We start from the raw sequence: 288,358 nt of genomic DNA, 5'->3' as shown, positions 1-288,358 counted from the left end.
CCATACCACAAATCACCAGCCTGGGAAAAGATCAAAATTCAAAATTCAAAGTACAGTTTTGTACTTTGTACTGAATATGTATTGCTTTTACACACGGTAAAGTTGAAAAATTGTAAATTGAACCATTTTAAGTCAGGGACCTTCTTCCGTATTAATTTAAATTGATCAACACAAGGGAAATTTATCTTGTGCTTGGGGATCCAGATTTATGCTTAATGACATTTTCCAGTGTCATGACTAGATTTTCTTCTCTGTTCCACTTAATTTCCAATTTTCATAACAGAACAAATTATTTTATAATCTTCTGTACCCACTAAGTCACTTGGTACTTACATGTGATTTCAATATAGGCTGTTTATTTAAGTGCCCCCCCCTTTTTTAAATTTATTTATTTTATTTTTGGCTGCATTGGGTCTTCATTGCTGCCCACAGGCTTTCTCTAGTTGTGGGGAGCGGCGGCTACTCTTCGTTGCAGTGTGCAGGCTTCTCATTGCGGTGGCTTCTCTTGTTGCAGAGCGTGGACTCCAGTAGTTGTGGTTCGCGGGCTCTAGAGTGCAGGCTCAGTAGTTGTGGCGCAAGGGCTTAGTTGCTCCGCGGCACGTGGGATCTTCCCAGACCAGGGCTTGAACCCATGTCCCTTGCACTGGCAGGCAGATTCTTAACCACTGTGCCACCAGGAAAGCCCTAAGTGCCCATTTTAAGGCTTTGTATTCAGAGGGACAATTCTGCCCTTTCCAGATGACCTGGGAAAAACTATTTAACCTCCTTGAACCTCCGTGTCTTCATCTAAAAAATGAGGATAATGATACCGTCCTCATAATATACCAAATTCTCCGTTCCTTACAACCCACCCATTCCTTGCAAGGGTGAATTTAAAAAATGAAAAATTAATTTCATTGTGTGGGAGAATTGGTTACTTGAAAAAAAAAAAAAACTCCATTTAAATTTTACTTATCCTCTGCACCAAAATAATTTCAATATATGAAAAAAAAGACTTAAGGTATAAGAAATTTTAGATAAATATTTATCTGCTGTCTAGTTTTAGGAGAAGGACTGTCTAAGCATAGTTATCAAATTAGAAGGCAAACTAGAAACACAGAAAAATAACTATTTATAGACAGATATAATACATTTAATACCTAAAATGTTGTGTTTTATACAATAACCTTAGGGAAAAATGAGATAGACTTGGTCATGCTAAGATAATGGTAATCAAAATGGTAAGAAATCTGAGACCAAAATAAGCATCCACAGTAAAAAGCAAACAATATATGGCACTACTGTATAATAAAGAATCTGACTCACCTTTGTCTCTGGTTCCTGGGAATGAATCTAAATTCTAGAATTTCACAAGAGGAGTGTCTTTGTTATCTGAGCCCTTCCAATCACACCAGAGTTTATGTAAATGAGGTAACTCACAGAGGTGGGCCCCTAGATAGCTTCTGGATCAGGGCTGGTCAAGCGGGAAAGACCAACCACATGATCAGAAGGTTGGGCTTTGAGCCACCTGATACAGGCCAACCTCCTGACCTCTGGGAAAGAGAGGAGGGCTGGAGAATGACTTCAATCACAGGCCAATGATGTAATCAATCGCTTCTATGTAATGAAACCCCAATAAATGCTCTGGACACGAAGCTCAGTGGTGCTTCTTGGTTGAACACATTGATGTGATGGGAGGGTGAAGTGCCCTGATTCCGTGGGGAGAAGGCATGGAACTTCTGTACTCAAGACCCTCCCAAATCTTACCTTATATGTCTTTTATTTGGCTATTCCTGATTTGTATCCTTTCTGATAAAACGAATTGTAAGCACAGTGCTTTCTTGAGTTCTGAGTCATTCTAGGAAATTATCAAACCTAAAGGGGTCATGGGATCATCCCAGATCTGTAGGCAGCTGGAAGTGCAGGTGACCTAAGGATCCCACTTTTGACTGGTGTCTTGTTAGGGACCATGCCCTTTAATTTGTGTGGTCTGTGCTAACTCTGGATGGTTAGTGCCAGAAGTGAATTGTAGTATACCAGTTGTTGTCAGAATAAACATCAGTAATGTAAAATGTATTAAGAGATGCATGAAAGAATGGTTATCAAATTATTAACGGTATTTATCTCCAAACTAATTTCAGGTGATTTTTATTGTTTTAAAACATCTTTCATGTTTTAATCAAATTTTTTATAATGATTATGTGTTATGTATATAATGGGGAGGAGCTTTTTATGCTGTGAGGGGAAAAGTAAGCTCTGGAAGACATACTATTAGGTTAAGAAACTAAGACGCTGAACAGTAGGTATTATAAGATCCATTTATACTTATATATATATATATATATACACATATTCATGTATAATTATGTATATTTAAAGAATATGGAGATATGTACATATTAATAGAATGAGAATAGGAATAATGTACTATAAAATGCTGTTGACAGTGGTTATCTATAAGGAAAGGTGTCAGGAGGGAGTCATTTGCTATGCATATTTCTATATTGTTTGAATCTTTTACAACTAGAATATTTATGTTACTCAACTAGCAAAAAAAAAAAAAAAAAAGACAAAACAATTCCACAAAAATGTTTAAAAAAAGGCCAACAAAAATTGATTTTTTTAAAAAAGTAGATTGCAATATAAAAATGGTCTAGTGAAAAAAATTGATATTTCACACAAGAAAAAGAAATATTTGAAAAACACCTCACTAATAAAATATGTTAATCTTAACAAAAGTGAAATATCATTTCAAATTAGAAAAGTCTTTAAATTATATTTAATTCTCATGAAGACATGATCAGATGTACAATCAAAAATTACTTTGAGACAGAGTAAAACAACATAAAATGTACAGGAAGAAACTTGATAATCTTATCAATAGTGTGAAAATGCTTATGTTCTTTAAACAGCATTTCCAAATCTAGGAAACTAAACCAGAAAACATAGTAGTCAGAGATACAAAAAATGATTTTTATACAGAAAACATAGTAGTCAGAGATACAAAAATGATTTTTATACAAAAAATATTTGGCATTAAAAATACTGGAAATATCTAAACGTCCAAAAAATGTGGGGAATGAATATATAGATGTGAAAAACCTGTATTATGCAATATTATGCATCCATTAAAATGACAATTTTGAAGAACCTTTAAGGTAATAAAAAAATACAATGTAGTGTTCAGTTTTAAAAAAGCAGTATTTATAACTGCTTATGATCCAAATTATGTTTAAAGAAGATACATTCCTCAATTTTAAATATAATTATTTTTTCTTTTTCAAGGTTCCTCAATGAAAGCTTATTATTTTAATAATTTTTATTGTTTTAAAATTATATTTACTCAGTAACATTTTAAGGCAATGTTTCAGACAACCGGTTGTCTGTTTAATCTTTGGTTTCCTGATAGAACACTTATTCAATACAATAAAAATATTTTAAATTACTTGATAAAGCACTGAACCTTTAAAGTACACCTGGGGTTAAACCTCTAAAGCTGACACTAACTGTATGATTCTGGGAAAATTATTTATTCCTTCTGAGCCAAATTCACTCATCTGTTTAAAGAAAAAAAAAAAGATTGGGTCAGACTTCCAGGGTCTTTTCTAGGTCTAAAAATATTATGATCCACTATTATTTATTGATACCACTGATAAAGTATAAATCTCTTTTTTCTACTCTAGTTTGATGGCTTATGCAAATGTGATAGATTTGTTCAGGAAGATTAATAAATTTGGGGAGGGCTGGATTAGGATTTTAGATTTAGAATGAACTTTATTAACCATCTGCTATTGTACAATCATACAAACTGAGACCAGGGATGGCAGCTGACTAATCCATGATCATAAAATAGAAAAACTGAAAACCAAGCACCAAAAGTAAAAATCGCCCAGAGCTAATTATTAAGATCAATGGTTTCCCATTTAGACACTCTTTGAATAAAATAAAGCAAATGCCAAGAATTAGTAATATTTTAAAATTAACACATTTTTTATTAATGCAGTTGAACAAATAGTCATATATACACTCAAATCATATTATTCATTTGTTTAGTGACAATGTTAGATTCTCAGATCCCTCTGCAGTTAATCTACAACACCTCAGGGGTTTCAGCCAATAGGAAGGGAACTACTGATAAAGACAACTAGCAAATATAAATAGGAAAGAAGCTAAATCTCAGTTCACAGTAAAATTCAAAGTGATATTTTAAATTGTATCTTCAAATGTTTACTGATACTTGACAGAATTACCCTCTTTTGAGTCTCAATTTCTCGTTTATAAAATGAGAACATTCATGCTGCCAACAGGACTGATATAAAAATAGATAATTATGTAAAAACACAATGCATAGTATATAATAGCTATTCAATGTCAGTTCCTTTCCCCTTGCCCTTTGCATTCTGAAAATTATCATGATCAAATAGGACCAGAACCTGTAAAAGTTATATATCAGGAAATTTAATGATACAGAAAGAGAAAAGAAATAAAAGACTGCCTAGCTATGAAATTTGCATCATACCCATTTAATGAACAAATTGTTCCATTTAATAGCTTTTTATTACTGGTCTGCATCCAGTCCCTTTTGATACCCATATTGATACCCATGCCATGAGAAGTATCATCAACTCTGGGGCCCATGTGTATAGCTCCCATAAGCCATGGGCTCCACAGAGCCAAGATATTTCAGAGAACCACTGAATTCTAGCACTCATTCTCACTCTCCCAGGTTGCAGATGAAGAAATGAATTGATTCACCCAAGATTACTCAATTAAGTAAGGATCAGAACTAGTTCTCTGCTCCTATTATTTCACATATCACCCAAACTACTTATTCTACCAGCATCCATTGCTGAGTTTTCTATTGTAGTTTACTTCCTGTGAAAATACTTTTAGCCAAAGGGTATAGACAAAAATAGAAGAATTAATTGGCTATAAAATTGCAGGGCAGGTTTAGGTGAAATTAGAAATAATCAATATACAGCTACAGGTTGTAACTAAATGAAATTCATGACCATTTTAAACCATCTTTTCCTCCTTTATATTTTTAAAGTAGAAATGGGTAAAGCTCTAGCTTCTGTGCTTACTACTACAGAGTTAAAATCAATGGAACTGTAAACTGTAGTGTAATTAAAAATTAAAATGACTTCAGTGTTTCCATGGAAATAAAAAGACCTGATGAATAAAAAATTACTATTACACAACTGATATAGAAGTCTGTTACTCTGAAAGTCACACATTGTTTCTTAGCTACTACAAGCTAGATGTTTTTGTTTGTTTTATTCTTGCCTATATCCTTTGGTTAAATTCTTCTTGACGGTCTAAATACACCCATATTTTGTACTAATATAATTCTGATATCAAAACATTTCAATGTATTTTCAAATGTTAATCAAACCTGACAAGAGAGGAAAGTTCGTCTTAAGACAGTTAATATATTTACATAATTCTAATCACCTTCTTAAAGCCAGAATGTATACTGTCACTTAACCATATTTTAGGTAAAAGCAAAATAAGTGAAAAAGTTTAATAATGTATTAAATATAAAATTGAATAAAGTATAAAAAGATAACAAAAAGTTGATAGTTTAAGGTAGTTAGTTCCAAAAAAAAAGAATAGAAAGCCGAAGACTAGAAAGAAAAAAGACTTTTCTGAAATATTTTTATAATCAAGCCTAGAAATTCTGAATCTCCTCATGTGGAGGCAGTGTTACATGTGAATATGGTATATTAAAGGGCATTTAGGCTGTAGTTACCTTATATTGCAGTGTCTCTTGGAGACCCCTGTTTTATAATACACTGAATATGTATTTGTTGACTAAGGGACTGAAGAGATTGCTTCAATTAGCAACTAATCTGAGGTATTTCCTAGGCCTATGTTCCTTCACAGGTTCCAAAGTGGACTCAATTGACCAGTGTGAAGCACTGTTGGTGTTCCTTTTAATTTCTTAGCCATTTTTGCTGCTCTACCTAATCTAAGTGTTGGAGGGCCCCAGGGCTAGAACCTGGTCATTCTCTTCTTTATCTACATTTCTTCTCTGTTTTCTGTTTTTAAATACCATCCATATGTTGATAAATCACAAAAATGTTTATCTAGATGTGTATTTCTAAGTGCCTACTAAACACTTCCACCTGGAAACCAGTCCAAAGACAGCTCCTGCTTTTCTCTTCTTTATCTATTCAACCCCAGCCTTCCTCAACTCAGTAAAATTCACTATCATCCATACAGTTGCTCAAGGCTAAAACCCTGGAGACATTCTTCGCTCCTCCCCCTCCTTCACTCACCATCCCCACACCCCCTCCCCAACAGCCCTCAATCAGCAAGTCTTGATGATTCTCTCTCTAAAATATATCGTGAATCTGTCCATTTCTCTTTGCTTGCTGTATCACTATCATTCTAGTTCCAAGTCACCTCTCAGCCGTGCAATTGCAATAACTTCCTAATTGCTCTCCCCGTTTCCATTCATGTCCTTCTATAATATATTCTCCTACAACATATAAAACAAGGTATATCACTTCTCCATTAAAAATTTTCTAATGGTTTTTGCTGTACTCAGAATAAAATTGACCCTATGATTACCAGGGACTCCAAGGCCTTCTGTACATGACTGACCTCAGCTCATACCATTTTCCCTATTGCTGTCTAAGCTTATGTCACACTGACTTTTTTCAGCCCTTTAACACATTTTTTTTTTCTTTTTTTGACCTCAAGGCCTTTGCATTTACTGTTTCTTTTACCTGTGAAGGTCTTCCCCCTGCTTTTGAATTTTGGCTTCTTTTCATCTGTTGAATGCTATCTCCCTGAAAATACCACCAAATAACCTGTTGATAAAGCAAAACTAAGTTTCCTGCTTACTGTAGTAAGGAAAAATACTACCTTGACGATCTTACCAGTGTTTCTGAGGGGGAAGAACAAAGGGGAGATGTTTGTGAGTTTTGGGGGGTCTAGTTTAAAGTTGAGTTTTTCAGTGCAAGGATTTGATAGGTATTGGGTAAAGTCTGCAGGGCTGACAGGGAAACCCCAAGCCAAAGTTACCCATCAAAAAGTCCTCACAGAAATGGGCCTGCTTTAGTACCTCTGCTATACTCAGCCACTGGCTGGGAGCAGCCTGTGAGAAGCATAGCTTCTGAATAAGCACCATGGTAGATCCAGAGCATAGCAGCTAGGGTCACTGGTCAATTACTCCACTTGAAGCAAAAGCTCTGAGTGGGTCATTTTCATAGCTGTCAAGGGCTCACCTCTTGTGCTGAACAGACATCTCTACCCACAGCTTCAGGGTACAGGTCTTCTGTGGTTCTTGTGGGCCTGTCTTCCTGAGGGGAAACTCAGATGGGACCTCCGACACTGCTGTTGATCTCTGGGGTCACAAGTGGTACGCATGCTCTCCCTCACCAACAGCTATCTCTTCATCAGGTCTTGGTGGCTTACAGGTGGTGTGACTGAAATCTAAACTCCTGAAAGGTCTTGGCAATCATATTGTTCTCATGCTGACATTGCTGCATGAGTCTATTCACTGTTAACAGTGGGGCACAGGAGTACGAAAAGGTGCCCAAATGGATCAGCTGGGTTCCACGTGTAGTCCCCCTGCCCTACCTCCTCCAACCGATCAGGGCCCATCACCCCTGCCAGAATGCTGATGCCTCTTCTTACCTGCTGGTGCCTGGATACAAGGACTCCAAAGTGCACTGCCATCAGCCTATCTTATAGTTCAATACAAACTTTGTGTTCCTCCTGGCAAGAGCATGCTCCGTTTGGGGACCAGGACCTCCAACCCTGCAGGGCTCAGAATTAAAAGGGTGGGAAGCACAAAACCTCCCAGTGTGTCATTCGGAATGATGGTAAATGGAGCCACTCCTGCTTCTGACCCTTGGTCATTAATTAATGTCCCATGTATTCTTCCTGTTGGGAACACAGCACCATAAAGAGGTCTCTGATTTAATGCACCAAGGATGGCACTCAAACTTTCAGAATGTTGCCTCTGGGTTAATGCTGTAGCTCTGCTTTTAGAAGGCCATTTCAGCATTCTATGAACTTACCATCTTACGTACAGCAATTTCTTCAAGAAACAAACCATATAAATTACTTTGCATACATATTCATACCTCTTTGAAATTATACTAAATACAGTCCTAATTGCTGCATTAACCTAGGTGACCAAATTTGTTTTCCCCCAGACAAAACTAGAAGACAGAAAAGCAGGAACTGTTTAGCTATTTTTCTAATGGGCATGCCTGCCATTTTATCTTTATAAATTTTAAGGAGGCTATGTATATAACAAAATTCAAAGTCATTTTCACATCCTGTAGATCTATATTTATTTTTAAATGTACAATAACAACAGCTAGATAAAACTACTTAGTGACCAGTGTTTTGTCTCTCATTTTTTTCTTTAGATTTTGTCTAAGTATTCAAAGATTATGTATCAATTAACTCAGTTTAATATTTGTCTAACCTATTTAAGTTACCTAAGGATCTAGATATTACAATTGTAGTTAAATATAGAGTTCTTAAGAATTTTGATATTATAGAAATATCATAAGATAATAAATCTTTTTAAGATACCCATCATTATAATTTTACCTAGTTAATCATGATTCTAATTTTTGTAATGTTAAACAACTTGTAGAAATAGTAACTATGGGCTTCCCTGGTGGCGCAGTGGTTCAGAATCCACCTGCCACTGCAGGGGACACGGGTTCGAGCCCTGGTCCAGGAAGATCTCACATGCCGCGGAGCAACTAAGCCCGTGCACCACAACTACTGAGCCTGTGCTCTAGAGCCCGTGAGCCACAACTACTGAGCCTACGTGCCGCAACTACTAAAGCCCGCGCACCTAGAGCCCGTGCTCTGCCACAAGAGAAGTCACCTCAATGAGAAGACCGCGCACCACAATGAGAAGTAGTCCCCACTCGCTGCAACTAGAGAAAGCCCATGGGCAGCAACGAAGACCCAACGCAGCCAAAAAAATAATAATAAATAAATAAATAAAAGAAATAATAACTATAATGCCACCTCATCTGTCCCATCAAACCAATGCAAAAATACAGAGTTTAAATTATGAGATGTTCAATCTTCATGTATAACCTAGAATATTGTGTTGGCAGTAATTTCATACATTAAAGTCAGGAAGAAGATAAATGTTTTTCAGTCCTTCAAATCAGTACAATTAATTCACTCTAATTTGTCCAATGATTCAACTATTTATCAGGAATATTCTATTAAAATTTTCTGTATAATATATAAACTTCATATTCATAAATAAAATTACAAAAACTCTTTAAATCCTGTTTCAAAGCCCTTCATCTTGGAACCAAGACCTCTTTTTTCTTTCCTTATAGTTTTAACCAGAAATATCTCTTAAAAGCAATTTTAAAGAAAAGAAACAAAAAGTTTCATTTTCTTTCCATTTTAGAAATTCTTCATTAGATATTCCTAGAGTGAGCACATAATGACAGAATAATTGTTTTCATCAATTAATCTTTAATGTTTCCCTAGGGAGGGAAAAGGAAAAGAGGGACAGAAAAAATGAGAGGAAGCCAGCTTTAGTCAAATACAAAATTATCACTGTAAAAGACTAATTATCTTTCCTTAATTAAGGAGAAGGGAAAACTTAGATTCAGGAAAATTATTTTGACATATCTGCACGGGGGAGAGGGAGGGAGGGAGAGAAGGAGACAGAGAGGGAGCGAGAGAAAGAGAGAGAGGGAGAGAGAGAAGGAAAGAGAGAAAGAGAGGGAAAGGGTCATTATAATTGATTTAAACATTAATTCAGGTCCCTTGACAATCTGATTAGTATGATTAAAAAGCCAGTAGTTATTGATACTTAAAGTATAGAAATTAGAGGGAGGGGGGTCTCATATTAAACAAAGTAATCTTTCTCTTTTCAATAAAGAAGACCATCTCCTCCTGAGCTGTTCTGAAGGGAAGAAGAAAAAGTCGAAGGTAAGACAGAACAGAGGGAAATGGAGGAACACAGGACGAGGAAAGTAGAATAAAGGACATTACATTCAAATTGTGATTTGAAGGGATCTGGAAAAGATGGTTTTAATTTTTTCACATTTTCCCCTTGTCTTTGCCAAGGAATCTTTTAAGGAGGCAATTTCACAATCCCTTGAATATATTTTGGAAGTTTCCTCTTGCCTTAAAATGTAGACAATTGTATGTTTGGGATATTGCTTCTTTTTTGCTTCAAAGTGCCTCCCAAAAGGAACAATTTTGTTCATAACAAAAGTTCCCCAAAGTAACCACTGTAATTCCAAATATCATTAGAAAGTTAAGATGACACATTCTGATCCTAGTATAAATACAGACAAGATGCAGGAGTTCGGCCCAGAGTGGGTACAGAACTAAAGATAAACCTATGAGTCTAGCAACAGTAACACAAATCTTGTGCACCTTGTATCTTGGGGACCCTCCCCTACCAAGAGAACTAGACTTCCAATGGACAAGATAAAACAAGAGTAAGTAAAGTTCTGATAAGATTTTCATAAATGACCTGAGACAGTTTTTCCAAAGGACGCCAGTCTGAAGAGAAACCTTCTGAACATTCAAAACTTACTCCCATCTTCATCCCTATGAACTTCCTCTTATAGACACACAATGAAGAAATGACAAGGACAAACAGTAGTACTGTTAGTAATAATGCAGATTTCTACCCAAAATAAGAGTTTTTCAAACTGATCAATCAATGGATTTTTTAAAAGAGTTTCTAATTCCTAGATATTACTCTCAAACTAAACTTAGCATTTGCATTTGGAGTGTTTGATTAAAAAAAAATAAGAAATCAGAACTCAAACCCAATATGAACTTACCTCACCGTCGTCATTGGACAGACCCTGTGCAGGAGGCTCAAAGGGCCTCAGAAAAACACGCTGTTTCCAAGTTGACCAGATTTTGATGGGACCTCCAAGACAGTCAAATATTGGCTCCTTTAAAATACCTCCAAAATAACCTGTTGATAAAGCAAAACTGAGTTTTTTGCTTACCGCAGTAAGGGAGAATACTGTCTTGATAGTCTTAGCAGCGTCTCACAGGGAAGTCAGAGGTACAATATTTACGAGTTTTGGGGATCTGGTTTAAGATGCGTTTCAAAGCAGAGGATCTGAGCGGGATTAGACAAAGATTTTACATAATATTTTTTGACTGGGCAAAGGGAGGTGAGAGTTTAGAAGTATTTCACAGTCTTCTGCCTTTTTAGACTAATCTGCTAGTCCCTACACTACCTGAATTGTTCACCCACCTGGAAATTCTTTGATTTAAAATGGTTTTTCCTTTTTTACAATTGATAGTATCAATACTTATCACTCCACTTTACAATTCGTTTATTGTATTAACTGTCTGCCCCTACACTGTGAGTCCCTGTAGGACTAAGATTAGGTTTTGTTAATCTTTCTTGCAGCCAGCAGGTAACGCAGTGTCTGGTTCTCAATAAATACTCAGTCACTGTTGCCCAGGAGTGGAGAAAAACACACAAACATGCTGAGGTTATTATGAACATAACCTCAGATGAATCCTTAATCAAGTAGGGCTATTAATAATATTTTTGCCTAGTCTAATTACTCTCCTACTAGCTTTTCTCAACTCCCTAACACACTTCCCCCCCTGCACCAATCTCCACACTCCCCTAAGGCCCTTGCTTCTTATTTCACTGAGAAAACTGAATTAATCAGAAGATAATTTCCAGATTCTCACTTGTACCCACCTACTAGCATCTTTACCCATGGAGTCTGTCTTGTCATCCATCCATATAAGAGGTACCCATGCTTCTTCAGGCAGAGCAAGCACGTCCCATTCTTGCAGTTCCCTCTTACTGCACTACTCTTCATGTATCTGCATGACTAACTCTCCTACTCTCTAATTTGCTGACATATACCTTCTTAATGAGGCCACTCAGATTGCCCTATTTAAAATTGAAATTCTCTCCACACTGAACCCTATATTTCCCTTTCTCTGTTCCATTTTCGTTCCATATTATTTATCAACCTAACATATAAGTACTTCATACACATATAATAATACATATAAGTACATACAATATACTTATTTAGTATGTTTATATATACTTACTTATTATGTTTATTATTTATTGTCTATCGCCCCCTACTGGAATGTAAGCTCCAAAAAGGCAGGAAACGTGTTTTGCTGAATGTCCATCTTTAAGATTTTAGAGGGTTCTTATAGAACAGAAATGTAAAAAACACAAGAGTTTCTAAAAGCAGTTACAGATGCAATAGTTACAGCCAGAAAATTGTTATACAATTTTATTATGGTAACCAGTAAATTATCTTATCACCTCCATTTGATCACCATACCTATTTTCAGAAATCTGTGAAGTTTAATTTTTTTCATCCAGATTTTAGGAAAGCTTTTTGATTCAACAGGCTACTTTAATATATCATTTAAATAAGACTTTTAAACACATGCTAAGCAAAATGTAAAATTCTCAGCCTGGCCCTGTAGAATTATTACCATTTAACCTGTCATATCTTTTTAATCTTTTCCCAGCTTCTTTGCTTCCCTGGATCCTAAAGTTCTCACAAAAATGAACTTACTAGCACCCCCAAATGTGCTGTATAATTCCTTCTACTTGCTCCTTGAATTCTATATATCTGCAATTTAATCTCATGTCCATATCCTGTCATGAAAGATTCAACCTAAGGATCCTACCATGAAAAGATCACTTGCTTTTCTGGACTGTGTAGCAAAAGTAACGTGGAATGGTATTGGTCAGACTTTGGTACTAATATGAGCTTTATCACTTAATAGTTCATGTAACAACCTCAGGCAAGTTGCTGAATTTCTGAATTTCAGCTCTCGCATTTGTGGGAGACACCATTAGTGGCCTAAATGATATTCAATGAATTCTTTCTCTCTTATTAAAACACAATTTTTCTTGGGGTGGTAATGTGCCCTTTAAAAAGAGCTACAGTAAAAGAAAAATAAAATAAAAAATAAAAAGAGATACATTTCCTAGCATCCTTTGTAACTAGGGTGATTATACAACAGTTCTAAACAGTAAGTTAAAAGTAGAAGTTACTGTTGGATCTTCTGAGAAAGACCTTTGGCTTACTCACCTAGCTCAGACCTTTTGCCTATTCTATTCTTCCTGTCTGAACTCCACCGCTGGCCAATCTGGAAGATTGCCTTTGGACTTAGTTTCACAGAAAAAAGAAAACACTCTTTATTTGGTTAAGCCAACATAATCATGTCTCTACTGTGACCAGCCAAAGGTGCTCCCTAGCAGGACTTCTCTGGTGGTGCAGTGGATAAGAATCTGCCTGCCAGTGCAAAGGACACGGATTAGATCCCTGGTCCGCGGAGATCCCACATGCCGTGGAGCAACTAAGCCTATGTGCCACAACTACTAAGCCTGCACTCTACAGCCCGCGAGCCACAACTACTGAGCCCACGTGCCACAACTACTGAAGCCCACGCACCTAGAGCCCATGCTCCACAACAAGAGAAGCCACTGCAATGAGAAGCCCACGCATTGCAACGAAGAGTAGCCCCCGTTCACCGGAACCAGAGAAAGTCCACGTGCAGCAACGAAGACCCAACACAGCCAAAAATTAATTAATTAATTAATTTAAAAAACAAACTAAAAAGATGCTCCCTAAGAGATACACCATCTTGAAAGTTAAGGATAATGCTTATGTTTCAGGATTTTAAAGCGCATTATTAATAAAATTAATTATAAAAATTATCATATATTGAGAAGCATGTATCAGATTCTGTTTAAGATCTTAACATGGGTTAACTCACTAAATCCTCATAACAATTCAGTTAGGTAGCTACTACTACTATTCCCTCAGATTAAAAAAATGAAAAACTGAAAGTCTCAGTAATCTGTCCAGCTAATACAGAGGAAGTAGGATTCAAACCCTAGCATATGCTCCTAACCACAAGTCCAAGCTATAATAATAAAAAAACACTTACTTTATGCCAGGCAAAATGCCAAGTGCTTTAACCAAAAAATATAAAGCACTAAGTCCAATGTCCAGTGCTCATTAAAATGTCAGTTCTGTTCCTTGTAAGTAATGTCTTCTTCCTCGGAATTCTTATATAATTTTATCTATATTCCTATTATGAAATTTACCATTTTCTATATTGAATAAAGTTAAATATCTCATGTAATAGACATTTAGTTCCTTTGAGGCAAACTTTTAAGTCATTCATTTTGGTATCCTACATGGCACCTAACTCTGTCAGTGACGGTACACACAAGGTTGAGTCATTATGACTGGAGGAGCCATGACAGTGGGGATTGGAAACTATAACATCAAAGGTGTTGCTATACAAACAGGCCGTTCTTGGGAATTACTTTAGACCAATAATATACCCTAAGTCACACAATAATATACATGTTTGTCTCACCCAGATTTGTGATACCGTTTTCTGTCTCATAATCTATCCTTGCCCTTCTCTTACAATCTCCTACTTCATCTTCCAACTTTACTGCTCCTGCAGAAACCCAAATGTGACATTATGTTGGAACTGCCTAGAGAACTTTCACATCTACTCAAGATGGAAAAAAAGTAACCAGATTTACCCTCCTGCCTGAAACAACTACAAAACTGGATAACTTCCCTGGTGGCGCAGTGGTTAGGAAGCCGCCTGCCAATGCAGGGGACATGGGTTCGAGACCTGGTCTGGGAAAATCCCACATGCCACGGCGCAACTAAGCCCATGTGCCACAACTACTGAGCCTGCGCTCTAGAGCCCACGAGCCACATCTACTGAGCCTGTGTGCCACAACTACTGAAGCCTGCACGCCTAGAGCCCGTGCTCCGCAACAAGAGAAGCAACCACAATGAGAAGCCTCCGCAGCGCAACAAGAAGTAGCCCCCGCTCACCGCGACTAGAGAAATCCTCCGTGCAACCAAGACCCAAAACAGCAAAAAATAAAAATAAATAAATATGTTAATTTATTAAAAAAAGAAAAACTGGATAAAATATATGAGACAATGATTCTCAAAACATTGGACATCATGCAACAGAGGACAGAGATCACTGAGAGATGGAAAACAAATGAGTTGAAGCTTATGTTACCCCATATTACCACCTGAAGAGAGTTTTCAGGCTGTAGCACATGGAAATGTAACCTAGGCCGAGCCTCTCTGGGTACAGGAGATGGAACCTGATATCAAGGAAGACCAAAGCAGCCAGAGCTTGTAGGATCAAGTACTGGAGAAGAGAGAGCTACACAGATTTGTGAAAATGACTATACTACCCAAAGCAATCTACAGATTCAATACAATCCCTATCAAACTACCAACGGCATTTTTCACAGAACTAGAACAAAAAATTTCACATCTGTATGGAAACACAAAAGACCCTGAATAGCCAAAGCAATCTTGAGAAAGAAAAACGAAGCCAGAGGAATCAGACTCCCTGACATCAGACTATACGACAAAGTTACAGTAATCAAGACAGTATGGTACTGGCAAAAAAACAGAAACATAGATCAATGGAACCGGATAGAAAGCCCAGAGATAAACCCACACACATATGGCCACCTTATTTTTGATAAAGGAGGCAAGAATATACAGTGGAGAAAAGAAAGCCTCTTCAATAAGTGGTGCTGGGAAAACTGGACAGCTACATGTAAAAAAATGAAATTACAACACTCCCTAATACCATACACAAAAATAAACTCAAAATGGATTAAAGACCTAAATGTAAGGGCAGACACTATAAAACTCTTAGAGGAAAACATAGGCAGAACACTCCATGACATAAATCACAGCAGGATCCTTTTTGACCCACCTCCTAGAGAAATGGAAATAAAAACAAAAATAAACAATTGGGACCTAATGAAACTTAAAAGCTTTTGCACAGCAAAGGAAACCATAAAGAAGACAAAAAGACAACCCTCAGAATGAAAGAAAATCCTTGCAAATGAAGCAACTGACAAAGGATTAATCTCCAAAATATACAAGCAGTTCATGCAGCTCAATATCACAAAAGCAAACAACCCAACCCAAAAATGGGCAGAAGACCTAAACAGACATTTCTCCAAAGAAGATATACAGATTGCCAACAACCACATGAAAGGATGCTCAACATCACTAATCATTAAAGAAATGCAAATCAAAACCACAATGAGGTATCACCTCACACTGGTCAGAATGGCCATCATCAAAAAATCTACAAACAATAAATGCTAGAGAGGGTGTGGAGAAAAGGGAACCTTCTTGCACTGTTGGTAGGAATGTAAATTAATACAGCCACTATGGAGAACAGTATGGAGGTTCCTTAAAAAACTAAAAATAGAACTACCATATGACCCAGCAATACCACTACGGGGCATATATCCTGAGAAAACCATAATTCAAAAAGAGAAATTTATCACAATGTTCATTGCAGCACTATTTACAATAGCCAGGACACGGAAGCAACCCAAGTGTCCATCGAAAGATGAATGGATAAAGAAGATGTGGCACATCGGGACTTCCCTGGTGGTGCAATGGTTAAGAATCCGCCTGACAATGCAGGGGACACGGGTTCGAGCCCTGGTCCGGGAAGATCCCACATGCCGCAGAGCAACTAAGCCCATGCACCACAACTACTGAGCCTGCGCTCTAGAGCCTGCGAGCCACAACTACTGAGCCTGCGTGCCACAACTACTGAAGCCCACATGCCTAGAGCCCGTGCTCCGCAACAAGAGAAGCCACCACAATGAGAAGTCCGTGCACCGCAACAAAGAGCAGCCCTCACTCGCCGCAACTAGAGAAACTGCACACGCAGCAATGAAGACCCAATGCAGCCAAAAAAAATTAAAAATAAATAAATTTATATAAAAATAAAGATGTGGCACATATATACAATGGAATATCACTCAGCCATAAAAAGAAACCAAATGGATCTAGAGTCTGTCATACAGAGTGAAGCAAGTCAGAAAGAGAAAAACAAATACCATATGCTAATACACATATATGGAAAACAAAAAAAAAATGGTTCTGATGAACCTAGGGGCAGGACAGGAATAAAGACGCAGACGTAGGGAATGGACTTGAGGACATGGGGAGGGGGAAGGGTAAGCTGGGACGAAGTGAGAGAGTAGCCTGACATATATACACTAGAAAATGTAAAATAGATAGCTAGTGAAAGCAGCTGCATAGTACAGGGAGATCAGCTCAGTGCTTTGTGACCACCTAGAGGGGTGGGATAGGGAGGGTGAGAGGGAGGCGCAAGAGGGAGGGGATATGGGGATACCTGATTCACTATGCTATACAGCAGAAACTAACACAACATTGTAAAGCAATTATACTCCAATAAAGATGGTAAAAATAAAAGAAAAAAAATCCAGAGATCTGCATTCAACAGAGTACTTACTGATCAGTGCATGAGTATAAGGAAACTACATGAGGCTAGGGAAAAAACAAGCTGAAAGGATTTGAGGGAACAACCCCTGAGGCTCAAAAGGGACAGAAGAGTGCCTGTTCCCACCAGCCAGAGGAGAAAGCCTCATTAATTCAAAAGCACAGTGTAGAGTACTCAGAAGTGTTCTGCCTCGACAGGGACTAAATTAACTCTAGATTAAATGCTGCTCTGTTCCTACATAACAAAGCTTGAAAGCAAGACATTAAAGTTTCCAAAAAACTTAACTGGGTCCTAGAACAAAACTCAAGTGCATTTGTAAGAACAACACTATCCAGAACCCAACAAGGTAAAGTTATGTCTGACACCCAGGCAAAAGTTACCAGAAATGCAAAGAAGCAGGAAAATATATAAAAATAATGAGAAGAAAAATCAGTCAATTGAAACTGCCTCAAAAAAAAAAATTAGTTTACAAAGATATTAAAATAGTTTTGTAGCTTCATTCCATATGTTAACCTAGAGGAAAGATGCAAAATATCAAATAGAGACATGGAAGATACAAAAAATTCCCATGTTAGATTTTTAAATATGAAAAATAGAGAGCTCTGGACAAGATGGTGGAGTAGAAGGACCTGAGCTCACCCCCTCTCAGGAAAACACCAAAATCACAACTAACTGCTGAAGAACCATTAACAAAAAAGGACTGGAACCTACCAAAAAAAAACTTCTACTTCCAAAGACAAAGAAGAAGCCACAATAAGACTTCCTTAGGCTCTAGTGCTGGGACATCTCAGGCCAAACAACCAAGAGGGTGGGAACACAGCCCCACCCATTAGCAGACAGGCTACTTCAAGTCTTCCTGAGCCCATAGTTGCCTCTAAACACACCCCTTGACACGGCCCTGCCCACTAGAGGGACAAGACTCAGCTCCACCCACCAGTGGGCAGGCACCAGTCCCTCCCACCAGGAAGCCTGCACAAGCCTCTTGGACCAGCCTCACCCACCAAGGGGCAGATACCAGAGGCAAGAGGAACTACAATCCTGCAGCCTGTAGGAATGCAAACACAGAAAATTAGACAAAATGAGAGCACAGGAGTATGTTCCAGATGAAGGAACAAAATAAAACCCCAGAAGAGTAACTAAGTAAAAATAGGCCATCTACCTGCAAAAGAATTCAGAGTAATGATCATAAAGATGATCCAAGATCTTGGAAAAAGAACAGAGGCACAGACCAAGAGGATACAAGAAATGTTTAACAAAGAGCTAAAAGAGTTAAAGAACAAACAAACAAAGCTGAACAAATAAAATAACTGAAATGAAGAATACACTAGAAGGACTCAAAAGCAGAATAAATGGGGCAGAAAAATGGATAAGTGAGCTGGAAAACAGAATGGTGGAAATCACTGCCGCAGAATAGAATAAAGCAAAAAGAAAAAAAAGAAATGAGGACAGTTTAAGAGACCTCTGGGACAATGTTAAGCAAACCAACATTCCCATTATAGGGGTCCCAGAAGGAGGAGAGAGAGAGAATAAGCCTGAAAAATATTTGAGGAGATAATAGCTGAAAACTTCCCTAACATGGGAAAGGAATAGTCACCCAAGTCCAGGAAGCACAGAGTCCCATACAGGATACAACCAAGGAGGAACATGCCAAGACACATAGTAACAAAACTGACAAAAATTAAAGGCAAAGAGAAAATACTAAAAGCAACAGAGAAAAGCAACAAATACCAGGGAATCCCCACAAGGTTATTAGCTGATTTTTCAGCAGAAACTTTGCAGCCCAGAGGGGAGTGGCACAACATGAAAGTGATGAAACGGAAAAACCTACAACCAATAATACTCTACCCAGCAAGGCTCTCATTCAGATTTCATGGAGAAATCAAAACCTGTTTACAAACAAGCAAAAGCTAAGAGAATTCAGCACCACTAAACCAGCTTTATAACAAATGCTAAAGGAACTCCTCTAGGTGGAAAAGGCCACAACTAGAAACAAGAAAATTATGAATGGGAAAGCTCACCAGTACAGGCAAACGTACAGTAAAGGTAGGAGATCATCCACACACAAATATGATATCAAAACAAGCAATTGTGAAAAGAGGGAAGTACAAACGCAGGATATTGGAAATGCATTTGAAATTAAGAGACCAGCAACTTAAAACAATCTTGTGTATATATATATATATATATAATATATATGTTATATATTTATATATAATTTATATATTGATTTGCTATATCAAAACCTCATGGTAACTGCAAACCAAAAATCTACAATGGATATACACACAAAAAAGAAAGAGAAATACAAACACAACACTAAATATAGTCATCAAATCACAAGAGAATATAAGAGGAAGGGAAGAAAAAAGACCTACAAGAACAATTCCTAAGCAATTAACAAAATGGCAATAAGAACATATATATTGGTAATTACCTTAAATGTAAATGGATTAAGTGCTCTAATCAAAAGACACAGACTGGCTGAATGGCTTCAAAAACAAAACCCATATATATGCTGTCTACAAGAGACCCACTTCAGATCTAAAGACACATACAGACTGAAAATGAGGGGATGGAAAAATGTATTCCATGCAAATGGAAATCAAAAGAAAGCTGAAGTAGCAATACTCGTATTAGACAAAACAGACTTTAAAATAAAGACTGTTACAAGAGACAAAGAAGGACACTACATAATGATCAAGGGATCAATCCAAGAAAAAGATATAACAATTGTAAATATATATGCTCCCAACAGAGGAGCACCTCAATATATAAGGCAAATGCTAACATCCAGAAAAGGAGATATCAACAGTAACACAATAATAGTGGGGGACTTAAAAACCCCACTTAACATCAATGGACAGATCATCCAGACTGAAAATCAACAAGGAAACACAGGTCATAAATGACACATTAAATCTGATGGACTTAATTGATATATATAGAGCATTCCATCTGAAAGCAGCAGAATACACATTCTTTTCAAGTGCATATGGAACATTCTACAGGATAATTCACAGGCTGGGCCATAAAGCAAGCCTCAATAAATTTAAGGAAATTAAAATCATATCAAGCATCTTTTCCACTACAACGCTATGACAGTAGAAATCAACTATAACAAAAAAAATGTAAAAAACCACAAACACAGTATGCTATTAAACAACCAACAGATACTGAAGAAATCAAAGAGGAAATCAAAAAATACCTAGAGACAAATGAAGATGAAAACATGATGTTCTAAAACTTATGGGATGCAGCAAAAGCATTTCTAAGAGAGAAAATTTCTGGCAATACAATCTCACCTCAGGAAACAAGAAAAATCCCAAATAAACAACCTAACCTTACACCTCAAACAATTAGAGAAAGAAGAACAAACAAAACCCAAAGTTAGCAAAAGGAAAGAAATCATAAAGACCAGAGCATAAATAAATAAAATAAAGATGAAGAAAACAATAGAAAAGGCCGATGAAACTGAAAGCTGGTTCTTTGAAAAGATAAACAAAATTGATAAACCTTTAGCCAGACTCATCAAGAAAAGGAGAGGGCTGAGATCAATAAAATTAGAAATGAAAAAGGAGAAATTACAATGGACACCACAGAAATACAAAGGATCATAAGAGACTACTAAAAGCAGCTATATGCCAAGAAAATGTACTACCTAGAAGAAATGCACAAATTCTTAGAAAGGTACACTCTCCCAAAACTGAACTAGGAAGAAATAGAAAATATGAACAGACAAATCACAAGTACTGAACTTGAAACTATGATTAAAATACTCCCCACAAACAAAAGGACAGGATCAGATGGCTTCACAGGGAAATTCTATCAAACATTCAGAGAAGAGTTAACACCTATCCTTCTGAAACTATTCCAAAAACTTGCAGGGGAAGGAACACTCCCAAACCCATTTTATGAAGCCACCATCACCCTGATACCAAAACCAGACAAAGATACCGCAAAAAAAGAAAATTACAGGCCAATATCACTGAAGAACACAGACGCAAAAATCCTTAAAAAAAATACTGGCATACTGAATCCACCAATACATTAAAAGCATCATACACCATGATCAAGTGGGATTTATCCCAGGAACGCAAGGATTTTTCAATATCCACAAATCGATCAGTGTGATACACCACATTAACAAAACTCAAGAATAAAAACCATATGATCATTTCAATAGATGCAGAAAAAGCTTTTGACAAATTCAACACCCATTTATGATAAAAACTCTCCAGAAAGTGGGTACAGAGGGAACCTACCTCAACATAATAAAGGTCATATATGACAAACCCACAGCTAACAGTATACTCAATAGTGAAAAGTTGAAAGCATTTCCTCCAAGATCAGGTATAAGACAAGGATATCCACTCTCGCCACTTTTCTTCAACATAGTTTTGGAAGTCCTAGCCATGGCAATCAGAGAAGACAAAGAAATAAAAAGGAATTCAAATTGGAAAAGAAGAAGTAAAACTGTCACTGTTGCAGATGACATGATACTATACATAGAAAATCCTAAGGATGCCACCAGAAAACTAGTAGAGCTCATCGATGAATTCGGTAGAGTTGCAGGATACAAAATTAATACACAGAAATCTCTTGCATTTCTATACACTAACAACAAAAGATCAGAAAGAGAAACTAAGGAAGCAATCCCATTTCCATCACATCAAAAAGAATAAAATACCTAGGAATGAACCTACCTAAGGAGGCAAAAGACCTGTACTCCAAAACCTATAAGACGCTGATGAAAGAAATTGAAGATGACACAAACAGATGGAAAGATATAGCATGTTCTTGGCTTAAAAGAATCAGTATTGTCAAAATGACTATACTACACAAGGTAATGTAAAGATTCAATGCAATTTTTATCAAATTACCAAGGGCACTTTTTGCAGAGAACAAAAGTCTTAAAATTTGTACAGAAACACAAAAGACCCCGAACAGCCAAAGCAATCTTGAGAAAGAAAAACGAAGCTAGAGGAATCAGGCTCCCTGACTTCAGACTATACTATAAATCTACAGTAATCAAAACAGTATGGTACTGGCACAAAAACAGACTTAGAGATCAATGGAACAGGATAGAAAGCCCAGAAATAAACCCACGCACCTATGGCCAATTAATCTACGACAAAGGAGGCAAGAATATACAATGGAGAAAAGACAGTCTCTTCAATAAGTGGTGCTGAGAAAACTGGACAGCTACATGTAAAAGAATGAAATTAGAACATTCTCTAACACCATAAAATCAATTCAAAATGGATTAAAGACGTAAATGTAAGACTGGATACTATAAAACTCTTAGAGGAAAACGTTGGCAGAACACTCTTTGACATAAATTGCAGCAATATCTTTTTGGACTCATCTCCTAGAGTAATGAAAATAAAACAAAAACTAATAAATGTCACCTAATTAAACTCAAAAGCTTTTGCACAACAAAGGAAACCATAAACAAAACAAAAAGACAACAAAAAGAATGGGAGAAAATATTTGCAAACGATGCAACTGACAAGGGATTAATCCCCAAAATATACAAACAGCTCATGCAGCTCGATACCAAAAAAACAAACAACCGAATCAAAAAATGGGCAGAAGATCTAAACAGACATTTCTCCACAGAAGACATACAGATGGCCAAGAGGCACATGAAAAGATGTTCAACATCACTAATTATTAGAAAAATGCAAATCAAAACTATTATGAGAGGTGTGAGTACATCCTCACACCAGTCAGAATGGCCATCATTAAAAAGTCTATAAACAAAAAATGCTGGAGAGGGTGTGGAGAAAAAGGAACTCTCCTACACTGTTGGTGGGAATGTAAATCGGTACAGACACTATGGAGAACAGTATGGAGGTTCCTTAAGAAACTAAAAATAGAGCTACCATATGATCCAGCAATCCCACTCCTGGGCATGTATCTGGAGAAAACCATAATTCAAAAAGATACACGCACCCCAATGTTCATTGCAGCTCTATTTACAATAGCCAAGGCATGAAAGTAACCTAAATGTCCATGTACAGATAAATGGATAAAGAAAATGTGGTACATATATACAATGGAATATTACTCAGCCATAAAAAAAGAATGAAATAATGTCATTTGCAGCAACATGGATGGATCTAGAGATTATCATATTAAGTGAAGTAAGTCACACAGAGAATCTAAAAAATGAATTTAAATTGAATCCAAAAGAATGATACAAATGAACTTATCTACAAAACAGAAACAAACTCAGACTTAGAAAACAAACTTATGGTTACCAAAGGGGAAAGGTGGGTGGGAGGGATAAATTAGGAAGTTGAGATTAACATATATACACTACAATATATAAAATAGATAATCAACAAGAACCTATTGTATAGCACTCAATTAGCACTCAATACTCTGTAACAACCTATATGGGAAACAGAATCTGAAAAAGAATAGATATATGTATTTGTATAACTAAATCACTTTGCTATACACCTGAAACTAATAAAACATTGTAAATCAACCATACTCCAATACAAAATAAAAATTAAAAAAACAAGCAAACTACAATGTCTTTGTTGAGAAATACACTAGGTCATTAATTACCAAGTTTTATTAAAAATCAGCCAATAACTCAATAATTTGGCATTAACAAACAGATTAGACACTTCAGAAGATCAGTGAAAGTGAATTTGAAGACAGAGCAAAATGAAATATACAACATGAACACAGATAGAAAAAAAGAATGAAAAAAATTAAAATGAGATATGGGATAACATCAAGCAGCCATATATATATATATATATATATTTGGAATACCTGACAGAGAGTAATGAAGGAAGACAAAGTTTTTTAAGGAAAAAAATGGTTGAAAAATTTCCCAATTTGATTAAAACTATAGATCCAAGAAGATCAAGAAACCCAAATACAAGAAATGTAAAGAAAACTACATCAAGGAATATCATAATGAAGTTGCTGAAAACCAGTGATAAAAATAAAATATTGGGCTTCCCTGGTGGCGCAGTGGTTGAGAATCTGCCTGCTAATGCAGGGGACACGGGTTCGAGCCCTGGTCTGGGAAGATCCCACATGCCACGGAGCAGCTGGGCCCGTGAGCCACAACTACTGAGCCTGCGCGTCTGGAGCCTGTGCCCCGCAACAGGAGGGGCCGTGATAGTGAAAGGCCCGCGCACCGCGATGAAGAGCGGTCCCCGCACGGCGATGAAGAGTGGTCCTCACTTGCCGCAACTAGAGAAAGCCCTTGCACGAACCGAAGACCCAACACAGCCAAAAATTAAAAATAAATAAATAAATAAATAAATAAAGTAGCTATTAAAAAAAAAAAAAGTTAACTACCCACATATTTAAAAAAAAATAAAAGATAAAAAAATAAAATATTAAAATCAGCCAAAGAAAAGAAAGACACATATTAAAGAACAAAGATTAAAATGATAGCAGATTTCTCACTGGAAACACAGTGGAGCAGCAATTTTAAAATAAAGGAAAAAACTATTAACTTGGAATTCTTTATCCAGGGAAAATATCATTCAAAAATGAAGGCAAAATAAAGGCTTTTTCAGACTGATAAGTCTGAAAAATTCATATGCAACAGATCTACCAGAAAGAAATGTTAAAGGAAGTTCCATTTAAAGGAATGTTAAAGGAAGTAAAAGGAAAAATGACTCCAAATGGAAATATGGATCTACACAAGGGAATGAAGAACAATGAAAGTAATAATTATGTGGGTAAATATAAAGATTTTTAATTATTTAAATCTCTTTATAAGATAACTGATTATTTAAGGTGTAAATAATAACAGTATACTGTGGGGCTGATAAGGTATATGGAAATAAATGTATGACAACAATAGCACAAAGGGGAGAAGGGAAAAAATGGAAGCATACTATTTTAAGAGTCTTACACTGTATGTGAAATGGTGGAATACTACTTGAAGTTACACGGTGATAGTTAAAGATGTACAGTATAAGCACTAAAGCAATCATTCAAATAACGAGAGTTACTGCTAATAAGTCAATAAAAGAGGTAAAACTGAATCATAAAAAGTTCAACTGCACCAAAAGAAGGCATACAAAAAAGAAAAAGGGAACAAAGTGTAGAGGGGACAAATAGAAAGCAAACAGCAAGATGGAAGACTTAAACCCAACCATATCAATAATAACATTAAATGTAACTGAAACCCAACAATAAATAAAACAGGATAAGGCATCCTGATGAATGAGTATGATCTATTCCAGGAATGCAAGGATACAAGGTTGTTTTGCCCTTTGAAATTCAAAGTCTCTCACCATATTGAGAAACTGAAAAAAGAAAAACCAAATAACCATCTCAATATATCCAGAAAAAGCACTCGATAAAATCAAATATCAATTCTTAATAAAAACTCTCAGCAAGCTAAGAACATAAGGAATCTCACTCAATTTAATAAAGGACTTATGCAAAAATCACGGTTAACATCACACTTAAAGGTGAAAGATCAGAAACAAAGCAAGGATGTCCACTCTAGTCACTTCCAATCAAAATTGTACTTTAGGTTCTAGCCAGTGTAATAGTTAAGAAAAAGAAATAAAAGGTATCCAGATTGGAAAGGAAGATATAAAACAGCATGATTGTCTATGTAGAAAATCTGATAGAATCTACCAAAGAGCTATTAGAACTAATATGAGTTTAGTAAGGTTGCAACATATAAGGTCCATATAAAAAATCAATTGTATTTCTATATACTAATGCAAAAATCAGATGTTGAAATTAAAAATAATACTATTTATAACGTCTTAGTGATAACTCTGACAAAAGACATGAGACTTCTACACTGAAAACTCTAATACATTGCAGAGAAAAATTAAAGAGTCAATATTAAAATTTCAATTACCCCCAAATTGATCTATATATTCTACATAATTCTATCAGGTTTTTTGTTTGTTTTTTAAGAAATTGACAAGGTGATTCTAAAATTCACATGAAAAAACAAAGGACTTTAGAATAGCCAAAACAAAGTTGAAAAAGAAGAGTAAGATTCAAGGACTTACACTACCTTACTTTAAGACTTATTATAAAGCTACAGTAACCAAGACAGTGTATAAAGCTACAGTAACCAAGACAGTGTGATATTCAGTATCAAGATAGAACAGAGTTGTTCAATCCCAGTACTGCTCACATTTTAGGCCAGATAATTTTTCGTTGTGGGAGCTGTCCTATGTACTGTACGATGCTGAGCAGCATTTCTGGCTTCTATCTACCAGAAACCAGTGGTATCTCCCCTGTTATGACAACTAAAATTGTCTCTAAACTTTGCCAAATGTACCCTAGAGGCAAAACTGCCCCAGTTGAGACCACTGAGATAGACGACAGATCAATGGAAGAGAACAGAGTCCAGAAACTGACCCACATATATGTGATGAATGGATTTTTCATCAACGGTATAAATTCAATTCAATGGAGAAAGTATAAGTTCTTTCAAAAAATGATGCTGGAACAAACGGATATTCATATGCCAAAAACAGTTAATCTATGCCTTGCCCTATGTACACAAAAATTAATTCAAAATGGATCATGGATCTAAATGTAAACCTAAAGTTATAAAACTTGCAGAAGAAAACAAGAAAACCTTGGGCTAGGCAAAGATCTCTTTGATACAACATGAAAATAGCATCCTTAAAGAAAAAAAGATAAATTAGATGTTATCAAAATTAAGAACTTCTGTCCTTTGAAAGATTCTGTTATGAGAGTGAAAAGATAAGCTACAGATCAGGTGAAAATATTTGTAAATCACATTGCTAATACTTGTATCTAGAATATACTTTTTAAACCTCTATAATGAGAAAACAACAATTAAATTTAAAAATAGGTGAAAGATTCAAACAGACACTTAAAGAAGAAATACAGATGGCAAATGAAACATGAAAAGATGCTCAACAATACTGGTTATTAGAGAAATGGAAATTAAAACCACAATGAGCTACTACTACACACCTATTATAACGCCTAAAATTTAAAAGGCTGTCCATACCAAGTGCTGCCTATAATATAGAGCACCTGGAACTCTCATACACTGCTGACTGGAATGTAAAATGGTACAATCACTTTGGAAGATCATTTGAGAGTTTCTTAAAAAGTTAAATTTATACCTACCATATGACCCAACCATTCTACTCCTATATTTACCCAAGAGAAATGAAAGCATATGTCCATACAAAGACTTACACAAATGTTCATAGCAGCTTTATTTGTAATAGCCAAGAAATATAAACAACCCAATGTCCATCAAAAGCTGAATGGATAAACAAATTATGGTATATTCATACAATGGACTACTCAACAGTAAAAAGGAATGAACTATTCATATATCTTGTGACATAGATGAATATCAGAATAACTATGCTGAGTGACCAAAGTCAGATTTTAAAAAGGCTCATACTATATGATTTCATTTTTATAAAATTGTAGACATAATAAATTGACCTCTAGTGACAGAAAGCAGTTCAGTAGTTGTTTGGGGATGGTGGGGTAAGGGTGGAGGCAGGAAGAAGTGGGAATGGATTACAAAGGGGCACCAGGAATCTTCTGGGGGTGATAGATATGTCCATTATTTGACTGTGGTGATGGTTTCATACACATATACATACATCAAAACTTACCAAATTGTATACTATAAATATGTGCAGTTTATTTTATGTCAATTATATACTTAAATAGAGATATTTAAAAATTAAAACTCTGCTGGTATCTAACTCCCATTCTCTCCTCTGGTTTTAGAATTCTTTTGTTAATTGAGATATAATTGACATATAACATTTAAGGTGTACAATGTGTTAACTGGGTAATTTATATATTGCAATACGATTACCACTGTAGCTTTAGCTAACACCTCTATCATGTCACATAATTATTATTTCTTTTTTGTAGTGAGAACAATTAAGATCTAGTCTCTGAGCAACTTTGATGTTTATAATACAGTATCGTTGACTATAATCACCATGCAGTACATCAGATCTCCAGGAATTATGTATCTACTAGTTGCAAGTTTGTACCATTAAGCAACATCTCCCCTGCACTCTTACACCCATATCACATTCTCAAAGGTTTTCCATATTAATCATACAGTTGATTTTTCTCATGAATCAATTTAGGGTTCATTAACAAATGCGATTTCTTAAAAATTCTGAGTTTATTCCTTAAGTTTTAAGAATTCAGTCGGCAATGAATATTATATTATTCAACAACAGAATTCATAGCTAACATGTATGTGGCAAAAGTATACTAGGCTTTGCCATTACCATTATGTTAAATGAGTAGAATTACAGATATTTAGATTAAAATAATACACCATTTAAGATGTCTAAAGCCTAATCAGTTGATGGGGAAGAGACGATGCAGTCCCCCTCTGGAGAGAGAGTAAGATATTCTATGGTCCTGAAAAATAGGTAGAGTGGAATAAAGGAAAAAAAAAAAGCAAAGAGGGAAAAAATTAATGATTTTGTGACTTTCAGAAGTATGTGACACAAAATCACAAAAATATAAAACTGTACTTGAAGATGTTATAATGCCAAAATGTGGGGCGGTGGGGGGAAAGAATTACTTACACCCTATTAAACGCATTGTTTTAAAATGTTCATAGTTGGCTGAGTTGAGAGCACTGAATGCATATATATCCCCAAACATAATGATAACAGGAGTTACTGGTAGTTATGCTTAAAAACATTCAGGTTCCAAATTGAACATAAATCTCTAGCCAAAATTCTCAGGTACTAATGTGTTTATTCAGCATCTTCAAGATGAACAAAATTACCACTACACTCAGGAAAAGTATAAAAAGGAAACTAACAAGCTTAAGAAAAAAGTAACACAGGATTTTTTAATGAAAAAAATCACATTATAACAAGGACAGTAAACATTAAGTTACTATATATATATATATATACACACACACACATATATACACACATTATTTAATTTTTTTAAAAACCTGGTACAAAATTAAACTGCATCTTTCTCATATTCACATGATTAAGTATGTATTTTGACAGGATATAAAGATGAAACACAAGCTGGTAGGCCTCAAGATTAGAAACTCTAATGCAGGACCATATCACCAAGACTATTTTCTATCAGTTTTGTGACTTTTAGAAAACATTTACCTTGTATAAAACATAAAAGCTTTTTCTTTTAAGTATGTTAACTGCTTACACAGAAAATCAATATTGAGGGAAGGACCCACCATGCCTGTGTTTATAATTCACTGTAGTATACATAGTGTTCACTTGGAGGCTTAGTTATAATGATAACTACAATAAAGAAACAAGCTCAGCTGTAATTATGAATTCTAACTGCTTATTTTGAACATCCAACTTTCTACTACAGATATTACACCTTGTAATACATGACACAGAACATATGTCAAACTTTGCTGCAGAGCTGTTAGGAGAATGCCAAATACAGATACTGAAAACTTTATGCGCTGTATTTAATACCCTGTGCATTTTAAAATTAACTGAATATTTTAAAAATGTAAACATACTTTTAAAAAAGCAATGCTAAGCACCTTTAAAATACAATACCGATATACTGTGACTGAACATGCATTTGGAGGACAAATTAATTTTTAAAAATTAATTTAGAAACCATTTTTAAAGAGCTACTCATTAAAATACTTACATGAAAATATTGATAGTTCCAGTTCCTACCTAAAAACCAAAAGAGTATACAATTAGGGACTTAAACCTTCATGCTCTTTTTTTTTTCTTCTTGTTTGTGGGGAAGATTCACTGCAACTTTCTGTCCTCACAAAAAAAAGTATCAGAAGAGACACATAGAATTAAGTGAGAAATGTTTTTAAACTATGTTTTGTTCTTGATCAAGTGCCAAACTCTGGATCCTCTGACATCTCTCATCCTCCTAGGTAACTGACTAGAGTTTGTATCTTAACAAGCATTTCTCCTTAGCAACTCAACATCAAAAAGCAAGGAATGTCTCCAAAGGAATATAGTTCAATAAACTATAATAAACTATTGTCATTAATGAAAGGTGAAGATCTATTATTTAAAATCTTGAAAAAAGTTTCCATAAAAACTAGAAATAACAAATGAAATGAATATTACCCACAGTGCAACACTAAACTATAAATTAATTTGGACTTATACCTTTTAAGTACACACAGACTAAGAGAAAACTGGGCTTGAGGTAACTAAGAGTTGTGTTTAACTTAGCATAACATAGATTTGGCAGCCTGTCTCTATAAATGCTGACATCAAGTATTTTCAATTCTTAGGAAAAATAAAAGCAATTCTTATTAAAAAATTATGTATGTAACTGAATATTAACTTTGCATTAAATAGAGGTACAAATAAATTTTATGTTAAATAGGGTATAAATATAAAGAGCAAGGAATTTTATAATTCCATCTGTTTCTAACATAACAGTGCTTTATACTTAGATACATGTTGTGTACCTGAAACAATTAAAGTGAATTAAGAATGGGAGATTGGACTTAGAAAAGCCAAAAAGACTCATATTTATATAAAGTATTAAGGTTAAATTTCATATTCTGCATGCTTTCATATTAAACATTAATATCCATTGGAAATGCTTATTACTTTTAAATAAAAATTTAAATATACCTACAAATGATCTCTGGGGGAAAAAAAGGCTTTAGGTTGATTTCTTGACAGCTATAATTGACATTTCCAGTTCACCGGCCTTATAGAAACCAGTAGCTTATAATGAATATACTGATTAGTACTTATTCAGAATTTGAAGTAAATATACTTACAAAAAGACTCACATTCATGTAAAGTATTAAGGCTGAATTTCATATTATATTCTGCATGCTTTGAATATTAAACATTAATATCCATTTGAAATTCTTATTTTTAAATAAAAATTTAAATAAACCCACATATGGTCTCTAGGGGGAAAAGAGCCTTTAGGTGATTTCTTGATAGTTATAATTGACATTTCTAGGTTACCAACCTTCTGGAAAAGAGAAGCTTATAATGAATATACTGATTAGTACTTATTCAGTATTTGAAGTAAATATGCTTATTCAACAAGCAAATATAACACACCAGTTGTTTTAAAGTTTTAAATATGAATTAAATTTTCAACTATAAATCTTTACCTTTAAATACTATAAATTCTAATACCATCAATTCATTAAGAACTCTGGCACAGAAAAATAAATACAACTCAAATTCTTTTCTAACCAGAGCTGAATCTTCAATACAAAATAGGAAGAAAAAAAAAAAAAAAATCTTCTGCTGATATCAAAAAGTTCCCCTAATTATCTGTTAACACCAGGGAATTCTATTATTCTTTCTGAATTCTCTCAATTTCTACATTTTTCAACCCATAAGTAGTATTTTAACTACAATACTGTATAAATCCATGCAAAATACATTTATTTCTCTTGCTTATCTGATTCAAGTTAAAACTCTCAGTACTTACCAAGACACTGTAAATTTCTACTAGATGACCATTGGTATACTACTGGTTTGTAGTTATAAGTATAAAAATTAGAATAGAAGAAGCTAAAATGCAACTATATAGTTTTCACAGATGTGAATGTTGGGCTTCATGTTATGATGTAAAATCTGTTGTTTTTCTTTCCAAATGAGACAGACCTCAGATATTCTCTCATCTGCCAATTTAAAAAATTTTTTCACAACTTTAAAGAGGGAATAACTCTTTCAGAACTCAAAAAAATTCATCACACACACACACACACACAAACTCGCATACTTTTTTGTTGTTCTTTTTGAAGAACCAAAATTAGATATTTCCAGAGGATGAATTAGATAAGTGGATAAGTTCAGATGACCTTTTGAAATACTGGCCTTATCAGATAATCAAAAAGCATAAGAATTATACAAAATAAGACGAATAAAATATCTCTTAAGGTAAAAATAGGGAGTTAGCAACAAATATGTCAGTTTTAAATTAAAGCTGCTCATTAAACCAGTCTTCAGTCCACTTATCACAACGCTGCACTTTGATAATATTCACCTTCTTTTTTATGACATCAGAAGTCACCAGAGTTGTAAATTCTGAAAAGCTTCAATAATTTATGTAGCAGACAATTTCTTACAGTCCAAATTTTTTTTTGCTTCCATAGATAATGCTGGTTCTTTGGGTTCTTGCTTAACTTGGTTCACAGAAATGGTACCTTCTGGACTTTCTTCAACTTTAAAACCGAATATAAAAGAAAAACCCTAAGGGTTAATATAATTTATAATATTCTAAAGATAGAATTATATGAATTTAGAAGGCAAAAAAAAAAACAGTAGTTTGGAAAAAGAATCAAGTAATTTAGAAAATCAGTTGGTGTATTTGAGATCTCAGTGCTTCTGACATCTTAACAGTCATTCATATTAAATTCCTTCAGTACGGAAAAAAAAGAGACCAAGAAAACTGCAAAGTTATTCTCTTCAAAAGATTCTTTGACCAAAAATCAGTCCATAATTTGATAAAATTATGAGGAATATCTCATATTTAAACTCGACTGTCTTTAAAAATATGTGTGACTAAAAGTCAGGAAGCCTCTCATTATTTGAAAATCATTTTTTTTACAAACACCAAACATATACTACAAATCCACTGATGTGTTACCATTCTCATATGGTCTCCATACTCACTCAATGTTCTCTCCCTAAAGAAACCGCACTACTTAAGTACTTCAGAAAAAATATGCAACATCTTAAACGATAGCTCTGACTTAGCTGCACGAGCTATGTGTTTGCTTATGGGAAACCTTTCAGAATGTACTACCATTCTGATTTCAAAGTACCTATGACCAAATTAATGTAAATGTAGCAAACCAGCAACACTACTGTGATCTGGCAGGTGGGATACCTAAGATAAAATCTTTCTCTCTCTTTCTCAGGAATATCAGTTTTTCAGTTGCTATGGAGAACCAAGGTTAAGGGGACTATACTTGCTCAGAAAAGTGTGTTGAACACACCTAAAGCTTGTCACATACAGGTGTGTTAGTTTAGCCTATACCATATCGAGAAAACCAGTAGAGGATGGATTTGAGTGATCCTGAGAATTCATATTTAGGTGAAGTAGTCCCTAAAATCATGATCTAACTTGATAGATAATGCAAGTTCAGATCCAAAGAGGGTCTCCTTTAAGGCAATCTGAATTAGAGCTCCCAGAAAACCTTGGCACAATGGAGGGAGGAGAGATCTTAGAACTGGAAGAAGCTTTGGAGGCCGACAGATCCGGGTTTAAATGCCTTCTCTGTCACTTACTACATGTGATTTTTAGGCAATTACTTAACCTCCCAGAGCCTTGGTCTCCCCATCTGCAGAATGGGGACACTACTAGCTATTTCATGGAGTAGTTGTGAGGATTAGTTCATGTATATTCCTTTTCTCTCTCTTCTCCTAAAGTTCCTAAAGACAACTGCCACAGCCCTCTGGATAAATTTTCTTGAAAGTATGCTTCTTATAAATTTAAAAGACAATGATTTTTTTCTGGAAGGCACTATCTCACACATGCAGGGAAAAATATATGGTCTAAGGATAATTTCTATGAAGACTTTTGTTCTTCAAAGCAAACTGCAAATCTTTTCCCACAAAAATGCCCAATCCAGAACAATTTGTGCGAAAAGAAGTGACATAGGTCAAGTAGCAGTTAACAGAGTTTATTACTACGTTGACTGGGTTCATTCCAAAGTGAAGGCAACAAAGTCTTGGATTAAAACCAAGTCCCCAGGTCTTACTAGTTCCCTTTCAATTTCTATAGAACTCAACATTTAAGTCTATAACTCAAAATCTTCCTTTTAACCTTTACATCTGCCAACTTCATCCCATTTTTCTTTGTGTGTGTGTATCAGTTTTTCCATAATAACCTTTACACTACATAGTTTTCCTTTTAGAGTTTCTCTAATTTTTTTTCATGCATTCAAAAATGACCTTCCTGATTTCACATCACCACAGACTTTCCACATAAAACTAGGTAATTAGTGAATGAATAATTTTGATAAAGAAAAACATTAAAAAGTTTAAAAGTTATTAAACTCATGCTCACCAAATTTCTTCCCTTTTTCTCCTGGTTTTACTTGATTTATTTATATATTATAAACCCACTGAGTAGAAATGACAGTTTTTTTTTCTCTAGTGTAATAGTGATGATAGTCCATAAAGGTTAAAAAAAATAAAATCATATGATTTTAACTTACTAAGAGCTGGGTGGCTGTCTATAATCTGTATTGGAATGGTCTGCACATTTCCCAGCAGAATCCGATGAACATTCCCTTCCAGATTCTCTGTATCCTCAACATCTCCAACTTCCACCAGCTGATCAACTGCAACCAGATTTTGATCTGGTCCTGGAAGGTTACCCATGGTAGAGGAAATACTATTGTTTTGGGTTAGGCATGTATCTGTTTGAAGGCAATGAGTTTGACCAAGCAGTAGAGAATTATTATTCATTACAGCACTTCCTATTGAATCCAGAAGTCTTGAAGGACTGGAGGAGGGGTGATTATTTACTGATATCAGAGCTGGTGATCCATCAGAAGAAGTGAATCTTGGTTGCAACTGCAAACCCTTTTGAACCAAAAAGAGTTACATCAAAATGTTTGAATTTACTATGTATGTTTTTCTTATCGAATATATTACTCATTTGACACAAAATTGGAATAAAAGCTAAGAGGATAGTTACTAACAAATATTAAGTGAGAACAGAAACGAGAACCAAAGGAAAATTAGTACAACTAATTTTATCGCATGCATAGTCAATTCAAACTTTTCCAAAACATATTGTTTAAATTATCATCTTAAATCAAGACACAAAAAAGTCAGAAAATTAGGGGCTTCCCTGGTGGCGCAGTGGTTGAGGGTCTGCCTGCCAATGCAGGGGACGCGGGTTCGAGCCCTGGTCCGGGAAGATCCCACATGCCGCGGAGCAAATGGGCCCGTGAGCCACAATTACTGAGCCTGCGCGTCTGGAGCCTGTGCTCCACAACAAGAGAGGCCGCAATAGTGAGAGGCCCGCGCACCGCGATGAAGAGTGGCCCCCGCTTGCCACAACTAGAGGAAGCCCTCGCACAGAAACGAAGATCCAACACAGCCATAACTAACTAACTAACTAAATAAATAAAATAAAATAAGCAATGTTTAAAAAAAAAAAAAAAGTCAGAAAATTAATGATGAAAACATCTTTGATCATCTTTATAATTCTATAACAATTCTGTTAAATCCCTAAGAAAAGAGGGAAGATTGAGGAAGAACGATAAGGGCCCCAAATTTGGCTATTACACTGGATACTTACCTGTAGTTGTGTGAATATTTTTGGCTGAAATGAAGAAAGTGAGGACAGCAAGTGCGCTGGCTCTGGAGACAAAGAACTCCTTGTCTGATTTGTTTCCACTTTGCTGGAAAGTGCTTCTCCTTGTGAATTTCCTAAATTATATAAAAAATAAACTATTAAAGTAATTTTTATGGCTTCTAGGATATACTTTATTACAATCCTTACTATCAGAAATGGAATAGGAAATAAGGTCAAAGGTTTGAAAAGGACTTTAGGAAGTTATCTAGTCTACTATTTCCAGAACCTGGTAGATCATCAGAATCACTAAACTTTAAAAAATAAGTTCCTAGATTCAACCTCCAGTAATTTTAATTCAGTATATCTAGGAAGGGATGTAAGAAGCTATTTTTTTCCTTAAAAGATTCTATACCTGTAGTTCTAATCTAGTCCATTTTTTTCATGCTATAATGCTGGACCTAAGCTTCTCCAGATGTGGAACACCTATTGAATATCTGAGTTACAAAGATCAAACTTAACTCATCTTTGATAGCCTTGTGCCTAGGACAATGCCTGGCATAAAGCAGGTCTTCAATAATAATAGTACTAAATTTCTTTCAATAACTCATATTTGAATAAATGAAGAAGAGTAAAAATTTTTCTTTTCTAAATAAATATCTCAATTTTTAAAGTAATTGCCCTTAGGGAATTTGAGTCCTTCTCATGTAATTCTTATATGTTAACCCAAATATACTCATCTCTTTAAGGTAATCAAAAACCAATTAAAACCAATCATCAACAACTATTTATTGCTTCCATACCGCATATCGCACCCGTGTAACCGAGTAATTTGAAAAAATGGTCCTGGTGTCAGACAAGGATGGATTTAAGTGCTGGCTTTTCTCTGTAGCCTTCAACATTCTATTTAACTCAGTTTCTAAACTTCAGTCTCCTCATGTGTAAAATCAGGATAATAAGAGAATTTTCCTCAAAGGATTAACAGTACCCTCACATTTCTTGGCTGCTTCATTTCTAATTGTCCCACCTCACTATGCTGCAGTTACCCGCTACTATGATTATACCTGGGACTATTCCACATGTAAAATCTCTAATTCAAACATCCCATTCTCTGATCACAACCTCTATTCTTCCAGGGATTTTGCTCAGGTACTCTACTACAATTGTGCTTCAACTTCATGTGGATCTCCAGTTAACTAATTCCTCAGTTTTCTTCAGATCCATCACTGTCTTCCTTAATAAAATTCTCTCCCCATCCAGCTTAGAGTCCTGGGCTTATAATTTTAGTCACTCTCTTGCAAATACCTTAAACTCCCTTTCCTCTCCGTCCTTTGGTCATAACGCCCTGGTAAAATCCTAATTCTGGATGAAAATGCCTTCCAGGGCCTATACCTGTAAAGCTGACTGTCACTGAAGAAGAAATTCGCTGCCACTACTAATACCAATTCCTGATCATCAGCCTCAATAGGACCTTCATGTATATGACAATCTTATAATGTTTCTCTCACTCTGTATCAGGGAGGATGTTAAATCTCCATTTTCCTCAAATCTTGGTCACCTTCCTGTGATCTTTTCTCATTCTTAACACTCTTACTTAAAGAGAAAAGAGAAGCTATCACATAGAACTGTACTCAACTTCCCATCACCAAACCTATCAAATACCTTCATCTTCATCTATCTCTTCAGGTCTCTCCTGTCCTAACATACCTTGCCTCAACCCCATACTCCCTTCATAGCAAACTTTTTGAAGAAGTGGTCCACACTGTTTCTGCTTTTTTATTCATCTCCCATTCACTCTTCAGCCACGCCAATATGGGTTCCTTCCAACCTACCTCATTGAAATGACTCTGGTACTCATGCTTTTCCAAACTTGATCTCAGGATTTTTTCTCTTCCCTGCTACCAATACCCCACTCTTATGCCAGTGTTGCTGAGCTCAGTAAATGCCACTGTCAGTCAGTTGCTCATGGAAGAAACTCAGGAGTCATCCCAGATCATTCCTGCTCTTTTACCTCCTACACCTATTCAATCAATAACCAAGGCCTTTGAATTGAATTTTTTAAATAACTCTTAAATCTGCCTAATTCTAGTATAAATGTCACCAACTGTAATCTATACCACTATCACCTTTCACTTGGACAGCTGAAAGGGCCTCCTAAACCTGTTTTGTTTAACCAGTTTTATCTCAGCATTGTCTATATACACTAGCTTTCTTAAGTTCCTTGGACACAGCAAGCACTTTCTTGCTCAGCCTTCAAACATGCTATTCCTTTGATTGGCAAATTCCTATTCATTCTTCAGTTCTCAGTTTAAAAGTTACTTTCTCAAGTGTCCCTTCCCTACTCTCCAGACTAAGTTGCATGTCTCTATCACCGTTCCCATACAATTTGGCACAATTCTCTTATGGCACTATTCATAAGAGTAATTCATTAGAATATACTGTAGTGCCTTTTTCTCTTGCTAACCTTTAAATTCAATGAAGTAAGAAACTTACTTTTTTTTTAGGCTCAGCATTCATCACACTGAGTTAATATACACAGAACAAATGAATAATTCTAAAGACTTTGTGAGTTATTTTATAGGCAAAGTGACTCTTAAAGCTTAATAAGCCAAAGAATAAAAAAAATTGTACTGTGTATAATTATTAATTTATTCTAAAGCATCTATTTAGGTGTTAACTTTTTAGAAGCCATTATGGTAAGAACTAGGTATATTAATTTGAATAAAATATGATTCTCAAATCATAATGAAAGATACATATGCATAAACAAAGGATACCATGTTAAATGCAAAGATAAATACAAAAGAGTGAATATCCATCTTTACATAGGGGGTGAAGTTAAGAGAGCATTTAAAGCCAAAGAGATTGCTATGTGAGTAATGAGAGGAGTTTGCCTTGCAGAAGAGGAGAAAAGACATTTCTAGAAGAGACATTTCTAGACAAAGACATTTCTAGAAGAGAGAACAAAAGGGTTGAAATAAGCTTGGAATATTGAGAGAGCAAAGGCGTAAGAACATATGAGAAAAAGCAAACCATACAAAAAAAAACATACCAAAAAAAAAAAAAAAAGCTAATTATATAGGAGGAAATTTAAATAGCTGTAAGTATTTTAATAAATCCTAACATAGCTGCTCTTGCCTCTTTGGGACATGGTTTCCTTATCCATAAATTAGACGAGATAAATTAGATAACATCTTAAATGTCTTCCAATTTTAACACTGTTTGATTTTATATCTTAGAAGTATTCAAGATACCCTACCTTCTGCAAGTGTAACTGTCACAGTCTCTCTGAGAATATTCCCACTATCTGTAGTCCATTGAAGCTGAAATGGGAACATTTACTTCAGTAAAAAGAACAAAACATTTATTTTGAAAACTATTTTAAAACAGCAATGCAACTGTCATATCTTATTCAGTCATAGTATAAATGTGCTTTATTCTGTAATTACTCTCTTTACTTGTTCACATTCTCAAAGCATTAAGTATATTTAACTATGCAAATAAATTAGCTTCCTAAGGTCAGATAGCAAGAATGTGGATAGCAAGCGTAGATGGCAAAGACTACTGCTAACCAAATCTGTTTTAGTTCCTGAATTTTGGATAGTGAATAACTAAGAGTTTTGGATAGAAAAGAATAGTAGCTCTAGCTTAAAAAAATCTCAATCTATTCAGTTACTGAATTTAGAGAGTAAAAATGTATAGAGAAAAGGATACTGCTACTTGAGATTTTAATGCCAAAATCACTGCTTGTATTACAGTTAGTAGTTTCTGGGTAACTACATTAATCTCTTCAGATTAGGCAAAATTTTCATAGAAATGGCCACTTTTCTGGAGAAAGCTACAGTATCACAGTATGAGGTAAACTTTATATCCATAGATGACATATAGAACCAACATCATCACTTTGTGTATTCAAGTCTGAACTATTCTATTTAAACTTGTTCTATTTAAATTTTAAAAAGAGGTGGAGATATATACAGTATGTACTCAATAAATACCTGTTAAATGAATAAGATATACTTTTTGCAGAGATAATATGTGTTGATATTTAAGTGAAGATTACTATTGTTATTATAGTCAGGGTTGGAAATTCGCTGTTATTTCTTCTTGTGAGAGTAATAAAAAATATTTTAGTCAAATCATCATCTGAGAGTTCACAGTGTTCACATTTTGAGAAAAAGATACTACTATTTTTCCTTACATCACAGTAACTTATATGGCCTAATGGCAATCATGCATCAGCTGAGAAAGATTGTTGTAATAAAACAAGGAATTACAGTTGTAATCATACCGTTGCTGGAATAATCTCTGAGTTATATACATTATCTCCATTTCTCAAGGATTTCTGTACCTCATGGATGTGATTTTTTATATCATTTACAGTTGGAAAAAAGGATAAATTATGTCTTTCAGGTACCTCATCAGGTTTGAACAGTTCCCTTTCCACAAATTTTCTATGGAGAATATAAAATAGAATAAAAACATAAACAATCTAGCAATCTAATTCAGAACAAATGACAAAGATTCTCTTTTAGTATAAACTTCTGTAAAGTATGGTTTACAGCTTTATAAGTAATTTATATTTTTCCACTTTTTTCCCATACATTAAGTCATGGAATTCATGCAGATTAAAGAAATGTAATATTTTCATTGGTTAAACACCTATATATCTTAGAATGAGCTTTGATATTTTTATGAATTTATCGAAATCAGTATTTTCAATTTAAATATAACATGTTTTTGAGTGCTTACTATGCCAGGCACTGTACTGAACACTTCACATCTAGTATCTCCTTTAACTCATACTATAATCCTGTGAGGTAGGTATAATTATCATTCCCACTTTACAGATGAGAGAACTGAGGGCTACAGAAGTTAAGTATTGCGTTGGCCAAAAAGTTCGTTCGGGTTTTTGTAAGCTGTTAGGGAAAAATCCGAATGAACTTTTTGGCCAAACCAATAATTTTCCCAAAGTTATACACCTAGCTAGTAAGAGAGACTGGGCCTATACCAAAGTTATGCATATAAACATCATGTTTCATTGCTTTCAAAAGTCATCAATTAATATATGAAATATGTCTGCTCAAATTTTACAAGTAGACAAATGAGATGACAGAAATAAAAGGCAGCATTGCCATACGATGGTTATAAAAAATAGAGATATAAAAGAAATGATAAAATTCAATATATATATTCTTTGTGCATTACATTCAGTAGACCATATTGAAGAGCTGTATTATACCTCTGTTTTTACAATATAGGTTTAGTAAAATAGTGGATGGCTTACCAAACTTTGGCTCTGTTCTAAGAATGCCCCAATGGAAATAAACATAAAATGTCTAAGAAAGCTGCTAAATAGAAAAGTCATGTATTAATTAAGAAATAATCTTGGGAAATACTCATTGTATTGTTCAGATCAGACTACACAATAACCAGCAGGAATAAGGTCAGTTAAGTAGCAGAAATCATGCTGGAGAGCACAGGCTGTAGAGTCAGACCTAGATTTCAGTTCTGCCTGTGTATCTTTAACCACCCTCAGTCTCCATTTCCTCATCTGCAGAATGAGGATAAATACACAAACTTCATGAGTCATAAGAATAAATGAGATCATGCCTATAAGTGCTTAGCACAATAGCTGGCACACACATACTAAGTGCCACATAATAATAATAATAATTATTATATCCTGAGTATCAGTAAAATTAGACTAGAGTACTATCTATAAAATTTCATTAAACAAAAAAACTATCCACATTTTTTGTTGTAATAAAATTTAATTGCATTTCAAATAGGTTAAAACAAGTATCTTGGCCCACGTTTTAAAATCTTTTCTACAAATTTTTTTTCTGTAAAGGTATTTAGTACAAAATTCAATGTATGTATCATTTAGAAATAGTCCAATTTGCCAAATCTGAATATGGAATATCTCAAATGAGTAATTCGAATCATTACTTATGGCTTGCCAAACATCTGCAGAAAAATGATCAGTTCATAAATAAGATTATTTTAATAAATTAATAAACTATATTCCTTATCTACTCTGATAGCATATATCCTGGAAAATGTCTATAATGTTAAGTGTATTACTTAAACCAACAAACAGAAATGAAAAATGAAAAAGAACAATTTGTTTCTACTGTACCTTAGCTGTTTCCTTACTGCATACACTTGTTGTATTCCCTGTGATACTAATTCTTGAATTTTATGTGCTACTTGAGGATGTAGACGTGAGGGTAATGTACAGTTCTCATCTCTAACTGCAGTTTCCTCTTCTTCAAGAGAAGACATAGGAAAAGAGGAAGGCGATAAAGGGAGGCAGGGAGTCTCTAATTCATGATACTGATGAGCTTGCTGCGTAGGTAACTGTACATACCACCTGACAAGAAAAAATATTTAAAATTATATTACTAGACAAAGGCAAGAATCATAGTTACTTATGTTAATACTCATCAGGAGAAGGAATCATCTTTTAAGAAAAATTATATGATTATATCATATTAAATAAATATAAATTTAAAAATTTTAAGTAAATAAAAATAAAATATAAATAAAAGTTAAAATGTCCTCTCAACTCTTCTAAGATTGGCTTTATACCCAATTAAATAAAAATCTTTATAAACCTTTATAGACTTTTACTATGTCCTTAAAGTTAAGGAGGGTGCAAGATTTAGGTATACATGAAAATGGTATTTAAAATTTCATATTAAGTAAGTTTTACCTCAAAATAATGAGATTTTAAAATCATCATCTTTTGAATTGTGTATTTTCCCATTCTTCTACCATTTTGTTCCCAAATTACAACTTCTGTGTTGTACGTATAATCCTCCTAACCAAAGAGTGGATATAATTTAGTGCCTACGAAGATTGAGCTATGTGAGAGAATCTTCTCAGACAGGAACTCAACATACTGCCCCCATAGCACTCCAGCTCCTTTTGCCCCAATGAGCAAGAGAATCAACTAAAAGGTGAACACAGATTTCTTACAGCCATGCAGTAAAACAGATTCTAGGAAAATGAACTGATCTGATAGGATACAGTTTTAATAAATATCTTTATACAAAATGCTTGCACTGTCTGATACTGCATGAAACGGAGCCTACTTAAAAATTATACAAAATGTTCTCCAAACTGAAGAGTCTAATTATTGACTGTATTTTTCATATATCTGAAACTTTTTCTAAAGATCACACAAAAACTATATTCCATACACTTAACCCCCTTATAAATTCTTCACCTGGACCAGTACATAAAGGAAAGTAAGAAAGAAAGCTAATATTTCTTATTTAAAACCTGAAGCATAAAAGATATAAAATGGAATTTTATATAGGGCTTAGAATTCATATCTGGCTGCCATAAGTAATCAAAGATGGGTTTAAAAAATATATGTATGTGACTGTAAGTTCAGTTCCTAATAAGTACCTGAAAAAACGTACTAAATATATAATAAAATGTGTTGCTAAATATGTATTTATCATTTGGGGAAAAAACTTCCACATGGTATAAATAATTCTTTGGTTAAAATTATCCACATTTGGATGATAAACTCAATGGCTTACACAGTGGCAAATCATTTTAATACCTAGAGAGCTACTAATAAGACATCTATCTACCTTATAAAAACCATTTCTTAATAATTGGAAAACATAATATAATTTCTCTTATTACAGAATTCTTCCAAATGGAGCGAAGTAATTTGTAAAATAAAAGAACAATATAAATGTCATACCTAAGAACACCACCAGCATCTACCAAGTTCTTCTTTAGCATGTTAAAGGCTTTTTCCTGCTCCGTTCGGATTATTTTCCTGTCAATTTTGGGGTCTGTAGGAACTCTATATTCAGGAAATTTCTGTACCTTTTTAATGTAAATCCTTTTTATAAGAAAAAGAAGAATTTTTTTCATTATACTATAACCTCAAGACTAACTTATCAACCACAAGTTTACTTTAGCGTTAAAGTTTAGAGAAAATTCGATTAATCTAGAAAGCATTCAGATAATTATGTGAAAGATATGCCATATTTTCAGTGTATAATACTCAGCAGGTTAACAATAATCATTACTTTAGTAAAAATGTCTAAATATTATGAATATTAACTTTTTTTTTTCTGGATCTGTCTCTTCTCCATTCTCCCGGAAGCTGTGAACACCTCACACCTGGATTACTTTAATACCCGCCTTCTGGAGCCTCTAGGCCTCCAGCCTTCCATTTCTTAAATCCACTAGATATACCAATGCCACAATAATTCTTTGCATTTGTACTTCTCTGTTGAAGAATCTATCTGCTCTTTAATCAAGCACAAATTTATTAGCAGCATTCAAGGCGCTCTATATGATTCTAATTTATTTACCCATCTTTTCATCACTTCAAATATAAAATTGCTTTTCCTGTGAAGTTTATCATCTCAATGTTCCTTCCTCCTCTGATACCAAATACACAATCATGCTATATCTTTCTTTATATCATTCTCCTACCCTATGATATCTTCCTTCTAATTCTCTGCCTACCAAATTCAATCTAAACTTCAGTATCCAAGTTAAGTTCCATTTTCTTTCCTGTTAATGAGTTTGCTAGGATATATTCCTTCTCTGAAGACAGGTAATCCACACATTTAACATTATATACAATACTATTATGTTCTCTTATAGTTTGTTGCTTCCTGATCTACCCCAGCAATATTTTAAGTTTCCCATGATTAAGTAAAATCATATACCTCTTTTAGTCTCCCCTCCTTCCCATGGCACCCAATGTTGTTGCTGGGCACAGAGCAGATACTCAAAAAGTACTTATAGAATGATAGAGAATAAAATTATCTCTTCACGTATAGAGATTTTCTCCCAAGTTATAACTAAAGTTCTACATTGCTCATATTTAAAAGCAATGTTTTGTTTAACGGTCTACACTGCTTATATTTAAAAGCAAAGTTTTGTTTAATGATCAGGTTTAAATATTGTCTCAAGTTAACATTATCACATTAAACATGAAAAGCCTTCTTAACTGGCTTTAAAAACTTCCTGAGAATGCTGAGGTTTGTGATATGAGATGTAATGCTAAAATAAAATGTTTCAAAGCTCAACTAAATCCAACCTTTACGTGTTATTTTAAAATTTTATCTTATGATTTAAAACACTTTCAATGTGTGAAAAAAGAATATTAGTAAAGTACATTACAAAAATCTTTTATTGGTGCACATTATTCATTCTCAGCCAGAGCAATGACTACTCAGTAGTCCTATCTACCTAAAACTTACTGTGTTGGTCTTCTACATTTCTGGTATGAATATAATTGGTAAAATCACTCTACAAAGCAACTCTGCAACACCTGTCAACATTTAAAAAGAACACAACACTTGCCCTAGCAATTTCATTTCAAGGAATTTATTCCATCAATATACTTACACAAGTGTACAAATAGGTACAATGTTATTAGTTGCAGCTTTGTATATAATAATAAAGAATATTTTCCAGAGCCTACAGGTCCATTGTTGGAGGACTAATTAAGTAAATGATAATTCATCTATAAACGGAATATTATATGGCTATTAAAAAGGAACCATGAAAATAACATAATTTATATGACAATTTTATCTCACTTTTTAAAATCAGTTGATCAATCAATAAAAAGAAGTAGTCGGTTCATTTAAATACAGACATGGAGCCAACTTTGAGATATACTGGGAATGAAAAAAAAATAGAGTAAAACAAGGTCCTACTGTATAGCACAGGGAACTATATCAATATCCTGTGATAAACCATAATGGAAAAGAATATGAAGAAGAATATTTATACGTATAACTGAATCACTTTGCTGTACAGCAGAAATTAACACAACATTGTAAATCAACTATACTTCAATAAAATTTTTTTTAAAAATGTAGAGTAGTATATATCTCTACATTCACACTAGTATGAAGCATAATAGCTGTGCAGCAAATAACTACAATAGGCATTCAGAATGGAAATATATCAATGTGAATTCATAGCCAGAAAGAAGGTATGCTACTACCCAAATTTAAGGAAAGAAAATATTAGTAATCTTTACTGAGATCTTCAACATTTATGACGGTAGAGTATATACCTATATGCATATACACAGAATATCTCTGCAAGGTTACTCAAGAAACTGGTAAGAGTTGTTGCCCTAAAGTGGGACATAGGAAGCAGGGGTAAGAGGCAACAGATTTCACTGTATGCTTTTGGCACTGCTTAAACTTAATAAAAATGTGCATATTAGCTATTCAAAAATAAGTACTTAATAAAAAAGAAATAAAAGAAAATAAAGCTTACCGGGCTGGACAAGTAGCTTTGTAGAGCTGACAAGACCTGCTTTCCTGCTCACTGATTTTTTTTAACTGGAAACCTTTTCTTCTTGGCCCATACTGACACTCCATTACCACAGCTCTACTCCCTGTGGGCCAAAACCAACTATTGATATTTAATTCAAGTATCCATCTGTTCTGGATACTAGATTAAAAATAACTTGGTGGTGGCAATGACAAAATCTATACTTCCAATTATACAACCTTAAGGAAAGAAAACATCAGTAAGACTTACTAAGATGTACAAACACATAAATTTAAAAGTTTATTGTAATAGTTACCAAATGTACCACATTATGGTAAGGAAATTAGCAAATACCACATTTACTGTCAACTGGTATTTACATATGTATGGTTTTTAATAATAAAATTTACTACTTTATAAGTAGAAATTAGCAAATGCTACATTTGTTAGTAAATATTAATATCATTTAAAATTTTACTTCCTTTTATAATTACTTATTTCCTTATTTTTATTTGAGCTGTTAGAATAATGTGATTACCAGCCTCTAAGATGGCTCCCAATGATCCCTGCCTCTTAGTACTCATGTCCTTGGTTATCCCCTCCCCTTGAGCATGAGCTAGACTTACTAACTTACTTCTACTGAACATGGCAGAAGTGACAGGATGTTATTTTTGATACTAGGTTATAAAAAGACTGTGACTTCCATCTTGGGTACTTTCTTGCTCTTGCTTGGATTGCTCTCTCCAGGTGAAATAAGATATCATGTGGTGAGACAGCTCTGAAGAGGCCCACCTGGCAAGGAATAAGGCCTGCCAACAGCCACATGAGTAAGCGTGGAAGCAGATCCTCCCCCAGTCAAGTCCTGAGACGACGGCAGATCCAGCCAACATCTTAATTGCAGTCTTGTGAGAGAACCTGGGGCAGAACCACCTTGTTAAGCTGCTCTTGGATTCCTGACCCATAGAAACTGTGAGACAATAAATGTTTGTTGTTTTCAACCACCACATTTGGGGTAATTTGTTACAGTGCCATAGATAACACAAATAAGCAGATGTGAAAACTATACAATTTAAGATTTTAAGTTGGATATCCTAATCTATGTAGGGTACAGCAAACTTTTCAAATATAAAACCCAAAACCCCAGGGACTTCCCTGATGGTCCAGTGATAGAATCCGCCTTCCAATGCAGGGGACACAGGTTCGATCGCTGGTCGGGGAACTAAGATCTCACATGTCGCAGGGCAAGCAACGACAGAACCCACGCGTTCTAGAGCTCACGCGCTCTAGAGTCCACGCATCACAACCAGAGCGCCCACGAGCCGCAACCACTGAGCCTACACGCTCTAGAGATTGCACGGCACAACTAGAGAGAAGCCCACGTGCCGCAACGAAGAGCCCGTGTGCCGCAAGAAAGATCCCACGTGCCACAACTAAGACCCAATGCAGCCAATTAAATAAATAAATATACATTAAAAAAAACCCCGAAAAACACCAATCATGAATTAAAATGTTGATAAGGCTGACCTAACTTCTTCTAAATGATGGTAAAAGGAAAATCAGTTTGAGAAACAGTATTTTATAATACATAAAACAAAGAATTAATATGCAGAATATAAAGAACCATAAATAATTTTAAAATAAAAATAAAAACTAACTATCAAACAGAAAAATGGGCAAAGACTATGAACAGGCAATTCAGAAAGAAAACAAAAGGATATTAAATAAACAATAAAAAGACGCTCAACTTCACTAGTAAACAGGAAAACGCAAGTTGAAACAATACTAAGGACTTCTCTGGTGGCGCAGTGGTTAAGAGTCCACCTGCCAATGCAGGAGACACGGGTTCGAGTCCTGGTCCGGGAAGATCTCACATGCCGCAGAGCAACTAAGCCCGTGCGCCACAACTACTGAGCCTGTGCTCTAGAGCCCGCGAGCCACAACTACTGAAGCCTGCACGTCTAGAGCCTGTGCTCCGCAACGAGAAGCCACCGCAATGAGAAGCCCGCAGACCACAATGAAGAGTAGCCCCGCTCACCGCAACTACAGAAAGCCCATGCGCAGCAACAAAGACTCAACGCAGCCAAAAATTACTGAATTAATTAATTAATTAAAAAAAATAAAACAATAGTAAGATACTCTCTCACTCTTCAAATTGGTAAACATAAAAAATTTGACAATACTCTAAAACAACTGAATCCACTGATCAATCTTACAGTTAAAAATGCTACATAGGTAATGATAAGAGGTACACAGCACACCTATGAAGTATTCTCACAAAATACTTTAATCAAGATTAAATCTTCATTTAATCAAACTCAAACATCTAACAGATTACAGGAAATACAGGAGATAAAAGAACATGTTAAAAAACACCAGAGATAGAATCAGCAAAATCCTGAATATGGCAAAGTGTACAGGACAAACTACCTGGGGGAAAAGAGGAGAGAAATTTTTAGATGAGAAGAAACTTAACCAAATTTGATCCATAAACTTGGTTTGCATGTGAAATTATACAAACCTCTGCAAAAAGAATTATGATAAGTGGAGAAATGTGAACAATGGACAACTTATGATATTAAGAAATTACTGTTTGGACTTCCTTGGTGGTCCAGTGGTTAACACTCCATGTTTCCACTGCAGGGGGCGTTGGGGAACTAAGATCCCACATGCCATGCAGCGTGGCCAAAAAATTAAAAATTAAAACATTTAAAAAAAAAAAGAAATTACTGTTAATTCCTTTTAAGTGGGACAATGGGATATCTTTATATTTCAGATATATACTTTAATACCTATTATATACTTTAGTAATTATAGATGAAACGATATCTGGAATTTCCTGTAAAATCATCTTTAGTAATTATAGATGAAATGATATCTGGAATTTCCTGAAGAAATGGGTAGGGGTATAAATGACACAAGATTGACCACATGCTGATACTTGTTGAAGCTGGATGATGCATACACAGAGTTATGAGATTTCATACATTATTACCTCTACTTTGATATGCATATGAAAATTCCCATAGCATAAAGATTTTTTTAAATCTGACAATGTCAAATCATAGAATGAATGTGGGAAAGGGAAATTTTCATACATTGCTCAAAGGACTAAAAATTGATACAGGTTGTCAATCCCTCACGTATGATTCTCATATTTAAAAAGCATGGAAAACAAAATTTTTTGGAATACATTTGGCTGCAAAACCTGACCTGAACTTTATGAGGCTATTTATAGTCTTTATTCCTTTTAGTGTGGCTATGCATAATGAATTACTGTGTTTGATTATGTGATATTGTCTATAGAATACTTGCTAGGAGTATTCTGTAATATTACCATATTACAGTCCAAAAATACAGAATTCTAAAATACATTTGGGAAAAAAAAGTTTAGAGAAGAAATTTTGGACCTGAACACCACCTCAGAGAGCAACTTGAGATAATCTTGTAAAGTAATTCCACTTTAATGCACACACTCTAGTAAACTACTTACAACATTCCAACAGAAAACATGTATCATGGAGGTTAGACCATAGAATTTTTTGTAATATTGAAAAACTGGAAACAACCTAAATGATCATTAGTAGAAAAATAATTGCAGTTTGGTCATATGCTGGAATGACCAAATTTAAGTAACAGATTATTATATAATGTTAAATTATATAATAATTAAATTGGGTTAACTAGAATTTATAATTATCAATATGGATAGATTTCAAAAATAAGAATGAGTGAAAAATTTACCTAAGAATATCTATAGTTTATTACTTACATATACTTTAAAATGTTCAAAACAATAAAATATATTATTATAAATACAAACATGTATGATAAAGTATAAAAATACACACCAAATTCATGTAGTAGCTGCCTGAGGAGCGTTAAGAAGGGATTTGAACTGGGGAGGAGAATAAAACCTGGGCAGAAGCGGTTACATTTATCTCAGCTTCCTCTAAGTAGTTCTCTTTACCCTCAGAGGTCCAGGATGAGGCTGCAACTCTTCCAGTGGAATCAATGCCCCCATATTTCTGAAATAAATCACTTATTCTTAGGTTCTTTGAGGTCTGACTAGTCCTAGGGTGACTCTCTGGGAATTGTTTGAAACTCTACTGCTTTAGTAAACACTAGCCCAGTGTTTGAGAATGCTGTATGTAACATACCTGATACTTGAGAACCCTAATATTAGAATTCTATATAATAACTCCAGATTGTATACCAGTTCTATACAGTAACTCCTGAGTTATACACTATATAAAATGGACACCGATTTTTTTCCCAAAAGACAAATCAAAAGAGAAGGAGAGACTATCAGGATTGGATGGAAAAAAAAAAAAAAAAAACCCAACCAGCTAAACACATTTAAAATAATAAAATTGCTCTATGGTTTGATTTTTATTAAATAGGTCTACCTGGAATTTAAATATTTTTTACTTTCTATTTTTCAGTATGAAGTATTATTTATTTACCCTAATATACTAAAATACAATTTTACAACATAAAATAATTCGTTATATTTACTATAAGTTTTCTTTTTAGTTTAATATGCATTTTCAACAATTAACAGTCAGTTGTCATCTACCAAAATGAAAATGTTATCACCTTAGGAAAACCACATTTTCACAATGGATCGTGGCTGCTGCTGAACTTTTTAAAATAAATCTTTAAAAAAGTACCTGCATTGACAAATGGGATTCCATCATATGGGACATACTGGGATTTCCACATCAAGCGTGTAGCTGGCTTGGCTGGGCTTGGAGATTGGCGGGTCCCCCAAACACTCTGTGTTTGCTGCTTGTGAAATGTTAGGACACTTTCTAATTCAGTCTCACTTACACAGTAGCCACGGTATGAATCTCCTATTTTCTGCATGTAGAAATTCACACACACATATCACTCATTCAGATATACATTTCTTACTTCCATTTTATGGTTCCATTCTTGTTCTTTATTCTTTAGCTCCCAATTTTAACTTCCACCTTGCTAATATATTTTTAAGTATTTTTGTAAGCTGTCTTAAATTCTTCCCCAAATAAGGCAAGGTATAAACAAATCATGTAAATAAATTGATAGTATCTATCCACAACCTTGTGAGTATCCCTCAACTAGAAGAAAAGCTTTTTCTATAGCCAGAGAAATTTTTTAACTGTGATCTCTTAAACTGAAATGCATTTAGACCTAGAATTGATTCCATGTATGTTTCTCCCTTATAGGGAATAAGAGCAGAGATGTGGAATAGAGATCTTTTTCCTCCTAATTAGACTAAACATTTCACCTGGCAAGAATACATTTAACAAAAGGAAGGTATCAACATACTGTTGTAGGTATACTTTGAGCCATAATAAAAAGAGATATTCTGATTCCAAACAATACATTATCTACAATTTCCCCTAAAAATAACGAAAATGCCTATGCTTATGAATTTTCTTCTAGCCTAGATATTTCCTCATCAAAATATCCCTACAAATAAAAGTAGGAACATAAAGTCTAGCTATAGCATTTTTTTACAAATAAAATGAATACAGCATATAATGTTGTTAATGAAAGGAAAAATTCAGAATTAGTACAATGCAGTCAGGCCCATATCAGGAGATAAAAGTTTAATGCAGTATTGAAATTTGTCCAACTAATAGATTTTGGTCAAATCTAAAAAATGTCTATAAGAAAAATACCTTTAAATGGAAATTCAAAAAGTAAGAAGGACTACTAAACAATATTTTTAAGCAAAATGCAGAAAATATTTCTTCAGCCATTAACCAAAAATGTTTTTCACTATTGATATAGCTTGGAGAAAAAGAATCCTTCACTCTTTGAGATAATTCAGGCTGTTGGACAGTTTTAACTAATTTCTTACAAGATATATGATGTTAGATAAGCTACACAATGTACCATGGTGTAAAATGAAGTAATTTGGCCACATAATTGCTAATGCTTTAATGTCCATAGCATTTCATGAAGTTTATAATAATGATTTTAAAAACCCTCATCAAATGACAAGAATAGTACCTTTAGGAAACCACTGAAAAACTATGACTAACAAAAAGTGTGAGGGGAAAAAAAATCTTACTGTCTATACATACATACATACATAACACTTAGAAAAGCAACAACAGTGATAATGTCCTAACAAATGTAATACATCATTAGACTTCATGATTAGAAATTTTCTCAAAATATTAAAACTCAAGTAATGTTTTTCCTTGCCATATTTTAAGATTTGTTTAAAACAACGAAGCATTTTAATAATTAAATACTCATTACCATGTATGGTTTATATGTAGAAGCGCATGGTCCTTTTCCTCAAAAAGTGTATAGTCGAAAAGGTATATAATAGTGAACAACCCAAGCTAGCAAATAATTAAGAATGGTAATGGTAATAATTGTCAAAGAATTTTAAGAGATAAATAGGGACTTCCTTGGTGGCGCAGTGGATAAGACTCCGCGCTCCCAATGCAGGGGGCCCCAGGTTCGATCCCTGGTTGGGGAACTAGATCCCACATGCATGCCGCAACTAAGAGTTCACATTGTCACAACTAAGGAGCCCGTGAGCTGCAACTAAGGAGCCCGCCTGCTGTAACTAAGAGCCGGCACAACCAAATAAATAAATAAATAAAATTTTAAGAGATAAATAGGTAAAAGATAAAGTAATCATTAGACTATTACAGAAAAGACATATAGGACTTGCATTGGGATTTGAAGAATAGTAGTTAGAAAGATAAGTAGAAGAAAAAATAACATATTAGGAAATGGAAATAAACACAAGTGAAGGAGGAGATAAAGGAAGATTCTGAACTCTGTGTACCAAGTAGGAAGACTTGGCTAACACGAATGAAAGATGAATTGGAGAAAAGCAGGAAATAAAAAAGGATAAGATAAGGTGATACCTGATTATAGAAGACCTTGAAAACTAGTAACAAGTGGCTAAGTGATGTGGAAAAATAACACTGAGCTTATTGGGCAGTGAGAAAAGACAATGAAAGTAATATTTAAAGATAAGTAGTTTTAGAAAACCACACAGTAAGGACTAGAAATGGAAGAGTCAAAGAGATTAATGGGAAGGCTGTTACCATAATTGAGTTCAAGATAACAAAGGTCTGTGGAAAAAGCCCCCTTTAAACCACTTTAAAGAAAAAAACTAAAAGAATCAGATGACTATCTGAATACGGGAAAGGAAGAAATTAGTCTAAAACTTTGCATCTAAGGAGATGGTATTTGTTACTACATAGACAAGGAATTTAGGAAGTAGAGCTAGTTGTCGTATGGCAGATAATTTCTCTTTAGATATGGTGAATTTGAGGTGAAATCTAAATAAAGCTTCAAGTAAGTAGCTAGAGATCTGGGACAAAAGCAAGGGCAGAATTAAAGAACTGGTGATAGAGATTTGGGAATCATTTTTATAAAACTGAGAATTGAAAGTCAACAAAGCTGTTAAGCTCTACAAGGGATAAAATGTAGAGAAATAAGACAAGGTCAAATGGTGAACCTTGAAGAATTTCCGCTGAGGACATGAAAAGAAATAAATGCCAAGCAAAGAAAGAGAAGGAATGATTAAAGGATAAAAAGTAGAGAAACATGATAGTGAAGTTTTACGGAAGACAAGGGAAAAGAGTTGTAAGAGAAGAAATGAAACGACAGTGAAGTGTGAAGGGATTTATAAGATCTCTGCTTTAACAGAGCTTACAAGCTCTAAGGAATAAAAGAGCACAAACATGAACCAAATATTACAGATACAGCTTCTATTAGTTGTACTCAAAAGTGGACATTTTGGGATGAATTGTAGTTATAATCAACTAAGTGAATCTACATAAGGATTACTTTTTAACTCACCTCACAGCTCCTAAGACGACAGGCCCATATAGGTGTGTTAGAAGAAAGTGGCTGGAGTGGAGCCAAAAAAGGTTCTTCAAGTATTCTGGGATGGGGAGGGGGATATATATAAATATACATTACAAGTTACACACACACACACACACACAGCATTCAGTTGCTTTATCCTCTTCGCCAGTCAAAGACAATACTGAGGTCATCAATTAGAAATTGTAATAATAATGACAGATTGGTCTGATGGATGTAATTACGCTTTTTTTAATCATTACTATTTTATCAATTGCTAAAGCAAAAGTCTAACTTTGTTCTTCCAAATACCTTAGTTTCAACAAATTCAAGTGTTTTATATATCTTTCTCAGAGCTTATTTTGTATTCTTCTCATATAATTATTTTTCATTTAACAAAAAATGAGCGAATAAACCATCTTCAGGTGACTTATTAACAGTAACAAGATATTACGTCAAGTTCTAAAGTTAAATGTCACAAATATTATGTTACCTTTAAAATATTTTCACAGAACAATTAAAATATAAATAATACAAAACCCATGTCTGTATTTCCCTAAATTATTATAAACAGTGTTATTTTAAGGCAAAAATAAAAGCTGAATAGACATTAACAAAAAACATTTTAAACACTTTACCACAGAGGAATTAAATGCATAAAAGTGTGATGAACCATTAAAAATTATAGGACCTAGAATGGATATTTCTTTTTTTAATAAACTCTACTAGTGTCAGATGTTTACAGATTGCTTCAAAAGATAACAGGCAAATGTCACTGAGGAAAAGTAGCACGTTGGCCTTTTATAGATTCTAAAGTAGCTCCCTTATTGCCAAGATGTTATTAAAATGATTAAGGATGTATTTGATGATGGTTTATTCTATTTTCTGAATTTCTGATCTTCTCTATAGTCAGCCAGCTTTAAATGTGATAATGTAAAAAGAGATTTCCATGGTGATAGCCAAAGATGAGCTCCTCTTTCTCATTGACTCACCTGGTCACTGTCTTTTTGGGCAATGTGAGGGATGCTTGTGGATGAAGAATGTAACTACTGTTATTGTCTGCTAGAGAATCCACTCTTACAGTTGGTAAGTTTCTGTCACTGGGTTTCTCTTCAGAGACATCTTAACAATAAGAACAAGAACAAAGCAACATCAATATCTTGAATAAGACCATGAGAATGTAATGAACTGGAACTAATACATTTGAAATAGGAAAGATATGCTCTGAAGCTAAAGATAATAAAACTTATACTTTATTGAGAATTTCTCTGATAAACTTGCTTACTTTTAAACTGTAATACTGACTACTGAAGTTTTGTAACTAAGTTTTGGAACTTATATTGAACAGCTAGGATATGAAAGTAGTAGAAGTAATTGTTATATTAATAGTATCACAATATAATAGGAAAATATAAAACTAATTCCTTTTAGCTTCTATACCATGTTTGTGATGTTTTCTGCAAAATATGTATTTTTTTCCTTAAGTTGTAACAACTGTTATCAAAGACAAAGAATCGTAACACTAAAGTAAGAATATTTGCCCTAAACCATTATCTATGAAAAAACGACAACAGTGTAGCTATGATGTTAGAAAAGAGATTCAAATAGATGGAAGGGAAGAAAAAGGAAAAGAACTAATAGGGATATTAACAAATAGGTAAAAAAAGAATAAAATAAAAAGAAATAGGGGGACTTCCCTGGTGGTGCAGTGGTTAAGAATCCGCCTGCCAATGCAGGGGACACAGGTTCAAGCCCTGGTCCAGGAAGATCCCACATGCCGCGGAACAACTAAGCCCATGTGCCACAATACTGAGCCTGCACTCTAGAGTCTGTGAGCCACAACTACTGAGCCCACACGCCACAACTACTGAAGCCCACACACCTAGAGCCCATGCTCTGCAACAAAAGAAGCCACCACAAGGAGAAGCCCGCACACCACAACGAAGAGTAGCCCCCGCTCGCTGCAACTAGAGAAAGCCCACGTGCAGCAACGAAGACCCAAGGCAGCCAAAAATAAAAAAAAAAATAAATATGGACTTCCCTGGTGGCGCAGAGGTTAAGAATCCACCTGCCAATGCAGGGGACACGGGTTTGAACCCTGGTCCGGGAAGATCCCACATGCCACAGAGCAACTAAGCCCATGCGCCACAACTACTGAGCTTGTGCTCTAGAGCCCATGAGCCACAACTACTGAGCCCACAAGCCTAGAGCCCATGCTCCGCAACAAGAGAAGCCACCGCAATGAGAAGCCTGCGCACCACAACGAAGAGCAGCCCCCGCTCACCACAACTAGAGAAAGCTCATGCACAGCAACGAAGACCCAATGCAGCCAAAAAATAAATAAATAAGATAAATTAAAATAAATAAATAAATTTATAAAAAAAATAGGGAGCATGATTCTTTCTGAATCTGAAGGAACAAAGAGGAAAAGAGCAAAGAGGATGAGAATAGTTAAAAAAAAGAAAGTGTCACATGTCTAACAACAACATTGATAAAAACATAAAATAAAAATTTCTCCAGTAGCTATTAGCACTATATTCTTGTTATTGTTGCTGTCATTATTACTGTTATTAAAATTAAGAAGAATTTATTTTATGCTCACTGGTCATTTGAGAGGAAGCAAGAGTCAACCAGCTTCACAGAATTCCAAAATGAAATAGACAGCTAACCTAGACAGGAGTTGAAAAATGAACTTGAAATTTATTTGGGCTAAGAAACTTTTTCTAATCATTCAGTTCACAATCTTACCCAAAGAGATCAATTTTAGCACTGACTTTCATGAGGTGATTTTCTGAATATACGTTTGTTCTTTAAAACGTTGTTAAATCCCCTATATCCCATGATTACTCACCCTGAGGACTATTCACATCCACAAGCTGCCCCTGAGGTACAATCACTTGTGTCGTTCCTGTCTGGGTAGATGGAATTACTCGCAGCACCTGTCCATTTTCTGATGGGCTGGCAACAATCATCTTGGAAGCATTTTAAAAAAATCAAATGCATAAGTCTACAATGATTCAAAAGAATCATTACTTAAAAAATTATTAGACATGCCTACCTCTACAGCAGATACTATCATTTTCTTCACTTTATAGATGAAAACACTGAGGTACCTAAAAATTTTTTCCCGAAGTCTCACAATTGATAAGTGGTAAAGCTAGGATTCAAAACAGGCAGTTTGATCCTATGTCCTATGATCTTAACCACCTATGGTCTTAATCATTACATGGACGTGAGGTCTTATTACTTAGTAACCTGAACAAGTAAGTCTCTGACTAAACATATTTACTTTTTTCTACTTACTGTATTATCCACACATTTGACCTATTTGTGTGATAATCACTGGTCTCATATATTAAGTCATTTTCATTTAAAAACAGTAACTTGTTAGATGTCTAATTAAACAGGATTTATTTTTATATCTCTGCATTTTTATATATCCTGTCTTGGTCTATAAGAAATACTACAGAGTGACCCAAAAGTCTGAAAACACAGGGAAATTGTATATTTATTATTTCCTTTGGGGTTTTTGTTGTTTTTTTCAGTTTAACAAATGAACTCTGTGCCTCAAATTTAAAGGAATGTCAACTAAGAAAGCATCTAAAGTTGAAGAAAAACATTTTGAGCCTATCATTTAAAAATATAACTAATATATTATTTAAAATTAAGTTTATCCTATATTTCCAGACTTTCTGGATACCTTATAAATTTTATTACCTAAAAACTACTCTTCTACTAACAGTTTTACTGTTTTACCTGAAATCCCCGGTCCTCAGTTTTCCCTAGGGCAAATAACTCTCCTTAATCATTCCAACCCACTTTCTCAAACTTCCCTTTTGCCATGTAAAACATGAAAACTTTGCTGATGGCCTGATAGAGACGCATCACTTTTAGAGAGGGCCATTTGAAAAACTTTAAATTTGGGAAAAAAAAAAACCCCTTAAACCTCAACAAAACAGAAAGCTTTAAATATAATCATAAACATTTCCCAGAAATTAAGAGTAGAAATTTTTTCCTTCCCCGAGTATTTGTCAAGTTTCTTGAGATAGAAATATCTTGCCATATCTCTTATACCTCTTATTACTTCAGCATGAAAGTCAACTGTAAACTCTGAAGATGATAATTCCTTTTCACTTGTGGAGTTCATACTAAGCGGCAGGACTTTACATGCATTGGGTTGGCCAAAAGGTTCGTTCGGTTTTTTCCGTAAGATGGCTCTAGTAGCACTTAGTTGACTTTAACTTCATTCAAAACAATTTTGTTAGATTTTATGTGAAGCTGTCATATCAGTGTGCATTTAAAAAAAAACTGATCAAAATTGGTGAATTTTTTTATAGATGTTTATTAGCATCATACTTTTTTTTTGGTTGCGCAGGGTTCTAGTTGCTGCAGGTGGGCTCCTTAGTTGCAGCACGTGGGCTCCTCAGTTGCAGCCAGTGGGCTCCTTAGTTGCAGAATGTGAACTCTTAGTTGCTTCATGCATGTAGGATCTAGTTCCCTGACCAGGGATGGAACCCAGGCCCCCTGCAATGGGATCTCGGAGTCTTAACTGCTGCGCCACCAGGGAAGTCCCAAAATTGGTGAATTTTTGTGTAGCCATTTTAACACTGAAGATGGAAGAAAAAAAACAACATTTTCGTCATATTATGCGCTTTATTATTTCAAGAAAGGTAAAAATGCAACTGAAACGCAAAAAAAGATTTGTGCAGTGGCATGGAGAAGGCGCTGTGTCTGACTGAACGTGTCAAAAGTGGTTTGCGAAGTTTCATGCTGGAGATTTCCCGCTGGATGATGCTCCAAGGTCAGGCAGACCAGTTGAAGTTGATAGCGATCAAATCGAGACACTGAGAATAATCAACATCATACCACGCAGGAGATAGCCAACATACTCATAATACCCAAATCAAGCGCTGAAAATCATTTGCGCCAGCTTGGTTATGTGAATCGCTTTGATGTTTGGGTTCCACATAAGTTAAGCGAAAAAAGCCTTCTTGACTGTATTCCCGCATGCGATTCTCTACTTAAACGTAATGAAAACGTTCCATTTTTAAGACAAATTGTGACAGGTGATGAAAAGTGGATACTGTACAATAATGTGGAACGGAAGAGATTGTGGGGCAAGCGAAATGAACCACCACCAACTACACCAAAGGCCGGTCTTCGTCCAAAGAAGGTGAGGTTGTGTATATGGTGGGATTGGAAGGGAGTCCTCTATTACGAGCTCCTTCTGGAAAACCAAACAATTAATTCCAGCAAGTACTGCTCCCAGTTAGACCAACTGAAAGCAGCACCCGACGAAAAGCATCCGGAATTAGTCAACAGAAAATGCATAATCTTCCATCAGGATAACGCAAGGCCGCATGTTTCTTTGATGACCAGGCAAAAACTGTTACAGCTTGGCTGGGAAGTTCTGATGCATCCACCGTATTCACCAGACATTGCACCTTCGGATTTCCATTTATTTAGATCTTTACAAAATTCTCTTAACGGAAAAAATTTCAATTCCCTGGAAGACTGTAAAAGGCACCTGGCAAGAGTTCTTTGCTCAAAAAGATAAAAAGTTTTGGGAAGATGGAATTATGAAGTTGCCTGAAAAATGGCAGAAGGTAGTGGAACAAAAGGGTGAATACATTGTTCAATAAAGTTCTTGGTGAAGATGAAAAATGTGTCTTTTATTTTTATTTAAAAACCAAAGGCACTTTTTGGTCAACCCAATATTATGTTATTTAATCTTCATGACATGTATACGAACTATATACATTTTATACATGAGGAAATTGCAACACAGTGGTTACAAAACTCATGCAAGGTAAATCAGAGCTATGTAGTCCTGAGGTGAAATTCAAACCCAAGTAGTCTGACTCCTTTTAACAGTACTCTGTACTGTCTCCCAATATCTGACGATGTTACTTAACCTAAAAAAAGACAAAAATAAAACAATACGAAAACCCTACTGGACTTTAAAAGGCAATAGTAATAATACTGTTGTTAATTCTTTACTCCCTGTAAATGAGATTAAATATGTGTGAAAATTTTTCATTCATTCTTAGAAAATAAGAATGGTGGTTATTTTTAAATCCAAATAAAACACATATAATAAAGTTATAATTTATTCAACCATATGAAAAGTTCATAATTAAGACTGATCTGTGGAATATCTCCTTAATTTTGAAACTGTTTCCCAAGCACAGTGGAAAAGAGTCTCCTCCATTTTCTGTTTCCTTAGCTTATTCCACCTGTTACCTAAAAAACTATTTTTAATTCATATAATTTGACAATGGTGATGATAATATTACTTTTTCTATTACCAAAAAAAGTAATTATCTTTAATCTTTGCTATGAAAATAAACATAGTTTTGAAGAGTCATCTGCTGCAATACATTTTCTTTGAGGCCGACCATGAAAATCATCAGAAAATCTTGGCTAATGAGTAGTTTTATATTTACTGGGCTCTTTGTGTACAACATTTCTAGTAAATGAAAAATATCATCCCTGCTTCACTCCAAAACCTCCTCTCATCCATTGCAGATTCACCCACTACAGAATCTTTACTAGTTCTGTGAAAGCTTCTATGTGAAAAAAATCATACTTAAAAAAAAAAAAAAAAAAAGTCATTTTTTACAAAAAGCTCCACTTGGTGGAGACTTTGATAATGAGAAGACTACGCATATATGGAGGCTTGGGGTATATGGGAACTCTCTGTATTTTCTTCTTATTTTGCTGTGAACCTAAAACTGCTCTTAAAATTAAAGTCTATTAAAATAAACAATAAAAACAAAAAAGCTCCACTAAGTTTCCCAGAATATCACCACCTTCTGATCTTTGGTTCTTTGGAGAAGATAGCTTCTTACACTCCGTGTTCCTTACATTTATTTTCATGCTAATGCCACATGTTTCCTATTTCAAAACTTCAAGTAACCCTCTGTATCATCTCCTACTGCAAACAATGTAAAATCACCTTTATAATCACTTCAGATACAACGTTTAATACAATTACAAAGAGAATGGGAACGCGAACTTTTTTCAGACACAGACAAATAAGCAACTTTAACATGCTTTTTAGGAAAGGTACCATGTGTAAAATGATAACCCTTCATATATTTAGACTCTTTTATCCTTCCATTAGAACACACAGACTTTCTAAATGTTCTGATAGAAACTAGAATAAATGTCAAATAAGAGGGGAAATTACAGAAGTATTTCATTTTGAACATGAAATATTAAAATGTATTGGTTCACATCTAGATTATTTGTTGCATATTAACCTCTGCTGGTGATGCAGTATGATTACAGAAGCATACCCTAACTTTGCATTTTAGTCCTGAAGTAAGCCCAGAAATATGTTGAGCCTGAACATACACACAAAAAAGTTGTCTACAGTTAGCCACCTCTCAACCAATTACTCTCAATGCCAAAATTTAGCTGGATTATAAGGGAGCAAAAGGACATAGATTAACTCTAGAATGCTCTAGACTAGAAACAAAAACAAGAATTTTGGGTTAAATGGTTGCCTACTTAAGTATAATTTATAATTGAAGTTATGATTTTAAAAATAATTTTAATTACTGAATTAAAATTTGTTGTAGAAAATTTGGAAAATACAGGCAAACAAAAGAGATAAATTATTCTTCATATTATTACTGATATAAATATATTATTAGTCACAGAGCAATTTAGAACTTTTTCTCATTAATTTTATTTCAATCAAAACCATCTATCACCACATCTATTCAACTGTGAACTTGGTCATAAATATTTCTGGCTAACAGTTTAAAGCAGCACTGTCAACTTTATGCATTGTTATTCACATGACACCTACATATCTACTTACAAAGATCAGTAAGGGTATGTCTAAATTCCATTATTCCACTGGTACGTCCATTGTTTTCTTTTTCTTCAAGAAAGCATACCAGCATGTGGCACACAAATCAGTAACTGAGATGTTGATAGAGCAAACAACGTTGAGTTCAGTCAAATGTATATACAAAAAATAAATGTAAGTTATATGTAAGCTCTGGCACTTTAGCACTAGTGACAGATTATGTTACATTTCCAACTGATCTCAAAGCACCAGTTTGCCTAGACATAGTAGCTGGGACATACTGGTTTGAAGTACTCTTTGTAGTCCTGAAAGGAAATCTTTTAAAATCCTTATATAACTTAAAAATGAATGTCATGGAAACAGTATTTTCAAAGCAATGTAAAGCAATAGTGTCAAGAAATAAAGGTCATCTAGTAAGACTAATACATTTTGCTAAATAGCAGAAAACTGGTTATTTTAAAAACGTACTCACCATTTGCGCATTAGAATCCCCCAATGACTGAAGCTCATATTGAATAGGTTGCCCATTTTGGTCCACTAGGTGGAATTGCTCTGCAGAAAGAGTCTGTGTCTGAGTCAGGGGCCCTGGTATATTCTGTGATGTGAGTGAATTATCCACTGCAGTAGTAATGGGTAAAACTCTAGGGGAACCATCTTGTCCAAAAGAAGGCTCACTGGAGTCCATACAGCTTAGATGCTTTTGCAAAGAAAAAAAAAATCACTTGAGTGTTTGTAAAATAAGTTACAATTTTTAAAAATTAGAATGTTTTTAATAAAAGATGGAGACATTCATTTTTCAGTTAATTATTCACTTAACTTTTTGCAAGGGTTATCAATTCACAGACTGATATAGACAGAAGTTCTCAAGTGAAACTGTTGATTTTTATTATATTTTATTTCAAATTGTCCACAGGAATACAATGTGAAATGATGAAATATTTACAATTCAATATGCAGATTTTTCTTTATATATAAACTTTCATGAATACATTAAGTAAAGCTCTATATTATAAAATTAAATATATGATAGAATTATTAAAAATTAAATGTTAAAATTCTTGAATACATTAAATATAACACTATTCCTTAAACATAAAAAATTGTCCAATTGCATGCCGCTTTCCCTTTAAATGGAAAAAAGTTCCTAGTTGAATCCCTACTTCAAATACCTGAGAATCGATTTTTGACTCTTCAGAATCATTATGGTTGACTCTTAATGAATCAACAGACTGTTCCATGCTGGTATCATATTCAATTCCATTTTCTTCTATTATTTAATACCTGAAAGAGTTTAAATATCTGATCAACTAAAGCACTTAACATTTTAATAGAATGTTTGTCTTAAATAAATTTTTCATCTCCCCTACTGTGTTACCCTATACAATTTAGGTTAAATCATTTACACCCTATAAGATCAATAAAATAAACATTCTTGTTAAATAATTTGCAAAGGCACCAGAATAAATTAAAGGCAGAGCAAAAATTAGTGTTATGTAGTTTCCTCACCCTATCCTTAATTGCACTCAGGTACTGGTTTATTAAGATTGCTGCTATGTGACAGGTACTGTTGTTACACCCTTTCAAATTCTTCTAAAATTCTCATTTTACAAAGATGTAATCTAAATAAAAGCTTTTAATCTTATGAGGTGTGCCCTATCATAGCATTAGATAATTTTAAAAGAGATCTCTTGGTACAGGTGGAGATTATATACACACAACTCTTACCATAACATACAATTATACCACTTAATATTAGCATGACAAGCTTTGAAAATGAAGAAATATGTATTCCAAAAAGGTTGAGCCGGGCTTCCCTGGTGGTGCAGTGGTTGAGAGTCTGCCTGCCAATGCAGGGGACATGGGTTCGAGCCCTGGTCTGGGAAGATCCCACATGCCGCAGAGCAACTAGGCCTGTGAGCCACAACTGCTGAGCCTGCGCATTTGGAGCTTATGCTCCGCAACAAGAGAGGCCGCGACAGTGAGAGGACCGCGTGCCACGATGAAGAGTGGCCCCCGCTTGCCACAACTAGAGAAAGCCCTTGCACAGAAACGAAGACCCAACACAGCCAAATAAATAAATAAATAATAATTAAAGGTGCTAATAATTAAAAAAAAAAAAAAAAAAACTCCTTTAAAAAAAAATCACTACAAAGCTAAGGTATACAAAAGAATGTGGTACTGACATAAGGATAGACATGTAGATCAACAGAATAGAATTGAGAGTCCAGAAATAAACTCATACATCTCTGAGCAAATAATTTTCAACAAGGGTGTCAAAAGCATTCAATGGGGAATGAATACTCTCTTCAACAAATGGAGCAGGGACAACTGAATAGCCACATACAAAACAATTAAAATGCACCCCTACCTCATAATATACGGTTGACCCTCGAACAACACAGAAGTTAATGGCACCAACTCTCTGCACAGTGGAAAATTCACGTACAACTTTACAGTTGGCCCTCCATATCTGTAGTTCTGCATCTGTGAATTTAACCAACTGTGGATTGTACAGTACTATACTATGTATTTACTGAAAAAAGTCCAAGTATAAACGGACCCACACAGCTCAAACCCATGTTGTTTAAGGGTCAATTGCATACCAAAAATGAACAAAAAAGTTATCAGACCTAAAAAGAGCTAAAACCATACAATTTTTAGAGGAAAACATAAGAGTAAATCTTCATGACCTTGGATTTAGATATGACACCAGAAGGATAAATGTCAAAAAAAAAATAGATAAATTGGACATTAGCAAGATAAAAGCTTTTTGCACAAAGGATACCATGACATGAGTGAAAAGACAAGCCACAGATGGGAGAAAATATTTGCAAATCAAATATCTGATAAGGGTCTAGAATATACAAACATCTCTTACAACCCAACAGAAAAAAGACAACCCCAGGGACTTCCCTGGTGGCACAGTGGTTAAGAATCTGCCTGCCAACACAGGGGACAGGGGTTTGAGCCCTGGTCCGGGAAGATCCCACATGCCACAGAGCAACTAAGCCCGTGCACCACAACTACTGAGCCTGCGGCTCTAGCGCCCGCAAGCCATAACTACTGAGCCCACATGGCACAACTACTGAAGCCCACACGCCTAGAGCCTGTGTTCCGCAAGAAGAGGCCACCACAATGAGAAGACCATACACGCTGCAAGTAGAGAAAGCCCGTGCACAGCAATGAAGACCCAACGCAGCCCAAAAATAAATTAATTAATTAAATTAAATTAAAGATAACCCAAACACACCTACTAAAAAATGGGCAAAGGGGTTGAATACACATTTCTCCAAAGAAAACACACAAATGGTCAACAATCATATTAAAGATGCTCAAGTTCATTAGTCATTAGGAAAATGCAAATCAAACCAACAATGAGATACTAGTTCATATCCACTGTAAAGGCTATACTTTACAAAATAAAAAGAAAATAAAGGTTGGTGAGAATGTGGGGAAACTGGAATCCTTGTACATTGCTGATGGGTAAGTAAAATGGTGCAGGTGCTGTGAAAAACAATTTGGCAGTTCCTTAAGAATTTAAACATAGAATTACCAAATGAAAACAATTCCACTGTAGGTATATACTCAGAAGAATTGAGATGTAGAGAACAAATGTATGGATACCAAGGGGGAAGGGGTGGTGGTGGAAGGAACTGGAAGACTGAGATTGACACATATACACTATTGATACTATGTATAAAATAGATAACTAATGAGAACATCCTGTATAGCACAGGGAACTCTACTTAACGCACTGTGGTGACCTGAGTGGGAAGGAAGTCCAAAAGGGAGGGGATATACATATATGTATGGCTGATTCATTTTGCTGTACAGTAGAAACTAACACAACATTGTAAAGCAACTATACTCCAATAAAAATTAATTTACAAAAATAAAGTTTAAATAAACAGATAAAAAGAATTGAAAACAGGTGTTCAAACATAAACTTGTATACAAATGTTCACAGAAACACTACTCATAATAGCCACAGCTGGAACAACCATAATGTTCATCATGTTCATCAGCTGATGAACAGATAAATAAAATGTGGTATATCCATATAATGGAATAGTATTTAGCCATAAAAAGGACTGAAGTACTGATATATACCTCAAAAAAGTTATGCTAAGTGAAAGAAGCTGGACACAAATGGTCACATATTGTATGGTTCCATTTATAAAACATATCCAAAATGGGTAAAATACAGACAGAAAGTAGACTGGTGGATACCAAGGCTTGGGGGAGGGGAGAACAGGGAGTTACTGCCAACTGGGTACAAGGTTTTATTTTGGGGTGATAAACGTTTTTTGGAACTTGAAAGGGGAATTAAGATTTTGCAAGCCACATGGCACAGCCAAAAAAAAAAGGAAAAAAAGATATGCAGCTAGCAAATAAGCAATGAAAATATGCTGAACAGTATTAGTCATTAGGGAAATGAAAATTAAAACCACAATTATATACATCTATATACCTATTAGAATATTTACAATTTAGAAGATTGATTATATCAAATGTTTATGAAGATATGGAGCAACTGGAACTCTCATGTATTACTGGTGGTAATGTAAACAGTATATTCTCTTTTGAGAATCACTTTGGCAGTTTTCTAAAAAGTTAAACGTGAACCTAATTATGATCCAGCCATTCCTATTTATGTATTTACACAAGAGAAATTAAAGCATATGTGCCGGACTTCCCTGGTGGCACAGTGGTTAAGAATCCGCCTGCCAATGCAGGGGACACAGGTTCGAGCCCTGGTCCAGGAAGATTCCACATGCTGCAGAGCAACTAAGTCCGTGCACCACAACTACTGAGCCTGCGCTCTAGAGCCTGCAAGCCACAACTACCAAGCCCACGTGCCACAACTACCAAAGCCCGCACACCTAGAGCCTGTGCTCCACAGCAAGAGAAGCCACCGCAATGAGAAGCCCGCACACTGCAATGAAGAGTAGCCCCCACTCGACGCAACTAGAGAAAAGCCCACATGCAGCAACGAAGACCCAATGCAGCCAAAAATAAATAAATATTTTTAAAATCCTATTTAAAAATAAATAAATAAATAAAGCATATGTGCCCATATATCCCATAGAGGATAGTCTTTTTTTTTTTATAACATCTTTATTGGAGTATAATTGCTTTACATTGTTCTGTTAGTTGCTGCTGTATAACAAAGTGAATCAGCTATACATATAAATATATCCCCATATCCCTTCCCTCTTGCATCTCCCTCCCACCCTCCTTATCTCACTCCTCTAGGTGGTCACAAAGCATGAGCTGATCTCCCTGTGCTACGCGGCTGCTTCCCACTAGCCATCTATTTTACATTTGGTAGTGTATATATGTCGACGCTACTCTCTCACTTCATGTCAGTTTACCCTTCCCCCTCCCCGTGTCCTCAAGTCCATTCTCTACGTCTGCGTCTTTATTCCTGTCCTGCCCCTAGGTTCTTCAGAACCTTTTTATTATTTTTTTTTAGATTCCATATATATGTGTTAGCATACGGTATTTGTTTTTCTCTTTCTGACTTACTTCACTCTGTATGACAGACTCTAGGTCCATCCACCTCACCACAGAGGATAGTCTCTTTAACAAATGGTGCTGAATAAAGGGACAGCCACATGCCCACCCCCCAAAAAAAAACCAAACAAACAGTGAACCTAGATACAGACCTTACGTTCTTCAAAAAAATTAACTCAAAATGGATCACAGACATAAATGTAAGATGCAAAACTATAAAACTCCTAGAAGACAACATAGGAGAAAACCTAGATGACCATGAGTATAGTAATGATGTTTTAAGTATAATATACCAAAGGCATGATCCATGAAAGAGATTATTGACAAGCAAGACTTCATTAAAATTAAAAAACTTCTGCTCTGCAAAAGACAGTATCAAAAGAATGGGAAGAAAAGCCACAAACTCGGAGAAAATATTTGCAAAACATGTATCTGATGAAGGATTTGTATCCAAAATATGCAAAGAACTCTTAAAACTCAACAATAAGAAAAAAACCTAATTTAAAAAGTGGTCAAAAGACCTGAAGATACACTGCAGCAAAGAAGATATACAGATGGCAATTACACATATGAAAAGATGCTCAACATTATATGTCATAAGGGAACTGCAAATTAAATCATCACTGAGATATCATAACACACCTATTAGAATGGGTAATATAAAAAAAAAACCCCTGTTAGATGTTGCTAAATATGTGGAACAACAGGAACTCTCATTGATTGATGCTTGGGATATAAAACCGTACATACAGCCACTCTGGAAGACAGTTTGACAGTCTCTTACAAAGTTAACCATAGGCATACCATACAATCCAGCAATTGTACTACTACGTAATTACCCAAATGAGTTGCAAATTTATGTTCCACAAAAACCTGCATGGATAGTTATAGCAGCTTTATTCATGACTGCCAAAACTTGAAAGCAACCAAGACATCCTTCAATGAGTGAATGGGTAAAACAACTGTGGTATATCCATACAATGAATTATTATTCAGTGATTAAAAAGAAATAGGCTTGGGTATTCCCTGGCAGTCCAGTGGTTAGGACTCAGTGCTTTCACTGCTGTGGGCCTGGGTTTGAACCCTGGTCAGGGAACTAAGATCCCACAAGCCGTGAGGGGCAGCCAAAAACAAAAAAAAAGAAACAGGCTATGAAGGCACAAAAAGACAAGAAAAAACCTTAAATGCATACTGATAAGTAAAAGAAGCTACATACTGTATGATTCCAAATATATGACATTCTTGAAAAGGCAAAACTATAGACACAATATCAAGATCAATAGTTGCCAGAGGTTGGGGATGCGGTAATTCATATAGGTAAAGCACAAGAGATTTTTATGGTGATGAGATAATACTTTATGATACTGTTATGATGAATACATGACATTAATCCATAAACCTGTACAACACAAAGAGTGAACCTTAGTGTAAACTATGGACTTCTGTTCATAATAATGTATCAGTATTGGTTCATTAACTTTTAGAAAATGGTCCACACTAATACAAAATGTTAATAGTAGAGAAAACTGCATGCTAGGATGGAGGGGAGAGAAGGTAGGGGAAGGAATATGGAAGAAAGGAAGGAAGAAATCTTTATATTACCTGCTCAATTTTTCTATAAATCTAAAAATTTCAGAAAAAAATAGTCTTTTAGTTAAAAAAAAAAAGAGCAGAGTGTCTGTAAACTGAAGCCAATAACAAATCATAGTATATGAACTCCGTAATTATCTTGAAATTTTAGGTTAAGTGACCATACTCTGAACAATGTTGGAGTTAGGGTGGACAAGAAATATATTATTTTTTCATTAACTTTTAAAACAAAAACTGAGAGGGTTTTGGGCTTCCCTGGTGGCGCAGTGGTTGAGAGTCTGCCTGCCAATGCAGGGGACATGGGTTCGAGCCCTGGTCTGGGAAGATCCCACATGCTGAGGAGCAATTGGGCCCGTGAGCCACAACTACTGAGCCTGCGCGTCTGGAGCCTGTGCTCTGCAACAAGAGAGGCCGCGATGGTGAGAGGCCCGCGCACCGCGATGAAGAGTGGCCCCCGCTTGCCGCAACTGGGGAGGGCCCTCGCACAGAAACGAAGACCCAACACAGCCAAAAATAAATAAATTAATTTAAAAAAAATTATTAAAAAAAAAAACTGAGAGGGTTTTGTCAGTAAAAATGTATAAAATAGCTGAAGACAGTGTTCTGTAGTCATATGGTCTGGGTTTGAATTTCAGCTTCATACTTACTTGTCAAATTAGTTAACTACTCTGAGCTTTAGTTTTTCTCATGTGCAAATTGGCAATTATACTGCATCTCCCTCAGAGGGTCGTTATATTAAACAAAATAATGTGTGCAAAGAGCTTGGTGCAGTTCCTAGTACAGGGTCAATACTCAATAAATTATTTCTGCTACCTATAATTATGCAAACTAAGATAAAAAATTCACCTATCTATAAATAACTTGGTTCCTAAGGACAAAAATCTGTTAAATATCAGTCATCTCATTGATGTAATAAAAACTTACCTGGGCTTAGTATAAAGCTTCTAAATATACTTTTCTATACTGTCTTTGAAAAATTGCAAAAAATTTTACTTTCAGATGACTAACAAGTTCTATTTCAATATTATTGTTTAGTTTAAAAATTCACACATCTGATGAATGTAGTAGAAAAAGAACATAGGGTCAGTCTAGATTTGATGAAAAAAAACAGTATGTTAACTTCCCTGAGCTTCAATTCCTAGTTTTTTAAAGATCCCATTCAGTTCTTAGATTTTATGTTTCTAATAGCTGATTATCTTGATGACTTTTAAAATTCATTTAACTATCGTTTATTGACTGACCTCTAACGTACACTGAGTATAAAAATAAAAGAACTCTATTCAAGGAGAAAACTTTTACAGAGTTAGATCCAATTGAAAATAAAGTCCTACTGAGGGACTTATTAAAACTGAAATAATTGCTGTCAAGAATGCAACTTAATTTTTTAAAGTGTATTAAATACACTGAAATATTCACTGTCTAAACATGATGACATTAAGATTAGAAATATTTTTGAGACTTTATTTTGATTTTTAAATATAAGCACTATTATGATAGAATACATGAAGATTATGAATTTAATTATCATAGCTACAAAATAATTTAATGTTTATTGAACGCTTATTATACTTAATAATTATTAGCCAGAATTATTAACAATCACTCTGCTATTCTGTGATATAGGACCCATTAACAACATTTTACAGAAAAGGAAACTGAGGCTCACCGGTAAAGGTTATAAGGTTTTCATTTATTGAGCACTTACCATAGTAAAGCACTAGGCTCAGTGTTTTATACATGTCATTTTATTTAATCCTTTCAACAACCCTGTGATTCGGTTACTTGCTCCACTTTACACATAAGGAAATAAGATTTAGGCAGTTAAGTAACGCCAAAGATTACAAATATACTAGGTGGCTGAGCAAGAACTCAAACCTACATGCATTGATCCCAAAGCCCATTCTTTATTATTACAATGGGAACTCTTTCAAGGTAACAGACAAACCTCCCTCCTTCATTAGTCATGGCTTTAATTTTTTTTTTTTTTTTTTTGGATAGGTTAACAAATTAAAGATGCTAAAAGAAATTCTTTGTTCATTTTTGTTCTCAACTTTTCCCAGTTGAAATTTAATTATAGGCAGTCCCTAACACACAAAAGCCCTCCTGCAAGCAATCTAAAGATCTCTGACCCCACGAAAAAACTAGCATTCTAACTATGCAGGAATTACAGCCCCTGAGAAAATATTCTGTAAACAGATCCAAAAGTGGATCTTGGGACAGAGAGGTAAAAAGTAAAAATAGCTTAGGGGAAAAAAATTCTAAAAACTTACTCTCAGTTTCCTGGTAGGTGCCCTGATTCCATTACAAATTATCCCTACTGATCTAAATTTTTTTTCATTTTATTTACTTTCTCTTACCCTATCTGAAATTTCATCGGTGAAATTTTCATTGGAGTTAATAAGCATTTTTTCTTAAAGCGAAAATACTCTGGAGAGATTATCAGTCATTATCAAATTTGTGTAAATTTATATAAATATAGCTTTCTTCCGTTAAGATGAGTTAAAAACAGCTACCCCGAAAAGTTTAACTTAGAGGTTAGAACGCAAGTACATTTGAGGCTCAGAGCACCTAAAAGGGATTCTGCAGACCTGAGGTAGATGCTGCAGTGAATAGGGCAGGATGAATGCCCTGCGGAAGTTCACTAGTGAAGGGGTGGGATAACACAGGAAGCTTGCCAAATATAAACCACTTACTTCAGAACTTTGCCCAGACTGGGAATCTGCAAATGGATGAAAGAGAACTTCTTTCCTACTATCTTCTGGAAATTCAAAACTCAAAATTTTCCTTTCAGTATGCAGTACCTCTATACTGTGTGTTAAACAAGGTTTTTGTGTTTATTATATGGAAAAGTGGGTTTCAATATATGTTGACCTAACTCATTGTTGAATTGGAGATTAAAAGTACATTTTTAAGTTACAGACATCCTTTTCAAAAAATAATTTGAACGAAGTGAAAAGTATTACTCCTTCCTCCCCTAAGTCTTCCATCAATTTGCATTATACTCCTCAATCCTGACAACTGCAGAGTGACTTAAAATACCCAATTTTCCCACCTAACCTCAATGTCAGCACATGCTATAAATTATTATCCCTAACTTTCAATTAACTATGTCAAAGTAAAGTTCCAAAGAATGTAGATATTAAGATAAAAAAAAAAAAAGATTAAATAGCTAGGTATAAAATGTTCTTTTCCAACTGGTAACCATAAACGGAACAAAGTACCTATATACAAAGTGTAACTTGACTTTTTCATTAATATGTAATAGACAATAGTTAACTTTTATAGAGTTGTTACTTTCTATCAGTTAAAAATAAAATTATTACCTTCATGAAGGAGCTTGAGTTTAAATTCAGGTCTCAAGCATTCTACTATCCCCAGAAATGCCCTCTTTTCCACTCAAGTTCTTCCTTTGAGGGGCACTAAATCATGATGGTTGGGGCTTCAGTTATGTGAAAGCTATAATTATGTCTTCACAGCAGCATTTTTTCTGTAATGAGAAGGTATTCAATGTATATTTATTTTCCTACACATAAAGCAAGCTACTAGATTTTGTACTGCAGGTTTTACTATAAAATAGCCATTACCAGCCTGGTATAGTTTACCCAGCAATTGACTCGGTTAAAGTAAAGTAGAGACTAGGACTGTCTTTATGGAAGACTGCATGTGTCCAGGGGTAGGTGACCTACCCTGTGTTGGGGATTTGGACTAAGGCCTAGTTTCAACTCTCACATTCTGTAACTACTACAGAAACAAAAACATCCACAGTAAATTGCATTTTTCTCCACAATGAAAATATTTACTAATTGGACATATTTTGGAGCCATAGAAGCTTGAGAATAAGGGCTTCCCTCCTCATACCCCATTCCCTATAAAATCCTAGAATTAAATTGATAAGCTTATTTCTTAAGTAAGTAGTATTGGGATTGGATAAAGAGAACAGAAATAAAAGAGAAAGTATTAAATATATAACCTAGAGGGTTAATAATAATTGGAGTTCAGAAAACACACTAAGGCCATTAAATTTTGCTGGCAAACTGCTTTCTAGAATGTTTCACATCACATTTTAAAAAGTGGATTTTACCTTATACCAAAAGCAAAGATCAGGAAGAATTAGAAGTTCAATGTTTTAATTTATAGCAAAAATGGGCTTTTATTGTTTACACATATTGAATACATGGCAGAGGGGAAGACACTAGTCAGGCTGTACTTACTCAAATCTCTGTGGACCATGCTGGGGCTACTGCTGTTTTCTGATTTTGTTCAACAGCAAATCTATTTGTTCAAAACATTAAAGGTAATTCTCAGCCGTAATTTCTTAAAAATTGTCTTTATATTTGATTTTTTTTTTTTTTTTTTTTTAGTTTTCCTGATAGACTTTTGTGTGGTAAAATTTATCTGTTAAAACCAATAATCTAAGAGTAAATCCCCAAACAGGCTAACTGAAGGATGAAGCCACTTGAAGCTTAGAGTTTCTCTTAATTCTAGGTACTTTGGTGAATGTCTCAAGATTTAAAGGATATTGAAATCTTATATTTAAAATCAGTGTCTGACCTTATTAAATACATTAAAAAATACTGCTCAAAAGTACTTTAGAAAATAAAATTTCCCTCATCTTTGAGGGTAGGTAAACAACACAACGTTCCTTCTGTGATGTATACAAAATTGCTAAGAATCAGTGGTGTCAAAAATTAAATCAAGACTCCTAATTCACAAATATTTTATAGAGTAATTTATTTCTTAAAAGATGGGTTTTGCAAGTTGTATTGTGTTAGTTAAATCCACACCAAAATGTTAAATGTATGCAAATATATATAAACAATCTACTTCAACGTTTCATTTTTCAGTGAAAAAAATTTAAAGCTAGTGTTCACAATGTCTCTTTTCCTTTATCTAAGGTTTGCCCTCTCTATAAACTTCCCTGTAATCTTGGTTTCTACCCACTTCTTACCCTGTACATACATACCTCTTTTTACCTCTTTGCTCTTTGAGGGATTTACAAATTATTTCATTTAATCCTCACAATGACTCTAAGGTAGAGCTTATTATCTATTTATAGATAAGAAAACCAAAGCTGTCAAGTAACTTGGTTAATATCACAGAACATTAGAGCTCAGATTCAAAACTAAGTAGGAAAAAATCACCAAAACCGATTAGGACTCCAAAGCCCATGCACAGTCTTTATATCATACTACACCATGCCATTACATACAGAAAAGAAAAAACCTATAATAAAGAGAAACATTTTCCAAGCTGTAGTTCTCCAGATAACAATGTGTCTTCATAAGAAACCTAGTAAGTGAATCATGTAGGAAATCATTAGAACCAAAAGCTTGAGTTAATGTTCTAAGCAAAGTTAAGAAAAACACTCAGAGTAAAAATACTAACTACTCTAGGTATTACATAGAGGGAACACGAAATACAACACATAAGCCACAGTTGAAAAAACACCAAAGCCATCACACTAGGTGTTCAGGTATCTTGGAATGCTTGTTAACTAATTTTCCCTTAACTAAAGGTCTCAGTCAAATGAAAAGAGTATTTTAGTGAATTCAACATTTCTGCTTTGTAAATTGAAGTTTTACCTTATTAAGCACATATTTAAGTTCTGTATCTTACTGATCATAGAAAATTTTTCCATTCGAATTAAGATCAACCTGTATTGAATATCAGGTACAGTATTTTCTTATTTTGATAAATTTCAAATTAATGATAGTTAAAAATGAATTAACCTACTGATTACACATTTTAAAACATTATTTTAACCAATGATATAGTAACAATTAAAAATTACCTGAAGAACCTATTAGAAGTTTTATTTCAGGTTCTAGGAATTTTAATTCAGACAATTTTACTGCTGTAACTCAAAAATTACTTATGATTAAAAGCAAATGATGTTTGAAACTGTCAAATTTCTTTTTACTTCTACCAAATTCAAAAAATATGGATTAAATAACAAGACTTCAATTAAGAAAGAGAAAAAAAAAAGTGTTTCAAACTTCAGGTGGTCTAACTTATGCATACAATTCTCACAATTACAATGAATCACGTGGTTAAATGACCATGGCTTCTATTTGCAAGCCCAATCCCTTCCTAGGCCCTCAGCACAGAGGCTTCCTCTTTTTACTCCTCTAACCATTAGGCTAGTCTTTCTTACTTGTTCATGTTGCCATAGCTCCCAGTTAAACTGACATCTAAAGGATAACGATGGTAAAAACTGCTGACATCTACTATGTGGCACTTAATCTCACAGTTGACCAAGGTGTGGCACAGAGAGGCTAATAAATAAGCAACTGAGGCAGGATTCAAACCCAGACATTCGGGTTCCACGGCCTGCATTCTAAGAAGGTGAATACATTGAAAATAGTCTTAGTTTCATTGTCACTGTGCACTATTAACAGATTATTTTTCGCTTACAACTGTTTAAATTCCTTCTCAGTCTATGGTTGACTTAAATATCATATGTCTACTTAATTGTGGTACATCTTGAAGCAACGTTAACAAAGGAAAGCTTTAGCTGTCTTCACCTGCACACATACCGCTTTGCCCCAAATTCTGCAATCCAGTTCTGCCTTACTCTAAACTGCCGTCTCTTTAAGAAGTCCCCCTCTTGAAGGATTTCTGGCGAACGCCTTAAAAAGCGACTAGGAGAGCTGAGTAGTATCTCTCCACCCATCCTCCCTCAGAAAAACAACTAAATTCCATTAGAATTATTCTCGGGACCGTTTGAGAACAAGACATAGGCCTTTGGCTAACTTCAAGACGAAAAAAAAAGTCAAAAAGCGTTGGGAGAAGGTGTGGGAGGACGCCTTTCCCCTTCTAAAAGGAAGGTATAAAGGGGCTCATAAAGAGAAAAAAGGAACCCTAAAATGCGGGGCGGCGCACAGGACCACACAGCGGGCGCTCCCGCCCAGGGGGTCCTCCTCCTTCTCCGTGGTGGTGCGCCCTTGGGCTCAGCAGCCCTCCTTAAGACACCTAACCTCCACCTTCTCCAGCCTGCCGGCTCGGGGCCCGCGGACCCCGTCCGGGTGGGGGACGGTAGGCCTCGTCAGGAGGGTCCCCGAATACGGCCCGAGGCGGGGCGCGGAAGGCGCCACCAAGGCCCGGCAGCGGCAAGGGGCGGGGGCCGGCGGTTGCTCAGGGACCGGGCGGGTCAGGAGGTGACGGGAGAAGGAGGCAGCAGGAAGAAAGGGGGATGGGGAAGCAGCGTCCCGTCCGTCGGCGCAGACAGCTCTGCCAAACCTCCGACTCCCCCAGTCCCGCCGCCGCCGAGCGCCCTACAGGGCGAGAAGGGAAGTCCACGAAGTGTTGGAGCAGAGGGGAGAAAATTCAAAACGAGTCTACTCAACCTCGTCTTGGCTCCGAGGCCCCGCCATGGAGACCAGCACAGTGCGCAGGCGCGCCCCTCCGGGAGCGCGCAGCGCAGTTGCTTAAGATAAGACCACTATCAGCCACCGTCGCGTGTTTCCTTTCTGATTCGTTCTTTTTTTCGTATCCCCGCCTCTCACCTGGATCTAAAGCCTGAAGCTAGTGGCGAGAGCCCAAGAAAAATCTCGGTAGACTGAGAGTCTGATTGGGAGTATGCTTGAAAAAGTAAACCCGGAAAGGCTTTAGTGAATTAAAGCTGAAGGCAGAGGAAATATAATAGATAATTTGGCTGGAATCGGGAAGGTATAATGCAAATAAGATAGTCTAGGGGCAGCGTGGGAAAAAAGACTACAATACCCAGTGGCTACAGCGTATGAGAAGCGCTGCTTTCTGGGGGTTGTAGTATCTAGGAGCTGTGTTTGAATTATCGGGACAGAGGATAACCTGTTAAAATTAAAAAAGAGAGAGAGGGAGGAGAAGCCTATTTGAATCGGGCCTCTCTGTGTCTTCACAATCGATTGTAAGCTTAAATATATTTTTAAAAAATACAAAAAGATTAAAGGGACTCGCTGCCTTTAAGACTATGCTTTACTAATCGATGACTCCTAAATCTAGGAATAGGTAGTTGATGTTTGTGGGCTGGGCCTTGTGGAAGAGAAGCCTCGTGGTGCCTCCTGGCTGAGGAGGCCCGAGGAAAGAAAGCGGAAGCTCAGGTTCGACTGCTGCTTTTCTCTGACACGTGCAGTCTAACTTTGAGCTGCCTCTTTTTGCAGTCCTGAAAGGCCAAAGCGCCGGTTGTCTGTTACCCATACGTTTCTGTAGGCAAGCCATGGCTCAGCTCCAGACACGCTTCTTCACTGACAATAAGAAGTAAGTAAGCTTACTCCCTTTCTCTCCCCTCCTCTCCTCCCCCCTCCCGCCTCCCGCCCCCCGCCCCCCGGCCCCGGGATCCTTTCGAAAGACCACTCCTGTATGACCTTGTGCATCCCTGGTTATCTTTGCCATCAATTCACTTTTTCCCTTTTTTTTGGCTGGATTCCTCGCTTGAGCGCGTTTTCCACTCAAGTGGAAGTGGTGCCTTGCGAGGATTTCTCAAGGATCACCTAGCCTTCTCGCCTAGACTCAGGCTGTATATAATTTGAATTGTGTATGTAGGGTGACCTGAAGGGCTTCAGGTTTGCTCTCTGAATGAAGTGCATTATGTAATTGAACAGTGAACAACGGACCAAGTCGTTATAGGCTGTCTGCTAGTGGTGTTTCACAGTGTCTGAAAACACAACTTCATTTTCCTACGTAGGTGATAGACGATGCTTTTCTGAACCAGGCTAGAAGGTGGAGCTCTCAATAGGGAGTTGGTAGAACTAGTTTTTGATGAGTGTGAAGTCAATTCAGTTACAGATTTGTGTATTTATATACATAATCTACACGTATGCGTATATATATATATACCTGTATGTGTATACCTATATGTATGTAAACATTTTACCAATTTTACAAATGGTCCCCAGGTATGTAGCAATCATTTGAAACCTAATTATATTCTGCTTTGTGGCGTATATTACACTATTAATTAACTTTTTATCGTTTCGCCTGGTCTCTTCAACTATATTGTAAGTCTCTTGATTGTAGAGACTGTTATGCTTCTTGGATTGACTGAGTCAACAAATGTTTGTCAAGTTCTTCTGGTACTGATGATAAATAATAAATATTTGTTGTATTAACAAGCTAATGTCAGCTATAAACTAAAAAACTCCCACCTCAATTAAGATTATATTTTTGATTCTGTGTTTGTAGCTTTATGTGTTGACCTGGTAAATCATATTCACTCCTCTTGTACTGTTGCTTACAGTATACATAAATTGTATTATCAATACAGATGAGTATATATACTTAGTCGAAATGCTTCTAAAGGAATATGGTGATGGAATAGCAGGATCACTGTATTTTTTCTAATTAAAAGTTTTATGGAGATTATTGTTGATTCACATGAAGTTTTAAGAAATATTAGAGCACTGTATTTTAACTCCTGTGATAAATGGATAAACATCATATGTGTGTATGTGTGTTTGTGTTTATATATTTAGGTTTTCCAAAAAGGTAACAAAACCTAGAAATTAAACTTCTTGCTTCTTCCTTTCACACAATACGTTCTCATCAGTAAAATGATGGGGGAAAGTAGATTTATTCACGTATATGTGTATAATTTACATATGCATGTATATTCATATATGAGTATGTAATTATGCTACTTTTCCCTACTCATCTTACTGACCAAAATATAATAGTAAACCAAAACTTTCAATTTCTAGGTTTTGTTACCTTTTGGAGAACCTAAATAACTTTTTACTTTTTTTGGCATGATAAATATATAACTATAGCCTTACTACTCAAAGTGTAATTTGAAGACCAGCAGCAGTAGCATCACTTGGGAGCTGGTTAGAAAAAGTAGAATCTCAGACTCTACCTCAGACCTGCTGATTTAGAATCTACATTTTAACAAGATCTGAAACCTCCACCCCCCTCTCCCATTGTGACAAAAAGAGACTTATCATAGCATGTCTTGGTGAGCCCTGGAAGTTCTACCTTAACATCTTTTGAAACTTTTACATTCCCCACAAATATAGCCTAAATTCAGACCTTATGAAGACTTTTTTGTTTTTGTTTTTTGTAACAGCTTTATTGAGATGTAATTCACGTGCAATAGAATTCACACATTTAAAGTGTCCAATTCACTAGTTTTGAGTGTATTTGCAGAATTATGCAACCATCACCACAGTAAATTTTAGAACAATTTTCATCATCCTTTAGCTGTTACCCCTCCCCCCACACCCAAATACTTCCAAATCCCCCAAGCCCAGGGCAATCACTAATTTACTTTCTGTCTCTATAGGTTTGTCTGTTATGGACATTTCATATAAATGGGATTATATAGTACGTGGTCTTTTGTGACTGGCTTCTTTCACTTAGTATGATGTTTTTCAAGGTTCATCCATGTTGGGTTTTTTTTATATATAAATTTATTTATTTTTTATTTATTTATTTTTGGCTGCATTGGGTTTTCGTTGCTGCGCGCCGGCATATATATATATCAGTACTTCATTCCTTTTTGCTGCTCAATAATATTCCATTGTATGGATATACCGCATTGTGTTTCCATTGTTCAGTTGATGGACATTTGGGTTGTTTTCACCTTTTGGCTATTAGGAATAGTGGTGGTGTGAACATTTGTGCACAAGTTTTTGTGTGACCATATATGTTCATTTCTCTTGGGTATATACTTAGGAATGGAGTTGCTAGGTCAAGTGGTAATGCCATGTTTAAGTTTTTGAGGAACTGCCAGATTTTTCCAAAGCAATCATAGCATTTTACATTTCTACCAGCAATGAATAAGGGTTTAATTTCTCCACATACTCACCAACACTTAATATCTGTCTTTCTTATTGTAGCCATCCTAGTGGGTATGAAGCGATATCTCATTGTGGTTTGATTTGCATTTCCTTGATGACTAACAGTGCTCAGCATCTTTTCATGTGCCTGTTGGTCATTTGTATACCTTCTCTGGAGGAATGTCTATTTCGATCCTTTGCCCGTTTTTAAAATAGGGTTGTCTTTATTATTGAGTTATAAATGTTCTTTATATATTCTAGATACATGTTCCTTGTCAGATACGTGATTTGCAAGAATTTTCTCCTGTTCTCTCTTACAAGAGTTTCCTAATCTGCCTCCTGTTGTGTGTGCCTGTAATCCAGTCTCTGCAGTGCTGCCAAGAAAGATCAAACTAAACAAAATTCTGATGATGTTATTTGACTTAGACAGTGGTTCCTCATTGCCTAGGGACAGAAGTAAAAAGTACTTCACACAGCATCTAAACCACTCCATGCACATCTCTTTAGCCTTATCTTTGGTCACTGTCTAGAGTAAAGTAACACTTTCTGGGATAAGCTGGGTGGGCAGCTCTTTAATAACTCTTAGCTATTTTTTTTGCTGCTCTCCCTGCTTTCCTGCACCCCTTCTTTCTGCCTTGCCACACTTCACCTGGCAGAGACTCACTTTTCTAGATGTAGTGTAAGAGTGATCTTTTTTATGCATCCTTTCAGACTCTGCTCTCCCAGCCCCCTTTCCTCTGGTTGAAATGACCTACCACTTGTTCTCCCATTTTATGTATTACTTATGACGCTGTTCTTACATACTTTACTCGTATTTGATTACCAGACTTTAACCCTTTCCAAGAACAGAGACCACAGGTTAATTCATTTTTTGTTAACCCCATGTAGCAAAATGTCTGTCATGTATTAGATATCCAATAAATGTTTGTTGAATGAATAAATGCACATTTGTTAAAACATCTGTAGACTTGATTTATCGTTTCCTTTTTGTAGATATGCGGTGGATGATGTTCCTTTCTCGATACCTGCAGCCTCTGAAATTGCTGACCTTAGTAACATCATCAATAAATTGCTGGAGGCCAAAAACGGTGGGTATATATACTCTGAAAAGTTAGGAGAAAGCACAGTGACACTAACTAGACTGAAATACATCACATTGTTATTTATAGCCCTTTTGGGGCATTATTTTATAATATTGCATGGATTTTATCATGATAAAATTTATAACATGGATTTCCCTGCTGTATGATACTTTGAAAAATGCTTTGAAATAAGTTTTCAGGAAAAAAAAAATTCAGTTTAATCTGCTTTTAAGGCAATATGGAGACAAGGTGGTTGAGATTTAGGAATAAAGATTTTAGTGTAAAAGTTGTGATGTAGAGGTAATGAAGACATGAGGGCTAGATTGGGTAGGCATAGAACAAGCATCTTGGTGCTTCTACAAAGCAAAATGACAATATCTGTATTTGAGCATTTGTTTTGTATAATAACAAATGCCATTCTTGATACTAGTATTTTATTTAAGTATTTAAAATTCATTTAAAAATAATGGATAAAACAAACATAAACATGCCACAGTATCAAGTAAAACATTTATAAAGATATAAATTAAAATAAATTAAACATATGCAAAAAATTTTACAGGCTATAAATTTATATGTAAATTTAATATAAAATTAAAATGATATGAACAATGTATGCAAAAATATTTATCAAACAAGATTGGTCATAAGTTGATAATGGTTGAAGTTGGGCGATAGGTATAGGAAGGTTTATTCTCCATTTTTGTGTATGTTTGGAATTTTCTATAATAAAATATTTCTTTAAAAAGTAATGAAACCACACATATAGTAGAAGATTTAAATATGAAAAATGGAAAATAACATAAAGCATAATCTTTAAAAACAAAATTTGTCAATGGAGCCATCATTTAGAGGCAAGCATATTTTTATGCAGATGTTTCTGATGCTTTTAAAGCTCTTTTGATTCTACCCTAGTTGGAGGAATGGGGAGGTGAGAATTATAAACTAATGCCTAATATTTTCCACTTCCTCTTCCAATAATCTTATAACATTTTTGTTAAGCTTAAGATGTTTTTGAACAACTTTTTTGCAGGGGGGCAAGGTCTTTTCATTGTTAGCAAGATATAGTTCTTGATACAGAGATATTCACATAGCATTTCCTATTGGTTCTTATCGTTCATCATGGATGTACAATAGTGTAGAGATTCTGATGCATAGTTTTCTAAACTCCAAAGATGTCATATATTCTACTTATTGAAAAACTCTGAACTAGCATAAGAATTATTTTCCTGCAATAGACACTTTGCAATATCAGTATATGGTTGTTTGTTGTTACCCAAATATTTGCATATTTTTCTAAACTTGTAGATGAACATTGATTTGTCTTTTTGTGTAAATTGATTAACTGAGTCACTGCTCTTGAGTTGAAGATGCAAAATGATTCAGATTTTTTTTTTTTTAATTTATTTTTGGTTGCGTTGGGTCTTCATTGCTGCACGTGGGCTTTTCTCTAGTTGCGGTGAGCGGGGGCTGCTCTTCATTTTGGTGCGCAGGCTTCTCATTGCGGTGGCTTCTCGTTGCGGAGCATGGGCTCTAGGCACGCGGGCTTCAGTAGTTGTGGCTCACGGGCTTTGTTGCTGCGCGGCATGTGGGATCTTCCAGACCAGGGCTCGAACCCATGTACCCTGCATTGGCAGGCGGATTCTTAACCACTGCGCCGCCAGGGAAGCCCAGATTCAGATTTTTTAAAAAGTAACAAGCCAAAGAGTCAATGAGGGAATTCTTCTTTAAGAAGGATTTTATTATAGCTAATAAATCAGAAAGAATGAAGAATTTTTAGCATTTTGTAACTCCAAATGAAATAATAGATTTAAGAAGTGAATATCTATAGCTACTAAAGCCATTTATTAGGTAAAAGGCTGACAAAGAACGTTATGATGGATGGGATCAGATTGACATCATCTGAACCCAGAGGTAGATCTTAATATCATAAAAGGAGGCACAGTGAGATACTGTGCTTTCTAATGTGATACAATAGGAAATACAATACGGTGTGTAAATATTCTTGCCAAAACCAGACAAACCCAAGGCCATTTGGGTCTGCCTAATGTACAGGTTGTATGTAGGTGGTAGAGGAACATGTTAAAGGATACTTTGGAGATATAATCAACCAAAGCCAGAATGTAAGAAGTATTACAAGAAGACCCAGTTTCTTCAGCAAATAACAGGCAATGGAAAAAAAGGACGGAGAACTGTTAAAGATATTAATCAAATATAATGTGAGGACTCTGGATGCTGATTCTAGAAAGCTCACTGTAAAAAGACATTTATGAAACAAGGAAATATGAACATTGACTGGCTTTATGGTATTAAAAGGAATAAGTAATGTTAAATTTTTAACATTGTGATTTTTTTAGTCTTTATATTTTAGAGATACACACTAAAGCATTTACAGATGAAATTATATCATTTCTGAGTTTTGCTTTTAAAAAAACCAGCAGGAGAGTGGAGGGAGGAGTATAGATGATTGTCCATGAGTTGGTAAAAGATGGGAATGAGGATTCATTATGTTATTCCTACTTTTGTATATATTTGGGATTCTTCTTAGAATACAAAGGTTTCCTTAATCAAAATGATTACACCATCAACAATAAAAATATTATACCAACAGAACAAAGTATTTCTGTTCTTAAAAATCACATAATGTACTGGAATACATGGTCTGATTGTGCCATGGAGAAATTCTGGAGAAACTTGGAGGCCACACTAGGATAACAGGTACCTGTTTGTTTTGGGGGTCTCTCATTTACCTCTGCCAATACCACTTCAGGTCCTAACAGTGATAATTTTATTATGTATTTTCTTTAGAGTTCCACAAACATGTGGAGTTTGATTTCCTTATCAAGGGCCAGTTTCTGCGAATGCCCTTGTTCAAACACATGGAACTGGAAAACATCTCATCGGTAAGTTCAAATGCTTACCTGCTCTATTTTACTTAAGGTATTACCAGATAATGTAGGAAAACTTCATTTAGAATCAGCCTGAATCTACAGGAACCAAGAGCCTTTTGATTACTGTTTTTTCCTAGAAACTGAACCTCGGTTTCTGTATCTTCAATTTTTAAATTCCCTCTTTTTTTCTAAGAGTATTATTCAAGAAATGTAGATGAATGAACATGGAAAGATAACTTCATATTTGTGGAACAGTTGTCAAGAAAGGGAATAGCAAATATATGTTTACTACTAATAAAGGTATATAAAATCATTGTGCACATATATAAACTTATGGGGTAGGTTATTGTGATTTATAGTGATTGCCCCTTCCTCTAATTTTCAAACTTTCCTTATTATTGCTTTTATAATTTAAAATATAATTTATAATTGCTTTTATGATTAGGGGGGCAATTTTTGGAACTGTGGTAAAATATACATAAAAGTTATCTTTTAACCATTTTTAAGTGTACAATTCAGGGGCATTAAGTACCTTCACAATATTATGCAACCATCACCACTGTCCATTTCCGGAATTTTTTCATCATCCTAAACAGAAGCTCTGTATCCATTAAACAACATGCTTTTATGATTTTATAAAGTTTCTTATATTCTTTTTTTTCTACTTTTAGCATAAGTTTTCCAAGGTCATTAATATTTCTTAATATTACTCTTAGCATACTGTTAGGTCAAATAAAGTTTTTCACTTTTTATATGGCTCCAAAATTTCTGGATTCTGAAGGGGAATTACATGAAGGAGATAAATTAAACCGGGGGTCCTTTATTTTCATAATGTACCATTTAAAAACTGCACCACCTGATTGATTTCTGGTTTCTCTCTGTGACTAGGAAGAGGTTGTGGAACTAGAGTACGTGGAGAAGTATACTGCACCTCAGCCAGAACAATGCATGTTCCATGATGACTGGATCAGTGCGATCGACGGGGCAGAGGAATGGTATTGCCAGATGAATGTTTTTGTATCCACTTTAAGTGTACTATATGAATATTTTTCTCTGATTACTTGTTCTTTGTGAAAGTAATTTTGTGATATATATGTATATACTGTGACCATGCCAAAGACCTTTAAATTTAGTGTAGTCAAGAAGAAACATATCTATTAATAGATTTTCTTTTCTGTCTAAAGAGGTTGTAGTGACATTTGTCTTCCGAATAGGTCGTGTGTCTTAGGGCATTTATTTGATTATGTTGCTTTCAAGACCAAGAATATAATTTGTTTCATAGAGGGAAAAAAACCTTTTCTAGCCACAGATCTCCCAGCCTACTACCCTGAAGATGCAGATCATGCTATTTTTAGGGCTGAAAAGGGCAGACTGGAATCAAGAAGGTATGAATCGTTCAGAGCAAACCCCCTCTGGCCTTACTTGTAGAAAAACACCTCAAGAATGGATCTCAGTAGGAGCTTACTTTCAAAGAATGTCTCCCTGGAGTTATTACATAGTTATGTTTTTACTGGTTTTAGTTTTACTTTAAATGGTTCTACTGGTTTTTTATTTAATGGTTTTCACTGGTTAAATACAAAGGACTATTAGGCTTTTCAAACAATTCGCTTAGGGAGTGGTAGTATTTTACAACAATAGTAAAAATGAAGTCTAGAGTTTGTCGGTTACATTTTTATTTTAGGAGGTCAGGAAAAGCCAAATGTAACATCTTCTAATTTATTCTAGTGTGTTTTGAAATCTTAATCTTTATATTAAAGAAGAGTTTAAAAATATAATCCTCAAGGTTAAAAATATAATCCTCAAGGTTTACTTTATCAGTGCTTTAGAAATATAATTGATTTCAGGGTTTGAAAAAAGCTGCTTTTTGTGTTTCATAGGATTTTTTTCTCCTCACAGGATCTTGACTGGTTCTTATGATAAGACTTCTCGGATCTGGTCCTTGGAAGGAAAGTCAATAATGACAGTTGTGGGACATACAGATGTTGTAAAAGATGTGGCCTGGGTGAAAAAAGGTTAGGACTCTGCCTAAATTGAGAGGAATCCTGGATAGGGAATTGGAAATAAGCCATTTTCGATGCTGGGGCAGAATGGGGACAGGATAGGAAATGTCTCATGCCTCAGTTTTTATAAATATAAAATATTTATATTTTAAAATAATATACACATAAAATATACACATAAAAATATATACATAAAAAATATATGTATATATATTTCAAAAATATACACATAAAAAAATCCGTAAATCAGTAGAAGTGAATCCTAAAATTATATCACATAATATATATTTTCAAATTAATATTGAGTGTGTTAAATGCATGTCTTTTATAGTTTTGTTTTGTTTTGTTTCTTTGGCTGCGCCCTGTGGCATACGGGATCTTAGTTCCCCAACTAGGGATCGAACCCGCTCCCCCTGCAATGTAAGCGTGGAGTCTTAACCACTGGACTGCCAGGGAAGTCCCTATACTATTTTTGAAGAATCTTCCCTTTTATACCATCAGTTAGCTTCTTTTTTCAAAGGTGGCTATATGAGGTCTTTTACCTTTTTAACATCTTTATCAACAACTACAAAAAATTCAGTTCTTTAGTTTTGGAACACTATTTAAAATTTTTGTACTAATTTGTTTCTTATCCTTGTGTTCTTTCTTCAGACAATTTGTCTTGCATACTGCTGAGTGCCTCTATGGATCAGACTATTCTCCTGTGGGAGTGGAATGTAGAGAGAAACAAAGTGAAAGCCCTGCACTGCTGCAGGGGTCATGCTGGCAGTGTGGATTCTATAGCTGTTGATAGCACAGGAACCAAAGTAAGTAGCTATTGTGTTATTAGTACTGTGTTCAATTAGAATTTGAGCTTCTTGGTGCTAACATGTCTTTTCTACATAAAGTCACTGTGATCGGCCTACTTCCATAACAATTGGTGACTAAAGAATATGATTTCAAACCAAAAGTAAATACTCGTAATGAGAGATATGAAGAGTCACTCCCTCACTCTGGGTATCTCTGGTTTAGAATTTTATATATATTGCAGAAATTTTAAGAACTCAGGTAAACAGTAATTTCTTTATGTAACCTCCTCAAATCATAGTGATTGACATTTTCAGTCCTTCAGCTACTCATAGTGCTGTCATTAATTGAAAATATCTAGCTGATCACCTAAAACTTAGCATGCACTAAAGTTAGCATTAATCGAGGTTGTTTTACTATTATTGCTGATCTACTCTTTATCACGACAAACTGGTAAAAGTTAGTCAAACTATGAGGGCAACACAGTATTTACTTAAGAGGGGTTACAGACTCCCTCACCATTTGAAAATTCTCCAAACCACAATGAAGTATTCTAGATATAAGAGTGTTTCTTCAGCATTTCTTTGCCAGTTAGCATAACAGAGGACGTTTCTGCATTCAAAGTTAAAAATTTATGAGTATTCATATTGAGCCATAAAGAAGGTTTACATGTTGTTGAGTCCAAACCTAAGTGAATTAACTGTACCCTGTCCTTTGGCTATAAGAGATAGAAACTCATCCTGAACTTTTTTTAGCTTAAAAGACCCAAGGAGGGAGTGATGCACCACATCATGAGCAGGGTGATGATGCATTTGGATCTCAGGAACCAATGGAGTAGAGGCTTGCATGTGGCCAGCACACCTCCTCCCTCTTGTCTCCCCAAATTGACTTCATTCTCTTACCTCAGTCTGGCTTTCTCCACATGGCAATAAAACCTGGCCTTCAATATTCCCAGGTTTTACATCCTATACTGTCTGTCCCTGGAAAAAGATTAACTTCAGCTCTCTAAAACACAAGTTTTCCAAAAAAAAAGGCTCTGAAGGAGGAAGAGACCTATTGCCACAGTGTAGGTCAGTTGCCCACCCTGATCTAAGCAACCATGGCCAGGGTACGGGCCCTATAAGAATGGCAGCTCTTTCAGTTGCCATGAGATTGAGGGTACAACTTCCCAGAGACTAGGAAGACAGGCAGATAGGTGATGCCATAGTAGTAAGAATTTCAGGGCAAAGTAAAGATTTCAAGTTAAATAGCAGGAAAAAAAGCCAGGCAAACAATATGATGGATTATATTGCATACTCTTTTTCCCTTCATATATATTTTTTTAGTTTTGCAGTGGCTCCTGGGATAAGATGCTAAAGATTTGGTCTACAGGTAAATGAAATGTTTCTTCTACTTTGACTTATTAATGATATTTCAAGAATTTCAGTGAAAAAAGACTTTTTAGCCCATATTTTTCTATAAAAAATGGACCAGAGCTTTTTAGGTCACAAATAAAGTACTATAGTATAGAGAAAAATTAGTATATTTCTTTGTGTTTCAAAATGTTTTTCTACTCTACCATCCCCTTATTTATTGGACGATGTCACTGAATCCCTGCCAGTATCAATAACACATCTGGTGCAGTGCGACATAACTGCCTTAGTTCTCAGAGTTCCCTTATTCAGGAATGTGGAAATAAACAAATTACCTTCTGTGTCATCTTGATATACTTCACCATTAGAGAAATTTCTTAGTTACGCTGGTTTACTTTAAAAAAAATGTTTTTAATACAATTTTACCAAACAATTTTCTCACTTTGAAAACGTAGATTAGAAGGAACAATTAGAGGAGCCAAGGGGACTCTTAGAGGAAAGTACCTTGATAATAGTAAGTAGACACTGCTAGAAGAAAAGAGGGGGGAAAACCCACATATATTTTAGAAAGTAGTAGTACAGAACTATTTATTGCATGGGTAAGCAGATCAGAATACCTCTGTTGCTTCTGAGGAAATTGCTATATTACTGTACAACACCCTAAATACAGTTCACAAAGTAGAGTTGGGGAGGGGGGAGATAGTCAAGAAAAGCTTAAACAGTTTTAAATAATTCTGTGTAAAATGGCAGGAAATATAAATCCATTTTAGTTAAAGCAAACAGTTTTGAGGCAGAAAGTTGTTTGTGTAGGAATTTTTCCTTTTGTGAAATACTTTTTGATAGTGCTGGGTAGATGAGATATTATCTATGATTAGTTGTTACCCTTAAGGTGCTTATAGTCTAGTTTGGGAAAAGCACATGACATTTATAAAATAGTTACAAAACATTAAAATCTATGGCTTTTTATCTGGGTTTGCTACCTAGCCAAATGATGGATAACGAAGATTTTTTTAAATCAAAAAATAACTATCTATGAAACACTTTTAATTTATTGTTAGAAAAGTAAAATAGTCAAGAAGAATAAACATGGCTGGAATGTATGTCCTTTTAACATGTGTTTATTTACCATGTCATTCCCTTCTTCATAATATAAATGCAATCTGGTCAGAACTCTCCTACAACTAATAGTAAGCAACTTTTCATAGATATGGTAAACTGATGACTAGCCATAATGATAATCTTTATAAGATACCAAACTGGTTAGGTTTTAGGATTTTAATGTATAATACTTTATTTTTTGCTTTCTCCTTTTCGAAGATGGTAAGCCAGGTATTGTTTTTAGATATAATTTTCCATTAACCAAAATAAGGAGAAATGTTAATTCCCTAACCAGTTGAGATAACATAGAGAAAGTATATACCTAGAAATATAAGAATTATTTGAGACTGTTTGTAATTAATATTTACCTTAAATTTTAACTCTATCAAATCTAATTCTCTGTGATATAGTCCCTACAGATGAAGAAGATGAAATGGAAGAATCCACAAATCGACCGAGAAAGAAACAGAAAACAGAGCAATTGGGACTAACAAGAGTAAGTATTTGTGAGAACTGACAGTACTGGGCTTAGGGGTGTTATTTTTGATAAATTTATTTATTTGTTTATTTATTTTTGGCCGCAATGGGTCTTTGTTGCTGCACTCCGGCTTTCTCTAGTTGCGGTGAGCAGGGGCTACTCTTTGTTGCCGTGCACAGTCTTCTCATTGTGGTGGCTTCTCTTGTTGTGGAGCACAGGTTCTAGGCGCACGGGCTTCAGTAGTTTTGTCATGCAGGCTCAGTAGTTGTGGCGCACGGGCTTAGTTGCTCCGCGGCATGTGGGATCTTCCCGGACCAGAGCTTGAACACGTGTCCCCTGCATTGGCAGGCAGATTCTTAACCACTGCGCCACCGGGGAAGTCCCGGCTTAGGTCTTTATTGACAAATATATGTTAATTTAATATAATTGTTCATATTTAGTTTCCTTTTGTCTTGTCTTGCTGCTTCAACCATAATTAGGCTTTCTTTCAGTAGATCTGTAAATTTTTATTATAAATACTCTGCTGCATTTATTTGAGTTATTGAATGTAGTTGCATTAAGCTAGGTTTACAGCTTGATAGGTTGATTATTTAGCTATTATATTTGGCCTCATGGTGAATTTTTTAACATCTTTGTTGGAGTTCCTCCAACAAATTCACCTCCATGGTGAATTTTAAAGTAGGATCTTTTAATTGTTGAAGATTTCACTAAGTTTAGTGAAATATCTCATTACCTGACTGTTTAATTATAATGTTGCAGACTCACAGACATAGAAAACAACCTTGTGACCAAAGTGGAGAAGGGGTGGGGGGTGGGGCAAATTAGGATTTTGGGATTAACAGACACAGACTACTATGTATAAAATAAGTAAACAACAAGTCCTACTGTAGAGCACAGGGAACTGTATTCAATATCTTGTAATAAACCATAATGGAAAAGAATCTGAAAAAGAAGAGATAACTGAATCACTTTGCTGTATACCAGAAACTAACACAACATTGTAAGTCAACTATACTTCAGTTTAAAAAATAGTAATAGTAATAATGTTTCGTACACTGAGGATGTAATTTTAGTACATCTCCTAAATCAGTAGAAACCAAGAGTTTAATTGAGGTTTTGATTCTGTCATTTTGCTATAGATCCAATTAAATCAAACTCGGAAAGTTAATCCAGATTCTTATTTGCTCTGTTCCATTAGAAGGATATTTATCATAATATGATCTGACCTATATTAATATACTTAGTGAGAAGAACAATACTGAGTCAGATTTAGGAAATCATGTTTCATTCATTTTCTAACAGCTGTAATGGATGTGCATTAAATCAGGCACACATTTGCACGTTATTTCTTACAGTCACCAATAACAAGATATCTTATAAAAACTGTTGAAAATGAGGAATAAGTGATTCCTCAAACTCAGTAAACTGCAGTAAACAATAGCACTTACTGTTTCCAACTGAAAGTAGTGATTTATAATTTATACATTTAAACATAGACTGCTGAATTGCAAGTTCAATGATCTGGTGGCAATTCAGCTTCCTTATCACTTGTCTCATAAGACAAATTAAAGCTGGAAATGCCTTACCAATTGGATAATGTGCCAGTGGTAATTTATTGATGCATATCCCTGATCAACCTTTAAAGAATATATCTGAGTAGAAAAAGACTTCTTGAATTATCAAAATACTTTACTCATAAGGTAGCTTTTTTTTTTAAACCTTTATGTTAGTTGAAGTTTGGCATACATATAATTAAGTATACAGCTCAATGAATTTTTGCAGTTGTGTATACCCAAGTAATCACTATCTAAATCAAAACATCAAGAATTACCGACACCCTAGAAGATGCCCTCTAGGCTCCCTTGAAATCAGTAGCCTCCTAAAAGTGGTCACTGTTCTGACTTATCCTAGATTAGTTTCACCTAGTTTTAAGCTTCATATACAGGTATACCTCGTTTTATTGCACTTTGCAGATAATGCATTTTTTACAGATTGAAGGTTTGTGGCAACTGTGTGTCAAACAAGCCTGTTGGTACCATTTTTCCAGCAGCCTTTATTCACTTCGTGTCTCTGTGTCACACTTTGGTAAGTCTCAAAATATCTCAGACTTTTAAATTATTATTATATTTGTTATGGTGACCTGTGATCAGTGATCTTTGATGTTACCATTGTAATTGCTTTGGGGTGCCATGAACCACGCCCATATAAGACAGTGAACTTAATCAGTAAATGTGTATGTTCTGACTGCTCCACCGACCAGCCGTTCCCCCATCTCTCTCGCTCCTCTCGGGCCTCCCTATTCCCTGAGATTCAACAATATTGAAATTAGGCCAATTAAAAATCCTACAGTGGACTCTAAGTGTTGAAGTGAAAGGAAGTCTCATGTCTCTCACTTTAAATCAAAAGCTAGCAATGATTAAGCTTAGTGAGGAAGGCATGTCAAAAGCTGAGAGAGGCCAAAAAGATAGGCCTCTTATGCCAGTTAGCCAAGTTGTGAATGCAAAGGAAAAGTTTTTGAAGGAAAAGTGCTACTCCAGTGAGCACATGAATGATAAAGTGAAACAGCCTTGTTGCTGATATGAAGAAAGTTTGAGTGGTCTGGGTAGAAAATCAAACCAGCCACAACATTCCCTTAAACCAAAGCCTAATCCAGAGCAAGGCCCTAACTCACTTCAGTCCTATGAAGGCCAAGAGAGGTGAGGAAGCTGCAGAAGAAAAGTTCGAAGCTAGCAGAAGTTGCTTCAAGAGATTTAGGAAAGCAGTCTTTATAACATAAAAGTTCAAAGGGTAGCAGCAAGTGCTGATGTAGAAGCTGCAGCAAGTTATCCGGAAGATCTAGCTAAGAAATTAAACGAAGGTGATACCCTAACCAACAGATTTTCAAAGCCCATAAAACATCCTTCTTTTGAAAGAAGATGCCATCTAAGACTTTTATGAGAGAGGAGAAGTCAATGCCTGGCTTCAAAGCTTCAAAGGACAGGCTGACTCTCTTGTTAGGGGCTAATGCAGCTGGTGACTTGAAGTTGAGGCCAGTGCTCATTTACCGTTCCAAAAATCCTAGGGCCCTTAAGAATTATGTTAAATCTACTCCATCTGTGCTCTGTAAATAGAACAACAAAGCCTGGATAACAGCACATCTGTTTACAGCATGGTTTACTAAGTATTTTAAGCCCACTGTTGAGACCTACTGCTCAGAAAAAAAGATTCCTTTTTAAAAACATTACTGCTCATTGACAGTGCACCTGGTCATCCAAGAGTTCTGATGGAGATGTTCAAGAAGATTAACGTTATTTTCATGCCTGCTAACACCGCATCCATTCTGCAGCCCATGGGTCAAGGAGTAATTTCAACTTTTAAGCCTTATTATTTAACAAATACATTTCATAAGACAATAACTGCCATACTTGGTGATTCCTCTGATGGATCTGGGCAAAGTCATTTGAAAACCTTTGGAGGGACTTCCCTGGTGGTCCAGTGGTTAAGAATTCGCCTTCTAATGCAGGGGACGCGGATTCGATCCCTGGTCAAGAAACTGAGATCCCACATGCTGCAGGGCAACTAAGCCCACGCCCCACAACTACCGAGCCTGCATGCTCTGGAGCCTGCGCACCACAACTAGAAAGAAGCCCGCACGCTGCAACAAAAGATCCTGCGTGCCGCATCGAAGATCCTGCAACTAAGACCCGACGCAGCCAAAACTTTAAAAAAAAAGAATTAAAAAATAAATTTTAAAAAAAGCTTTAAGAAAAAAAAAAACCTTTGGAAAGAATTCACCATTTCTAGATGCCATGAAGAACATTCATGATTTACTGAGGTCAAAATATCAACATTAGCAGGAGTTTGGAAGAAGTTGATTGCAACCCTCATGGATGACTTTGAGGGGTTCAAGACTTCAGTGGAGGAAGTAACTGCAGATGTGGTAGAAATAATAAAAAAAACTAGTACTAGAAGTGGAGCCTGAAGATGTGACTGAATTGCTGCAATCTCATTGTAAGACTTTAATGGATGAGGAGGTGCTTTTTATGGTTGTGCAAAGAAAGTGGTTTCTTGAGATGGAATCTACTCCTGGTGAAAATGCTATAAAGATTATTGAAATGATAACAAATGATTTAGAATATTACATAAACTTAGTTGATGAAGCAGCAGCAGGGTTTGAAAGATTTGACTCCAGTTTTGAAAGAAGTTCTGCTATGGGTAGAATGCTGTCAAACAGCATTGCGTACTACAGAGAAGTTGTTCATGAAAGGAAGAGTCAATCGATGTGGCAAACGTCATTGTCCTCTCATTTTAAGAAATTACCACAGCAACCCCGGCCTTCACCAACCACCACCCGATCAGTCAGTAGCCATCAACATTGAGACAAGACCCTCCACAGGCAAAAATATTATGAGTTGCTGAAGACTCAGATGATGGTTACCATTTTTTAGCAGTATTTTTTAATTAAGGTATGTACTTTTTTTTTATACATAGTGCTATTGCATATTTAGTGTACTACAGTATAGTGTAAACATAACTTTTATATGCACTGGGAAACCAAAAAATTCTTGTGACTCACTTTATTACAGTGTTTGCTTTTTTGTGGTTGTCTGGACCCAAACCCTCAATGTCTCTGAGGTACGCCTGTAATATCTGTGAGATTTCATTCATCTACTGCATGTAATAGTTCTTTTCAGTGATAGATAGAATGCCTTTACGTGAATATACCAGAATTTATCTGCTCTTCTTTTGATGGACATTTGGATTGTTTCTCGTTTTAGCCACCATAAATAAAGTTGCTGTACTTGTTTCTTGGTGCACATATATTGTCATTTCTGCATATGTAGAATTGCAAGAGTAGAATTGCTGAGTGACAGGGTACACACATGTTCAGTTTTCTGAATGTTTAATACTGCCAAAACATTTTCCAAGATGGTTATACCAGTTTATACTCCCACTGACAGGGTATGAGAGTCAAAGTTACTCCACATACATATCACCACTTGATATGGTCAATTTTTTAGTACTCTGATTTTATTTTAGCACATAACATGTTTACATTTACTTACTGTTAAAAGGTGTCTCATTTTGTGATTTCTGGTGGTGTGTAGTGTATTTTAAGTCCCAGCCCTTTGATAGCTAATTTTGAAGTGCCTGTTCATGTTTTTAGCACTTTTTTTTTTTTTTTTTTGCCGCACCACATGGCATGCGGGATCTTAGTTCCCCGACCAGGGATCAGACCCATACCCCCTGCAGTGGAAGCTTAGAGTCTTAACCACTGCATTTTTTTTTAAAGTGTGTTGCTTATCTTTTTCTTATTGATTTGTAAGAGTTATTTTGTATTTTGTTTTTATTTTTTATTTTATTTTATATTGGAGTATAGTTGATTAACAATGTTGTGTTAGTTTCAGGTGTACAGCAAAGTGATTCAGTTATACATATATATGTATCTATTCTTTTTCAAATTTCTTTCTCATTTAGGTTATTACAGAGTATTGAGCAGAGTTTCCTGTGCTATACAGTAGGTCCTTGTTGGTTATCTATTTTAAATAAAGCAGTGTGTACATGTCAATCCCAAACTCCCAATCTATCCCTCCCCCCTTCTCTTCTCCACCCCCCGGAACCATAAGTTCATTCTCTGTGAGTCTGTTTCTCTTTTGTAAATAAGTTCATTTGTATCTTTTTTTTTTAATTCTGCATATAAGCAATATCATCTGATATCTGTCTTTCTCTGACTTATTTCACTTAGTATGATAATCTCCAGGTCCATTCATGTTGCTGCAAATGTCATTATTTCTTTCTTTTTAATGGCTGAGTAATATTCCATTGTATATATGTACCACATCTTCTTTATCCATTCATCTGTGAATGGACATTTAGGTTGCTTCCATGTCTTGGCTCTTGTAAACAGTGCTGCAGTGAACACTGGGGTGCATATGTCCTTTCAAAGCATGTTTTTCTCCAGATATATGCCCAGGAGTGAGATTGCTGGATCATATGGTAGCTCAATTTTTAGTTTCTTAAGGAACCTCCATACTGTTCTCCATAGTGGCTGTACCAGTTTACATTCCCACCAACAATGTAGGAGGGTTCCCTTTTCTCCACACCCTCTCCAGCATTTATTGTTTGTAGATTTCTTGATGATGGCCATTCTGACTGGTATGAGGTGATATTTCATTGTAGTTTTGATTTGCATTTCTCTAATAATTAGCGATGGTGAGCATCTTTTCATGTTCCTCTTGGCCATCTGTGTGTCTTCTTTGGGGAAATGTGTATTTAGGTCTTCTGCCCATTTTTTGACTGGGTTGTTTGTTTTTTTGATATTGAGCTGCATGAGCTGTTCGGAAATTTTGGAAATTAATCCCTTGTCAGTCACATTGTTTGCAAATATTTTCTCCCATTCTGTGGGTTGTCTTTTCATTTTATTTATGGTTTCCTTTGCTATGCAAAAGCTTTTGAGTTTTATTAGGTCCCATTTGTTTATTTTTGTTTTTATTGCCATTACTCTAGAGATGGATCGAAAAAGATATTGCTGCGATTTATGTCAGAGTGTTCTGCTTATGTTTTCCTCTAGGAGTTTTATAGTATCCGGTCTTACATTTAGGTCTTTAGTCCATTTTGAGTTTATTTTTGTGTATGGTGTAAAAGGATGATCTAATTTCATTTTTTTACTTGTAGCTGTCCAGTTTTCCCAGCACCATTTATTGAAGAGACTGTCTTTTCTCCACTGTATATAATCTTGCCTCCTTTGTCTTAGATTAATTGACCATAGGTGCGTGCATTTATTTCTGGGCTTTCTACCCTGTTCCATTGATCTGTATGTCCATTTTTGTGCCAATACCATACTGTTTGAATGACTAGCTTTCTTTTTGTATTTTGTATTCAAGGTCTTTGCTGCATATAGGTATTATAAGTATTTTCTCCCACTCAGTGCCTTGCTGATAACTTTTATTTTTAGGTGTGCACGTTCATAAGCTTGCTTCCACTGTTCATTTTATTTGAGAGAAATCACAATATATTCATTTTTTTCATTTAGGTTTTTATAAGCTTTAAATCTGTGCATTCATAAATTATTAATTTGAAGTTATGCTAGAAACCCTTGAAGTGCTATTTGAAGTGAAAATTAGAAATAATAGGAAAAGTTGGATTATTAAGACCAAAATAAGACAAATATCAAAAAGTTATTTTCTCTCTGGATTTCTTTCTAGTACCTGGCTTGTATTAATATGAGTAATGCTCTCATTCAGTTCATTTATTGGTCATTTGTTTCATATATTAACATACAATAAGGTTTTTTCCACATTTTCTCTCAAAATTGCTGTTTTTCCTGCAGTACTATTCTTTTTTTGAGCATTTGTTCTTTTTTTTAAAATTAATTAATTAATTAATTCGGCTGCATCAGGTCTTAGTTGCAGCACGCAGGATCTTCATTGCGGCACTCGGGCTTCTCTCTAGTTGTGCGCAGCCTCCAGAGCACGGGCTCCTCTGTTGCTTGCCCCATGGCATGTGGGATCTTAGTTTCCTGACTAAGAATCGAACCTGCGTCCCCTGCATTGGAAGGCAGATTCTTAATCACTGGGCCACCAAAGAAGTCCCCTCCAGTACTATTCTACTGAAGTTTGTTTGCAGTAACAGTGCCAAAGTTGACTTTTCTATCTTAAAAAAAAAAAAAAAATGTACATGTAGGAAAGTTCACTCTTTTTGGTGTATAGCTTTTGAGTTTTGATAAATACATAGAATACGTAACTACTACATATTCAAGATACGGGACAGTTTGCCATCCCCTGAAACTCATGTTGCCCATTTGTAGTCCAACCTTTCCTCTCTATTTCTATCACCTGACAACCACTGTCAGATCTCTGTTCCTGTAATTTTTCTTTTTCTAGAATATCATATAAGTGGAATGACACAGTATGTAGCCTTTTGCATCAAGCTTTTTTTTCACATAATGTATTTGAGGAGGGAAGCAAAGAAAGATTCATCCAGATTATTGGGTATCATGGTTTATTCCTTTCAAATGCTGAGTAGTAGTCTATTGTATGGATATACAACAGTTGGTTTAATTCACTAGTTGAAGGATATTTGGGTTGTTTCTAGTTTGACAGTTATGAATAAAACTGCTATAAACATTTGTGGACAGTTTTTTGTGTGAACCTAAGTTTTCATTTTTCTTGGGTAAATACCTAGGAATGGGATTGCTTATTCATATACATTTACCCATCATTTTACATGCCATTTCCTATCCTGGAGCCTCTGATTATGTTACCTTACTTTTTGTTTTGGATCAGAATAGAGGTTGTTCTGTTCCTCACTCCTCTATCAGGTTCCTTTACTACTTTCAGGAAAATTTTAGGGCTGGAAGAGAGACCTAGGGATCATTTGGTCCAGCAGTTGGCAAATAATAGCCCCACAGGTGATTTGGCTGTGGCCTAATTTTGTACTACAGAGTGCTAAGAATGAATTTTTACATTTTTAAGGGGCTTTAAAAACAAAGAAGAACATGGAACTGAGACTGTATGTGGCCTGGAAAGGCTAAAATTTTTACTTTCTGGATCTTTATCAAAAAACTTTGCTGATCTCTAATCTAGTACAACCCCCTTAACATTTAAGAAGGTTAAATGTAACAGAGTTACACAAGCAGATTAACTGTCCCCCATTTCAAGAGTTTTCCTTCTGTCTGTTACATGTTCTTTGTATTTAAAACAGACAGTATACCTAGTTTGATGATTTTAATTTGAGAGGGACATTAGAGATTTTGGAATTCTAATAAATGAGCCATGGGCATTATTTAAAGATTGGATGCTGAAGAAATGAGGTGGTGAGAAGAACCTACTGCAATTAATTAACCTGGAAGAGTTATGTAGAAAATAGCAGCACCTTAACTCAAACCTAGGTCTTTCTGACCCCACAGCTTTTTCTACTAGCTTCTACATGTAACATCTTTGTCAACTGGGAGAATTTAATTAGTGTTAATATTCCTCAAAATGAAAAGTAGAGCAGAAGGGGAAGCAACAGAATACTGTGGAAAGACTACAAATTTTGGAGTAATATTTGGGTTCAAACTCAGATCTGCCATTTATAAACAGTATGACCTTGGGCAAGTTATCTTTCTCAACTTCAGTGTCTTCATCTATAAAATAAAAACAAATATGTCTTGGAGGATTGCTGTAAAGAAGAAATAAGGTAGGATATGAAAGCTAAAGCACCTGACAATATCTGGCATATCGGCTTTAAAAGTAGTAACTATTATTATTGTTTCAATCACTGTAAACCAAAAATGCTTTCCCTTTTGGGTGTCCTTCATTTCTAGACTCCCATAGTGACCCTCTCTGGCCACAAGGAAGCAATATCCTCGGTTTTGTGGTCAGATGCTGAAGAAATCTGCAGTGCATCTTGGGACCACACAATTAGAGTGTGGGATGTTGAGTCCGGCAGTCTTAAGTCAACTTTGGTAAGACAAATTCAGTGCTTCTCTGATTAACTTTGAGCTTTTAAGTGGTAAACTTCTAGGAGATGGTTACTTTTCGCCCACCCTGGTTACATGTGCTTTCCTTTTTTTTTTTTAGACAGGAAATAAAGTGTTTAATTGTATCTCCTATTCTCCACTTTGTAAACGTTTAGCATCTGGAAGTACAGATAGGCATATCAGACTGTGGGATCCCCGAACTAAAGGTGAGTTGTATAAACCTCTGAAGGGAAAATATGAGTGAGTAACGTAAGTTTCTCTTCTCACGAGAGATGTGTCTAAAAAGATAATTTTCTAGAAATTTTTTGGGGGGTTTCTGCCTACTTCTGTTTTCTAAAATTTAATAATGGTTGTCTGTTTTGTTTTGCTCAGATGGTTCTTTGGTGTCACTGTCCCTAACCTCCCATACAGGCTGGGTCACGTCAGTCAAGTGGTCTCCTGCCCATGAGCAGCAGCTCATTTCAGGCTCTTTAGATAACATGGTTAAGCTGTGGGATACGAGAAGGTAACTCCTGTTGATGACTTACAAAGGAAATCTATCAATTGCCCGTTGTATACAGAGAAAATGAAATGAACACTGAAATGACTATCCAAAAGCAGAAGGGTCAAAAAAAAGTTCTCGGTCATATATCCTGAAATGATACATATTGATATCAAAAAGGAAGGCCAGGATCAAAGGAATTTTCTTAATGTTAATATGTTGGGGTTTTTTGCAATCTGAATGAATTTAATTGTGATAGTTTATGAAATCCATCTTTCTGACCTTGTTATGTAATATAGGAAAAAACCCCTGAACCTTAATATAAATATGATAATTACAGAATTAGAAGGCCAGTGGCCTGAATGAATGGAACTGTGGTCAAATTGTAAATTATATGTTAATAGGAAATTAAGTAAAAATACAGAATTTTAAAGATAATCAAAATTTAAAGGTTCCTTTCTTATTCATCAGTTAGTGCTACGATACTAATATATGCAGAGGGCCCCCAAGAGAACGCATATACAATTTATTTACATATTTCTACAAGTAGAATGGAGAGGCAGTAACCAAAACCACAGTTTGCTAATGATACAGGAAAAACAGGAGAGGTAGTCAAGTAAATGCTCAGAATTTTAAGATTAAGTGGTTACTGGGGCAAGGATGGTAAGCTAAAATTTTCAGAAAAGTATAAATGATTAGTCATATATGTTTGTTTAATACTATGAAATGCATATAACATGTTAATATTTTCGTCTTTTAGTTGTAAGGCTCCTCTGTATGATCTGGCTGCTCATGAAGACAAAGTTCTGAGTGTAGACTGGACAGACACAGGGGTAAGAATTTATTAGTTATTTGGTAGAGAGGAAGAAACTACATTATATTTTTAGAATAAATCTGGTATTTGTGTTTACAGAGTTATTAGTTTCAATATATCTGATATTTATAATTCTGTATTCTAAGTTCCATTAATATTCATAAAATCTCATATCTCATTTAAAGAAGAAAAAATTGTCCTTTAATATTAGGAGTAGTAAAATTTGAATATTTTGAAGCAGTTTTTTTCTCATGAGTATTTTAATAAAATGTTTTAAGTCCCTAAACTTGCTACTTCAGACTAATTGGATCAAAGTATTTGCTACTTAGAAAAATCTTAGATAATATGGCTGTATTATAAAATGTTCTTAAAGAATTACAATTTAATTATACACACACACACACACACACACACACACACACACACACACATAAAAGCTCTTATTGCCTAAGAACGCTTTCCTAATACAGGTCTGAGGGCTGTTTGAAAAATTTGTCATATCCATTTACCTACAAACAATAAATGTGCCATCTTTTAACAACTTAATTTTCTTAAACAGATAGAACTATATTACCCTTCAAACTTTTAAATTTCATTACATTTCTTAGCAAATGCTTCATAGAAAGTACAGTAGCATATTACGCCTCAACCAAATTAAAATCACCACTTCTAAAGTTTTAATATAGGGTATATATATAGTATATGTGTAATATAGTAGTGAAATTTGATGCAATTGGCCCGTTTTAGTATTAACTCTCAATGCAAGTTAATTGCTCATCCACGATTCCTTCTGTATCAGAATCATCAGTATTTAATTAGGTTCAGCAATCATATGAAATAATTGTATTTACTTCTGTGTTTATGTTCTTTTCCTCTCCCTCTACGCAGTTACTTCTGAGTGGAGGAGCAGACAATAAATTGTATTCCTATAGATATTCACCTACGACTTCCCATGTGGGCGCATGAAAGTGAATGATAAATTTGGCTACAGAGATTCCTTCTGTAAATGAAATTGATAGAGAATTCTCAGATTACATCAATGCAGGTACAGGAAGCAGCCTTTTAGATTAAAGTTTATATACTATTTCACCCTTGATGATAGTTATCACTGTCTTTTTCTTTATTGTGTATTTATTATACAAGTTATGTTTATTAAATGTAAAATATGGTCTGCATTCTCTACCTTATGAAAACCCTTGAAATTAAACTGAGTTTTTAATTTCTCTTTTAAAGGTATTGGTTTGAATTAAGAATTGCTTTTGAAATGCTATAAAAGCATTATTAAAAATTCAGTAATTGTTCAGATTTTTATCTCTAAGGGAGAAACTTCACTTTTTAAAAAGTTAGCTGCTTAAAAAAAAAGCATCTAAAAAAACTAATAAATTTTAATAGAGAAAAAATTAGAAATACAATCTGTGTTTGGTAAAATAAAATACAATAAATAAATACAATAAAATACAGTAAAATTAGAAATACAATCTGTGTTTGGTAAAATATGTCTAACTATAATAATGTCCTTTGTAGATATCCAGAACATTAAAACATGTAGATATTTCCAGTTAATTAAGAATTTCTTGAAATGTTTTAAATGAAGTACTTTGTATTAAAGATAAGTCAGGGAGGGGACTTCCTTGGTGGCCCAATGATAAAGAATCCGCCTTCCAATGCAGGGGACGTGGGTTCGATCCCTGGTTGGGAAACTAAGATCCCACATGCCACAGGGGAACTAAGCCTGCATGCCACAAACTACAGAGCCCACGCGCTCTGGAGCCCACGCGCCACAACTACAGAGCCCACGTACCCTGGAGCCTGTGTGCCACAACTAGAGAGAGAAAACCCACGCACCACAACTAGAGAGGAGCCCGCCTGCCTCAATGAAGATCCCGCATGCCGCAACTAAGACTGGATGCAGCCAAAAATAAATAAAATCTTTTTAAAAAAAAGATAAGTCAGGGAATTCCCTGGAGGTCCAGTGGTTAAGACTCTGCACCTCCAGTGCTGGGGGCCTGGGTTCAATCCCTAGTCTGGGAACTAAAGATCTGGCAAGCTGCGTGGTACGGCCAAAAACAAAATTTTTTTTTTAAATAAAGGTAAGTCAGACTCCTTTAAAAATAGCATACAGATTTCATGGTAACCAGGAATCTCTCTCCCAAACTTATCCTTGTATATAGATAAGAATTAGATTCTTCAGACAAAACCTTTCAGTCAGTATTAGATAAAAATATTCTAAAATTTTTTTATCATTAGCATTTATCTAAATTCATATATACAAAATATTTAAAGTAAATGTCTTAAAATGTGACTTTAATGGATTGGTATTTCTCAAGCAGAGCACCTCAGCCTCTAAGTAATATATGGGAAAATCAGTTTGGTCTCATCATTAGACTCTGATGCCATATATCTCACGTGAGGTTCCTATCACAGAGGTCTAGGAAACAACCACCATAACTTCGCTGCAATTGAGAGCCAGATTTACAGTGGATTAAACCAGGTGGAAGATTAGTTCTCTCGTCTGGAGAGGTCCAGAGGCAGTCCAGTGCTGGTATAGTGGTTTTGTTCCATACTCCTTAGGGACCTGGGCTCCCTCTGCCCCTGTGATACAGTCATCATAGCTCACAAGAGCTAGAGCTCCAGGTACATCATTTCTTAAAAGACAGTAATATTTTAATGCCCAAGAAGTGAATAAAGGTAGTTGTAAAATTCACAAAGTCTGTTTTTCCCATTTTGTGCAGAATGGTGTAGATTTCATCATATTTGCAGTCTCTGGAAATATAACTTTCAAAGGACAAAGATGAATTTATATTCCTGTTCTGGATGGTCCCTGAATGAATCTTAAGGGCAGAGTTATTTAAAATAACTTTCTTAATTCACCCAACCTGGACTGCTCACAGGTAGTATGCATACACTAGGTGGTTAAAGTAAAGAGTCCTGTTTATTAGATAAAAGACAAAGAAGGAAGTGGCATCAAGTCCTGGTCCTTAGCCTGTTCTTAACTCTGGTTCCAAGGCAGGATACATTCATGGTTCAGGTATTCTCCTTTGAGATGGATGTAACATTAGTGTCTAAGTCTGTTAGAGGATTGTCTGATTGATCTCTACCAAACTTCTCTTTCTGTGTAACACAAGTGATTAGATCTTATTCCCCAAACAGGAAGAACATGGGAGGCCAACAGAAGCCTAGAAGACTTAAGTCCTTTTAAAACAGTGCTGTCCTACCTCCCATCCTCCATCTTTTCTTCAGAAGTAGGAGTCTCCCTTTCAATAGTCCATTTTCCTCCATTTTAGTCACACCAGAGATAGGGGCCTTACATGGACTTACTTGCTCCTAAGATTTGCTTCGGGAAATGAGTGGAGCTGCTTTTCTAGTGCTGGGAGAAGTTTGGAACCAGACAGTGCAGAGTTCAGGACCCACAGACCAGTATAGGGTTATTTATGCTGTCTTGCCATAGTAATGCAGTTAATAAGCCTGTTGATACTTGTTCAAATTCCTTTTCTTACAGTTTAACAGCAAACTTCCTAATTTTAAAATTAGGCTCCAAATGTACCCTAATTGCTGAAAAAGGCAGCTCAAGGAATAAGGCTGACTTTCCACCATGTATAGGGTCTCTGCTGGGGTGGAGGAAGGGGGAAAAAAAACCCAAAATGTGTAAGACATGGAGACTACCTTCAAAAAGGTCACATTCTCACATGGGAGATGTTCAATTAAAAATTAGTTACAACAGTATCCTAAGTGCAAAGAAAGATGTAAATCTAAGGTAGAAAGGAGCAATTAGCTTTGTGGGGAGCAAGTTGGCTGTCAAGAAAGGCATGTAGAAGAGTGACATTTGAGCCAGATTTGGATAGAAAATTGGTTGGGAAAGTGAAGATGCAGGTTATTTCTGGCAGGGGAAGAAGCACAGAAGCATTAGAAATGATAGCTCAGAAATACTGTGAGGAAGAAAGCATAATATTTTTTCATATGCTAAGAAGTTTAATTTTGTTTTCCTCTTAAATAAAGCGGCCTTCCAGGTCTTATCTAAGACATGATGATCTTATATTGGAAAATGAAAAAAAAAAAAAAAACCTGGCTGTTACGATTACCTAGAGATTATTAGGGTAGAAATCTGAGTTACTTAAGATTTTTAGGAGTTCCCTGGTGGCGCAGTGGTTAAGAATGCACCAGCCAATGCAGAGGACATGGGTTCGAGCCCAGGTCTCAGAAGATTCCACACGCCGCGGAGCAACTAAGCCCGTGAGCCACAGCTTCTGAGCCTGTGCTCTAGAGCCCGTGAGCCACAACTACTAAGCCCATGTGCCACAACTACTGAAGGCCGCGTGCCTAGAGCCCGTGCTCCACAGCAAAAGAAGCCACTAAAAGGAGAAGCCTGCCCACAGCAATAAAAAGTAGCCCCCACTTGCCGCAACTAGAGAAAAGCCCATGCACAGCAACAAAGACCCAATGCAGCCAAAAATAAATTTATTTTTAAAACAAGATTTTTATTCTACATAAAATGTTACAATAGCTTAACTGTCAGTAGCTGCCCAATTTTTTTTTTTTTTCATATTCTTTGAATTTAGAATGACCGTTTTGGAACTGTTGTCAACAATGCATAATAATATATTGGAATGCTTCCTAGCATTATCAGGGGGAAAGAACAAATGAAAGTTTTAATTGACATAAAATACACATAATTGAACAAACAACCCTGCAAAATGAAACATACTATCTGGGAATTTCTGATAAGAACATTGAAATCTGTTTATAAAAATTCTTTTGATGTATTATATAGTTTTGAAAAATCAGTTGCTTATAAGGAGAAATATTAATCTTTGTGATGTACTACCATACCTCCTATTCTTAAAGGGGAAAAAAATGACACTTTAACACTATGCATGTGCAAGGGTATTCAATTAATATCTTTTTTATTAAGAAAGCCACTAGTTGGAATCAGGTTTCATTAGACAAGTGATATCCAAACTTTGCTAATCAGAAACTGCCAGGTATAAAAATAGCAGGAATTTTTAAGTCACTTTAATACTGACATTTTTTGACTATCATAGACTTCTAGCAGTAACCATATTAATAATGTTAATTATTATTTTGTTATGTAAGCCAAATATATCTTTAATATAACTTAGTAGAAAAGGAGTTTTTTGGTTTAATAGAATTAGATTGGCTATCGTTGGCTATTAGTTCCACTGGTTCGCAGGTTTGAGGAAGTATATTATCTAATGGCAGTGTCTATAAAAACAGCAAAAAATTAACCCACCGTAACAATCATCTGACATTTTATTTTATTTTATTTTATTTTATTTTATTTTATTTATTTGGCCGTGCTGTGTGGCTTGCAAGATCTTAGTTCCCCGACCAGGGACTGAACCCCAGCCACGGCAGTGAAAGCGCCGAATCCTAACCACTGGACCGCCAGGGAACTCCCATAAAAGATCTTTATTTTAAAGAAGAAGAATATATATGTTAGGTCAAATTATTTGACCAGATTTCATGCAACAAGTAAAATGGCAGAGTAACAGTCTGAATTTGGATTTATCTGAGTCTAGAGCTCAAGCTCTTAACCATACATATTCTGCCTATTCTTCAGTCATGCATGAGAACAATGATTTTATACATGCAAAGAATGAGAAAATGTCTTCACCTACATGAAAGAAAGTTTATATATAAATTTAAGTGGCAGTTATTGGTACCAAACTACCATGTTATGTTCAGCTTTGCACGTTTTTGCCTTAAAAATTTATTTCAATTTTAGTATACCACTAAATGTATTAGCATAATAATATGTAAATATGTACTTTAAAGATCCATTTCTGTATTTTCATATAGGAATCGTATATAAGCAGAAAGGAACTTTAGAAATTATCCTGTTATTCATATCATTTTAATTATCATGTTATTCATGTTATTAAAGGAAATCACAACCCAAACAAGTTAAATATCTAATGTGAAGGTATACAGTCAATTGGTGATAGAGATAGGAGACATGCTTCTGGGTAATAAAGACCACAGAGAAATGATCTTGGTTAGGTACAATTTGATAGAAAGTTTAGAAACGTCAAACAATTCTATGTACAGTCATATGCCTGGGACTTATTAATACCAAATAAAGTTCAATGGTGGTTTCAGGGGGAGGAAGTACTTTTTATATGTCTGTAACATTTCACATTAAAAAATAATCACTTCAATAATACTGTCTAATTCTAGCCTTACTTGAATAAACAAAAATGCAGTATGGGAGAGCGAGCACGCTTACCTTGTCACGTTTAAGTAATTACTAGTACGAGCACCTGGGAAGATAGCGTCTCCCTACTCTGACTGCCACTTCCTTGATAAAATCAGATTATGGGGGGCGGGGAGGGGTGATGAATTGGGAGATTGGGATTGACATGTATACACTAATATGTATAAAATGGGTAACTAATAAGAACCTGCTGTATAAAAAAATAAAATAAAATTTAAAAATTAAAAAAAAAAATCAGATTACAAAGTAAGTGGAACACCTTGAAGAAATGGAGCTATTTCCATGACAGCAGGCTCCATGACATCAGGTTCAACAGATCCCTAATCCTTAAGAGTAAAACAGTACAAAAGGGTAGAATTATTAATATGCTTTCTAATATAAGTTGAGGTTTTACTTAGGATATTAACCAGAGGTTTGCTTGATGGTGCAGAAATAAAAGTAAAGATCATTGCTCTAAGGAAATCAGGACTCCAGGTTGGGATCCCAGATTTGCGGATCTCCACATTCCAAGCCATCTAATGGTCTTCTTTTCTAGTTAGCTTGTGGAAGCCTACAATGGAGGAAAACACTGTTTATACTAGGATAAATCTGTTAATATGTTGATAGGATATTAAACAGCAGTTCTCTAAATGTTTGTACTTCTTAATGAAATTAAACCCTCCTATATAAAGTGTTTTCATGGTGTTAAATCCTTTCATTTTCTAAAAAAGGTTTTTTTTAAGAAAAACTAAATTTTAACTACTGCAGTTGCCTCATTTGTTAAGGGACTCGTACAATGCCATTTAAATAAATAGTTCCTACCCATCCAACACCGTGAGTGAGAAGACCTGATTCTTGCCCAGGAAGAGTGTCAGTAGCTCTACCTTGTTTACTGACACCTTTCCTGTACTGTGCCCCTACCTGCACACTTTTCTTAGTGACCTATGAAGGAAAGTGATTATGTGTAAATGCTACATTATGTGGCTCAGAGACACTGTATATCTCTCGGTAATTTTCCCCAATTAAGTGAACAAAACCAACAGGTCTAGCCCCGGAGTTACTACCCTGACTTCCTGCTGTGTTCCTTGGAGGCCCTTTCTCTGCTTCAGACTGAGTTAAACTTCATTCTGTTGGAACAAGCACTTCCTAAAATATCCCAAGAAACTTAACTATGGTGCATAGTAACAATTGGGAAGTCATCTTGCTTACCGTATTAGAATAATTTGTTTTAGGTAATTAATACTGTATACTTCAGTTGTCAATTAGCTATCTTTTTTCTGTTCATTTATTGATTGAATAAACATTCATTCAGAACCGAGTGTGTATTAGGCACTGTGCTAAGAGATAAGGCTATGGAAATGCATAAGAGGAAGCATCTAATGGGGGAGACAGGCAGGTAAGTACTCACAATACAGTACAGTTGTTGAATTTGAGAGTAGAGGGACACCAAGCTTGGCATGAGTGAGTCAGGAAAGATCCGAGGAAGTACAGCAATCGTTATATTTGCCAAATACTAATTCTTACGCTTTTAAGGATCTGGACTTTGAGACTCTGAGGAAAGCTTAGATTCTTTCCTCTAAAAAAAAAAAAAAAAGCCAAAATTTTGCATATTATTTTATGTATTCACCTTGACACCCCATATGTCTCAGGGTAAGCATTCCTGGTCTACAGACTTAATATTTTCAGTCCAAATTAACTCTGTAGCATAAATAGCCTACCCTTTTCCCTATTCTAAAACTGCTTTTTTCAGGTCTTTAAGTTAAATACTTTGTAATAACATTCTAGAATCTTACCACATCTTTATGTCTTTCATGTTATAGACTAGTTACCACCTCAAGCGTCAAAGTTTTTTTCCTTGCTAGCCCATATGTCACAGTTGTGATTAATTCATATTTTGTAAAGTTTTAGTTAAGTTGATAATTTTTGTGTCACCTTTAAAAAGAAAGCACTTTGGGGACTTCCCTGGTGGTCCAGTGGGTAAGACTCCGTGCTCCCAGTGCAGGGGGCCCGGGTTCAATCCCTGGTCAGGGAACTAGATCCCATATGCGTGACGCAACTAGGAGTTCGCATGCTGCAACTAAGAAGTCCACATGCCGCAACTAAAGATCCTACATGCCGCAACTAAATATGCGGCAACTAAACATGCCGCAACAAAGATCCCCAGTGCCGCAACTAAGATGGAAGCAACCCAAGTGTCCATCATTGGATGAATGGGTAAAGAAGATGTGGCACATATATACAATGGAATATTACTCAGCCATAAAAAGAAACGAAATTGAGATATTTGTAGTGAGGTGGATGGACCTAGAGTCTGTCATACAGAGTGAAGTAAGTCAGAAAGAGAAAAACAAATACCGTATGCTAACACATACATATGGAATCTAAGAAAAAAAAAAAAAAAGGTCATGAAGACCCTAGGGGTAAAAGGGGAATAAAGACACAGACCTACTAGAGAATGGACTTGAGGATATGGGGAGGGGGAAGGGTAAGCTCTGACAAAGTGAGAGAGTGGCATGGACATATATACACTAACAAATGTAAAATAGCTAGCTAGTGGGAAGCAGCCGCATAGCACAGGGAGATCAGCTCGGTGGTTTGTGACCACCTAGAGGGGTGGGATAGGGAGGGAGGGAGGGAGGGAGATGCAAGAGGGAAGAGATATGGGAACATATGTATATGTATAACTGATTCACTTTGTTATAAAGCAGAAACTAACACACCATTGTAAAGCAATTATACTCCAATAAAGATGTTAAAAAGTGCTCACTTCGGCAGCACATATACTAAAATTGCAACGATACAGACAAGATTAGCATGGCCCCTGCGCAAGGATGACACGCAAATTCGTGAAGCGTTCCATATTTTTGTGGTCATCCATGTACAATGCTTGGTGTCAGTCTATGTCTTGTAAAAATAAAATACAGTGTGTGTGTGTGAAAAAAAAAGATGTTAAAAAAAATCCACTCATTATGCTGGTAAAAAAAAAAGACCGCGTCACAGCCTAAATAAATAAATAAATAATTTTTTAAAAAAGAAAGCACTTTGGGTTTAAATTATCTTCCACCAATAACATAATTTTACTTTTGCCTTATTTCCAATTTTTTTTCTGAGGTTTTTAGGTGCAAATTTTACCTTTGACTCGAAGATTCATTTATGACAAATTATGGTTATGTAAATGTGCACTTGAGGTCAGTTATTAACAGTTATTAACTTAATCCTCTTTAAACCTTTAAAATAAGTTACATACAGCACGTGAACGTTTACCGCGTGCGGCCACTGGTGCTGAGAAGCGCCCGAGAGTTCAGGAATGACCGAGGCTCAGAAGCTTCCGTCCTCCGAGGGGTGGCAGCCCAGGGCCCGGCAGGTGCAGTGGGGCTGGGAGGAGGCGGGGGACCCGGGCTCTGGGCTCGGGACTCAGCAGAGGAGCCAAGAATTCCCTCCACTTCCCCCCACGCCTCGGAGGTCTCCCACTCAGTACCTTATACTGATGTTCTGACCGGTTTGGTGTTTGTCATTAAGTGAAGAGGAATTCGGGAAAGGAGGACCAGAGAGGGTCTCGGAGTTTCTTCAAGAACCGGCGGAGGCTCCCGCGGGGTTACGCGAGAGCCTGAACAGAGTGAACGCGGACGCCGAGGCCGAGGCGCCGAGGGCAGCGCGGCTTCTGCGCTCGCCAAGCCGCGGGGTTTAAATCTCCCGCCTCCCGCAGCCGGAGCCCGACACCTCCACGCTCCGGTGCGGAGGGGCACCGGCTGCGGGTGCGGCTCGGCAGTGGCGCAGGGCTCGCGAGCGGCGGCAGAGGGAACGGGCGCCGGGACCGACCTCCGAGCTGCCGAACGCGACCCGAGGCGGCGGAGGACAGGCGCGTCGCGGCTCCGGCGTCGAGGTGAGTGTCTGCGGCCTCCTCTGGCCCCCAACTCTCCGCGCGGAGGAAGGGCCGCGCCCTCCCCGTTGGAGGCTGGGAGGCCAAACCTTTGGTTCCCATGGCGACGCCCCAAGGTGGAGGGGCGGCGGTAGGTGCCCGCCACGCGCGCAAGCGGTCTCTCGGGGCTTCGCTGGCCTTCTCGGTTCTCTTGGGGACCCCGGCCCCTGCGGCCTCCCCTCCCGGACGAGGTCCTGTCCGAGCTCCTCCGGGCTTACCCTGGGCAGATCGGGCCAAGAGTAGTTTTAGGCTTGGCAGCGTCCCGGCGGGCCGAAGGGAGCTTCCACCCACGCTCGCCCCGGGTAGCGAGCGAACGAGCGCAGGGGCCTGAGGCTTGTTTGGGTGATTTCTCTCGAAGGTGCGGAGCGCTTCCATTAGAAGCAGATGCTTACGGCCTTTAGGTGCTTTCCTGCTGACCTCCTTTTTATGTTGTGCCTATTTTCATGTTATTATTTTGTAGTGGGAATGTCTTCTTTACAGACTAAATGGCTAGCAATGGGTAAAACAAAACACAAGTAAATGTGCGGTTTAAGACAAAGTGCAGAAGGCGCGAGCTCCCGAAGGGTTCCGCGCACAGATCTCGCTGCCTGAGGCCTTTATCCCAGCGCCACGCACCGGTCCGGCTCGTGGAAACTGGATCATCTGGTCAGATGCCCAAATGCTGTCAGCTGTCAGATACCTGATGCTCTGAGAAAGATGGAGAGTGGAAAAAAATCCATCCTGGCAACTAACCCGCGATGCTGTGGGTTTGCCAGTAGAGGGTGTAGGATTATTTTTCATGTAATAGATGATCTTGATGCACAGAGCATGAAAGCAATCATAAACTCTGGGTCACTGTGAAATAGCTTATTGGGAAGATAACGTTTATCCATCGTTTGGGTTTTTTTCTAAGTAATTATGTATTGATTTATGTGGTTACGACTCAGGCAACGTACTGTAAGGTGATATTACTTTAATCATCTTCACATCAATATTTATGGAGTAGCCACAGGTGTCCATCCTTTAGTAGGAGTTAATTATACATTTATTGGCCAAATAAACATCCAGTGGTATGTATATATTTTTATATGACCAACCTTTTTAGTCGTTTTATATTTATACTCAGTATTCTTTGAAATTTCTGTGTTTATTTAATAGTGCAAAATGATTGTACATCTTGACATTAAAACAGTTATGTGCAAGACATTGTTCTAATTACCAGTAATTAATGTTAGAGTTAGGTGGTTGTTCAGAGATCAGCCAGTCCAAAGTGCAAAAACTGCAAACATAAGACTGGTGGAAAAACTAGGAAGCCATATTTTTATTAGAAATATTTATTATAAAACAATAAAACAAAATTTATACCAATGACTGAACTAGGACAAAATATTAAATATCAGATATTAAACAGTATTGTTTTGTTCTACTGTGCTGTCAAACTTTATTTCATTGTGTGGTACATACTATATTAAAATTTTTTCCCTTTCCTTTATAGCTTACCTTTCTCAGTACTCACTGTGCCTCCTGTAAATTTTTATTCTTTAACAACAACAGATGGGGTGTGTGAAGGACTTTTCAGTATGTCTGTGACTGGAAAGATTTCCTCATGTGAACTGGCTTTTGTTATTTAATAACATCCTTATTCCCCTTTTCCCTTGTTTGTTTTTCATTCATCTGTTAGGTTTTTTCCTTTTTTCTGAAGTCAGACTTTTCAAACTTCTGCTTGCATCCAATATTCACCTTCTATGTAATTATTATTATTATTATTATTATTTTCCTATTGTAGACTCATTTGCAAATAACACTTTAGGTTTTAAAAGAATTTTTTTGTGTGGATTTAGTTTAGATTAAAAAAAAAAACCAAAGCCCAAAAACTAAATTACCACAATAAGTACAGTTACAACAGCCAACATTAACAGCTGTTCACATTGTGTCGTATTTCTTTCAAATATTTTTTAAATAAAGAAATAAAACATTTCCAATAAAGCTAAAGTTGTTTTTGTATCATACCCATTCTCTTCCTGCCCGCTATATATTGCTCATTTATATTATTCTTTTTTTCTTAATCTTGCTAGAAGCATGTAAATTTTAATAATTTTTTCAAATGAACCAACTGATTTTCTCTATTTGTTTGTTTTCTATTTCACTGATTTCTACTCTTATTTTTATTATTTTGTTTCTTCTACTTTGGGTTTACTGTGCTCTTCTTTTTCTTCTTAAAGTGGAAGTATAAATAATTGATTTTGTACCTTTTTTACTTTCATATATTGATAGGTATTTAAAGCTATTAGTTTTCTTCTAAGCATGCTTTAGCTGCATCCCACAAACTTGGGTGTTTTCATTATCATTTAGTTTAAAATATTTTAAAATTTCTCTGTCACCTGTTATTTATTTAGATGTGTTACTTTACTTCCAAATACTTGGGAATTTTTTTTTTTAGATAGATCACTGTTATTGATTTCTAAATTAGTGTTGTTGGCGTCAGGACGTACTCTGCGCTATTTCAAAACCTTTAAACTTATTGAGTTTTTTTGTTTGTTTGTTTTCTGCCTATCCTAAGGTCTGTCTTGGTGAATGTTCCCATTACCCTTGGGGAAAAGATTTGTATTTGGCTGGTGGTGGTGGTGGAGTGGTCTATAAATGTCAGTTAAGTCAAGTTGGTTGAGAGTGTTGTTCAAATCTTTTAAATCTCCACATGTTTTATGTCTCCTTATTCAGTCAGTTACTCTGGGGGGAGTGTTAAGTCTCTAATTATGATTGTAGATTTGTCTGTTTCTCCCTTTAGTTCTGTCAATTTTTTTTCTCATATTTCGTGGCTCTGTTATTAATCACATACATATTTAAGATTGCTATGTCTTTTTGATAAATTGACCCTTTTATTATTATGAAATGGTCATCTTACCTCTGAAAATACTTTTTACCTGGAAGCCTGTTTTGTCTGACATTAATATAAGCTTAATGTTTGTCTCATATCTTTTTTATCCTTTTCCTTTTAACTCATCTGTATTTATGTTTAATGTGTGTTTCTTATAAACTACATATAGTTGGGTTGTACTACTTGTTATCTAGTCTTACAGTCTGCCTTTTAACACTGTTTGTATCATCCACTTATGTTTTTGTAATTGTTTTCTGTGTTTGGATTAAGCACAAAATATTGGTGTTCTCTTTCTGTTTTCCTACTTACTCTTTGGTCCTCCTTCCTGCCTTCTTTCTAGTAAATTGAGTTTTAAAAAATATATTCTACTTCTCCTCTCTTGACTTTTTAGTTTTGCCTCTTTGTGTTATTTTTTTTATTGATTGTGCTAGAGATCACAATATGCATCTTGAATTTATAAAGCCTATTCTCAAATATATTCTAGTACTTCATGAACAATGTAAGAGTATTACAACTTAGACTTCCATTTATCATCCTTTTATCTTTTCTTCTGTTATATATTTTACTTCTACATATGCTTTATATTTTTTATTTTTAAAGAATCAATCATCTTTTAGTGAAATTTAAATATGCACATGTATATTTTTGAAACTTTCTTTGTGTTTATCAGTATATATTTACCCTTTTTGATTTCTCTCTTGCTTCCTGTAGAACTGAGTTTCTATATATTATCATTTTCCTTCACCCTAAAGAATATTTAGGATTTTTAGTAGCGTAGGTCTGCGTGGGATAAGTCTTTCAGTTTTTATCTGTCTGAAATTTTATTTTCCTTTCATTTTTGAAGGATATTTTTATTGGGTATAGAATTCTTGGCCAACTTTTTTCAGTACTTAAAGATGTAGTTCACTTGTCTTTTGTCCTCTTTTTTTTTTTTTTTTTTTTTTTTGTCAAGCAGTTTCCTTCTCTTCCTACTGTTCTGCCAAAGATGAAAGGAGTCATGAGTCCTAGGCAGGACTGTTCACTTTCTGGATTTTAGTTCATTAGCTTTTTTTTTTTGCATCCTCAGCTCTCTGATTGGCTTTAAAAAAACACATAGTTTTGTAGGTTATCTATCAATAGTTTATTCTCATTGTTAGGATGGGGATTCTCTTAACTTTCTGAAGTGGAAGTGGAATACCAGTACAATACTGATTTAATTAATATTACTTAAAAATCCCTTTATTACTCTTATTTTCCAGATTTTTTCTGGTTATTCTTATATTTTGTTTGCCCAGAGAACTTTTGACTTACTTTGTCATTTTAAAAATAATTGCAATTATTTTTTGGAACTTTTTTAAAAATTTATTTTATTTAATTTATTTTTGGCTGCATTGGGTCTTCATTGCTGTGCGCGGGCTTTCTCTAGTTCAGCGAGCGAGAGCTACTCTTCCTTGCGGTGCGCAGGCTTCTCACTGCTGTGGCTTCTCTTGTTGCGGAGCACAGGCTCTAGGCACGCGGGCTTCAGTTGTTGTGGCTCGCGAGCCCTAGAGCACAGGCTCAGTAGTTGCGGTGCACGGGCTTAGTTGCTCCACGGCATGTGGGATCTTCTGGGACCAGGGCTCGAACCCGTGTCCCCCGCATTGGCAGGCAGATTCTTAACCACTGTGCCCCCAGGGAAGCCCAATAATTGCAAATTTTAATAATGATTGAGATTACATTGCATGCATAGATTAATTTAGAAACAAATGACTTCTTTATTGAGTCTTCCTATCCAAAAACAAGGTGTTTCTCTTCTTTTTAAACTCAACTTTCTATTTTAGTAGTGCTTTTAGTTTTCTTCATATAAGTTATTTGGTATTGAAATTATTCCTAGGAATTTTAATAGGGACGAATTTTTTTCTTGCATTATATTTTCTAACTATTTTTTGGAAATCAGTAGGAAAACTGCTCAGTTTTATATACTAATTTTATAACCAGCTACCTTCTTAAAAGATCTTATTGCTTCTAATAATTTCTCAATGCATTGCCTTAAGTATTCCAGGTATACTGTCACATCATGTGTAAAATTATACTAATCCCCCATTTTTTTTTTAGTCTCATTCTATTGTTTAGCATTTCTAGAACAATGCTAAGTAATAGAAAAATGGTGGCCTTCCTTGGTATTGTTCCTCACTTTAATGAGAATGCTCTTGGTGTTTTATCATTAAGTACTATAGTGCATTTGAGTGTGAGTGTGTGTATGTGTGTATGCCCCCTATTAAAGTAGAAGCCCTATATTCCTGTTTTATGAAAAATTTCTTCTTAAGATATCAAGAAGGGATGTTAAATTTTATTAAATGCCTTTTTATCATGAAAGATGAAAAATTATCATATTTACATTGCTTCTTACTAACATTTTAACAGTATGTTCTGGAATTTTTGTCACAGATGATTTTTATCAAATTTTTCTTATTTTTACATTATGTACTTTACATTATGTATTTAAACAGTCATAACAATTAATTTCTGTTTGTTATAATCACATTTAGATTTAACAGAATTAAATGCTCATTGCTATACCGTTTCACCATTTCTCCATTTTATAAATTCTTGATTTTTAAATATATTTTACTTGTATGGATTGTGGCTTCAAATAATTTTTGTTTTGTTGTTTTATTTTAAGAGGGGTTCATGAGTGCTATATTTCTGATTCTTGTATATCTAAAAAACCCTTGTCTAGATACTCAGCCTTACTCAAATACCATATTTTATTGATTCTAAGATGCACCTGTTCATATTTTCACATCTCTGAAATCATTTCTGTAATCTGAACTTTTTACCAATATGTATCTGACAATTGATGATATGAAAGCACAGTTTACTTTGTAGCCCTTTTTCTTATATAGAGGTACATAAAATAATGGTTCACTTTTCAAATGATGGTGTCTTCAATTGATGAAATATGATAATTACAAATTATTCCTTTACCTAAAAATAATTTTTTATCTCTAAGGCTGGAAAAGACCAGAAAATTGGTGAGCTGTAGTGAACAAGCACTTTCCTGCATTACTGGTACTGGGCATAAAAACTGGTACAATCTCTATGGAGGACAATTAGCAGAATGAAAACAATTTAAAATGCATAAACCCTTTGATTCAGCCCTTATACTTCCAGAAATTTATTTTATAGGTATACTTGCATGTATTTTAAATAATATATATATTTACTAATTTTAGCATGGTTTGAAATAATAAAATTCTGGAAGCAATCTAAATATCCATCAATAATAGACCATCAAGTAGATTATTGTACATCCATACACATGGAATGTTATATATCCATTAAAATTGTATTTCAGCTACATAGAAAATTCCATGTTAGATTCTTTTTCCCTTAGTACTCTACAGTCTCACTTTTATCCATTCTCTAATGTGGCTGAGGAGATGCCTGAGGCCAGGATAAACTATTTAATTTGTAGATGGCCCTCTTTTTTTCTGTCTAGATGCTAGTAGCATTCTTTCTTTACCCTCGAAATTAAGCAACATTCCACAGCATGTCTTATTTTTGATCATTCTCTATTAATTTTTCTTGGAACACGGTGAACCCTTTCAATTTTCAGCTTTATATTCTTGAATATTTTGGCTGTTCCATATGTCTGTCTCTCGCTAAGAATATTTCTTACGTTAGATCTCAATTGTTTATCTTCCAAATCTATACATCATTTTGTTCCGCCTAACCACTTTGTTTGAATCTAACCACCTTTATCCTGTAATCTTCATTCTGAATGATTTTCCCAGGCTTGTCATCAATATTATTCACTCAGTTTTCTGAAGTATCTATTCTACTTGGAATTGTTTCTAATGCAGTTTCAAGTTCTGTGGTATTTTTTTCCTCTTCTTTTTCTTTATATCTTTTGCTTCCTTCAGCTCTTTTTTAAAAATCTCTTTTATGGAATATTATTCCATTTATCTGAAGGCAGAGCAGTTTTTCTTTAAACCTGTTTTATGAAGCAGTTTTTCAAATTTATATATATTTTTCTCTTTCTCACGTTATGGTCCCTCCTTTTCTTATAATGCTACTTTTTCATGTTATTTATTTTTCATGTTATTTATTGTTGAAAGGGGCAGTTCTATTTTGGCCTACTTTTTGCCCAAGAGTAGTATAAGTAGTTTTATATAACCCTGAGGCTGAATAGGTGACTGGGTACATTATCGTGGTCTCTTCTTTAACTGGCTTCTTGGTGACAGTTTTCATATGCTCTCTTGAAACAGTTTCCCACAGCATATGTTAATCACTGGTTCCAGAGGCACGTCAATGCTGATATAGCTCTGATTTTTCTAGGGTACTTTTGTCTGCTATACAAGGTTGACTACCAGCTTGTTGTTTCTGTTTCTCTACAGCCATGCCTTGCCCCTTGTCAGGGAAAATAAAAATATCCTGGCCATTGTAGGTTTTACAGAGACCAACACATAATACCGCTCACCTTTTTGTTCCCTCTTGAGATTGAAACCAATTCAGATGTAGTCAAAGACCTAGGCAGATGGAGGTAAAATATCAGCTTTATTATTGAGAGAACTGTTAGAGGATGTGTATCATGTCAATGGTCTTTTAATAATTCTGTCCCCTAGTCCAAACCTGGAAGACCCCACTCAAGGGAAAGTTTGGGTCTTCATAATAGACACACTTACCTAAGACTTTTGCCTCTCACTGATTAGGTCACAAGTGATGAGTAAAAGGTTAAAAAAGGACTAAATTCACTAATTTTATGACTTGATAAATTAGCTCTACCCAGTCAAGAAATGTGGACCAATGGTTAATTCACCCATCAGGCTTTTCGCTGTAGGGGAGAAAGGGCAAGAGGCTGGGAATATTTATAGAAAATTTCTCCTCATAGAAACCAGAAGAGCTTAAAACGAAGCATTCCCCACCTTAAACATAATGATTTCTTCTTTAGTAGTCTTCTTTGCTAGCCTGTGATAATATAGGGAGATAGGCACCAAGTAAACTGTCTACCTCTTCCTTAAATCTGGCTGCTATGCCTTTAAGAATTCATGTTTTCAAGTTAGTGATTAATTATTGGAATTGCTCTTCAGGACCTAATCTATTTGCCAAAACCGAATCTGCTTCAGACTAGAGGAGATGCATGTCAAATTTGGTCATCCTCTTTGAATCTGATGCAAACTTCATTGTATTTGACATTTACTTATTGGCATCAGTGCTATGAGATGTGGCAATTTTTTCCCCATGGGAAACCTGATTTAATGAATAGAGGTTTTTATTTATTTATTTATTTATTTATTTATTATTGAGATATAGTTGATGTAGAATATTATGTAAGTTAGAGGTGTACAACAATTTTTAAAGGTTATACTCCACTTATAGTTATTATAAAACATTGGCTGTATTTCCTGTGTTGTACAATATATCCTTGTAGCTTATTTATTTTATAAATAAATATATTTTATTTTATAAATAAATACCTCTCAATCTCCTACCCCTATTTTTCCCCTTTCCCCTTCCCTCTCTCCACTGGTAACCACTAGTTTGTTCTCTATATCTGAGTCTGTTTCCTTTTTGTTATATTCACTAGTTTCTTTTATTTTAGATTCTACTTATAAGTGATATCATACAGTATTTGTCTTTCTCTGTCTGACTTAGTTCACTTAGCATAATAACCTCCAAGTCCATCCATGTTGTTGCAAATGACAAATTTCATTCTTTCTTATGGCTGAGTAGTATTGTATGTATGTACACCACAGTTTCTTTATCCATTCATCTGTTGATAGACACTTAGGTTGCTTCCATATCTTGGCAATTGTAAACAATGATGCTATGAATGTTGGGGGGTACATGTCTCTTTTCAGATTAGTGTTTTTCTTTTTTTCTGATATATACCCAGGAGTGAAATTGCTGGTTCATATAGTAGTTCTATTTTTAGTTTTTTAAGAAACGTCCAAACTGTTTCTTAAAACAGAGGGAGAGAGACAGAGGGAGATTAGATACATACACAGAGGAGAAGGTGATGTGAAGACAGAGACAGAGATTGGAGTTATGTTGCTATTAGGCAAGGACTGCCAGCAGCCATTAGAAGGTACAAGAGGGAAGAACGTATTCTTCCCTAGAGTCTCCCAGAAAGTACAGCCCTGCTAATACCTTGATTTCAGACTTCTGGCCTCCAGAATTGTGAGATAATAAATTTCTATCATTTTAAGCCACCAAGTTTGTGGTGATTTGTTACAGCAGCCATAGGAAATTAGTATATTGATCATACCACTACATTCTTTTATATTTTCTTATCTCTTTGTGGACTTCTTTTCATTTGTTCCACTGCTCTATGGTTCTGGTGCCAGTACCATTCTGTTTTAATTAGTAAGATTCACATTCAGGCTTATTTTTTCAAGATAATTGTCATTTTGTTAAAGTTGTACATGTCCATGACCTTTAAAAGTCAAATATTAAAGGATTATAATGTTTAAAAGCAGTTCTTCCAATCCTGCTCCAGTTCCAATCTCCAGTGTCATGTACCTTCAACCCTTTTTTTTTCTCTGGTATTTTCTAAATCACATGTTTATATGCTACGTTTTGATTTATTAATTTAAAGCATTATCTACTAGGACTTAGGTCTCCTTCACCACCACAATCTAACCCTATATTACAGTTTTTATTAAATCAAGTAAGTGTTTATGTTACTGTGAACTAACAAGTGTTTTTAAAACTTAGTCAAAAAAATATTACTGAGACTGATGTCAAAGAGCATACTGCCTATATTTTCTTCTGAAGTTTTATGGTTTCAGGTCTTATATTTAACTCTTTAAATTTATTTTTGTGTATCATTGAGAAAGTAGTCCAGTTTGATTCTTTTGCACATAACTCTCCAGTTTTCCTAGCACTATTTATTGATGAGGCTCTCTTTTCCCCAATGTATATTCTTGCCTCCTTTGTCAGATTAATTGCCCATGTAAGTGTGGGTTCATTTCTGGGCTCTGTGTTCTGTTCCATTGATCTGTGTGTCTGTTTTAGTGCCAGTATGATACTGCTTTGATGACTGTAGCTTTGTAGTATAGTTTTAAATTAAGGCTCATGATACCTCCAACTTTGTTCTTCTTTCTCAAGATTGCTTTGGCTATTCAGGGTCTTTTGCATTTACATACAAATTTTAGAATTATTCTAGTTCTGTGAAAAATGCCATTGGTATTTTGTTAAGATTGCATTGAATCTGTAGATTTCCTTGAGTAGTATGGTCTTTTTTTTTTTTTTTTTTTTTTTATTTATTTTTGGCTGTGTTGGGTCTTCGTTTCTATGCGAGGGCTTTCTCTAGTTGCGGCGAGCGGGGGCCACTCTTCATCGCAGTGCGCGGGCCTCTCACTATCGCGGCCTCTCCCGTTGCGGAGCACAGGCTCCAGACGCACAGGCTCAGTAATTGTGGCTCACGGGCCCAGCCGCTCCGCGGCATGTGGGATCCTCCCAGACCAGGGCCCGAACCCGTGTCCCCTGCATTGGCAGGCAGACTCCCAACCACTGTGCCACCAGGGAAGCCCAGTATGGTCTTTTTAATGATATTAATTCTTCTAATCCATGAGCATGGTTTATCTTTCCATCTGTTTGGGAAGTCTTTGGTTATTTTCATCAGCATCTTACAGTTTTCTGAGTACCAGATTTTTACCTCCTTAGTCAGATTCATTTCTATGTATTTTATTCTTTTTGATGTGATTGTAAATGGGATCATTTTCTTTCTTTTTTTTTGGCTGCATTGGGTCTTAGTTGCAGCAGACAGGATCTTCATTGAGGTGTGTGGGATCTTTTGTTGCAGTGCGCAGGCTTCTCTCTAGTTGTGGCATGCGGGTTTTTTTCTCTCACTAATTGTGGTACACGGGCTCCAGGGCGCATGGGCTCTGTAGTTGTGGCGCGTGGGCTCCAGAGTGCATGGGCTCTGTAGTTTGAGGCACACAGGCTCTCTCATTGAGGCGTGCTAGCTCAGTACTTTTGGTGTGTGGGCTTAGTTGCCCCACGGCATGTGGGATCTTAGTTCCCCGACCAGGGATCGAACCCACATCCCCTGCATTGGAAGGTGGATTCTTTACCACTGGACCACCAGGGAAGTCCCTAAATGGGATCATTTTCTTAATTTCTCTTTCAGATAGTTCTTTGTTAGTGTATAGAAATGCAACAGATTTCTGCATATTAATTTTGTATCCTGCAACTTTACCAAATTCATTAATGAGTTCTAATAGTTTTGTCATGGTATATTTAGGATTTTCTATATATCGTATCATGTTACCTGTAAACAGTGACAGTTTTTCTTCTTCTTTCCCAGGAGTGATTTGGATTCCTTTTATTTATCTTTCTTCTCTGATTACTGTGGCCAGGACTTCCAATACCATGTTGGATAAAAGTGACAAGAGTGGGCATCCTTGTCCTGTTCCTGATCTTAGAGAAAATGCTTTCAGCTTTATAGGCACATGAAAAGATGTTCAACATCACTAATTATAGGGGAAATGCAAATCAAAGCCACAATGAGATATCACCTCAAAATAACAAGTGTTGGTGAGGATGTGGAGAAAAGGGAACCCTTGTACACTGTTGGTGGGAATGTAAATTGGTGCAGCCACTATGGAAAACAGTATTAGGGACTTAGGTAATTCCTCAAAAAATTAAAAATAGAATTACCATATGATCCAGCAGTTCCATTCCTGGGTATTTATCTGAAGAAAACGAAAACACTAATTCAAAAAGATATATGCACCCCTATGTTCATTGCAGCATTATTTACAATAGCCATGATCAGGAAGCAGCCTTAGTGCCCTTCAGCAGATGAATGGATAAACAAGATGGTACACACACACACACACACACACACACACACACACACACACACACAATGGAATATTACTCAGCCATAAAAAAGAATGAAATCTTGCCATTTGCAAACATAAAAAAACAGAAACAGAGTCATAGACACAGAGAAGAAGTAGGTGATTGCAAGAGGGGAGGGGTTTGGGCGGAGGAGAGATGAAGGAGGTGAGGGAGATTAAGAGGTACAAATTTCCAGTTGCAAAATAAATGTCACAGGTATGAAATGTACAGTGTGGGGAATATAGTCAATAATTATGTAATGTCTTTGTATGGTGACAGACGGTAACTAGATTTATCATGGTAATCATTTTGAAATGTATAGAAATATCAAATCACAATGTGTGTAACATAATGTTGTAGGTCAATTATACTTCAAAAGGAAACAAACTCATAGAAAAAGAGATCAGGTTTGTGGTTGCCAGAGGTGGAGGGTGGGGAGAGAGAAGTTGAATGAAGGCAGTCAAAAGGTACAAACTTCCAGTTATAAGATTAATAAGTACTGGTAATGTAGTGTACAACATGATAAATAAAATGAACACTGCTGTATGCTGTCTATGAAAGTTGTTAAAAGAGTAAATCCTAAAGAGTTCTCATCACCAGGAAAAAAGTCTTTTTCTGTTTCTTTAATTTGTCTCTATATGAGATGATGGATGTTCGCTAAATTTGTGGTAGTTATTTCACGATATATGTAAGTAAAATCATGCTGTACACCTTAAACTTATTCAGTGCTGTGTGTCACATATATATGTCACATATATATTTATATATATATAAAACTGGAAGAAAAAAACCAACTTAGTTGGTTTAGTGCCCTATAACCATTCCTCCTGTTTTGAATATCATTTCCCTTCATTTTTATTAGAATTAATACTGGCTTTTTTTTAACCTAATTTTCTGAATAACCATTGATTTTTTTCCCCAGTTGCTCTAACATTTCTGCTATATGGCTATGAGTAATATGCTCAAACATATCAGTTATGTTTCCTAGTCATCTGCTTTCTAGAGTCATTAATCTTCCTGCTTGAATTTGAGCTGCTTGTTCTGTGTAGCTGTCATCTTATGCCTTCCCTTCATTGCTTTTCCAGATTTTATTTAGTTCTTCTCATCATGCATTGCTGCTTTTGAGAAATCTGCTCTTATTCTGACTCCCAGTGCTTTGTATGTGATCTAATTTTTATCTCTTAGAACTTCCAGGATCTTTTTATCCCTGCTTTTCTGAAAGTTTACAATGATGCGCTTTGGAGCAAATCTCTTTTTGTATGGAGATTTGTGTCCTTCAGTTACAGGAAATTTTCTTCAATTATTTCTTCCCTTAGTCAATCTTTACAATACTCTTTAGACAAATATTAGACTTAAGGACTGTCTTTAATTTTCTTAACTTTTTTTTTCCTAATGTATTTATTTATTTTTGGCTGCGTTGGGTCTTCGTTGCTGCGCAGGGGCTTTCTCTAGTTGTGGCGAGCAGGGGCTACTCTTCGTCGTGGTGCGCGGGCTTCTCATTTCAGTGACTTTTCTTGTTGCGGAGCACAGGCTCTAGGCACGCGGGCTTCAGTAGTTGTGGTGCGTGGGCTTCAGTGGTTGTGGCTCGCGGGCTTTAGAGCACAGGCTCAGTAGTTGTGGCGCACAGGCTTAGTTGCTCTGCGGCATGTGGGATCTTCCTGGACCAGGGATCAAACCCATGTCCCCTGCGTTGGCAGACAGATTCTTAACCACTGCCCCACCAGGGAAGTCCCTAATTTTCTTAACTTTTTCATTGTTCTACTTTCTGAGATCTTTCTTATATTTTCCAACCCTTTTATTAATGTTTTAAAATTTTCAACTATTTTTTTCCCCAATAATTCTTTTTTATTCCTTTATTATTCCTTTCTAAGTGATAGTCTGTTCATGGAAGCAGTAGCTTTACTTATCTCTCTGATAAGATAATATTTTATAAGACAATATTTGAGGGATATTAGAGAGTTATTTTTTGTTTTGTCCCCCCCCCCCCCCGCCCCCGCACCAAGCCCCGCATTGTCTTTGTTTTCTTTCAGATAGTTTCCTTTTTTGTTGTTGTTGGTTTAGGTCAGAGGTCTTTCTTGACAGAGAGTTTCCTCAGATATCTGGCTATCTTTGGCTCTCTATATTTAAGATTATAACAAAGCTAATTGGAAGCTTAGTATGTGGGAGTGAGCTTGTCAGCTGGTGAGTTTCTCCCTAGGGTGAAAAGGCAAAGATCTATCCTTTTAGAATGTCCAAATGAAGTACTCCTTTTCTCTGGAGCTTTTAATTTTTTTCAGAGAAAAGAATGTTCCAGTCTTCTCTGAGGAGTGGAGAGGTGTGGGTGTGTGTGCTTTGCTACTGGTGAGCAAGGAAGGGGAAAAGAGCTTGAAATTCAGTGATTCAGCATGTAAACTTTCACTTAATCATTTTGTTTTCAGGCCAAGCCCTCTTCTGTTAGCTTGCCAAAGGCCAGAGCTTTCCATGTTTAACTTCTTCAACTTCCATTGAGTGACATAGATTAAGCGGGTGGGGAGGTGCCTCAGGGTCCAGCCTGCTGTATACAGGCTTCAGTGAATCCTCCTTCCACTTCTAAATGGTGAGTCTTTCAGGTACTCTGCAGGGTAATTGACTCATTCCTCATTAGCATTCGTCTGTTAGTTGCTTAGGATACTACTTTCTCTGCCTTCTTCCAAAAATTTATTGAAATATCTCATATGCTCTAGTCACTATGCTTATTTTCTCTATGCTTATGAGTTAATAGATAACTTTTTTGTTTTACACCTTTACTGTTATTTTAGTGGGTTTGGGAAGGGAACACAGATAAGTGCATGTAGTCAATCTGCAGTTTTGACAGGGCACCCTTGTAATACATTTTAATACCTGAAAGGGCAACTTCTTTCAAGTTTTTCTCAGTGTTGAGTTTTAAAATTATGTCAGTCAAATTAAAAAAGTTTAGGGTTTTAAAATTTTACATCCTATGCATTCTTGTTTATTGAGAGGCTGTATGTAATATACTTATATACAACTTTATATTTTTAAAAGAAATTTTGTATGTGTTATCCCATTTGAGCTTCATATTATGAGAGGCTCTGCACTAGGGAACATTGAGCATAGCAGAGGATTGGGAGAGGTGTTGGCCTGAAATTTGCAATAAAGTTGTAAATATAATGCTCAAGTTTTATAAGCAGTTAGCTTTAATATCATTAAAAATTTTTTTTTTATTTTTTAAAATTAATTAATTTATTTTTGGCTGCATTGGGTCTTCATTGCTGTGCGCAGGCTTTCTCTAGTTGCAGCGAGTGGGGGCTACTCTTCGTTGAGGTGCGAGGGCTCTCGTTCTCTTGTTGTGGAGCACGGGCTCTTGGTGCACGGGCTTCAGTAGTTGCAGCATGCGGGCTCAGTAGTTGTGGTGCACGGGCTTAGTTGCACTGAGGCATGTGGGATCTTCCCGGACCAGGGCTCGAACCTGTGTCCCCTGCATTGGCAGGCGGATTCTTAACCACTGCGCCACCAAGGAAGTCCTAATATTGTTTTAACAGAAGAACTTAGTGTGATACTTTAAACTATCAAAAACTTTTGAAATATAGTTTTTCAGCCATTCTTTCAAAAAGATAAAATATTTTCTTCTCTAGTTGACTTCCTCTTCTCTAATATATTGTTTATATTTTGAATGGTGTTATTGATTTTCATCAACATTTTTCAAGTCTTATTTTCTTTTTTTTTTTTTAACATCTTTATTGGAGTATAATTGCTTTACAATGGTGTGTTAGTTTCTGCTTGATTTATTTATTTAAGTATAGTCCCTTTACAATATTGTGTTAACTTCAGATTAGTTTCAGCATAGTGATTCGGTATTTTTGTAGCTTATATTCCATTATAGGTTATTACAAGATTAATAGGTTTAATTCCTTGTGCTATACAGTAAATCCTTGTTGCTTATCTATTTTCTATATAGTAGTTTGTATCCATGAATCCCATACCCCTAATTTGTCCCTCTCCCCCTTCCCTCTCCCCTTTGGTAACGAGAAGTTTGTTTTCTATGTTTGTAAGTCTATTTCTGTTTTGTATATACGATCATTTGTATTTTTTTTTAGATTCCACATATAAATGATATTGTATAGTATTTGTCTTTGTCTGACTTATTTCATTAAGCATAATATTCTCTAGGTCTATCCACATTGTTGCAAATGGCAATAAATGGCAGTATTTCATTTTTCTTTATGGCTGAGTAATATTCCATTGTGTATATATGTGTGTGTGTGTGTATCACATCTTCTTAACTCAGTCATCTGTTGATGAGCACTTGGGTTGCATCCATGTCTTGGCTATTGTAAATAGTGCTGCTGTGAACATTGGGGTGCATGTATCTTTTTGAATTAGTGTTCTTGTTTTTTCCGGACATATACCCAAGAGTGGAATTGCTGGATCATATGGTAGTTCAGTTTTTAGCTTTCTAAGGAACCTCCATACTGTTTTCTGTAATGACTGCACTGATTTGCATTCCCACCAAAAGTGTACGAGGGTTCCCTTTTCTCCACATCCTCTACAAAATTTATTTGTAGTTTTTTGATGGTAACCATTCTGACTGGTGTGAGGTGACACATCATTGTGGTTTTGATTTCCATTTCTATAATAATTAGCAATGTTGAGCATCTTTTCATGTGCCTGTTACCTATCTGTATGTCTTCTTTGGAAAAATGTCTATTCAGGTATTCTGCCCATTTTTTGATTGGATTGTTTGGTTTTTTTGATATTGAGTTGTATGAGCCGTTTGTATATTTTGGATGTTAACCCCTTGTTGGTCGCATCATTTGCAAATATTTTCTCTCATTCCACAGGTGGTCTTTTTGTTTTGTTGATGGTTTCCTTTGCTGTGCAAAAGCTTTTAATTATCTAATAATCTATTTTTTTTAATTAAAAAAAATTTTTTAACATCTTTGTTGGAGTATAAGTGCTTTACAATCATGTGTTAGTTGCTGCTGTATAACAAAGTGAATCAGCTATATGTATACATATATCCCCTTATCTCCTCCCTCTCGTGTCTCCCTCCCACCCTCCCTATCCCACCCCTCTAGGTGGACACAACGCACAGAGCTGATCTCCCTGTGCTATGTGGCTGCTTCCCATTAGCTATCAATTTTACATTTGGTAGTGTATATATGTCCATGCCACTCTCCCACTTCATCCCAGCTTACCCTTCCCCCTCCGCGTGTCCTCAAGTCCATTCTCTACGTCTGCATCTTTATTCCTGTCCTGCCCCGAGGTTCTTCAGAAACTTTTTTTTTTTTTTTAAGGTTCCACATATATGTGTTAGCATACGGTATTTGTTTTTCTCTTTCTGACTTACTTCACTCTGTATGACAGACTCTAGGTCCATCCACCTCACTACAAATAACTCAATTTAATAATCTATTTTAAATGTTACTCATATGTCCTTTATGAAATGATATGACTAAAGTGGTATACGTAAATTAATTATATCTCTAGAGTAAATTCATAATATGTCAGTCTAAAAAGTAAATAACAATCCTGAAGCATATCATTTTTTGAAAAAAATAACATCTAATTTGTTTTTTTATGTAACCTCTTCTTTATAGACTAAAATTATGCAGATTAATAAAAGTATATACTACTTATAAAAAATAAATTTTATTGTAACTAGAAATTCAAACACAGTGTGCAGTATCGACTTTATGTTTTGTTAATGACCTTTTTCTGTTTTCATTCTTATAAGCAACATTCTTTTTTATGTACCTAACTAGTTCTTGGAAACCTATAGGTTTTTGGAAGCAGGTTACCTGAAAATTAGGAAACTAATATTGTATGTTTCAGTTAACTCACTATAAGACAGAAGATAACTTTAATCATAGTTTCCTCACCTTCAAAATGCAAAAGAACACTGCTTTTGGAGTCAAAGTCTTGGATGTGTGCTAAGTATCAATATGTTCTTAATGTATGTGTATCCTTGAGAAAGTTCTCTTAATTTCACAATGCCTCAGTGATCTCCTTTACAAAACTGGAATAATAAAATCTGCCATTTCTAGTTGTCAGGGTTGTCATGAAGATTGAAGGAGATAAAATGTATGAAAATGTTTTAAAAATTGTCAACAGTTCTACAAGTATAATGATTACTATTTTAGTCAGTAGTAATACCAAGATTATCGGGAACTTTTAAATATCTTAAGCCCCCTCTAAGACTTTATCTTTTACATAATTTTGAAGTATTTTTGAAAAACAATTAAGCTCTAGTCATGTTATAAGAATATTAGGTGGACATTGTATCCTCTCTGTGGGCAACTTACTTTCTTAGTATGGGATTTTGGGGTGTATGATTGAATGGCTGTAAGTAATTGCCATATTCTTTCTGTTTTAGATAAAGACAGGTCTGCATTTAATTTTCTCATTCAGTGTCTTATTGATGTTATGATTGCAGTGTCAAGTGTAGCACCCAGAACAAAGCTGGCATTTAATATGTGTATGAAACTGACTTCCTTATTGGGACTCTTTGGAAATTTCAGCTAATTATAGTTCTGCCTACTTCTATTGTCTCAGAGTATTTGTAAATTTCAACTGCCCTAGTCCTGTTCTAGTCTCTCAGTAACCAAACCCACATTTGGCTAAACAACAGTTAAGCTCACCTATCTGAAAGGATTTGTATTTATTACCTGATGCAATTCTAGTCTAATATTACAGCTGGTACTTTATAAAATATATCCTTTAGGAAAGTTCGAGGGGCAGATTCTCAATCTGTGACTTAAAAGTTTGTCTTTCATATCAGTAGCCCCTAATAATTCCAATAGGCTTCAGTTTGTCTCCATCTGTACAAGGGGACATACAAATGACCCTGTAACATAAACTACTCATTGATTTGCCAGAGCCAAAAACTATTCCTGAATTAATGGACAATTGATGAAAGATTAGTCAGGCAGTACCTTTAAAAATTACATATATGGGGCTTCCCCGGTGGTGCAGTGGTTAAGAATCCGCCTGCCAATTCAGGGGACACGGGTTCGAGCCCTGGTCGGTGAAGATCCCACGTGCCGTGGAGCAACTAGGCCCGTGCGCCACAACTACTGAGCCTGCACTCTAGAGCCTGTGTGCTGCAACTACTGAGCCTGTGTGCCACAACTAATGAAGCCCGTGCGCCTAGAGCCCGTGCTCCGCAACAAGAGAAGCCACCGCAATGAGAAGCCCACACACCACAACAAAGAATAGCCTCCACTCGCCGCAACTAGAGAAAGCCTGTGCGCAGCAACAAAAACCCAACACAGCCAAAAATAGATAGATTAAATAAATAAATTTATTTTTTAAAAATTACATATATGATAATATAGTATATATATGTGTATACATATGAACAAAGAATAAACATTAGCTTAAAGAGACTTATGACTCTTCAGACTAGGCTTTGAGAACCATGATCTAGATCAGAGGTCTGTAAACTTTTTCTGTAAAAGACCATGATAGTCAATAATTTTGGCTGTGTAGGCCATGCAGTCTGCTGGATCTACTCAACTCCGCTGCTGTAGCAAGAAGGCAGCTAAGGACTAATTTGCCGGAGGACCATAGTGTTTGCCCATCAGCCTAGATCCCTGAAATACAGTGGAGATGTGATCTTGCTTAGGCACATCATTTGCCCACAAAGCACTTTCTTCTGAGGTGAGTTGTTTGAGTTCCTTTTTTTAGGTTGAACCATATGAAATTGCTGATTTTGTAGGTCAAAAATGATCTAATGTTGGCAGTTTCATATTGGTCAATCAAAGACAAAAAGCTATTTTACTTATAAAAACTGTTTAATCAGCACACAGTCTTTATTGCTGTTGCTCTGGTGAATGATTTTATGGCAAATGAGGATAAATGACACTTTAATCCCTTTATAGCAGTCTTGTTGGGTGATGGAGTTAATATAAGCTTTTCACTCTAACTCTATATCGAATAACTTTTCTCCGTGTAATTGTTTTATATTCTCTCAGTTATGATTAAGATTTTTGAAATTCTGTTATTGGTCTCTCATTTTATGGAAGTCTCCATCCCTTTTGAACTAGATAAAAGAAATAGAAAGTTGAACTAGGTAACCTCTAAGGTTCTTTTCAGTTTCTTTCAACTATGGGATTTAAGTATCTATTATATATAGAACATATTTCTCATTAACCTATTATTCTTTTTAATTTTTTTAATAAATTTATTTATTTATTTATTTATTTTTGGCTGCGTTGGGTCTTCATTGCTGTGCGCGGGCCCTCTACGGTTGCTGCGAGCGGGGGCTACTCTTCATTGCAGTGCGCGGGCTTCTCCTTGGCGGTGGCTTCTTGTTGCGGAGCACAGGCTCTAGGCACGTGGGCTTCAGTAGTTGTGGCATGCGGGCTCAGTAGTTGTGGCTCGCAGGCTCTAGAGCGCAGGCTCAGCAGTTGTGGCAAACGGGCCCAGTTGCTCTGCGGCATGTGTGATCTTCCCAGACCAGGGCTCGAACCCGCATCCACTGCATTGGCAGGCAGATTCTTAACCACTGCGCCACCAGGGAAGCCCTAACCTATTATTCTTATTATGGTTAATCCATAGCACAATACTAAGAACCTAGTGCAAATTTGATTCACCTTACTCAAACCTCCAAATTTTACCACCTTTCTGCTTTCTTTCTTGAAGTTCTCCTGTGTTCTCACTGCCTAACTATCTTAATATAGTTAGCTCCCAAATCACCATTTCCAATCTAAAAATTAAAATGAAAAAGTATAAAATAGTATGCTTCTTAACTGCCAACAATTTCTGTTCTAAGTGCTCTACATGTATTTTCTCTTTTGATTCTTATAGCAATCTATTTACTTCATTATTCCTATTTTACCGATGAGAAAACTAAGGGTCAGAAAGATTAATGTAACTTGCACAATGTCCCACGGCTAGTAAATAGTGGAGTTGTTGACTTCAAACCTAGGCAGTATGACTGGAGATCCACGCTTGAAACAACCTTTGCTACTACAGTTTTAATTGGTTGTTAGATATTTCTGTAAAGTCAGATGTCCCTTATCATTTCAAATTCAAAATTTCACACATCAAATGCATAGTGTTCCCACTTAGATAGCTTCTCCTAATTGCCCTTATTTTTCAGGGGCAAAACTTGAATCATTATTAACAAGTTCTATAGATTCTTCCTTCAAATATGTTCTTATGCTAATGTCCTTGGTCCAGACTCCTATTAGATTGTATCTGGAATATGGAAAGATTTTCTAAACTCTCTGTTTAGTCTTTCTGCTGCTCAAAAACCTTCACTGGCTCCACGTTACCTATTAGGCTGTAGAGATAAGAATCCGCCTGCCAACACAGGGGACACGGGTTTGATCCCTGGTCCAAGAAGATCCCACATGCTGCGGAGCAGCTAAGCCCGTACACCACAGCTACTGAGCCAGCGCTCTAGAGCCCTCAAGCCACAACTACTGGAGCCCGCAAGCCACAACTACTGAAGCCCGCGCGCCTAGAGCCAGTGCTCCACAACAAGAGAAGCCACCACAGTGAGAAGCCCGCACACCGCAACAAAGAGTAGCCCCCGCTCGCTGCAACTAGAGAAAGCCCACGCGCAGCAACGAAAACCCAGCGCAGCCAATAAATAAATAAATAAATGTTCCTTTAAAAAAAAAAGAAAGAAAATTCATAGCTTGGGAGCCAGAGTAATCAGGAATACTACATTAATATTAAACAGCAACCTTGTCTAGTGTATTTTCTTAATTACATCAAACGGTGATGTTGTATTTAGTCAAAAGTCTTCACAGATTATTTTTCTCAAGGGGATTTCAGTGCTTCAGTTTGCACATTACCGTCAGTCTGTTTTGCTTGTTTCTCAGTGATGTCTTAGTAACGAGATGTTATAAGTAAAGTGAGTATAGAACTACCTCTAAAGAGAATATTGATTTGTTATATTTTAATATTTGTATTCCATATCCAAGAGATAGCTACAAATACAAATTTAAATATTATATAATGCAAAAATGAGTAAAGTGTTCCATGTGGTGACAGTGTTCAAGTAAAAAAAATATTGTACTCTTTCTAGAAATAAAGGAGATTATGGACTTCCCTGGCAGTCCAGTGGTTAAGACTCTGTGCTCCCACTACAGGGGGCACAGTTTCAATCCCTGGTTGGGGAACTAAGATCCTGCATGCCGTGTGACACGGCAAAAAAAAAAAAAAGAAGAAAGGAGATTTCTAGTTAAGATGGCATGGTAAGTTCTGCTCCAAATTCATAGTAATCATAAAAAAAACAAACCCCAGAAAGTTTATCTTGGCTAGATAATAAGATAAACATGGACTAGAAACAAAATAGAAAGACAAAGAGGTGAGTGGACTGAAACAGACATCTTGAGCTCTCAGTATAGAAGTAGGTCCTGGCTTCTGGGAGTTCAGGTTCTGCAGGTTGGTAGAAATTAAAAGTGTTTCACATGCAATGCTCCTTCAACACCCTGAATAGATCAGTAGTATTTCAGATACCACTATATCAGGGTCCCTAAAATATCAGTATATGACACTGTGAAAGTAGCAACCCTGAAGGTGAAGTGGAGGCAACTAGATTATAGATCTAGTGATCTATAATCACTAGATAAGGAGGAATAACCAGAGAGAGGAAGAAGGAAAAATAAAGATTTTATACTCAAAATAAGCTTACAGAATTCAACCAACAAAATCAATATTTGGAAAATGAATTTACTCCAGTTAAAAAGTCTAAGAATTCTATATATTTAGGGTGCCAAAGAGAAAAATTATGGAATGATGTCATTAAAAAGGATAAGAAATTAGGAGAATATTAAGAAGAACCAATTAGAAAACTTGGAAATTAAAAAAGAAAGAAAGAAAGAGTCACTGGATTAAAAAAAAAAGAAACCTCAATAGGTATGATGAACTCTAGACTGAACAGAGTTGAAAAGAGAGTTCATAAATTGGAAGATTGTACTGAAGAACTTACCCAAAATATAGGACAGACAAACAGATATAAAAATGAGCCATTAAGACATACAAAGAATAACACCCAATAGAAGATTCAGATAAAAAGAAGAAATTATGGCTGAAAAGGAATATTTGAAGAGATTACAGCTTGGAATTTTCTAGAACTGAAGGAAGACATGAACCTCCATAATGAAAATACACTCTACTTAAATACATCTTAGAGAACCTCAGGACATCACAGATAAAAACTCTTTTCTAAAAGATTCAAAGAGAAAAAAGAGGGACAGTAGGAGTCCAGACTTCTCATTGACTGCAATAGACAACCTAAAGTATTAGGGCTTCTATCCTCAAAGAGTTAAGGAACACTAAGGAATGTTATATAATGGAAACAACAAAACAGACACATACATAGCAACATACATAGAACTTAAAAACAAAGGACTGGGGACTTCCCTGGTGGCCCAGTGGTTAAGACTCTGAGCTCCCAGTGCAGGGGGCCCAGGTTCGATCCCTGGTCGGGAACTAGATCCCACATGCTCCAACGAAGATCCTGCGTGCTGCAACTAAGACCCGGCACAGCCAGATAAATAAATAAGTAAATAAATACTGAGTGAAAAAAAACAACAAAAAATCAGAAATGAAATCTACAGCACAGTATCATTTGTGTAGATTAGCATATGTACATAACAACACATTTTACAAGAACACATTCAAATAAAAAGGTACACATCAAACACATTAGAATGATTGTGATGAGAGATGGATATGAGGAAGAGGTTAAAAAGGAATGAATGTACAAGTAAATGAACAAACAAAAGAATGAGTTTTGCATGGACCAATAATGATAGCTTTAAAAAAAGGAAAATTGTTGCCAATCTATACTTTTATATACAATTAAACTATCATTTATGAATGAAGGCAAAATAGAGTGTCATAGATAACAAAACTGAGAGAATTTCTACCCACTGGATTATTTAGGATTGACAGGATTTATTTAGGGTAAGACCTAAATAAATGGAGATACATACTATGTTCATGAAGTGGAAGACTCAATATTATTAAGATGCCAGTCCTTCACAGATTGATCTGTAGATTCAGTGCCATCCCAATCTAAATTCCAGAACTCTACAGCTCAATACTAAAAAAAAAGACAACCCAATTTAAAAGTGGGCAAAAGACTTACACAACAATGGAGGATATACAAAAGGCCAGTTGGCACGTGAAAAAGTGTTCATTATCAGTTGTCAGGAAAATACACATTAAAGCTGTAAGGAAATACCACTGCACAACTAGAATGGATAAAACTAAAAAGTCTGCCAACATTAAGTGTTATTGAGGTTGTGGAACAATTATAACTCTCATACATTGCTAATGGGAATGTAAAACAGCAATTTTTTATAAAGTGTACACCAATCCTTTGATAGAGAAGAATCCATTTCTAGGTTTTATCGAAGAGAAGTGAAGACATTTGTCCACAAAAGACTTGTATAGGCATATTCATAGCAGATTTATTTACAAGAGTTAAAGCATACTGTTAACACTCATACAATGGATTACTGTTCGGCGATAAAAAAGAACAAACTAGGAAAGGAAAAACTAAGGTGAAAAAAAATCAAAACATTTATTATTTATGGTAGGCTAGGCATTGGCTGGAAAGGGATACAAGAGAATTTTCTGGGGAGTTGGAAATGTTCTATACCATAATACCTATTTGTCAAAAGTATACAGCTCAAAATTGTACATTTCAGTGTATATAAATATTATCAAAAAGAACCATATAATAACGATGATGATGATAATGATTATGGAGTAAGGTGGTAGGGAGTAGGTGAAGGTATAAATGACACAGAAATGAGAGAATATTGGGATGATTGAGCTATCATTTTATTGTTGTCTGCATATGTTAAACTATATATAACTTTTGAAGAAATTAAGGAAGAAAAATGTCTTATGTTTACCCAGACATTTACCAGTTCCAGTCATCTTCATTCTTTCCTATAGATAAATTACTGTTGTAATTTCCCTTCAGCCTATACAATTTGTTAGCATTTCTAAAAGTCCTCTGGCCATGAATTTTCGCAGGTTTTTATCTGAAAATGGCTTTATTTTGATTTCAGTTTTAAAGGACAGTTTCTGTAGAGAATTATGAGTTGATAGTTTTTCTTTCTTTCAATCAACACCTTAAATATGTCTTTCCATTGTAGTCTGGCTTTTGTTGTTTTTGTTGAGAGCTTGCATCTTATTTATATTTTTGTTCCCATTTGTGTAATATACCATTTTTCTCTGCTTTCAAGATAGATTTTCTCTTTATCTTTGAACTGAAGCAGTTGGTCTATGATGTGCCTATTTGTGGTTTTCCTTGTGTTTATCAGTCTGTAAGTTAATGTCATTTACAAAATTTAGGATGTTTTATTCAGATATTTTTCATTCCCCTTCTATTCCTCCTCTCCTTCGGGGTCTTTTTTCTTCTCTGTTCTTCAGATTAGGTAATTTTTATTTGATTCGTCTTCAACTTCACTTCTTATATCTCCCATCTTCAGTTTATTCTTAAGAGTATCTAGTCAGTTTTTAATTGCATTTATTGAACTTTGCAACTTGAAACTTTCACTTGTTTTCTTTTGATATTTTCTGTCTATTCATTTATTGTGCACATATCCTACTTTAAGTCTTTTACATGTTTATAATAGCTGGTCTAAAGTGCTTGTCTGATAATTGTAATATCTGAGAAATTTTTGGAATCTATTTTATTGACTTTTTTTTCATGGAGTATGGGTCACATTTTCCTATTTCTTTGCATGTCTAGTGTTTTTTGGTTGGATACTTGACTTTTTAAATGATGGATTTTAGAGACTCTGAAATCTGTTTTGCTTCTCTGAAAAATAATTTTTATTCTAGAAGGCAGTTAACTTGACTGAATTCAAATTCCAGACTCTGCCTCTGCTGTAGTGGTAGCAGTTGAAACCTTTACTTCAGTTTCTAGCTGCTGATTTTCTGCAAGGACCCCTAGGGTCCCCTCCTTCACCTCATGATTAGTTTAGTGAACAGCACAGGTCTTGGGAGCTGTTTGTGTACAGATTTCAGAGATCATCTCCTCTTTGGCTCCCTGCCTTCCATGATATTCTTCCTAAATTTCTGGTAGTTCTCCAGCCTTGAGCTCTGTCGTCTGATGTCAAGCCAGTAAGACTTGGCCTTCTACTCAACGTACCCCCAGTGGCAAGCAGATTTAGCAGTGCCCGCCGCCAAAAAATGCAAATGTGCTAATCTCACCTTTTGCAGATGTACCCAGCCAGTCACTGTCCTCCCCTTGCCAGGGAATGTGTGCTCTCTGCAGGCAGGATCGATTTCAGAGAGGAAAGGGAGGGCTAAGTTTATTGCTCTCAAATCCAATCAGATAAGTTACTCTTCCTTGCCTATGAAGGAGCTAGTGAGGGAGTGGAGAGAGGCCAGGAATATACTGTTCAAGCTACGTCAGCAAGTGAGTTGAGGTAGGGAAGAGATGTTCTCTTCTGATACTCCTAAGAAGTTCGTTCTCTTAACTGATTGGGCCTAAGCCTACGTCAGCTTAGTAGAAGAGAGCAGCAGTTTGTCATACAGTTGGACTGACCCTCATACTGATAACAATCTGGAGGGGAAAACTAATTGAAAACCATCAAAAGCAACCAAAAGCAGACAGAAATTGGAGGGGAAAGATAAACTGCAAGTTTTCCCGCAAGACTTTGTGTCAGACGGTATAATGCTTACATCAAATCCATTACCCCCTGTACTATCTTCTATCCCAAATTATGTCCAACCAAGTTACCAGCATAGCACATGAGAGGTTCTGCAGTTAAATGATGATTAATCTATACTGTCCAGGAATCCAGGAGGATATCCAAAGGAGAATATCCAGCAAATATCTGGAAGAGTGGCCACCTGGGGACTTTACATTTTGTCTTTGTTCTGTATAATGCTTTTTATTTAAACCTACTTTGTTTGATATTAATGTGGCTATCCCTGCTTTCATTTTCTTTCTACTATATTTACCTGGTATATCTCTTTTTATATAAATTTATTTTATTTATTTATTTTTGGCTGCACTGGGTCTTTGTTGCTGCATGCGAGCTTTCTCTAGTTGCAGCGAGCTAGGGCTACTCTTCGTTGCAGTGCACAGGCTTCTCATTGCAGTGGCTTCTCTTGTTGCAGAGCATGGGTTCTAGGTGCGCGGGCTTCAGTAGTTGTGGCTAGTGGGTTCTAGAGCACAGGCTCAGTAGTTGTGGCACACGGGCTTAGTTGCTCCATGGCATGTGGGATCTTCCTGGACCAGGGATCGAACCCATGTCCCCTGCATTGGCAGGCATATTCTTAACCACTGAGCCACCAGGGAAGTCCCTACCTGGTATATCCTAACCCATAATTCTTTATCGTTTTGTTTTAAGTGGATCCCAAATAGCATATAATTGGATATACTATTTTATTTTTTATGATTTGAGATTCTTTGTATTTAAGAGGAAGTTTGCATTTATTATACTAATATAACTGTTCTTATTCTGTCATCTTAGTTTACACTATTTGTTATGTTGCCTTACTCCTGTTTTTCCAGTCTTCTTTTGCTTTTGCTAGTTTTTCTCGTTCTCTTGTTTTGCTCCTAATAACTTAGAAATTAGACATCCTATTTTTATTTGATTAGTAATTTCAAAATAAAAAGAAAGTGAACTTCTATTTCTTTACCAACATTAAGAATACATTGGTTATCTATTGATTCCCCTGGAAATGAGTCACAGATTTTAGAACCTCTCTTTGTTCCTACCTCCCACCGTTTATTGGAATAGTCTGGGCTTTTAAAACTATTATTATTATTTCTTTTTTTTACATTTCATTAATGAACACTTTTCACATTTGCATTTCCTTAATGTAGCCATGTTAACCATGTTAAGAACAATTACTTAGACATTAATTTTTAAGTTTACAAAAGGTTACAATTTTCATCTCTATTTCTTTTATAACATATCTCCCTTATACTTAAGATCTTTATTTTTGTTAATTTATTGAATACTAAAGTATTTCTTTAAGTGATTTTTAAAGAGGAGTATATATCTGAATCTTTGCATATCTGAGGGTGTATATTAAATGTGTATTCTTCTGACATAGCAGTTAATCCGTAGGAAATTTTCCTAAGGAAATGATAGCAGGATGCAAAGATGTGTGTACAAGTTCATTTTTCAGTATTATTACAAAAGCAAAAATCAGAAACTAATAAGTGTCTACAAATAGAGATTGGTCGAACAAAATAAAATTATTTCCAGCCATTACTGCAAAATCATAACAGTTTTATCACTTTGTCACCTAATTAATGTATCATTAATCTTTTTGCCTGTTACTTGTGTAAGTTATAATTAAAACATAAATTTAGACCATACAAAGTAAACATTAGCATGTTTAGCTGTCAACATTAATATTCTATTTAGTATCTTTTTTGGTTTTTCAATTAGATTAAATATTGGCTAAATAGATATTTATTATTGAAAATGTTTTTTAAGAAATTTAATTTTAGTTATTTCTTGTAGTCACTCCATGGATTTTTTTGGGCAACCCAGACCAGAAGATAACCAGTCAGTAGTCAGCAGAATGCAAAAGAAATACTGGAAAACCAAACAGGTCTTTATCAAAGCAACCGGGAAAAAGGAGGATGAGCACGTAGTGGCATCTGATGCTGAACTGGATGCTAAACTTGAGGTAAATTTTAGGATTCTGTGTACTGCATATAACTTGTTATCATCTAGGACAACTAGGAGGACTATGACAAGCTTTCATACTGAAGAACTTATCGGGATAAATGCAAAATTTGATAATAGAATAATTGTATCCATTTGTCAATCAGATCTTCTGGATAGGAGATCATAATTCTCACAGATTGAGGATTGGCAGAACTGGTGTTCATAAATTAGATAAATCATGAACCAAGTAATTTCTCTGGCACAAGTATTATAATTTTTATGCTGTGTTAATGAATTAATTATATTTCTAATTGGGACCATATACTCATTATGTATCATGTCATAATATTTTGTACTATTTTATCTGAAGTCTATACCTCACCGAAATACATTAACTGAAATCAAATAGTGAGTGAGGATTTTACAAGTTGGAGTTTTTGTTTCTATTATTAAGGGGTGGAGTTAATTGAAGTATGTCATAATGCATTTTTGGTTCTGTTTTTCATTTTAAGTAAAAGGACTAATTACCAGGAAACAACTTTAAACATATATGTGTCTTACACTTTTAAGTAATTAAGCTAATTAGAAGGAAGGTCTCATGTACATTAATGAAAAAGTCTAGATTTTTAAATGCAGATTTGCTAATTCCATGTACATATACTAATGTAACTTTTACAAACATTTCCAGGCAGGAGTTCTGTTATGCTTGGAATATAGTAATCTGTTGGGATTCGTAAATATTCTTAAATATTTTTAAATAGAGGTCTAATTAAATAGGTCTTAATCTACTAAGTAATTTTATTCTACAGAAAATAAACTTTCGTAATTGCCCTAACAAATATGGAAATAGAAATTACTTCTATTTAACAAACTTTTACTATTTGTGTTGAAAAGTATTCTTCTTAGGATTCAGTGACAAATGTGGAAAAAAAATGAAGGGACTTTATTATAAGTAATATGTTTTAGCACCAGGGGAACTCTTCACTGTTGCTACATATATTCCCACAGATGTATATTTTTTTGTATTGTTTCACATCATTAGGTAATGTGTGGGTGACATTTTATATTCAGTGTAATTCTTGTCCATTAGACAAATATTTGGAATCAACCAAGAACTTTCTCCCACAATTGTACTAATTTTTTTAAGAATGAGAAATAGTTTCATTTCAAGTATACATACAAGTATGCATACTTAAATTATCATGTTGTACACTTTAAATATATTACAGTTTTGTTTGTCAAATTATACCTCACTAAAACTGAAAAAGATATTTTTATTATAACAGTAAAAAGCAATAGTATGTAAATCTTTCAAGGACCCATGGGAAAAAAAATCATAATCACTTCATCATAACAGAACTATCATTTTTGTATTCTTTTCTAATCCCCTTCCATATGGATTTAAAACAGCTTTTTAAATTGCCAAATCCATATACCAAGTGTAATCCAAACATACTTAAACTTATGTGGAAAATTGATGGTTGCTCCTCCATTTAGATGTTAGTGTCTACTATCAGTCTTCCTTTGGTCTGATCAAATGTCAAAATAACAGCAAAACTACGTCAGAGATAGATCATTCAGGCTTAATGGTGATATTGGAAGTTCATTTGATAATCAAAGGATTAGGGCCTAATATACCACAGTGCCAAGGTCTTTTGGAACTAAAGTCTCATAGCAACTCTTCAGCGAAGAACTTTGTGAGTCTTCTTTAGGCTGCACCCTAAAACCCATGCTGGCTTGTTTCTCTGGGAAAACCCAAATGTATAGATATGTGTGAAGAGTTACCTCACGTGTATGTGTCCTGATCTCAAATTTTCACTTGCTTGCTTTGAAATGGGAGCCTACTGGATATTTTATTTTTTTGTTAGCTATTAGCAGCAGTGATAATGAAGGGATTCATATCATGGAAAATTCTAAACAAAAATAATCGAAAAGTAATTTATTTTTGATGTTGTAACACATTATTTAATTTTTATGGTAAACTCACTGACCTGTTTTGCTTAGACCAATATTGGAGAAAAGTCAGACTCCGAGTTAGTCAATGTTTTCTAAGGCTATCTATACTCTTTTCATCTGTGGTAAGCAATGTTTGATGTAGTTTATATTAGATTTACCTTTTTGCTATTTAGATAGTTTGGAGCTGAGGGGAGGACAAATTCCACAGTTATAAATTTTTATTAGCTCCCATGTATTTATCACCATTTTTTCCAACCCTCATGGGGGAAATCTAAATGTGCTTTTTCTACACCTGAAATAAAACCAAAACTGAAGTATATCACAGTCAAGGAAAATAGACATAATACTTATAAGAAAATGTTTTGCTTTTGAAGTGCTTTCTAAGTATTTTATATTTGTTTATGGTTCTTTACAGTGTCCTAATAAAATTTATATTTCAAAGGTTTTTCACTCCATTCAAGAGACATGCACTGAACTTCTGAAGATAGTTGAGAAATATCAGCTGAGACTCAATGGTATGAAATCATAGATATCTATCTGACAATTCCCGTTTAAAATAAATGTTCATTTTTTAAAATGAAAGATTTAATGTAAAAATAGTAGTTTATTGAATTATTTTGTGGACAGTTTCTAATGACAAAAATGAGTATTTACAGTGACCTGTTCTCAAATCCCCCAGTGTCCTCAGTTCATCAAATCCTCTGACAGATTCATTTTGCTGAGTTTAGTTTTCCTTCCCAGAGTCTTAAGTGGATTTGCTTCCATCATTTAAAAGCTCTCTTTCTCAACCCCTACTTGCTCTAGCAGTTGCCATCCCATTCCTCTGCTCCTTTCACAGGGAATTTCGACATAATTATCTGTAGGCACAGTGTCCATTCCTTTCCTTCCACTTTCTCTCGTACTCACCCCAGTCAGGTTTTCACCCCCACCACTCCACCAGATTGCTCTTGTCATAGTCATGAAGCAATAAATCCAGGGACCAATTCTCGGTCCGTGTCACATTATTTAACACAGTTGATTATCCGCCCCCTCCTTGAGACACTCTCTTCGCTTGGCTTCCAGGTACCACACGTCCCTGGATTTCTTTTTAAGGGTCATTCCTTCTCGGTATCCTGCCACTGCTGGAATCTCCTGTCTTCTATTTTTTTTTTTAATAAATTATTTTATTTTATTTATGGCTGTGTTGGGTCTTCGTTGCTGCCCGCGGGCTTTCTCTAGTTGCGGCGAGCGGGGGCTACTCTTCGTTGCGGTGCGTGGGCTTCTCATTGAGGTGGCTTCTCTTGTTGCGGAGCACGGGCTCTAGGTGCGTGGGCTTCAGTAGTTGTGGCACACAGGCTCAGTAGTTGTGGTGCACGGGCTTAGTTGCTCCGTGGCATGTGGGATCTTCCTGGACCAGGGCTCGAACCCATGTCCCCTGCATTGGCAGGTGGATTCTTAACCACTGTGCCACCAGGGAAGCCCTCTCCTCTCTTGGCCTCTTCTGGTTGGAACTCAATCTTTGGATCTCTTCTCCTGCCTTAATTATGGTTCCCTACTGGACATGGCCACCTCTCTGATTCTGTTACTTCTCTAATCTCATCTCCTCATGTTCCATGTTAATCTCCTTCACAGTAGGCATATCTGCATAGTAGGCTCCCAATCTTCTTTAGGTATGTGGTCAAGTGTCATCTTTTTAGTGAGTCCTTCCCTGACCCCCATATCTAAAATGAAATACCCTTCTTTCTCATAAGTCTGTCTACTTAACAATAGAACTTAACAGTATTCAACATTCTGTATATTTTATCTGTTGTTTTTCTTACCACCACTAGAATATGCTGTCCTTAAGGACAGGAATTTGTCTGTTTATTTCTGTGTCTCCTAGCCTAGAAACAATGTCTAGCATACAGTCCATACTTAATACATATTTGCTCAATGAATGGTTTTCTTGTGTAGCTGTGTAAATTGGTCTCAAAATTTTACAATCCAAGTTCATATATTGACCCATTAAAGCAAGAAATCCATTATAGCATGATAATTTTTTGAGTGCCTGCCATGTGTAAAACTATGTCCTTTTCCCAAGGCAATAGTTGGAGAAACAACTTTTTGTAACAAAATAAGAGACAAGAATAGTGTGTAATTGAATTCAGGATAGTGATACAGACATACCTCTGAATTCTCTTGGAGTGAAAAATAACTGTGTATTAGAGTGATTGGTAAAGGCAACTCCATAGATGGGAATTGAGGTAAAACGTAAAAGGTTTATAGATGTTGACTATGTGGGAAGAAAGGGAATTGGAGTCAAGGAATAAGGTTAAAGAGTGAGAACAGTCTGCATGACAGAAGAGTTTGTAATTGGGACTGGTAGGGTGATACAAGAACAAAGGGAAATTCGAGTCAGATTGCTAAGGACCTTAAATATTTTAGAATTAGCACAGATTCAGCTTCATCTCCTCCCCTTTCTGCATTGATAAGGATGAGGCTCAATGATGGTTCATGTTCAATTGATATTTGTTAATGAGGTAGTCCAAGTTCTCAGAGAGCTTTCTGGATCATCTACAAGTTAACATTTTTTTTCTAGTAGTTTTCATTGAGGTATATTTTATGAAGTTCTGATTCAAAGGAAATGTGTAATCTGTACATCTTTGAAGTAATGAGAATATTAAATTAACCAGATTCCTCAAATCCAATCCACTCTTAATCAGGTTAATTGTTCATAAAACAGCACACAGTTTTATTAAAGATGATACTACAGAATGTGTAGACACCCTCTCCCAAACGCCATCGTGCTCTCCTAGGGCCTCCCTTGTAGGCACTACAGGGAGGACCAGGCGGTGGGGGGGCAGCTAGCAAGTGAGAAGGCCTGAGTTCCCCTGCTGCCTTAGAGGTATTAAAAGGGACTTCCCTTTCAGTTTTTAACTTCAGTTTTTCCATCAGTAAACTAGGGTGAAATTAAGCATGACATTTGTCATGTTTTTCACTTTCTTTTATAGAATTCTTTTTTAATTTATTAATTAGTTGTTTTTTGGCTGCATTGGCTCTTTGTTGCTGCGTGTGGGCTTCCTCTAGTTGCGCAAGTGGGAGGTACTCTTCGTTAACGGTGCACGGGCTTCTCATTGCAGTGGCTTCTCTTGTTGTGGAGCACAGGCTCTAGGAACGCGGACTTCAGTAGTTGTGGCATGCAGGCTTCAGTAGTTGTGGCACACGGGCTCAGTAGTTGTGGCTCTCAGACTCTAGAATGCAGGCTCAGTAGTTGTGGCTCGCAGGCTCTAGAACACAGGCTCAGTAGTTGTGGTGCACAGGTTTAGTTGCTCTGCGGCATGTGGGATCTTCCCGGACCTGGGCTCGAACCCGTGTCCCCTGCATTGGCACGTGGATTCTTAACCACTGCGCCACCAGGGAAGTCCTTGTTTTTCACTTTAAGCTCACAATTTGAACACTTTATGGGCTTCCTCACCTGTTTGTCTTATTGCTATTAAAGGGTCATCTTCCACTAGATCAGTGCTTCTAAAACTGTGGTGAAGGGCCATTTTCTGTCTTGTGTTTTACTTTCTATCTGTTGTAAACTGACACTTTTGAAAATACAATAAAAATGAATTTTCAGAAAAATGAAATTAAAGAAGACATGCAAAATATAGGCACACTTTTTTTATTATTAGACTCAGTAGATATAAAACAGTCAAATTGGTAAAAGTTTCTAAATAGTTTCTTAGTTTTGATATTTGTCACAAGCTGGTAGCAAATGGTCCTGGACTGGCCTTGGTCCATGGACCACACTTTGAGTAGTATTGTACTACATGACAACTTTAAGGGTTTTAGGAGCGAAATCGTGGACAGTTGTGGGTCTGAGATCCTGAGCATAGGAAAATGAAGCCAGGATGGGAGACAAGAATAAGTTAAGTTTAAATAGAAAGCCAGGGGCTTCTCTGGCGGCGCAGTGGTTAAGAATCTGACTGCCAGTGCAGGGGACACGGGTTTGAGCCCTGGTCCAGGAAGATCCCACATGCCGCGGAGCAGCTAAGCCTGTGCACCACAACTACTGAGCCTGTGCTCTCGAGCCCCCAAGCCACAACTACTGAAGCCCGTGTGCCTAGAGCCCGTGCTCCGCAACAAGAGAAGCCACTGCAATGAGAAGCCCGTGCACCACAACTACTGAGCCTGCACTCTCGAGCCCGCAAGCCACAACTACTGAAGCCCGTGTGCCTAGAGCCTGTGCTCCTCAACAAGAGAAGCCACTGCAAAAAAAAAAAAGAGAAGCCACTGCAGTGAGAAGCCTGCGCACTGCAATGAAGAGTAGCCCCCGCTTGACGCAACTAGAGAAAGCCTGTGCACAGCAACGAAGACCCAATGCAGCCAAAAATAAATAAATAAATAGAAAACCCCAAATACTTTGTAAGAGGCAATGATCCTAAAATGCATCTCTGCACATTTGAAAATGCGTCATCTGTGGTTTTGTTTTATTTTATTATTTTGGAATTTTTTTTTTCACTAAAGATCAGTCTTCCCTGAAGTGAGGTCCATGGAGTCAGTGCATCAAAATCATCTGGAGTGCTTGTTTAAAAAAAAAAAAAAACAGATCCTCAGACCTGTAAAATCAGAATCTCTGGAGATGAAGCCCAGGAATTTGCATTTAAAAATAAGTGTCTCTCCTTCCACCCCCAAGTAATTCTTATGTATAGAGAATTATTGCTGTGAGAATTTTAGTCGTGTGTGTGTGTGTGTGTGTGTGTTTTAAACCAATGATGACATGAAACAATGAACTATACTGTCATTTTTTCCCTAGTTATATCGGAGGAAGAAAACGAACTAGGGCTCTTTTTAAAGTTCCAAGGAGAACGGGATACAACGCAGGCTGGCAAAATGATGGATGCCACTGGCAAGGCACTCTGTTCTTCAGCCAAGCAAAGGTTTATCATGGTTTTGCATCATCCTTAAATTTGTAGTCAGTATGACAGTTTTGATGTGTGTAGTTAAATTTGCATATTTGTAAAGGTTTCTCTTCATACCAGTAGAGGGTTAAAAGAGAAGTATATTGCAATATATAGTTGTTTTGATGCCTAACTCTTATTTATTTTGAATTTAAAATAATTATTTAAAAATTGACATTCACAGGTTGCTTAATTCCTAGAAATAGACTTTAGGCCTGTACTTAAATTTCTTAAGTGGTTTAATGTAACAGAGGCACAGAATGGCTAAAATTTAAATATATATATATTTTTTTCACTTTTTGGATATTATACTATCTATGAGGACATTGGAACTTTTCCTCTTTTTAGGCAGAGGAAATTTTGTCTTCTTAATTATATACTTTGCATTCATTATTTTACAACTTTTTAACATAAAGATACCTGCTGCAAAGAATCTCCTACAATTACTAAATAAAGCCAAAATCTTTGCATTTTCTAGAGAAAAATAAAAATAGACTTTATTGGACCTGTAATGATGATATATAACTTAAGTGGCTTTATTCTGAAACACCATATTAGTGCAAAAGTCCACCTTTAAGGAGCTGACAAAGAGAAAGCCAATAAAAGCCCCTCTATTGCCACTAAGTCAAAAGCAGACCAGAGGAGCTGGGTTTGACTTGTGTTTCTTAAATCTATTTTTCTCTTGTTCTTATCCTCAGCTGCTAAGAATTTTATCCTCATTCCTTCATCTAGCATTTTATCTGCTTTTCTATACCCAGGTTTTCTCTAAATTTGTCAAAAGAAAGGCTTTCTGCTTATTGGATTATGCTTTATAAATATAGGATCTCTTTACTCAAGGAATTCTTTTCTAAATGGCAGATTTACTTGGCAGATTGTTTATACATGGATAAACATCTAAAATGTTGCAAAAATCATATATTGATATTTCCTAAAACAAGAAAAGGGAGAGAGATAAACACATCTTTATTAACAGTTCAAAGTTAACTGTATGATCCTTATTTGCTTTCTGATTTTCTTAGGCATCTTAATAATTTCCTGTTTATAGACTCATCTTAATAGCAAGTTATGCTTTATGGTTGTTTTTGTTTTATTTTGCTTATGGGATGTACATGCCTCTTATTTTTACCTCTCTGCCATTAGATTGGCTCTGTATACTCCACTGTCTCGTCTTAAGCAAGAAGTAGCAACATTCAGTGAAAGGGCAGTGTCTGATACCTTGATGACAGTTAATCGGATGGAGCAGGCGCGCACAGAATATAGGGGAGCTCTGCTGTGGATGAAAGACGTATCCCAGGAACTGGACCCAGACACCTTAAAGCAAATGGAAAAGTTCCGAAAAGTATGAAAATACGTCCCTTTTTTATGTTTTCTTGAAGCTCTACAGAGTAATTTAATCAAGAGTATAAAACGTCGGACTATTTTTGGAAAATGTGTTATCTTATAAATTCTTAGTTGCTTGGAAATCTTCAGTTAACGTACAAAAGGTTGTCACACTTTTTTTTTTTTTACTCTTTGAGTGGCCTAATAGATCTACCTTTTAAATGTTGCCTACCTGGACTTTTAGGAGTTGTTTTCAGGAGGAAAACAGTTCATTAGTCAGGAAAAAAACTTAAGTAAAAACTCATGTAAAATGATTATTAATTATAAGTGAAGGTTATCAAATTTTTCATTCTGCCACAATACATAGTTTGACCACAAACTGTTAAAGCAACGATATGTGTGAACATATATTTTGCTAAGTAAACTCCTTATTATAAATTGTATTCCCTGAATTTACCAGACATGAATAGTACAATTCACTCACTCCTTCATAAAGTGCCTATAATAAAAATCCATATTTATATTTAGTATTGATGGAGTCTTTTTACTAGCCATTACAAGTTCTTTGCCTCAGTGATTACTCCAACAGACCTGGGCAGTAGCTGGACACATGGCCTCAGGCAACCTGTTATTCTGTCCCCTTTATAATCCTTGACAATTAGAATACACTCCAAGGGAGTGGTTGCACAACATTGTCAATGCACTAGTGTCACTGAATTGTACAGTTTTAAAACGGTTAAGTATATGTTATGTGAATTTCACCTCAATTAAAAAAAAAAGAATACAATCCACACCTCTCATCTAGACCCAACTAGCCCTGCACAGTCTGATCCCTGGTCCCTCTGCTGCCACGTCTTGTACAGTACTTACTTTCTGTGCTCCAGCCCTTTCTATGCTTGAGGAAGGAATTGGCTCTACTCTATTCCTTCCTGCTCTGCAAACACCTCCCACACCCAGGACTTTTGTCCTTCCTTTTCCCTGGGTCTAGAAGGCTCTCCTCAGGGTCTTAGCAGGGCCCGCTCATCATCTTCCTACCCCAGTTCACACATCACGCATGAACTCACCAAGGGCTTCCCTGACCATCTAATCAAAAGTTGTCACCCATTTCTGTTGCATTTATATATTATGTTTGTGACTTGAGATTATGTTATATATTTATTTTCTTTTTTTCCTGGGCCTCCTCACTCAGGGATGGTGTGGAAGAACATTGTTTGTTCACCACAGCATCCCAGTGCCTGGAACAGTGCCTGGCACATAATAGATACCTCATAAGTATTTGTCGAATGAATGAATGAGTATATTTAAAGTTGAGTATTCACACTACTTGGTGATAAATGACTCATTTGTAAGAAATATAATAAGCCTGTATTTAAGTTTATAAATATATCTGTATGATTCAGAATTATTATTAATGTTTCTCAACACTTTTACTGTGTCCTCTTTCCATTTATTCTTCTACTCTTTCTTAGCTAAATATTATCCATCAGTAGTTTTGGATGTTTGTTTTTATTTGGAATCTGTTTGGTTTTTTTTTCTTAACTATGTACTTTCTATCTTTCATCACATAGTTTCTCAGCATAAAGATATCTGCTGGAAAGAATCTCCTACAGTTACTAAAAATAACCAAAATCTTTTCCATTAATTTTGAAATAATACAGGGAAAGGGAATTAGTCTTCTTTATTACAATTTCATGTGTCTGAAAACATGTATCATAAACCTGTGTGGTATATTTATTTCTGTATTATAAGCAATAATAATTAACACTTTTGTGGTTGCAGGTACAGATCCAAGTGAGAAATAGCAAAGCTTCTTTTGACAAGTTAAAGATGGATGTTTGTCAGAAAGTGGATTTACTTGGAGCTAGTCGCTGCAATATGTTGTCTCATTCACTCGCTACCTACCAGGTACCCACCTCCATGGTCAGCATGTCCTTGCAGTAAAGATGAGTGGTGAGATTCCTTTTTAAAAGTTGTCTAAAGGGTGCAAAAAAAACTGTATAATTGATCAGATTCCTTTGACCTTGCTGAAATTGACTTATTGAGTTATGACATTCAGAATCATGAATGGAAAAGACTTTTCCAGTCTTTTCAGACTGGAAAAGACCTTAGGGTCTTTCTTTGCCTACTCCCATAGCTTCACATTATTCCCCTTGGTATCCTAAGAGAGACAGACAGACACTTTACGGACTGTCTAGGGTTGAGGAGGGGAATGTGGAGAGGAGGCAGGATTCAAGGCCTATTAGCCTTGGTTCATTCAGAGCTACTCTATTTTAAACTAGTTCTACATACAGTTTCATTTGAAGCAAATATGCTGTGGCCCCGAACTGCGGAGCCTGCTCTCTGGAGCCCGTGAGCCACAACTACTGAGCCCAAATGCCAGAGCTACTGAAGCCTACATGCCTAGAGCCCATGCTCTGCAACACTTTTCTATCATTTTATGGATGAGGAAAGTGAGAATTAAATGAGAATTAAATGGCAATGTTGGGCTTAAAAACTTAAGTTTTCTAATTCTAGGTCTTGTGTTCTTTTCATTCTGCCAAACTGCCATTCCACACCACTTTAATCTCAGAAGTCTCATTTGTGCTTACTTTATTCCAAATCATACATAAATAGCATACAATGAGTAAGTTAGATATTAACAGGTAGCAGTTACTGATTTTATCAGGTATTTGTAAATGGCAAAATAGGAGAATACGTTTTTTTACATGAGAAAACAATAACAAACTAAAGGAAATGGATATTCACTGCTGCTTTTAGGGAATCTACCTAATTCAGTTCAGTACTGTGGAATTCAAGAAATCAAGAGAGGATGCACTTGAAAATAAAAGTATGTGACAGGACTTCCCCGGTGGCCCAGTGGTTAACACTCCGTGCTTCCACTGCAGGGAGAATTACTTGAGTTAGCTTGATAACACATTTTTTTGACAAGTCTTTCTTAAACTCTAAGTGAAAGTCCAAATTTAGTGGTACAAATTATTTTACTCCAATTAATAAAGGTTTGTATTATATGCTTACCAACATAAAGATTTCTACATACTTCTAATGCAAATATGATATTTTGGTGCTTTTACCATTTTTCTTTTTGATTCCTCAGACGGTGTTCTAATCTGCCAGTTTCATTCTCTCGGCTGCAATTACTCTCTAGCTGGCTCCAGTGTACATTTCAGTGCTGTATACAGATAGGCACACATACATGCAGATACAATGCCAATTCTTATGGAGAATTATTGTTTACAGTGCTTGCTGTTTCCCCAAACTTGGAAATTGATTTTAGTTCCTACTTCTTATTATTTGACAACTATTCGTCTACTATAGTGAGGAAAAATAGCACTGAAAAAAGAGGAGAGGAAGGAGAACTGTAGTGTCACCTTTTCTTTTTCTGCAGAGGACACTGCTTGGATTCTGGGAGAAAACAGCTCGAATGATGTCCCAAATCCATGGGACCTGTATTGGCTTTCATCCATACGATTTTGTAGCTCTCAAGGTACATTTCTTTCAATGGTCTTTTCTTAGATTTATTACACTTCATTTGGATAATAACTTTGAAACTACTTTTTGCTAAGCCTAATTTCAACTTTACAAATTCTGGGCAACATTTTTCTACACTCTTTCAGCCATTTTTCTGAAGTTCCCTGATTCCAGATTCTACCAGCAGCACTAAGCAAATACATGGAAATACTGCTGGTGGGCTCAAGATATTAGTAGGGTGGGGGGAAGGGGGAATAAAAGAAAGAGAAAGTGAAAAGAAAATTAAAATACAAAAGAGAGAAAAGGTTATGGAAAGGAAAAACTTAAGAGGAACAAGTGATGGAAAGTGGTAATGTGTTTTCAAAAATGACCACATTACCCACCTGACAATTTTAGGAGTTAAAAATCTCCTTGCTTTACTTTTACACTCATGTCATAGATGTGATTCATGATACAAAAATTATGCCAGTTTTGGTCATTATGTATGTGTGGTTGCCTCTGAAGAGACTACTGTATTAGGTCAGCTCTTTCTGTAACACCTACGTGAAAATGTACCCTTCCTGTCAACCTTCTGTGCATATGGCTTATCCAGCAGAGATGCACTGTGTTAATCATTTCTTCCGTTCTGGTAAGCGAGGTTTCAGTACCTTTGAACTTATCATTCTGCTTTATTTTCAGTAGAGCTTGAAAATGTTGAGTGTGCCTAAGTTGGATGTGATATCTGTGATGGGTTCATATCCTGCAACTGTATATTACAGGGGCTTAGTATGGATTTTTAAGTCAGGTTCTGACATAGCATCTTCTGTTTTTGGTAGATGCCCTTGAATTCGTTTTATGTTGTTGTGTATGTGTTTTGTTTTTTACTTTTTCTATGTTAATGCTTTACTGTATAGCATACTGTGTATTTAGGGAAATTTAATATCCAATTTCTGCTCAGACTTGAAGTTGAAAATCTTTAGTTGTATTTAGAACATTGCAGTACCGGCTGGCGACACAGTGTAAGTCTTCTTTTTCTTTGGCATATCACAGAGTGGTGAACCCTGTGGCTGGCCCATGGTGTGCGTAGTGGCTACAGGCTGCCAGGAGACAAAGGACACAGGGCTTGTGTCAAATTACATCAGCATACATCTCCCATATCTCACACTTTCTACTTCATAACTCTTCCTATTTTATATTGTTCTTTAGAATTTTTGTTCTCATTTTCGTTTGCGCAAAGAGAGCAACAGATTCTTTGCATCTACTTAACATTGAATTTCTTACCCTTAGCAACTACAAGACACTCCAATCAAGCTTACTGAAGACCACAAGGAAGAACGAATAGAAGACAGTTCTCTCCCGGAAAACCTCAATAAGTAAGCAGACAAAAGTTATAAATCGTGTTATGGAAGTCCTGGATACCATTACCATTGTACCATATATTTGGAAAGAGTTGCTTCTTCTTTGGTTTACCGAATACTTATTTCTCTGTCATTTTTCCTATTAACGTTAAATGTTTGTTTTGAAACCTACCACCCCCCTCCCCCATTTTTAACATGGCAGGCAAAGTTGATGATAGGAATACAGAACAGTTTGGGTGATAAACCCAAATTCTATAGTGTGAGAGACTGAGCCTTGTATTAAGAGCCTCTACCTAGTGAATCCCAGAAGGGGCAGCTTGAAAAAGAAAGGGACAGGTGCCAGCAGCTATGAGACAGAAGCTATGGAAAATCTGTCTCCAAAACAACACAGATGGGACTGGGATTGGTTACCTGAAAATGGAGGCTCTTGCTGTGCACATCTTTCATGTTGCCTCTTTCCTTCCCTTTAATTACATTTTACCTTTGTTTTCCTTTCAGAACTGCCACTTGTCATTTTAACCAGACTGCACTGAGTATAATAGCGAACCCAGAAATAGGCCCAAACAATGACAACCATATATTGTTGAGTGGAAGGGGATCTGAAATATAAGTATTTCACCCTTTTCTCTAGGGGGAAATACAAATGTTTTTACTAACTTAGATATATAAATGTTTTAGTATATAGATTACACAATCAAATGTATAGATATGAATTAAATGTATTAACTTCGTTATACATTGACATTTAAAATTGTACATTAAGTATATTAAATTGGTAAATATTTCCGTTATCACATTTTATGAAAGTTTTATTCAGAATCTTCTCATACGTCTTCAGCATTATGAAAGCTACCTTTTTTTTAAAAATTTTTATTTATTTATTTTATTTTTGGCTGCATTGGGTCTTCGTTGCTGCACGCAGGCTTTCTCTAGCTGCATCGAGTGGGGGCTACTCTTTGTTGTGGTGTGTGAGCTTCTCATTGTGGTGGCTTCTTTTGTTGTGGAGCACAGGCTTTAGGCACGCGGCCTTCAGTAGTTGTGGCTTGGAGGCTCTAGAGCACAGGCTCAGTAGTTGTGGTGCACGGGCTTAGTTGCTCCTCGGCATGTGGAATCTTCCTAGACCAGGGATCGAACCCATTTCCCCTGCATTGGCAGGCAAATTCTTAACCACTGCGCCACCAGGGAAGTCCGAAAGCTACCTTTTGAGTTATCTAACAGATTCCAAAACACTTCACCTTCTCTTCCATTCAGAGTGTTTAAAACACCATCTATGTATTCTGTCGTTGGAAATTTCATCCCAAATCAAGGTATCTGTTTGCTCTGTAGGCTTATTTTTGTAGTATTTGCAAATAAATACTATATTGCTTTTTAAGTGTCTTTAAAGACTTTTTTTTTTTTTTTTTTTTAATTTATGGCTGCGTTGAGTCTTTGTTGCTGTGCACAGGCTTTCTCTAGTTGTGGTGAATGGGGGCTACTCTTCACTGCAGTGCGTGGGCTTCTCATTGCGGTGGCTTCTCTTGCTGAGGAGCACAGGCTCTAGGCACACGGGCTTCAGTAGTTGTGGCACACAGGCTTAGTTGCTCTGCGGCATGTGGGATCCTCCCAGACCAGGGCTCGAGCCCGTGTCCCCTGCATTGGCAGGCGGATTCTTAACCACTGTGCCACCAGGGAAGTCCCAAAAGACTTATTTTAGGGGCTTCCCTGGTGGCACAGTGGTTGAGAATCTGCCTGCCAATGCAGGGGACACGGGTTCGAGCCCTGGTCTGGGAAGATCCCACATGCCGCAGAGCAACTAGGCCCGTGAGCCACAATTACTGAGCCTGTGCGTCTGGAGCCTGTGCTCCGCAACAAGAGAGGCCGCGATAATGAGAGGCCCGCGCACCACGATGAAGAGTGGCCCCCACTTGCCACAACTAGAGAAAGCCCTCGCACAGAGACGAAGACCCAACACAGCCATAAATAAATAAATAAATAAAAATTAAACTTTAAAAAAAAAAAAAAAAAGACTTATTTTAAAAAACCCTCCAATACTAGAGTTGTGAGGTTATACCCCAGGAATAATAACTAAATCTGGTTCAATTTCTTTATCTCATTTTTTTATTATTATACCAGATGGATGATATAAATTTCCAAAATTAGTATTGGTTTGGAATGTTTTAGGCAAATGTGCCTTCTTTTGTAAACATCACTTTGTTGTTCAAAATACAGTATTCAATTTTTTCTACAATTCTTCATTCCCTCTAGTTCCCAAGTATTCTTGAGCAAAATTTTTTTTTATACATCTTTATTGGAGTATAATTGCTTCACAATGCTGTGTTAGTTTCTGTTGTACAACAAAGTAAATCAGCCTTATGCATACATATATCCCCATATCCCCTCCCTCTTGAGCCTCCCTCCCACCCTCCCTATCCCACCCCTCTAGGTCTTTGCAAAGCACGGAGCTGATCTCCCTGTGCTATGCTGCTGCTTCCCACTAGCTATCTATTTTACATTCGGTAGGGTATATATGTCAATGCTATTCTCACTTTGCCCCAGCTTCCCTCCCCACCCCCGTGTCCTCAAGTCCATTCTCTATGTCTGCGTCTTTATTCCTGCCCTGCTGCTAGGTTCATCAGTCCCATTTTTTTTAGATTCCATACATATGCATTAGCATATGGTATGTGTTTTTCTCTTTCTGACTTACTTCACTCTGTATGACAGACTCTAGGTCCATCCACCTCACTACAAATAATTCAATTTCATTTCTTTTTATGGCTGAGTAATATTCCATTGTATATATGTGCCACATCTTCTTTATCCATTCGTCTGTCAATAGACACTTAGGTTGCTTCCATGTCCTGGCTATTGTAAATAGTGCTGCAGTGAACATTGTGGTACATGTCTCTTTTTGAATTATGGTTTTCTCAGGGTATATGCCCAGTAGTGGGATGAACAAAAAACCTTTTAATGCTTGAAAACTAAACTTCATACTTGATGGCGTTGGTGACAGATGTTCTCTGTGGTATAGTATTTAGCACAGCGTTTACCATGCTGAACGTGGTGCTTGGTGCTTCATTAATACTCAGTAAATATACATTGAAAGGATAAGAGGTGAAGGATTATTTTTACAGTCTGTGTAGCTCTAGAGAAGAAGATTTGTCTCAGACAGATTTTAGGAGATCTACCAGACAACTATTTTTTTTTTTAAGTGTTCTTTTTTTTAATTTATTTATTTATTTATTTATTTATTATTTTATTTATGGCTGTGTTGGTCTTTGTTTCTGTGCGAGGGCTTTCTCTAGTTGTGGCAAGCAGGGGCCACTCTTCATCGCGGTGCGCGGGCCTCTCACTATCGCGGCCTCTCTTGTTGCGGAGAACAGGCTCCAGACGCGCAGGCTCAGTAGTTGTGGCTCACGGGCCTAGTTGCTCCGCGGCATGTGGGATCTTCCCAGACCAGGGTTTGAACCCATGTCCCCTGCATTGGCAGGCAGATTCTCAACCACTGTGCCACCAGGGAAGCCCCAGACAACTATTTTATATGTCTCCTCAGTTAAAAAAAAATTTTTTTAAGCCACATAAAACTGTTTGTAGAGTATGAGTCCCAAATGTATTTTAACCAAAATCTTTGGATTTTTTTGTCTTTACTTTAGGTTAGTTTTGTCAGATGAGGAAGTGAGCTTGGGAAGTGAACCAGGTAAGATGGTAAATTCATTAAAATGTGACATGATCACATTTAAATGTCAAAACAGTTTGTTACAGCCTTTGGGGATTGTGTTAATATCCATTCAATTAAAAAATGTTAAGTCCCTTTATAAGTCTCTTCTGTACAAACTTGAGTTCGCCTTTTTTCCCAGCTTTATTGAGGAGCTGTAACTGACATGTAACACTGTAAGTTTAAGGTGCACAGTGTGATGATTTGGTATATGTTAGTATTGCAAAATGATTTTCACCATAAGATTAGTTAACACATCTATCATCTCACATAGTTACCATATTTATTTTGGGCATAAGAACATTTAAGATTTACTCTCTTACCAATTGTTTTTAACTATAGTTACATGCTATATGTTAGATCCCCAGAACTTACTCATCTTATAACTGGAAGGTTGTACCCTTTGGCCAATCTCCCCATTTCCCGCATCCCCCAGGCCCTAGCAACCACCAGTCTACTCTCTGTCTCTCGGAGTTCGGCTTTTTTAGATCTCACATTTAAGTGAGATCATAGTGTCTTCCTCTGTCTGACTTATTTCACTTAACATAATGCCCTCTTGAACAGCAATGAAGCAGCGCAGCAATGAACATGAGGGTGCAGATACCACTTCGAGATAGTGATTTCATTTCCTTTGTATATAAACCCTGAAGTGGAATTGCTGGATAATATAGTAGTTCTATTTTTAATTTTTTGAGGAAACTCCATACTGTTTTTCATAATGGCTATACCAATTTAGACATTCCCACCAACAGTACACAAGGCTTCCTTTTTCTCCACATCACCACCAGCATTTATCTCCTGTCTTTTTTATAACAGCCATTCTAACAGGCATAGGTGATATTTCATTGTGGTTTTGATTTGTATTTGATTTCATAAGTACTGTTGAGCACCATTTCGTGTCCCTATTGGCCATTTATATGTCTTTGGTTGGAAAAATGTCTACTTTACCCATTTTAAAAATCAGATTATTGTTGGTTTTTTAAATATTGAGTTGTATGAGTGCATTATATATTTTAGATATGAACCCCTTATCACATCTATGGTGTGCAGATATTTTACCTATTCTGCCGATTGCCTTTTCATTTTCTTGATCTTTTTTTTTTCCCCAGAGATTTTTAGTTTGATGTAGTCCCACTTGTTTATTTTTGCTTTTGTGTCTTGAGCTTTTTGTGTCATATACCAAAAATCATTGCCAAGACCAGCGTCAAGGAGTTTTTTCTCTGTTTTTTATTCTAGGAGTTTTACAGATTCAGATTACTACATTTAAGTCTTTAATCCATTTTGAGTTAATTTTTGTGAGTGGTGTAAGATAAGAGTTTAATTTCATTCTTTTGCATGTGAATATCTAGTAAGTATAGCTACCCCTGCTCTCTTTTGCATTCCATTTGCATGGAATATGGTTTTCTATCCCTCCACTCTCAGTCTTTGTGTATGTATCCTTAAAGCTAAAGTGAGTCTCTTGTAGGCAGCATGGATCTTGTTTTTTTTAATCCGTTCAGCGGGTAAAATGTCTTTTGATTGGAGAATTTAATCCATTTACATTTAATTATTGATAAGTAAGGATTTACTAATGCCATTTTGTTCATTGTTTTCTGACTGTTTTGTAGTTCCTTTGTTCCCCTTATTCCTTTCTTGCTATCTTCCTTTGTGACTTGATGACTTTTTGTGGTGGTATGCTTTGATTCTTTTATCTTAACTTTTTATGTACCTATTACAGGGTTTTTTTGGTGATTACCATGAGGCTTATAATAAAATGTCTTATATTTATAACATTATTTTAGGCTGATAACAATTTAATTTGATAGCATACAGAAACTCTATACTTCTACTTCTCCTCCCCTCACATTTTAGGTTATTGATGTTACAGTTTACATGTCTTTTACATTGTGTGTCCAATAACAAATTATTATAGTTATTTTTAATATGTTTGTTTTTTAAATTTTAAACTGGAATTGAAAGTGATTTATTCACCACTGTTACAATATTACAGAATCTGACTATGACTATATATTTACCTTTACTGATGAGTTGTACACATTCATGCATTTTTACAAGGTTAATTTGCATCCTTTTATTTCAGCTTGTAAAGTGACCTTTAGCATTTCTTATAAGGCAGGTCTAGTGGTAATGAACTTTCTCAACTTTTGTTTGTTTGAGAAAGTCTTTATCAGGTCTTCATTTCTGAAGGACAGCTCTGCTGATACAGTATTCTTCATTGACATTTTTTTTTTTCCAATATTTTGGATATATCGTCCCACTCTCTCCTGGCCTGCAAAGTTTCTCCAGAGAAATCTGCTTATGGTTTTATAGGGTTTCCCTTGAATGTGACAAGTCACTTTTCTCTTGCTGCTTTCAAAATTCTGTCATTGACTTTAGACAGTTTAACTATAATGGGTCACAGTCTCTGGTTGGGTGAACTTGCTGCCCCTGCTCTCAGGTGGTGGAGGTGGTCAGGCTACTTGCCGGGCTCTGTGTTCAAGCAGTTCTGCTGGCTGGGCTCTGTGGTCAGGTGGTGCTGTGCTCTAGGGTCAGACAGTGTTACTAGCTGGGCTCTACAATCACCTCCAGTCAGGCAGGGTCACTGGCTGTGCTCCCTCACCAGATGCTGCTGCTGCCTGGCCTCTGCATGCAGGTGGGGCTGCAGCAGGGCTTCACGATATGATGCAGCCTCAGCCTGTACTTTGTGATCAGGCAGAGCCACAGGCTGAGTTTCGTAATTGGGCAGGACTATCGCTGTGCTCGGCTTTTGGGCAAGGTCGCTGGCCAGACTTCCTGGTAGGGTGGGGCCTCATACTGTACCCCACAGTTGGGGGGTGTCATTGACTGGACTCCCTGCCTAAGTGAGACTGCAGGATGTGCCCAGCAACTGGGCATGGACGTAGGCTGGGCTCTGCTGCCAGGCAGGGCTATAGACTGGGGTATGCTGCTGGGCAGTACTGTGAGCTGGGCTGGGAGGCTCCCCAGGGTCCCTTTTAGGGCATCCTGGTCAGGTGGGCTGGGGCCATGCTCCCCTGTTGGGTGGGGCTGCTGACTTGCTTCCCTGCCTGGGCAGGCAGTGGGATATGCTCTGCAGCTGCCCCGGGTCTCTGTCCAGGCTTCCTGGTCAGGCAGAACTGGAGGCTCTGCTCAGCAATGAGTTAGCTTTCAAGCAGTACCTAATTAGAGGGTCCAGCTGTCTTCTTTAGGGAATTCTGGTCTTCTCTAAGATAGGTGCTTTTAGTGTAGATATTCATTTCACAGGGTTGTATGATTGTTTCAAAATTATCCTCATATTTAAATTCGTGTTCTTATTTTTTTTTCGTGTTCTTATTTTTTAATAAATATATATTATATGTACAGTCAACATATATATGAATTACTCTAGCTTTGGAGCCAGAAAAATCTGGGTTTGAATGCTGGCTTTTTTTTTAAAACAAGTATTTATGCCTCTTTCATTTTTCTTATCTGAAAAATGAGTCATGCACTCCTGCCTTGCAGGACATTAGGGCTAGATATATTTATCAACTATATAGCACACAGTAGGTGTCCAATAAATGTGATAGGTATTTTTAAGTATACACATAAATACAGACCATATTGATAAAAGAAACTAAGAAGCTGTAATAATCATGAGCTCATATATCTAACATACCTTCAGACTTACGTTCCAAAGGTTAGCTAATTTTGCATGCATAATCCTGTACCTAAGTAGAGAACATTTTTTTAACAGTCATAAATGAAATATAATGGACATTGTTGTAGTTTCACTATCCATCTATAGTATTATTTTGTCTTTTAAAGCCTGCTGTATCAGCAGTTATATCCCTTTTTTTATTGAAGTATAGTTTATGTACAATATTATATGTTACAGTGTACAGCATAGTGATTCACAATTTTTAAAGGTTATGCTCCATTTATATTGGGTTGGCCAAAAAGTTCTTTTGGGGTTTTCCATAACATCTTATGGAAAAACCCAAATGAACTTTTTGGCCAACCCACCAATTATTATAAAATATTGGTTATATTCTGTGTGTTATACAATATATCCTTATAGCTTATTTTATATGTAATAGTTTGTACCTTTTAACCTCATACCCCAAAATTGCACTTCCCTCTTCCCTCTCCCTACTGGTAACTACTAGTTGGTTCTCTGTATCTGTGTGCCTGGGGTTTTTTTGTTATGTTCACTAGTTTGTTGTATTTTTTAGATTCCACATATAAGTGACATCATAGTATTTGTCTTTCTCTGTCTGACTTATTTCACTTAGCATAATACCCTCCAAGTCCATCCACGTTGCTGCCAATGGCAAAAATAAACTCAAAATGGATTAAAGACCTAAATGTAAGGCTAGAAACCATAAAAGTCCTAGAGGAAAACATATGCAGAACACTCTTTGACATAAATCATAGCAATATTTTTTTGGATTCATCTCCTAAAGCAAGGGAAATAAAAGCAAAAATAAACGCATGGGACCTAATCAAACTTAAAAGCTTTTGCACAGCAAAGGAAACCATCAACAAAATGAAAAGGCAACCTATGCAATAGGAGAAACAATTTGCAAATGATGTGACCGATAAGGGGTTGTTATCCAAACTACATAAACAGCTCATACAACTCAACATCAAAAAAACAACCTAATTAAAAAATGGGCAGAAGACCTGAATAGACATCTTTCCGAAGAAGACATACAGATGGCCAACAGGAACATGAAAATATGCTCAGCATTGTTAATCATCAGAAAAATGCAAATTAAAACCATAATGAGATATCACCTCACACCTGTCAGAATGGCTATCATCAAAAAGACCACAAGTAACAAATGTTGGTGAGAATATGGAGAAAAGGGAACCCTCGTACACTGCTGGTGGGAATGTAAATTGGTGCAGCCACTGTGGAAAAAAGTATAGAGGTTTCTCCAAAAACTAAAAATAAGACTGCCATATGACCCAGCAATTCCACTCCTGGGTATGTATGCAAAAAAACCCCCAAAACAGTTATTCAAAAAGATACATGCATTTCAATGTTCATAGCAGCATTACTTACAATTGCCAAGATGTGGAAGCAACCTAAATGTCCATCAATAGATGAATGGATAAAGAAGATGTAGTGTATTTGTACTCAGTCATAAAAAATAATGAAAATTTGCCATTTGCAACAACATGGATGGACTTGGAGGGTATTCTGCTAAGTGAAATAAGTCAGAGAAGGACAAATACTGTATGATGTCACTTATATGTGGAATCTAAAAAATACAACACACTAGTGAACATAACAAAAAACCCCCAGGCACACAGATATAGAGAACCAACTAGTAGTTACCAGTGGGGAGAAGGAGGAGGGGAGGGGAAAAATAGGGCTAAAGGATTAAGAGGTACAAACTACTGTATATAAAATAAATAAGCTACAAGTATATATTGTACAACACAGGGAATATAGTCAACATTGTATAATAATTATAAATGGAGCATAACCTTTAAAAATTATGAACCACTATGTTGTACACTTGTAACATATAATATTGTACATCAACTATATTGCAATAAAATTCTTTTTTAATTAAAAATGGTCCTAATAATAGTTGAAGATGTAAAAATCTTGGATTTTGCTTTTTTGTCATTCTTTTTTTTTTGCCACACTGCATGGCATGAGGAATCTTAGTTCCCCAACCAGGGATCAAACCCTGGCCCTGGCAGTGAAAATGCCAAGTCCTAACTCCTGGTCCACCAGGGAATTCCCTATCTTGGATTTTTTTTTTTTTTTTTTGGTATCTGTCTATACTGGGTTGCAAATTAGGTAGAGATGTGGGAAACAGACTCTAAGAAACTGGTTCCTAGTGTAGTAATAGGGCATAATTTATCTCAATATAGGCCCAAAACTTAGAGATAATTTTTTTTAAAAATAATGTTTGCCTATGGGTTTTTTGTTTGTATGTTTGATTTTTTAATGTTGAACATTAAACATTAGAAAAACATGCTGTCTTTTAAGTACATGTGTTTGATCTTTCCCTTCATATGAAATCACTACTGTAAACGATAAATGTGGAGATGCCGCTCACAGCTATGCACAGCTCTTCGAGGAACAAAGCAGCCTTTGAATTAACATACGTACAACATACCCTGTTAGGAACACGGATTTGAGCCAGGCTGTCTGGTTTGAACCTGAGCTCCACTGTTAATTAATTGTGTGACCTTGCGCAAGTTACTCGACTTCTTGCCTTACTAGTGCCTCATCTGCGAGGTGAGGATGCCTTGGTTATGGCACCACCCGGCAGGGTTTTTATGAGGATCACCATGGTAACATGCACCAAGCCCTGAGAAAAGCGCCAGGCACTCAGCAAGCTCTGTAGCCACATTAGCTGTTACTAGTTTACAGGTCCCCACACCTTGCAGTATAGGATATGGAAGTTTGGCACAAAAATTGCATCAACTTCACAGTTTTGCCAAGTGTCAGCTTGTCTTAGAGCATCTGTCCAGGGCCTGTGCTAGGACCAGGGAACACAGAGATGACCAGCTCTACTCCTCCACCAGGAAATCCTGAGTCTGATACAGGCATGAGCAAATAAGCCAGTAGAAGGCAGCATGGGGAATATTACACATGTGTTATTAACTTGAAAAATTATAATCTTCAAGGAATAACCTCAAGTAATAATGTATTGTTCAGTGTATTTGTTTTCTATTGCTATGTAATAAATTATCACAGATTTGAAAAAAAAGCACAACATATCCAATCATTTATTCATTCATTCAACATAAAATGAATATCTGTTGTGTCAGAGACGTGGAGATCAGGCGGAACAAAATATAGTTGACCCTTGAACAACGCAGGGGTTAGGGACACCACCCGCCTCCCCACCCCTACCCCTCTCGCCCCCTTGCAGTCGAAAACCCACATGTAACTGTTGACTCTACCAAAATTTAGCTACTAATAGCCTACAGTTGAATGGAAGCCTCACTGATAACAATCAATTAACACATATTTTGTATATGTATTGTATACTGTATTCTTACAATAAAGCTAGAGAAAAGAGAAAGTTATTAAGAAAATTATAAGGAAGAGACTTCCCTGGTGGAGCAGTGGTTAAGAATCCGCCTGCCAATGCAGGGGACACGGGTTCGAGCCCTGGTCCAGGAAGATCCCACATGCCACGGAGCAACTAAGCCCGTGTGCCACAACTACTGAGCCCTCATGCTGCAACTACTGAAGCCTGCACGCCTAGAGCCCATGGTCCACAACAAGAGAAGCCACCGCAATGAGAAGCCCGTGCACCGCAACAAAGGGTAGCCCCCGCTCGCTGCCACTAGCGAAAGCCCGCAAGCAGCAATGAAGACCCAATGCAGCCAAAAATAAATAAAAATTTTAAAAAAAGAAAATTATAAGGAAGATAAAATACCTTTACAGACTGCGCTGTATTTATGAATACCGTACATTTACATTGTTTACAAGATGAATCATCTATCAGTACCTACATCAATATTGTCTTACATAATATAAAACACTGTAGATATTATATGTATTACTAACACTAGACATCAAAAATAAAAAGATAATGTGAAAAAGAAATTCGTATTTATTTACAGGTGTAACGATTCATGCGTCTGTAACAAAGCAGCAGCAATACGATTGCATTATGGTAGCCTAGTGTAACTGCTAGACTGTTTGGATGCCTTCGGTGTTAACTCAGGGGCTCTGGATGGCCAGGGGCATTGTCCAATTTCAAAAGAACTTTAGAAGTCAGTCCCTTCCTGGCAAGGAACTTCCTGACTTCAGGGACAAAGCATCAGTGAAACCGATTCAGAAAAAGAGTTCATGGTCCAGTCCTTCTTGTACAACCAGAAGACTGGCAGCTGGTGTTTACCTTTTCCCTTCAAGGCTTGGGCGTTAGCAGCTGTATAGATGAGGGCAGTCCTGATCATGCACCTGACTGCATTTGCACAAAACAGAAGAGTTAGCCTGTCCCTTCCTGCCTTAAGTCCTGGTGCTCACTCCTCTTCCTTATTAATAAATGTCCCTAGTGGCATTTTTTTTTGCCAGAGTAGGACAGTTTTGTCTGTATTAAAAACTTGTTCAGGCAGATATCCTTTCATATCAATGATTTTCTTAATGTCATCTAGGAACTCGTCTGCTGTATCTTTTTCAACACAGTTTCTCCTGTTATCTTGACCTTTTTTAAGCCAAACCTCTTTTTAAAATTATCAAACCATCCTTTACTGTCATTGAATTCTCCAGCATTAGATCCGTCACCTTCCTTTTGCTTTAGATTGTCATATAATGACTTTGCTTTTTCTCAAATCATATTAGTCTATAGGTATGCCTTTTTTTTTTTTTAATTATTTATTTATTTATTTATTTATGGCTGTGTTGGGTCTTCGTTTCTGTGCGAGGGCTTTCTCTAGTTGCGGCAAGCGGGGGCCACCCTTCATCGCGGTGCGCGGGTGTCTCACTATCGCGGCCTCTCTTGTTGCGGAGCACAGGCTCCAGACGCGCAGGCTCAGTAATTGTGGCTCACGGGCCTAGTTGCTCCGCGGCATGTGGGATCTTCCCAGACCAGGGCTCGAACCCGTGTGCCCTGCATTGGCAGGCAGATTCTCAACCACTGCGCCACCAGGGAAGCCCCAGGTATGCCTTTCTTATAGCAATCCTGCACCCACATAAAAGCTGCATTTTTAATACGAGATAAAAAGGTACTTTACCAAATATGCGAGGTTTTTGCACCTGCTGGCATAGCTGCAGTGATGGCTTCATGAATTTCCTTTTGTTTTTTTACAATGGTCCTTACCCTGGATTCATTTATCTTGAAATGGGCAACTGCAGCTGCATACCTCGATCTATGGTACATACCAAGCATTTCAACATTTTCTTGTAATTTTCTGTGCTTCTTGGAAGCACTTCCAGCATCACTAGTGGCACTTCCTATGGGTCCCATGGTGTTATTCAGAGTTTACAGTATTACCGTAAACATGAAAAATACACAAGACTTGAGAGATCAGTTTTTACTGTGATACACAATTTATTGGCGAAAGGAAATGGTTGTGTGGCAATGATTAGTGTCACATGGCATTTTAAGCTGATACTCCCAACACTTGAACTCACTACAGTAGCAACCGGAGGTGGCTATGAAATTACTACAGTTAATTTTATGCAGTTATGATTTAATTACTGCATCTTTAAGTTTGTTTACATTTCTCTCAGCTGCAAATTGTGCCATATCAATGTTTGTGTGCATAAGTTTTGATAAATTTTAACTTTTTATAATAGATTTGTATGTATTTTATGGTAGTAAATGGTAAAAATAGACTAGTATGTACATATATTTTATGCATTCATGACATACCTAACTTTTTCTTAATGATTTTGATATTTCTTGACTGTGAGGTTCTTCTGTGAGTTTTTTCAAATTGTCACAAATCTCCAAAACTTTTTCCAGTGTATTTATTGAAAAAATCCACATATAAGTGGACCTGTGCAACTTCAAACCCTTATTTTTAGGGTCAGCTGTACAAAATGGCCTTTCGGAGACTATAGAATGAGAACAAATCCACCAGGGAAGGAGTAGGCTTTTGAATATGAAAACTTTATTTAATTGAGATATAATTGACATATAACATTGTATTAGTTTCAGGTGTACAACATGATGATTGGCTATTATGTATATATTGCAAAATGACCACCACAGTAAGTCTAGTTAACATCCATCCTCATACACAGTTACAAACTTTTTCTTGTGATGAAAACTTTCAAGATTTACTGTCTAAGCAACTTTCAGATATGCACTACAGTATTAACTATAGTCGACATGCTGTACATTACGTCGTCATGACCTATTTATTTTATAACTGGCAGTTTTGTGCCTTTTGACTCCCTCCGCTCATTTTGCCTCCACCCCTGCCTCTGCCTCTGGCCTCCAGCACTGTTCTCTACATCTGTGAGCTCGGGTTTTGTTTGTTCTTTAGATACCACATATAAGTGGGATGGTACAGTATTTGTCTTTCTCTGACTTATTTCACTTAGCATAATGCCCTCAAAGTCCATCCATGTCATTGCAGATGGTAAGATCTCATTCTTTTTTTTATGGCTGAATAATATTCTATTGTACATATGAACCACATCTTTATCCATTCACCCATCGATGGACACTTAGGTTGTTTCCATATCTTGGCTATTGTAAGTAATGCTGCAATGAACATGGGGGTGCATTTAACTTTTTGAAATAGTATTTTCATTTTTTTTGGATAAATACCCAGAAGTGGCATTGTTGAATTATATGGTAGTCTATTTTTAATTTTTTTGAGGAACCTCCATATTGTTTTCCATAGCCACTGCACCAATTTACATGGAATATGAAAACTTTTAACTTTCAAGAGGGCATAGATATAACAGAGGACCTGAATACCTGTGGGTATTACAAATTTATTTGTGTATATATATAGTGTTATATATATACATATGTGGTTTTTATATATGGTTCTTTAAATTTTTAGATATATGTGTTATAATCTGATTTGGTCAGTTGAACAGTTTGGTCACATTATCATAAAATACTATAGTAAATAAGCATGCTAAATTTCTTGTTCAACTTATCTTTTATGTGCTTTTGTTTCAGCAACTGAAGATCACAAGGAAAAACATTCTGGAATAAGAGAATTTGGAGGACCTCAGTTTTCTAACTCTGAAAATGGTAAATTATAATTTCACTGTGTATATGGATAATTTATTATTTAAAATTCTTTAGTTTTTATTTAATATTTATTTCCGTAACATGAAAATCTGTATAGGTCTCTACCCAGGAATGCAATCGTATACTTCTACTTTGTAGCACATGCCAATGGAAATTAAATAATTGCTTATTCTGTATGTTTAGGCCCTGTGGAATGTATCTCTGTAACTGTGAGGACATGTGGCACTGTGTTTATCTTACTATCTCATGTGTCTCTACCATCCAGTAATGTAGGCACTACCTACAATGTAAATACTACCTTGAATGTCTCTGCCAAGCATTGCAAACATTTTCTCCTAGTTTGTCTTTTGACTTTTCCTATAGTTGTTTCTTGCCATGAAAAAATTTTAAACATTTTATGTAGTCAAATTTATTAATCTTCTATTTTATTGGATCTGGTTTTTGTCATATGCAAAACCCAGGTTAGAGGAGTTCGTTTATGTTTTCTTCTAGTATTTGTATAGTTTTATTTTTTTTTAATTTTTTTTATTTTTTTAATTTTTATTTATTTATTTATTTATTTATTTATGGCTCTGTTGGGTCTGGGTCTTCGTTTCTGTGCAAGGGCTTTCTCTAGTTGCGGCAAGCGGGGGCCACTCTTCATCGCGGTGCGTGGGCCTCTCACTGTCGCGGCCTCTCTTGTTGTGGAGCACAGGCTCCAGACGCGCAGGCTCAGCAATTGTGGCTCACGGGCCCAGTTGCTCCGCGGCATGCGGGATCTTCCCAGACAGGGCTCGAACCCGTGTGCCCTGCATTGGCAGGCAGATTCTCAACCACTGTGCCACCAGGGAAGCCCCTAGTTTTATTTTTTATATTTAGATCTCCAATTCATTTGGAGTTTATTCATGAATATAGCGTTAACAATGGATTAAATGTTATCTTTTTGCAAATGGCTATCCTTTATATTATTTTTTTAAATGCCATGTGTGCCCCAGTAATTTGAGATAACTTCCAATCATATGCTAGATTTCTATACGTATTTGAGTCTATTTCTGGACTTTCATAGAAACTTTTTTGTGTGTTTTTGTATCTGGTGGGACTAGTATCTTCCTCTTCTTTTCATTATTTTCTTAACTATTCTTGCATGTTTATTTTTCAATATGAATTTTATATCAAATTGTCTAGCTCCATAAAAAAGCTCATTGATAGTTTTATTGTGATCACATTAAATATGAAAACTGACAGCTTGCTGATGTCAAGACATCCTAAGCAGAAACAAAGGGCATCTTCCTATTAAAGTTTACTTGTCTATCTTTCAGATACAGTTTTTTCTTATAGGTTTTGAACATTTCTTGTTAAGTTTATTTCTGAATATTTTATTTCTTTTATTGCCATTATAAATGACATCTTCTTTCCATTTTATCTTTTAACTGGTTATTATTTTGTGTATTGATATAATTTTTGCATGTTAACCATATATCCTGCTACCTTGCTGAACTTGCTTATACTTTGAGTTAGTTTTATCATTGATTTTCTGGAATGTTCCAGGTATACCATCATGTCTTCTGCAAATAGAGATAGTCCTGTTTTTTCTTTATCAATTCTTGTGACTGTAATTAATTTCTTTTGTTTAATTGCATTGGTTACTACCACCAGAACAATGTGAAATAGTATTGTTCCTGATCTTAGTGTCAATGCCTGTACTGTTTCTGAATCAATTAAGATGCTAGCTTTTGGACTGAGGTATATATTTTACAGTGTTAAGGAAGTAGCCATACATTCCTGTTTTCTCAAAAGAGTTTTTATTAGAAATGATTGTTGAATTTTGCCAACAGGTTTTTCAGCATCTATGCCCTGTGAAAACATCTAGGCCTGTGATTTTTTGTGTTTTCTTCTTTGTGGAAATTGATCTGTTTCAGCTTTCTATCTGTACTGGGACCAATTTTAGTAAATTATATTTTTCTCAGAAATTATTCATTTTGTCTAGGTTTTCTAATTTATTTACATAGAGTTGTATAAAATCTCTTGATTTTTTAACAGTTTTATCAAGGTATAATTTAAGTACCATAAAATTCACCCATTGTAAGTATAAAATTCAATGACTTTTAGTAAATTTATAGAGCTGTGCAACCATCACAATTGACTATTAGACTATTCCCATTACTCCCCAAATTCTCTCATGCTTGTTTGCAATTAATCCTTCTCCCACTCCCCCACTCCCACCAGGCTAGAGCGAATTTTCATCCGGCTGAATTGAGAAGTGGGTGGAAGAGAGTGGTTCTTAGTTCAAGTACAATAGTCTTTCATTCTTTCTAAATTTTAATAGATTTTCTTGAGTAAATGTTTCTTCACTTGATGTGTGTCCTTGGAACAACTTCCAGAGACTTTAAATGGTTGTTTTTAAAATCATTTTCACCAGTTACTTAAAACTGATGCGCGGGTCCCTAGACCTCATCATTCTATCATGCTGGAGGCCCCTATCTTTCATTTTTATTGATAATGATAAATAAATATTTATTTATTAATGATAAATATTTTATTGATATTTAGGGTCATGATTTTTCATGTTAGTTGTTATTTAAATATCCCATGGATTATGATATGAAATGTCTTCTTTATCATTTTTCAGAAATTCCATTACCCTTCCAACCAAGAATTGTTTAATAGAAGGTATTAAAAATGTGCAAGTGGAAGAGATTTTTATTTCTGATTTCATTTAAAAAGTCTCATTTTATTGCATTATAATCAGAGCATGTTGTTCGTAATATTTCTATTTTAAGAAACTGATTCGTGTGTGTGCCTTAGTTATAATTAATTTCTGTGAATTTTCAGTGTGTGGCTGAGAAAAAGGTACATTTTCTATTAGGGTTTGCTTGTATTCAAAAATAACTACCGTGTTTTTTTATGCTGTTTAGATCTTTTATATCTTTACTTTTGTCCTCTTGGCCTGTTTTTTTACTGAGAGTGGTATATTAAAGTCTCCTATTTTTAATTTGTTTCAGTTTCTCCTTGCATTTCCTGTTTCTGTCTTACATAGATGGTTGCTTAATTATTTTATACATAAATATTCATAACTATTAATATTTTCATTGTGAAATGTGGTCATTTTGATCTATAGCCTACCTAATTAGAAATTATTTTCACATAAACTCCTCATCAGTTTAATTGTTCATTAAAAATTATGTTAATAAAGTATGAGAACAGGGAAACAAACTTGATTTGCCCTATATGCTACTCTCATTTCCTCAAAAAGAAAAAAACCATTCTGTTTTTATGTTCTCTCAACAGTTGCAAAAGATGTACCAGTAGATTCATTGGAAGATGATTTTGAGAAGGAATTCTCATTTCTGAACAGCCTCCTAAGTCCTGGTTGTTGGAGTGCTAGTGAATTTTCCCAGGAATGCCAGGCTGTCTTTGGGAGCTCCAAGGCCAGTCTCACATCCCAGGAGCCTTCCGGGGGCTCTGAGCCTCTTGCTCACTCCTCACGATTCCTTCCTTCACAACTCTTTGACCTTGGCCTTCGTGCTGCTGGAGCTTTCAACAGTAAGTGTCTATGCAACATTTGGATACCCTTGAACTGTTGTATCTTTGTGAAGCAAAAATATGTGCCTGTGGATGCTGAAATCAACAAGGAGATTGAGTTAGCTTCTGTACTACTGGATAAAATCTGCAGTCACACCAGTCAACGGGAAAAATAACAAATATCATTGGAGTCTGTCAACGAGAGTGAAATAAGGGCTGCTTTCCTGCCACCTCCACTAAACCCCACATTTTTTCATTGACTTTCCCAGGTGTCTTCTCTTCATAGAAAATCAGTGTCTTGTTTAAAACTCTTGACCTGCTAAGTTACCCCTGCCTAGGGCAGGTGACACTGTTTCTTCCACCTAGTAAAACTTGGTGTGTTCTCTTCCTATGGGCTCAGAGTTAACAAGAGCAAAAGGAATAGGTCTGGAGCTGGTTCCACAGCAGCCTTCAGGGCAAGGCAGCGGGAATGGAGGACTGTGGTGGAAAGCTGGGAGCAGGAAAGGGTCACCTGCTTTGTTTATATGTCAAGGACTCTCTCCACTCACCTGCTGTTCCACCATCCTGTGTCCAACCCAACACCTTTGGAATCATTTTGCTCCCCACTTCCATATTGGTTCCAAAGTCCTGTCAATTCTGTTTCTAAAACGTGTCTCAAATTTCCCACTCCTCCTCCTCTGCCATTTAGAACCTCATTTGGTTTCCTGGGTTACTGTGACTCCTCCTAATAGGTCTACCAAACCCCAATTCATCCTCCATGTTTCCTCCAAAGTTCTCTAAGAAGCAGATTGAGATGTCAGCACCCTGCTTACATTTTTCAAAAATAAAGCACCATTGGCCCCAGGGTCAAACCTGCCTGTGCCTGCATTTCCACGCTTATCTCCTACCTTATTTCAAAATACCTGCCATTTTCGGTAACCGTACTGTTTCCAGACCCTTCTGAGGCATCTTTGCTCATGCCCCTCTTTGGCTGTAATGTTCCGTAATAGAGCGTGGACTTGGGCCCAAATATTAGGTTCCCATCCAGTGTTTCCTCTACCACACCAACCTTGAGGACTCCCTCAGTACTGCCAAGTGGAAGTGCTTTTTCCCTCCTCTGGCCTCCTGCAGTGCTTTATCGGTTTTCATGGCTGCGATCATAGTTTTTTTTTTAATATAGATTTTATTTTTGTTTATTTTTGGCTGCATTGGGTCTTTGTTGCTGCGCGCGGGCTTTCTCTAGTTGCGTCGAGCGGGGGCTACTCTTCGTTGCGGTGCGCAGGCTTCTCATTGCGGTGGCTTCTCTTGTTGTGGAGCATGGGCTCTAGGCGTGCGGGCTTCAGTGACTGTGGCTCCTGGGCTCAGTAGTTGTGGCTCACAGGCTCTAGAGTGCAGGCTCAGTAGTTGTAGTGCATGGGCTTAGTTGCTCCGCGGCTGTGGGATCTTTCCGGACCAGGGCTCGAAACGGTGTCCCCTGTATTGGCAGGCAGATTCTTAACCACTGCGCCACCAGGGAAGCCCTGCAATCATAGTTTATCCTGCCTTATATCCCTGTCTTTCAGCCTCACAGCACCTCACGGTGTCTTAATGCACTGTACTTTGTATTAAAATACTTATGTTCATACTTTATCTGCAAGACCATCATGCTTTATCCAATCTTCAAGCACCTCAAGGGCATATCTGTGGGGTGATTTATCTTGGTGCTTTCTGTGACAGCTGCATAAAAGTTAGCTCAATAAATAAAATAAATATCAGTTAAATAATTACTCAGTAAGAATTGGTTAAATAACCTAAAAGTAAGAATGGACCGTACTATTTGATAACGAGTCCCCGTCTAGGATAATTCAGATGTTTTGCTTGTGGTAAAATTTTAGACAACAGTTATTCTCGTGTGGCATATCAATGGCCCAATAGTTATAAAGATATACAAACTGATTCACTCTCTGCTATGAACTCCTGCTCTTTCTCCTTCACTTGCCACATCGCTAGCAGCAGTGGACTCTTCTCTTATTTTCTGGCAGTACAATAGCAACAGGATTTCTGCACTACTCAGAACGTCTGTCTTGGTTCCTGCCTGCAGGCTGATGGGATATTCCCACATGATAGCCAAGGCAATTAGTCCTTGTGTTTGAGTGTCTTGCTGAGTCATCAGGCAGTTTAAATTGTTAAACTGCTCCCAGCACAGGACTCTTCCTACTTCACTAGTCTCTCCTTTATGTCTACCTCTTTTTCTCCTGTGATGTAGACCAGGAAGGTGAGCTGCCCTGAGAGTTTAAAGATCTATGTTCTAGGAGGCTCAAGTAGGAACTTGGGCCTCAGATGATCTCTACTATACAAGGAAGGTAGTAGGCCAGATAATCTAAGTTCCTTTCTAGTGCTGTGTTTTAATTATAGCATAAATAAGTTTTCATGTTACAGCAGACATTGCCCTGTGTTACTAGTATTCATAATGATACTTTTTAAGGAGTATATCATATTTCGTCACATTTGTCCACCATAATCCACTTAATTCCTTCCTTATTGTTTCTACTTTTTCATGTTATAGATAAAGCTGCAATAAACAAAATCATGCACGTACTTTTTCCTTCAGTTAAATTATTTCCTTAAGATACATTTCTAGGAATGGGATTACCAAGTCAAAGGGTATAAACCTATTCATAGGTTTCAGGATTCTAATTGTCATGTTTATTTCCTCTCATCCTGACTCCTTAAAGCTTCTCTTTCTACACCTTATCCATTTGCCAGTTTTAAAGAAAAAAAGCTTGTATATTTATTTCAGAACCACTTTGCAAAATGTAAGAAAGTCTAACTCTAGCTGGGACTAAACTTAGATGATTTGAATAAAATTCATAATAGCAGGTATATGTCTTATACTGTGGAATATTACCCTGGTACAAAGATTGGAGGACTTTTATTAGATATTTTTTCCCTTTTCTTGTTTTGCTGATGCTACTTTCTATTTGATTAATAATGGATAATTCATTATTTCTCTTTCCCCAGGCTGGGCCTCCCAAGGGGGATTAGAACTTCCTCTTTCACACATTGGTAACCAGTCAGTGCCTTCACAGAGTCCAAAGAAATTAACAAAATGTAAGTTATTTACTTATATTATCATAAGTAATATGCCATCATATTAACAATCAGTCAAATTCAGGTAAATTTAGAAAAGGACCATGTTACAGTCTTCACCTCATATTGTCCAGAAAAGTACTTTGTTAATAATGAATTAAAATGAAAGCTGTATCTAGCTATCCCTCACTGTGGAAAGAATTGAACAGAAATTGTGAGCTGCCATAGTAAACTAAATTCTGTACCTTAATCCTTTATATTTTGTGTTAAGGTTTGTTGATAATGGATAATACCATTAGGGATAGAAGATGCTCTGTTTACAGAATGCCTATTGACAAAGAATGCGCCCAGGGTCTTAGCATAGGGCCTGGTACATAGTAATTGCTAATATATATTGAGTACTTACTATATATATTTTAAAAATTTATTTATTTTTGGTTGTGTTGGGTCTTCGTTGCTGCGCCCGGGTTTTCTCTAGTTGCAGTGAGCGGGGGCTACTCTTCATTGTGGTGCGTGGGCTTCTCATTGCAGTGGCTTCTCTTGTTGCGGAGCACGGGCTCTAGGAGTACTTACTATATTTTGTCTGCAGAGCTGGTCCATGTTGTAATTACCATGCAGGATATACATAGAAAATTGACACATTCTCCGTCTTGCAGGATCTTAGATACATATTAATCTTAGTCACTGATGCTGATTTAACTTTTTAATTGGATATAATTTCAGACATACAGAAATATTTCATAAATGAAAATGGCACAAAGAACACCTGTATATCCTTTACTGAGATTCACCTATAGTTAGTATTTTACCCCGTTTGCTTTATGCAGGCTTGTGTGTGTGTGTAATGCGTGTGTTATTTCATCTGAACCACTTGAGGGTAAGTTACATACACCATGACCCTTTACCCCTTAATGCTGCAGTTTGTGTTTCCTAAGAATAGGTATATTCTCTTGCACAACCACAGTATGGCTGTTAATATGAACGTAGTCCTTTTCTATGATCTACCAGGTATGTGTATTCCATTTTCCTGAGTTCACTCCATAATGTCCTTTATAGCACTGTCCCCCTCTGGGACAGCGAGTCTAGGGTCATGTATTGTATTCAGTTGCCATGTCCCTTTAGTCTCTTTTAATCTGAAACATTCCCACAGCTCTTCTTTGATTTCTGGGCATTTTAAAAGAATAGAGTCCCTCTGCTCCACTGGTTTTGTTTTTAATAGACTGCTCCTTATTTCAGTTTTATTTGAGGTCTCCTTATAATTAAATTTAGGTTATTCGTTATCCTGAGTATCTAGTCAGGTTATCCTGACTAGAATACACATAGGTGATGCTCCTTTCTCAGGGTTTTACATCTCAAAGTTGTCCCTCTCTCCCTCATGGGTGTTGTTAATGTTGACCACTCTATCAAGGTGTTGTCCAGTTTTTCTCCTATACAATTACTATTTTGTTTTATTTGATCCTCCCTTGCAATTACTAAGCAGTCTGTGGGGAGACTCTTGGCGACCTTGTACACATCCTGCTCTTTGTCAGAATTTCCACATAGATTTAGCATCCATTGCTGCTTTTTGCCTGATTCAGTCTTGTCTTTATTATGATGGATGAAAAGTCATCATTTTTCCAACCCTAGCACTCCCTCCACATTTTTTTATTGTAAAAACACATAACAAAATTTACCATCTTAACCATTTTTAAGTGTACAGTTCAGTAATGTTAAGTATATGTGCATTGCTGTGAAACGGATCTCCAGAACTTTTCATCTTGCAAATCTGAAACTCTACACCCATTAAACACTAAGTCCCCATTCTCTCTCCCCAGCCCTGGTAACCACCATTTTACTTTCTGTTTCTATGAATTTGACTACTTTAGATACCTCATATAAGTGGAATGTATTTGTCTTTTAGTAACTGACTTATTGCACTTAGCATAATGTCCTCAAAGTTCATCCAGGTTGTAGCATGTGACAGGATTTCCTTTCTTTTTAAAGTTGAATAATATTTCATTGTATGATATACCACATTTTGTTTATCCATTCATCCATTAATCACATTTTTTTAATCACATTTTTAAAACATCCTTATTGACATATAATTCACATGCTATACAATTGGCTCCTTCCACCAGCCCTCAATACCCTGCTGTAAACAAAAAAAACCTCTCTTCTTCCCCATTTACGTATGTATTTATTGTCAGAATGGATTCGTATTTTTTCGATGGTTTATAATCACTACTGTACTTAGTCATTTTGGTGCTCCTGTGTTGACCAGTGGGAGCCCTTTCAGGCTGACTTCTGAATCCGTGTGGTATCAATATTTTAAATTTTTCAAATAATTTTAGTCCTACAGAAAGGCTTGCAAAAATACAAAATATTCCTATATGTTTTCACCTAGATTTCACCATGTTTGCCTTAGTCTTTCTCTACGTGTGTGAGTGTAATATGTATGTAATTTCTTCTGAACTGAAATTATTCTGAGACTAAGTAGCAGGCATAATGCCCCTTCACCCCTAAATACTTCAGCATGTTTCCTAAAAACAAGGACATTCTTTCACATAATCACAATTCAGTGATCAAAATCAGAAATTAACATTGCCATACTGCTATTATCTAATCTGTAGACCTTATTCATATCTTGTCAATTGTCCCGCTAATGTATTCTGTAACAAAAGAGAAAAAGATTTTTTTCCTAGTCCAGGATCCAAACCAGGATCTCACATTGTATTTAGTTGTCAAGTCTCTTTAGTTTCTTAATCTGGAGAAGTTCCTCAATCTTTGTCTTTCATCGTCTTGGCTTTTTTTGTGGTGTACAGGCCATTTGTTTTCTAGAATATTCCTTGAGTTGGGTTTATCTGATGTTGTCTCATAATTAGATTCATGTTATGCATTTTGGCAAGACTAGCAGCACAGGAACGATGTTGTGTGTTCTTCATAAACCGTATCAGGAGGCACATGATGTCTATTTTGTCCTATTGCTTATAATGTTAACTCTGATCACTTGGTTAAGGTGGTGCCTGCCAGGTTTGTTCACTACCAAATTACTATTATATTTTTCCCTTTGTAATTAATAATTATCATGTGGAAAAATATTTTGCAACTGTGTGAATGGCTTATTTCTGAGTATCAAAGTTGCACCCGCTAATTTAGCATTCATTGATAATTCCTGCACGAATCGTCTATTGCAGTGGCTGTTGCCAAATGGCGGTCTTCCATCTCCTCTCCCCTCCGCCTTTATTAGTTACATTCTACTATATGGAAAAGCTTTGTCTTGTCCCTCATTTTTTACTTATTTGTTGGTATGTATCATTCATTGTGGACTCCTGGAACCCTATTTTAATTCTTCCTAATGCTTTGGGATAAATCAATTGGGGAATCCATCAATTCCAAGCAAATCACAGATTCACAGCAGCCAATTCTGAATACAGCCATCCCTTAGGGATTCAGACTATTCATAATTATAGTTTTCTCTTCTTAAACTCAGTAAACTGAATTGTGCTAAATCATTAAAAATAGAGACTATAAAGTGAGTAAATTTCAGAATTGAACACGAAAAGGCTGAGGTATTGGGAAAGCTGCTATTTGCCTATAATCCTTTGCTGTACAGTAGAAACTAACACAACATTGTAAAGCAATTATACTCCAATAAAAATTTAAAAAATAATAAATTATATGATCATTACTTTACAGATGAGGAAGCAAGGGCCCCTGAAGTTAAATGACTTGCCCATTATTACTTATTAGTAGCTAGTATACCCAGGACTCAAAGCCAGAACTTGTGTGGGTATCACCGGCACTACCTTGGGGTTCCCAGAAGCAGAACTGGACACACAATGCAGGCTTTCACTCTGTCCTGATCCCTGAGGCTTGGGATCTCCACAGCCCAAACTCTTGTGATCTGTGGAAAGTGGTAACCATGATTGATTGTAAGAGAGGGTTGCCTTAGACGCTTCTGAGCAGGACTGCCTTCCATCCTTTGCCCACTGCGTCCCTCGTCTCATATGTAGGTCTTTAGATTGTCCCCTGGCTCTCAGCCCTGCTTTCTGGACCCCCTGGCCTTCAAGAGCCTAGCTTTCTGAGATGACCCACTGTCTGTGCCACTGTACAGTTTTTTACTAGTCCCAGCCTTCAGCATAGATGTGTATCCTTGACTATCTATCTGCCACACAACTTGTAGACTATTGATGTATGCAATTTTCCAGTCAGGTAACAGGAAGTCATATCTGAGACATAACCCACTCCATAATATATTTATCAAAAATTTTAAAGTACACATGGAAATGTGATAGGATTAGGGGATTTTCCCCCCCTATGTCTACTATTTTAATATTACTTTTATAATTAATAAATATAGATTTTTAAATACTACGTTTACAAGTGTAATGTTCCTACTTTGTAGGAACAAAGGTTAAATTTTGAACCTTATCTGAGAGCCTTCTACTACTTCCTGCCTTTTCACTTTTAATCAAGTCCTTTCTCAGAGCAACATGCAATTACTTAAATAGCCTCAGCAAAGCATGAGGTTATCTGCATTAGCTTTTCAAACTTATCCTCAAGGAGACGTAATTGGTGTTTATTCTTGTCAGCTGTCTTAACTTTGTTTCAAAAGAAGCATCTACTTTAAAATCATAAAAGTGGCGCAATAATGTGATTTTAAAAATCTGAGACTCTAATGTGTTTTTTTCTTTTTTAATAGCTCCCAACAGTGGTAACCAAGACATGTCAGCCTGGTTCAATCTATTTGCAGACTTGGATCCGCTTTCAAACCCAGATGCTATTGGACACTCAGATGATGAACTTCTTAATGCTTGACTGAAGTTATGATGCCACTTCAATGGCCTTGAGACACCAATTTTGCAACTTATTGCCTTTGTGGAAAGGAGTTTATGTTGTCACTTACATACGAAAACCTTGTGTTTGCAAGGTTAGACAGATGGAAAGGACCACGTTTTAATACATTAAGTATCTCTTTAATATCTTGGATTTACAGCTGTTGCTAATATATGGAAAATACTAGAAACTATTGAGTCTGAAATACATACCAAAAGTTAGTTCAAAAATAACAGCTAGGAATAATTATCAATAGGCGTTGTGTTTATCTGTTTGGAAAGCCTTTTATGTATAAGATGCCTTGCTGGCTGTGAGAATTCTGTATCTAGAGAAAGGAAGGACAGCATGTAAACTGGGTTGTGATTTGGGGTTGGTTTTTAAATAAAACGGTGGCAGGGGGAATTCTCTGTTGTGGAAGATAGCACTAGAACCAGACCAGTTTTTTCTTTAGTTAGAAAGGTAGAATAAGATTTGAGAACTCAATTTGCTTCAGTGAAATCACAGAGAAACTTGGTGCTTGTTTTCTCCACTTGGAGGCTAAAATGTAATATTCCTTAGTTTTTTTCCTTCATACAAAATCATGGACACCCCCCGATTTCATTATTGAATTTTCTTGGGGAAGTAGCAGGATGATTTATTTGCTAAGAAGTCCATCCTCTGCATAAACAGAAAAATCTCTCTTCCCATTTTATAAACCACAAGAATGTCCATCCTCTGGTACTTCAGACATTGTCCAAGTGTCTTCAGGCCAGATTGTGCACACATTGCTACTACAATGTACTGTACTCATATGCTTCCTAAAAGAAAACGAGGGGAGGATACTCCCTGAGCAACTGGCAGTAGTATTCCTGAAATGACCCAGAAACTTCTATCTGAATGAGGGAAAAAAATTCTAATTAACTTACCCTCATACAGATTTGCAATACTTATTACCCCACATTTCTTGACATGATTTAACCCAGAAAGCTTTCTGGCAAAGTTACAGAAAGCTCTATACCATCAGTAAGGGAGTGTTTTTCCACTTTTCTGTGGGCGACATCATCTGAGGCTCTATTTGATTACTAAGGACAAACATACCCTTAAAAGCTTTAGAGTCTAAGTATTGGAAGGAAGGCTATTTAATGAAGTTAGCATAAGCTAATGAAAACATAGCCACTGTATACACACAGTCACTCAGTTTCCTGTTTTTTCCCATCCACCCTTTAGTTCTGAGGCAGTTCACCAGGTGTCTTGTTTCGTTGTCCAGTCCATTGCATCTGCATAAGAAAACATTTTAACTAAGACGTTCACAGTAGTTTTCATTGTATTCCTAGTTCTAAACAGGCTTAATTATTATTTACAAGAGAACTGCTTGTAATCTCTGAGTCTCTGTATAAAGAAAAACATTTTTTAGGAATGGACTAGGGCAGGTAAAATGCAGCCCACTTCCCATCCACAACAGTCTGGCCTAACTACAGTCTGAACTGCTCACAAGCTATTTAGAAAACCACAACTATGCTCAAGTAGTGTGTAGGCTGGAAAGACCTTATCTGAGGGTCAGAAACATGGACTTCTTAAGAAAAGGTTATGTAAATCCTTCCTTAAAATATTTTCACACGCTTATTTCTTTACTTGGTTAACCATTAAGAAGCATTTTGTAACTCTCCCTTTTTATTCAGTTTAATGCCCCAGAATGCAATACTGTCTTTGTTCCGCCAAAACTCAATCACCAGGGGTTATAATTATGAATCACAATCTAAATTCTATACCCATGGCTGCTCTGTGCTTTCAACTTTGAAGTACCTCAGAAAATGTTAATTTTATGTCTTGCGTTCTTGCCATTTTTCTTTCATTTTCACTAATGCATTAGTTCAAAAATATTTGTATGGCTTCCTCACATGCATGCAGAGCAGTTGTTATTTCATGTAAACAAAGACACTCAACCCAGAGGAAAATCACTAGTCTCTCCAGGCCCAAATCCCAGACTACGAATGTGAAGGGGATACTAACCCCAATTTTCCAAGAGCAAAGGTTATCAAAAAATAGAAGCATACAAGGATTTTTATTCTTCAGTTCTTAATTTCTCTAACATTTTCGCTTTCAACAGAGTATGTAGTTGCTCGTTTAGCCTCAAAGCAACATTAACTGCCTTAGCAAGTCTAGTTATAACTTCAGCAAGTCTGACTGCATTTTTGAAGTGCACATTTAAAACTTTGCTATTAAAATGAAGGTAACTATTCACATTTTCTCAAGATTATTTGAAGCTCAGTCTTCAATTTAAGGTCCAGAAACAGAAATTTGGCTATATTACACCTAAAACAGGTATAATAGGAAACCTAAAATAAGAGACAAGCTAAAATAAGAAACCAAGCACATATTCAGTAGGGAATGACAGGATAAACACAGAACAGAAAGGTGATCAGCTGCTTCCTGGTTAAATCTAGAATAACCATTCAGTAAGCAGTATATTAATTAACCTTAACCAAGGGTGGGCTGAGAACAACTCTTTCAAATGGATGGATGCTTTTTATATTAAATGGGGGGAAATATCTATGTTATGCTTTTTAATACCAAATAAGAATGCATTTAAACTTAGAAGAGCCCCAGAAGAACTAAAAATTTGCCTAATCTTTTTTCAACCACTTTATAAGAGAGGCAGAAATACCAGGGCAGATTAAGATCAAATTGGTATAACTTTGTATTTTTTGAAATCTTTCATTAATTGTAAAACATAACTCTGATATGATTAGAAACAAACTGTATTTTAACAAAACAGGTTTCAGTATTTGCACAATGAAAAAGTGTTTGTATTTCAACTATGGATATTTCACATAACTATCTTTATAGACCATCTGGAAATGTAGAGGTCTTACAGCATATGAACAAAGGAAGTCTGAATGTGCTATTTTTCTGAGCCTCTTTTAATAAAGATTACAAGATGGCATAAAACAAAGTTTATTTGCTAAAGTGTTCAATACAAATCCAGTTACTGTTTCTCTATTCAAAAACTTGGGTTTTACCTCAGGACCATAGTAATAAGAAGGTAGTTTGAATGATACAGCTACCACAGAATGAAAATAAAACCAGGGCAATTAATATCTTTGTGAGACTGATTCTTTCTAATTTACTTCATGCAGGAGGGACTTTGTAAGATATGGGAAAAAACAGAATGTGTATTCTTTGTGTAAATACTCTCAGTAACGAAATACAAACAAATAGCAGAATTTTGAGCCTAGAAGCAATAACCAGTGAAATATAAGCCATAACATTTAACCTGATTTGTTGAAGGGAGGAATAAAAAGCAAGGCAGGATTGATTGATCCAGTTATTTCTACCTTCCATAGCACTGGCAGAGCCCTGCATTTCCTTACCTTGAGCAATGAAGCAGACCCAGAATCTTGGGATACAGACATTAAACTAGGAAGGAAATACAAACTTTAAAATATTAACTAATTCAGCAGTATTGAAAGTAATGCATTTAAAACACAACAGTAAGGTATTTAAATATAGCAAAGAAAACCTATAGAACAGGATAGGAAGAAAAACGTTTGTTCGTTAGGATGGGTCACATCCATAAGCCCAAAATAAAATTTCTTCCATGTTTTATGTGCCATTTAAAAGAAGACTAAAGAGTTCAGCAAGAACTGTCCTTGGCACCTAAAGTCAAGACATGGTTCTCTACTCAGTGGTGTAAATAAACCATTCAATGTCCAAAAATAAGTACAACCTGGAGATAAAGGTCTGAGTGGTGTTATCAGGTGAGATATTGAAGGGCATGTTTTTACATGAAAGAAAAAAGAGTTGTTTTCTTTATTCCATTTCAAAGTAATACTCTCATTTAAAAGTCTGTAAAAGTAGACGACAAAGAAATGATCCAGCAACCTACCAAACAGGAATAACTACTGTTAATATTATATATGAACTAAATTGTGATCCTAGGTCAGGGGTTCCCAACCCCCTGCTGTTAGGAACCGGGCCACACAGCAGGAAGTGAGCGGCGGGCGGGCCAGCGAGCCAGCGAAGCTTCACGTGCTGCTCCCCTTCGCTTGAATTACCGCCTGAACCCCCTCCCCGCTCCGGTCCGTGGAAAAACTGTCTTACACGAAACCGGTCCCTGGTGCCAAAAAGGTTGGGGACCCCTGATCTAGGTGATTTCATTTGATCGTCTGTCTGAAATGGGCATACCAAGTAACTGAGGTTAAAAAATTACTTTCGTTAAGTCTTTACCTCAAAAAGTCAGTTAAAAAAAAAACAAACCACCAAAAATGTGAAGTTGCTACTTTCTGCCTCTCTAACAGACGTGCTCCCCAAATTAAAGAAAATATTTCTTTTGAATTTCTGCAGCTATAGCAACATTAAAACCCAGAGCTTGAGGATTTGTGTCACTACCTACCTTGGTCAGGAAGTGGTGTCAAACCAGGTTACTTTCTTTTCGCCCTCTGAACCAAGCTGCCAGCAGTTGAAGCAATGAAGAAGACCAAAAAGAACAAACAAGGCTACGACCCAAGGGCACATAATCTGCGATGATACCAAACACCTATATTTTATTAATGTCACTGTTATAGGAGAAGTCGCAGTAAGTCTGAGTTCTAGAATCAGAATTGGTTCAAAGCCAGATTTTGACACTTCCCAGATGTATGACCATGGATAAGTTACTTAATCTAATTCCAATTTTGCAATTTATAAGACAGTAACTAGCAGTACCTGGCTTCACAGGGTTAATGGAAGCACCAAGCCTGGCACTTGGAAAGCTATCAGTAAGTGTTACCTACTTTCATTATGATTTCAGCTCAACATCCTTGACTGTATTATACTTTACAAGGTAAAATGAATTTTATGGGATCATTTTCCATGACCAACAACTTGTGGCTTTCCTAAGGGATGAATAAACTTACCTAACAAAACAGAAAGGAGATGATAACGTGTGTTTGCTTCCAGTTTTTTAAGTTATTTTCACACCCACTAGCCATTTAACTGACAGCACTGTCATCAGCATTTCCTAAAATCACATAAGAAAACTAAGGTTCAAAGAGGTGACTTCTTTGCCTAAGATCCCATGACTATTAAGCTGCAGAGCCAGAAGTAGTACCCAAATTGTGGCTTTTCCTGCAACTCCTCTGAATCATCCCAATGATCTCAAAAAATAACTGCTTAAGGCGTGGAACTGAGATGAATGGTCATACTCCTGGGATTCTGGCCATCAGAGCTCCATGACAGTCTTCTCTAAAACAACACAATGATTAAGCATGACTCATCCATGCTACTGTATAAAATCAAAGAGTATATGGAGATAAATTCTCAGTTTGAGGAAGATGCAAACTGCTGAAAAGACAAGAATTTTTAAAAATAAAACCAGCAATTTGGAGATGCTTAGTAAAGAGAAGTAGAAACAATGTCTTTAAAGACTCCAGTATCTGTGTTAAGATACTAGACCAACCCCAAAACACATACACAGAAGTTGTATCTACAACAGTATTTTTCAAATTATTTTGATTACAACCCACAGTACGAAATATATTTTACTTTACAACCTAGTACATATGTATCCCTATGGCTAGCAAAAGCTTTACATACAAATACTATTTCCCTGATGTCTTCAATATACTTTTGTTTCCTGTTCTGCTTCATTAAAAAAAAATGTTGGCTGGACCCATTTAATTCATTTCAAGACCCAAACAGTTTGAAAAACACTGAACCAAAGAGCAACAAAGGCTGTGTTATCATACCATGTTCTAGTAGAGGTTTAAAATATTTAAAAAACAAACATAATCTTAGCAAGGGAAAAAAATGATATTGATATACATCGGCAGGGAACTCCTAGGAAGAGGATACTATTTCACACCCAACCACTTAAAAGCAACTTTCAGTTGCCTTTAAGGAAAGCAACTGAAAGGTCTACAATGATCTTTTAAGGAAAGGATCATTACAGACCTAAAAACTTTTGGGGGGAGCGGGTATATTTAATACTAATGGATCAAAGCAAAAAAAAAAAAAATCAAATAAATGGGGGAAGATGGGAACACCCAACGTGAGATCTAAATTTGCTCCTCTCAACCTCTTTAAAGGTGGAAGGAAAAGACTGAGAGAAAAAAAAATGGGAGAAAATGTTACGCCAATTTGAGAGATTCTCTTTGCGTTTGCTGCTGTGTTTAATTATAATGTTATATATATATAATCTCCAAATTCTGGTTAACTTTTACCCCCAGAAATAATTTTTAGAATTTCTTGCAAAGTAACTTGGTGACCACTTTTTATGACAGGCAGCTGTGGTGACACTTTTATATCACTTAAAAGATGACCCTGCTTTCTAAATGATTATACTGCACGCAGACTTCATACAGATTAAACCCTTCAGCCTAAACAACTGTCTTCCATTTGTAAACCACCGACACAAAGGAAGCAGCAAGAATGAATTACCAAAACGGGAAAAAACTCCTCTATCTGTACTTTAGAATGAAATTAAGTGACTGCCCCCAGCTAAATCTCTAACAACCTGTAAAGTACTGAATTACCTATAAACAGGTACGCCTTTCAGTATGCTTGCTTATATTTTAACATTTGCTTATTAGTACTTACCACAAAGATCAGGTGCTTTCAGTTCAAGAGCAAGTTAAGGAGGTAGCAAGGAAGTAACAACTGGCAATATTATATATCCTGCTACCTAACACAAATTCACCTTTCTATCTGTGAAAAAGAACGTACTAAAGTTATTTCAAGCTAGAAATATCTGAAAAGAAAGAAATTTGAATTTGAGGCAATATTCATAAAAGTACACAGAAAAAGACTCAAGAAGAACAGACTTTATTTTTAACATAAAAGTTCTATTTTCTTGTGAGGCAGCAACAAGTGTTCAGGTATAGGGAATACGTAAGTACACAGTAACAATATTTATCACCACTGGAAATGCTGTTTTTTTGGGAGAATTTTGTTAGAAAAACGAAACTTTAAAAATTGCATTTTAAAAAGATTTACACAGCTTCAACAGAGATGAAAAATAAAGACTTTTAAAAAACATAAATTATATTCTTCAACAGGATTGTACAAACAAAATATTGTTCAGGGCTGCTCTGCTTATCATTAATTTAGGCAGAGTAAAACTTAAACCTTAAAGTGCGAAGTTAAGTGTTTTAGCTTTCTTAATGCAAATTCAGCACGTCCACTGGTCTGGTCTTGAGACATTGAAATTCTAAGCATTAAGGAATGAATCTTTAGAATAGTAAATTCAGTAGTGGCAATTTTTCTTTTATTTCCTTTAACAAAAGAAAACTCTGACAACCCACTCTTAATCTTGGACATAACAGAAAGCTATAAATTCTATTTTTTAAATACCTTCTTCCAGTAAAAGCCAACCATTAAAAAGAAAGAAAGAAAAAAAAAAGGCTTCCTTGTTGCCAGTTATTCCACAGTTAGCAATAGCACCTTCTAAAACTGATTTGGCTTGTCACAAATATAAGAAATATTTTAAACAAAATGAAGACTCTAGTTAAAAAATAATTTTGGCATCCATGCTCACCATATTAATCAAAGAAGAAAAACAGGTATTTTTAAAACATAATTGCTCACAAAAGCCATGACAAGTAATACAGACTTGGTCATGATCAGAAACCGTAAATTCATGTTTTCACCGCAAGGAAAAAACCGTTTAAGAGTAAAAATAACTTAACACTGACAAAGTTCATAACCAGAGAATAGCTTTCTTTTGCTGAAATATACAAGCCACCTATTTCTTTCTTTTACCGCAATGGAAGTAAATTTATTTAAGTTTTTTAAAAATTTAAATTATATTCCCATTGAAGCTATTCTAATTTATTTACCTTCTGTACAGTTTTCTACAGAATAACAAGGTAGTTATGGAATGTAATTTTAGAAAACAATATTATGCATTCTATTGAGAGTAGACCCATTTTTAAAAAAAAGTCAACCACCTGTGAACCAAGGTTACATAAAGCCGAGTAGACTATGGCCAAAATTTTTTCAAGACTGCATAAAGCTCAGATACTTAAAAATTAGCCCTTTGGCACTGGCAGTTAAGTGTTTTTTATACCTTGTACCTTCCCCCCCTCCTCAAATCTCAGGCTCTATTTCTCCCAAACATGAGGACTATGTTTAGTTACCATATAATTCATTTACCTGCAAATTCACATTCTCCTTACAACCAAACATTAAAAGTTCCACCTATGAGACTGTGAATAATACTATCTTAAACTTGTTCTCCCATTCTGATTGTAAATTACTTTAGTTTAAGGATATATGAAACTCTACAGAAAGATGTGAGTTAGATAAACATGCACAACAGAGTAAGAGGAAAAACTGTTTACAAAGTGGCATTGTAGTTGTAAAACACCCTTGTGACATGTACAGATGGAAAGGGAAGTAAGTGTAAGGCAAGGAAAAGAACATAGATTTAACAGAATTCAGGTCATCCAAAAACTGATTTTGGATTTTTTTGAAACCTTATTTTTTAACTTCCTACCATCGATACCAACTCACCTGATTTCAGCTTTACCTTTCTTTTGTACTTCTGACAGAGCAGTTCTCAGTGGTGAAATGGTAAATAAAGTTAGAGGCAAAGAATCAAGGTTCTCAAAGAACCTACTGACCAGAACATTTAGACTTTGAATAACTTAGCTTTTCCTGATTTAGAAGCCACAAGGTACTAATTTCAGGAAAATTAGTTTTGGACAGAAGGGGTACCAAAATTCATCGATGCCACCAACTGAAACCTGACAGACTTATTCAAATGTTTGAGTTTATCTAATTTGCCTAAATACATCTCTGTTTTCAACTTAACAGGGCAAAATTTTTAATTACTTAGATGTTTTAAAGGTACATGAGTATAAGAAGTCCTTTCAGAAGATTTATTGCTACCACTAGCTTTTCTTTGATGGGATATATCTGGACAAACTGACATATTAACCTTCTAAACTATATCCCTTTTACAAGTATTTGTTTTCTCCCTATAATATAATATGTATAGATAGGAACATTAAATTATTGCATCATAAGGTAGTTTATGAAGATCTTAGAAGGATGCTTTCTATCAACACTGTTTGCTATAACTTTTTAAAAAGAGCTGCTCCTTAATTTCACTACCACATACCCAGACATGAAATGCTGCTGTCATGTGATACTGGCAGTGATTGTATTAGGATGAGCCTAAATCCAAAACCGTATAGATCCTTCCAAGGTTCCTGTTCTTTACGCTCCAAAGCTCTCCTTGCCTGTTTTCCCCACCGTGTGGAATGTTGGAGGGAAAACTAGCAAAACCTATAGGCAACATATCTCAGTGCCAACCACCATAAAGGAAACGTCAGTCGCAAGATTCTGTGACTAAGGATTGCTATTCAACGGATTACACTCCTGGCAAACTACTAACCCTGACCAAATCCACAAGACAACAACATCACAAAAGCAAAGGAGGAAATCCATGCACAGCCATTTTAGGATCTCTTGGGGCTATGATACAGTGACGGTTAAAGGTAGAACAACACCTGTGGGAAAGAAAGGAGATCATGTGATAAGTATTGAGCAGAAAACCCAAGGGGCTCCTGACTCCTAGCTAGCAGTCGACACGGGGTAGTTTCCTTTTGGCTCACTGATTTTTAAAACCAAGTTCCAATGATGGGTGAGAACATATTAAAGCACTTGTCTCCAGATTATAATTTTTCTGACCACATGGTGAAATGTGTACAGGAGTAGTGAGGAAAACAGCAGTTTTACAAGTATTTCACCCAAAGCACAAACTTCTGACATCAAAAAACATAAATCACGTAATGTACTAATATTGCTTTTTTATCTCTTTTATATATACTTGTTCAATGCATTTACCTATCAGTTCTTGTTTGGGAGAAGAACACAGTCATGAGATTAAGATTGCTAGGAAAATGTCAACAATCCCTTTGGTCCTAAAGCTGAAAACAGCTGAGAAAAGCACACATCTAGAAAGGGAAACAAGAAACAGAGGCCAAAGAATCGTCTGAACATCCTGTTTGCTATGTTTTCAGAAAACGTAACATTGGTATTATAAAATAGTCATTTTCATATAAAAGATGGTTCTTGCAGCATCATTCACGTCTCCCTTCAAGAATCATGTTTGCAGGGATCAGTTTTTTATTTGTTTTTTCAAAGAAGTCTAATTTGAAAGCAAAAAACAATGTGATATCAGCCCTCCAAAAGGAAAGAATGAAACCTTTTTCTTCTTTCAACCGGTGCTTTAAGAAAAAGCAGGCTAAGCACTGAGGGCTGGCCTTCAGGAGTGAGCAGAGCCATCAGCGGGGCTGCTTTCTTCCAGAAGCCGCATGGTGACGTGTCAGCGTGGAAATGCTGGAGCACATCATAGCCAACTGGGAGCGCACGATGCCATCGCTGCCAAGGGATGGAGGAGATTCTCAGTTGCCCAGAACAGTGGCCTCACAGCACTGGGGCCTATCCTTCAGCTTCCTCAATGGGTTCTGGTGGTGGGAGGAGAGAGGCTGGTGGCGGGACTGTACTCGTTCCTCGAGAGACTCGGTCTTGCTCTGTGTTTGTAGACAGGGAGGCCACAGCGATAGGCTGCAGAAGAGTGGTTGCCATGCCAGTGGTGACTGTCAGACTGTGGCCAGAGCCCTTGAGGGTAAGATCTGGTGTAGGGAGGAGTGGCTTAAGGATGCTGACGAGGCAGAAAGCAGAGCCGCTTTTAGGAATGAAATTCACCTTGTTTTTGTCAGGGCAGTAAAAGGCCGGGATTTCGTGAAGTTGTTTTGGCCTAGACATAGAATAAACAACCCAATACTTTTAAGTCACAGAACATCAGAAGTTCTTTTCTTTAAAAAAAAAAAAAAAAAGTAGTAACTTACAGACACAAAAAAGGAAAACAAAACTCAAGCTATGTCCAAAGCTTCAAATGCTACTGACCAAGGACACATGATTCAAACTATTTATCTCAATGCTGGAAGGACACCAGATTTTGTTGCTGCTTTCAGTTCCCTGGCGAGCCCCGGGCACCACATAGGATGCTCAGACATCTAAGTGAAGATCTAAGATAGCCAATCTGAATAAAGAATTTCCTAAAGCAAAAGATATTCTAGCTGTTTAAAGACAAAAATATGTTCCACTATGATTTTTCCAAAGTCTGCACTATTTTGAAGGGAAAAGGCAAGGAAATTAATGACATACATTGTCTATCTTTTACTGAGTTCCACCACTGCGTGACTAAACTTCAGTGGGCATGAGTTCTCCAAGTGCCCTTAAAAATCTCTTTGAAACAATTCTGAGTTAATAGCCATGATGGTTTTCTGAATAACGTAACATAAATGTAAAATCAAAATAAAACTAATGACAGTCCTCTGTTCTGAAAGTTTTTATTGAAGCCAAATCCTTCCCTGTCCCTAGTTGCTCCTGCAAATTAACCCAAAGAGCTGCAAAAGGATACGAGTGTTAATGGTATTCCCTGAAAATATAAAAAATTAAACTGTTAAAGTAACATGGAAGTGACACAAAATTAAAAAGAAATTCAAGTGGAAGAACCTAAATAAATCAAGATTCAGGTGGGAAAAGGTAATACGATATGACAAAAGTATGGTTCTCATCTCTCCTAATGAAATGAAAAAAAAAAAAAAAAAATCCAAATGTGCCAAGTCTGCACTAGATTCTGGAGACCCAAAGGCGAGATGATCTACAAGGAGATAAACATGTAGTTCTTGGGAAGAGGAAGGTACTGGGGACAGACTGTATTTCAATATCATTAGTCTCCTTTATAATCTTTAATTTGTTTTTAAAACATTATTCAGAGAAGCTATGAATTACTTCAAAGGATCCATAAGCTTTACTGGGCTGCCAGAGGTGCCCATAGCACAAAAAAGCTTGAGAACTCCCGCAAGCGGGACTGACAGATGTGATAAAAATGGTTTGTAAAAGGTTTAGAGGTAGAACAAGGGAGTGGATAACCTGTGGCACAGAGAAAGAGTGGGGGAGTTTGGTAGGAAGGTAGCTTCTAGAGGAAGTAACATCTGAACTGGGTTTTAAAGAATGAATAAACAACAGACCTGGGGAGTAGGTGCAAAAAAAAAAAAAAAAAAGTTCCAAAGTACAACATTTTTGGGTGGGCATATTTTGCTTTGGGTGGGTATATTTTATTAATAGTGAATACTACCTATGGATAGCTTTGGCAAGTATAATAATTTAAGAAGAAAAAAATTACACTGTTTAAATTTGTTTTTCTTGTGTATTGTTCTTTCTTAGATACAATGGAAACTTATTACTTGAGTACATCTAGGGCCACATGTGTATTTGGATATATTATGATAAGAAGAGCACACACCCCTCTGTTTTTACTGACAGCATGGATTTCAATTCCTTAAAGAAGATAGGAAGTTGAGATTATGTTTCTTTTTTTTTAAATAAATTTATTTATTCATTTATTTATTTTTGGCTGTGCTGGGTCTGTTGCTGAGCGCGGGCTTCTCACTGTGGTGGCTTCTCTTGTTGCAGAGCACAGGCTCTAGGCGCGCGGGCTTCAGTAGTTGTGGCACATGGGCTCAGTAGTTGTGGCTCATGGGCTCTAGAGAGCCAGCTCAGTAGTTGTGGCACACAGGCTTAGCTGCTCCGCGGCATGTGGGATCTTCCTGGACCAGGGTTCGAACCCGTGTACCCTGCACTGGCAGGGGGATTCTTAACCACTGCGCCACCAGGGAAGTCCGAGATTATGTTTCTATAATTAAATAATGCTTGTATTTTCTTTTGAAGAATTATTAAAGATAGCTTTCATTCTTATATTAGGAAAAAAAGGGCTAATCAATTTTTATACCCTCCTCCAAATGAGGCCTAGGTTTTTAATTAATTTATTTATTGTTTGAGGTTATCTTATTAAAAAGATAAAATTGTCTTAAAAATCACTTAAGACACATGGCTGCTAATGGATCTTGAAGATGAAACCACACATTTCTGAGATACAAACTTCTGACTTTGACATTTTTTAATGACAGAATCTAAAATCAGTTTAACTTCCTTTCTGCTTTCATGAAAACAGACTTATGACAGATCTCACACAAAATAACGTAAACAATAACAACTTGTCTAACTGGCACCCAGATCAAGAAAACAGAACACTAACAATAAAAAAAAAAAAAGCATCACCACCCCCCCTCCAGTCATGACCCCAACCCACCAAAAGGAATCATTTTTCACTCCATTTAACTTCGAGGAGCAGATTCTCCAAGAAACTCGTTACCCACCCCTGGGGTGTATGACCAGTATTATACTTATGCTACTAGAAGCTGCAGGTACTAATACTACTTCAAAGTTTTCTTCAATTTAAGAACCATACATATCAAAAAACCAAAACACACACACACACAGAAACCCTCAGAACTAGTTTAAATGTTTTACTTTTTCCTTAAGAAGTTATTCCAAAAGAATTGTATCTCAAAATAAATATAACTGCTTGCTAGCTGACTTTCTGAGAAACAAATGGTCAGGATGGATAATTATTATAGGTATTTTCATACTGATGTGAGGAATTCTTTGGTATTTTTTTTAAAGGCTTATGTATTTTCTTTTTAAATTCAGGAATAAATTAGTAGCTAAGAAATGGTGATTCCAAATTATTTATAATGGGAGGGAGGGAAAGAAAGGAAGAAAAGAAGGGGTTATGTCATATTTTTTTAAAAATCTCTATACTGCAAAGAGGCCAAAATATCTAGGAATCTAAGGTAACTAAGGTCAAGGAGTTCATTAATTGGGATCAGGAAACAGCATATGTGACTTCATTAAAAAGGACTTGCTGGGACTTCTCTGGTGGTCCAGTGGTAAAGAATCCTCCTTCCAATGCAGGGGACGCTGGTTCAATCCCTGGTCGGGGTACTAAGATCCCACATGCCGTGGGGCAAGTAAGCCCGCGTGCCGCAAACTACTGAGCCCGCGTGCTCTGGAGCCCCCACTCCACAACTAGAAACAAGCCCTCGCGCCACAAGGAAAGATCCCACATGCCACAATGAAGATCCCGCATGCCACAACTAAGACCCGACGCAGCCAAAAATAAATAAAATAAAATAAAAATTAAATAAAAGACTATGCCTCTGGTGCCATATTAGCTATAAAAAAAAAAAAAAAAGGACTTGCTAAGTGCAACAGGCATGGCTATGGTCTGTGCTGTATCAAAAAAAAAAAAAAAAAAAAAGAAATGCAAAATCTGGTCTTGCCCTTTTTGGTCCCAAATCCAACTACCTATTTTCTTTCAGGTAAATAAGCATACATTTCTAAAAACCAGAGATCAACCTCTCACTGACTCCAACCCCTGGTTCAGGTCAGAGTTATTACCTTTAAACCAAAATTAAGACTTGGAGAGAAAAGTATACTTTAAAGAATGATTAAGCTAAAATTTAAAAATTAGCACCAATAATCTACCCTTACTTTAATGCTAGTGCATCCAGTTTTGCTCTAATTATGACATAACTGGGGCAAAAAGGAACCAATTTTTTAGACTTTGAGTAACTTGTTTTATTGATAGAAGGTTAAAATTACCTCTAAGAAATCCACTACTGGGTTACTGCTGTTAATTTCTTTTTGGAATATAATTAAGATATTTAAAAATGAATAGATTTCCATGAGCTACACATCCTTTATATCAGTAAAATTTATAATAAACTATGTGCATTTAAAAAAGACTAGGTTTACCTTCTAATAACAGATGGCTGTGCCATAAAACATTTTATATGTCAGGGTTTACCTTACGTTTCTTTGATCTATCTATCCATCCACACACACACCCTGTCCTTTCTTCCTTCCCTTTAGAAACAAATAACATAGTTGTATGTATATAGTTCAGATATTGAGAAATTTTCCAAACGTAACAGTCTAAGGCAGATACCACAGGACACCAACCCACACAACCAGTATTCACTCAAAGTCATTTACACAGAAATTCAAACTGCTTTTTAAGTCCATCAGCCACTTCTCTGCACTTAGGCACATCTGAATTACCAATACGTCAATCAAAGATTTCAACTCCATAAGGTTCCATGTGGACCATTTGATTTTTACTTAAAAGAATGACTCCATTTCTTAAGAACTCTCATGAAAAGGTCTAAGCCAGCATTTTCAAGTCAAGCATAAAAATCCTATGAAGTTTGTTAAAGATGCATAATCTAGGTCTTACCTACGTCCATATTTTTACTCATTAGGCCTGGGATGGGACCTGGAAATCTGCAGTTTTAACTAATAAGCCAGATGATTATGATGCAGGGAGTCTATGAAACACATGTGGAGAAATACTGCTTAAACTCTCTGACACCAGTCAAGTTTTTAGACTTACATGGTGAAAAAAATAAGCAGTTGCTAAAATGGAGTTTTCAATTACTGTCAGAAAAGCAGATAGGAGACTGACAGCTGGGATCTCCTAGTAGAGGAGGTGAAGGGATTAAAAAACAATGCTCTTTGTGTGGCAAAATTATTCAGAATTTAGCTTAAAGGAAGCACTGACAGAAGGGGCACAGAGAGGAACAAAAGGATGCCATATTTTAAAATGATTCTAAGATGTTCATGATGGAAGAAAAAGATACATTATGTGATTCAGACAAGGCTGGACAATCTCCACATTGCAGTTTTGGTTTCATACTGAGAAAAAGCCAGAGGATGGCTCTTAGACTTGCAGCGATAGTGAGATTGGAAGGTGAGGTTTATATAAGTACCATCATCCTCCCCCCAAATAATGTTCATCAGCTAATTTGCTCAGTTTTATACATACCTGCAACCCTGCAGCCACCACTTACAAAGCTACTGAAAACACAAAGTTGCAATACTTGCTGAGCAGACTCTGAGTCTAAAACTAAGAGTACCTGACTAGAGTACTAGCCAACAGAAATATATGAGCACAGAAGATCGCATACCAAGGGTACCAGACGCCGTTTAAAATTCTACTTCTTCCGTGATCTTCATCACAGGAAAGTGTTTCTGCAAAGTAATAGGATTCTCTTCCCCATGTTGGCAGGAAAATATTTTTTTTAATTGTTTAGAGAACCGGAGACTAAAAGTAGTTAAAAACTGGAGGGAATTTGATCCTTGAAAGAAGGAAAGCCACCCTGCATTGAGATCCGTGGTCTACCTTGAATAAATACAATGCTAAATTCAATGTGTGGAGCTGATTGTTTACAGGTTCAAAACTAACCACGGGTGATACGTTGGGGACAACTGAGGAAATGTGAATAACAACCAGATATTAGTTCATATTAAGCATAACTGTAATTTTCTTTGGTATGACAATGGTATTGTGGTTATGTAGGAGTGGTTACTTTTACCGTGGTTACTTTTAGGAAATGAATATTAAACTGTATTTGAGGTTAAATGTCATGTCTGCAACTTACTTTCAAGCAGTTCAGCAAAAACTAAGCAAAATGTTAACTATAGGATCTAGTGGTGGATCTATGGGTGTGGTCACTGTACTGTTCTTCAGCCTATTTGAAAATTCTCATAATAAAAGTTTTGGGGTGGGGGGGGAGGGATGGTGGGGGATACTTACGAGCATTCCTCAAAGACTTTGACCCTCTCACAGCCCTCAGGAGGTTCCCTTTTGAACATGTAACTGTTGTTAGGTTTTGGTGAGGTTGCATATTTGGGCAAAGGAGAGTTGTTCCCATTATCTGCAAGAAACGACATGCTGGATTATTGAGAAACACTAGCACGTACGTGCAGACTCATACTGTATTGGATTGTTCTTGGCCTCCCCCGACACCGTGAACTACCTGAGGGTAAGGAATAGTGCTTCCTTCATCCACATCACCCCACTACCTAACACAATTCCTGGTAAAGAGGAGATAATGTTTGTTAAATAAATGCATAAACAAGGAAGAGATTTCTATTTTTCTTCTACTTACCATCACCACAGCCTAGGTAGGTTATTATTTAACCTACCATCACTTACTTACTCCTCAGCACTGAACACTGATCTACGTTGCTGCCGTATTCCTATTCCGTACATGGCATATGGGCTCAAATGCCACTTCCATTCTTCCCAGGACAAGTAACTGAAATGGTTCTTCACTGGCTGCTTATCATTCACTCTCAGTCTGCCCCTCCGAATCTCTCTATTTGATTTCTCTGCTCCTCTGGTCACAATCTCTGCTCCAGGTAGTCAGATCCATATGCACACTATATGCCGAAGACTTTCTTTTGCCTACAAACTTCTCTATACCTAAGAGGTCCTTCTCCATACGCTTTCCAAAACCTCCTTCAAAGTCTGGCTCAAAGATTTTGAAATCTTTCTAAATTAACCCTACCAAAGGGAGCACTTCTTGACTCTGGTATTCCTGTCCAGTGCTGATGTCCTCAGTTTCTATTATATTAACTTGAAATTCTAGACGTGTTCCCTAAGTGTCCTATATGTAGAGTCTGACTGTGCCAACTAAACTACAATTCCTTGCTGGCGGTAGCACTGTAGCCCCTTCTCATAAAAGAAATCAGAGGAGCTAACCAGTCACTAGTCTCCTAAAGTCAAATACAGCAGGACACAAAACTTACGTTGTTCCTGTATGTTATTGAAGTAAAAGTAGAAAGTATGGGAAATCAAGGGACAGGTTATAATGCCATGGTTTAATTTGTGAGGAGAGGGGTACATCTGATTGAGCACTAAGTACCAGGGGCTGCATTCACTATCCCTTTTAATCTTCACAATAAGTATCAGAAGTAATTATGCCGACTCCTGACAAGAAACACAGGGCCCAATCAAAGGATTTAGTTCAGTGGGTGTCAAACTTCTGTGCACATGAATCACCTGGGGGCACCAAAAATGCCTAGTGCCTGTGTCCTGTCCCCAGGGGTTGTGATTTAATTGGTCTGGGGTGTTGGTCTGGAATAGCCATGTTTTATTTAACCAGGAAGATGACAAAAAAGGGTCCAAATAATAAAATTTTACAACTGCCCACTGTCTGAAGTGACTTCTTCAGAAAATCTTATGTCCTCTGTACTTGCTACAGTCTAAGTACTTTAGGTGACTGGCAGTAATGACCAGCTGTCATTGGACATGGAACATTTCAGGACATTCAACACACTGCAAGTAGAAAGTTCTAAATGAATGACTACTAAACTGAGCTGTAGAATTTATTTAATAATAAATATCTTATTATTGCTCTCAAGTTCATGTAATAATAACTAGGATTAGGCTAAAAAAACACTGCCCTGATACAGAGAGATGAAAGGCCCTATTTGTTTTAAAAAGTAAGAATATTATTAGTAACTAATATGCAAAGTGCTATGTCTCCAATTACTTTCTTTTTTTTTTTTTTTTTTTAAAGATTGATTGATTGATTGATTGATTGATTGCTATGTTGGGTCTTCGTTTCTGTGCCGGGGCTTTCTCTAGTTGCGGCAAGCGGGGGCCACTCTTCATCGCGGTGCGCGGGCCCCTCACCATTGTGGCCTCTCTTGTTGCGGAGCACAGGCTCCAGACGCGCAGGCTCAGTAGTTGTGGCTCACGGGCCCAGCCGCTCCGCGGTATGTGGGATCCTCCCAGACCAGGGCTCGAACCCGTGTCCCCCGCACTAGCAGGCAGACTCCCAACCACTGCGCCACCAGGGAAGCCCTCCAATTACTTTCTGAGTCGGGCAAGTGGTTTAATACTATAAGTAGCCCACCACCACCACCTTTTACTCCAGGCTTGCCTGGAATACTCATCTTGCATTGATATAAATCAGCTTAATTCTTGTTAGAAATATCACAAATACAGATCCTAAAACACACTACTGTAACTTGAAGGTTTCACATTCAATTAAAAAGTAGTAAGATTGTAAAAACATGACAACTAAGGTGATAGAGAACAAATGCTTATCAGGACAAATGTTTATCTCATTTATACCAAAAAGAATGTCTCTCACTAATAAGGAGCTTGTATTAGTAAGTGCAAAAAAGGAATAAAAAGGTACAAACAAAAGCCCATAAACCTACCCAACTAGACCATCACCTGAGCACCACAGTGAAACCTACTGTTTTGTACTCCAATTTTTTTAAATCTATGTTTTGAACACATCTCAAAGTAATTATCTTAGTAGCCCTAAGTGTGTGCACTCTGCTAGAAAATGAACAGAATGCACGATACAACAGGTGGTATTCACTTATCATCTGGTAGCAAACTCCTCCTGCACTGTACCTTTATCCCTGGGATCAACAAGCAGGTCATCAGCCGAACAAGGGCTCTCCTCGCTCCCCTCGTTGGAGATGGTGAGGAAGGACGTAGGGGACACAGACTGGGAGCGGCTGCTGCTATTGCTGCCCCGCTCTGCCCCGCCGGGGGTCTGCGTGTCGATGCTGCGTGTGCTGCTGCTTCTCTGCACCAGGGGCGGAGGTGCGCGATGGCCGTCGGGAATGTCTTGTGGCTGTTATGAAATTTTAAAAACATAAGTATTTTTGTCATTGATTTTGCATATAACCTATGCACATCCTCCTGTATCCTTTAAATCATCTCTGGATTTCTTATATACCCTAATACAATGCAAATGCTATGTAAAATAGCTGCTGGTGTGTGGCAAATTCAAGTTTTGGATTTTGGAACTTTTTGGATTTTTTTTTTTTTTTTTTAATTTTTTGGCCATGCCGCATGGCCTGTGGGATCTTACTTCCCTGACCAGGGATTGAACCTGTGCCCCCTGCAGTGGAAGCACAGAGTCTTAACCACTAAGACTGCCAGGGAAGTCCCTGGCATTGATTTTGAAATGCACCTAACGTCACCCTTCCCCTGTTGTTCCAGAAAACTCAAAAGTCAGAAACCCTCTCCTTATCAGGCCTCGCGAGAAAGAAGCCTCTGTGTTGCTCCGTGGGGACACCCCTGTCTCATCTGTCCCCCGCCGGACACTGAGCGGCAGAACAGAGCCTCTGTATTCCCAGGGTCTGGCACATGAGTGGTCAGTGCTTGCTGAAGGATGAACTGCAATGAATTACTTATCATGTGCTATTATTTTTAAAATTATAAAAACAGGCCATTATAAAAGAGGAGAAATCTAGGTGCAACTCTAGGTTCCACATTAGAAGAAAAGGTTATCCACTGTGTAAACTAGTCATACTTGATGACAGGCCCTGCTACTTTCTCCCCCTGCCCACTTCCCTCCAAGAACAGGGTTTTCAAAGAAACCTTCCTAAGTGAGAGAAAGCTTAATCACAGCAGTGCTAATTATACAGGGAAATCAAGGAGTACACTCAGAGGGAAGCTTGTGTGACTCACTCCGCAGGGAAACCAGCTCCCTGTATATCTTTGATACATTTACCTTTATTGCATCAAAGAAAGTTTCCCCATCATGCAGTGGAGGAGGGAAGGAGGAGAGGGTGTGGGCAGTTGCGTTTTCTCTAAGCTAAACCAACCTGTAATCTTAAGGGAGAGAATCTTAGGCGTCAATAAAACACTACTTTAAACTCCCCAATTCCTCTTTCACTGAAGAATGAAAGCTTAAATATATTGTGACATGGTTTTAAATATAAACAGGAAATTTTATCACTGTCTTATATATGAACCACTCTTATGCGTGTCATAGTTAATAGAATACACATTCTTATGTGTATTATAGGTAAGCAGAACTGTGCTTCGATGATATAGTCAACCAAACAGTAACTAACATAAGCAAGAGGTAGATTCATACTTTATAAAGTATTCCATGTCATATCCCTCCCTCCCCAACAAACTCGTAAGCTAAACTTCTGTTAAATAGAGTTATAGCCAATAAGAAGCATATCACCTGTCTAGGGGTTTTTAAATACAGAAAAACAAAAAATAGCTTCTGTTCAAGGATCCAAATTTAAGTCACATCAGTTGTCTCTATGAGATGCAAAGAAATGAAAACTTTTCATTCACTTGCAAAGGTCAAAGTTTTTCAAAAGAGAAAATTTTCATTCTCAACAAGAAAGAAACCCATGTAAATACAGAAACCAAAACTGTGAATTTTCTTAATAATTAGAAAAGTTAATGTATAAGAATGATTTTAAGATACAAGAGTACTTACTATAAGTTGTTCTTCCTTTTCCCCAGTCTCTTTAATTATTATTTCAATCTCCTGATTCAATCCTTCCACACTATTCCGGAACCGGGAGCCTGTTGATTTGGTGATGGGAATTACTGGAATAAGTGCACTCTTTGGAACAGGAGCCTTAAGAAAAAGTGGTGGAGGGGGGAGAAGATACACTTAATACTACCTTTAAGTTATCTAGATGGAAGCATACTTCCATTTGACATGGTTAACTCTAAAATAAATCAAAATAAAATTTATAGGCCTCACAAAAACTGTGAATAACCAAACCTGCTCCTTGGTATACATGAAATATAATTTAAAGCCAAAACCCCAGACAATCAAGGGAGAATTTCAGAAGTTTATTCACACCTATGAGAGACTATAAAGGGAATAGAGATAAAGGAAAATACTAAAAGAATGTTAACCTCAGATATTCTTTTATAACAGAGTTCAGGTTTCAGAACATAACTTTAAAGTCCTCTAGTGCCATAATTATCTATATTCCAGGAAATAAACGATAAAAGTAATTTATCAAAAAAAAAAAAAAAGAAAAAATATTTTGGTGGAAAAATAAAATTACTTCCAAAGTCCATACATAAGCAAGATTACAGAATAACTTCCCTGTGAAATTTATTTTTATTGTCATTGTAATGATTTTAATATGTTTTGTTCCAAAGCCTATCTCTAATTTTTTTTAAAAAAATTTCCCACTGGCACAGTATTACTTTTGAAAAGAAATATCTGATTATATTACAGGATGTCACTTGGTTTCCTGACAAACACTCAAAATAAAATATGAAACAAGAATTGTTTCATATTGCGAGGTATCTGCCAAAGTTCATAGCAACAGTGTGCCAGAAGATCATCTTGTATTGTGCTGCTGTCTGGTAAAGAAATGTGATTATTCCATCCTTCATTTAGGGAGGTTTCTTTGGAAAACCTCTCTAAGAGAAAAGTGGAGGCAAGGAAACAAAGGTAGTAACAGGGCCTCTAATCAGTTACCACTAGTTTCATTTGATAACCTTGTTGTCTGACACAGAACTTAATGTTAAACCTATATTTCTCCTTTTTTATTCCTGCACACCTTTGTAATTAAAAAAAAAAAGAGAGAGGAGAAAAAAAAACACAACACAATCCTGGGAAACCAAAGCAAGACATTTGTGAGAAAAAAAGTCAAAGGGAAATCAAAGGGAAAGCTTCAATATGGAGTGCTGAGGCAGCACTTCTTCATTGCTTAGTTATGTTGGGCCCCGAGTCTCACCTTCCTCACGTGTAATATGAGAACACAGCACTCCACCTCAGAGAGTGGTTTTGAGAACGAAACGAGAGGACAGGGGTGCAGTGCCTGGCCCAGAACGGATGGATCCTCAGTAAACAACAGCTACAATTTTTATTTTGTGTTTTCCCTATTAGGTATTTGTGTTTTCCCTATTTTATTCTTGTCTTTTCACAAATTTTTTCAAGTACTATTTTCTTCTACATATGGAATCTTCTAACTTTCCTGCTTTTCAATCCTTCTGTTCCCCAGTCTTCTCCCCATACCCTCAAGCTTCTCATATTACTTATTTCCTTTTCACTTCCATCTCTTCTTTCTGTCCCATCTTCTAGTCTCAATATCCACTATCAAAGGAAGGAATATGAAAAATCTTAAGTTTAGATATTCTATAGGTGTTTTATAGAGAAAATTTATATAATTAATTTTTTTTCAAGTCCACATCTTTGAGTCATTCTCTACATGGTAGATCTTTGGGGCACTGATATACCATTTCCAAAATTGTTTGCTGAGGAAATCTTTGCCATGTCAATATGTCTATTCTCTTGGTCTACACTTCCTTTTCTCTGAAAACTTGTCCTGGTTAGACCCCTTCAGATTCCATAAGTGATAACAACTCTCCACCCAACTTGGCAGGTGGCTAAACCACAACAGCATCACAGATAAAGTACTGGTTGGAAAATAAAACCTGAACTCAATGACACTCTATACTTAACAAAATTTAAATTTCACATAACCTCGCGTCAGCTAAACTGTAAATTCCAAGTAACAAAGAGTGGCCTATAAGAACAACGAGATTTTTAAAAGGTGAATGGGAGAATTATTTTGCAAATTTACAAACAGAAAATCATGGGAGTAAAACTTGATTAAAACTATTCATATAGGTCTTCAAAGGTTTAGCGCTCACATTTCTTTTGATTCCCTCTTTCTTCAAATAAAAACATAAATACTGCCTATATGGGAAAAGAATCTGAAAAAAAAAAGAGTGGATATATGTATACGTATAACTGATTCACTTTGCTGTACACCTGAAACTAACACAACAGTGTAAATCAACTATACTCCAATAAAAATTTTAAAAAATCCGAAACACAAATACTATGTTCAGGGGAAAAAAAGCAACTAATTTCTCAACATTTTCTGTTCTACCTATTGGAACAAAGTCTCATCTATCCCAAATATTTCACAAAAGTGGAGTTAAAGAACACTCTTCCTTTATCTCTGAAAGTTTATCTGACCAAAAGCCAATATATACATATGCAACACACACACATTTATATTTCACACACAAAAAAAGACTATTCTTCCAAAATGTCTAGAGTAAAAAGCTATACTTGGGTAGAGGAATCGCAGGTGATATATTTTTCTTTTAGATTATTTTTCTACAACCAACCTGAGAGGAGAAACTATGTCTTACTCATCTCGTTATCGTCACTGCCTAACAGAATCTAGAACAGACGTGATGCTTATTCGACAAGGCTGGTGTTATGAATTGAATATCTGTATCCCCCTAAAATTCACATATTGAAGCCCTAACCCCCAATGTGGCTATATTTGGAGATGGGGGCTGTAAGGAAGTAATTAAGGTTAAATGAGGTCATAAGAATGGGGCCCTGATCCAACAGAATTGGTGTCCTTGTAAGAAAAGACACAGGAGAGCTCACTCACTTGTGCTCTCCTTCCTCTCCCCCTCCACACACACGCACCAAGGAAAGGCCATCTGAGCACATGAGAGGGCAGCCATCTGCAGCCCAAGGGGACATCTCACACCAGACACTAACCCTGCTGGCACCTTGATCTTGGACATCCAGTCTCCAGAGCCATGAGAAAATTAATTTGTGTTGTTTAAGCCACTTGAGCTTATGGTATTTCACTACGGTAGACCAAGCTGACTGATACACTCACTCTTAGTTTTATCCTTCATTTTTAGTTTTCAACAGTCTAAAGAGACTACTTAAACATAATCCTGAGATACAGTAGCTTGAGAGAACTTGAATATGGCCATAAAAACTTTACTCTGAGACACTATTTTTAACTGGCATTGTTTTCTTTATTGCAAAAGTAATAAGTATTCACTGAAGAAAGAAAAATAAATGGGATTGTTACTAATTTGATAAATATCCTTCTATCTAGCCCTTTTCTTCTGTGCATAGACACTTTTAACCAGAAATAGATTGTAACTTGTGCTTTGTAACTTATTTTTTTACTTCCTACTTCCCTAATTTTACTTCCTAATTCCCTAATTCCTATTTCTTTCTATGCTTTAAAACTCTTATTTACCAAATCATTTTTATAGCTGCATAGTATTTCATTGTATAAGTGTACGAAGAAGTCAGTGTCCTGTTATTGGCCAAAGAGTTTCCAATTTTTCACTATTCAAAAAAAATACTGGCAATTCCCTGGCGGTCCAGTGGTTAGGACTCTGTGCTTTCACTGCCGACGGCTTGGGTTCAATCCCTGGTCAGGGAACTAAGATTTCGCAAGCCACGCGGCCCAGCCAAAAATAAAAGAAAAAAAAATGCTGCCATAAACATCCTCTTAGATGAGTATTTGCACACATATGTAAATACTTCCTTAGTATACAATCCTGGAAGGACTAATGGCTCAAAATGCAAGAAAGATTTTCAGGATTTTGATTCATATTGCCAAACTGAACAACAAAATATTTTTACTCCTTACAATATCTGCACCTCCACGTTCATTACCGCATTTATAATATTTACAATAACTATGACATGGAAACAACCTATGTGTCTGTTGATGAATGAATGGAAATGTGGTACACACATAAACGATGAAATATTATTCAGCCATAAAAGAAATCCTGCCATTTGCGACAACATGGATGGACCTTGAGAGCATTATGCTAAGTGAAATAAGTCAGACAGACAAATACTGTATGTTCTCACTTATATGAGGAATCTAAAAAAAAAACCCCACAAACTCAAAAAATAAATTAAAAAATTTTTTGAATAAAAATAAAAATAAACCAAACTCATAGAAACAGAAGCAGACTGGTGGTTGCCAGGGGCAGATGGGTGGAGGAAATGGGTAAAGACAGTTAAGAATACAAACTTCCAATTACAAGATGAATATGTTCTGGGGATCTAATGTACAACATGGTGACTATAGTTAACAACACAGTTTTATATACTTGGAAGTTGCTAAGAGAGTAGATCTTAAAAGTTCTCACCAGAAAAGAAAAAACAGGTAACTACATGAGGTGATGGGTGTCTTAACTAATCTTACTGTGGTAATAATTTCACAATATATACATACACCAAGTCGTCACATTGTATATCTTAAATACACAATGTTATATGTCAATTATATTTCTATAAAGCTGGGGAAAAAGGAAAAGAATGATACACGATTTCTTCAAAATTGTTTTTTAAAAAAACTTTTGCCCTATGAACGACACTGTCAAAAGAATGAAATACTAATTCAGACTGGGAAAAAATATTTAAACTCACATAGTCAACAAAGGACTTGTATTCAGAATATATAAAGATCTCTCAAAACTCAGTAATAAGAAAACAAACAGCCTGATTTAAAAATGGGCAAAATATTTGAACGTACACTTCACCAAACATGATATACAGATGGCAAATAACCATATGAAAAGATGTTCACTAGGGTAATGCAAATTAATATCAAGATGCAATGTCACTACACATCTATCTGAATGGCTAAAATAAAAAATACTGACAATACCAAGTGCTGATGAGAAAGCAGAGCAAATCAGATTCTCATACACTGCTGCTGGGAATGCACAATGGTACAACCATTCTGGAAAAGTTTTACAGTTTCTATTAAGTTCAAGATACAATTACTATATGAACAAGCAATCCCATTTCTGAGCATTTTCCCTAGAAAAATGAAAATTTATGTTTATGCAAAATTCTGCAAGGGAATGATTATAGCAATTCTCTTCATAATCTCCAAAAACTCCTCAGCAATAAAAGGGAACAAACTATTGATATACACAACTTGGATAAATCACAAAGGCATTATTGCTGAGTAAAAGAAGACAGTCTCAAAAGATTACATACTGTACGATTCCATTCATAGGACATTCTCAAAAAGATTTAACACTAGAGTGATGGAGAACAAATCAGTGATTACAGAGGTTAACGAGGGGTGTGTGTGTATAAAGGGACAGCATGAGGAAATTTGGGGGGAGTGGTGGTGATGGAATTATTCTCACACAATATCCTGTGTCACAGTATCCTGACTGTGGTGGATGGTTACATGAATCTATACATGTATTAAAATTCATGTAGCTGTATGCCAACCCCCCAAAAAAGTCAGTTTTACTATATGATCATTGACAAACAAAAGGAAAAGTTACTAGCTAACAGAATCATTCTGGATCATGTTCTTTCTGTCTAATATTGTCTCCTTAGGTCTTTGCCTAGAGAGAGCTATATGCTGAAATGGATGAAAGGTGGGAAAAATATCTTTTAAAAAGCAGTCCACAAATGACTTAGGGACCCCTCGAAAGTTAGGTATGTCCCTTTTAGGTGAGGTCAACTGAGTACTGACCAGCCCTGTCAGCTGCCTTTCAAACACCCTATTCTTCAATCCTTCCATCTTAGTGCTACAAAGCCAGTAACTTCCCTTGCTTCCCGAAAGCCTCATCAGCAAGCCAGCACTGGTTCACCCTGTGACAGAACTGTGATAAGGACAGGACAGGAAGAGGAAGGCAAACAGCAAAGGCCACTACTCCGTTCCATTCTTGTAATAACTTGCATTCTCCACCCTCTGCCCTACTCTCATTCCAAGGTCTTCACTTTCCTACTTTTAACTTCAGTGAAATAATGCCTAAGAGAGTCATTGAAACTGGTTATTTCTCATCGGTCTTTTATATCACTAAGACCTGTCACTAACACCTTGAAGGAAAAAAAAATTTTTTTTAACCTATTCTTACCCTCTTGTTTCCTTAGCAACAGAAGTAAAATCCCAAAGTATAATCTAACAAAAGGCTTAAAAAAAAAAACCCTCTCCAATTAGATATGTACTTGCTGCAGGGATAAGAGTGGGAGGGTAGAGCTAAGAATATGTTTTGGTTCATGATGGGTCAAGGAGGGAAAGAAACCTTTCTTAAAGTAGTGGCAATAGAAAATAGAAAATAGAAAATAGTGAGGTGACAGGAAACTGATTCAGACTAAAGCACCTAGGGGTTAAAAGAAACCCACACCTCACTAATCTGCAGTGGAGGGCACATTAGAACATTTTTGTCAGGCAGTCATCCTTCCTGTGCCTGGACTCTTCCTGTGTCAGGAAACAATGAGGAGACAGGGAACTGGTACAGACTAAGAAAGATCTCAGGAGTTATTAGTATATATACTATAAATAGAACTTTTACTTTTTTTTTTATACTGAGTGAAAGGTACTCAATTCTAAACTTAATTTTCTCTCCTAAATGTCACAAAACAACATAAATAATGGCTTGCTTTGGATGCCATTTTCAGGCTGCACTTGGTTTGTAACTGTTAAGTTACAGAAACGAGGAAGGAGAAGGCTAGAAGGGGAAGATGACCTGTCAAGGTTTCCACAAAATGTTGACCATCCTGGATTTTAGAATCATAAAGATCTGTCAGTAAGCTTGCTAAGAACAGAAAGCTTAAGTTTCCTGGGTGTTATGTTGAGAAATGCACATAAGAGGAACCCACCAGTATAGTAACTAACTGTACATCTTGTTACTGCCTTTCCAGGCAGCTACAGAAGTCATAACCTCAATTGGTATGAAGTTTTTCTCAAATGTAATCTAAATAGCAGCAAGTATTTATCAACAGTTTAATCTATTTAAGGCAAAAGAAAGAAAGGAAGGAAAAGAAAGAAAGAAAATGGCCACTTCCCTAAGGTCAACACACCATTTTAGATAAATGAAGCAAAAGGTTCAACTGTAATTCATTTAACTAGCAAATAGCTATATGATTAGAAGAAAAAAAATCTACCCAAGCTGCCGGGGAAAGATTTTCTTCATTAAGCATACTGTTATTGTTCCAGAAATAAAAGATAATAATAGGCCTTTGATTTTACTCCTTACATAAACTATATTCTAAAATATCTAAAAATAACAAAAATGATTATACTTTAACTTTTATGCTTCATTTCAAGGGCTCTTAAGGAATTTTATGTGTGTGTATATAATTTATTTTTCCCATATCCACACAGCTTTCTGTAATAAAATCTACATTTCTAAATATAAATCAGTATATGCAAATATAAGTGGGTTATCATATTAACTGAGAGGTCATCCTTAGACAGCTCTGAAAGGTTAAAAATCCTTCAATGTACTAAGGCAAAATCTACCTCTCCTAAGATCTATACTTTGGAAACAACAAAGATCTCCTATTTTCTCAATTTTTGATTCTTTCTCTTCAAATCAGAATGTTTTCCACTCAATTAAGATTTCAATTAGGTGAATCACTGTTTTAAAGGTTTTTTTCTATTTATATTCTCCATATATCTATATACATTACAGCTTAAAGATCAAATTCTGCATCAAAGCTGAGAAGTAACCAACAAAGAAAGAACCCCAAGAGAAGGGTTAGATAATCCTGAATCTTCATTAGAGGTCAATCTACATTATAACTTACATATCTGTTTCAAAGTGTGGGGATAAGACTGTGGTATGACACAGAGAGTCAGGAAAGATGGGAAGAACACCTACTGAAGCAGTAGCTGAGCAGGAAAAACAAATTATACAGTTAAATTTTCAAAGGAAGAAAAATGTGCCTTGATAGGCAAGTAGGATGGAAAAGGTGTGTTCAGCAATTCAACAGAGATCTATGAGAGAAACATGAGCCAGAAACCCTAATATAACAACAGGGAGGTCAAAACTGATGTTTAGAATGGTTTTAAAAAAATTAGAAAGCACTGGAAAAAAAGCTTTCCTATCTTAAGGGCTTTTGTAGAGGGCCTCCATGTGGCCTTGATTCCTCCTGTCCTGTCAGCATTACTTTATTTCTGTCCTCCAGCAATCACTGTCCTTTCATCTGATATCCCCCTCTTAGCTCTTCTAAGCTACAACTATACTCTAATAATAAAGGTCACAGCTGAAGCACCTACTCTTGATTTCTAAGTAGCAAAATCTTAAAACTTTCAAGAACAGCAATCATGTCCTGGACTGGCATACAAAGATTTTATTGCAGAGCAGCAATTTTCTCTTTAAAGTGCAACGCCCCTCTCACTCTTCAGATGAATATAGGTTTTTATCCCTTTCTACCTCACTATCCCTTTGCTCTCAAACCCTCCTAAGCTACTACAAAACTACAGTGTCCCAGCCCAGAGGAAGAAATAAGAAAATCCTATGGGAGGGCTTTCTTGCTTGAGGCTATACCAACCAGAAACACCTGCATGATTTTTAAATTCTCACTCCTAAATTAGTTTATGCAACTGTGAAGATGCTGCATCTCCCGCTCCTCTGTTTACTAATATCTGACTCTAATCATCAATCAAACAATCCTGAAATGTATTAGTTACATATTCTAATGAGAATATTTCTTGAAATACTCCTTAAAAATATGGTACCGTAAGTATCCGAGGGCTCTGTCAATTTTGGAAACCACTGACATGTGAAAAGATTCTCTCTCCTAAGAAACTTGGCAGCATTTATTCTTCATAACAAATAGTTCCCCACCCCCCAAATTTCCAGGGAAAGAACCACTCAAAAAGGTATGTGAGAATTCTTTTCTAACTGCAAATATCCATTGTAAGCCCAAGAAAAAGATCTTTTGTTAACCAGTGGTTATAGACTATGAGCTAGCTATAAGCAGAGCAATACTGTCCTTGATCATTAAGGGATACTAAAGGAATTTCCCAATAATCTTCTCCAAACAAAAAAAAACTCCAAACCAAAAAACTGTAATAACTTGGAAAGTCTATGAAGAGAAAAGTTAAAGAGCCCCCCAAATATTCAAACTTCTCAACCAAATAATGGAAAATCTACCCCTAGGAAAGTATAAATATATAAAAAGCTTTAAGCACACAGGAACTGGACCCAACTAAATAGTCAAAATTAGGGAAATGCTCTACAGAATCTGAAACATTAAAAATGTTCCTGCAGCATCTGTAATAACATTTTTCCACATTAAGTAAATTTTTTTAAATATATAAAGTCTAACATATGGTAGGATCTCAACAAGGAATGAGAAAGGAAAAAGAAGAAAAAACGTAAGGAATAGCTGTCTTTAAAAAGAGACTCTGGATGATTTTTTTCCTATTTGATTTTTTAAAAAATTACAGCTTGACTGAGACATAATCTTTTTATTTGACTTTTTTAGTTTCTGAAATTTTTGTAATAAGCATGTAAATATTTTTATGATAATAAAAGCTTTAGAAAATAACTTCAATATGAAATCGGCAGAGAAGCCTAGTGAAAAATCCAACTGGAAGCGACCTAAGATCTACTGAACAGTTATTATGGGTCAAGAATTGCATTAACTGTTTTATAACATTCTATCGCATTTAAGCCTCAGTATAACACACTAACAGGTAATACTATAACGCAGAGAACCCGAGGAACTTCATACAGCCAACAAGCAGCAGGGCTCAGTTGTAAACTAAACAGTCTGATCTCAGGGCACCTGTGCTCATCCTCTAGCTACATGACCTCCCAGGTTACTTTTGGATTCTTTGCTAGCATCTAATCTATTATTTCCAGACAATTATATTTGTATTTTATCTATTTATTTTTTATGTTGGTTGGTAGATTTTTTTGCAGCAGCTTATTGAAAAATAATTCACAATACCATACAACTTACTCGTTTAAAGTGTACAACTTTTGCTTCTGAATGGTTATTGAACAGAGTTGTACAACCATCACCACAATTGATCTTAGAATCACCAAAAATAAGTCCCTCACCCATTAGCAGTCACTCTCTATTTCCCCCCAACTTTCCCAGCTCTAGGCAACCACCAATCTACAACCCGGCTCTATGGGTTTGCTTATTCTGGACATTTCATGTAAGTGAAATCATATAATATGTGTTCTTTTGTGTCTGGCTTCTTTCACTTAGCATAATGTTTTCAAAGTTCACCCATATGGTAGCATGTACCAGTACTCCATTCCTTTTTATGACTGAATAATATTCCATTGTATGGATATACTGCATTTTATTTATCCATTCATTGGTTGATGGACATTTGGGTTGTTTCCAAATTTTGGCTACTGTGAGCCATGCTGCTATGAACATTTGTGTCCAAGTTTTTATGTAAACGTACGTTTTCAATTCTCTTGGGTACATACCTTGGAGAGGAAGTGCTGGGTTATATAGTAACTCTATGTTTGTTTGGTTTTTTTAAATTATTAATTACTTATTTATTTATTTTTGGTTGCATTGGGTCTTCATTGCTGCACGGGCTTTCTCTGGTTGTGGCGAGTGGGGGCTACTCTTCACTGCGATGTGCGGGCCTCTCACTGCAGTGGCCTCTCTCATGTGCAGCACGGGCTCTAGGTGCACGGGCTTCAGTAGTTGTAGCACTCAGCCTCAGTAGTTGTGGCTCGCGGCCTCTAGAGCGCAGGCTCAGTAGTTGTGGAGCACGGGCTTAGTTGCTCCGCAGCATGTGGGATCTTCCCGGACCAGGGATCGAACCCGTGTCCCCTGCATTGGCAGGCGGATTCTTAACCACTGTGACACCAGGGAAGCCCCCTGTAACTCTGTGTTTATTTAGCCTTTTGAGGAACTGCCAGGATGTTTTCCAAAATGGCTACACCGTTTTACATTCCTATCAGCAATATATAAGGGTTCCAATTTCTCCACATCCTTACTAACACTTGTTATCTGTCTTTTTAGTTTTAGCTGTCCTAGTGGGTATGAAATAGTATCTCACTGGAATGTGTATGCATTTCCCTACTGACAAATAATGCTAAGTATCTTTTTCACATACTTATTGGCTATCTGTACATCTTCCTTGGAGAACTCTCTATTTAGATCCTTTGCCCATTTTTAAATTGGGCTGTTTGTCTTTTCATTATTGAGTTGCAAGAGTTCTTTATATATTTTAGATACAAGTGCTTTATCAGATATATGATTTATATATATTTTTGCCCATTTTGTGGGATGTCTTTTCACTTTTTTGATGGTGTCCTTTGATGCACAAAAGTTTTAATTTTGATAAAGTCCGATTTATGCACTTTTTCTATTGCGCCTCGTGCTTTTGGTGTCATATTTAACAAACCACTGCCTAATCCTATGTCACATTTATGCCTATGTTTTCATATAAGAGCTTTTAGTTTCAGCTCTTATATTTAGGTCTTTGACCATTTTGAGTTACTTTTGTACATGATGTGAGGAAGGTAGATATATTTTTTAAATCATGTTTTAAAGGCTAGAATTGGCCTTATCTTTTACTCCTATGTCTCCATCATTCCCATCTCATCAACCATCAGCTAACAAAGTTTAAAAACTCAGACTCTGAAGTCAAAATGCCTAGATTAGAAACCCAGTTCTGGCTCATATGACCTTGAACAAGATACTTGATCTCTCTGGGCCTTAATTTCTTGCCTGTAAATTGGGGATAATAACAATCTCCAAATCAAAGATGAGGATTAAATGCTAATAATATATACAAAAGCTGAGTAGAGTGCGTCCCATATTGTAAGCACTTAATAGACTTCAATTATTAATTATTAGTTTCTAAATATCATTCAGGTTTGTCCACTCTCTCCAGCTCCACAACTTCTACCTTACTTTAGTTCACACCATCATTTCTTACATGGATTATAAATCTATTCTCAAATGGTTTCCTGCCTCGAATCTTGTCCTCTTCCAAATTCATTCTCTACTCTGAACCCATAATGATCATGACAAAATGTGTATCTGATCACCAATCAACCCCCTGAATTGCAGAAAATAGTTCTCTGGTGTCTCTAGGACAAAGTCCAAATTTCTTAACAACTGAGACATGAAGACTTTCAGGTCTGGCTACTATTTACCTCTCTAGCCTAATCTCTTACTACCACCCCTACCTGAAGCCATGATTTCTTATACGTCTAGAAAACTGGCTAAATTCTACTTAATCTTCAGGGACCACTTAGACACCATTTTCTCTAGAAGACCTTCTAGATGGCTCATAGACAGTCCAAGGATAAATATCCCTTCTATAGCACTCTGAACACTCCCTGATCAACACACTCAATACACTGTGTAAAAATTAACTGTTTACTTACATCTATTTGAGACTTGGTGGGGGGAAAGCCCCAATATTTCATTTATCACTGCATCCCCTAATAAGTACTACAGTACGAGTTATAGGGCAACATTTAATATATGTTGTGTGGATGGAGGAATGGCCTCAAAGCACACGTATCTCAAACTGGTACTTTCTCCACTAGAGAGAGAACCCACTAAACAAAGCCACACCCATGACTTACTGAATGATATTTTCATGTTCACAGTCTCAAAGTTTCAATTAAATATGAATACTACTACCATAGCTATCATGATGCATACGTGCCTGATCTCTGATTGGCTATTAACACTAAAGCAAGTCAAGTAGTCAAAATGTTTGTTGTGTCAAGTGTACAAAAGTCAAGCTACATGAATTTATTTTTCAAGTTACTATATTTTCTAGTCCTCACCTTCTCCACGAGACATTTTAGAATTAGACAAAAATGAAGTTCATGCAAACTTCAATAATCTTTATGAAGCAAATTCAACTTGCAAGGGAAAAAAAGAAGAAAATTTTGGATAATTTTATTGCTTTAATTGCTAATTTTAATGCAACTTTTAAAAAAAATCACTTCAGGAAGTTATAAACTGCTAAAACCCGTCACTTAATTCAATAAAACTCAACCTTGACCTCTATTCTACTTGGAGTAAAAATATGGATTGGAAATAAGAATTGGACTTATCTCTTAGAAACACATCTAAATTATTTATGGATGAATTAGAGGAAGTGGAAGGTTGGCAAATTCACCTGTAAAACCATGTGGGTCTGTAGCCTTTGAGAGTGAGCGGAATAATTAGTATTCCAACTTTGACAATTATTAATCTATTCAAATTTTTCACTTCTTGTTTTGTCAATTTTGCATTTTCTATTTCTCCAAATATAAATGCAGTTTGTTTAGGTTTTTAAATGCATTAATATATATTCATATTTTATAACTAAAAATGCCTTATATATGGAAAAAAGCTATTGGAAACTACAATCAAACTATAAATTTGTGAAATCAAATTTGACCCATGCATCAATATTTTAAGACACAATTAATTTGAAAAAAATATATACCTCTACCCATACTTTCTCTTGAAAACAATCCACATACACTTGACAATCATCAGAAGCTATCAACCTGTAAGTGGGGCTGGCAAACTATTTCTTGCTCTCTCCTTGCTAAGGGACCCCATCTAATTTCAATTCAGTTAAAGAGAAATGCTCTGTGAGTGAGCCATCAGGAGCAATTCATAGAGTTCAATTAAAGAATCAAAGCAGTTAAAGATTTTCCCTACTAAAAGACCTTATGCTCCAGGTATCATCATTATCCTCTATCTTCACGTGAGGAAACTGAGACTTAGAACAGGTTACTTATCCAGGGTCTGGTTCCACAGCCAATGATTATCTCTATTATTCTGCCTCCAACATACTAAACTGATAGAGATGAAAATATAGTAAACCAAAATATGTAACTAGCTATAATGCCTAGAAGTCATATCACAGATCACTACAGGAAAATATCATTTGGTCAACTTAACATTCTGTTTTTTTTTTTTTAAAGAGGTAAATTTGTTTTTTTTTTTTTTTAAACTTTGGGTTTACTTATTTATTTATTTATTTATGGCTGTGTTGGGTCTTCGTTTCTGTGCGAGGGCTTTCTCTAGTTGCGGCAAGTGGGGGCCACTCTTCTTCGCGGTGCGCAGGCCTCTCATTATCGCGGCCTCTCTTGTTGCGGAGCACAGGCTCCAGACGCGCAGGCTCAGTAATTGTGGCTCACGGGCCTAGTTGCTCCGCGGCATGTGGGATCTTCCCAGACCAGGGCTCGAACCCATGTCCCCTGCATTGGCAGGCAGATTCTCAACCACTGCGCCACCAGGGAAGCCCCATTCTGTTTTTTTTAAATGAAGGCTGTGATTCAGTATTTAATCACTGTTTCAAATATGTTTTAGACATGTTTATCCTAAACAGTTACCTATGAAATAACATATCACCAGGAAAACAACAAATCCCTTGTCTGGATTTTATGGTATCTGTGCTCCTACCTGACACTGGTTAATAGCTGCATGGTTGCCATGGAATGGAGACTGTCTTTCTTTATCTCGATGATGCCGACTGCTGTGTTTACTTCTCTGCAATTGCTGGCGTAATTTTGCAATCTGAAAAAGGGAAAAATAACAAGTATGTCAGAGTGTTTTCCACATTACATAAAACATACTCATGCTTAATAAGAACCAGTAAAATTCAGCCTTAATAAATCTCTTGAGTTTTTAAACCATCCCACAAAAATCTGATTTATTGTAAAAAAAAAAATTATGTATATATACACATATATATATATATACACACACACATCTGTATATGCATAAATGTGTATCTTTCTTTCAAAGAAAAAATTATGTTCCAACACTATTCTGAGCCTTTAAGCTTCCCAAGTACTAAACAAATGAAATTTTTAGCATTTAGAATAAATTATATTATACATTATAGCTTTCACAAAGAATTCAAAAATAATGATAAATATTCTCTCATTTCACTTACGAGTCACATTTTATTTAGAATTAGATTTCTTTAACAAACACCTAACCTTCAACAGCTCCAAAAAGTAAACAGTATTATTTAAAAATCAACTCAAGCTCCCCAGGCTCTGGGAGGCTCCTGGAGATGTGCTGTCCACTGAGCATAATCAAATTATGAATAAACATAATAAACATCAACTCTTAAAAAAAAAAAAAATCAATTCAAGCCATGAAATGCATTCAGATACCAGTCTATAAATAACAAATACAATTTCAATCAATATCCTATATTATTCTTTGACTGAATTTTTCTGTTTTATTGCTACATTATGTATAAAATGCAAATGTCCTAATTACAGGCACAAAAAATGGTAATCATAGCATAGGGCCATAATCAACTTGGTTATACTGGGTTACTGAAATTCAGAAATACTACCACTGTATATAGAAATAGTAAGTGTGAATTTGTTGTATCACTGCAATCTTATACATTTGATATTTATATTAACAGCTATGGACTCTCATTAAAAATAAAGAAAAACACATAATCAAGTAAGTTATGCGTACATTTCCCCATTCAAATCTTTATTCAACATAATAACTGTTTTTCTGTTATTTCTCAAGTAAACAAAACCACCAAAACAAAACAAAACAAAAAATTAAAAAACAATGGAAATTGACAAATCTTTGCTGCTCACAACGTCAAGGAACTAGTCAACGAAGGGATCAAATTTCCACACCCACTTCCTTGGAACCATTTCTCTGACCTCCTTAAGTTGATCTGTGCTGCCCCACGACGCTGAACGCTTGTGAGACCCTTTCTTCTTTTCAGAGTACTCTTCAGCCCATGCACTCTCTGTCTATAATGGGAAAAAGAAGGAAGAGGTTTTAATAAAACAATTAATCATTTAACAATAATGAATGCCACATTTGCGACAACACAGATGGACCCTGAGGGTATTATGTTAAATGAAGTCAGAGAAAGACAAATACCATATGATCTCACATGTGGAAACTAAAAAAACAAACAAACAAACAAACTCATAGAAAAAGAAATCAGATTTGTGGTTACCAGAGCTGGGGGTCAGCAGAGGGGGAATAGGATGAAGGTGGTCAAAAGGTACAAACTTCCACTGAAAGATAAATAAGTACTGGGGATGTAATGTACAACCCAGTGGCTATAGTTAACACTTGCTTTTATCGTACATCTGAAAGTAGCTAAGAGAGTAGATCCTAAAAGTTCTCATCACAAGGAAAAAAAAAAAGTTTTTTGGTAACTCTATGAGGTGATGGATGTTAACTAAGCTTACTGTGGTGATCATTTTGCAATATATGTATGTCAAGTCATTATGCTGCATACCTTAAACTTATATAGTGCTATATATCAGTTATATCTCAATAAACCTGAGAACATTTTCCCTTTCTAAAAAAAAGGTATACCATATTTTTCTATTACAAAATACATTCCTATTACAGAAAAATTAGATATTAGAAAATATTTTAAACAACAAATTACCCATAATTTTTACTACCAGTTACTTAATTGCAATATTTTAGCCTATTTCTTTCATTTCTCTAATAAAAATTAGTTATTATTATTATATAATTATAAGCATAGCATTTTTTGAACAAATGCATACTAATAATAGCTAACATTCCTGTGATCTTACTATGTGCTAGGCACTGTGCTTTATGAAAGTACAGTGAAAGGTCTTCACTGTATTATCTGATTTAATACATACAAAAAGTTCTACAAGTTCTGCAGAAAAGGAAGTTGTGACAATGAGGTTAGATAAGTTGCCTAAGGTCTCACAGCGGGGAAGTGGCAAAGCCAAAGATATAAACCTAAGACTCCAGAGTTCATAATCTTAACCTCTAAATTTTGTCTTTTCTTGCTTTAAATATCGGCAGAGTACAGCCTCAAAAATGTTAAATTCTTAGTGGTTACACAAAATCCAGAACTTAAAAACACTGTATCAGAAAAAAATATTATTCTTGGCATATGAAAATACGCTCAACCTCACCCCATAGTAAGAGAAATGCAAGTTAAAACTTCACTGAGACTGGGCAATTTGATCACATACACCCTCCTCCATTGTTGGTGGAATGTAAAATTAGTACAGCCTTTATGGAAGGCAACTGCTGTCAAAGTTATAAATGCACATACTGTTTGACACAACCACCCATATTTTGGTAATTTATACTGCAGATGTACAAATTTACACCTTTATGTACAAAATGACATATATTATTCCCTATAGCACTGATTTTATACAAGATTAGAAAAATGTAAATAGAGGATTGGCCAAATAAATTATGGCTTGCAACAGAATAATACACAGCTATAAAAATGGATAAGGAAATCTACACTGTACTAATACAAAATAATCTCCACGAGATACTGTTAAATGAAAAACTAAAGGCTCGGACTTGCCTGGTGGCACAGTGGTTAAGAATCCGCCTGCCAATGCAGGGTACACGGGTTCGAGCCCTGGTCTGGAAAGATCCCACATGCCACGGAGCAACTAAGCCCGTGTGCCACAACTACTGAGCCTGCGCTCTAGAGACCACGAGCCACAACTACTGAGCCCGCGTGCCACAACTACTGAAGCCCACGCACCTAGAGCCCATGCTCTGCAACAGGAGACGCCACCGCAATGAGAAGCCTGCACACCCCAACCAAGAGTAGCCCCTGCTAGTAGCAACTAGAGAAAGCCTGCGCACAGCAATGAAGACCCAACACAGCCAAAAATATGTGTAAATGTAAATAAATAAAATTTTAAAATACTATTTTAAAAAAAGACAGAAAAACTCAAGGCTCGGTACAGTATGTATAGCAACTACCTTTATATATAGGAGTGCTATAAAGAATATACACACGTGTAAAGTACATCTGGAAGAATATACATGGTAACAAAAGAAACTGATATCAGTGGCTGCCTCATGAGAAGAAGATAACTCTCAAGTTTTGTACTTTTATGAATGAATGTATAGCCTATTCAAAACAATACCTCTTTATATATAAGATGGAAAAAAACTTTTAAGGGGAAATTTTTCTATATGGATAGAATGGTGTCCTTAAGTGAAAACAAAGTTGCAGAAGAATGTATACAATATGCTATCTTGTGTTTAAGGAAAAAAAAATCACCTTTCTGGGGGGCAACCTCCAGGGAAATAACTGATTTAGGCAAGGATCATCAATGGACACTAAAACCATTAAGTGAAAGGTTACTAGGGAACAGCATATTCACATGGTACAAAAAAAGTATTCTATAGTTACTTGCTAATTCAAAAAGAATAAAATATCTCCTTTACAAATATGTAGTATAATTCATAAAATAAGATAAAATAACAATGTTTTTAAGACCAAAAGAAAGTATGAGATGAACTGTGCTAAATTAAAAGGAAGTGGGCTTCCTGGTGGCGCGGTGGTTAAGAATCCGCCTGCCACTGCAGGGGACATGGATTCGAGCCCTGGTCTGGGAAGATCCTTCATGCTGCGGAGCAACTAAGCCCGTGTGCCACAACTACTGAGCCTGCGCTCTAGAGCCTGTGAGCCACAACTACTGAGCCTGCGTGCCACAACTACTGAAGCCTGCATGCCTAGAGCCTGTGCTCTGCAACAAGAGAAGCCACCACAATGAGAAGCCCGCTCACCACAACGAAGAGTAGCCCCCAATCACTGCAACTAGAGAAAGCCCGCACACAGCAACGAAGACCCGATGCAGCTAAAAATAAATATAATTAATTAATTAATTAATTAAAAAGAACTAAGAGAAAGCAAGTACAATGCATGAATCTCAGACTGGATCCTGGTGAAAGGAAGGAAGGAAGGAAGGGATCTTGGGTAAACTTTAACATGAACTGGATTTGGGTGTTACATGATATTATGTAATTATTAATTTTCCTAGGTGAGCTAATGCTACTGTGATTATATAGGAAATATCCTTATTCTTAGAAGATATATGCTGAAAGATTTAGGGATAAAGTGTCATGACATCTGCAACACACTTTCAGAAAGCAGAGAAACACACACATAAAAATACAAAGATTGATAAAGCAAATATGGCTATGTTTAAAACTGTTGAATCTAATGACAGCTGTCATACCCTTCCAATTTTTTGGTATGTTGAACATCTAATTAGTAAAAAGTTAAAAGGGGGAAAAAAACCCAGAATCTTAAGTCATATCAATTGACATTTTATAAAATCCACTTAGGACAATTCCATAAAGAAATACTTCTATCAAAAAGTATTAGACCTTTAATCCATTTTGAGTTTATTTTTGTGTATGGAGTTAGAGAACATTCCAATTTCATTATTTTACATGTAGCTGTCCAGTTTTCCCAGCACCACTTATTGAAGAGACTGTCTTCTCTCCATTGTATATTCTTGCCTCCTTTGTCATAGATTAGTTGACCATAGCTGCGTGGGTTCATCTCTGGACTTTCTATCCTGTTCCATTGATCTATATTTCTGTTTTTGTGCCAGTACCATACTGTCTTGATGACTGTAGCTTTGTAATATAGTCTGAAGTCAGGGAGCCTGATTCCTCCAGCTCCATTTTTCTTTCTCAATATTGCTTTGGCTATTCAGCATCTTTTGTGCTTCTATACAAATTGCAAAATTTTGTTCTAATTCTGTGAAAAAATGCTATTGGTAATTTGATAGGGAATGCATTGAATCTGTAGATTACTTTGGGTAGTACAGTCATTTTGACAATATTGATTCTTCCAATCCAAGAACATGGTACATCTCTCCACCTGTCTGTGTCATCTTTGATTTCTTTCATCAGTATCTTATAGTTTTCTGAGTACAGGTCTTTTGCCTCCTTAGGTAGGTTTATTCCTAGGTATTTTATTCTTTTTGATGTGATGGTAAATGGGATTGTTTCCTTAATTTCTCTTTCTGATCTTTCATTGTTAGTGTATAGGAATGCAAGAGATTTCTGTGTATTAATGTTATATCCTGCAACTTTACCAAATTCATAGATGTAAGACCAGATACTATAACACTCTTAGAGGAAAACATAGGCAGAACACTCTCTGACATAAATCGCAGCAAGATCTTTTTTGATCCACCTCCTAATGTGAAAATAAAAACAAAAATGGGACCTAATGAAACTTCAAAGCTTCTGCACAGCAAAGGAAACCATAAACAAAACAAAAAGACAACCCACAGAATGGGAGAAAATATTTGCAAATGAAGTGACTGACAAGGGATTAATCTCCAAAACATACAAACAGCTCATGCAGCTCAATATCCAAAAAAAAAAAAAAAAAAAAGAAACCCCATCTAAAAATGGGCAGAAGACCTAAATAGACATTTCTCCAAAGAAAACATACAGATGGCCAAGAGGCACATGAAAAGATTCTCAATATCACTAATTATCAGAGAAATGCAAACCAAAACTATAATGAGGTATCACTTCACACCAGTCAGAATGGCCATCATCAAGAAATCTACAAACAGTAAATGCTGGAGAGGGTGTGGAGAAAAGGGAACCCTCCTACATTGTTGGTGGGAATGTAAATTGGTACAGCCACTATGGAGAACATAATGGAGGTTCCTTAAAAGACTAAAAATAGAGCTACCATATGATCCAGCAAAACCAATCCTGGGCATATATCTGGAGAAAACCATAATTCGAAAAGATACATGTACCCCAGTGTTCATTGCAGCATATAAGCACTATTTACAATAGCCAGGATATGGAAGCAACCTAAATGTCCATAACAGAGGAATGGACAAAGAAGATGTGATACATATATGCAATGGAATATTACTCAGCCATAAAAAAGAATGAAATAATGCCATGTGCACCGACACAGATGGACCTAGAGATTGTCATACTGAGCGAAGTAAGTCAGACAGAGGAAGACAAATATCATATGATATCGCTTATATGTGGAATCTAAAAAAATGGTGCAAACAAATCTACTTACAAAACAGAAACAGAGTCACAGATGTAGAAAACAAACTTATGGTTACCAAGGGGCATGGGGGGGAGGGATAAATTGGGAGATTGGGATTGACATATGCACACTACTATACACAAAACAGATAACTAATAAGAACCTACTATATAGCACAGGGAACTCTACTCAGTACTCTGTAATGACCTATATGGGAATAGAATCTAAAAAAGAGTGGATATATGTATATGTATAACTGAGTCACACTGCTGTACAGCAGAAACACAATATTAAAAATCAACTATACTCCAATAAAAATTAATTTAAAAAATAAAAATAAAAATGGTTAAAGAAAAAAGTATTAGACCAACAAATAAATGCAGGAAGAATGACAACAGAGTTAGAAAATCATCATTTGGAAGTACTACAGTAATTGTTGATTCAAGCAAGAATCGTCAACGAATGCCAAAACCAATGCATGAAAGCTTGTTGGGGAACAGGATATTTACAGTCTCAAATATTTCCCCACAGACTATGTATATACAGTTACAAAGAGAATCTGGTGGGTCAAGCTTAACATTACTGACATTGGGCACCTCTTGATGCACATGCACAGAGAGGAACACACAACACATATAGTACTCCTGCCAAAAATGTTATTACTGAATCTAATAGTTTAAAAAACAGATAAACCCAGGCTGAGAAGATTCAACAAAAATACTAGCTTGCACTCTTAAAAATATCAATGTCATGAAAGACAAAGAAAAGCTGAGAAACTGTTCCAGTTTAAAAGAAACATGATATCTAAATGCCACATGTGCTCCTTCACTGGGTCCTAGCTTATGCGAGAAACTGCTACAGATAACATCATTGGGGAAACTGAAAAAAAATGTGTCTATGTATCACATATTAAATAGTAGCATTGTATCAATGTTAAATCTCCTGAATTTGATAATTACTTTGGTAATATTTTTTAAGTCTTTGTTCATATACATCCTGAAGTATTTGAGAAGAGTCAGAATTTCTGTAAATTATTAACAATTAGCAAATAATAACAACTGTAATAATAATTATATATACACAAAGAAAACAAAATATGCAAAAATGTTTATTGGTAAACATAGGTGAGGCGTATAGGGTGTTCAATCTACTACTCTTGGGACTCTTCTATAAACTTGGGACTTTTTTCCCCCAATAAAAAGTTTTTAAAAATTAGAGAAATTACTAAAGATATTAATTTTAAATATAAAAATTCAAGGAAAAATATAGATTTAAGAACAAATTAAAGATGAGAACAAGAATATTAGATGGTAAGGTAAAAATAAGCATAAAGAGCAAAAGACAGCTTGGTTAATTTCAGTGATAAGATGTTCAGGCAGGAAAAAATACTCGGCAAAATCATTAATTTTACTTAAACTCCTAATTCAAAAGATAATTGCTTTCTTTGTTCAACTAAGAAGCTGTGCCTTTATTATAAGACACTCAGGTATTAATAAGAAGTAAAATTGAGTTTTAATTAAGCATGTTTCAATTTTGTTCAATTTTACATTGTATACTGGAAAGCTATTATGCATCTTCTAATGTATCAGGCACTAGACTAGGTACTGCAGTTAGAGAGTTTTTACTCTCAAAGAGTTTTTTCTAGGACAGAAGGAATAAATAGCCAATTATGATATGTGATGACTGAGGTTCCCTAAGAAAGGCACCTAATCCAACCTGGAAGGACAGGGAAAGCAGGTAGGCAAGGTTCTATGGGATCGGGGGAGGCTGCTGTAAGCATCAGAGTGTAAGCTGTCCAGGGAAATGGTGGGAAAGCGTTCCAAACAAAAGAAAAAACAGGAACACCAGTCAAATGGTAGCCAGAGCTAGGTCACAGCAACTTGCTGAAAAGACTTACTGAACTGCTTCTACAGATCAAGGGGCTCCCAACGGCTTATTAGAATGTATATTCTTACTGGTAAGACAAAATATCTCAACCCACTGAACCTGAAACTACAGAGCAAAGAAAGAGGGTTGCAGAAATGTTCAAGGAAATGCACCCATACTAATTTAAACATGACCTGTGGATTAAGCAGAAAGCAAGTAGAGACTGTATTCATTTCCTTTTTTTTTTTAAATTTTATATTAGAGCATAACTGATTAACAATGTTGTGTTAGTTTTTAATTTTATATTGGAGCATAGCTGATTAACAATGTTGTGTACAGCAAAGTGATTCAGTTATACATATACATGTACCTAGTCTTTTTCAAATTCTACTGTACAGCACAGGGAATGCTGCTCAATATTCTGTAATAACCAAAGTGGGAAAATAACTTGTATTCATTTTCTATACAATGTGCCCTAATCTCAGCAAGGTTACAGATTTTGAATAAATGCAGAGTTCTACAGAACTCTTCAGTTTAAAAAGTCACAATTTCAGAAAAGATTCATTACTTTTAATGAGTACAGACTCTGCATTTTCATTTCCGTAGTTGCAACTGGAGTATAACCCTCAAGGTAATTTCGAATCCCAAGCATCTACCCCAACAATGGGGCTCAGTTTCAAGAGTATCAGAACAGAAAACAAACTAAGTCCACCAGGAACATCTGGAATTCTAGAAACCAGCATGTAAATCCAAAAAACACTGCAAAGTGTATTTACTTGGTCTTGTAAAAGGATATTCTCCCACAAAGTGCTGAGATCAAGCAACCATCAGTGATGTAAATTTGAAGTCTAAATCAAGATGTACCTTAGCTGATTTTCAACTATCAGTATAAAGAATCTTTTAACTCTTTAAATGATTTTCTTTCTTCACTAGCCATAAAGCTTTAACTGTTCTGCTCATTCAATCCTTTGCAAATATTCCTTGAGTGTTTATTCCATCAGGTACAGTACTAAGTCCTGAGGATGAAAATATAGAAATGAACAAGCCAGACACAGTTCCTGCCTTCATGGGAGCACCATCTAATGAATATGAGAAACATTAAATAAATGACTAGACAAATATTTAATTAATTATAATTGTACTAATTTGCTATGACAGAAACTACACCTAACTGAGACGCATCATCAACTGGCTCTATGATTTTGGACTTTAGTTTCCTCATCTGTAAGACTAGGAGGTACAGCAAATGATCTCTTAAGATTTTTTTAATTAAAACTTTTTATAAATTTAAAAGTACAAAACTTTGCTTCCAGAGTCCCTTTGTCACGATATTTACATTTACAGACTCTACCAGCAATAGAATATAATCCCCATCTTGCAACACATGAAGATTTTTGGGCACAAAAATATAAGGTTGGATGGAAACTAAAGTAATCTTTACTGTAACAGATTTTTAAGTCCAAATTCCGTATATTAAATATATTGTGATGTTCTGAACTGACTATAAAGAGTAAGTGGGAGGGGAATTCCCTGCCGCTCCAGTGGTTAGGACTCTGCACTTTCACTGTTGGGGCCCAGGTTTGATCCCCGGTCGGGGAATTAAGCCACAGGCAAAAAAAAAAAAAAAAAGTAAGTGAGAGAAAAGTATGTGCATATATTATCTGTATGTATCGGAATTACTTTGGGTACTGTTTAAAATGCACATTCCCAAGCCTCAACCAAAACCTACTAGAGAATATCTGAAGGTCAAGCCTGGGGATCTGCACTCTTGATAAGCTTCCCACATAATGCTAATACACACTAATATTTTACGAATTTGAGCACAGAGTAGAACAAATAATATTATGAGAAGTGGTTTCAGAGTGAAACACTTCAAGATAAGAACTGTAATAATCCTACCTGTGTGGCCTTGTCCCGCATGCAAGGAGCAGCTTGCCCATGACCATCACGAGGCCAGTGCCCTGCAAGGTACGGAGCAGCAAGTGTATCCAGGGAGGAGGTACGGCGGATGATGCTAGAGGGGCTGGAGGAAGGCGGTCTTGCTTTGTCACCTAGAATTAAGACAAATACATTTATTCTAAAAATAGATTAGGAAGGAAACAAAGTAGAAACTATGTAGAGCTTCTCTAACTTAAATACAAAAAGTGAGTAATAAAAAGAATAAGCTATTGATTCACACAAACTTCGATGAATCTCCAGAGAGTTATACTGAGTAAAAATAGTCAATCTCAAATGGTTACCTGCTGTATGATTTCATTTGTACAACATTTTTGAAATGAGGAACTTTTAGAAATGGAAGAAAGATCAGTGGTTGCCAGGGGTCCACTAATAAGACAGGGGACGGAAGGTGAAGTGGCAGGAGAGAAGTAGGTGTTATAAAAGGGCAACATGTGGGACCCTGGTGATAGGGAACTATTCAGTATCTTCACTGTGGTGGTGAATATACAAACATACAAATGAGATTAAGCAGTATAGAATTCAACACACACAAATAAGTACAAGTAAAACTGAAGAAATCTGAATAAGAGCAGTGGATTGTACAATGTCAAAATACTATAGAGTTCTACAAAATGTTATCACTGGAGAAAAAAGGGCAAAGCGTACAAAAGATCTCCGCGTTATTTCTTACAACTACAATTATCTCTCCAAACAAAAAAATAGAAAATAAGACAAATGTATATCTATCCATTTAAAAAATGTTCATCTTGGTTTTAAGATTAAGTAGGTATAATATGTAAAATACTCATTTATCATTATACCACCTATACTCAAAAGGATATAAGGCAGCTAAGATAAAGTTACAGGTGAAATTCCATTTTAATTAGCACTGTAAGGCACATATCTTAATTTTTGTTACAATAAATAGACTGTAAGAAACCATACTAACCAGCCTATAGGAGCTATACTTAAAGCCACATATGCAAATATATTTTCCATTTCAAGCTACAGGATATGTATTTAGATATAAGCCAAAACTAAAAACAAAACAAAACAAAACAAAAAAAACTAGAGGTAATGGGAAGTTAAAGGTGATGTATAAAAAAACAGTCTCATATCTCCATTTTTTTCTTTTGGAAGGGAGAAGGCGATAGGCTTAGCTAATTTATGCTTTAAAAATTAAAAAATTAAGGGACTTCCCTGGCGGTCCAGTGGTTAAGACTCCGTGCTTCCACTGCAGGGGGCATGGATTCAATCCCTGGTTGGGGAACTAAGATCCCACATGCCGTGTGGCTCAGCCAAAATAATAATAATAATAATAAATTAAAATAAAAAATTAAGGGGTTTAAAAATATCAAACAAATATATGCGTGAGTAGGATTATATTATAATATTATCACTCTAGCTCTATATGATAACAAACACCTTGTTCTTCTTAAGGCCATATATGAAAACACTTTAAGACACCTCTCTTCTACTTATATTATTTCTTAATAAGGGTCTTATATAGTTACAAGTATAAAAGTTCAGTTGCTGGTTATGTGACCCAAATAACAAAAGATTCAATTCCGCCAAGATAATACTTTTAGCAGCTGTGTTGCTGATAATCATAAAAGTTGTTTCACAAGATGTGCCTCAGATACATAATTTGTTTTCAAAATTGCACAACTATTTCACTACAACAATGCCTAATTGTTTGAAATGCTAATCATCTCTGCATACAGTCTTCCTCTTATAGTTAAACACAAAATAAATACAATACATACCCATAAGTTCAAGGAAGCATATACCCACATTATTAACTGTGACAAGTGAAAAGCAATAAATATACATGTTCACGATTTTTCCTCTAACTAAGAAATTAATCTCTACTGTGATAGTCAGAAGAAGATTGTTCTTGGCCACAAAAAAAAAAAAAAAAAAAAGGCACACACACTATGTAAACTGGTGTATATTCATTAAAATCAAATTGTTAAAAGCTGTCTGACACTTTTCTTCCCTGACTATAACATTGCTTCAGTCACCCACCAAGTGCACTGATCAAATAGATCTTACTAACAGGTCTGATTCCATTTTCAAGATTTTAAATTATCCAAGTGCTGACTTTTCAACCAGGCCTCCTAAGACCATTAGATTTTCTATAACAAAATGGAGAACAGAAAAGTTATACATGGTCACATGTAAAAATACTAAACATTTTCTCTTTTGAACTCCCTTCATTTAGACATTTTTAAGGGTCTGTGAGCCAGCACTAAGCCCTAGAAATTGAAAAGATTAAGTTACAGCCTGCCATAAAGAACACAGAGTCTACATCTAGCTTGTCATCATTCCATTTCAATCCAAGTTCCCAAAATTGACAAGATTTGGTGCCTAATTATGAGGGAGTTTAAGGGAAGGGAGGGAGCCTCAAAGAGTCAAAGATGACTCAAAGAATCCCAACCTACATGAACAAAGGCTGTATTTACAAGGAAGTCCAGAGGAAGAAACTCTCTGACAGCTAACAAGATCCTTCATGATCTGGCTTCTCCAGCCTTCCTTTCTTGCCTGCACTGCCTCAAATCCTGATCACGCTGAACGGACTTGCAGTTCCCAACATGTGCCAGACCCTGCATGCCTACAGGCTTTTGCCTCTGCCTACATAATCCTCATATCCCTTTCCTGGGTTTGGCTAATTCATGTTTAATCTTTCAAACTTCAGTCTGGATGTCTGAACTGAAATTGAAAATTCAGTTCAAATGTTTCCTCTGGAAAATCTTCCTTGAACAGCCACTCAAACCCAAGAAATACATCAACATCTGGGTCAAAAGCCCTCCTGTGTGCTGCCATAGCACGGTTCACTGAAATGGTCTCTTGACTGTCCCAGTGCTCTAGGAGAGAGTGAGATTTTGAAGGGCAGGAATTTTACTTCCCCCCGCAATCGAATGATTAAAATAATACCTGACATATATGAAGAGAAGAGAATGACTTCTAATGTTTCTATCAGCAACGGCAGGTGCATGCAATAAATTCAGATACTCTTTTGTTAACCCAAAGTAAATCAACAAAAACTAATACTGCATGGTATCACTTATATGTATAATCTTTTTTCAAAAATCAAACTCATAGAAACAGAGAGTAGGAAAAATGATTGCCAGGGGTATGAGGAAAACAGGGAAAGGCTGATGAAAGGGTGTAAAGTTTCAGCTATAAGATGAATAAATAAGGTCTGAGGTGTAAATGTATAACATGGTGACTACAGTTGGTAACACTATATTATATAAGTGAAATCTGCAAAGAGAGTAGAACTTAAATGTTCTCTCACACAAACAAAAAAAGATAGATATGTGCGGTGATGGATGTGTTAATGAACTAGATGGGAGAAATCTTTTCACAGTGCTTACATATATTAAATCCTTATGAGGTATGCTTTATATATCTTACAATTTTATTTATCAATTATACCTAAACAAAGCTGAGAAAAAGTAAATCAAAACAAAAGAAGTTCAAACTTGACTTTGTTCTTTAAAAATCAAGTCTTAAAAGAAGTTAGCTACAGCCAGGTGTGGCATTAAAAATTTCAGTCAATGCCCTGGGCTCTGGAGTTCAGAACTCCCCAACTATCTGCACCAGTTCAGCTAGTTCCTGGGTAACTTCAATGGCAGTAGTAGAGCATCTCAAACCATGGCCCTTAGGTATTACATTACAAAGGTTCTACAGACCTTGTTAGATTTAGGTATTTGCAGAACTTGATCAGGTACTGGCTTAAAAGCTATATTTCTTGCTATCCACAAAGTCATTTAACAAGCAGAAGGGATAAACTAGACATATGCATTTGTTCGGAAAGGGGAAAAAAATCTTTCCTTCTTCATGTATAAAAAATGATAAATACTTAGTATATAGAAAACTAACAGTATTTAAAAACACACACACACACACAAAATCCCAATAGGCCACCACTCAAGAGATAACCATTTTAATGAGTATTTATTTTCCAGAAATCTGTCTACACTTACACAGACGTACAATTTTATATAAATGAGGTCCCATTAGGCATGCTATTACTTATTGTTGAGAAAGAAAAAGGGCATGTCGAGGACCTATTGCCACTGTAATAAATATGAATCTACAATACATCACCATTTTTAAAAATTTATTTTATTTATTTATTTATTTTGGCTGCGTTGGGTCTTCGTTGCTGCACGCCAGCTTTCTCTAGTTGCGGCGAGTGGGGTCTACTCTTTGTTGCGGTGCGCGGGCTTTTCATTGGCGGTGGCTTCTCTTGTTGAAGAGCACGGGCTCTAGGCGCGCGGGCTTCAGTAGCTGTGGCACGTGGGCTCAGTAGTTGTAGCTCGCGGGCTCTAGAGCACAGGCTCAGTAGCTGTGCCTCATGGGCTTAGTTGCTCCGTGGCATGTGGGATCTTCCCGGACCAGGGCTCGAACCCGTGTCCCCTGCACTGGAAGGCGGATTCCTAACCACTGCACCACTAGGGAAGTCCCCACATCACCATTTTTAATAGCTGAATAGTATCCTATTGAATGGATACATCATAACTTAATCCCATATTGATGGACATTTTCAGTGGCAGATATATATCCTTTTATGTTTACTTAATTATCTCAATTTTTTTTCCCAAAAGGATGTAGTTTATTCACATTCTGGCAAAAACATTTCAGGAACAAAATAAGTGGGTAAAAAGAAGAGCCAACTGGCAGACCACACACCCCCGCAGCCTGCCAGCTTCCTGTCATTTCCACATCAAATCTCTCTGAGGCATGTGAATCAGAACTTCTGGGGTCTTAGCTCTTCACAGGACACTTTTTGGATTTTTTTTTTAAGCCTAAAAGACAGTAGTCTGTCTCCATTCTTGTTCTTTGGAATTTTTCAGTCTTAAAGGAAACTCAAATTGGGGCACCCTTCTCTCATGTTAAAATATTCCAATCACACAAATATTACGAAGATAGCACCTCTTTGAACTGAGGGAGGGGGCTGCTGACAAATGGGGGTAGCAGAGAATTCTGAAAAACCGCAGTAGTAAGAGAAAAGCTGAGCTGTTTTCTTCATGTGTCTCTGATACCCACATGTGGTAGCTCCTCCATCCTCGGCAGCTGACAGGCCTGCCTCCCAGCCTCCTCAACCTTCACCACTTGATGTCTCGGCTGTTAGCAGGATGCTCTGGGCCCTGGTATGCGGTATGCAGGGCTTCCTGGACTCGGGGGGCAGTGAGTACCATCCAGCCACTCCTGGTACAGCTCCTGCACGTGGGCACTGGTCTCCGGGAGCCACACGGGGACGTCAGCGTGGATGCCTTTCATCTTCTGCAGCAGGGCCTTGTCTGTGCGCCCACCCTCAGTCTGGGCTTGACCAGATGCGTTAAGGCATCCCCCGGCACAGGCGAGGACCTCCACAAAGTGGAATGGGAACTTGCCCTTCTTAATTATCTCTTTATGAAAAAATTTCTAGACATCAAATTTTATATCCAAGGATATATACACATTAAAATTTTAAGTACTGCCAAACTGCCTTCCACCAGAAAGGATTTTGCCCTCACAAGAATACTCATTTGCCCACATTCTGAAGTATTTTTTTAATATATATATATATGTGTATATATATATATATATATATATATTTTTGGCTGTGTTGGGTCTGTTGCTGTGCGTGGGGCTTTCTCTAGTTGCAGCAAGCGGGGACTACTCTTCATTGCAGTGTGCAGGCTTCTCACTGCGGTGGCTTCTCTTGTTGTGGAGCACGGGCTCTAGGCACGCGGGCTCAGTAGTGTGGCATTGGCAGGCAGATTCGTAACCACTGCGCCACCAGGGAAGCCCCCTCTGAAGTATATTTTGTCAATTTTTTCCAATCTTCCCAAAGATTAAAAATACCATTTTATTTGCATTTCAATTATTGACTTCTATAATATTAATTTTACTGGCAATTTATATTTCTTTTATACATTACTAGTATTTTTAAAATATTAATCATAATCTTTTTTCCTAATCTTAAAGAGATCTTTCCTTCTGATGAAGAAAATGTTTTTGGCTGTGCTGTGTGGCTTGCAGGAGGGATCTTAGTTCCCCGACCAGGGATTGAGCTCAGGCCCTCCGCAGTGAAAGCACAGAGTCCCAGCCACTGGACCACCAGGGAATTCCCAAGAAACATTTAAATTGAGGGAGATTCCTTTGATTTCATTTTAGCTTCCTTTTCTTTTATTAAATTCTAGTAAAATTCAACGTAGCTGATTTTTATCTTAATTAGCACACACAGTATGATTAAATTCTTATAAAAGTATATGCCTATTCATCCACTGGCTAAACTTCCTCCTCCTACACACACACTTAAAATGTCTCTGGAAAGAAATATAAAAAACTGATGACAACGGCTACCTCCAGAAAGGGGAACTGGATGGCTGGCAGACAAAGAGGTACAAGGGAGATATTTCACTGTCTTTCTAATTATACCTTTTAAATTTTACATGTGAACTTATTACCTATATTTTAAAAACTCATATTCTTTGATTCAACAACTCTCTATCTAGGCATGTAAATAGAATAATTAAATGTGGAAAAGGGCTTTAAATTCAAAGACATTCATAACATTTGCAATAGTAAATACCATAAATCATATGTCCAAAATTGGAGGTCAAGGAAACGGATGGAAAATATATAATGGAATATTAAAGATATTAAAAACTATGTTTTGAAATGATAAACTTACATGACAACTTATTTATAATCTATTAAGGGAAATGTAGGAAAAAAGTATGTGTTTCCATAATTTATTTCTAACTTCGTATCTTCTTCGGTTATTTCCATGTTTCTTCTTCAGTTAACTTTTCAATTAAGTTTTCAATGAAACATTAACAGGTAACATAATGAATAACTGTTGCACGCACAGTAGTACCAAATTAATAAATTAACCCTAATAAGAACTAAATGATTAATTTAATCAAACTGATTTCCTTTAGACATGGTAACAAAAAAAGGTCTAGGCATTTAAAAATCTAATTTACAATAGCCAGGACATGGAAGCAACCTACATGTTCATCGACAGAGGAATGGATAAAGAAGATGTGGCACATATATACAATGGAATACTACTCAGCCATAAAAAAGAATGAAATAATGCCATTTTTAGCAACATGGATGGACCTAGAGATTGTCATACTGAGTGAAGTAAGGCAGACACAGAAAAGACAAATACCATATGATATTGCTTGTATGTGGAATCTTAAAAAAGTGTACAAATGAACTTATCTACAAAACAGAAATAGAGTTACAGATGTAGAAAACAAACTTATGGTTGCTGGGGGTAAGGGGGGGAGAGGGATAAATTGGAAGATTGAGATTGACATATACACACTAGTATATATAAAATAGATAACTAATAGGGACCTACTGTATAACACAGGGAACTCTACTCAATAATCTGTAATGGCCTATATGGGAAAAAGAATCTAAAAAAGAGTGGATATATGTATACGTATAACTGAGTCACTTTGCTGTACAGCAGAAACTAACACAACATTAAAAATCAACTACATGCCAACAAAATTTTTTTTAAAAATCTATTTAGCAATTATTTTTTTGTTAAACATGAGGTTTAATTTACATAAAATGAAATTAACCCTTTTTTAGTGTACAATTTTGAAGAGTTTTGAAAAATAAATAGCCATTTAATCACCATCACAATCAAGATCTAGAATATTGCCATTACCCTAAAATGATTCCTCATGCCCCTTTGATGTCAACCTCTCCACCCTTGGGCCGAGGTAAACTCTGACCTGCTCTCTTGTCAGAGGTAAGTTTTGCCTTTTTTAAAATGTCATATAAATGTAATCATATAGTATATACTCTTTTGTGTCTGACTTCTTTCACTCAGTACAATGCCTGTGAGATTCATCTTTTTGTGTATTAGCAGTTCATTCCTTTCTACTATTGCTGAAGAGTACTTCATTGAATGGAAATACATGATGGTTACTTTTATGTCAACTTGACCGGGCCATGGGGTGCCCAGATAGGTGGTTAAACATTATTCTGGGTGTGTCTGGGAGGGTGTTTCTGGATGAGACTAATATTTGAATTGCTGGACTAAGTAAAGGAGATTGCCCTCCCCAACATGTATAAGCCTCATCCAATCCACAGGAGACCTGAATAGAAAAAGGTTGGGTAAGGGAAAATCTGCTCTCTCCCTGCATGACTGCCTTCAAGCCAGGACACTGGTCTTCTGCCTTCAGACTCGGACTCAGACTCAGACTCAGCATCAGTTCTCCTGGTTCTCAGGCCTTTGGACTCAGACTGGAACTATACCACTGACACTTCTGGGTTTCCAGCTTGCAGGCTGCGGATGGTGGTACTTCTCAACCTCCATAACCACGTGAGCCAATTCCTTATAATAATTTCCTATCTATCTATCTATCTATCTATCTATCTATCTACCTACCTATCTAATGTGTCAATAGGATGTAAATATATATTGATATATATATGATATATACAATATATACTGTATATCCTATCAGTTATGTTTCTCTGGAGAACCCAGACAAATGCAATATACTACAATAGCCTGCTGATGGACATTCTTCCTGTGTTTCACTATTAAAAATAAAGCATTCCTGGACAAGTCTTTTTGTTGATATATGTTTCCATTTCTCTTGGAGAAACAGTGGAAATGCTGGGTCAAAGGATAGTAGGGTCTCACTTTTTATTTCACTGCCAAAATGTTTTCCAAACTGGTTGTACCATTTTACATTCCAACCAAGAGTACGTAAGAGTTGCAGTTACTCACACCCTCATCAACATTTAGTATTGTGAGGTTTTTTCCATTTTAGTTATTCTAGTAAATGTGTAAAGGTATCTCACTGTGGCTTTAATTTACATTTCTCCAATGACTAATGAGATTGAGCACTTTTAAGTGCTTTTTGGCCGTTCATATGTCTTCTTTGGTGAGGTGTCCGATCAAATCCATTGTCCCTTTTTAAATTTGGTGATTTGTCTCAAACTGGACTCATGTATTCTGGATGCAAGTCCTTTGTCAAATATATGTATGTGAGCATTTGTGCCTAGTCTGAGGTGTGTTTTAATTTTAATAATGTTTTCTGAAAAGCAATTTTTAATTTCAATGTTATACAATTTATCAACTACTTCTGTTAATAGTTTGTGTGTTAATAGTTCTTTGTGTCTTAAGAAATCTTTGCCTACCCCAAGATCAAGAAGATTTGCTCCTATGTTTTCTTCTAGACATTTACCAATTTTAGCTTTCAAATTTAGATCTTTGATCCATTTAGATTTCATTTTTGTGTATAGTTTGAGGAAAGGGCCAAAGATTATACCCTCTACCATCTGTTTCAGAACCATCTGTTGAACCTTTACTGAAATGTGTGGGCTATTTCTAGATGTTCTGTTCTACTGACCTCTCTGTTCACAGGCAGTATAGTATAAGCTTGCCAACTGTAATTATTATTTTTCACTATTGTTTTGACTATTTGCGTTTCATCATAAATTTTAGGTCTTTGCATTTTCATGTAAATTTTAGGTTTAATAGTAAAAAATATATTTATACATATTTTTTCGTATAAATTTTAGGACCAGAATGGCAGTTATGAGAGCTGAATCCTTGGTTTGTTCTGATTTTACGAGTGTAAGATGTTAGCTGTAGGTTTACATTACATTATACATTTATATATAATATAATAAAGCTGTCTTTCGTTCCAAAGTTCTCTTCTAGTCCTAGTTTCCTGAGAGTTTTTAACAGGAAAAGATGGTGAATTTTGTCAAATACATGTTCTGCATAAACTGAGATAATCATGGTTTTCCTTCTTTGCTCTTAGATAACAGGCTGAAATACAGTTGATTCTCATTCCTCATGGTAGTTATGTTCTATAAAGTTGTCGAGAACTCTGAAACAACTGCTCCTAGGAAAAATACAGGGTTAGACCCCTGCAAGCCTCTGATCACATTTTCATCAACCAATCAATACATAAACTTGTTTTATGTGTGTTTCTGTTTAAAGACACCTATTTAATATATATGACTGATTCATTAACATTGAAATCATGGCCAACAGCACTATAATTCAGGCCTGAACAAAATTTATCTAATGTATATTTTCTCCGTAAGACACGTAATCGTTTTCTTGTGTTTAGGAACACTAGACAGCACTTCAGCACTACAGTTGGAAGCCATTTTAAAGAAAAAAATCAACAAAAGGAAAAAATGAGAAAAATATGGCACTAAGTAGACTGTGAAAAGGGTACTTGTTTACAGTATGAGAGCTGAAAGAAGGCAGAGTGCTTTGTTCGACCCCACTTGAGAATGTAAACATTGGGCCACTCAAACTTCTCATGAATGTCTGTGAATGACTGCACAAATATCATGAGTTTTGATTTTGGAATTACAAATAAATTTTCACTAGTGGGAAAATTTTCAAATATGGATTTGCAAATAATAAGGATTGACTGTATATTGCTAGGTTTGGGGTTTTTTTTTTTACTGCTAAACCAAACTTGTACATTTGGCAGAAATTCCACTTAGTCGTGTTCTGTCGTCGTCATATTTACATTTATATTGCTGGATTCAACTTGCTGTATTTTGTTAAAGAGTTTTATATTTGTGTTCATGAAGGATATTGTCATGTACTTTTCTTACAATGTCTTTGTATGGCTTTGGCATTGGGGTAATAATACCTCATGAAATGAGTTGGGAAATGTTATCTTCTATTTTCTGGAAATGTTTAAGGGCAGTTAGTATTATTTATTTCTTAACAGTTTGATAGAATTCACCGTTGAAGCCACCTGGACTAGAATTTTCTTTATGAGAAGGTTTTAACTTATGAATTCAATTTCTTTAATAAATATAGGGATAAAGGGACATTCAGATTTTCTATTTTATCTTGTGTCAGCTTTGGTGGTCTCTTTTAAGGAATTTGTCTACTTCCTCTAAGTTGTTGAATTTACTGGCATAAAGTCCACAATGATCCTTTACTATGCTTTTAATTTATATAGTATCTATAGTAATATCTCCGCTTTCATTCCTGGCATTGGTAATTTGTATATTTTTTTCCTTTAATCAATTTAACTAAAGGCTTATCATTTTTATTTATCTTTTCAAAGAACCAGATTTTGATTTCACTGATTTCCTCTATTTAGCAGTTTTCTAAATTCACTGATCTCTGCTCTTATCTTTATTTCCTTCCTTCTACTTACCTTGGGTTTAATTTGCTCATCTTATTCTACCTTTTTAAGGTAGAAGCTTAGAAAATTATTGACTTTGGACTTTTCTTCCTTTCTAATATAAAGCATCTTTCAAAGCTATACATTTCCCTTAGCCATATCCCCCAAAATTTATGGTGTGTTTTCATTACCACTCAGTTCAAAATATTTTTGAATTTCTCTTGTGATTCTTTGCCCCTTGGATTATTTAGAAATGTTTTTTCAATTTCCAAATGTTTTAGAGAGTTTCCACGTATCTTTCTGTTATTGATTTCTAATTTCACTCTTTTGATAAGAGAACATATTCTATATGATTTCATTCCTATTAAAGTTAATAAGACTCATTTTATGTCTCAGCATATGGTTTATCTTAGTGAATGTTCCATGTGCAGTGGAAAAGAATGTGTACTGTGCTGTTGCTGAGTGCTCTAAAAATGCAAATTAGGTTATATTTGTTGATAATGTTGCTTAAGTCTTCTAAATGCTTACTAATTTTCTGTCTACCTGTACTATTAGTTCTGGGAAAGGAATGTTGACCTCCATTTCATGAATTTTGAAGCTTACTAATGAAAGCATACTCTTAGAATATACCTTCTTGATGAATTGACCCCCTTGTCATTATGAAATGTCCTTTTTCCCCTTATTTTTAAGTCTACTTTAAATAGTAATCAGTACTGCAGCCTTCTTATGTTCAGTTTTGTACAGTGCATGTTTTTCCATCATTTTACTTTTAACCTACCTGTTTCTTTATAGTCTTTAGCCCACATATTTGGATCTTGCTCTTTGCTAAATCCAGTCTGACAATCTGCATTTTTATTAAAGTGCTTAGACCACTTAATATTGATATAGTCATACCAATCTACCATCCTGCTATTTTCTATTTGTCCCACCTGTTTTATGTTCTTTTTCCCTCTTTTCCTAAATAATTTTGGCTTGAGTATTTTTAGTGACTCATATACTCTATTGATACATTAGCTATACTTCTTTTACTTTTTGCTTGGTTGCTCTAGGGTTTCACAAAGTGCATCTTATCACAGTCTACCTTCAAATAAAATTATATCACTTTACATATAACATAAGACCCTTAGGACTGCGATGTTTTCATTGCTGCCTCCTGTCCTTTGAGCTACTGCTGTCATATATTTTATGTATACATTTAATATTAATATATGTTGTTACTATTTAGCTTTAAGCAATTATCTTCTAAATAAAGCAAATGATGACAAAAAAGTCTTTTATTTACTCATTTACTATTTCTGGTGTTCTTTATTCCCTTGCGTAAATCCAAGTTTTTATCTGTTATCATCTTCCTTCCACATGAAGAACTGCCTTTAATATTTCTTGTAGTTCAAATTTGTTGGCAAAGAATTCTCTCAGATTTTGATGTGTGAAAAAGTATTTGGCCTTCATTTTGAGGGATATTTTTGCTGGGTATAAAATTCTATCTGGGTTTACAGTTTTATCTTTTAGTACTTTAACGATGTCATTCCATTATGTTCTGTAATATATTATTGATATTTCAAGCAAGAAATCTGCTATCATTTTCTGTTCATCTGTAATAAAATACTTTTTTCTAGCTGCTTTAAAATTTTTTTTTTCTCTAACACTGGTTTTCAGCCATTTAACTATGATGTGCCTTAGTATGGTCATCTTTGTGTTTATTCTGCTTGAAATTATTGAACCCCTTGGATCGGTAAGTTTACAGTATTTATAAAGATAGGAAATTTTTCAGTCACTATCACTTAAAGCTTTTTTTTTTTTTTTTGTCCCTCCCCCTTCTTCTGGGAGTAGAATTACACCCACACTGTCTCCTAGATCACAAAAGTTCTGTACAGTTTTTCTTTTTTAGTTGTTCTTTTCTCTGTGTTTAATTTTTGGGTAGTTTCTTGCTATATCTTCAAGTTCACTGATCTTTTCTTCATCAGATAAGAAACTGCTGTTATCTCCTGTTAATCACAATCAGTGAATTTTTCATTTATTGTGTTTCTCATCTCTGCAAATTCCATTCAGTTTTTAATATTTTCATTTTCTTCTCATTACATTCATATTTTCTTTTAAATCTCTGAGCATTCTGAGCACATTTATAATGCCCATTTAAAAGTTTTTGTCTGCTAAGTCCATCATCTTTGTTATTCTTAGCCTGTTTTCGCTGCCTTAAGTTCTCCTGGTGTTCACATTTTCCTGATTCTAGTAATTTTGTATTGCATGCTGTACACAGTGTTATACATTTAAGTGTCTGGATTTTGTTATTTTCTTTTAAAGATTGTTGAGCTTTGTTTTGAAAGTCAGTTAAGTAATTTGTGGATCAGCTTGATCTTTGAAGTTTGCTATAAGTTTTAGGACAGATTGGGGGTAGACATTACTTCAGGCTAGTTTAGTCCTACTACTAAAGCATGGACATTTGGGGGTCTCCACTGAACATACTGGATGGTCAAAAAAGGTCTCACCACTCTGGTCAGTGCTTGAGCAACTCCCCACCTCTAGAAATTTCTCAACTTGTGGCTCCTCAGGCAACCCCTGCCCAGCTTCAGAGAGTTCCATTCTATATACACACATTCTACACACTTTTTTAGCAAAGGCTAAAGGAAACCCCTATGCAGATTTCTAGCTTTTTTCTACTGAGCTTCCTCTTCTCTGAAACTCTGTGCAGCAGTTTTCAGCCACTTCAACCTCTCTGAACTACAGTCTCTATCTCCCCAATTAAACAAGACACCATGCCCTGAGATACCCCCTGCCTGCACCATGATCTGAAATGTGTCTTTTAGCAGAAATCCAGGGCAATTATAGCACTCACCTTACCTGTTTCCTTTTTCTTAGGAATCACATTCCCACATTGCCTGTTGTCCAATATCTAAAAATAGCTATTTGATATCCTGTGTCCAATTTTCTAATTGTTTACCGTAAGAGGTTAAGTTCAGAAACTGTTTCTCCTCATGGCAAGAAGTAGAAGTCATTTCATGTCCAAGTAATCAAACTTTAAACTCAAGTGATTCCTGATGTATCATCCAGGACTATAAACAAATCTTTTGCTTAGCGAGTTGTTTTATGCATGGAACAGTTTTTGATGCATATAGAATTACAAAAATAATGAGGAAAAAATGAAAATGAAAAATAATAAAGAAAAAATGAAAAACCTAAATAAAACTAGCAATTGTTGAGCAATTAATATATATCAGGCATTGTGCTAATTGCTACCATGTATTACCTCATTTAAACTATACAATAATGCTCTGAGATAGAGATACTCAATTCACTGATTCAATAAATCTTTATTAAGTACCCGTTATGAGCCCAGACTCTTCTAGGTACTGGTGATATAGTAGTGAACACAAAAGTCAAAATGCACAATCTTTAGGAGTTTATTATTAATCCCATCCTCTAGATGAGGAAACTGAGGTTTAGAAAAGTTAAGTAACTTACTACCATTACACAGTAAGAGCCAGAGCCAAGACGTGAGTGTAGATCTCTTTAAAACTAGACTGGCAGTCCCTCCAATCAGGAAACTTGCACAACCCTCTTAGATAGCTTCATCCACCAGAGAGCAGACAGCAGAAGCAAGAAGAACTACAATCCTACAGCCTGTGGAACAGAAACCACATTCACAGAAAGACAGACAAGATGAAAAGGCAGAGGGCTATGTACCAGATGAAGGAACAAGATAAAACCCCAGATAAACAACTAAATGAATGGGAGATAGGCAACCTTCCAGAAAAAGAATTCAGAATAATGATAGTGAAGATGATCCAGGAACTCGGAAAAAGAATGGAGGCAAAGATCAAGAAGATGCAAGATACGTTTAACAAAGACCTAGAGGAATTAAAGAACAAACAAACAGAGATGAACAATACAATAACTGAAATGAAAACTACACTAGAAGGAATCAATAGCAGAATAACTGAGGCAGAAGAACGGATAAGTGACCTGGAAGACAGAATGGTGGAATTCACTGCTGTGGAACAGAATAAAGAAAAAAGAATGAAAAGAAATGAAGACAGCCTAAGAGACCTCTGGGACAACATTAAATGCAACAACATTCACATTATAGGGGTCCCAGAAGGAGAAGAGAGAGAGAAAGCACCCAAGAAAATATTTGAAGAGATTATAGTTGAAAACTTCCCTAACATGGGAAAGGAAATAGCCACCCAAGTCCAGGAAGCACAGAGAGTCCCATACAGGATAAACCCAAGAAGAAACACGCCAAGACATACAGTAATCAAACTGGCAAAAATTAAAGACAAAGAAAAATTATTGAAAGCAGCAAGGGGAAAAGGACAAGTAACATACAAGGGAACTCCCATAAGGTTAACAGCTGATTTCTCAGCAGAAACTCTACAAGCCAGAAGGGAGTGGCATGACATACTTAAAGTGATGAAAGGGAAGAACCTACAACCAAGATTACTCTACCCTGCAAGGATCTCATTCAGATTCGAAGGAGAAATCAAAAGCTTTACAGACAAGCAAAAGCTAAGAGAATTCAGCACCACCAAACCCCTCTACAACAAATGCTAAAGGAACTTCTCTAAGTGGGAAACAAAAGAGAAGAAAAGGACCTACAAAAACAAACCTAGAACAATTAAGAAAATGGTCATAGGAACATACATATCGATAATTACCTTAAACGCAAATGGATTAAATGCTCCAACCAAAAGACACAGGCTTGCTGTGTGGATACAAAAACAAGACCCATCTATATGCTGTCTACAAGAGACCCACTTCAGACATAGGGACACATACAGACTGAAAGTGAGGGGATGGAAAAAGATATTACACGCAAATGGAAATCAAAAGAAAGCTGGAATAGCAATGCTCATATCAGATAAAATACTTTAAAATAAAGAATGTTATAAGAGACAAGGAAGGACACTACATAATGATGAAGGGATCAACCCAAGAAGAAGATATAACAAATATAAATATATATGCACCCAACATAGGAGCACCTAATACATAAGACAACTTTTAACAGCTATAAAAGAGGAAATCCACAGTAACACAATAATAGTGGGGGACTTTAACACCTCACTTACACCAATGGACAGATCATCCAAAATGAAAATAAATAAGGAAACAGAAGCTTTAAATGACACAATAGACCAGAGAGATTTAACTGATATTTATAGGACATTCCATCCAAAAACAGCAGATTACACTTTCTTCTCAAGTGCGCACAGGACATTCTCCAGGATAGATCACATCTTGGGTCACAAATCAAGCCTCAGTAAATTTAAGAAAATTGAAATCATATCAAGCATCTTTTCTGACCATAATGCTATGAGATTAGAAATGAATTACAGGGAAAAAAACGTAAAAAACACAAACACATGGAGGCTAAACAATATGTTACTAAATAACCAAGAGATCACTGAAGAAATCAAAGAGGAAATCAAAAAATACCTAGAGACAAATGACAATGAAAACACGACGATCGAAAACCTATGGGATGCAGCAAAAGCAGTTCTAAGAGGGAAGTTTATAGTTATACAAGCCTACCTCAAGAAACAAGAAAAATCTCAAATAAACAATCTAACCTTAAACCTAAAGGAACTAGAGAAAGAAGAACAAACAAAATCCAAAGTTAGCAGAAGGAAAGAAATCATAAAGATCAGAGCAGAAATAAATGAAACAGAAACAAAGAAAACAATAGCACAGATCAATAAAACTAAAAGCTGGTTCTTTGAGAAGATAAACAAAATTGATAAATCATTAGCCAGACTCATCAAGAAAAAGAGGGAGAGGACTCAAATCAATAAAATTAGAAATGAAAAAGGAGAAGTTACAATGGACACCACAGAAATACAAAGCATCCTAAGAGACTACTACAAGCAACTCTATGCCAGTAATAAAATGGACAACCTGGAAGAAATGGACAAATTCTTAGAAAGGTAAAACCTTCCCAGACTGAATCAGGAAGAAACAGAAAATATGAACAGACCAATCACAAGTAATGAAATTGAAACTGTGATTAAAAATCTTCCAACAAACAAAAGTCCAGGACCAGATGGCTTCACAGGTGCATTCTATCAAACATTTAGAGAAGAGCTAATACCCATCCTTCTCAAACTCTTCCAAGAAACTGCAGAGGAAGGAACACTCCCAAACTCATTCTATGAAGCCACCATCACCCTGATACCTAAACCAGACAAAGATACCACATAAAAAGAAAATTACAGACCAATATCACTGATGAATATAGATGCAAAAATCCTCAACAAAATACTAGCAAACAGAATCCAACAACACATTAAAAGGATCATACACCATGATCAAGAGGGATTTATCCCAGGGATGCAAGGATTCTTCAGTATATGTAAACCAATCAATGTAATAAACCATGTTAACAAATTGAAGAATAAAAACCATATGATCATCTCAATTGCCGCAGAAAAAGCTTTTGACAAAATTCAACACCCATTTATGATAAAAACTCTCCAGAAAGTGGGCATAGAGGGAACCTACCTCAACATAATAAAGCTCATATACGAAAAAAAAAAAAACTAGACTGTGAGCAAGAGCTAAACTATCACACTGAAAGGTATCTCACAGAACTCACAGCCTAGTGAGAAATAAAGATAAGTACATACAACATAGTAGATAAATACTAGACGATAGGACCTAATCAAACGTATAAGCTTTTGCACAGCAAAGGAAACCATAAGCAAAACAAAAAGATAACCTATGGACTGGGAGAAAATATTTGCAAACAATGTGACTGACAAGGGCTTAATTTCCAAAATATACAAACAGCTCATACAAACTCAACAACCAAAATAAAAAAAAAAAAAAACCTTAATCACAAAATGGACAGAAGACCTAAATAGATATTTCTTCTAAGAAGACATACAGATGGCCAAAAGGTACATGAAAAGATGCTCAACAACGCTAATTATTAGAGAAATGCAAATCAAAGTACAATGAGGTATCACCTCACACTGGTCAGAATGACCATCATTAAAAAGTCTACAAATAACAAACACTGGAGAGGGTGTGGAGAAAAGGGAACGCTCCTACACTGTTGGTGAGAACGAAAGTTGGTGCAGTCACTATGGAAAACAGTATGGAGATTCATTAAAAAACTAAAATAGAGTTACTATATGATCCAGCAATCCCACTCCCGAGCACATATCCAGAGAAAACTATGATTTGAAAGGTACATGCACCCCAATGTTCATAGCAGCACTACTTAAAATAGCTAAGACATGGAAGCAACCTAAACGTCCATCGAAAGATGAATGGGTAAAGAAGATGTGGTATATATACACAATACTACTACTACTCAGCCATAAAAAAGAATGAAATAATGTCATTTGCAGCAACATGGATGGACCTAGAGATTATCATACTAAGTGAAGTCAGAAAGAGAAAGACAAATACCATATGGTATCACTTATATGTGAAATCTAAAATATCACACAAATGAACTTATTCACAAAACAGAAACAGACCCATAGACACAGAAAACAAACTTACAGTTACCAAAGGGGAGAGGAGGTGGGGGAGGGATAAATTAGGAGTTTGGGATTAGATACAAACTACTATATATAAAATAGATAAGCAACAAAGTCCTGTTGTACAGCACAGGAAACTATATTCAATATCCTGTAATAAACCATAATGGAAAAGAATATGAAAATATATATACACATATAGATATATGTGTAACTGAATCACTTTGCTGTACACCAGAAACGAACACATTGTAAATCAAATATTACTTCAATTAAAAAAAAAAAAATACGAGAAGAGTGGTAGGTCCACAGTGTTAAGAGGTCACAGGGCACCTCACACATTTTGCTGTAAGCAGCACAAAGAAACCTGTTGGCACCTTCAACACTTTGCTGAGAAATCTCCTTAGCGAGATCACCCAGTTCATTAGGCACAGTTCCTACTTTCCACACTACTAATGTCAAGAGTGTTGCTAAGTTTCTGTCTCAACATAACAAGGATCCGCCTTCCTCCAGTTTCAACAATACCTTTCTCATTTCCTTTTGAGCCCTCACCTACAGCTTCCTCAAAGTCCAAATTTATAGTCTGTTCAAGGCAATTTCTCCATCATCATCGACAAAATTTTCCAACCTCCACCCACTGCCTGGTTCCAAAGTCACTCCCACATCTTTACATATTTGTTATGGCAGCACCCACTTGGAGGTACCAAAATCTGCCAGATAAGCCATTAAGTTTTAAAGTAATTTGTTAACACAACAAACATTATCTCACAGGTTCTGTGGGTCAGAAATCCAGCTGTGATTTTAACTGGGTGTCTCTGACTCAGGGTCTCTCACAAGGATGCAATCAAGGCATCAGCTGGGGCTGCAGTTACCAAGGCTCAAGTAGAGGAGGATCTGCTTCCAAGCTCATTCATACAGCTAAGAGCAGAGCTCAGGTCCTTGCTGGATACTGTTAGCAAGAGACATCAAGTTTCTTGCCACTTGAGCCTCCCTATAGGACTACTAAAATATAGCAAGTTGCTACCCCAACAAACAGATCACGTGAGTGAGGAAGAGCAAGGTGCAAATGAAAATCTTTTGGTAACCTAATCTCAGAAGTGACATCCCATCACTTTTGCTGTATTCTTTCGTTAGAATTGAGTTACTAGGTCCAGCTCACACTCAAGGTGAGGATATTATACAAGGGCAGAAAAACGAAGAAGTAGGACCAACTGGGAGCCACCTCAGAGGCTGCCTACCTACAAGAGGTCTTACCTATAAGATGTCTGACCATGGTACTAGTGATCACAAATTAGGATACCCAAGGGGAGAGGAAACATCTAGAAGAGCAGAGGTTTTGTGAAAAAGGTGGCATTTGATCCAACTCTTAAAAATGGGAATTTGATAGTAATGGAACAAGGAAATGACATGCCAAAAGAACAAAAAAGAATGGTGAAATACAGCTTTAGGACCTAAATGTACATTATAATGGCTGAAACAAAAGGACCAAGCAACATGACCATGAATTGACCAGAGAAGGTCTTGAATGCTCTGCCAAGTATTTTATCCTGAAGGCAATAAGGGAAATGACATAATCAGATTTGCATTTTAGAAGAAATTTTTTGACAGCAGTATGGATGTAAAAGAAACTGAGTCAGGAAGACCTATCAAGTGACTATTGCAATAATCCAAGTAAGCAAGGCAACCAGAATCAACAAACATGAAATATTTCAGAGCTACTCAAGAGGTCGGCAGTACTGGGTCCTCTTAGGGGTGTCTATGTGTGCTGCGTTCATGTTGAAGGGAGGGGGACCAAAAGTGCAGCAGAATGGATAGAGTTCGGAGTTTGCAACTATACATATTCTGTTCAAATCCAACTCCATCCGTTGTACTGCCAACTGGTTAAGTTCCTTAACTGTTCTAAACCTCTCTTAGTGCACCTGTAAAATAAACAGGGTTGTTATGAGGACTAAGTGAGAATGTTTATGTACAGAGCCCAGACACAGTAAATATCATCTAGCATTATGATGACTTCCCCAAGTTTCAGGCTTAGGCAACCAGGATATAATTCAGTTTTGAACTCACTGAGTTTGATACAGCTGTAGGATATTAAATTGAGACTTAATAGACAGTTTTACACTCTAGTGTGTGCATAAGAATGTATCTAGAGTTCTGTGCCAGAAGCAGAAATTTAGAAGTGATCTGTGTATAAACAGGTTAAAGCCATTGATGCATAAACAATTGATGAAGCATAAGAGAAGTGGGTACTGAATGGAATCTTAGGAAACAAGAACATTTCAGGGTGTTGCAAAGAGAAATTTGGGGAAAAGGCTGCCTCTGGATTGCTATGAGGATCAAATAGAAAAAAAAAATACATAAAACACCTAGCATGTAGAGGACACTGTACTCCCTTTCAAGAGCCATGTCAGTAAAGTCAACAGGCAGAAGTCACACCGTATAGTCTGAAGCATGAATAGGAAGTGAGAAGTTAGACATGACTCTTTAAAGAAGCTTCCTCATGAAGGAATAGAAAGTAAAAGCTTTAAGAAATGGAGTAGAAGGTATAATTGGTCTTTAATTCATCACCCTAAAGCAGGCACTAGCAACTTTTTTACACTAAATTCAAGTCCAAACCAAACAGTAAGAGGAAATGCTTTGTACTGAAGCAAGGACTTAGCCCTCCAGCATTCACAACATCAGCCAGCTGTAACCAAAGTTCATGCTACCTTAGTTCATAAGCATGCCAAGGCTCCTTTCTGGGCTTCCATTGCAGTCTTACACATTTCTTGCAAACAATTTTTTAAAAAAACTAAAATAAACAGATCCTTTTGTAACCAATAAACACTTGTTAATATCAGTCTTCAAAGAGCGACAATAAAGGACTAAAATACAAAAAGCAAACAGAACTTAAGTTTTACTCAGCCATAAAAAAGAACAAAATAATGCCATTTGCAGCAACATGGATGGACCTAGAGACTGTCATACTGAATGAAGTAAGTCAGACACAGAAGACAAATATCATATGATATCACTTATATGTGGAATCTAAAAAAAAAGGGTACAAATGAACTTATTTACAAAACAGAAGTAGAGTCATGGATGTAGGAAATAAACTTATGGTTACCAGGGGATAAGGGCAGGGGGTAGGGATTAATTGGGAGATTGGGATTGACATATACACACTACTATATATAAAATAGATAACTGGGCTTCCTGGTGGTGCAGTGGTTAAGAATACGCCTGCCAATGCAGGGAACACGGGTTCGAGCCCTGGTCCTGGAAGATTCCACATGCCGCAGAGCAACTAAGCCTGTGCGCCACAACTACTGAGCCTGCGCTCTAGAGCCCTTGAGCCACAACTACTGAGCCCATGTGCTGCAACTACTGAAGCCCACGTGCCTAGAGCCCGTGCTCCACAAGAGAAGCCACCGCAATGAGAAGCCCGTGCACTGCAACGAAGAGTAGACCCCGCTCACCACAACTAGAGAAAGCTCGCAAGCAGCAGTGAAGACCCAACACACCCAAAAATAAATAAATAAATAAATAAATAATTTTTAAAAATAAAAATAAAAAAATAAAATAGATAACTAATGAGAACCTGCTGTATAGCACAGGAAACTCTACTCAATACTCTGTGACGGCCTATATGGGAACAGAATCCAAACAAAAAAAAAAGTGCATATATGTATGTGTATAACTGACTCACTTTGCTGTACACCTGAAACTAACACAACACTGTAAATCAGCTATACTCCATAAAAATTTTTTTTAAAAAAGAATTTAAGTTTCATATTTCAAAAGGTACTTGGAATTTTAATACCAATCAGTATATACATGTTTTATTTGTTAACATCCACACCATTAGCTTCAATTCTCTATCCCTTGCTTAAGACATTACTTTAGAACTGCCTGCCATATATGTCTAAAGAGGTGAGCTACAAAGCAATTCTAAACCTATCATTTCTATTACCTTCTCTATTCATCCTTTTGTGTTTTGCCTACCTTCTATGGCATTCACTCAATAAACATTTATTGAATATCTATTACAGAGAAAGGTCCCTGCTATTGGAAAATTTATATTCTAATAGGGAAAGTGAGACCATAAAACCAACATATGTTAGGTGCTAATAATAGGGAAAAAGTAGGGCAAAGGAGCCGGGAAGCGAGCTGTATGAGGTTGCCACTTTATACAGAAGTTAGGGAAGGCCTTTCTGGCCGGGTGACATTTGGCTAGGGACCTTGAACAGACACAGGAGACAGGAAAGAGTATCTGTGGAGTGACCCAGCTGGAGAAAAGAGCAACTTCTGAAAAAGTCCTGAGATAGAAGCCCTATTGGCCTCCCAAAATCACTTAATCTTTTCCTCTCCTGTAAACTCTCTCAAACAAAAACTGTAAGATTCACCAGGACAATACCTTTCTCATCACTCCTTCCTTTCCATACCCATTTCTACTGTTCTAATTTCAGGTTTCATCACTTCTTGCTTTGACAACTGCATCAATCTAGTCTGCCTTCAGCTTCTCCCTCCCACCATCCCATCCTACACTCTGCTACCATTTGTTCATGTAGAATAAATTAGCCACTGGAACAACCCTTTTGAAAACTTATATACCAAGTGGTGCCAAAACTTTAGTTAAAGAGGAAATAAAGAAATTCTGCTGCAATTCTTTGCTGGATACCAAATTAATGTTAAGGTAAGAATCTTCAATTTTGTGAATAACTAAATAACTGCTCTTTATTTTTACTGTTTGTGATGTATCCATCAATAAAGGAAACAGTAGTTAATTGCATATGCTCAATATACAATTAAGGAAGAAAAAATGTGATTTATGGGTCTCAGAGACCACCATTAAAATAGATGAAATCTTGACAGCTGAGTGAAAATTCTTCATTGCCAAACGGGTCAGAGACAGTGCCTCCCTTCTAGTTAAGCTGCAGCCATGTAACTGGTTCTGGCCATGCACTATGATTGAAGTGACATGTTCAAAGCTGACAATAAGAAGCTTTCTCCTATCCACATAGTGGACAGAAAGTACTCTCGGACAGTGGAATTTCAGCTTGGGTCTCTGAGTCATTGTTTGGAGGAAAGCTCTGCCAGAAAGCCACCAAAGCTACACTGGCCATGATAAACCTCTGTTAAGTCACTAAAATTTCTGGGCTGTATTTCAGCAGACACTGTTAACGATCATAATGTAGAGCAAATGAACTGAACTGGGGTGGGAGGTAAGTGTAGGTACTTATGTTGTTCTAGCCCTACATGGGAATTTTGGTGAAAAATCAAAGGAAAAACTCACCTATTTTGAAGATATACAATATCGCTCACCATTTATAGCTGAATCTATCAATGCACTACCTATATCCATTCACGGCCACTATGGAGAGCACTTGCAGTTTCTATGGACAGCTCTCTGGACAGTTCTCAAGCATCTGTTCCTCTCTGCCTAAGAGCTTTCTCTAACTGAAGGAGCACACTCAACTAGGCAGCAGGCCAAGCAGGAAGTGGCTAGAAGTGAACATCCCTAAAACCTTCAACCACTGAGGGACAAGAGGTGGTGGATAAACACCCCAGCTTCCTTATCCCCTCAATGAGACAATCCTGAGGTATGTTCTACATGATCTATCAGAAGTGCTTAGCAGGACTGAGTTCCAGTTGCCCGTTGTGGTATTCTCCTTATTAATGCATTCTTATTGGCTCTTGTCCCTTCCCTGTCTCTTCACTACTTCCTCAACATCCCTTCCTAGAATCAACCAAACAAGTCCTTGTTGCTGGATCTTCTTATGGAGAAACCCAAACTAAAACACCATGCAACATTAACTTTCAAAACTATGTCTTTATAATCTAGAAGACTACAACTTTCCTATCAATATGGCAAATTATGTGGGAAGCAATACATTAAATTATTAAATTATTTGTCTGGCTCTTCACATATCAAACTGAAGATCACAATTACCTTAGATTTAGAAATGAGGAGAAAGACCAACATTTTTTAAGTTTTCAAAATTAGTAAAGCTTTGGCATATGTGGTAAGTTTACTTGAAGCATTGAATACAAGAAATCAAACTTCAAAATGCAAACACCAAGGAAGAGCTACTATCTTTGCCTGTCTTTATACATCCCTTCCCTTCTTTTGGTAACAGACTGGTTCCTGAATACTGTGTGTAAATGACCCAGGCTTAGTTAATAACAATATCTCATCCTTCTGGGTGCAGTAACTGATTCTAGAATGGGCACACAACCTAACACAGTCCTTCCCTGGAATTTTTCTAGCTGGAGTTGGTGGGGGAAAAGCCCTCTTGCCTCATGGATCTTGCAGATGAAAATAAAGTCTGTAATGGTCTCCGGCCTTGTTACCTGCTATGTAGAACAAGTCCCTGACTAGAAAGAATGCTCCTTGAGGACACAGACTTAAGTTTGTCTTATTTCATCACTTGTTTCTCCAGCAACTAAAATCATGTCTAGCACGTAATAGGTATTCAATAAACGCCTACTGATTTGAGACAGAAGGACAGAATGAAGCTAACACATAGACACAAATGAAAAATTAAAGGATTTTGAGAATCTATCCTGAAAGCATTTCATCCTTGGACAGAACTATCCAAGCTCTTGGTTATTCAGAATTTCACCAATTCAAATGTCATTCTACTTAGTTTAAGCTGGGTTGTCATTTACAACCCAAGAGTCTAGAAAAACCCTACCTCAAGCAAACAAAGGAAAAATCCAAAAACCAGATAAATCAAATCGGTGCTTTAATAATTCTTCATTTTTGACCCAATAAAACACTCAAAAATAAGGATTTCAAAGAAAAAAAGCAATACTCAACTGGTATTTTTTCTGAAGGATGATTTAAGGAAATACTTTCACAATGACATGTCTGAAAATTTCATTTCAAACAATGTGAGGAACATTTCTTTAGTTACGTTCCCTCTTGGCCAAAATATCTCCGCGGATAGTTTTTATAATTTAAGCTTGACTCAGTTAACAAAATAATTTTGAAAAAACAATCTGGAGGGGACTTCCCTGGTGGTGCAGTGGTTAAGAATCCACCTGCCAATGCAGGGGACACGGGTTCGAGCCCTGGTCCGGGAAGATCCCACATGCTGTGGAGCAACTAAGTCTATGCGCCACAACTACTGAGCCTGAGCTCTAGAGCCCGCGAGCCACAACTATTGAGCCCATGTGCCCTAGAGCTCGTGCGCTGCAACTACTGAGCCCACATGCCACAAGTACTGAAGCCTGCACACCTAGAGCCTGTGCTCTGCAACAAGAGAAGCCACTGCAATGAGAAGCCCACACTCAGCAACAAAGAGTAGCAACAAGAGAAGGCACTTCATCGAAGAGTAGCCCCTGCTCACCACAACTAGAGAAAGCCCGTGTGCTGCAATGAAGACCCAACGTGGCCAAAATTAAATTTAAAAAAAAAAGATGTTCCTCTTGGGGTGATGAAAATGTCCTGCAATTATATAATGGTTATGGCTGCATAACTTTCTATATGCTAAAAAAAAAAAAAAAAAAAAAAAACCAGTCTGGAGAATTTCAGGGGGAAATGTCTTCTAGTTTACTGCCCGTAAAAAATAAGCAAACTTTATCCTCTCTTGATAAGTTATTTTACAAAGCTCATATTTTTTATTGTACTTCTGGCAATAAAATCAGGTTTGCATAAATAAAAAAAACTCAGATTCCATACTATGTGGGATTGGCAAGCCTACTGGCAAGTAAGCAGACCCATGTACACTGACATTACATGATTGATATAGAAAACTATGTGTTTTTTAGGAATTAAAATTATTTTCTCCTAGAATCACCACTGCTCTATTTTTTAAACTATGTTTGCTTTGAAATTTCTAACAACATCACAGCATAATATTTGTGTTTACCAAATCAAGATGTGAGTTTAAAAGGCTGAAAAATATTTCTACTTAAAATGCCCTTTTTTCCAACCTGTTCTAACCAATTTTCCCAGATCACTCCATCCACTGATTTATCAGTGCATTTATTCTCTATCCTTCCCTTAAGACTAAAGGCAATCCTATACTAGGCAGTCTTAAAGGCTCTACTAGATACTCCTCCAACTAGAAGCAAGAAGGGAGGAACATCTAGTATATATTGTGCTTTATTTTTGTGTTCTTTCAAGCCATCCAGCTTTGTATAATACCTATTCATAATAGGTACTCAGTGTTGGCCAAATATGTAAGTAATATTACATAATACTGTGACAAGACTTAAAAAACAGGCCTCAAAACCAAATATCCATTAGTTGAAATCCCACACTTAGTAACTCTTTAAAACACTACATTACTTAACTTCCTGGGCCTGAGTATCCTCATTTATGAAATGGGAACAAATACAGCCTAATTTTGAGGCATGCATCCAATGCATGGTGCATGAATTCAAGTATTACTTCCTTTCCTTTCTCTTTGCTGATACAGAAAAATAATGAAAATCAGATCCAAAATTCACTGCTCTATACTACACATTATAACATTCTTTTAAATAAATCCTTATGTCAGAAGAGAATTACTATTACTAATCTCTCTTTAGAAAGATAAAACAGATTTTTTTTAAAAACTGTGCTTCCTAAATGTTTACATTCTAGATAAACCAAAGTTTATGCGTGTAGGGTAGTTCTGCCCACTGATGTGACAGGTGCTTCTCAAGAAAAGTTTTAGAACCTAGTTGTTTTGACCAGGCATATGTATGCTGCTTTGATAGTGATTTTACTTCTAACATTACTACTGTCCTCCTTACTATTATTCTATTACCTTATCCACTATCCTGTGGTTGAGCCACGCTAGATGTCCACTTCACTACATATCCGTTATCTCCTCACCAGCCACTATTCCAAACACTAATCAAAGTGGACTTTGGAACAAAGAAAATTACCTAAGTCAAAAGAAAATGCATAATGATGAAAGGGTCAATTCCGAAAAGACATAATTCTTAAATGGTCCCGCACATTAAAAACAAAAACAGGGACTTCCCTGGTGGTGCAGTGGTTAAGAATCTGCCTGCCAATGCAGGGGACACAGGTTCAAGCCCTGGTCCGGGAAGATCCCACATGCCACGGAGCAAATAAGTCCATGCGCCACAACTACTGAGCCTGAGCTCTAGAGCCTGCGAGCCACGACTACTGAAGCCCAAGTGCCTAGAGCCTGTGCTCCTCAACAAGAGAAGGCACTGCAACGAAGAGTAGCCCCCCGCTCACAGCAACCAGAGAAAGCCCGTGCACAGCAACGAAGACCCAAAGCAGCCAAAAAAAAAAGATAAATAAATAAATTTATAAAAAACAAACAAAAACTTCAAAATACACAAAGCAAAAGCTAACAGGAATGAAAGAATAACCCACTCTTATATTTGGAGAATTCAACACTCCTCTCTCAGTAATTGATAAAACAGATAGAGAATCAGCAAGAATACAGAAGACCTAAAAACCACTATCAATCAAATTTACCTAACTGACATTTATGGAACTCTCCACCCAACAACAGCAGAATACACAAGGGCACATGAAACATTTGTCAGGGTAGCCCATATCCAGGGATTAACCTTAACAAATTTAAAAGAAATGAACTCACAGAAAGTATGTTCTCTGACATATCAAACTAAAAATCAATAAAAGAAAGCTATCTGGAAACACTCAAATACTTAGAAATTGAACAAAATCCTTCTAAATAACCACGAGTCAAAGAAGAAGACTCCGGGAAACTAGAAAATATCTTGAATGAATTAAAATGAAAATAAAACACATTAAATTTTGTGGGATGAAGCTAAACAACTGCTTAGAGAAAAATATATAGCATTAAATGCTTCTATTAGAAAAGGTCAAATCAATAATTTAAACTTCTGTCTGAGAAACTAGAAAAAGAGCAAACTAAACTCAAAGCAAGTGGAACAAAGAAAATAATAGACAGGAACAGCAATCAATGAAACAAAAATACAACAATGTAAATTAAACCAAAAGCTGATTCTGGGATAAGATGTATAAAAATCATAAACCTCTAGTCAGACTAAGGAAAATAGTGAAGACACAAATTTCCAATATCAGGAATACAAATCCCCAAATATTCTTCAACTGGTGAATGAATAAACAAACTGGAGTACCGCTATATTATGGAATACTACTCAGAAATAAAAGTAGTGAACTACTGATACATGCAATAACATGAATGAATCTCAAATGCATTATGCTAAGCAACTGCAGCCAGACTAAAGAGGCTAAGTCCTGTACATCTCACTTACATGATATTCTGAAAAAGTAAAACTTACAGGAACCAAAAACAAATCAGTGGTGGCTATGGCCTAGCAACCCCTGAGGGGAATGACTTTAAAAAGCATGAGAAAACTTTATGGGTGATAGAAATGTTCTATACCTTGATGGTGGTTGTGATTATACAACTGTGTTCTTTGTCAAAATTCATACAACAGTATATCGTAAGAATGTCTATATATGTATAACTGAGTCACTTTGCTGTACAGCAGAGACTGGCACAGCACTGTAAATCAACTATACTTCAATTAAAAATAAATCAAAAATTTTTAAAAAAACAGTATATTGAAAAGGATGAATTTTAGTGTATGTAAATTATACCTGAATAAACCTGACACCCCACACACCTGCCCAAATGAGGCAAACCTTTTAAAAACAGTAAGAGCTAAAAAAGTTAATTACACCCTCGGTGAGTAAAATGGTGAGTCAACAGATACAAACAGAATTAACATACGTCACATAAACAGTGAACAAGCATTTAAAAAGAATACTCAGGAATAACCTGGCAGTCCAGTGGTTAAAACTAGGTGCTTTCACTGCCGTGGCCCAGGTTCAACCCTGGTCAGCGAACTAAGATCCCACAAGCCACACAGCGTGGCCCAAAAAATAAAATAAAATAAATAAAAAGAATATTCAACCCTGTTATTAATAACAGCTATGATTTCTTATTAAATAGTATTTCATGGCTACTATATGAGGTAATTAAATATATTATCTTAAATACTCTCTACGACCCCAGGAAATATGTAAGGAAATACAAATGAAAACAATGATGTACTCTGTCATACACACTGAATTGATAAAACTAAAGAAAAGGTATGAAGTCTAATTGTGACAAGCCTTCACAGCCATCCATTCATTCATTTGAACAATGTTTTTTTTGGGTCTCATTTAAATCTTGCATTTTACCCCAACTGAGGGGAGACAGTGACAGATTTAATTACAAGGGAGGTACTGGGTAGGCCATACATATGGGGGGGGGAAGTTTAATTGGTAGGGAGATTGTCCACAGGTGTGGGTCCTAATTCTTCCTTATAGAATGAAGACATCTCTGAAGTCGGATAAAAGCATTCCTGTGACACTAAATCTATTTCCAGGAGTAGACTTTCCAGGAATTCCTAGGGATAGCATTAATGGCAACTGCTTTCTAGAGAAGTGAAGAATATCTATCCTACAAGTCACCTAGCAATTCCTGACTGCACACAAAGCACTCTGATCACGACAAGAGTCCCACAGGGCCAGGCCATATCAGGCTTTTGCACTCAAGTACTACTCTTCTTAGTAATACTATATATTTTCTTATTTTTATTATTAACCCTTGACTATTACAAAAATCCATATTGTCTCTCTAATTCTAAAGTCCATAAGGTCAGGACGTCTTCTCAATGCCTTTTGAGTTGCTCTGCACAGAGTGAGCATGGGTTCTAAAATAATGTAAACAGACATCACTTATCCTTACCTTTAAAAATATCAGTATACATGCACAATGGAAAAACATAATTAATGCAAAATGGTTTTCCAGAAAATACCAGATAGATCTCAGTAAATCCCAGTAGAACAGCAAGTAAAATAACAATTACAAAAATTTTTTTTAAAGATTTTTTTGATGTGGACCATTTTTAAAGTTTTTATTGAATTTCTTACAATATTGCTTCTGTTTTGTTTTGGTTTTCTGGCCTCAAGGCATGTGGGATCTTAGCTCCCTGACCAGGGATCGAACCTGCACCCCCTGCATTGGAAGGCGAAGTCTTAACCACTGGACTGCCAGGGAAGTCCCCAACAATCACAAAATTTTAAGTATAGTAAGTTGGAAGGGTATATACAGGGAGAAAAAAAAAAAGACTTTTTTTTATCTTCCAAGTTTTCCATATTATTATTATTTGTTACTTTTGAAGTGTTAAAAATTTTAGTGCATTATGCCCCAAGAGTCCATGGCCTACTATGTATGCATATGGAATATAACAGCAATTATGAAACCAGTTAATAACAACAACATTATTAACTCAACCACCCAGGTAGGTTCAAAATCTCAGCCATAATTATGCTCTCTCATCTTCCTCACCCCTCAAATCTAATCAGTTAACAAGTCCTATCAATTCTTTGCTTCTCAAATAATCCTTTTTTCATTCACACTACAACCACCCTATTTCACACAAAGAAATTAAGTGTGGTGAAAATGAGGATAAAGATAAAAGATGTTTTTTCTTATTCTTAATTGCTTTAAAAGATAATTAACCATCTAAAGTAAAAAGAGTAACAATGCACTGTGGAATTTATAACAGAAAAGCAAAATACTGGACAACAGCACAAAAGATGGGAGGCGGGAAATGGAAGTACGTTAATATAAGGTTCTAACGTGAACTATTAGATAACACAGATACAGAACATTTCCATCACTGCAGGAAGTTCTTTTGGAAAGCGCTGCTGTAGCACAACCACCAAGAGTATAATGAAAAAAGGTGTAACTGATAACTAATAGTAGAGGTAAAATGAAATATAAAAAATAATCCAACAGAAGACAGGAAAAAAGAAACAGGATCTTGGAATTAAAGTCTGAACTGATATCAACTCCTGAAATATATTTTACAATAGAAAGAAAAATGTACATCTTTGACCAAGAAATTCATTTCTAAGAATTTATCCTACAGATAAGCTCATTTATAAGTGCACAAAGAAGTATAAATAAGAATGTTCAACACAGGACCATTTAACAGCAAAAGACCAGAAATGATGTAAATAACAAGATAGAAGCCTGATGAAATAACATATGATCCATAATATACCTATATGTAAAGTCACATGTGCATACATTTGTATGCACATAGAATAAATGTGGAATAATACAAAAGAAACAGCTAACTGGATTTCTCTGAGAAGAACAAATTTAAGGCAAGTACAGGGAGAGTGCTTATTGTATTTTCTTTTACCACTTATAATTTTTATCATGTGCATATATTACCTTCATAGAAAGAAAGAAAGAAAGAAAGAAAATGAAAGAAAGAAAGAAAGGAGGAAGGGAGGAAGGAAGGAAAGAAAGAGAAAGAAAGAAAGAAAGAAAGAAAGAAAGAAAGAAAGAAAGAAAGAAAGAAAGAAAGGAAGGAAGGAAGGAAGGAAGGAAGGAAGAAAAAGAAAGAAAAAGAAAGAAAGAGAAAGGAAGGAAGGAAGGAAAAGGAAGGAAGAAAGAGAGGGAGAGAGGGAGGGACGGCAGGAAGAAAGGGAGGCAGGGGAAGGGGAGGAAAAGAGGGGAAGGAAGGAAAGAGGAATACATGCTGGTAGGTAAACTGTAAAACATACAATACCAGAATCAGCTCCTTGGGGGCAAGAACTCCCCCCAAAATTTAAATTTACTTCCGAAAGAATTTTACACTAGCTCATAAAGAAGCATAGGTCAATTAAAAATGCTATATAGATTTTTATTTTGGAATAAACTATAGATAATTTCACCTTGACTGCATGTTAGCTTTATAAGAAACAGTAGCAAAGACTTCCTATTAAAATAATACTGGGGCTTCCCTGGTGGCACAGTGGTTAAGAATCCGCCTGCAAATGCAGGGGACACGGGTTCGAGCCCTGGTCCGGGAAGATCCCACATGCTGTGGAGCAACTAAGCCCGTGCGCCACAGCTCTGAGCCTGTGCTCTAGAGGCCGCGAGCCACAACTACTGAAGCCCGCGCGCCTAGAGCCCATACTCCGCAACGAGAGGCCACCGCAATGAGAAGCCTGCGCACCGCAATGAAGAGTAGCCCTCACTCACCGCAACTAGACAGAGCCCGCGCACAGCAAAGAAGACCCAACACAGCCAAAAATAATAAAATAAATTTAAAATAATACTGAAGGAATAAAAACGTGTAACTCACAAGGACAACAGACAGGGAAGGAGGCAACAGCAGAAAAGAAGTTTCAACGAAGTTCTGAAAGCAGATGTCTAAGTGGTACCAGTCTAAATGCAGTCCTATTATAAACTCAAATTAAGATTTCCTGATCTGCCCTGATACAAGTTCCAGATTTCTGTGGAAAGAAAAGTATCCTGTCATTCACAGGAAAGCAATGAATAACTTGCTGCATTTTCAACTTCTTATATGAATAAACAAACTTTTTGTTTAACAAGCATCAAGAGCTAGGAAAGAAAGGTTTCATTTCATTTGAAAACGAAATGTGGGTGTGCTCATTTCAAGTTCAACTCAGAACTGACTATATGTACAGAAAACACAAACACACACCCAAGAACACGTTTTACCTTAAAGAGATAAATTTCTTAAATATCAATTTTTATGTACAGAGTACAACTGAGGTCAAGAAATCAACATATGTGCACAATAATTCTGCTAAACCTATATTTGAGACACGGCAAGTTACTCAAGGAAATTTTTCAAACTCTTAAACAATGGCTTATCGCTTTAGTAGCTTTACTGTACAACCTTGCCAATAAATTTTCACACTGTAAAAAAATAACTTTACTAACTTTATTTAAATTAAATCTACTGAGCTTACCTTTAGAAAAGTTAAATCCCATTTGGCTTAAGCCAATTATTTAATCACAACGTACTGTGGTTGCCTTATGAGTTATAAAAGAAAATCTATGAACAGGAATTAATTTCAAGAAAGGTAAGCTAAGCTTAACTATGTGTTTCTGTCCAAGAAGGGTAGAGGTGAAAACTATACAAAATGAATAAGCGTATAAATTGGCCAAATAAAAAGATCCACAGAGAAATCAGTCTGTACTCAGAATAGCACTATTACTTTATCATTATATCTCAACTTACTGATCACTAATGCAGGGGTTCCCTGAGAAATGGAAATTATTCCAAGGGTTTCTCCAGAGCAAAAAGATTGGGAGAAACTGCGTGAGAGAGACTAACTAGACAGGCTCTGTATTTAAGGACACAAGACATATCCTCAGGCCTGATATTGTAGGACTCTACCCAGGGGAAACTGGCCCAAGAGAAGGGAAAAAAACTACATTTGAGAGACCTAGCATCATTGTTCTACTTTAAGATCCTCCAGTCTACCAGCCTGACCCAGACAGACTGAACACCTAATCAGCAATTTTGTGTCTTATTTAAATATTAACAGAAAACTAAGGAAAGGTTCCAACATGAAAGACAAAGCTCAAGACAAAAAGGGCTCTGAGGACAATGCAGAAGGCAAAAGAAAACTTTGAGGGTATTTATACCTTTTATAAATATTTTGAGAAGACACTGACAAGACAAGGAATAATTTAGAAGATACTGAGAAGAAAAAGCAAGGTTAAGTTCTCTTGAAAAATGAAAATATTACAGCTAAAATTTAAAAATCAATTAAAATGATAGAAAATAAATCTGCTAGAAAGAACAAAAAGATACAGAGATGGAAACTAGGACAGAAATAAGAAAACTGTAGGTGAATCCAAGAGGTTCTATATAGCAGTGGTTCCAAAAATATAAAACAAAGATAACAGAAAGGAGAAATGATAGATGAAAATTTCCCAGAAACAAAGAGTCTCGAGATTGAAAAATTCCACAGAGTAACTAGCACTCTGAATGGGGAAAAAACAAAAACAGAAAAAAAACACCCTACACCAAGGCAATCATTTCAGAATGGTGGTAATACTTCCATAAAACAAAAAACGTACACACACAAACACACACACAGACACACATATTACACACAAAGGACTAAGAATCAGAATGGCATCAGACTTCTCAAAGCAATTCTACAACCGAAAAGATGAAGTCCTTTCAACCTTCAGTAGAAAAATTATTTTCAACCTAGAATTCTATACCCAGTTAAACCATTAAGTGCAAAGACAGATATGTACAGACATTCAAGGTCTTAAAAAATTTTGGAGGTTATGCTCCAGGAAAACAAGTTCCAGAGATCAGGGTGTCCAAAACAGGAGAGGTGAAGGAGTTCCCAGAGAAGTTCCAAGGCAATAGCTATGCTACAGACCTAGAAATCAATGTGAGCCAGTTTGGAATAGCAGGATAGAAGATTCCAGAAAGGCTATCTTCAAGGAAAAAAGTAAAACTGACAAAATACCTGATGCGTTTCAAATACTTAAAAGAAAGTTTGTTATCAAAAGTTTGGGGATGAATTAGTCGTAGGTACATAGAAAATGAAGCAAACAAAAAGCTTTTTCAATTTCAAGGAACTTAAGTTATAAAGAAAGGAAATATAATTGTAGCATACCACAAGGTTCTGCTGTAAACAGTATTTACATAGTCAAAATAATTTAAACATTAATAATAACTTAACCAAGAGTGCTGTAACTACAAGGCAAGGATTGGAAAGGACGGCAATAAGGGATCTAAGTTTACATTTTTCCAAACTAGGAAGTCATTATATAATACATAAAACTGAAAAAAGAAATCCTGAAGCAGGGGCTTCCCTGATGGTGCAGTGGTTAAGAATCCACCTGCCAATGCAGGGGACACAGGTTCAAGCCCTGGTCTGGGAAGATTCCACATGCCGCGGAGCAACTCAGCCTGTGTGCCACAACTACTGAGCCTGCACTCTAGAGCCCGCGAGCCACAACTACTGAAGCCCACATGCCTAGAGCCCGTGCTCCGCAACAAGAGAAGCCACCGCAATGAGAAGCCCGCACACCGCAACAAAGAGTAGCCCCCGCTCGCCGCAACTAGAGAAAGTCCGCACACAGCAACAAAGACCCAACGCAGCCAAAAATTAATTAATTAATTAATTTTTAAAAAGGAAATCCTGAATCAGTATCAGTATGTTATTTAGAAATATGTAGGTAAACACCAGAGGAAACCACTAAGAGGTGAAAGTGGCTGTCTCTAGGGGGCAAGAAGTGGGAGTGGAGAGAGATGTGGCAGGGAAACACTTTATTTGATTATACATTTAGTGCCATGTGACATTTTAAATTATATACATGTACTCTGATAAAAATAGAATTTAAATTTTAAAATACAGTATTTGACAAACATGCTATTTCTTCAAGTAGTTTAGAGATGGAAGTAGCTTACTTTCTCAATTCCCCTCTTGTCTATTGCTGAGTTATCTTAACCCACCCTTACCTCCTCTCCATCCTCAGAGAAAGACGTGTCCTTAGTCGTTTCTGAAATTTCCTGACTACACCATGTGCTGGATTCCACTGCCTCTCACATTTTCCATAACCTTGCTCCATCTATTATTTCCGTCTCTTGAACCTGCAATCATTCATTCTCCTGTGAACCCTTTCCCCAAACCTATAAAACATGCTGAAGTTTTCCCCATCCTATAAACAAATGAACTTAGCTCAATTCTTCGTCCTGTTTTGTCACATTCCTTCCTTACAGTGACATATGGGTAATTTATACTCCATAAGAGTAAGTTAGGGACCTCCCTGGCGGTCCAGTGGTTAAGACTTCACCTTCTAATGCAGGGGGTGTGGGTTCAATCCCTGGTCGTGGAGCTAAGATCCCACATGCCTCGTGCCAAAAAACCAAAGCAAAAAACAGAAGCAGTATTGTAACAAATTCAATAAAGACTTTAAAAATGATCCACATCAAAAAAAAATCTTAAAAACAAAAAGAGTAATTTATAATCATTACCCCTACTTCCTCACCCACCACTTTAATCTGATTTGTGCCCCCAACATGCTACTCAAAGGTCAGCAATGGGACCCAAATGCCAAATTCAAAAGTCTATTCTCCAGGCTCAGCATACTTGTTATCTTCAGAGAATCTGAAAATCTTTACCATCTCCTCCTTGAAATCCAAATCTTTCTTTTGGCTTTCTCAACTCTATTCTACCACCACATTCTCAGGCTTATTCATGGACTTTTCTTTCTACCCTTAAAATTCTGTTTTCTCCCAGAGTTGTATCCTCAGCATTCTCCTATCATCTTATCCATCCTAGTGATTAGTCATTTCAAGTATCGCCCACGTGCAAATGCTTAGCATAAAGTATGGGTTAAACGAATGTTTACTGAGCCGAAATAAATGAGCGCCAATTTTCTGCCTCCAATCTGTATCCCCAAGTTCTAAAACTATATTTGCCACAATTTAGAAAATTATCTGGATGTCCTGAGAGCACAAACTAAGTATGTCCAGAAATGGACTCATTTTTCTCTTCCCAAACCAGCATTCCTCACTGTGTCGCTTATCTCAATTAAGATAAGCAACTATTATCCTCAACTCCTCCTTTCTCAATCTCTACATCCAACAGGTTACTGTACTGAATCCAAGTCTCCTCAGTCTCTTCTATCCTTGCCATTCCCACTGCAATTAGCACTTAAATTCATGTGCTCGATGCCTTTGTGAGTTACTATCCTACAGTCTTCTCCATGTCAAATTCATAGCCTATTCATTCTAAATATTTATCAACACTATGCATTCCAAGAATGTAAATACCACTAATATAACAAATTAACTTTTAATGTCTCAACCCTTGGATGATGAGGATGATAAAAATGATGTGAAAATATCAAGAGATTCCTTCCTTCACCCACAAAGAGATTACAAAGATTTTATCCTTCTAACAATCCTCTATTGTAAAATATTAATAGTTGACCCTTAACAACAAGGGGTTAAGGCCACCGACTCTCTGCATAGTAGAAAATCCGCATATAACTTTAGATTCAGCCATCTGGTCCCACAGTTCCACATGTGCAGATTCAACCAACTTCAGATCATATATATCGTAGTACTATTTATTTTTTAAAAATCCACATCTAAGTGGACCAGCGCAATTCAAACCTGCTTTGTTCAAGGGTCAGCTGTACTATTAGTCAGCGTCCCCATTTTACAGGTGAAGTGAATTTGCCTAAAGTTAAATAGCTACTACTAAGTAAGCAGTAATGCCAAGATTTAAACTCTGACAATCTTCATATATTCTACTCAAGGCCATTCTGAAAACTTACCTTTCTACTCTCTTTCTCGACTGCTTGCTTTCTTTTCTCCCCAACATCCTATACTCTACATTTTAAGACACAGGACTGAATATGATATGTATATTTTCACACCTCTATGATCCAGCTGTAAAGTTCTGTTCCTCTCTTTCCAACCCAAAGCAAAAGCCATCTCCTCTGACAGAACTTCTATACCCACTCCCCACAGAATTACTCACTTCTCTATGAGCCCAAAGTACTCATATTATATACTTATGAACCTATCTTACATGGCTGGTTTGTGAGTCTCTGGAGTTCTCTCTTTTACGTTCTTCAATCAAAGCTTACAGAACTGAACTTAATTCAATACAAACTCTACTAGCCAAGACGCTGAATTAATAGTAAGGTCCTACTTGCCTCAACTTCAGTGTTTGTAAAATACAAATATTATAAACCAAAAGGATTCCCCTGAATGTGTGAAGTTACCAGCAATCCTTCAAATGTTAGAGAAACACCTAATTCTTAAAGTTGTGTACTTCACAAAGTACTAGAAAGCAGAAGTCTAAGATGCTGCAAATTTGAAGTTCTGTTATACTACTTCCTGATTATTAGTCCAGAGAAATCCATCTCTTGTTGCTGCTCTTGTCACACCCCCACCTCAATAAACAACCAAATTCATACACAACATAATGCATCCAAAGTAAGGGGAAAATTAGCAAAGACACAACTTGCTATCTACCTATCAGCCAGCCACACTGCAAAACTAACTTTTATACATACTGTACTAATGCCCTTTTCTCTAATGAGGAGTATTCAAACTCTTTCCCTTCAGTGCTTCTAGTGACTGTTTTTCAAATTTAGAGTTCAGCAAAATCAAAGGGGTGGTGTGGGGGTACTTTCAAGGTCTGGAGTAGGGTCTGGGAACTTGCATTTTTAACAAAGACCCTGAGTGAATCTGGTACAGATAAGGCACAGACCACACTCTGAGAAACAGTTCTGGATGTTCTCTGCAACTTGAAATTTCATACAATCACGAAAACTAAGCCTACACTGGCAATTTATGTTACATCCACTAAAACTAGAAGCAAAACTATTATGATACACAATAGCTAACTTTTATACTGAGGTACTGTGCTGAGTATTTTTCAATTTTCTTTCATTTAATCCTGAGCACCATATGAAGTAAATATCATCATCACCTTACAAATGAGAAAGTAAGGGTTAGAAAGTTAATCGCTTCCCCACATCACATGGCTTCTAAGTGGTGGATCACGGTATTAAAACCCAGAATGTCTACCCAAGGCCTATGCTCCTATCCTATTTATGCCACCTATTTGTAATATATCTATTTGACACTGTATAGAGTAAGACAAAGTCAGGTAAAAGGAGGGAAGACATAAAAACTTCGTCTTCCTCACCATTTTATCTACAGTTAACACCGTTGCCTAGTTACCTTTTCTAAGCACATCTCTGTTCCTAACGACAAACCACTTCGCCCGTGGAGATGGCAGGCACTGAAGGTGGGAAGTTTAAAATACCTGTCAGGAATGGCTGCTTGGATTACCTTATACTGAATACTCTGCCGTTTACCACCTATGTAATCTTAGGCAGGCTCCCTGTGCTCCGTTACGAAATGGGATGATAATCCTATTTTAATATATAACATACGTAAAGCACCCAGCACATTGAAGATAAAACGTATTGCCCCCCTCCACCTTTTATTCTATTTACTAACATTTCTAAACGCCACTTATTTTCACTGGGCTTGAAACTACTTCCAAAAAGTAATAAATCAAGTGAAGGAAGTTCTCTATTAGCTAATGATTAGCTGCAACTGGGTAGGGAGCTGACTAAAGATCCTGAGATCTTCAAATAGGGGACTTTCAGACTGGATTCCTAACAAAGATTAGGGCATCCAATTCATCCTATAGACACCTAGAAGCTGACAGCCTGATCCAGATGGACCCTGGAATCTGAATCACATGAGGTTTACTTTGTAAGGTAGGCCCTTGTCCTCTACCAATAAGGATGTCTACATTTCATTGAGGCTGCAAACTGGCAGTAATCTCCTTCAATCAAAAAGGGAGTCTCGGGCTTCCCTGGTGGCGCAGTGGTTGAGAATCTACCTGCCGGTGCAGGGCACACGGGTTCGAGCCCTGGTCTGGGAGGATCCCACATGCCGCGGAGCAGCTGGGCCCTTGAGCCACAACTACTGAGCCTGCGCGTCTGGAGCCTGTGCTCCGCAACAAGAGAGGCCGCGACAGTGAGAGGCCCGCACACGGCGATGAAGAGTGGCCCCCACTTGCCGCAACTGGAGAGGGCCCTCGCACAGAAACGAAGACCCAACACAGCCGTAAATAAATAAATAAACAAACAAATAAATAAATAAACCCAAAGTTTAAAAAAAGGGAGTCTCGGAGCTTCCGTGGTGGCGCAGTGGTTAAGAATCCGCCTGCCAATACAGGGGACACAGGTTTGAGGCCTGGTCCGGGAAGATCCCACATGCCACGGAGCAACTCAGCCCGTGCATGACAACTACTGAGCCTGCGCTCTAGAGCCCACTAGCCACAACTACTGAGCCCATGTGCCACAACTACAGAAGCCCGCATGCCTAGAGCCCATGCTCCGCAACAAGAGAATCCACTGCAATGAGAAGCCTGCGCACGGCAACAAAGAGTAGCCCCCGCTCACCGCAACTAGAGAAAGCCCGCGTGCAGCAATGAAGACCCAACGTAGCCAAAAATACTTAAAATAAATATTTTTAAAAAGAATGTTTTAAATTTAAAAAAGAGTCTCTGCTGTACACCTGAAACTTTGTAAATCAACTATACTTCAGTTAAAAAATAAGAAAAAAATTTTTTTTAATTTTTAAAAGGGAGTCTCATAATTAAAAAGATTCTCCTTTTCTTCCAGATTGAGTCTGAGAAAAACAGCAAATGGTCTAGTTTGTGCTATGAAGACAAAATCAGAAAATATTTGTCCCAGTCTGCATGGAAGTTCACTAGAGTGAAACAAAAACACATTCCTGGGAAAGAAGCTATCAGACATTCACTTCAGTATAACTTAGTAACAGGCAGTATCCCTTTTCACACCTAGGTGAGAGTGCTGCACTGGAGAAAAAAAAGAGTTTTTATTTTTCTGGGTTTTTTTTGGTGAGTGAGAGGGCTAATGAGAAGGGTCAATTTTACAGCATGAATACTCTATGGAATGACAGATCTGAGGGAAAGAAGCTTTGGAAAACATGAAGAGTGGGCACAGGAGGAGCCCGAGATCCCGGCAAATAAAGCCCTTCTAGCGATGAGAAGAAGAGAGCACCTTCCTCCACACACTGCTAATACTTAACCCGGCTTTCATCAGGTTGCTCCTTCTTTAAAGGTCAAATAGTTCAGAGGGTAGCCAGATTCTGTTATCAGACTGGGGTCACCACGTCCTTCCTCCATCTTAACTGCCCACTTAAGTAGCTCTCCTTCCCTTCCACCTGCCACACAATGTCAGCTCCAGAAGGTTGAAGACAAACTGAAGCAATTACGTCCACCAGATACCTCTAAGAGTTGCTTCAAAACCTAAACACATATGTCACTTTGGTATGTTATATATTTCCCAGGTTCTATCTTACACATCAAGCTACCTCCTTGATAAAATGTAAAAGACATGCTTTTGGAGTATCTAATATCCACTCCACCACTTGTTACTTCACCTCTCCAAAACCTCTTGTGAGAGTTAAAATGAGATCCTGTAGGTAAATCTTCCACCATAAGTAGGAGCTCTGTAAGCAATAGCTATTATTTGAGGAAGAGGGGGTTCTTTTAACAAAGTTTAAAAAAAGCATTTTGCATTTTCAGAAGGTTTAAAACAGTACTCTTGTTCTAGTCAGAAAACACTACTGATCATTCTTCAGGGCAATTCTCTCCCCAGAAAATATCCATTGTCTAAAATCTTTGATAAAATAAACAGCAGAAAAGACTCATCCCATTCCCTGCATTTCTGAATGAACCCTTGAAACCACTTCATCTGTTCTCTTTGGTTAGGAAGTACTGTACTAAGTTTCCTGAAATATCCAGCCATTCTGCCTAAAGATTCTAACAGAAATTCCCGAGACAGGGAAAGACAAAGGTATACGTTGGCAGTATTAATACGTAAGCTAAAAACCACCCATTTCTCTTTTCAGTGGATTCTAACAGGAAGGCAATCAGATGATAAATGTTTTCTCTTTCCATTTCCACAATATGAAGTTCTCTTTTGAGTTCCTCTTTATGAATGACTCCCAAGGAACCCAAGAGCTCCATTCAGGACTTGCCCCCAAAAAAGCTCCCAAGTCTAGAGAAAAACAATTTTTAGGTCCCTAAAATAATAACAAGGAGACAAATCTTGGATCTTGTTTTTTTTTTTTAAAAAAAATAGTTTTCATCCTAAACACAAAATCAGTGTAACAGACATACACCAGAGCCTCATACAAAGCCCATAAACCTCCCAAAGGAATCTTGCTTAACTTACTTCTCACTTCTTGCTACCCACTTAGCAAATCTCAGTAAATGCTAACATGCTCCAAGCCTCATGTCTCTTCAGGGACCCAACCAAACCTGCTATGCTAGTGCACTCAGATCCCCCAAATCTGAAACTGTTCTGTGTAAGAGAAATACTTAGCAGCAGGATGTGCTATACTAACATTACCCATGTCACTGAAGTGACAAACCACTCTTAGCCTCACCCCCAAGGGAGGGTAAGCAGTAACCAGAGGGCGGCCAGAAACCCAGGTTTATCATTAACACAACAGGCCAAGCACAAGGTTAGCGGCTGCACCTCCAGGGACTGGCACCAACGCAGGGCGGACTGAGGCATGAATGAGACGGCCGGGGAGGGAGCGGCGCAGGGGGCGCGGGGATGGCCCGGACAAGGCTGGGCCGCACCTCCCGGGCCCCGCCCCGGCCCCGCCCCCCGACCACTCCGGCTCCGCGGCAGCGCCGCAGTCCCTGCGCGGTAGCAGCGCGCGCCCGGGATCCCTTCCCGCCGTCGCGTTCCCCTCTTCGCGCGGCTCCCAGCACGTACCTGCTTTGCAAAGAGGGGCGCTCGGGCTCCTCCTCTCCGGGGAGCTTCGGCTCTGCTCCGGGGACCTCCTCCGGTGCCGGACGCGGGCTGCGGGTGGGGCCGCGCTCACCTCGCCTGTCCACAGGTGGGTGGGCGACGAGGAAGGCGACGACACGGTGCCCAGCAGCGGCGGCGGGGGCTGCGGCCGTGGGGGGCTCCCGCGGGCCCCGGGCGCGGCGCCGCGCGTGGGGCTGGTGCCTCGCGTGGACGTCGAGGACGCGCCCGTCTGCGTGGCCACCGTGGGGCTGGTGCGCGCGGCCGCACTCCCGCCGCCCCGCGTGGGGCTTGTGCTGCGCGAGGCGGTGCGCGGGGCCCCGCTGCTGCCGCCGCCGCCCGAGGGGCCTGAGGCGCCACCACAGCAGCCGCCGTTGTTGCCGCCGCCGCCGCCGTTGCTCCGCGTGGGGCTGCCATGTTGCTGCTGCTGCTGCTTCAGCTGGAACGGAACCGTCGCCCTCATGGGCTGCAGGCGGCTCCCGGATCCCCCGGCCGTGGCGACCGCACCGCCCCCGAGGGAGCCGGCCGGCGTGGGGGACCCATTGCGCCTCACCCGCTGGGACATGGTCCCCCCCCTCCCCGGTGACTGGGCGAGACGTGGGGTTTTGTTGTTGTTGGGTTGCAGGGGGAGGATTCTCGAGACCGGATAGAAGGCCCCCGCGACCGGGTGACGAAGCCGGAGTCCGGGGTACGGGGGGCGCCCGGGCCGCGACCGGCAGCAACGAGGTGGTGCAGCCGCCGCCGCCGCTGCCGCTCCTCCTCATCAACAATAGTGTCTCCTCCACTGCCCCCGCCCCCCGCGAGCGCCCATTGGTGTAGCGTCAGCCGCGCTCGAGCCGCTCCACCGCGCCCATTGGCTGCGAGCAGCTCGGGTCCCGGGCCCCCGGGGCCTTAGAGAGCCTGGGTTTGCGAGGAGACCGTCTGCTCTTTAAAGAGAAAGAGACCCGCCCCCCGGGGGGAGGAGGAGCGGAGGAAACAGGCTGAGTGTATGTGTATGGTGCGCGCGCGCGTGTGAGTGTACACGTGAGTGTACACGCGTACGCGCGCGCCTGGCCACGCGCATCTTCCCCTTCCCACTGGGGGGAGCCCTGGGGACTCAGATTCTGGAATATTGCCAAAGGGAATGTCCCGAAGCAAAGCGGTCCCCAGGGATGTCTGAGGTCTTTCCCCCCAAACTCACTTCCTTACCTCAATATTGACTGGCACAATCCGTGTACGTGCGTCTCTTTCTGGCTTTTTTTTCTTGATCTTTGTGTTCTGTCCTAATTCCGTCAACGTTTGGACAGGGCTCAAAGGAAAAGAAATTTAATTAATCTTACTGGCATTTTACACCTTGTCTCTTTTTTTTTTTTAAGCTCTACAAAGAGCCAAATCTCAGAAAGATTAAAATTGCTGGTTTGAATGCGGTTTTAGATTGTATCTATCAAGTCCAGTTACCAAATGCTACTGCTACATCTCCTGTATCTCAAGTAATCAAGAATTTATTTTAATCAGCTACTTCACAGTTCCCTGATACCTTGGCAAGATGCTGCTGCCTTAGAAGTTTGTTAAGTGCCATAGTTTTCAAAGGGCCTTATTTTATCCTCACTATCATTATTTGAGACAAAACTGGACCAGCCATTCGTATTTTTGTCTAGTGGAGAAAACAGGTCCTTGTAGTATGGGCAAGAACTCAGTAACACTAGTTCTAAAATAACCTTAGAGGCTGCTTATCAAGACAAAAAATTTTTTAAAGGTGGACCCGTAGCCCACATACTCACTTCTCAGGCTATAAACTGCCTGTCCATGACCTGTTTTCCCTTTACTACTTTATTAGATATACATTCTAGACAGATTTTGTCTTGTAAAAACATGGGAGTGGCAGGCCCAGTATGATTTGCTCTTGACCTGAAATTCTACTGGGCCCCATGCACTGTGGTGGAGAGCCTTTGAGGATGTAGAAAACAGATTCATATCTCAGATCCACCACATACTCTGTGGCCTTAGATAAGTCACTAGGTAGTTTCCTTATCTGTAAAATGCAGTTAAACAATACCATCTCCTTCATACAATCGTTTATCAACCAAGGGTTAAATGAGAATGTGATGTGTAGAAAGTACTCATACTTTGAGTTTCCATGTGATTCAGAGGCCCGCATCTCTGCTTATCACGAATTCCTCCACCACAAAGAGAGGCCCCAAGCCTTATCACAGGACCTTCCTTAAGCTGGGTGATGCCCTAGATAGACCTGACATCACTACCCATCCACACAACCTGGAATGAAGACAAAAGCAGCTTCTCCCTAGACAGGAAGAAGGAAACTGCCAACAAGATCCGTGCGGAGAGCTAAAGCTAGTCTTAAAACAAGGGGTAAGAGAGAAGATAAGCCTTTAAATAAGGATGTCCTAGAAGCTGTGTCTAGCACTTTGTCCTGCACAACGTAGGAGCTAAACACATATTTATTGAGTTAAACTGGGAGTTCAGCAGCCCTAGAGTCTGAGGCTTCCTGATCAATTACTTTTTCAAAAAAATTTTGTTGAAGTATAGTTGATTTACAATGTTGTATTAATTTCTGCTGTACAGCAAAGTGACTCAGTTTTATATATATATATATAATATATATATATAATATATATATATTCTTGTTCATATTCTCTTCCATTATGGTTTATCACAGGATATTGAATATAGTTCCCTGTGCTATACAGTAGGACCTTGTTGTTTATTCATACTGTATATAATAGTTTGCATCTGCTAATCCCAAACTCCCAATACTTCCTACCCAGCCCCCTTGGCAACCACAAGTCTGTTCTCTACGTGTGTGACTCTGTTTCTGTTTCATAGATATGTTGATTTTTGTATTTTAGATTCCACATATAAGTGATATCATATGGTATTTGTCTTTCTCTTTCTGACTTACTTCACTTAGTATAATCTCTAGATCCATCCATGTTGCTGCAAATGGCATTATTTCATTCTTTTTAATGGCTGAGTAATATTCCATTATATGTGTGTGTATCTGTATCTATATCTATCTATATCTATATAAATATATATATATATCTATATAAATATATATATATATATATATATATATATATATATATATATATATATATACTACATCTTCTGTATCCATTCATCTGTCAATGGCCATTTAAGTTGTTTCCATGTCTTGGTTATTGTAAATAGTGCTGCTGATCAATTACTTTTGATGTCACCAAACTAGAGACCTGTTTGTTGGTGGCAAAAGACTTTTAGCTTTTCTGAGCGAAAGTACTGATTTCAGCACAGAAGTTCATTAGATCAAAGAATTAAAATGTCCTTGGCTCAATCACAAGTTCACCTTTTGCTTCTGTCATATTTCCTATAGAAACTCAAACGCCACAGCTCCAGAAAATCCCTCTTTTTCATCTTGTTTGATAGCTTAATCATTAGTTTAGGGCTAATCTTTAAACAAACAAATGAGACCACTTCAACTGAATCAGGTCTTAACCATTTCTGCCCCCTTTGTACTATAGGATATTTATGATGACATAAATAAAACTCTGAAGGTATGAAGTCATCAAAGAATACTTAAAAAAAAAAAACACACTTGGATACCTTAGAACTCTTCAGTCCGTTTTTAAGACTTAATGGCAATACATAAAAGCATCGTTTATTCTTGCGCTTGATTTCATTATCTGTTGGTGAAGATTCAGAACAATGTGCATCAAGGTGATGTATTGATCTTCAGTTTGCTAGTTTATCTAAGAAGAAAGTCCGTGCATTTCAAGGATCAACGAAATAAATATGTCTCCCTGTGGTTTAACCCTGTTCTTCTTAGGATATAATCAAATTTTCCATTTTCTCTCCAGAGTTGAAATGTGACCGTATGAAGTTGAAGAAGCAACATATTGGCATTGGTTTATATGTATTTAAACTCCAGAAGACAAAATTATTGATAGGCTCATTTGCTTCTGTGCTTCTTTAACTATTTTAAATGATCTTGTTAATGGTAAAGGAAGATGGGTTGTGAGAAAAAGTTTATCTTCCTGTAGTTTTTTTTCTTCTTCCTATAGTTTTAGTAGAATCAGCCATATCTTTTTACAGATCTCTAAAATGTCATTGAATGGAACATTAAACAGCCACTAAAATGATAATTATGAAGTCATTAAGTTCCTTTCACTTTAAAATGGAAAAAATAAAAATTATGCATCCATTGTAGCTACAACAATGCAAAAATGTTTATGCATTATAAATACATACTGGAAGATAAAATACTGATATGAAAATAAAATAGTCATTTTAAGGTGCGAGTTGGGGAGGTGTATTTTCCCTAAGATATGTTGATACACAATTTCCTAATAAAGGGGGAGAATGATCAGAACTTAAATTGCTGAGTGATGTTCTCTGCTTGAAATCTGACTGCTAATTCACTGAGACATTTGTCTTAGACCATTTCCTCAAGGCCTTCCATAGCAACACACATTCCAGTGTTACTTTTACCCCTCTGACTACTCCTTGGTCACTTTTGCTGGCTCCTTCTCAACCTGACCTTTAAATGGTGAGAGGACCTCAGGATTCCATCCTAAGCCTTTCATTCCCACTCACTCCCTAGACAGATAGCTTCATTTGTACATAGAATCCCGCTGACCATCATACTGCCATCTATTTAACTCTCTGCTTGGTCTTGCTCCTTGTATATCTCACACGTGCCTCAAATCTTGTCCACAACTGAATTTGTCATTTTTCTACCACTTACCCACCACCAACAACTGGCTCCTCTTCCAGTTTTCTCTTATCTCAATAAATGGTGCCACTCAGAGGTATAAATCAAAACCCTGGAAATAATCTTGGCCCTCCTGCTCCCTTAAGGCAAGTGCAATGACGCACCATACGTTAACTACTCTAGCTTCTAAATCGCTTGTGAATCTACCTACCACTATTCTCCAAACTCACCATCTCCTCTAGCCAAGCCTCTGTCTTCTCTGGCCTGTGCTCCTACACATACCTAGCCAGTCTAACCAAGATCATCTCTGCCCTGGCCTTCCTCTCCAAGCTCCCCACCTCTCCATGCTCTCCATTTCCAACCTGTAATCCATTCCCCACACAGCTATAGAGGTATTTTAAAAACACAGATTTAATCACCTCACTCTACTGCCTGAAGCTTTCCCTTTCCTTAGGTTGAAGCTCCCAATCCTGAAGCTTAGCACATGTTTCCACCGGCCCACCTCTTCCTCTCTAGGCTCTAGCCATACTGGTCTTTGATTTCCTCCAAATACTCCATACTCTCATCCTTTGGCTTTCACACTTGTTATTCCCTCTGCCTAGAACAATCCTCACTCTTGTCACTTGGCTAACTCCTGATCTGTTTTTAGACTTGCTCCCCATTTCAATTAGCTTCTTCAGGTTTACAGTTATACCATACTTACCTGTTGTGGTCATCATAACATGATTATCTGTTCAGTATCTGTATTTCCTTCTCAATGTTAAGCTCTACATGAGCTTGTTTGTTCACTTAACAAGTATTCATTGGCAGCCTTCTATGTGCAGAGCACTGTGAGGGGCATTGGCTCCACAGCAGTGAACAAAGCCACAAGCTCCTTGTCCTCTGGAACGTACATCTGCTGGAAACAGACAACAAGCAACCCAGGCGTGTGTGCACACACACATAACCACACACATGAATAAATTACCAACTGCGAAGTTCTATGAAAGAAACCACAGAGTGCCATGAAAGAGAACAACAATGGAGATCCAGCTAAGATAGATGCAAAGGACTTTCTGAAAAGGTGGCATTTAAGATGAGACCTAAAAGATAAGAATCTGCCATCCATTAGGCCCCGGTAAGGGATTTTGAATAAAGCTGAGCCCACTCATTGCCTGTATTATCATAGCCGGTCTCATTCAAAAGAAACAAGTACCAAAAATAAAAATGAAAAGCAAACTAATATTTACAGAGGTATATGAAATAAGCACAAAAGGGAAATTTCTGTGCATGAGTCTCAGTAAACATGCTTTTAAAAAATCTTGATCTATCTCTCTTAAGTTCTGCTCATCACAGCACAGCAACAGTCTGCAATCACTCTTCTCTTTAAATTTTACCCCCCAAACTAGGCCAGACCTGGACCTGGCTCTTCTGTCCTTGACCTCATTCTCTCCCCTTTAAGAGTCCATTCTTGCTCCTTGAATAACTCCCTGCATTTGCTCGTGTAAATCAGTCTATCCTTTCTGACCTCACCATTTCTGCATCTCTACCAATTTATCCCCATCAGCACAACAGAAGCCCCAGAGCCCAGGGGTGGAATCTTCCCAGAAAGGAGTGGGAATGAAAGAATACTTATATTTTTAGTTTTGTTTCTTTGTTTTGTTTGTGTTTGTTACCACTACTGTTGCTGTTGCTTTCACACTGGGAATCCACTCTGGCCACTGTATGGAGAATGGCTTGTAAGGGAGCAAGAGGAAGCAAGGAAAATAGTAAGGCACCTATTGCAAAGAAGTCTGAGCAAGGAGGATTGCAGAGAGGAAAACAGTGGATGGACTCAAGATCTGCCTTTTAGGTAGAACTAATTTGTCTTGCAGGTGATAGGAGGTGAGGGAGAGGAGTTGTCAGGGAAGTCCCCCAGGTCTCTGGCTTGAACACCTTGGTGGATGGTGGTCTGTTTATAGAGATTGGGAAGAGAGGAGGGAGGAACAGCTTTGGGATCAAAGTCAGTCTAGGTTTGGATGTATCAATATTATGTTTGGGGGACTTCCCTGGTGGCGCAGTGGTTAAGAATCCGCCTGCCAATGCAGGGGACACGGGTTTGAGCCTGGTCCAGGAAGATCCCACATGCTGCAGAGCAGCTAGGCCCATGCGCCACAACTACTGAGCCTGCGCTCTAGAGCCCACTGAGCCACAACTACTGAGCCCGTGCACCACAACTACTGAGCCCATGTGCTGCAACTACTGAAGGCCGCATGCCTAGAAGCCTGTGCTTCACAACAAGAGAAGACACGGCAATGAGAAGCCTGTGGACCGCAGTGAAGAGTAGACCCGGCTCACTGCGACTAGAGAAAGCCCGCACACAGCAACGAAGACCTAGTGCAGCCAAAAAAAAAAAAAAAAAAAAAAAGGCATTAAAAAAAAAAAAAAGGCATTGTATATTTAAGAGTCAAGTTCAGAAACGTCAGTCCAGGGGTATAAATTTGAGAGTTTTCACATACAGTTGTTATTTGTAGCTATGTGAGCAAATAAGACCACCAAAGGACTAACCACTACTTCTCAGCCTTAGCACAGAGCCTGGCACACACTAAGTGCTCAAAAACAATTTAAGTGCCTGTCTGTCTTGTTCACCCTTATATCCTCTCACTTAGGATAGTGTCTGGCAAACAGCAGGTACTCAATAATGTCCTGTGAATGGAATGAATGACTTAGCAACTATACCATTCATAGCTTCAAAACAGTAATTTCAGACCTATGTTTCTTAGACTCCAAAGACAATTTGCTTTCACATTAGGATGGTACTCTACTTCAGTATATGGTCTCAAAACCTGGTAAGAAAGACAAGTACGTGGTATCCCCATTATAGAAATAAGGAAACTAAATTGGTTATATGGCTTGCCTAAAACTAGAACCCAGGTCTTTTGACTCAAATTCCAGCATGCTTTCAACATAGCAGGGATGACTTTCAACAGACTAGCAGCTGCTCTGGATATTTTGTACCCACCAATTAACATATGCTGTGAAGAAAGAAAAAAGAAAAACCAAGAAATTAGGTTTGGGATTGGTGCGTATTACCACTTAAAACAATCTTCTGGTATAATACTTTTCTGCCATGCGAGCTTTTCCATCAAGATTCAGCTAAAACTTCACGTGGCCTTTTACATTTCCCAAAAGCAAGGTATTCGCTCCCTCCTCTCTTTGTTCATTGATGTTGTGCTGTCAGAGATATGGTTCCCACTATACCAGCAGTTTTGCATCTTTTCAGAAACTCTTTGATCTGTGTATTAAAAGAAACATTAATGAACAAAGGCATGGTATAGAACAGTGTACACTGCCAATAAGGCTTTTCTTTTCTTTTCTCTTTAAGGATTATAGTTATGCACATGCTTGTATGTGCATGCATAGAGTATTTCTGGAAATTCTCCCAAAGAAACTGGCCTCTGAAAAGAGGAACTGGGAGGGGTAGGGGTAGGAAGAAGATGTTCTTTTTTATGCATACGCTTTGTACTATTTTTGAAGTTTTTAAAGCATGTTTATGTAATAGTTTTAGCAAAAAAATTTTAATATAAAAAATATCAGAAACCAAATTATCTTGGTGAAGACTAAAGTTTGAAATTAGAATTTATAAATGATAATTGCAGTCTTATATAAGCTTCAGTATCCAAAACATTTCTGTATTTTGTTTAGATTGAGTAACAATGAGGAAATCCTGATCAACAAAGATAAGTAATTAAAAATGGTAACAACATTCTTTTGATTGCTCTTCAACTGGACAGATTCAGAAACTTGAAACAGAAGTAATGGAAAATGTTTACTGGAAAAAATAATAATCAAGTAGGGAATCAAGATCCCTTGTGTCATTCTTGGATGACAAAAGAATGGCAGAATATTGACAACTGTTGAAGCTGGGTGATAAGTATAGAGTTGTTCATTATTCTATTGTTTACTTTGTATCTGTTTCAAAGTGTTCATAATAAAATGTTTTAAAAACTGGTTCACAAAAATAGCCAAAAACTGCTCACATGCTTTATTATAAAAGTCAGACAAACAATGAAATCTTACAAAGCTTTAAATTTAAGGATCTGCAAAATCCTCTCTACCCTACCTGTTATACATTTATCTGTTATTGCACATAAGAATGTACATCAAGCAGATGAACTTGAGCTTTTTTGTGTATTTAATCATGTTTAGCGCATATATGCTGTGGTTGCATAGTCACATGCACATTATTCTATAAGCACCTTACACAGATTAGATTTTTTAAAGACCAATATAAAGCTACAACTTTCTAAGTAATGACATGTTTACAATAAATTCAAATATATGCTCAGAAATAACAGGAAAAATTTAATGCTGATAGCTACACACACAAAATACTAGTTTACCTGACAGTAGAAATTAACCAGTGGTGGTCCCAATGCATTAAAATTTATTATATTAAATTAATTTTATTACAGGTGTTTTAATATTTTAAATGTATTTTGAAATGAAATTCAGATCAAACATTTATTCCACCCCTAAAGCACCAGGCAGTTTAAAAAACATTCCACTAGACTGTCATAAAATTGAAGGCAGGAGCATAGCACAGGGAGATCAGCTCCGCGCTTCGTGACCACCTAGAGGGGTGGGATAGGGAGGGTGGGAGGGAGACGCAAGAGGGAGGGGATATGGGGATATATGTATATGTATAGCTGATTCACTTTGTTATATAGCAGAAACTAACACAACATTGTAAAGCAATTATACCCCAATAAAGATGTTAAAAAAAATAAAATAAGATAAAAACCATAGCTTAATCCAAAAAAAAAAAATTGAAGGCAGGAAATATATTTTATTCATCTCTGTCTCTCCAGTACCAAACACAATAGTTTGAATGAATATTGTTAACTGAAGGTATGGAAAAATTGATTTCTAAGCCCCAAAGTAATCTTATTAAAAATTCATCTGAAACTATTATATATAGGATGGATAAACAAAAAGGTCCTATTGTATAGCACAGGGAACTATATTCAGTATCGTTTGATAAACCATAATGGAAAAGAATACAAAAAAAAAGAATGTCTATATGTGTATAACTGAGTCACTTTGCTGTACAGCAGAGATTGGCACATTGTAAATCGGCTATACTTCAATAAAAATAAATAAATAAAATTAAAAATTCACCTGTGTTGATTTTTCTGAGTACATGAAGTCCATCCTCATTATAAACAACAACTCAATACCAAAAATTTTAATTAGAAAATAAAAATCCACGGTTCTCCAAGCTTTTGTTTTTCCTATGTATAAAGTAATACATATTTAGAAGATTTTTTTTTTTTATTTTAAAAAACGGTCACATCATGGATACAAGTTTTGAAACCTATGTTTTCCCCTTAAACATATATCTAGGACATCTTTTCACTCAGTATACATCTAGATTCTCTTTCATTCCTTTTCAAGGATACATAGTATTCTATCATTGGGCGGCACCATAATTTAACCAATCTTTCACTAATGGACATTTAGGTTATTTTCAACTTTTTGATATACCACACAATGTTGTAATGATATCTTTGCACTTATACTTTGCATTCTTGTGAGAGTATTTTAAATTTAATGTATAAAAGCAGTATGTATACACAAATTAAGAAATCAAATAGCTTTAGAAGGCTGATTTTCTTAAATAATCATTTGCTTTCATTGCCCTTCTCAAACCCTCCAAAGAATTGTTAAATCTCTCTGAAAATGATTAGTGGTTTGTCTTTTTCCTTAAAGACATCTTAACGGAGACTTCTTCTCTCCTGCTCTGTTTAAACTAGAAATATTCTAGGACTTCTGCATAGCTGTCAGCCAGGGATTTCTCTTCACTTCTTGGCTATGCATATATCATGTTCTCGCAACCCAGGACTTCTGTTTTTGTTTGCTTGTTTACTCCTTTGTTTTGTAATAGCTTCCTAAGCAAGGGTGTCTAGAGGGTAAATTTTTTGTGACATTGCATGTTTGCAAATGTCTTTATTCCATCCTTACAAATAACTGGTGATTCGGCTTGGAAAGAATGTTTCCTCAGAAATTTGAAGACATTGCTCCACTGTCATATAGCATTCAGTGTTGTTGATCAAGCCAATGCCTTTGTGATTTCTGATCCTTTATATATGATGTTTTTTCCTCTCTGGAAGCTTTTAAGATCTTCTCTTTGTTAATGGTGTTGTGAAATTTCATTATATTGTGCTTAAGTAGGGCTTTTTTTTTTTTTTTTTTTTAATTCTCTGGGATGGTCACAGATGGTTTTCAGATGGGAAAATGCTATTGTATTATTCTTCAATAATTTATTTCCCTTCATATACTAGCCCTGACCTGCTCTGAGAGAATGACCCCAGTAGACTATATCAGCTGGTTTCTGGTTAGGTTTGGGCAATGTGAGATCAGATCACAAGAAGAGAGAGAAGTCAGAGTGTTTCTTCCCTGCTGTATTCCTGATGTAAAGCCACATCTCTTGGGCAGTGGCTATGTCTCCTGCTGGGAGTCTCTACCTCCTTGGCTGCAGTTCTCGCTGGGCTCCATTTATACCACCTCCTCCAACCTTGCCCCTTCAGCCCTGGGAGTGTAACACCTTCTCATTGTTGCTAGTCTCTGGACACTATACCACCCTTGTTTGTTCCCTTAATCCTTACTGCTCACACTTCCATAAGGAGTCTCTTCGTAAAAATCACTTTATCAGAACCACGTAGGGTGAATTGGGTTTGCTGTTAGGACTCTGACTGATATAGTCTGCTCTAAATCTCTCTCTCTCTCCATTTTCCAGGAAATATTGAACTTCCTGGACTAACCCTCTAACATTCTCTTCAGTTTTCGCTTTCTGTATCATCTCTTGGATCTACCTCCTGGGAAATTACCTTGTCTTCATCTCCCAACACTTCTACAAATTTCCTATTTCATAGGAAACCATATTTTTCATTTCCAAAAGCTCCCTTTATTTTCTGATCATTCCCTTTTTTTATAGCATGCCATTGTTGTTTATTCATGTTTCATGGATATAATTTATTTATCTTCCTGCATTGTCTCTTTTTTTCCCCAAATCCCTTTGTTTTGGCATCTGCCTTTCATGATGGAGACGTTCCTCAAACGTCAAGTGACTTTCACATAATAGCTGATTGTTAGCTCTGAGTACTCAAATGGGGCTTGTCTGTTGGTGGGCTTTACTTTGGGGTCATCAAGCAGGAATCCACCTGCTTCATTGTAGGGCCCCCAAATATAATTTCTCTTGAGATGTTACATTTTTTTCAAAAGAGAATCCACCAATCTCTTTTCTGGCATTCCTGGGGCCAAGTGCAGGAATTAGGCTGAATAGCAACAAGTTCAGAATAGACTTTCATTTAATGGGAATATTTTTCTGGAAGAAATTCCTTGAGGTGAAATTGTGATATCCAAGGGTAACTGTTTTAAAATTTGATTTCTTTGTATCCAAAGAAAAAAGTTTAATGTGGTTTAAAAGAACCAGGCAAATGTATTTTATAAGCTTTAAATGTCAGCAGAATTTAATAAAGTGTTTTCTCATGGAATTAATATTCCAAGAGGTAAAACAGACTGAAATAAATTCTTCTTTTCCATGGGTCCTACTTGGCTTCAGAATTAGCGCTAACACAGGCTATTTGAAAGATTAGAATTTCTCATCTTTCTAGAAAACAAAATTAGATTCTCCAATAAGGCCATTTGATTGGTATTGCAGTAGAGGCAAAAATGGAAACTTACAAAGAGGTACTTGGTCTTATTTATCTATAAAGACCTAAGGAAGTAGCAGCTAAGAAAATTCTTTAAGCCAGATGATCTTTGGTAACTGATATTTGAGTTTACGACTTAATTGTTTGTGGGAGACCTGATCTCAGGGTGGTGACTGCTCTGTAAGTTATGGGAATAATTAGGGCAAGAAACTATTCAACCACACTCCAGAGAGAGTCAGGCCACAGAACATGAAGATAAGTTACTTCTAAAGTAGCTAAATTATATCCAGGTCATAACTGATTTGTAGGATCTAGCTCTATGCTAATCAAAGTAGGTTTTTCCTTTTTTTAATATTGCTGATCCTCTTACCCCATAAAGTTGCGCCATATTTTGTCCTAAATTCCACATTACATAGCAAGCAGTAAGAAATTCCTTGTAAACTCTACTCCGGAGAGGCCAAGTCTCAGCCAGAAATAGACATTTCCCTTCTCAAATGATTGTAGGAAGTCTTAAGTTTTCTGTCTCTACGGTGACAGCTTGATGGAGATAGTTGAGGACTGGTACACGAAATATGCCTTGCCCTTTCAAATTCTGTAGCAAGCACGCAACATGAGCTCACAGACACCAATTATTGCTGTGTAATAGCAGTCACTGTACCATTGCTGAATTGGAGCTGGATTTCTTAACAGAGGGAAACAGAAGAGAAAAAATACACTCAATCTACATTGTACCTAATCAATTCTTCTTACTTATTATTACTATTTTTTTAACATCTTTATTGGAGTATAATTGCTTTACAATGGTGTGTTAGTTTCTGCTGTATAACAAAGTGAATCAGCTATACATATACATATATCCCCGTATCTCCTGCCTCTTGCATCTCCTCCCACCCTCCCTATCCCACCCCTCTAGGTGGTCACAAAGCACCAAGCTGATCTCCCGGTGCCATGCGGCTGCTTCCCAATAGCTATCTATTTTACATTTGATAGTATATATATGTCCATGTCACTCTCTCACTTCATCCCAGCTTACCCTTCCCACTCCCTGTGTCCTCAAGTCCATTCTCTACGTCTGCATCTTTATTCCTGCCCTGCCCCTAGGTTCTTCAGAACCTTTTTTTTTTTTTTTTAGATTACACATATATGTGCTAGCATACAGTATTTGTATTTCTCTTTCTGACTTACTTCACTCTGTATGACAGACTCTAGGTCAATCCACCTCACTACAAATAACTCAATTTCGTTTCTTTTTATGGCTGAGTAATATTCTATTGTATATATGTGCCACCTCTTCTTTATCCATTCATCTGTCGACGGACACTTAGGTTGCTTCCATGTCCTGGCTATTGTAAATAGAGCTGCAATGAACATTGTGGTACATGACTCTTTTTGAATTATGGTTTTCTCAGGGCATATGCCCAGTAGTGGGATTGCTGGGTCCTATGGTAGTCCTATTTTTAGTTTTTTAAGGACCCTCCATACTGTTCTCCATAGTGGCTGTATCAATTTACATTCCCACCAACAGTGCAAGAGGGTTCCCTTTTCTCCACACCCTCTCCAGCATTTATTTTTTGCAGATTTTTGATGATGGCCATTCTGACTGGTGTGAGGTGATACCTCACTGTAGTTTTGATTTGCATTTCTCTAATGATTAGTGATTTTGAGCATCCTTTCATGTATTTCTTGGCAATCTGTATATATTCTTTGGAGAAATGTCTATTTAGGACTTGTGCCCATTTTTGGATTGGGTTGTTTGATTTTTGTTATTCAGCTGCATGAGCTGCTTGTAAATTTTGGAGATTAATCCTTTGTCAGTCGCTTCATTTGCAAATATTTTCTCCCAGTCTGAGGGTTGTCTTTTCGTCTTGCTTACGGTTTCCTTTGCTGTGCAAAAGCTTTTAAGTTTCATTAGGTCCCATTTGTTTATTTTTGTTTTTATTTCCATTTCTCTAGGAGGTGAGTCAAAAAGGATCTTGCTGTGATTTATGTCATAGAGTGTTCTGCCTATGTTTTCCTCTGAGAGTTTTAAAGTGTCTGTCCTTACATTTAGGACTTTAATCCATTTTGAGTTTATTTTTGTGTATGGTGTTAGGGAGTGTTCTAATTTCATTCTTTTACATGTAGCTGTCCCGTTTTCCCAGCACCACTTATTGAAGAGGGTGTCTTTTCTCCATTGTATATCCTTGCCTCCTTTATCAAAAATAAGGTGACCATATGTGTGTGGGTTTATCGCTGGGCTTTCTATCCTGTTCCATTGATCTATATTTCTGTTTTTGTGCCAGTACCATACTGTCTTGATTACTGTAGCTTTGTAGTATAGTCTAAAGTCAGGGAGCCTGATTCCTCCAGCTCCATTTTTCTTTCTCAAGATTGCTTTGGCTATTCGGGGCCTTTTGTGTTTCCATACAAATTGTGAAATTTTTTGTTCTAGTTCTGTGAAAAATGCCAGTGGTAGTTTGATAGGGATTGCACTGAATCTGTAGATTGTTTTGGGTAGTATAGTCATTTTCACAATGTTGATTCTTCCAATCCAAGAACATGGTATATCTCTCCATCTGTTTGTATCATCTTTAATTTCTTTCATCAGTGTCTTATAGTTTTCTGCATACAGGTCTTTTGTCTCCTTAGGTGGGTTTATCCCTAGGTATTTTATTCTTTTTGTTGCATTGGTAAATGGGAGTGTTTCCTTAATTTCTCTTTCAGATTTTTCACCATTAGTGTATAGGAATGCAAGACATTTCTGTGCATTAATTTTGTATCCTGCTACTTTACCAAATTCATTGATTAGCTCTAGTAGTTTTCTGGTAGCATATTTAGGATTCTCTGTGTATAGTATCATGTCATCTGCAAACAGTGACAGCTTTACTTCTTGTTTTCCGATTTGTATTCCTTTTATTTCTTTTTCTTCTTTGATTGCTGTGGCTAAAACTTCCAAAACTATCTTGAATAATAGTGGTGAGGGTGGACAACCTTGTCTTGTTCCTGATATTAGAAGAAATGCTTTCAGTTTTTCACCATTGAGAACAATGTTGGCTGTGGGTTTGTTATATATGGCCTTTATTATGTTGAGGTAAGTTCCCTCTATGCCTACTTTTTGGACGGTTTCTACCATAAATGGGTGTTGAATTTGGTCAAAAGCTTTTTCTGCATCTATTGAGATGATCATATGGTTTTTCTCCATCAATTTGTTTATATGGTTATCACATTGATTGATTTGCATATATTGAAGAATCCTTGCATTCTTGGGATAAACTGCACTTGATCATGGTGTATGATCCTTTTAATGTGTTGTTGGATTCTGTTTGCTAGTATTTTGTTGAGGATTTTTGCATCTAGGTCCATCGGTGATATTGACCTGTAGTTTTTTTTCTTTGTGACATGTTTGTCTGGTTTTGGTATCAGGGTGATGGTGGCCTCGTAGAATGAGTTTGGTAGTGTTCCTCCCTCTGCTATATTTTGGAAGAGGTTGAGAAGCGTAGGTGTTAGCTCTTCTCTAAATGTTTCATAGAATTCGCTTGTGAAGCCATCTGGTCCTGGGCTTTTTTTTGTTGGAAGATTTTTAATCACAGTCTCAATTTCAGTGGTTGTGATTGGTCTGTTTATATTTTCTATTTCTTCCTGGTTCAGTCTCGGAAGGTTGTGCTTTTCTAAGAATGTGTCCATTTCTTCCAGGTTGTCCATTTTATTGGCATACAGTTGCTTGTAGTAATCTCTCATGATGCTTTGTATTTCTGCAATGTCAGTTGTTATTTCTCCTTTTTCATTTCTAATTCTATTGATTTGAGTCTTCTCCCTTTTTTTCTTGATGAGTCTGGCTTATGGCTTATCAATTTTATTTGTCTTCTCAAAGATCCAGCTTTTAGTTTTATTGATCTTTGCTTTCATTTCCCTCATTTCTTTTTCATTTATTTCTGATCTGATCTTTATGATTTCTTTCCTTCTGCTAACTTTGGGGTTTTTTGTTCTTCTTTCTCTAATTGCTTTAGGTGTAAGTTTAGGTTGTTTATTTGAGATGTTTCTTGTTTCTTGAGGTAGGATTGTATTGCTATAAACTTCCCTCTTAGAACTGCTTTTGCTACATCCCATAGGTTTTGGGTAGTCATGTTTTCATTGTCATTTGTTTCTAGGTATTTTTTGACTTCCTCTTTGATTTCTTCAGTGATCTCTTGGCTATTTAGTAGTGTATTGTTTAACCTCCATGTGTTTGTAATTTTTACCAATTTTTTTCCTGTAATTGATTTCTAGTCTCATAGCGTTGTGGTTGGAAAAGATACTTGATACAATTTCAATTTTCTTAAATTTACCAAGGCTTGATTTGTGACCCAAGATATGCTTGATCCTGGAGAATGTTCCATGAGCACTTGAGAAGAAAGTGTATTCTGTTGGTTTTGGATGGAATGCCCTAGAAATATCAATTAAGTCCATCTTGTTTAATGCATCATTTAAAGCTTGTATTTCCTTATTTATTTTCATTTTGGATGATTTGTCCATTGGTGAAAGTGGGGTGTTAAAGTCCCCTACTATGATTGTGCTACTGTCAATTTCCCCTTTTATGGCTGTTAGCATTTGCCTTATGTATTGAGGTGCTCCTATGTTGGGTGCATAAATATTTACAATTGTTATATCTTCTTTTTGGATTGATCCCTTGATCATTATGTAGTGTCCTTCTTTGTCTCTTTTAGTAGTCTTTATTTTAAAGTGTATTTTGTCTAATATGAGAATTGCTATTCCAGCTTTCTTTTGATTTCCATTTGCATGGAATATCTTTTTCCATCCCCTCACTTTCAGTCTGTATGTGTCCCTAGGTCTGAAGTGGGTCTCTTGTAGACAGCATATATACGGGTCTTGATTTGGTATCCATTCAGCCAGTCTATGTCTTTTGGTTGGAGCATTTAATCCATTTACATTTAAGGTAGTTATCGATATGTATGTTCCTACTACCATTTTCTTAATTGTTTTGGGTTTGTTATTGTAGGTCTTTTCCTTCTCTTGTGTTTCCTGCCTAGAGAAGTTCCTTTAGCATTGGTTGTAAAGCTGGTTTGGTGGTGCTGAATTCTCTTAGGTTTTGCTTGTCTGTAAAGGTTTTAATTTCTCTGTCGAATCTGAATGAGATCCTTCCTGGTAGAGTAATCTTGGTTGTAGGTTTTTCCCTTTCATCACTTTAAATATGTCCTCCCACTCCCTTCTGGCTTGCAGAGTTTCTGCTGCAAGATCAGCTGTTAACCTTATGGGGATTCCCTTGTATGTTATTTGTTGTATTTCCCTTTCTGCTTTTAATATTTTTTCTTTGTATTTTATTTTTGATAGTTTGATTATTATGTGTCTTGGCGTATTTCTCCTTGGATTTATCCTGTATGGGACCCTCTGTGCTTCCTGGAGTTGACTGACGATTTTCTTTCCCATATTGGGGAAATTCTCAGCTATAATCTCTTCAAATATTTTATCAGTCCCTTTCTTTTTCTCGCCTTCTTCTGGGAAGACTATAATTCGGATGTTGATGCGTTTAATGTTGTCCCAGAGGTCTCTGAGATTGTCCTCAATTCTTTTCATTTTTTTTTCTTTATTCTGCTCTGTGGTAGTTATTTCCACTATTTTATCTTTCAGGTCACTTATCCGTTCTTCTGCCTCAGTTATTCTGCTATTGATTCCTTCTAGAGAATTTTTAATTTCATTTACTGCGTTGTTCATCACTGTTTGTTTGCTCTTTAGTACTTCTAGGTCCTTGTTAAATGTTTCTTGTATTTTCTCCATTCATTTTCCAAGATTTTCGATCATCTTTACTATCATTACTCTGAATACTTTTTCAGGTAGATTGCCTATTTCCTCTTAATTTGTTTGGTCTGGTGGGTTTTTACCTTGCTCCTTCAGCTGCTGTGTATTTCTCTGTCTTCTCATTTTGCTTAACTTACTGTGTTTGGGGTCTCCTTTTCACAGGCTGCAGGTTCATAGTTCCATTTGTTTTTGGTGTCTGCCCCCAGTGGATAAGGCTCAGTGGGTTGTCTAGGCTTCCTGGTGGAGGGGACTGGTGCCTGTGTTCTGGTGGATGAGGCTGGATCTTGTCTTTCTGATGGGCAGGGCCGTGTCTGGTGGTGTGTTTTGGGGTGTCTGTGACCTTATTATGATTTTAGGCAGCCTCTCTGCTAATGGGTAGGGTTGTGTTCCTGTCTTGCTAGTTGTTTGGCATAGGGTGTCCAGCACTGTATCTTTCTGGTCATTGAGTCGAGCTGGGTCTTAGTGTTAAGATGGAGACCTCTGGGAGAGCTTTCACCGTTTGAAATTACGTGGAGCCAGGTCTCTGGTGGACCAATGTCCTGAACTCGGCTCTCCAACCTCAGAGGCACAGGCCTGACACCCGGCCAGAGCAGCAAGACCCTGTCAGCCACTCAGCTCAGAAGAAAAGGGAGAAAAAAAAGAAATAAATAAAATAAAATATAGTTATTCAAATTTTTTAAATTATTAAAAATAAAAAAATTTAAAAGTCATAAAAAAAGTAAGAAAGAAAGAAGAGAGCAACCAAACCAATAAACAAGTCCATGAATGATAGCAAGCGCTAAAAACTATCCTAAAAAATAAATAAATACAGACAGACAGAACCCTAGGAGAAATGGTAAAAGCAAAGCTATACAGACAAAATCACACAAAGAAGCATACACATACACACTCACAAAAAGAGAAAAAGGGGGGAAAAATCTATATATAAAACAAAAAGGAAGAGAGCAACCAAATAAATAAACAAATCTACCAATGATAATAAATTCTAAATACTAAACTAAGATAAACATAAAACCAGAAACAAATTAGATGTAGACAGCAAACCCCAAGTCTTCAGTTGCTCCCAAAGTGCACCGCTTCAATTTGGGATGATTCGTTGTCTATTCAGGTATTCCAGAGATGCAGGGTACATCAAGGTGATTGTGGAGATTTAATCCGCTGCTCCTGAGGCTGCTGGGAGAAGTTTCCCTTTCTCTTCTTTGTTCACACAGCTCCTGGGGTTCAGCTTTGGATTTGGCCCCACCTCTGTGTGTAGGTCGCCTGAGGGCGTCTGTTCTTCGCTCAGACAGGACGGGGTTAAAGTAGCAGCTGATTAGGGGGCCCTGGCTCACTCAGGTCGGGGGGAGGGAGGGAGGGGTATGGAATGCGGGGCAAGCCTTCAGCAGCAGAGGCTAGCGTGATGTTGCAACAGCCTGAGGCGCGCCGTGTGTTCTCCCAGGGAAGTTGTTCCTGGATCACAGGACCCTGGCAATTCTTACTTATTCTTTTACTCTATAGATATAGTTGAATTTTCCTGAAAGAAATGCAGTTAAGTTCTGTATATTGGCAAATGTACAGTCCAAGCTAGAATCAAAAAAATGTGAGCTTTTACTAGGTACCAGTACTGTGTTTTATACAGATATTCACCATTGTCAATAAATACTTGTGGATGAGTGATTTTAAGGGCACTAATAATTTCACCAATGATTACTGCTATCTTTTCTCAGCATCACTTAGCCATGCCAGAATACAGAGTGAATTCAAATGGCAGAGTACCAAGTCACTGCTTCCTGTTACATTCAGTGGGGAGTAGCTTATCCCCCCATGTATGTGTCTTCTGTCAGTTGGGAGAGCTAACTGAGCCATGGTAGCCTGTGAGATGACTTAGGCAGTTCACATGTGAATAAACTTAACCACTTACCCCTCCCGTGTAGTGAAAACATAGGCCTGCCCAGACTTGGTCTTTAGAAAACTAAAATAAGACTGCTTGTTTGACTCAGCTCCTAAGTAGTCATTCCATGGGGCACAAAGATCTCTCCTTGGAGATATCTCTAGGGAGAAAAGGACTTCAGAGAACTAGCCGCTCTGACCTATGAACAATGACAATCACCTATCATGTTCTCCTCGTTGTTTTTGTATATATTTTTTTAAACAATGTTCTTTAAAAATCTCTCCTAACTCCTCTTTAAGTCGACACAGTTCTGAGAAAAGTTGCAGCATAGATTACTTCTTAATATGTGCATAGTCTATTAATAGTGAGGATGAAAAAGCAGAAACCAAAAGGGAAGTTAAATTCATGCTCAATATATAAGTTAATAAAGTGGCAATCCCAGTCCTCCCTACCCAAAAAGCAGGCTCCACACTAACCAAAGTCTTAGCCTCCCTCCCTTTCCTCCACTTCTAACATGATTTTTCTCCAATGCTCTGAATGACTGGCATTTTCAGTTAACTCTTCTCTTTGGAACATCCCTCAATTTCTCTTCACTTCCCTCAGTATGATTTCTACTGATCCCTAAATATTCTATAACTCAAGAGCAAAGGACCTGTAAGTGGTAAATAACCTTAAACCAAATGTCCCCCTTTTCTTATTCTGGCAATTACAGTGCTATCCTGCCAGGTTCTAAAACACAGGATGATAATAACAATTTCATTGATGGTTAACATTTATTGAACAGTTACTGTGTGTCAGGTGCTGGGCTGAGTACAGTACACACTATAACACATTTATACTTTATAGCAACCCTACACACAGGTACAATTATCCCTATTTTTATGGATAAGGAAAAGGAGGAGTAGAATTTTAAGTGGTTTGTTTAGGAGTGTATAGCTAGGCAGTGCCATAGGCAGACATCCCAGAGAGTCTGAATCTAGAGGTCATACTCTCGACCACAGCAGTAGGGTAATTTTCTTCCTTACTTTTTGACTTCAGAGATGCAGTCTAGGATAGTAGTTAAGTGGCTTCAGAGTCAGAGTGCCTGGGTACAAATTCTAGTTCCTCATTTATAGTTGCATGATCTGGAGCAAGTTATTTAATTTCTTCTCATACAGTTCTGTTGAGGTTTGAATGCGTTAATTCATGTGACAAGCTCTTAGCTCTGTGACTGGCACATAGAAAGCACTCAGTGAAGGGTGGTCATGATGACTGTCCAAGCATTGGTCAAGCTCTGCTCACTGGTTCCATCTTATCCCTCCAGTGTACCTCCACTTCATTTCCATAGCTGCAGCTCTAACCTGAGCCCCGCCACTAACTTTTCCATATTAGTTTATACACAGCAGGAAGACTAATCTTTCTCAGACAATTTCACATACCATTCCCATGCTCAAGAATCTCCAGAGGCTTCCTATCACAAATTTTATCAGATCCAAATTCTTCAACTCAGCCTTCATGTAAATTTCTACAAATTCCCTGCTTAGTTTCCTCATTCTCTCTCTACTCAAGCCTTTTCACACAGCTTACCATGTCATTTTTTAGTTTGCATCTTTTGTGTTTTCTGGAATATGACTCGGGCACTTTCTTTAATCATTTAAACCTTTTGTAAACTTGTCCCTGGGTTCTCTAGGTAAGTATGTTAATATAGTCAAATTAGCAGTGACAAGTCTTCTAAGAAGCCTTCTCTGATTAACTCCACCCAAGCTTGATCTTGCCAATTAACTACTAATCATGTCTGGAAATACTCTGCATTATGTTAATTTGGACTTGTTTGTGTAGTACTTTGTGTTTTTATGCATTCTCAAGTCTCCTCTCAGCAACTTTTTAGCCCTCAAGGCCAGAGATCATGGTTTTTCTTCCTTTTCAACCTTTCCTTCAGGCTTAAGGCAAGTGTTTCATAAATGCTGTTGAGTGATTAATGGTGTGAAACAGTCAATGCAAAAGAGAAGGGTCTGTTAGAGGCAAACAAAGTAATGCGACACTGGGTCTTATGTTCCTTTAAGTGCAGGTAACATAACTATGCCTTCTGCAGCTCTGCACATCAGGGTGATTTTCAGTGTAAGGCAGGCCACTTGCCTCTAACAAACAGGGCATCCTTTCAAGAGCAGCCAGAAAGCTAATCTCTTGATTCTCCATTCCTGGGCGTGTAGGCATGTAAGCAGAGGAAAGCAAGGGATAGGCTGCCATGACATGTCTAGGGGACTTTGCTGAGACAACACAAAGCCAGTAACCCCACAGTGGGGAGAGGAGTCAGGTTGCAACTAACTCCTTATCTCCTGCTACAGCAAGAGTCAGCAACCTGGCAGCTTTCCCTCCCTCTACTTAGAGAAAATGTTCCCCCTTCCAGGCACCTCCCTGGGTCCCTGATCTTAAGGAGACCCTATGCCCTCTCTACCAATTCCACAAGAAGCAAAAAAAGATAGGATCCATGGATACCATCCAACTCCGGATGAGTGAAAGATAGAGGGGAGGAAGTCTAGAGACTTTCAAAGTAACACTTGAAACAGGACCCAAAAGAACTGAGTCATATATCACCTTTAACCATTGTGCCAATTACTTCTTTGGTAGAATGACAAATGGAAGCTAACAGTTGAAACCACTGAAATGAAAACTAAATCATTCTAGTTATTACCAAGTAGAGCAGAGAAGGCCTGTCAACACTCACACAAAAATGTAAGGGTGATCAAATTGCATGGGGATTAGGTGCAGTTTTACTTTAAAGATAGAAAAAAGTTTTAATTCCTCATAATTCAGAAGTGGAAACAGGTAGACTCATAGGATTTTAGAGCTTACGTAGTCCAAGTTTCATGTTTTATAAAGGAGGAACTGAGGCCTAGAGAGGAAAATTAACTTTCCCAGGGTCACAGGAGTGTGACAGAGCCAAGATGAGAGCTCAGGTCTCCTGACTTTCCAGAGCAAGGCACATCCAATCAGCAGTAAAGATGCCTGCACCTGGCCAAGGCTCTCACATTCAACTATGGCCCAGAGAACATGAGTAAACGTAAAACCTTTCCAGAAAGATAAAGTTCCACCCCCACCATACTGGGTCACAACACAACAGCCCTGGCTTTTCTAAAAAGT

The 288,358-nt window shown here is 36.6% G+C and overlaps 4 protein-coding genes across 13 annotated transcripts in view; 2 read left to right on the top strand and 2 right to left on the bottom strand.

The window, feature by feature from the left end:
- Positions 1-75,690, bottom strand: part of CARF (calcium responsive transcription factor) — a 96,376-nt gene extending 20,686 nt beyond the window's left edge. The window contains exons 1-18 of one of the 5 annotated variants that reach the window (XM_082467080.1): positions 75,571-75,690; positions 71,917-72,080; positions 71,287-71,401; positions 62,656-62,767; positions 61,959-62,183; positions 56,516-56,636; positions 54,657-54,786; positions 53,659-53,743; positions 50,508-50,697; positions 45,841-45,961; positions 43,283-43,426; positions 41,699-41,932; positions 39,848-40,010; positions 38,816-38,879; positions 35,563-35,693; positions 34,469-34,838; positions 29,944-32,467; positions 10,788-10,927 (exon numbers count right to left, since the gene is read on the bottom strand). In XM_082467080.1, coding sequence (XP_082323206.1) covers positions 32,349-32,467; positions 34,469-34,838; positions 35,563-35,693; positions 38,816-38,879; positions 39,848-40,010; positions 41,699-41,932; positions 43,283-43,426; positions 45,841-45,961; positions 50,508-50,697; positions 53,659-53,743; positions 54,657-54,786; positions 56,516-56,636; positions 61,959-62,183; positions 62,656-62,724 — 2,166 coding nt within the window. In that variant the 5' untranslated portion in view covers positions 62,725-62,767; positions 71,287-71,401; positions 71,917-72,080; positions 75,571-75,690 and the 3' untranslated portion in view covers positions 10,788-10,927; positions 29,944-32,348. The other 4 variants (XM_082467084.1, XM_082467082.1, XM_082467083.1 and 1 more) reach the window with 4 other exon arrangements.
- Positions 75,691-76,007: 317 nt separating this feature from the next.
- Positions 76,008-107,580, top strand: WDR12 (WD repeat domain 12). 2 transcript variants are annotated; one of them, XM_082467212.1, is made up of 14 exons: positions 76,008-76,146; positions 76,732-76,828; positions 80,338-80,432; positions 83,235-83,329; positions 84,206-84,312; positions 85,214-85,329; positions 85,969-86,123; positions 87,429-87,474; positions 88,964-89,049; positions 98,318-98,458; positions 98,574-98,679; positions 98,846-98,978; positions 99,715-99,787; positions 100,657-107,580. In XM_082467212.1, the coding sequence occupies exons 2-14, from the start codon at positions 76,788-76,790 to the stop codon at positions 100,732-100,734; spliced, it is 1,272 nt and encodes a 423-aa protein (XP_082323338.1). In that variant the 5' UTR covers positions 76,008-76,146; positions 76,732-76,787; the 3' UTR covers positions 100,735-107,580. The 2 variants fall into 2 exon arrangements, with proteins under 2 accessions (XP_082323338.1, XP_082323339.1); XM_082467213.1 differs by lacking the exons at positions 76,008-76,146; positions 76,732-76,828; positions 80,338-80,432; positions 83,235-83,329; positions 84,206-84,312 and adding an exon at positions 84,377-84,702.
- A 2,021-nt stretch (positions 107,581-109,601) lies between these two features.
- On the top strand, positions 109,602-184,243 carry ICA1L (islet cell autoantigen 1 like). The gene is made up of 13 exons (XM_082467250.1): positions 109,602-109,862; positions 138,012-138,180; positions 140,560-140,632; positions 144,877-145,000; positions 146,162-146,360; positions 148,121-148,246; positions 149,727-149,825; positions 151,076-151,161; positions 154,776-154,819; positions 165,418-165,492; positions 168,760-169,014; positions 171,973-172,062; positions 176,726-184,243. The coding sequence occupies exons 2-13, from the start codon at positions 138,019-138,021 to the stop codon at positions 176,839-176,841; spliced, it is 1,449 nt and encodes a 482-aa protein (XP_082323376.1). The 5' UTR covers positions 109,602-109,862; positions 138,012-138,018; the 3' UTR covers positions 176,842-184,243.
- FAM117B (family with sequence similarity 117 member B) lies at positions 183,624-268,261 on the bottom strand. Of its 5 annotated transcripts, XR_014265180.1 has the most exons (9): positions 265,201-268,260; positions 222,433-222,584; positions 213,521-213,613; positions 212,280-212,393; positions 197,793-197,936; positions 195,953-196,178; positions 193,331-193,451; positions 186,667-187,582; positions 183,624-186,329 (listed from the first exon to the last, which is right to left on the bottom strand). XR_014265180.1 is itself a non-coding variant. In XM_082467095.1 (8 exons), exons 1-8 carry the CDS (start codon positions 265,796-265,798, stop codon positions 187,264-187,266), a joined length of 1,767 nt encoding a protein of 588 aa, XP_082323221.1. In that variant the 5' UTR covers positions 265,799-268,261; the 3' UTR covers positions 183,624-187,263. The 5 variants fall into 5 exon arrangements, 4 of the variants coding, with proteins under 4 accessions (XP_082323221.1, XP_082323222.1, XP_082323223.1 ...); XM_082467095.1 differs by having other exon boundaries at positions 183,624-187,582; positions 265,201-268,261; XM_082467096.1 differs by lacking the exon at positions 186,667-187,582 and having other exon boundaries at positions 265,201-265,949.
- Between the last annotated feature and the right edge of the window lie 20,097 nt (positions 268,262-288,358).

This window comes from Balaenoptera physalus (assembly GCF_965194825.1).
Source record: "Balaenoptera physalus genome assembly, chromosome: 6".
Classification (NCBI taxonomy): domain Eukaryota; kingdom Metazoa; phylum Chordata; class Mammalia; order Artiodactyla; family Balaenopteridae; genus Balaenoptera; species Balaenoptera physalus.
This window is presented reverse-complemented; position numbering and strand designations above follow the sequence as displayed.

Coding starts and splice junctions, on each gene's coding strand:
- WDR12 (XM_082467212.1), top strand. CDS start 76,788: ATGGCTCAGCTCCAGACACGCTTCTTCACTGACAATAAGAA. Junction 76,829..80,337: donor TTCTTCACTGACAATAAGAA/GTAAGTAAGCTT, acceptor TCCTTTTTGTAG/ATATGCGGTGGATGATGTTC. Junction 85,330..85,968: donor TGTGGCCTGGGTGAAAAAAG/GTTAGGACTCTG, acceptor TTCTTTCTTCAG/ACAATTTGTCTTGCATACTG.
- ICA1L (XM_082467250.1), top strand. CDS start 138,019: ATGGATTTTTTTGGGCAACCCAGACCAGAAGATAACCAGTCAGTAGTC. Junction 149,826..151,075: donor ACGATTTTGTAGCTCTCAAG/GTACATTTCTTT, acceptor TCTTACCCTTAG/CAACTACAAGACACTCCAAT. Junction 172,063..176,725: donor TCCAAAGAAATTAACAAAAT/GTAAGTTATTTA, acceptor CTTTTTTAATAG/CTCCCAACAGTGGTAACCAA.
- FAM117B (XM_082467095.1), bottom strand. CDS start 265,798: ATGTCCCAGCGGGTGAGGCGCAATGGGTCCCCCACGCCGGCCGGCTCC. Junction 222,585..265,200: donor CGCCCCTCTTTGCAAAGCAG/GTACGTGCTGGG, acceptor TCTTAATTCTAG/GTGACAAAGCAAGACCGCCT. Junction 193,452..195,952: donor TGTTGATCCCAGGGATAAAG/GTACAGTGCAGG, acceptor CGTTTCTTGCAG/ATAATGGGAACAACTCTCCT.